At 41.3% G+C, this 288,358-nt stretch overlaps 2 protein-coding genes across 4 annotated transcripts; both read left to right on the top strand.

The window, feature by feature from the left end:
• Positions 1-150,038: 150,038 nt before the first annotated feature.
• Positions 150,039-198,602, top strand: LOC133243845 (eukaryotic translation initiation factor 2 subunit 3, Y-linked-like). Of its 3 annotated transcripts, XM_061410571.1 has the most exons (12): positions 150,039-150,146; positions 150,792-150,855; positions 152,147-152,274; positions 152,366-152,487; positions 160,781-160,875; positions 162,742-162,900; positions 163,784-163,918; positions 165,529-165,623; positions 165,854-165,998; positions 168,097-168,266; positions 185,446-185,618; positions 198,195-198,602. In XM_061410571.1, the coding sequence occupies exons 1-12, from the start codon at positions 150,075-150,077 to the stop codon at positions 198,256-198,258; spliced, it is 1,422 nt and encodes a 473-aa protein (XP_061266555.1). In that variant the 5' UTR covers positions 150,039-150,074; the 3' UTR covers positions 198,259-198,602. The 3 variants fall into 3 exon arrangements, with proteins under 3 accessions (XP_061266555.1, XP_061266556.1, XP_061266557.1); XM_061410572.1 differs by lacking the exon at positions 162,742-162,900; XM_061410573.1 differs by lacking the exon at positions 185,446-185,618.
• A 16,209-nt stretch (positions 198,603-214,811) lies between these two features.
• LOC133243842 (zinc finger Y-chromosomal protein) lies at positions 214,812-288,064 on the top strand. The gene is made up of 8 exons (XM_061410565.1): positions 214,812-215,693; positions 264,931-265,019; positions 270,649-271,218; positions 281,727-281,876; positions 282,285-282,428; positions 282,799-282,954; positions 283,639-283,779; positions 284,562-288,064. Exons 2-8 carry the CDS (start codon positions 264,959-264,961, stop codon positions 285,743-285,745), a joined length of 2,406 nt encoding a protein of 801 aa, XP_061266549.1. The 5' UTR covers positions 214,812-215,693; positions 264,931-264,958; the 3' UTR covers positions 285,746-288,064.
• The last annotated feature ends 294 nt before the right edge of the window (positions 288,065-288,358 follow it).

Here is a 288,358-nt window from a genome sequence, read left to right as displayed (position 1 = left end):
GTGGGTCCTGTTCCTACATTCCTGGCACTTACCAGATGCCAAATGTGTTTTTCCTCCATGACCTGAATTGTTCCCCGTACTAAGTACATTTTTTTTTGTCCAACTGGCCATTCTGCCCTACATGTGAATGGAACTGTAACTTAAATACGCTGTGAAAATCCAGGATCAGCTAGTCCATTCACATCATGGTCCAGTTATTTTGCCCTGTGGTACAGGCAATCAGAATTTCATGTCTATATTACCATAATAACCAGTTGCATCTTCGAATTCCACAGCTATCCTCAAATTTCCCCTTCTCTGTTGATAGTCATCAACCGTTTCTGTGTGTAATGGGAAATTGCAGTTCTCATTTTCACAAGGCATCACATTTTTAAATGAAGATATTTTTCTTTTTTCCCTACTGGGGTTGTTTAGTCACTAACAAGTAGCTTACTTGTAGGTGTATTTTGCCTTTAAACATTCCATATAAAATGTCACACTTTTCCCGTCAGCCATACAGACAGCTGGCTTTGGGGATGGCTTTCAGCTGTGTGTTCCATTAGTTCTGGGTCTGCACTTGGCAGTCTGTGGACCTGGAGAGACATGAAGGAGTCTACAGGGAAGGAGGGCGTTGCAGAACAGAGACTTAGTAAGACAAAGGGGCAGGGGTGGGGCGGGTGAGGACTCAGAAAGGGGCAGGAATGTGGATCATCAGTAGAGCAGGTAAGACTGCAGAGCCTGGGCAAGGTGGTCCAGGCCGAGGGGTGTAGGTCATACCCAGAACAGACTCTGGGTGCCACTGAATGATTTTCAGCAAGGAGGCATGTAGCAGAGTACGTGAAAGGGAAAGCATTAGTTGCTCAGTCGCATCCAACTCATTCAGTTCAGTTCAGTCGCTCAGTCGTGTCCGACTCTTTGTGACCCCACAGACTGCAGCATGCAAGCTTCCCTGTCTATCACCAACTCCTGGAGCTCGCTAAAACTCATGTGCATCAAGTCAGTGATGCCATCCAACCATCCTCTGTTGTCCCCTTTTCCTTTCACCTTCAATCTTTCCCAGCATCAGAATCTTTTCAAATGAGTCAGTTCTTCGCATCAGGTGGCCAAAGGATTGGAGTTTCAGCTTCAGCATCAGTCCTTTCAATGAACATTCAGGACTGATTGCCTTTAGGATTGACTAGTTGGATCTCCTTGCAGTCCAAGGGACTCTCAATAGTCTTCTCCAACACCACAGTTCCAAAGTATCAATTCTTCAGCACTCAGCCTTCTTTATGGTCCAACTTTCACATCCATACGTGACTGGAAAAACCCCAGCTTTGACTGTACGGACCTTTGTCGGCAAAATGATGTCTCTCACTTTTTAACAATAATCCAGATGAGAACTGAAAAGACCCACGAGTAGGGCAGGGATGCTGAAGGTGAGGTTATCAAGGCAACATACTTTCACAGACATCATCAACCTCGGGGTGGGGAGTGGGAGCCAAGGATGGATCTACCCAGTAGGAGAGAGGACACAGTGGGGAGGTGTTACCAGAGAAGGAAGGGCAACTGGACCCAGAGATGGTGGGGATGATATATGTGGATGAAGGTGAGCATCAGCACGGCCAAGTTAAGAAATGAGTGGCTTTCTACCTGCTGACACTGTTTTCCGCTTGAGGGTGAGTTCAGCAGGGGCTGGGGGCCAGCAGTGGGGGCTGGAGGTTGGACTGGAAAGCCACACAGAGGTTCACAGCATTGCCTGCTCACGGGAGGGCCCAGCCTGGGGTGGAAGACCGTGATCCAGAGTAACCTGAATTCACCCGGTTGTGCAGTTCGTCTGACAACAGCCATTGCCAGCTTGGATGAGGACCAAGACCGCAGATGGCTCCCACCAAGAGCAGTTATGGCCTGCTGAAGTGTGTTTCCAACAGGAGCTCTGTTGAACTGATCAACTTCAATAAATTCTCCACTGTAAACATCAGGTACCAAAAACAAAAACAAAAACCACTCCCTAATTGATACACTGCGGCACTGTCGTCTGCAGAACACTCTGATAGCAATTGAGTGAATGAGTTATATACAGCTAGGCAGAGAGGAACATGGGGCAAAGGTTGAATGACACATGCAGAATCTGCAAGGTACAGGCAGTATGATACATGAATACAAAATGCACCCTGTGTAAGAGTTGCAGGTAGAATAAAACTGCAGAGATGATTGTCCGCCCCAGTCAAAGGAGTGGTAACGTCTGGTGGGGAAAGAGGGGTGGTGATGGCAGAATTCTCCTTCATGAATTTTTGTGTTTTATTTTTATTATTTTTGGCAGGGGGAGTGGGTCACATGGCTTGTGGGATCTCAGTTTCCCCGACCAGGGATTGAACCTGTGTCCTCATCAGTGAAAATGCAGAGTCCTAACCACTAGACCACCAGGGAATTCCCTAATTGTACCTATTTTTGTTATTCAGTAAAATAGATGTACCTCAAAGGCATTTTAATGTCCGTAGATAATACATCCTAATGAAAAGAAAAAGAAAAAGGAGGGACTCTCTGTGACTCTGAATAGCATTCAGGATCATTTTAAAGTGAAAAGTGAAAGTTGCACAGTTGTGTCCGACTCTTTGTGACCCCATGGACTATACAGTCCATGGGATTCTCCAGGCCAGAATCCTGGACTGGGTAGGTTTCACTTCTCCGGGGGATCTTCCCAACCCAGAGATCGAACCCAGGTCTCTCATATTGCAGGCAGATTCTCTATCAGCTGAGCCACCAGGGAAGCCCAAGAATACTGGAGTGGGTAGCCTTTCCCTTCTCCAGGGGATCTTCCCAACCCAGGGATTGAACCCAGGTCTCCTGCATTGGAGGCAGATTCTCTACCAGCTGACCCACCAGGAAGCCCAGTATCATTGTGATTCTCTACAAAAAACAGAGAGAGAGAGGTTAGTATTCTAATAAATCAGGATATTCCCACCACTCCCCCCGCCCCCCTCCCTGCCCCCCACCTAACCATGGCAAGTCTTAGCAACACAGATCAAATTGTGCTTAAAAAAAGGAAGTGGAAGTGGATAGTTCATGTGTGGCTTTCAGGCTTGACAAGGTCCAGGTGCTGAAACACTATGTATTTCTGTCTCCACTCCTTGATTCCATGTTTCCTTCAGTGCCTCAGTGCTGTCTTGAGTGAGGCCATTTCCCCCCAACCTTTGGCCTGCTGTTAATTACCTAATGGAACTTTGAGTCACAGTTCGGTGTCAGCCCAGATACGTAATCGCTGGCCACTTGCCAACAGAGGGTGACTGCTCACATGGTGCAGCTGATTAGAAGCGTTCTGCTTGGCAAGACTGCCAAGGCCACTGGATAGTCCCACAGGCTTGTCCAGTGACCAGCAACTTGGGCCCCAGAGCCTCCGGGGACAACACAACCCCCCATGCTGCTGAAAACTGCACAAAGCGGGGGTCACCAATTGTCCAGGACAACATGGATCCACCACCCCCTACCCCCTGAAGCAGAAGACAAGCTGTCTACCAGTGACCAAGCCAGTGGCTGACCATTCCAAGATAAATCACCAGCAAGAATGTCCCCCCAGAAGGATGGATGTGTTTCACTGAGTCCTCTCTGCTTCTGGCTTCTCTACCAAGGCCAAACTGCAAGGCTGATGCGAGTATTTAAAAGCATCTTGAGCTCCAGAAGGGCTTCCCTGGAGGCTCAGTTGGTAGAGAATCTGCCTGCAATTCGGGAGACCCTGGTTCGATGGTGCCTGGGCAGGAAGATTCCCCTGGAGCAGGAAATGGCAACCCACTCCAGTGTTCCTGCCTGGAGAATCCCATGGACAGAGGAGCCTGATGGGGCTACAGTCCATGGGGTCACAAAGAGCTGGACACGACCCAGCAACTAAATGACCACCACCATCACAAGATCACCAATTCCTTCCAGCCACCCCTGTGTTTGCACTGGTATCAACCGTTAATAAGGTCCTCTGAAACAGATGCTTTCAAACTGTGGTGCTAGAGAGGACTCTTAAGAGCCTCTTGTATAGCAAGGAGATCAAACCAGTCAATCCTAAAGGAAATCAACCCTGAATATTCACTGGAAGGACTGATGGCTGAGTCTGAAGCTCCAATAATTTGACCACCTGATGTGAAGAGCTGACTCACTGTTGAAGACCCTGATGCTGGGAAAGATTGAAGGCAGGAGGAGAAGGGGGCAACAGAGGATGAGATGGTTGGATGGCATCACTGACTCAATGGACATGGGTTTGAGTAAGCTCCGGGAGCTGGTGATGGACAGGGAGGCCTGGCGTGCTGCCACCCATGGCGTCACAGAGTCGGACACGACAACCACTGAACAACAGCAGCAGCAACTGAAACAGATGCTCCAACACACTGTAGCCTCAGGACATCTTCCTGAGAACCGCTTGAGGAAACCGGCAACATCACAGCATTCACAGCGGGGATACTTCTTTCCAGCGAAAGCGACCAATAATGAGAAAACGCTGTCTCTTTTCAATAATTACCACTGATCATTGCACAACAACAGGCTCTGCGGTTTCTGTCCTACACAATCAACAATGATTAAAATCGCATCTTGAAAACCCACATGATTATTCCATAGATAAATCTTAGGCTTCATCCAAGGCTGCCCAGAAAGTGAAGTCACTCAGTCGTGTCCAACTCCCTGTGACCCCATGGACTGCAGCACGCTAGGCCTCCCTGTCCATCACCAATTCCCGGAGCTTGCTCAAACTCACGTCCATTGCGTCGATAATGCCATCCAACCGTCTCATCGCCTTCTCCTCCTGTCTTTAATCTTTCCCAGCATCATGGTCACTAGCATCAGAGGTCACTGGGGTGGGCCCTGACCCAACAGCTGAGTGTGTGCTAAGTCGCTTCAGTCGAGTCTGACTCTTGGAGACCCCATGGACTGTAGCCCCACAGGCTCCTCTTGCCTGGCCAGGCAAAAATTCTGGAGTGGGTTGTCATTCCCTTCTCCAGGGCATCTTCCCCATCCTGGGATTGAACCCACATCTCTTGCATCTCCTGTGCTGGCAGGCAGATTCTTTACCACTAGCACCATCTGGGAAGAATCCTAGACTACCACTCTGCTGCCAGGAGGCAGAGACCCTACACAAATTGTCAAGTTCCTAAGGATGGCTTTTTTTTTTTTTTTCCTTCTTCTTCTTGTTCCCAATTTGCAAAGTCCAGGCAGTTACAATGCCAGAGATTTCTCAATCCTTCGACTGAAATAGTATAGCTTACTAAACTCAAACATATGAAAGCCTTATTTCCCTCCCACTCCCTCCCCCTCAAAAAAATTACACAAGGCAGCCAAATCCTGTCTTGTCCCCATTGACTCGGGCGCCTGCATCTCACAAGAAGTCCCTAGACTGTGTTAAGGATTTTAAGACAGTTGCATAACCTGGCTTGGAGAAGCCAGCCGAGCTTTTTTTTTTTTTTTAAACTGAATCTGGCTTCACTGCGATGGTAACAGACTGTGAACTATACATCTACGTGTTGCTCCTGTGCCAAACCTTTTTAAGTTATGTGTGCACAGAATGGCATTTAAAGGCCTTAAATATCTCTCAAGGGAAAGGAGAGTGCAGAAAATAGCTCACAGAAATTCACATAATGTGAGCAACAGCTTTTACAAAGTTGGGGGTAGGTTGGGTTGGGTTTGGGGGTGGGTGGGGGAGCTGCTCTTCTGTTTGGTTGGTTTTGTCATTTTGCTTTGTGGCTGGAGGAAAGGAGTAGGGAAGAGAAGGGAAGGCTGATCCAGGCAGCTATTTAGGAAAGTCCTTTCTGAACCAGAGGGGGAAGGGCTCAAGAGAGCTACCGCTGAGGGTTGAGCAAGCTTGGAGGGTCCCTATGTACTGACCCTGAGGCGGTTCAGCTCAGAGGTCTCCGGGTGCTCAGCTCCACCACAAAGCCACCCCTTCTCAGTGTGTGGACAAGTGGTTGCTTGAAAAAAAAATATTTGTTTTTGTTTTTGTTTTCAAAGCATACTTCCTGTTATGTTCAAGGAAGGCTTGGGCCATTTTATTATTAAGCAATTTTTTTTTTTTAAGTTTCAAAAAAGAAAAAAAAAAGGCCACATTTCTTCCAGACTACAATCTGCCTTCTTCTAACATGCATGTTTTAAAATTCCTTATTTTCTTAAGCCCTTAATTAAGCCTTCCAAGAGCTTGGCTATGTTTTAATTTGCATTTTGAAACAGAAAAGCTAATGTGTTTTAATATTATCTGGAGAAGGCAGTGGCAACCCACTCCAGTACTCTTGCCTGGAAAATTCCATGGCCGGAGGAGCCTGGTAGGCTGCAGTCCATGTGGTCGCTAAGAGTTGGGCAGGACTGAGTGACTTCACTTTCACTTTTCACTTTCACGCATTGGAGGAGGAAATGGCAACCCACTCCAGTGTTCTTGCCTGGAGAATCCCAGGGACGGAAGGCCTGGTGGGCTGCCATCTATGGGGTCACAGAGAGTCTAACATGACTGAAGCGACTTAGCGGCTTCAGCTGAAAGGAAACTATAAATTTATACAGTCTGGGTTTTTTTTGTTTTTGTTTTTGTTTTTTAATTGTCAATTGCATCCTAATGAGTCTTGCAACTGGGTTTCTTATGCCCTGGTCCTTGGCCTTCCATACACCTTCTCTCCTTGACTTCCTTCCCCTCACCCCTCCCCTCCCCCTCCCCCTCCCCCTCCTCCTCCCCCTCCCCTCCTCCTCCCTTGTTCCCTTCTCCCCTCCCACCTCTGATCCCCTCCCCCGCCCTCCTCCCTTCCCACCTCCCATCCCTTCCCTCTCCTCCCTTCCCACCTCCGATCCCCTCCCCCTCCTCCCTCTCCTCGCCCTCCTCTCTCCTCCCTCTCCTCTCTCCTCCCTTTCCACCTCCCATACCTTCCCCTCCTCCTCCCCTCCCCTCCCCTCCCCTCCCCTCCCCCGGTCCTCGGCCCGGCCCCTCCCGGCGGAGTTGGGGCGGGCAGAGTCTGGAGTCTGGATCGGTTACAGTTACCCTGCCTTCTTAGCCTCCTCCTCCAGGGTGCGGGGTAGGGGTGGCGGCAGACCAGTTCTTTGTGGGAAGGTCAGCACCTCCGGCCGCCAGGAAAGAATTACTGCCGACCTTTGAAGAGCCGTGCACTCTCGGCCCCTGCCCCGTCGTGTCCGATCGCTCAGTCGTGTCCTGTCTCATGGACTGCAGCACGACAGGCCTCCCTGTCCATCACCAACTTCCGGAGTTTACTTAAAACTCATGTCTATTGAGTCGATGATGCCATCCAACCATCTCATCTTCGGTTATCCCCTTCTCCTCCTGCCCTCAATCTTTCCCAGCATCAGGATCTTTTCCGATGAAATCAGCTCTTTGCATCAGGTGGCCAAAGTATTGGAGTTTCAGCATCAGTCCTTCCAATTAACACTCAGGACTGATCTCCTTTAGGATGGACTGGTTGCATCTCTAATCTCTAAATCCTAGGCTCCCAACACACTGCTCCAGCTCTCAGTTTCTTTCTCAGGTATCCTAGGACTCTCTTGGGGTGGGGGCAGGGGCTGGGGGCTGCAGACAAACGGGAACGGGACTGCAGGGGGTGAGGGTATTGGCAGGTGGGAGGATAGGGAGATAGATGGATTGGGGGGCCAGAGGTAAAGGGGGACCCCTGGGAGACAGAGATGGGGAATCTAATGAAGGAAAAGTGAGGCCCGCAGTCTAGGGCTGCCCATCCTGTTGGTGGACACAGGAGAGTGTCTGTGAATTTCTGCTGAACGTCAAAGGGGTGGGGGTTCTTGGCCACAGAGTTTAAGAAATGCTCCCTATTACTCCGTCCTGCTATTAAACCCCCGCTGCTGCTGCTGCTGCTAAGTCGCTTCAGTCGTGTCCGACTCTGTGCGACCCCGGAGACGGCAGCTCACCAGGCTCCCCCGTCCCTGGGATTCTCTAGGAGAACAACCCACTGGAGTGGGTTGCCATTGTCTTCGAAAGGAGGTAGGAAAAATATAAAAGACAAAAAAAGAGACAAAAGAGGTAGGGATGGAGCTCCGTCCCAGGAAGGGAGTCTTAAAAAGAGAAAAGTTTCCAAACACCAGGGAACACTCTCACTGCTGAGTCTGTGCCGAGCCTTGGAAGCACAGAGGGCAACATAATTGGGAGGAAAAATAAGTAAATAATTAAGACCCACAGATTACGAGCCCAAGGGTAACTCCCCCGGCGGAGAAGCAGTGCAGATGCCTGCACCCACCACTAGCAAGCAGGGGCTGGTCAGGGAGGTACGGGCTGCATTGCTTAGAGTAAGGATCAGGACTGAGTGCCCTGAGGGTAATCAGAGCAAAGTAATTTGGGCTAGCAAACCAGACTGTTGGATAACTACCATGTGAAAAGCCCTAAGACACTGCCAGGCCTGCGCACAGAACAAAGGGCTGAACAGAAACAGCTGGCTTCAGACCATCCCCTTCCCGTGACAGGCAGCCAGAGCTGGAAGGGGGCAAATTGCAGCCCCAGAAAGACATCATCTACCAAACTGCAAGCAGGCTTCTTTGCTAACTAAGACTTCTTGGGGTTCTGGACAGTCATCATCTGCTTGGAAGGTGTGCTGGTTGTACACCCAGAAAATCGAGCGGCAGGGACGGGAGAGGCGATAAGTCGCAGTGACTGTGCTCACCAAACACCTCATCACTTGAGCTGCTCGGGGCTGGGAAGGGCACAAAATGCAGGCCCAACGGAGTCTGCACCTCTGAGGACTACCTGAGTGCCTGAACCTGAGAGCCTTAGACCTGGGAGGTGCATGCAGCCCAGGGCCGGTCTGGGACAGTTTCTGGCAGAGCAACCTAGAGCCTGAGCTGTGTGGGCAGGGAGGGTGCATGGGCCGTGAGTGGGAGCAGGCCCAGTGTGGCTGAGACATTGCAAGCACAGGCCAGTGTCATTTGTCTGCAGTGTCCCTCCCTCCCCACAGCGCGACTGAACAAGTGAGCCTAAAAAAAAAAAAAAAAAAAAAAAATGTGTCCACCACCGCTCCCCTTGTGTCAGGGCAGAAATCAGACACTGAAGAAACCAGCAAACAGAAGAAGCTAAAACCAAGGGAACTGCCTTGGAAGTGACAGGTGCAATAGATTAAAACCCTGTAGCTAGTACCAACTACATAGGAAGGGGCCTATAGATCTAGAGAAATATAAGCCAGACTAAGGAACTATCCAAAAGTGAGCTGACCCCACACTGCCCACAACAACACCAGAGAAAGTCCTAGATATATTTTTATTATTTTTACGATCATTCTTTTCTTTTTTTTTTTAACTTAAAAAAAATTTAAATCCTCTATTACTCCTTCAATTTTCATTTTTATAACCTACTATTAATTAAAAAAAAAAGACGTTTTAAAGCAAACTTCATATATATTTTTTAAAATAATTTTTGTGACTTTGTTTTTGTTCTCTTCTTCTTTTCTTTAATATTGTATTTTTGAAATACAATATTAAAAATCTAACTTCTACTCTAGAATTTTAATCTTTGCTTTTTGGTATTTGTTATCAATCTTGTACCTTTAAGAACCCAGTCTTCAGTACCCATTTTTACTTGGGAGCAAGATTACTGGCTTGACTGCTCTCTCCCTCTTTGGACTCTCCTTTTTCTCCACCAGGTTGCCTCTGTCTCCTCCCTCCCCTTCTCTTCTCTACCCAACACTATGAATCTGTGTGTTCCAGACAGTGGAGAGCACTTAGGGAACTGATTACTGGATGGATCTGTCTCCTTTTCATTCCCCTCCTTTTATCCTCCTGGCCACCTCTGTCTCCTTCCTCCCTCTTCTCTTCTCTGTATAACTCCATGAACATCTCTGAGTGCTCCAGACTGTGGAGCGCTCATAGGAAGTGGTTACTGGTTAGCTTGCTCTCGCCTCTTTTGATTCCACCTCATCTCATTCAGGTCACCTCTAACTCCCTCCTCCCTCTTCTCTTCTCCATGTAACTCTGAAACTCTCTGGGTGTCCCTCACTGTGGAGAAACTTTTCATCTTTAACCTAGATGTTTTATCAATGGTGCTGTATAGAAGAAGTCTTGAGACTACTGTAAAAATAAGACTGAAAACCATAAGCAGGAGACTTAAGTCCAAATCCTGAGAACATCAGAGAACTCCGGACTCCAGAGAACATTAATCAATAGGAGCTCATCAAACGCCTCCATACCTACACTGAAACCAAGCACCACCCAAGGGCCAACAAGTTCCAGAGCAAGACATACCCCGCAAATTCTCCAGCAACACAGGAACACAGCCCTGAGCTCCAATATACAGGCTGCCCAAAGTTACTCCAAAGCCATTGACATCTCATAACTCGTTACGAGACACTTCATTGCACTCCGGAGAGAAGAAATACAGCTCCACCCACCAGAACATCGACACAAGCTTCCCTAACCAAGAAACCTTGACAAGCCACCAGTACAAACCCACACACAGCGAGGAAACTCCACAATAAAGAGAACTCCACAAACTGCAAGAATACAGAAAGGACACCCCAAACTCAGCAATATAAACAAGATGAAGAGATAGAGGAATACCCAGCAGGTAAACGAACAGGATAAATGCCCACCAATCCAAACAAAAGAGGAAGAGATAGGGAATCTACCTGATAAAGAATTCCAAATAATGATAGTGAAAATGATCCAAAATCTTGAAATCAAAATGTCATCACAGATAAATATCCTGGAGACAAAGATTGAGAAGATGCAAGAAAGGTTTAACAAGGACCTAGAAGAAATAAAAAAGAGTCAATATATAATGAATAAAGCAATAAATGAGATCAAAAACACTCTGGAGGGAACAAATAGTAGAATAACAGAGGCAGAAGACAGGATTAGTGAATTAGAAGATAGAATGGTAGAAATAAATGAATCAGAGAGGAAAAAAGAAAAACGAATTAAAAGAAATGAGGACAATCTCTGAGACCTCCAGGACAATATTAAACGCTCCAACATTCGAATCATAGGAGTCCCAGAAGAAGAAGACAAAAAGAAAGACCATGAGAAATACTTGAGGAGATAATAGTTGAAAACTTCCCTAAAATGGGGAAGGAAATAATTACCCAAGTCCAAGAAACCCAGAGAGTCCCAAACAGGATAAACCCAAGGAAAACGCCCCAAGACACATATTAATCAAATTAACAAAGGTCAAACTCAAAGAACAAATATTAAAAGCAGCAAGGGAAAAACAACAAATAACACACAAGGGGATTCCCATAAGGATAACAGCTGACTTTTCAATAGAAACTCTTCAGGCCAGGAGGGAATGGCAAGACATACTTAAAGTGATGAAAGAAAATAACCTACAGCCCAGATTACTGTACCCAGCAAGGATCTCATTCAAATATGAAGGAGAAATCAAAAGCTTTACAGACAAGCAAAAGCTGAGAGAATTCAGTACCACCAAACCAGCTCCCCAACAAGTGCTAAAGGATATTCTCTAGACAGGAGACACAAAAGTGGTGTATAAACTCGAACCCAAAACAATAAATTAAGTGACAACGGGATCGTGCTTATCAATAATTACCTTAAATGTAAATGAGTTGAATGCTCCAACCAAAAGACAAAGACTGGCTGAATGGATACAAAAACAAGACCCCTATATATGTTGTCTACAAGAGACCCACCTCAAAATAAGGGACACATACAGACTGAAAGTGAAGGGCTGGAAAAAGATATTCCATGCAAATAGAGATCAAAGGAAAACAGGAGTAGCAATACTCACATGAGATAAAATAGACTTTAAAACAAAGGCTGTGAAAAGAGACAAAGAAGGACACTACATAATGATCAAAGGATCAATCCAAGAGGAAGATATAACAATTATAAATATATATGCACCCAACATAGGAGCACCACAATATGTAAGACAAACGCTAACAAGTATGAAATGGGAAATTAACAATAACACAATAATAGTGGGAGACTTTAATACCCCACTCACACCTATGGATAGATCAACTAAACAGAAAATTAACAAGGAAACACAAACTTTAAACAATACAATAGGCCAGTTAGACCTAATTGATATCTATAGGACATTTCACCCCAAAACAATGAATTTCACCTTTTTCTCAAGCACACACAGAACCTTCTCCAGGATAGATCACGTCCTGGGCCATAAATCTAGCCTTGGTAAATTCAAAAAAATGGAAACCATTCCAAGCATCTTTTCTGACCACAAGGCAGTAAGATTAGATCTCAATTACAGGAGAAAAACTATTAAACATTCCAACATATGGGGGCTGAACAACACGCTGCTGAAGAACCAACAAATCACAGAAGAAATAAAAATATGCGTAGAAATGAATGAAAATGAAAACACAACAATCCAAAACCTATGGGACACTGTAAAAGCAGTGCTAAGGGGAAAGTTCATAGCAATACAGGCACACCTCAAGAAACAAGAAAAAAGTCAAATAAATAACCTAACTCTACACCTAAAGCAACTAGAAAAGGAAGAAATGAAGAACCCCAGGGTTAGCAGAAGGAAATAAATCTTAAAAATTAGGGCAGAAATAAACGCAAAAGAAACAAAGGAAACCATAGCCAAAATCAACAAAGCCAAAAGCTGGTTCTTTGAAAGGATAAATAAAGTAGACAAACCATTAGCCAGACTCATCAAGAAACAAAGGGAGAAAAATCAAATCAATAAAATTAGAAAGGAAAATGGGGAGATCACAACAGACAACACACAAATACAAAGGACCATAAGAGACTACTATGAGCAGTTATATGCCCACAAAATGGACAATGTGGAAGAAATGGACAAATTCTTAGAAAAGTACAACTTTCCAAAACTGAACCAGGAAGAAATAGAAAATCTTAACAGACATATCACAAGCACGGAAATTGGAACTGTAATCAGAAATCTTCCAGCAAACAAAAGCCCAGGTCCAGACGGCTTCACAGCTGAATTCTACCAGAAATTCAGAGAAGAGCCAACACCTATCCTACTCAAACTCTTCCAGAAAATTGCAGAGGAAAGTAAACTTCCAAACTCATTCTATGAGGCCACCATCACCCTAATACCAAAACCTGACAAAAATGTCACAAAGAAAGAAAACTACAGGCCGATATCACTGATGACCATAGATGCAAAAATCCTTAACAAAATTCTAGCAATCAGAATCCAACAACACATTAAAAAGATCATACACCATGACCAAGTGGGCTTTATCCCAGGGATGCAAGAATTCTTCAATATCTGCAAATCAATCAATGTAATACACCACATTAACAAATTGAAAAATAAAAGCCATATGATTATCTCAATAGATGAAGAGAAAGCCTTTGACAAAATTCAACATCCATTTATGATAAAACAAACAAACAAACAAACAAAAAACCTCTCCAGAAAGCTGGAATAGAAGGAACATACCTCAAGATAATAAAAGCTATACACGACAAACCCGCAGCAAACATTATGCTCAATGGTGAAAAATTGAAAGCATTTCCCCTAAAGTCAGGAACAAGACAAGGGTGCCCACTTTCACCACTACTATTCAACATAGTTTTGGAAGTTTTGGCCACAGCAGTCAGCAGAAAAAGAAATAAAAAGGAATCCAAATTGGAAAAGAAGAAGTAAAACTCTCACTGTTTGCAGATGACATGATCCTCTACATAGAAAACCCTAAAGACTCCACCGGAAAATTACTAGAGCTAATCAATGAATATAGTAAAGTTGCAGGATATAAAATCAACACAGAAATCCCTTGCATTCCTATACAATAATAATGAGGAAATAGAAAGAGAAATTAAGGAAACAATCCCATTCAGCATTGCAAAGAAAAGAATAAAATACTTAGAAATATATCTACCTAAAGAAACTAAAGACCTATATATAGAAAACTATAAAACACTGGTGAAAGAAATCAAAGAGGACACTAATAGACGGATAAATATACCATGTTCATGGATCGGAAGAATCAATATAGGGAAAATGAGTATACTACCCAAAGCAATCTATAGATTCAATGCAATCCCTATCAAGCTACCAACGGTATTTTTCACAGAGCTAGTTCAAATAATTTCACAATTTGTATGGAAATACAAGAAACCTCGAATAGCCAAAGCGATCTTGAGAAAGAAGAATGGAGCTGGAGGAATCAACCTGCTTGACCTCAGGCTCTACTACAAAGCCACAGTCATCAAGACAGTATGGTACTGGCACAAAGGCAGAAATATAGATCAATGGAACAAAATAGAAAGCCCAGAGGTAAACCCATGCACCTACGGACACCTTATCTTTAACAAAGGAGGCAAGAATATACAATGGATTAAAGACAATCTCTTTAACAATTGGCGCTGGGAAAACTAGTCAACCACTTGTAAAAGAATGAAACTAGAACACTTTCTAACACCATACACAGAAATGAACTCAAGATGGATTAAAGATCTAAACATAAGACCAGAAACTGTAAAACTCTCAGAAGAGAACATAGGCAAAACACTCTCCGACATAAATCACAGCAGGATCCTCTGTGACCCACCTCCCAGAATATTGGAAATAAAAGCAAAAATAAACAAATGGGATATAATTAAAATTAAAAGCTTCTGCACAACAAAAGAAACTATAAGCAAGGTGAAAAGACAGCCTTCAGAATGGGAGAAAATGATAGCAAATGAAGCAACTGACAAGCAACTAATCTCAAAAATATACAAGCAACTCCTGCAGCTTAATTCCAGACAAATAAATGACCCAATCAAAAAATGGGCCAAAGAACTAAATAGACATTTCTCCAAAGAAGACATACAGATGGCTAACAAACACATGAAAAGATGCTCAACATCACTCATTATCAGAGAAATGCAAATCAAAACCACGATGAGGTACCATTTCACACCAGTCTGAATGGCTGCGATCCAAAAGTCTACAAGCAATACATGCTGGAGAGGATGTGGAGAAAAGGGAACCCTCTCACACTGTTGGTGGGAATGCAAACTAGTACAGCCACTATGGAGAACAGTGTGGAGATTCCTTAAAAAACTGGAAAGAGAACTGCCTTATGACCCAGCAATCCCACTGCTGGACATACACACCGAGGAAACCAGAATTGAAAGAGACACGTGTACCCCAATGTTCATCACAGCACTGTTCATAATAGCCAGGACATGGAAGCAACCTAAATGTCCATCAGCAGATGAATGGATAAGAAAGCGGTGTTACATATACACAATGGAGTATTACTCAGCCATTAAAAAGAATGCATTTGAATCCGTTCTAATGAGCTGGATGAAACTGGAGCCTATTATCCAGAGTGAAGTAAGCCAGAAAGAAAAACACCAATGCAGTATACTAACGCATATAGATGGAATTTAGAAAGATGGTAAAGATAACCCTGTGTGCGAGACAGCAAAAGAGACACAGATGTATAAAACAGTCTTTTGGACTCTGTGGGAGAGGGAGGGGAGATGATTTGGGAGAATGACATTGAAACATGTATGCTGCTGCTGCTCCTGCTAAGTCGCTTCAGTCGTGTCCAACTCTGTGCGACCCCATAGACGGCAGCCCACCAGGGTCCCCCGTCCCTGGGATTCTCCAGACAAGAACACTGGAGTGGGCTGCCATTTCCTTCTCCAATGCATGAAAGTGAAAAGTGAGAGTGAAGTCACTTCAGTCGTGTCCGACCCTTAGCGAATCGCCAGTCCAGGTTCAATGCAGGATACAGGATGCTTGGGGCTGGTGCACTGGGATGACTCAGAGGGATGGAGGGGGATTCAGGATGGGGAACACGTGTACACCCATGGCGGATTCATGTTGATGCATGGCAAAACCAATACAATATTGTAAAGTAATTAGCCTCTAATTAAAATAAATAAATTAAAAAATATTTTTTCTAGGTCACTAAATATTTTTCAAAGGCATGCTTTTTAACATTCCACATTCCCTAGTTTCAAATGCCAGAAGTGTACTAACCATTCCACAGGGCAGAAAGTTCTTTTTGTTTAACCCTAAAGAAACAGCTATGGTTTTTTTTCCAGTGGTCATGAATGGATGTGAGAGTTTGACTGTGAAGAAGGCTGAGCACCGAAGAATTTATCCTTTTGAACTGTGGTGTTGGTGAAGACTCTTGAGAGTCCCTTGGACTGCAAGGAGATCCAACCAGTCCATTCTGAAGGAGATCAGCCCTGGGATTTCTTTGGAAGGACTGATGCTGAAGCTGAAACTCCAGTAGTTTGGCCACCTCATGGGAAGAGTTGACTCATTGGAAATGACTCTGATGCTGGGAGGGATTGGGGGCAGGAGGAGAAGGGGATGACAGAGGATGAGATGGCTGGATGGCATCACTGACTCGATGGACGTGAGTCTGAGTGAACTCCGGGAGTTGGTGTTGGACAGGGAGGCCTTTCGTGTTGCGATTCATGGGGTTGCAAAGAGTCAGACAGGACTGAGCGACTGAACTGAACTGAACTGAAAGAAATATAGTATCTTAAATGATCCCCTTGTGTAGTTATACAGTAACTTTTTTATGTGGAGGAAAAAAAAAAAAATGGATACAGTTTCTCCTGCCATGGACAACTGTGTAGATTGCATGCCTTGAGTTGGTGGGGTTCCTGTTTGAAGCTCTCCAGTATAAAGAACGGAGGAGCCTGGAAGGCTGCAGTCCATGGATTCACTGAGGGTTGGACACGACTGAGCGACTTCATTTTCACTTTTCACTTTAATGCATTGGAGAAGGAAATTGCAACCCACTCCAGTGTTCTTGACTGGAGAATCCCAGGGATGGGGAGCCTGGTGGGCTGCTGACTATGGGGTCACACAGAGTCGGACACGACTGAAGTGACTTAGCAGCAGCAGCAGTGTAAAGAATCGACCTGCAGCGCAGGAGGCCTGGGTTCAATCCCTGGATCTGCTGCATAAAGGGGGACCCCTTCCAGGGCCCATGAAAGTGGGCTCTAACCCTTGGAAATGAATTGTCCGAGGAGACACATGAGTTGACAAAGTAAGAGATTTTAAAGGGGTACCCGGGCAGAGAGCAACCAGGGAAGGGAACCCAGGAGGACTGCTTTGCCACGTGGCTCACAGTCTTGGGTTTCATGGTGATAGGATTTGTTTCTGGGTTTTGTGTCTGGGCAATCGCTAACTAACTCAAGGTCCTTCCTGGTAGTGTACGCGTTGCTCAGCCAAGGTGGATGCCAGCAAGAACAATCCGGGAGGGTGGTCTGACACGTGGTGTCTCCTTCTGAGCTTTACTGAACTCTTCTGCTTGGTGGCTTATTAGCTCTCGGTTCCTTACTGGGACCTTCTGTCGTAAAGTGAAAGTGAAAGTCAGTCACAACTGACTCTTTGCAACCCCGTGGACTATTTAGTCCATGGAATGCTCCAAGCCAGAAAACTGGAGTGGGTAGTCGGTCCCTTCTCCAGGGGTTCTTCCCAACCCAAGGACTGAACCTAGGTTTCTTGCGTTGCAGGCAGATTCTTTACCAGCTGAGCTACCAGGGAAGCCCAAGAATACTGCAGTGGGTAGCCTATCCCTTCTCCAGAGGATCTTCCCAACCCAGGGATGGAACCTGGGTCTCCCACATTTCAAGCAGTGTCTTTACCAGCTGAGCCACCAGGGAAGCCCTCTTGTGTTGTAAAAGCTGGCACAAATGGTTACTATGTTGCCTGATGAAGGTGGGCAGTTTCAGTAAGTGTGCTTCCCCTAACAAAGGAGGAAGATCCCCTGATGAAGGACGTGGAAACCCACTCCAGCATTCTTCTCTGGGAAATCCCATGGACAGAGGAGCCTGGTGGGCTACAGTCAGGGGGTCTCAGGAGTCAGACACAACTCAGCAACTTAAGAAGCCAGCCCAGTCAGTGTTAAAGGTAGGAAAAAGTTGGGCCACCGTTCCAAGCCAAGAGGAGCTTCCTGTCCTTGGAGACCTCAGATGAGAGAAGAGATTGGCTTGAAAGGGGGTAGAAAGGACACCCTAGATGAGTGGAGAGAACCAGAGATACCTGAATACCCTAGTCTTGGGAGGATCCAGGATTTGAAAGTCCTAAAGCACCGCAGAAAGTTGGCTTAAAGCTCAACATTTAGAAAACTAAGATTATGGCATCTGGTCCCATCACTTCATGGGAAATAGAGGGGGAAACAGTGGAAACAGTGTCAGACTTTATTTTGGGGGGCTCCAAAATCACTGCAGATGGTGATTGTAGCCATGAAATTAAAAGACACTTACTCCTTGGAAGAAAAGTTATGACCAACCTAGATAGCATATTGAAAAGCAGAGACATTACTTTGCCAGCAAAGGTCAATCTAGTCAAGGCTATGGCTTTTCCAGTAGTCATGTGTGGATGTGAGAGTTGGACTGTGAAGAAAGCTGAGCACTGAAGAATTGATGCTTTTGCACGGTGGTGTTGGAGAAGATTCCTGAGAGTCCCTTGGACTACAAGGAGATCCAACATGTCCATTCTAAAGGAGACCAGTCCTGGGTGTTCTTTAGAAGAACTGATGCTAAAGCCGAAAGTCCAGTACTTTGGCCACCTCATGCAAAGAGTTGACTCATTGGAAAAGACTGATGCTGGGAGGGATTGTGGGCAGGAGGAGAAGGGGATGACAGAGGATGAGATGGCTGGATGGCATCACTGACTCGACGGACGTGAGTCTGAGTGAACTCCGGGAGTTGGTGATGAACAGGGAGGCCTGGCATGCTGCAATTCATGGGGTCGGAAAGAGTCGGACATGACTGAGCGACTGAACTGTACTGAACTGACCTGAAGTGAACTGAAAGCTCCGCCTGCCGTATTTCCTGGGACATCTGTTAAACCTGAAATCTTCATGTGAGGAGTGAAAATTTTCCCTCTGTTGTATTCTGTTAGATACACACTTTTGGTGTTCATAGACAGGTACACATTTTAGGGGCATGGCGCAAATGACTGCTTCTCTGTAAATTGAATGACTTTGAATGCCCCAAATTATGCAGCAAGAGAGGGAGGCACCACAACAAAAAGACATCTGTGTGTGTGTGTGTGTTCCCTGGTTAATGACAAGCGTCACAGGGTGCTGAGTTGCTCAGTCGAGTCCAACTCTTTGTGACCCCGTGGACTGTACCCCACCAGGCCCCTCTATCCATGGGATTCTCCAGGCAAGAAGGCAAAAAGTGGGTTGCCATTTCTTTCTCCACATTACTTAGATTACTAAGCTCACTCACTCAGTCGTGTCCAACTCTTTGCACCCCCATGGACTGTAGCCTGCCAGGCCCCTCTGTCCATGGGAGTTTCCATGGCAAGAATACTGCAGTGAGTCGCCATTTCCTTCTCCAAACATCAGGATGATGAACTGGAATGAGTCCCTCTTTGGAGCCTGTCACACAGACTTGGTGAGCAAAGCGTTTCCCTGAGTTGCATTTTAGCACAGTTTGACGTGGACTGTGAAAAGAAGAGATGAGAGAAAGAAACAGAGGTTTGCATTTCACAAAGCTCCACCCCTCAGCTTCTGGTCTGCAGTGGAGAACTCATGCCAGGGCTGTCCTTGTATCTCCACAGTACCCTCATATAGTTAGTTTTCTGTTCTTTGTGTCAACAGCATCGATATTACAGAGTGACAGAGTCTATCTGAATACCCGGAGAAAAGAAGACACATGTCCACACGAACTCCTCCATGAGTTTCCACAGCAGCATTATTCACAGAAGTCAAAAAGTGGAAACATCCTGGATGTTCATCAACAGATGTTGGATAAACAGGAAGTGATCTGTCCACAGAACAGAATCTGAGTCAGCCGGAAAAAGAGGTATTGGTAGGTCTGCAAAGCGGTAGCAACTCAGATATGTTATCAGTTCAGTTCAGTTCATTCACTCAGTTGTGTCCGACTCTTTGGGACCTCATGGACTACAGCACGTCAGGCCTCCCTGACCATCACCAACTCCCAGAGTTTGCTCAAACTCATGTCCATTGAGTCAGTGATGCCATCCAACCATGTTGTTCTGGGACACCAAAGGCTGACTGTAGTTTGAGGCCGTTTCTGTGAAATGTCCAGGATGGATTAATCTACAGAGACAGGAGGTAGCCAAATGGTGGTTGTCAGCTCTAGGAGGGGACTGTTCTAGGTGGTTGTCAGCTCTGTTGGGGGTGATGAAAGATGTCTGAAACTAGACGTGGAGTTATGGTTGCACAACTCAAAATGCACTGAAATTTGGACTTCCCAGGTGATCCAGTGGCTAAGTTCCTCCGTGCTCTCAATGCAGGGGGCTGGGTTTCATCCCTCATTGGGGAACTGGATCCACAAGCTGAAAATGAGAGATGGTACGCAAAGATTGATCCCATGTGCTGCAGTGAAGAGTCAGCACAGCCAAATAAATACATAAAATAAATATTAAAAAAAAAAAAAAAGAAGAAAGAAAGAAATATACTGAAAGCACTTCCCTGGTTTCCCAGGGGTGAAGAATCCAAGTGCCACAACAGGGGACACAGGTTTGATCCCTGGATTGGGAAGCTCTCATGTGACAAGAGACAGCAAGGCCCATGTACCACAACTACTGAAGCCTGTGCACTTTGGAGCCCGTGCTCTGCTCCAAGAGAAGTCACTGCCAAGAAAATCCTGAGTACTGCAACTAGAGAGTAGCCCAACTGGAGAAATCACCTCAACCAGAGAAATCACCATGACTAGAGAAAGCCTGTACATAGCAACGAAGACCCTAGAACAGACAAAAATAAATAAACAAATAAATACATTTAAAATTAAATTAAAGACACATCAAAGTATACAGAAATAACACTGATTTGTACATTTTACAGTGGGTGAGTTTTATGGTATGTAAAGTAAAGTGAAGCAAAAGACACTCAGCCACGTCTGACTCTTTGCAACCCCATAGACTATACAGTCCATGGAATTCTCCAGGCCAGAATCCTGGAGTGGGTAGCCTTTCCCTTCTCCAGGGGATCTTCCCAACCCAGGGATTGGAACCCCCGTCTCTCGCATTGCAGGTGGATTCTTTACCATCTGAGCCACCAGGGAAGCCCTATGGCATGTAAACTGTATCTCAATAAAACTTTTTTTTTTTTTTTTAACGCACTAGTATAATGCAATTTTCTCAGGCACTGTAGGTGAAAAGGCACCCCTAACACAGACCTGGGTCTTCCCCGGTGACACTACTGGTAAAGAAATTTACCAGCCAGTGCAGGAAACATAAGAGACATGGATTTGATCCCTGGGTGGGGAAGACCCCCTGGAGGAGGAATCGGCAACCCACTCCACAGTATTCTTGCCTGGAGAAATCCCACAGAGGAGCCTGGCAAGGTCTACAGTCCATGGGGGTTCTCAATGAGTCGGACTTGACTTGAGTGACTCACACTTTGGCTTTGGCTCATCCTCACTCGTGTAAAAAGAGCATAGTTCCCTGGTGAACCCCATTCAACCTACCCAGCTGAATCAGCTTCCTCCACAAGTGGCTTGGTCCCCAGGGGAGTGTGGGTCTTTGTTATGTGGGCCTGAGGTCGCTTCCTTTAGCTGCAGGTCGAGGTGTTCTAGAAATGGAGGCCCACTCTGCCCACACCCGGTCTCACCCAGAGGAGGGACCTGGGCCTGACGACCCCATCTCTGTGCACCTTGGCAGTCGTAAGTGAGCATCCCATCCTGGTCCCGCCTCCTACCAGATGGCTTCTCCGCTCACATCCACCTCTGGCCTTCCCACAGGGGGCTCCCCTTCCTGCCCCGGCCTTCTGTGTGCCTGTTAGTCGCTCAGTCGTGTCCGACTCTTTGCAACTCCATGGATTGTAGCCAGGCTCCTCTATCCATGGGATTCTGCAGGCAAGAATACTGCAGTGGGTTGCCAGGCCCTCCTCCAAGGGATCTTCCCTCCCTGGGGATTGAACCCGGGTCTCCCACATTGCACGTAGATTCTTTACTGTCTGAGTCACCAGGTAAGCCCAACATCGTTCAGTCTTTTATCTAGCTAAGGAAAGAAATAAAGAAGACATTTTCCCAATCACAAGATGTTGCAATAACCAGGTACCCAAATAATTCATTCTATCAGAATAAGCATTTCAAATGCTTTGGCTTTTCTCAGTCACCAAATTCCCTTCTCACACTGTTAGTGTCTGTACAGGGAAAACATGCAGTGTACTTTTTTTTTTTTTTTGTAAATCAGCCTCCTTATTTTTCTAGTCTGCCATATAGCTCTTGACTAATTGCAAAACATCCAAAAAAAGAAGTAAGGATCTGTTGTGGGCAGAATATGTACATTTCACGGAACTCAGGTTGTCCCTTGCTCAAAAGGTCTTGAAGTCACTTGTCTGGCGTTGGCCTCTGCAGTGTAGATTAGGTTGGAAAGTGTGGTTGGAAAGCATTGTCACCAGAATCTGTCATTTGTCAGCCAGGGTTCCTTGGCAGAGAGACCTTGTGCGGAAATCTGCCCAGCCCTGAGGACCACAGCTCCCAGGTGGACATCCTGGGCATCTGCCTTTGTGACTGACACCCCAGGTGGCTGACACACTGGCCCAATTGAACATCGTGGCTGTCTCAAGTCCCAGGCAATCGTGAACCACACTCAGTTCAGTTCACGTCAGTCTCTCAGTCGTGTCTGACTCTTTGCAATTTCCATGGACCTCAGCATGCCAGGCCTCCCTGTCCATCACCAACTCCTAGAGTTTACTCAAACTCATATCCATCGAGTGGGCGATGCCATTCAACCATCTCATCTTCTGTCATCCCCTTTTCTTCCCACCTTCAATCTTTCTCAGCATCAGGGTTTTTCAAATGAGTCAGCTCTTTGCATCAGGTAGCCAGGGGATTAGAGTTTCAGCCTCAGCATCAGTCCTTCCAATGAACATCCAGGACTGATCTCCTTTAGGATGGACCGGTTGAATCTCCCTGCAGTCCAGGGGACTCTCATGAGTCTAGCTTCCCCCAGAAGCAGGGTGAGCCCTCTCGTGTTCTTGCTGCCATGCTTGGGTCTTGGACATCCTTGGCGGGAAGGCCAGTCCAACAAAACATGGCATCTAAAGGCATCTCGAAATGCCACAGAAACAATGAGTCAAGCAGCAAAATTCTGAGGATGTGGGTGCCCTAAAGTGTCCTCTCCAGCCACGCTGGATTCAAGGTACACGTTCAGAAGCTCCCGACTCTGCTGTGTATATAGCTTCTCTGTCTCCCAAGCCAGGCGGTGAAACTCACAGACACACTCTCTGTGCTCCCTGGTGACAATCCCACGTCTGATAGGAGGGAAGACTGGAAAGGCAGGCATCTGATGCTCGGAAAACACACCCCTGTCTTCTTAGCATGTAACTTTCTTAACTTGAGCTTCCCTGGTGGCTCAGACAGTAACTGCCTGCAATGGGAGAGACCTGGGTTCGATCCCTGGATCTAAAAGATTCCCCTGGAGGGTATGGCAACCCACTCCAGTATCCTTGCCTGGAGAATCCTCATGGACAGAGGAGCCCGGTGGGCTGCAGTCTGTGGGGTCACAAAGTGTTGGACATGACTGAGTGACTTCACTCTTTTCCTCACTTGAAGAAATCCTCCACCTGTAAGATGTTTTTGTTATACTCTTGAGACAGAAATCCACCAGATTGGGGAATTATTCATATTTCTTATTGACTGCACTGGGTCTTCATTGCTCAGGCCACTCTCTGCTTGCAGCGCATAGGCTCAGTAGTTTGTCCTTGGAATCTACCTGAAGCAGGGATCGAACCGATGTCCCCTGGCATGACCAGGTGTATTCTGAACCACTGGACCACCAGGGAAGCCTGGTGGAGTTTTTCTTAAACACGGTGTGCTCTCTGTACTTGGGGGCATCGGTTCGTTCAATTCAGTTGCTCAGTCATGTCCGACTCTTTGCAACCCAAGAGACTGCAGCACACCAGGCCTCCCCGTCCATCACCAACTCCTGGAGTTTACTCAAACTCATGTCCATTGAGTTGGTGATGACATCAAACCATCTCATCCTCTGTCGTCCCCTTCTCCTCCTGCCTTCAATCTTTCCCAGCGTCAGGATTTTTCCAATGAGTCAGTTCTTCGGACTAGGTGGCCAAAGGATTGGAGTTTCAACTTCAAAATCAGTCCTTCCAATGAACACTCAAGACTGATCTCCATTACGATGCACTGGTTTGGGGGGATAGGGTTGATTAATTTGCACTGGACCAGAGTGGACATCAGCCTCTATCTCTGAGCGTCTAGAACAAGGTCTTCCTGTCATATCTCTTCTCCTAGACGTCCATCCCTTACCTCCACGACACTCAGGAGAAGGAACTGGCCCTCTTTGTAGCAGCCCATTTGTTTCTGGAAAGATCCCATGTGGAAAAACTTTGTCTTCTTTCCCGGGTTTTTTTTTTTTTTTTTTTTTTTGCCGCAGGAGATTAGTTGTTCCATTTAAACTATGGAAAACATTGTAAAAATCACCCAGGAGTCCTAGGTGTGAAAGGAAAAAAAAAAATTAGGGTAAAATAGACAATGAATAAAAAGATTACTCAGATAGCTTCTGAGAAGCCTTCCTAAATCATGCAGCATGGTGATAATGGTCGACAAGCTGGCAAGTGTTTCAGGGAAGCCTGCAGGAAGTGAAACCCACTGCATTCATCACAGGAGCCAGCGTTTCAGCATGTGAAGTCCCTCAAGACTTTGGGGTCCCCACAGACACTTTGTAACCCACACACTTCCTGGAGGGGATCCCCTTACCCCTCTGTCCCACCTGGTAGCTAAAGATCTCCTGGCCTGGAAAGTCTAGTGGGACAAAGCTTTGAACCAAGCAAACAAAGACTTGCAGGAAAAAACTTGACTCTTTCCCAGAGTTGCTGAGTGGCTGTGCTTTCTTCTTCCTTATCCCCACTGGTTTCTTGTTCCCCCAGTGTTACTGCTGCTGCTGCTGCTAAGTCACTTCAGTTGTGTCCGACTCTGTGTGACCCCATGGATGGCAGCCCACCAGGCTCCCCCGTCCCTGGGATTCTCCAGGCAAGAACACTGGAGTGGGTTGCCATTTCCTTCTCCAATGCATGAAAGTGAAAAGTGAAAGTGAAGTCACTCAGTCATGTCTGACTCTTAGCGACCCCATGGACTGCAGCCTACCAGGCTTCTCCGTCCATGGGATTTTCCAGGCAAGAGTACTGGAGTGGGGTGCTATTGCCTTCTCCCCTATTATGAGTCAGCAAAGAGGAAAGGTCACAGGATTCTGCAGGAACACTTCCGAAAGGTTGTTGTTCAGTCACCACATTGTGTCTGACTCTGCGACTCCATGGACCGCAGCAAGCCAGGATTCCCTGCCCTTCACCATCTCCCAGAGTTTGCTCAAACTCATGTCCATTGAGTCGGTGATGCCATCCAACTGTCTCGTCCTCTGTAGTCCCCTTTTCTTCCTGCCCTCAATCTTTCCCAGCATCAGAGTCTTTTCCAGTGAGTCAGCTCTTTGCATCAGGTGGCCAAAGTATTGGAGCTTCAGCATCAATCCTGAATATTCACCGGATAAGCTACAAAGCTTCCCTGGTGGTTCAGTGTAAAGCATTGGCCTGCCATGAAAGAGACCTGGATTCGATCCCTGGGTTGGGCAGATCCCCTGGAGAAGAGAATGGCAACCCACTCCAGTATTCTTGCCTGGAGAGTCCCATTGACAGAGGAGCCTGGTGGGCTACAGTCTGTGGGGTTGCAGAGTCGGACACGAATGAGCAACTAACACCTCACCTCACCTCAGTACATGAGCTAAAACAGCAACATCTCTGCTACTCAGAAATCTTTGTTTGATTTGAGGGTGCGCTGCTGAGAGCAAAGGACTCTCTGGAGATCCCTGGGAGAAGAAAGACACACAGAGTCAACTAATTCAAGGTCAGGCAGATGGGGTTTTTTGTGGCTTGGTTTGGCCCCAAGCTCTCCACTATGTCCAGGCCTGCACCAGCTGGTTGTCTCCGCATGCAGAGTCACTTCTCATAAGGATCTGAAGATGCAGGGGGAGTGTAAACCAAGGAAAGCTGCTAAAAAGAGCTGACTTCCAGGGCTGCGGAGAAATTGCAAGACCGTCATAAAAGGACCCCAGTCACTCCCATTAACCCATGCATGCCAAGGAGGAGGCTAGGTGATGAAACACCCAGCAGGAAGATTTCTAAGGGACTGGTTAATCAACTGGAATGTGAATGGGGCTGCAGTCCAGCTAGCTGCAAGGAAGGCACACCATAGAAACATGCATCGCCAGTAGAGAACCACCGGTGCAAGAAGACCACTAATCCAGCCCAGTGAGCATCACCAGAGAGGCCATTTACTGAGTCTCTGGAGTGAGGGAGGGGAGGTTGTGCCTCACACAGGCACATAAGGACGCTGATGTTTCTTTCTTTCTTTCTTTTTTAAATTATTTTTGGGCGTCCCTGATAGCTCAGTTGGTAAAGGATCTGCCTGCAATGCAGGAGACCCCAGTTCAATTCCTGGGGGGGAGGGTGATCCCCTGGAGAAGGGAAAGGGTATCCACTCATATTCTTGGGCTTCCCTGGTGGCTCAGCTGGTAAAGAATCTCCCTGCAATGCGAGAGTCCTGGGTTTAATCCCTGGGCTGTGAAGATCCCCTTGGATAAAGGAAAGGCTGCCCACTACAGTTTTCTAGTTTGGAGAATGCCATGGACTGTATACTCTCTGGGGTCGTAAAGAGTCAGACAGGACTGAGCGACTTTCACTTTCATTTATTTTGATAGGAGGCTAATTACTTTACAATATTGTGGTGGTCTTTGCCATACAGCGACATGAATCAGCCACAGGTGTATGTGTCTCCCCTCCATCCCAAACCCCCCTCCCACCTTCTTCCCTACCTCATCCCTCTGGGTTATCCCAGAGCATTGGCTTTGAGTGCCCTACTTCATGCATCGAACTTGCTCTATTTCACACATGGTAGTATACATGTTTCAATGCTGTTCTCTCAAATCATCCCACCCTCGCCTTCTCCCAGAGTCCAGAAGTCTGTTCTTTACATCTGTGTCTCTTTTGCTGTCTTGCATACAGGGTCATCATTTCCAGATGCTGACCTCTTGCATCTCAGGGCTGGGCCGTCTGCCAGCATCTGCATTTTACAGCCTAACAGGAGGGGTGAGCAGGCATAGGACTGTCAGATGGGGGTTCCCAGAGCCCAGAGTATAGCATCCATAATATTAATCACTCAGTCGTGTCCGACTCTTTGTAACCCCATGGACCAGAGCCCACCAGGCTCCTCTCTGTCCATGGGATTCCCCAGGCAGGAATGCTGGAGTGGGTTGCTATTTCCTTCTCCAGGGGATCTTCCCGACCCAGGGACACAATCCCAGGTCTCCTGCATGGCAGGCAGATTCTTTCCATCTGAGCCACCAGGGAAGCCCAATAGCTTTGTAGCTCACCCCTTCCCCCATATCCCCCAGGATTGGCAGCTGGCATCATCCAACTGCAAGGGAGACACCGGAATGCCATCTCCCTTCATACCCTGAAGAAAACAGAAACAGTAGTGGGCTTTGATGAGCACATGTATTGTCCTTAGACATTTTAATTTCCCATGCATGTTGATTAAAGCAGAATGCATTTTCCAGTCCTAGCTAGGAAAATCATGAGACCCCTGCACACCCAACTATCTCCCCTGCCCCCCAGAATGGACAGAAATGCTTTCACAGGCGAACGTAAGATTGCCTGGGTTCTCAAAGACCAGACTGCACATTTAGTAGATGTGAACTGGCTTCCTCAAAATCGATTGTATCTGCCTCTTTCGATCAGTCTCCTGTCAACTGATCATGTTCAGCATAACTGGGCACAAAGTGTGTCTTTGTGAAGACATACCATTCAAACAACCCAGAACAATTTTAATATAATTCATGATATAGAAACAATCTAAGATGAGTTTCCTGTATTCCAGCATGAAAGGTTTTGCTCCAATAGCCATTCTGATTAGATTTTTTACACATATTTCACTTAGTGTTTGTAAATATGTAAGGTATAGAAATATCTCTTACTTAGAAATTTCTCTTATTTAGAAAGATATAGAAAGGCTTGATCAATATAGACTGTCAATTTTTATTGAAGGAAAATCCTCCACTAGAGCTTCTGTACACTCTGATTAGCTTTTTTACACATATTTCACTTAATGTTTGTAAATATATAAGGTATAGAAATATCTTACTTAGAAATTTCTCTTATTTAGAAAGATATAGAAAGGCTTGATCAATATAGACTGTCAATTTTTATTGAAGGAAAATCCTCCACTAGAACTTCTGCACACTCTTTCTTCTCTGTTGGCTTACAGAATGCAAATCCTAGGAGACAGTAACATTGTTTGGGGTTGTGATATTTTGTTGCTTTGTCTTATTTTCTAGTAATGGAAGTCCTTGTCAGAGGCCACTTTTCTTTCTCCTCAATATTCCCAATCCAGTTGCTCCCGACTAAGGAGAAATGCATAGACTCGTATTCACAGGGCAAAGGTTAACAATTCTGATTACTCCCCCAAAAAGACTACTGCAATTGCTAAAGGCATTTTTTTTTTAAATGAAGAATTTTTAAAAATCCTCTAAAAACTGCTGCTTCGGAGTAGCTAGAAAATAATTTTCGGGTGACTACTCTTGGCTGCTCACTAGATTAAAACTTTAGACCCTGTTCGGATGTTTGTATCAGTCAGCTTTTTCTGCATAACAAATATTGCCCAAAACTTAATGACTGAAAACAGCCACCATGTACTTTGCTCATGATTCCATGAGCTCAGTGGCCGGACTCAGTCTTATTTGAGCTCAGTCACGAATCTGTAGTTGGCTTCCAGGGGCACTGAAGACTGACTGTTCAGGAGATGACTTGTCTCTGCTATACCTGGTCTGCCACCACCCCCACCCCTAACCCCGCCCCCTCACCCCTTCAGCAGACTACACAGACTTCACAGAGGGAAGAGGAGTATAAGGCTCTTGATGTCTATGCCTGGAACTCACACATTGTCCATGCTATCACATTCTGAGGACCAAAGCAAGTTACAAGGCCAGGCCAGATTCAAAAGGAAGTGAAAATAGATGTGACCTACTGATGGGGGTCATCACAGAGTCATACTGCAAATGGGCATGCATGCAGGTAACCAGTGAGGGATAGTGGCCGGTTCTTACAATCTGCAGTAGTATTTGTTTCTGTTTTCCTAATCATATTCTCTTATGTGGGATTTTTGAAAACTTCAAAAAGAATAGGGCAAAAGAATTGAAAACCAGACATCTCCATTGGAATCTCCTTTGACACAAGTCCCGAATAGAATATCCTGAATGGACATTGTTTTTAAACTTTGAGAAATCTGGCTACATATCTGTCCTGAATATATTACCTTGAACATCATTAGTTTCTTAAATTGCTCCCAAAGCTGCCTGTTTTCTTGCTTGGTGAAATAATTGCCAGTCTCCTGTAGCAGTGGAAAATCACATATGGCATTGTAGAGATAGAGCTCTTCAGTTCAGTTCAGTCTCTCAGTCGTGTCCAACTCTTTACAACCCCATGAACCACAACATGCCAGGCCTCCCTGTCCATTAACTCCTGGAGTTTACTTAAACTCATGTCCATTGATTCAGAGATGTCATCCAACCATCTCATCCTCTGTCATTCCCTTCTCCTCCCCGTCTTCAATCTTTCCCAGGATCAGGGTCATTTCAAATGAGTCGGCTTTTCACATCAGGTGGCCAAAATATTGGAGTTTTAGTTTCAACATCAGTCCTTCCAATGAACACCCAGGACTGATCTCCTTTAGGATGGAGTGGTTGGATCTCCTTGGGGTCCAAGGGACTCTCAAGAGTCTTCTACAGCACCACAGTTCAAAAGCATCAATTCTTGGGTGCTTAGCTTTCTTTATGGTACAACTCTCACATCCACACATGAGTACTGGAAAAACCATAGCCTTGACTAGACAGACTTTTGTTGACAAAGTAATTTCTGCCTAGGTTGGTCATAACTTTTCGTCCAAGGAGTAAGTGTATTTTAATATCATGGCTGCAGTCACCATCTGCAGTGATTTCACTGACAATTAAGCTGACATTGCTGTCTTCTCACAGCTCAAGAGAAGGTGCCAGAATACACATTTCTGAGCCCTGTGAAGACCTGGCTTCCAGTTTTTTCCTGTAAAACAGGAGTGTCCCACAGCCTGACTAACATTCGAATAGAACTCTAAAAAAGCTTTGTCAGCATCTTAATTTTCCTTGAAACACCAGTTCTCCAATGGGGAGTAAATAAGTGCTAACAAAGAAGATCTCACGTGTCTTCATTCCTCCTCTGTTAATCCACCTCCTTTTACTTGGGAAATAAGCTCGGATGGGGCAGGGCTTAAAATCAAAAAGATGAAATTCCCTGTCTCATAAAAGCAAGCCTCTTTCTCTACTTGAAGTGCAAAAGTCAATAATGGAAGATGGCAGCTGTGACTCACCTCCTTGTGAAACTGTGTGCCCTGATTAAATTGCAGGGGGCACCCTGGGCACTTATTTCATTAAAAACAATTAAGCATATACATTTTGTCTGCTCAGCATTAATGATTCTCTGTTGACAAAACTGTGTGTGGGGCACTTCCTGAGTTTCAAAGCAAGACTGTTAAGCAGAAATGAGTGGCAAGTCTTATAATTTGAGTAACTGCTAAAAAGACCAAGGGTAAAAGCATGACTTAAAAGAGACCGATTACCCGCAGCACTTTTTAATCCGAACCCCCCCCCCCACCTTGGAAACATTACCTTTGAGGTCCCAATACTTATCAGCTCACATCATGCAGCTACCAAAGTGGACTGCCCACCATCATACCCAAGTGGTTTCCCACTTGGATGTAAGTCTGGGAAACCACTCCTAAAACAGCTCTAGGGCAACAAAGCCAAGATGAAGAATTAATCAGGGGAAACTCTTCCCTGGTGGCTCAGATGGTAAAGAACCTGCCTGCAATGCAGGAGACCCAGGTTCAATCCCTGGGTCTGGACGATCCCCTGGAGGAGGGCATGGCATCCCACTCCAGGATCCTTGCCTGGAGCATCCCATGGACAGAGGAACCTGGAGGGCTGCAGTCCATGGTGTCACAGAGTCAGACATGACTGAGTTACTGATACCATGAAGCAGAAGAAAAACCATCAAGGACTCTATTGCTGACATTGCTTTCTCTAGAGCTCAAGGGGCTCATGCCACTGGGGCATCTGTCTTTGATTTTCATAATCTCACCACCCTAAAAAGACAGCATCTGACCTAATTTTGAAAAGCACTTACAATACCATATGTTCTCAAGTAGTCAGAACACACCTCAATCAAGATTAAGCGTTCCAAAACCTGATTTCATGAAAGAAGTGAATGACGAGGAGCAGAAAATCTTCAGGACTTCATTGAAAGTGCCACTTCCAAGAAATGTTGCACATTGTTGTCACAATGTTGCAATTATTCACCCTGGAGAAGGGCATGGCAACCTACTCCAGTGTTCTTGCCTGGAGAATCCCAAGGACAGAGGATCCTGGCAGGCTACAGTCCGTGGGGTCACAAAGAGTCAGACACGACTGAGTGACTAACAGATTAAAAATAAAATGTAAAAAAACAAAAAGCAAATGTTGTGATAGTTTGTGGTAGGTAACAAAGGGACTCATCCATACATATACATGTATCTCTTGTGGCTATATAATATTTTGAATTAAAATGTAGGTATATCTTTAATTAATATAAGCATAAGCCAATCCTCTCTTAGTTTATCATCCAGAAAAACCAAAAACACAGCCAGGGGCTCTCTTCCTGTTGTGTGGAATATTAGACCCAAAGCCTGGTTACACAGGCCATTTTCCAGGACTGGTTTTTCCACCACTTTACTTCAGAGGTAGAGAAATATTGCTTAAAGAAGGACATCCCATTCAACATTCTTCTGCTGTTCAACAATACTCTGGGCCACCCTCCATTCATGGATGACTTTCATCCCAATCCCAAAGTACTGTATCTGCCACCAAATACTATGTTGATCATCCAGCCTATGAACCAGGGAGTTATAGCAACTTTCAAGAAATATTATTCACATTACATTTTTTGTCAGGTAATAAAGGTGAGTGACAAATCAGGAACAAACTTGCAACAGTTTTGGAAGGGCTGTAACATATGCCAGTCCATAAAAAACATTGACTTTGCTTAGTGTGACCTTATAGTTGTCACCATGAATGGGATTTGGAGGAACCTTTACCCACAGTTTGTTCATGATTTTCATGGATTTGAGAAGGTGGATGAAGAGTCCAAGACTAACTAGGAGTCAGTCTCTTAGTGACCCTTAGGAAAAAACTGGAGCTAGATCTGCAAGAGGATGACCTCATTGACCTCCTTGCTGTGCAACATGAGGAACTTACTAATGAAGACCTGATGGATTTGGAGGTCCAGAGAAAGGATGAAGAGAGACAGGAGGAAGAAGTAACTGAAGAACCGAAGAGATTCACAATGCAGAAAGTGGCAACGGGGCTTTATTTGAGGAGGCATTGTTAGTTTTTGAGGCATGAAACTTGAATGTAGAATGATACACGAGGGTTGCCACAGATGTTCAGAATGCAGTCTTGCACTACTCTGTCATCTGTGACAGGAAAAGAAAAGTACTACCCAGACACCACTTGGTCATTTTTTTTGAGGGTAAATAGACTTGAAACCAACAAGGAAATAGACTCTGTGTCATCAATGTCAGGCATGAATGAAATTGCAGCTTGCCCTTCACCTTCTATTGCTAATGATCTTTCAACTCTGCCATCTCTGACCTCGTCTCCCTCCTCCAGTCAGTAACTCTTCCTGCCTTCACTCAATGCCAGCCTCTGTATGCCAGCTGTTGTACTGTACTACTATACCTTTCAAGGTACCATATTGTAAGATTAAAAATGTTTTCTTAAAAAAAATATTTTGCTTACAGTTGTTTTTAAAAAAATAATTCCCATTCCACAGTGTGCGTGTGTGCTGTGGATTCAGTAGAGTAAAACTCTTTGCCATCCCCTGGACTATAGCCCGCCATGTTCCTCTGTCCCTGGGATTCTCCATGCAAGAATACTGGAGTGAGTTGCCATGCCCCACTCCAGGGGATCTTCCCGACCCAGGGATAGAACCCAGGTCTCCTGCATTGCTGGCAGATTCTTTACCACTGAGCCACCTGGGAAGCCCTCCAGACTGTATACCCGGGCCATTAGATAGAAATCAGTCCTAAAGGCCTTGTTCTAATTCAAAGGAAGATGAAGTCAGAGCAGCACGCAGCACTGCCTTCAGGATGGACAAGGAATGAAATATTTGTGTGTGTGTTGCTATTCCCGAAAGGTAGGGCTCAGCTGCTTGCCACCCAAAAGCCGACAAACAGGCTGAGTTGGTGGAAATCTTGCTTTATTTGAGATGTTGGCAATGGGCAGGGAGGGCAGACATCACTCCAAAGGTCGACATTCCCCACTGACAATCAGTGGGGAAGAGCTTTTATAAACAGAGGGTAGGGGACAAAACACAGAAACAGCACAGTTAGCTGTGACAGGCTTCTTCAAATTGGTCTGACCAGTGTAATCTTGACTGTTTTAGATACACAAGATGGTTGGATGGTATCACTGACTCGATGGATGTGAGTTGGTGCAAGCTCCAGGAGCTGGTGATGGACAGGAAGGCCTGGCGTGCTGCAGTCCGTGGGGTTACAATGAGTTGGACACGATTGAGAGACTGAACTGAAGTGAATCCTCTACAGTTGTAGGGTCAGTTCGTTTCCATTTCTTTGAGGCTAGTTCTCAGAATCCTGGCAGCTTATGTTGTAGGTGCAGTCTAGTCATCATGTAGTTAACTTCTCCGACTGGGGGTTTACTTCTGCTTTATTGACTACGCCAAAGCCTTTGACTGTGTGGATCACAATAAACTGTGGAAAATTCTGAAAGAGATGGGAATACCAGACTACCAGACCTGCCTCTTGAGAAACCTGTATACAGGTCAGGAAGCAACAGTTAGAACTGGACATGGAAAAACAGACTGGTTCCAAATAGGAAAAGGAGTATGTCAAGGCTGTATATTGTCACCCTGCTTATTGAACTTATATACAGAGTACACCATGAGAAGTGCTGGGCTGGAAGAAGCACAAGCTGGAATCAAGATTTCCAGGAGAAATATCAATAACCTAAGATATGCAGATGACACTAACCTTATGGCAGAAAGTGAAGAGGAACTAAAAAGCCTCTTGATGAAAGTGAAAGAGGAGAGTGAAAAAGTTGGGTTAAAGCTCAACATTCAGAAAGCTAAGATCATGGCATTCTGTTCCATCACTTCATGGGAAATAGATGGGGAAACAGTGGAAACAGTGTCAGACTTTATTTTGGGGGGCTTAAAAATCACAGCAGTTGGTGATTGCAGCCATAAAATTAAAAGACGCTTACTCCTTGGAAGGAAAGAATGCCCAACTTAGACAGCATATTGAAAAGCAGAGACATTACTTTGCCAACAAAGGTCTGTCTAGTCAAGGCTATGGTTTTTCCAGTAGTCATGTATGAATGTGAGAGTTGGACTGTGAAGAAAGCTGAGCCCCGAAGAATTTATTCTTTTGAACTGTGGTGTTGGAGAAGACTCTTGAGAGTCCCTTGGACTGCAAGGAGATCCAACCGGTCCATTCTAAAGGAGATCAGCCTGGGTGTTCTTTGGAAGGACTGATGCTAAAGCTGAAACTCCAATACTTTGGCCACCTCATGGGAATAGTTGACTCATTGGAAAAGACTCTGATGCTGGGAGGGATTGGGGGCAGGAGGAGAAGGGGACGAGGCATCACTGGCTCAATGGACGTAAGTTTGAGTGAACTCTGGGAGTTGGTGATGGACAGGGAGGCCTGGTGTGCTGGGATTCACCGGGTCCCAAAGAGTCGGACACGACTGAGTGACTGAACTGAACTGACTGGGGGTTTCAATATCTGTAAGACAGCTCACAGGGCATGGCTCACAATGTTATCTATAGCCCTTGAGAAAGAACTCAAAGTCCTTGACTATGTTTAATGATCAGGTTAAACCTGATGATTTAGTTTATTTTATCATAATGTACAGTACATTATTATAACTTGCTTTGTTAACTGTTTTCCCTTGTTTTTGCATGTTCTCACTTCTCTGATTGAGCTTATTCCTTGACCAAAGTTTTCCACAGACAAAAAGGCAGTCAGAACATGAGGGAGGTGGGTAAGGACCATAGGGATTTAATTCCATCTGCAAAAGTCCCCTTACAGCTAGGTTTTAGTGTGTGACTTAATCACTCAGAGAAGGTGTGTGTATCCCAGGGATAAAGAACTCCAGGGGTCTTAGAATCCTGCCTACCACAACCACTAATATGAAAATGGTGATTTCCTACACTAGAAAATCACCGCCGCCCCAAGGAATCATTCATTCATTCATTCATTCTGCCTATACCACCACAGAACACACAAGATGCCCTTCACCTGAGAGTGAAGTGAAAGTTGCTCAGTCGTATCTGACTCTTTGCAACCCCATGGACTATACAGTCCATGGAATTCTCCAGGCCAGAACACTGGCATGGGTAGCCTCTCCCTTCTCCAGGCGATCTTCCCAACTCAGGGATCAAACCCAGGTCTCTTGCACTGCAGACGGATTCTTTACTAGCTGAGCCACAAGGGAAGCCCAAGATGCCTTAAGTAATAGTCATTGACCTAATGCTTTTGAGAAGTAAGTAAACCCATTCAACAAACATTTATCGAGCCTCATTCGCTTCAGTCACGTATGACTCTTTGCGACCCCATGGACTGTAGCTCGTCAGGCTCCTCTGTCCATGGGATTCTCCAGGCAAAAATCCTAAACTGGGTTGCCATTTCCTTCTCCTGGGGATCTTCCTGACCCAGGGATCAAACCCACATCTCCTGTGGCTCCTGCATTGCTGGTGGACTCTTAACTGCTGAGCCACCAGGGAAGTCTTTTCTAGGCATACAAGACACAATGGTGAACTGTCAGAGAGGAGTCTTGTTCCAATGGGTGACTGAACAAATGAACAAACTTTTCTGGAGACTACTCACCGGGTCCTCACTGACCTCAGGTCTGGGAAAATTCCTTCGAGACCTGTTGGGGCAAGTCTACAGGAAAAATGCCTGTCTCCCTCCTTGCTTGGTGTCACATGGTTCCCACTTCAGAGAGGATGAGGAAGCAGGTGTTATAAGGGAGAGGCAAGTGTGTCCTTGCTTTCTAAACAGCTTTGCAGCAGAAATGACCACCTTAAAAGAACACATCTGCCCCTGACTTCCCAGTCTGTTTCCCCTATAGCAGCAGTTCTTGACTGGAGTGCTTTTGCTCCCCAGGGAATGCTTGGCAATGTCTGGAGACATTTTTGGCCAGCACACCCGGGAAGGAGGGGTGATCCTGGTGTCAAGTAGGTAGAGACTAGGGGTGCCGCTAACCATCCTTGGGTGTGCAGGGCACCCCAAAACCAAGGGCCAATTGTCTGTGACCCCCCCCCCCGCCATGGACTGTAACCCTCTGGGCTCCTCTGCCCATGGGATTCTCCAAGCAGGAAGATGGAATGGGTTTGTCGTTCCCTTCTCCAGGGGGATCTTTCCAACTCAGGGGTTGAACCCAGGTCTCCCACATTGCAGGTGGATACTTTACCATCTGAGCCACCAGGGAAGCCCAAGAATACTGGGATAGGGAGCTTATCCCTTCCCCAGGGGAACTTCCTGACCCAGGAATCAAACTGAGGTCTCTTGCATTGCAGGCTAGTTCTTAAACCAACTGAGCTACCAGGGAAACCCTACAACCAAGAGCCATCCAATCAGAAATGTCAGTAATGCCAAGGCTGATGGGACTTCCCTGGTGGTCCAGGGGTTGAGAACTGATCTTGCATTGCAGATAATACAGAGTTGATCCCTGGTCTGGGGACTAAGATGTCCGCCAGCCACAACTAGAGAGTTTGTCCGCTATGGCAAAAGATTTGCACGATGAGATGAAGATCCCACATGCCACAACTAGGACCTGAGGCAGCCCAATAAATAAATAAGGTTTTAAAAGAATAATGCCAAGACTGAAAAAACCTGACCTTACAGCCATTGATGGCCAAAGACTGATGATCAAAGATGTCAAAGAAAATGAGGAAAACCAAGCATGTCAGCTCCCGCAGGTAGGTTCCTGCATTTGCTGTATTTGATGTTCATCTGTGGAAAACCTGAAAGGAAAAGAAAAAAAAAAAAAAAACCATTAATTTTCAGGTGAAAAAAATTGCTGAAATCCTAGTTACATGAGGACAGCTAGTAGATGCTCACAGGAAAAAAAAAAAAATTCAACAAGTTTGGAAGCCTCCCACGCAAGCCACCGCAGGATCAGATGATGCTGGATAACTCTTGAGAATCAGGAGGCTGCCTGCCTACATCCACTGGGGGTCCCTGCATGTTGCTGGCCTGACTTTGCTTGCAGGGTAGATACGAGACCTCCGCAAGGTGGGGTAGATGGGCTTAGGCTCTGGAGTCAGATCCCAAGCTAGTCACCATGAGTTCTCCTTCTGGGAGGTTCCCTAGGAAGATCAGGTGTCATCAGTGGGGCCAGGACCCCTGAAGATGGACCTCAGATGAGCTGGCCACCATTCTGAGTTCCAGCCCAGACAGCACGACTCTTCAAGTTGCTTCATAGATGGACAGGAAGACAGCTCAGGGAAAGGTGAGCAGAGTTGTCTCTAGTTTTATGGGTTGTCACATCTCCAGTTTCCATACAACAGGATTGATGGAAGCGTGTTAAGAGGCAGAGAAAGAAGCATCTATTTCGTCTTGTCTTTCTCTTTTGTTGTAACAGAAGCAACCAGCCTTTTGACAGCTTCTCTGGAAATGCAAGTGCCCCAGGACACTTGATTCCTTCCATACTTACATACTCTGGTGCTTGTAGCCACGTCTCCTTCTCTGCCATGCCTTTGCATCTTTTCATCACATTCTGAGTGAAGCAGTGCTTGTTTCAGGTCTAAGAGCAGTCTCTTCCTTCCCTTCACATGAGTTTGGTGGCCCTAATTCCATCCTCATCCTAGAATAGAATGAACTTTATTTTCAGTCATTTCACTACAAGGATTTACTGATGATTTCGAGCTCTTATCCTCCAATCACCACCCCCACTCCCACCTCCTAAATTTTTAAGTTCCATGAAACAGCCTGTATTGACTGTTTGCCTGTTTGAGTGGTGTGGGGAGCACCCAGAGCGGGAACCATGGGTTGAGAATTGATGGGAAAGGGTGGGACAAGGAGGCTGTAAGATAACCAGCCAGCAGCATGAAGTGCAGGAAGGAGGACACACGCAGAAATTGATCAAGGTTGAGTCTGACGTGTTTTCACAACACACGGTTTTTAACAGCCTCCCATCTGCATTTGCCTGAAGGAGCCGAAGATGTGCTGGAAATATTCTCAACCAGGATTTAGGGTGTAAAGATGTCAAAACCCAGCCAACAGCACACCTAACACCTGTGCATTTTGCTGCATACTAATGAAACCTCCATGGGTTGAGATTCTTTTTGTGATGATGTTTCCAGCAGGCCAGCAAAAGTAAAGAGATACTGTTGTTCAGTCACTAAATTGAGTCCAATTCCTTGATGTGATTATGGAGCAAGGGCTTAGTATTCAAATGGTTGCTAAAATAACATGCATGAAGATACCCATAGGGCTGTGTGGTGGTTGGTTTAGTGGCTAAGTTGTGTTCGACTCTTGCGACCCTGTGGACTGTAGCCCGCCAGGCTCCTCTGTCAATAGGATTGTCCAGGCAAGAATACTGGAGTGGATTGCCATTTCCTATTCCAGGGGATCTTCCTGATCCAGGAATCGAACTTGGGTCTCCTGCATTGCAGGCAGATTCTTTACCAACTGAGCTATGAGGCAAGCCGTACAGATGTGTACTTTTTTTTTTCAAATATTTCATGTTTGATGTGAATGATTTTCAGTTTGGTTTTCTCACCTGCAAACCCTGGGGACTCCCTGAATTTAATTTAGGACTCTCTGTCGTGTCTTTTGTTATATCCAAATGTGTCGAACATTTATCACGGTGATGCATATCTGAAACAGAGAGTGTACTAAACAGATGTGTGTAGAGCGTGTGTATGTCATGTGTACTATGGTTGGCTTTTCCTCTCTAGTGGAAAGAACACACAAGCAGGTTCCATGTCCTCACTGATGGTGTGCAAGGCAGAGAATGATGCTGCATGCTCTAGAACACTCTTGCTGTGGTGTTGGAGAAGACTCTTGAGAGTCCCTTGGACAGCAAGGAAATCCAATCAGTTAATCCTAAGGGAAATATGTCCTGAATATTCATTGGAAGGACTTATGCTGAAGCTGAAACTCCAATACTTTGGTTACCTGATGCAAAGAGCCAACTAATTGGAAAAGACCCTGATGCTGGGAAAGATTGAAGGCAGGAGGAGAGAAGGACGACATAAGATGAGATGCTTGGATGGCATCACTGACAAAATGCACTTGAGTTTGTGCAAACTCCAGGAGATGGTGATGGATAGGGAAGCCTGGCATGCTGCAGACCATGGGGTCACTAAGAGTCAGACACGTCTTAGCAACCGCACAACAACACACCCTTTCTGAGTCTTCGAGGCCAAGGAAGTCACAGGCGGGAGGGTATTTTGCTTTAAAATGTTTCTTCCAGGAGCTGTCAAGCCCCTGACTTGTCTCACTGCTGATGTGGTCATGATTGACCTTTCCCCACCCCAATCACTTGAATCAAGGAAATCACCTTTCAGCCATGTCCCTGGACCACTTAGAAATCCCAGGTTCCCAATGATGCTTCCGAGGGGACCTTTCTTGATGAATGTACCTAGCCCTTGTCTCAAATTGTTCCTGACATGAGGTATTGGAATGCTCTCTGGGACTCAGAGGTAAGTGGAGACAGTGATTCGAGTGCTGAGTTCTTTCAACCATTAAATTTAGAATAGTCTGCCTCTCCAGCTGCCAGAATCCTTGCCAAGGCACTCAGATTTCCACATTTCTGGGTTGGCATTGGTTTACTTGGCTTCCCTTGTGTTTCAGCTGGTAAAGGTCCTGCCTGCCAATGCAGGTGGCTGGAGAGACATGGATTTGATTCCTGGGACAGGAAGATCCCCTGGAGGAGGGCATGGCAACCCACTCCAGTACTCTTGCCTGGAGAATCCCATGGACAGAGGAGCCTGGTGCAGGCTGCAATCCGTGGGGTCTCAATGAGTTGCACAGGACTGAGCTCGTGGGCGTGCATTGGTTTACTATCTAAGATATTATAAAAAGCCAGTGGGATTTTTCTATTCATTTTGACTGTTGGGGAGGGAACCTGAGGCAGAGCGAGTGTCTTCTCATTTCCATGTTGTCTTTAGTTTACTGCCATGACAAGAGCTGTCTTTTAAGTTATGGATATGTCCAGAAGCCAATTGGGAACAGATTTACTTCAGTGAAGTGAAGGACAGATTAAAATGGAATAGGGAACCTGAAAAGCTTATTTGCAGGCAACGCAAACGAGTGAATCAGAACTATTTCTGAGTGTGGGAAGTATGTCCTGTAGATGAGGAAACCACATGTAGGAAGGGAGCTGTTGGCCACTCATCTTGTAGATTGGGCGACAATCTGAAGAAGAAGGGATTCTAGGAGGAAGTCATCACGTCTTCCACTGGAGACACTCTCCAAAGTGTTGCAGATCTGTAACTAACTGGGGCTTTGAAACTTTCTATATCTTCAGCCATAGATAACCTTTCAAGGTTCCCTGTCTATTTCACATTAGCCACCAGCCACCTAGCACCCAGCATGTGAGTCCTTTCATCAGCTCCCAAGCCCTCATCTGTGCTCCTGCAGCAGTGTGCTGTCAGACTTGGTCAAGAGATTAGGGTATCCAAGTTCACACTTCAGCAGGAGAACAAACCAGTCCATCCTAGAGGAACTCAAACCTGAATATTCACTGGAAGGGTTGATGCTGAAGCTGAAACTCCAATACTTTGGCTGCCTGTTGGGAAGGGTCAATTCTTTGGAAAAGACCCTGATGCTGGAAAAGATTGAAGGCAGGAGGAAAAGGGGATGACAGAGGATGAGATGGTTGGATGGCATCACTGACTCAATGGATATGAGTTTGAGCAAACTCTGGGAGATAGGGAAGGACAGGGAAGCCTGGTGTGCTGCAGTCCATGGGGTCACAGTCAGACACAACTGAGCAGCTGAACAGAACAACAAACTGAGTGCAGGGTGATGTCTCCCGTCCTTGGGAAAGGCTGTACATTAATTGTGTATTGCTGCATATAAGTCCTTCCCTAATCCAGTGATTAAAACAGTCATAAACATTTATTACATGTCAGAGTTCCTTTGGATCAGGAATCCAGACAGGGCACAGAAGGGACAGCTTGTCCTGAATTCACAGTGTTTGGCCTTCTGCAGGAAGACTTAGAGGCTGGAGACCACAGTATCTAAAGAGTGGAGGCTGGAGGGGCCCCTCCATGCAGTGTCTCAGTTCCTCTCCATGTGATGTCCTCACAGTCCCTCTGCACAGGACACCTTGAGCTTCCTCACATGGCAGCTGTCTCCCCTAGAGTGAGCAACCCAATACTCCAAAGAGGATTCCAAAAGGACAGCTTGAGTTTCCTCACAACATGGCAGCTGTCTCCCCTAGAGTGAGCAACCCAAAACTCCAAAGAGGACCCCGAAAGGACAGCTTGAGCTCACTCAAAATGTGGTGGGTGGCCCCCCTAGAGTGAGTGACCCTAGATTTCAAAGAGGACCCCAGCAAGACAGCTTGAGCTTCCTCACATGGCATATGGCTCCCCCTAGAGTGAACAACCCAAGACTCCAAAGAGTACCCCAACAGGATAGCTTGAGCTTCCTCACAATGTGGTGACTGGCTCCCCCTAGAGTGAGTGACCCAAGATTCCAAAGAGGACCCCGAAAGGACAGCTTGAGGTTCCTCACACTGTGGTCACTGACTTCCCTAGAGTGAGTAACCCAAGAGTCCAAACAGGACCCCAGTATGACAGCTTGAGCTTCCTCACAACAGGGACGGTTGGCTCCCCCATAGTGTGAGCGATCCAAGACTCCAAAGAGGACCCTGGAATGTTTGTTGTGACCCAGCCCTCCAAAGTCACACACCATCATTTTCTCAGTATTCTTTTGGCCATGGAGGACAGCCATATCAACAAAGGAGGACGTGAAGCAAGGGTGTGAACCCCAGGAGGCAAGGATCATCAGTGACTATTTTAAGTCTTGCTACCACACGCAGTACATGACTGCAGCCAAATTAATTAATTAATTAGTTTAAAAAAAAAAACAAACAAGATTAGGTGGAAAAGAGATTGGGTCAGAAGAATAAGGAGACAGAAGAAGCTTGGGAGAGTTAAAAATAAAAGAATCACTCCAGTGGGGAGAAAGGGCAACAAGGAAAGTGGGGCGGTTTAGGGTAGACTGTGTTTGGAATCCAGAGGACAAAAAGCATAAATGTGTAGAGATCAGATGGAATTTTGATTTCTACACACTTTCTCAACTAGTCCTGAAATGGGGAGGAAAGAAAAAAAAAAGATAACGGAGACAGCATTGAACCTAAATGTTCACGTGGAAATTGACATGTTCTCATGGGTCTCAGGCATGGGAACTGGCCTTTGTGAGCTCTTTCTGGAATACCTGCTTGACTTCTGAACCTGAAGAACAAAAGACCTAAGTTAAATTTAGAAGGGGATCGTGGGTGAATCTTAATGAGGCTGATTGTATCAGCCTGGGTTCTTAGTTGTGAACCACAGGCCTTCCCTCTCTCTAGTTTAAACAGAAAATGAATTTATTAGGGAATAGTAAGTAGTTCACAGACTCTCCAAGAGGGTGCCCCAGACGTGGAGCTGACAAGATCAGAAGTAGTGGCAAAACATCACACAACAGCTTCCATCAAGACTAGAGGGGTGTCAGACCTGGAAATAATAGCACCACGGCTGGACCATGAATAAGAAAGGAAGAGTTGGGCTTCGCTGAATGTCCACAGTGTTGAAGAATCTGCCTGCCAGTGCAGCGGACATGGGTTTGATCCCTGGTCCAGGAAGATCCCACACACCGCAGGCCAACTAAGCCTGTGCACCACAGTTACCGAGCCTACGTGCCCTGGAGCCAATGCTCCACAAGAGAAGCCACTTCGATGACAAGCCTGAGCCCCACAACTAGGGAGCAGCCCCCATGCCTGGCATCTTTGTCACATAGCAACAAAGATCCAGCTCGGCCAAAAAATAAATAATTATTTCAAAGGAGAGTTTTCCTGGATACAGGGAAGGAACCCATTTTTCAGCAAGGGATGGTGCCTTTGAGCTGCGTGTCAAAGTCCATCCTCACTTCCTTCTGCAGTGGAGTTCTCAACCTGGGTGATTTTACCATGGGGAACATTGGGCCCTGTCTGGAGACATTTTTACTCGCCATGATGGGGGGAGCGGATGCCACTGGCACCTGGCTCCCAATAGCAGTGCTCAGCACACAGCTCTGGGAGCCAGAGTATAAATAACCCCAGCTCCCTTTTCCTATAAAAGGAGAGCTTCTGAGCTATACCAGCTCCCTCAGGGCCCCAGGGAGGTGGGCCTTCCTCTGCCCATGGCACTCACACTCACAGGCTTGGTAAGACTCCCTTCATTGTCTGCTTTCACTTCGCTTTCTCATTTCCTCAGTCTGCCAAGCTGCCTCCCAGATTTGCTCACACATCAGCCTGTTGCCTGAACTCAGACCCTGTCTCGGGGTCTGCGATGAAAAAACCCAGATCTAGATAGTTTTTGGACTTGGAGCCCAACTATAGGCATGAAGAGGACTTTTCATTATTTTTCAGTTGCTAAGTTTTGTTCCAGTCTTTGATACCTGATGGACTGCAGCATGCCAGGCTTCCCTGTCTTTCACCATTTCCTGAAGCTTCCTCAAACTCATGTCCATTGTTTCAGTGATGACATCCAACCGTCTCATCCTCTGTTATCCCCTTCTCCTGCCTTCAATCTTTTCCAGCATCCTGGTCTTTTACAATGAGTAGGCTCTTTGCATCAGGTGGCCAAAGTATTGGAACTTCAGCTTTAGCGTCTGTCCTTCCAATGAATAGTCATTGTTGACCTCCTTTAGGACTGACTGGTTTGATTTCCTTGCTGTTCAAGAGACTCTCAAGAGTCTTCTCTAGCACCACAGTTTGAAAGCATCAGTTCTTCAGCTCTCAACCTTCTTTATGGTCCAATTCTCACATCTGTATGTAACTACTGGAAAACTATAGACAAAGACTTGGATCAACTAAAATTTTTTAATAACAACAATGTGGCCAGATAGAGCATGGACTTTTTAGCTGGTGGTCATGGGAGTTCACAGACTGTTGTAGACCATGGTCTAAAGAGAGGGTGCAGGTCTGACAAGCACCAAGGACCCTCGATGGTGAAATTCAGGCCCCAAAGTAGATATAATTCAGTTCAGTTAAGTCTCTCAGACATGTCTGACTCTTTGCGACCCCATGGACTGCAGGACACCTGGTTTCCCTGTCCATCACCAACTCCAGGAGCTTGCTCAAACTTATGTCCATCAAGTTGGTGATGCCATCCAACCATCTCATCCTCTGTCATCCCCTGTGAAAAGGCACAAAAAAGATATAACTAAGGTTTTTTTTTTTTCTATTTGATTCATAAATATAACACATGAAAGTAAATCAATTGCTCTACAACTCAGAAATCCAACCCTTTAGAAAATAATATCTTTGTGGAAAAAAAAGAGAGATGAAAATAGGGAACTCAGAGGACCACATCACAGTCTCAATTACCTGACTAACTGGATCAGACTTCTACAGCAGAAAAGATTAAATACTGATTCTCAGTTGGGCCAGGGATGGCCCAATCTTTATTTCTCCTTCTCTGTTCCTGTGTCTGCGCCATTGCCCCTGTGGAGAAGGAATATTCACACCCTGCTACATGAGTGTCTATTATAGCTTTTTTTTTTAGGATAAATGACTCTCAGAAGAACCGTTTTACTCAGATGATTACTTGTTCATCATCAAAAAAAAAAAAAAAAAAGTTGCCCTGCCCCCAAAGATAAAATATCTTTCTGTAACTACACGTGAAATTTGAATATCAGATTGCTGCTTTTCAGTTGCTCAGTCGTGTCCAACTCTTTGCAACCCCATGGAATGCAGGATTCTCTGTCTTTCACTATCTCCCAGAGCTTGCTCAAACCCACGTCCATTGAGTCGGTGATGCCATACAACCATCTCATCCTCTGTTGTCCCCTTCTCCTCCCATCTTCAATCTTTCCCAGCATCAGGGTTTTTCCAAAGAGTCACCTCTTCCCATCAGGTGATCAAAGTATTGGAGTTTCAGCTTCAACATTAGTCCTTCCAGTGAATATTCAGGAATGATTTCCTTTAGGATGGACTGGTTGTATCTCCTTGCAGTCCAAGGGACTCTCAAGAGTCTTCTCCAACACCACAGTTCAAAAGGATCAATTCTTCAGTACTCAGCTTTCTTTATGGTCCAACACTTATATACGTACACAACTACTGGAAAAAACCATAGCTTTGACTAGGATGGACCTTTGTTGGCAAAGTAATGTCTCTGCTTTTTAATATTCTGTCTAGGTTGATCGTAGCTTTTCTTCCAAGGAACAAGATTCTTAGCTTTTTGCATTAAAATTTAATACACATGTGCAAGGTTGAAATGACTCTGTTACTATCTCTCCTAGTCTTGGATAGATTTCTATTTTAACATAATTTGCTTCTACTTAATAGATGGGAAACTCAATATTACATATAATAGGTAAATGATAGGATAATGTCAATATTACATATAATAGGTAAATGATAAAAAGAAACCAACTAGATGTTAAAAAATGCTTACTTCTGCTTCTAATTTTCCTTTTCTTCTAAGAATTCAGGTAGATAATTTCTGTTTTTAACAAGGAAACATCACAGTTTCCTTCTTACTGTGACTTCTTAAAACCTGACATTGGAATGATGCTTCATCTCAACCATTTTAATCTGTCTGTCCTTCTTGGTTCTGTGATGATCAAACCAGAATATACCAAAAAAAAAAGAAAATGCACAGTGGATTGCTCTTATTCTGTTGTAGCATCATCTTAAGTTTTCTGCAGCCCTGTTTAGAAAAGAACCTGACGCTGGGAAAGGTTGAAGGTGGGAGGAGAAGGGGATGACAGAGGATGAGATGGTTGGTTGACATCACCAAATTCAATAAATATGAACTTGGGCAAACTCCGGGTGATGGTGAAGGACAGGGAAGCTTAGCATACTGCAGTCCATGTGGTTGCAAAGACTCAAAGACAACCTGGTGATTAAACAGCATCCCTGTTAGCTTTGGGCTTGCATCTTCTTTGAAAATCTTGCGTATTTTCTAAAATATATCAAGCTTGCCTTTCTGCTACTTTAGTGCTGAGGAGGACAAACCAGCTAACTTTTACTGTCAGAAGGATCTCCAGCCCTACTCCACAGAAGAAGCAAACTGAGAAGGGAGCCCTTTTCAAGATGGAAAGTGTGGGGTTGCAGAAGACAGTAGAATAAACTGCCAATTGGTCCTGCCTGTTTTGGATCCCCACAACCTTAGCCCTTCTTCAGATATTACAACTGCTGATGGCATGCGTGGCTAACTCAGTCTTTACAAGCAGGAAGGTAACTGCTCTGCACAGCTGAGCCCAGCAAGGCCAGAAGAAGCACCTGCCTGAGCCCAGAGCCGATTTCTGGCCCAAGAACCATGAGCAAGATTAATAGTGTCTTTTTTAAGCCATGAAATTTCACAGTCATTGACCAAAACAGCAAAAGCTAACATACAAATTTGCTTTATTGACTATGCCAAAGCCTTTGACTGTGTGATCACTGACCTAGAGCCAGACATACTGGAATGTGAAGTCAAGTGGGCCATAGAAAGCATCACTATAAAGAAAACTAGTGGAGGTGATGGAATTCCAGTTGAGCTCTTTCAAATCCTGAAAGATGATGCTTGATAGTGCTGCACTCAATGTGCCAGCAAATTTGGAAAACTCAGCAGTGGCTACAGGACTGGAAAAGGTCAGATTTCATTCCAGTCCCAAAGAAAGGCAATGCCAAAGAATGCTCAAACTACCGCACAATTGCACTCATCTCACACGCTAGTAAAGTAATGCTCTAATTTCTCCAAGCCAGGCTTCAGCAATATGTGAACCGTGAACTTCCTGATGTTCAAGCTGGTTTTAGAAAAGGCAGAGGAACCAGAGATCAAATTGCCAACATCCGCTGGATCATCAAAAAAGCAAGAGAGTTCCAGAAAAACATCTATTTCTGCTTTATTGACTGTGCCAAAGCCTTTGACTGTGTGGATCACAATAAAGTGTGGAAAATTCTGAAAGAGATGGGAATACCAGACCATCTGACCTGCCTCTTGAGAAATTTGTATGCAGGTCAGGAAACAACAGTGAGAACTGGACATGGAACAACAGACTGGTTCCAAATAGGAAAAGGAGTACGTCATGGCTGTAAATTGTCACCCTGCTTATTTAACTTATATACAGAGTACATCATGAAAAACACTGGACTGGAAGAAACACAAGCTGGAATCAAGATTGCGGGGAGAAATATCAATAACCTCAGATATACAGATGACACCACCCTTATGGCAGAAACTGAAGAGGAACTCAAAAGCCTCTTGATGAAAGTAAAAGTGGAGAGTGAAAAAGTTGGCTTAAAGCTCAACATTCAGAAAACGAAGATCGTGGCATCCGGTCCCATCACTTCATGGGAAATAGATGGGGAAACAGTGGAAACAGTGTCAAACTTTGTTTTTCTGGGCTCCAAAATCACTGCAGATGGTGATTGCAGCCATGCAATTAAAAGACGCTTACTCCTTGGAAGGAAAGTTATGCCCAACCTAGATATCACATTGAAAAGCAGAGACATTACTTTGCCAACAAAGGTTTGTCTAGTCAAGGCTATGGTTTTTCCTGTGGTCACATATGGGTGTGAGAGTTGGCCTGTGAAGAAGGCTGAGCACTGAAGAATTGATGAGCACTGAAGAATTTTGAACTGTGGTGTTGGAGAAGACTCTTGAGAGTCCCTTGTACTGCAAGGATATCCACCAGTCCATTCTGAAGGAGATCAGCCCTGGGATTTCTTTGGAGGGAATGATGCTGAACCTGAAACTCCAGTACTTTGGCCACCTCATTCGAAGAGTTGACTCATTGGAAAAGACTGATGCTAGGAGGGATTGGGGGCAGGAGGAGAAGGGGACGACAGAGGATGAGATGGCTGGATGGTATCACTGACTCAATGGACGTGAGTCTGAGTGAACTCCGGGAGTTGGTGTTGGACAGGGAGGCCTGGTGTGCTGCAAATCATGGGGTTGCAAAGAGTCGGACATGACTGAGCAACTGATCTGATCTGATCTGTGTATTCTTGCCACCTCTTCTTAAAATCTTCTGCTTCTGTTAGGTCCATACCATTTCTGTCCTTTATTGAGCCCATCTTTGCATGAAATGTTCCCTTGGTATCTCTAATTTTCATGAAGAGATCTCTAGTCTTTCCCATTCTGATGTTTTACATAGAATTACTATATGGAATTACATATAGAATTACTATATGAACCAGAAATACCATTTCAGAGCATATATCGGGAGAAAACTCTAATCCAAAAAGATACATTCTCCCCAATGTTCATAACAGCACTATTTACAATAAGCAAGACATGGAAACAATCTAACTGTCCACTGACAGATAAACAGATAAAAAAGATGTGGTACACATACATGGAAAATTTACTCACGCATAAAAAATAAATGAAATAATTTTTGCAACAACACAGATGGACATAGAGATTATCATACTAACTGAAGTAAGTCAGGCAGAGAAAGACAAGTAACATATGATATCACTTTTATGTGGAATGTAATCAATGATACAAAACAGAAATAAACACACAAACATAGAAAACAAACTACGGCAACCAAACAGGGAAGGGGGAGGGGTAAATTGGGAGTTTTCGATTAACAGATACAAACTACTATTTATGAAATAGATAAAATGACAAGGATCTACCGTATAGCACAGAGAGCTACATCCAATATCTTATAATAATCTATAATGGAAAAAATCTGGAAAAAAGTGTGTGTGTGTGTGTGTGTGTCTGTGTGTGTATGTATATAACTGAGTCAATTTGCAGTTTGATATCAACTACACTTCAATTTTAAAAAATAAAAATGCAAACAAAAAAGAAGGCCTGGATTTGAAATGTTTCAACCTGCTTTTGAGTCCTGACTCTGCTGAGTAGCCTTGGAAGATATACATAATCCTGCTGGTTTTCATTTGTAAAATGGGGATGGCCATACCCACCTCTATTGTTTAGAAATGGTGTGATATACATGAAAACTCTTTACATCTGTGAACTGCTCTTCAAATGTTATTATTAGTGCACATATGGCAGCCTCATTTCATCTTGCCTAAATAATGCCAAATATCAAGGGACTGGCTTGTATTAATTTCATTCTGGAGTGCTTTTTTTCTGATTTGGGTTAGAAATTAAACCTTTTTTCATGTAGTATGTAACATAAAAGCATTGAATCAGTATGTTGTATACCTGCAACTAATGTAATATTATAACTCAACTATCCTTCAGTAAAGCAAAAAAGAAAAAATTAAATGACATACAAGGAAGCTTGTAAAATAAAATAAACTTCTAATTCTGACACTAACAGCTTGAAGAATTAAGAGTTTTCACATGATCCCTCGGGTTTCAGTAAACAGACTAGGAAGTCAGGGGAGGAACTCTTTTCTCTTTATTCCCATAACTGTTCAAGAAATCACAAATGTACAAATGTTAAAATTTATATAGGTATTTTATATTTCTCCCAAAGAGTCTAAGTGACATCAATATGCATATTCTTGTTAGAAATACAGAGTCACTTGCTCAAAGTTAATTTTCATAATAGAACCTCTAAGTTGCTAACGGAAAGAACCACCATATCACTCATGAATGTCTTCTACCCACTCAACGACAGGGAAGTGATATAAATGACTGACACCTTGATGTCCTTTCAAGTGGCCCCACTAAACTGAAAGCATGGTCCAAGCCAGAACAAGAATTATTTTAAGAAGTGTTCTAAGCACAGTATTCCTTTCAGAAAATATGCTGTCCCTAGGCCCTTAGCACAGACACCTTCTATAAGGCAGTTTGCCTTAACCCCTAGAATCTCAGTACTGACTGGATCATGACACAATGCATTTGCAAAATCAAAGTAAATTAAACACTCACATAGCCAGCTCTCTTTTCTACACTATTAGACAAAAAGTACAAGTGGAATAAGTGAGGCATTGACCTCTGGCTTGAACACAAATGGAATTATCCTGCCACACATTACTTAAAAATGCAAAGCACAGTCTCAAGTTAATTTGTCACTTGGAGATATCGCTGGGCTTTTATGATGAGAAACCATTTGTGAGAAGCTCTTAGCACCATTTTCCCCTTAACCTTTTCCATTTATCTTACATTTACTACTCTTCCACAGCAAACTTTTATGTGCAGTTTTAAGGCTGTATAATGTAAGTTACAAGGGCACTAGTCTTTGAAACCCAAAGAACAATCTAATGAAAATGAGGTGATGCTAACAAACTGACAATGACTTGCCCTCTCTTGATCCAACATGCTGAAAAATATGATCGGGTAGGATTCTCTGTGATACTCATGGAGGAGAAAAGAAGAGGAGCTGGGATCAGCATTTATTTGACTGTGAGGTGGGGAGATTATATCCATAAAATCTCGTTTCAAAACTGCTAAAATGAGGAACAGCCAAAAACAAAATCCAGTTTTAACATGATCCATTCCCTTTGGAGAGGAATGATAATGTTGGGTGCAAGGTGAACAATCGGCCCTTTATCCATAATGAACTTCTGAGATTTCTGTAGGCATCATCCAAGTGTATTTAGAAGTGGGGGGAGGGGAGTTCAATGCCTTCAGCCGACAATAAAGCTAGTGATGACAGTTTCATGCTTTTTTCTCAGCCTCAGTGCCACTGATGTAAACAGGGATAATACCCCTCTTGCTCTGTGTGCCTCACAGGATTGACTTTTAAACACATGATCCCTGAAACCATTGGACCAAGAGAACCAGTATTATTCCACTTATGTACACAGCACACCTGAGGAGCCTACACAGCAGGCTGAAGTATGACTGCCAACCCCACAGAAGGTCTTTCAACTCAGTTGGCTGCAAATCTTAAAAGGATTTCTTAAAACTTTTATTCAAAAACAGCTAGCACGAGTTGGGTGTTTTTTTGTTTGTTTATTTTTTTATTTTTTGGCAGGCGGGGGTGGGGATGCCTCACAGATCCTTTCCAGTCTGATGGAAACAATGGACCCTACACCCACAAAAAGGTATTTCCCCTGGTAGCTCAGACTGTAAAGAATCTGCCTGCAATGCAGGAGACGAGGTTCCTATTCCTGGGTCAGGAAGTTCCCCAGAGGAAAGCATGACAACCCACTCCAGTATTCCTGCCTGGAGAATCCCCATGGACAGAGGAGCCTGATGAGCTACAGTCCATGGGGTCGCAGAGAGGAAGACACGATTGAGCAACTAACACACACACCTATGCACAAGCCAAGCTTATTTGTCTGATATCAGGATCAGTTCCTGGATCTCAGACAAGGAATTCTTAACTACAGGGTATTGAACTATTGCCTGATTAATCAGAGACCCAAGAGAAAAGGAACAGGCTTATACTGCTAGCTTGGGTGAGGTGATCATGGCTACAGCAGGGCCACACTGGGGAAAGCCTCCATCAGACCCTTACTGGAGACAGGAAGGTGGAAGAGCTGCGGTTTGGAGTTATCTTAGCAGTATTCTCTTGAGAGTCCCTTGACCTGCAAGGAGATCCAACCAGTCCATTCTGAAGGAGATCAGCCCTAGGATTTCTTTGGAAGGAATGATGTTAAAGATGAAACTCCAGTACTTTGGCCACCTCATGCGAAGAGTTGACTCAGGGAAAAGACTCTGATGGTGGGAGGGATTGGGAGCAGGAGAAGGGGATGACAGAGGATGAGATGGCTGGATGGCATCACTGACTCAATGGATGTGAGTCTGAGTGAACTCCAGGAGTTGGTGATGGACAGGGGAGGACTGGCATGCTGCGATTCATGGGGTCGCAAAGAGTCAGACACGACTGAGAGATTGAACTGAACTGAACTGAGGTTCTTTATTACCTTTCATTATCAGTACTTTTTGTGAGATTCCTGAAGTATTTGCAAATAATTTGAATTTTTGCTCAAAAATCATAGTTTAGGATGTGTTACAAAAAAGGGGACCTTAGATACAACATACAAATATATACCATGCACACACACACACACCATTAATGCAACTTATGAGGTAGTATATGTATATATATATATATATATATATATATATATATATATATATATATATATAGTGTATATTCATAATATGAATTGCACTAATAATACATATTTGGAGAAGGAAATGGCAACCCACTCCAATATCCTTGCCTAGGGAATCCTCTGGATGGAGGAGCCTGGTGGGCTGTTGTCCATAGGGTCACACAGAGTCGGACACAACTGAAGCAACTTAGCATGCATGCATGCAATGATATATATTATGCTGTTTTTCAATTGCAGTTGGACAGGGATATGACTGAGAGACTGAACAACAACATAATATGTATCATATAAAGGATTCCTGGGAACATACACACATACCAGTGCATGCATGCATGCAATGATATATATTATGCTGTTTTTCAATTGCAGTTGGACAGGGATATGACTGAGAGACTGAACAACAACATAATATGTATCATATAAAGGATTCCTGGGAACATACACACATACCAGTGCAACTTGTTATGTAGTACATGTGTATAATGGATCTTCATAATATGAACTTCAGTAATGACACATAGTATGTTGTTGTTCAGTCCTTCAGGACTGAGTAACTGAACAACAAATATAATATGTATCATATAATGGATTCTTGGGGACACACACACACACACACCATTAGTGCAACTTGTGATTTGTGTTAGTCACTCAATAGTATCCGACTCTTTGTGACCCCATGAATTGTAGCCCTCCAGGCTCCTCTGTCCATGGGATTCTCCAGGCAAGAACACTGGAGTGGGTTGTCATTTCCTTCTCCAGGGGATCTTCCTGACCCAGGGATCGAACCTGGGTCTCCTGCATTATAGGCAGATTCATTACTGTCTAAGCCACTGGGGTAGTAAATGTATATAAAATATATTCATAATCTGTGTCATATGGAGGATTCCTGGGGACACACACACAGAGTACAACGTGTTACCATGAGTGTGCCCCAGGCTATAAGAGGAAGTGCAGACAGAAAGCGCCATGATGTCCATTCTTGAAGCTCCTGCACTTTACAGCAAGGAGGTTAGTTGTGCAGTGCAGCCCAGCCATACCTTGGCGGTGGAGAGGGCGGTGGATCCCACAATCCTGCACCCTACACTTCTGGGGTGGGGGAGTGGGAGGAGGTGACTCTCATCATTGGGAGCAAACGGCTGAGACCACGTGCGGTTAGAAAGCATAGCAGCTTCCACAGCCCTTCTGCAAAGGTTCCTGCTAAGTACTCCAATATTTTGGCCACCTGATGAGAAGAACTGACTCATTGGAAAAGACCCTGATGCTGGAAAAGATCAAAGGCGGGAGGAGAAGGGGACAACAGATGATGGGATGGTTGGATGGCATTACCGACTCGATGGACATAGGTTTAAGCAAGCTCTGGGAGTAGGTGACGGACTGGGAGGCCTGGCATGCTGCAGTCCATGGGGCTGCAGAGAGTCGGACATGACTGAGCTACTGAACTGAAGTCACTAAAAGCATGGAGGAAATGGGCTTCTCAAGCTCTGTGAGTTTCTTTATCTTCTCTGCAAGCTTCCAAGAAGATTCTGTCTCCTGAAGTTCATAGACTTCCATTAGTAACTCTGGGGGTTTTATGTAGGTCAGTGTCCTTTCAGACTCATGCTGGCTTGTCACCCAAGTGATGCATGTTGGTTTGAATCTGTCAGGCACACACATCCATCCTTGCTGGTTTCCATGGACATCAGCATTTCTAGCTTGTTCCAGAATAGCTTACCTGAGAGAACCAGAGCCTATACTCAGCAGCTTGTGGCAAGTATTCCTTTCTGCCAGGTTGAAGGAAAATCTCAGTTTTGTTGATAAGAGATATAAATTGGAATTGAATTTTATTAACCAAGCACTAGCACCTTGCAGAAATTTCCAAAAGTGGATCTTTTTTGTTGTTGTTCAGTGAAAATTAACCAAGAACATACCAGAAAAAAAGTTTACTTATTTGCTCTGAGTTTCAGAGACACTAGAATCTTTATATAGAAGCAAAAAAAAAAAAAAAAAAAAAAACCTCACCCAGGAAAATGGATTCATCTAGGATTTCAGAATTTAACTCTTTTGGGGTACAGTTCATACATCTTGTAGGGTTTTGGTAAAGAATCTGCCTGCAATGTGGGAGACCTGGGTTTGATCCCTGGGTTGGGAAGATCCCCTAGGGAAGGAAATGGGTACCCACTCCAATGTTCTTTCCTGGAGAATTCCATGGACAGAGGAGCCTGGTAGGCTACAGTCCATGAGGTTGCAGAGTCGGACACTACTGAGAAACTTTCACTTCACACATACTTCTTATAGAAGCAAGTGTGATAATAAAGATCCTACAATAGGCTTTTAAATAATGAGAACAAAACCCAGACTCCAACCAAACAGCAAGGACTTTTCTTTCTGGGCTCCAGTATGATGCTGCGGCTTTCCGTGACTATGTTTGTTGCATATAGGAAGCAAGGGGCTGGACTTTTGAGTTTTCACAGATTACAGCATGGATATATATCAAAACCCACTTTAAAAAATTTTTTTCCTAGTTTACACCATATGAGCAGTACTTGGAATAAAAATAGAAAAGGCTGAATGAGAGACCAAGGCATGATGACTTTGTTCCTTGCAGTAAGAGAATGCACAGGGGCCACCCTGATGGCTAAAGAATCAGCCTGCAAATGTAGGACACAGGTTCCTCATACTGGAAGGGAGTAGAGCCCTGCTCACCACAACTAGAAAATGCCCATACAGCCACGAAGATCTAGCATAGCCAAATATCCAATAAATAAATGCAATTGTTTCTTTTAAAAAGAGAGAGAGGGGATATAGGAATTGTTATAAAGAGGAAACAATACAGAAACTGACAAAGGACAAAATAAAGTCCTACCCAGAATCCCTACCAACTAGAACTATGCATCATCCACCTTCCCCATCACCCACAAGTATACATCAACTAGAAGCAGCCATCACACTGAACATCTTGGAGAGTCCATCTCCAGAAGGAAGGGTGGAAGGTGGACATACAATGACAGCAAAATGCATCTGCATGTTGGTGTGTGGTATTTATCCAATTTTGCACAAGTATTATGATTGACTTCATAGCATTTCACAGGAAGAAATGAAACTGATTTGGAACTGAGAGAAAGGCTAAACTTCAAATAGATTATGTTTCTTTTTTTTTTTCCTTCAAGAGATACTAGCTCCTAAAGGACTGATTCAAGGTCAAGAAAGTAGATTATGAATAACATTAAGAAGTTGAGGGCAGTATGTATCTTTGAATTACAGCTTTCAATTTTAGATGATACTGACTGACTTCCTGCTACGAAGTTTCAGGGCATTAGCATTATAATATTTCTTACCATTTGCACTTCTGTTTTCTTCATTATTGTATATTATTTTCTTGCTGTGAAAATTTGTATAATGGTAACATTGCACTTTGTAATGATACCTCTTGCAATTGGTTAATATTGGTTCTGTTTAAGGGCTTCCCTCATAGCTCAGTTGGTAAAGAATCTGCCTGCAATGCACGAGATCCTGGTTAGATCCCTGGGTCAGGAAGATCCATTGGAGAAGGGATAGGCTACCCACTCTAGTATTCTTGGGCTTCCCTGGTGGCTCAGCTGGTAAAGAATCTACCTGCAATGCAGACCTGGGTTTGATCCTTAGGTTGAGAAGATCCCCTGGAGAAGGGAAAGGCTACCCACTCCAGTATTCTGGCCTGGAGAACTCCATGGACTAGAGTCAGACATGATTGAGTGACTTTCACTTCACTTAGTTCTGTTTAAATTGATTCTATGCCCATTGCCCTTTGTATGACCAAAAAGTTTCCATTTATGAGGCTTCAGTTTTGTCTTCCCTGGGGGCTCAGATGGTAAAGAATTTTCTTGCAGTGCAGGAGACCCAAGTTTGATTCCTGGGTCAGGAAAAATCCCCTGGAGAAAGGAATGGCAACCCACTCCACTATTCTTGCCTGGAGAATCCCCATGAACAGGGGACCCTGCAGGAGTGCTGCAGTCTATGGGGTCACAAAGAATTGGACACAACTGAACAACAAATGCTTTACTTCTCATTTGTTTGGATTTCATATTCAAGCAGCTTTATCAAGAGGGCTTATGGGGTCTGTGTTCTCTGAGCTCTTTCATGCTAGAGAATATATATATGTTGCCTCTTTGCTTGAGCAACATCTTGACAGAGTTCCATGTGGGTCTCAAGTTCTTTCTTCAAAATGCTAGTCATTGCTCCATTACTGACTGCTTTCAATGTTGCTACATTGACATTGACAAGTCACTCAGTCATGTCCGACTCTTTGAGACCCTCTGGACTGTGGCCTACCAGGCTCCCCTGTCCATGGGATTTTCCAGGCGAGAGTACTGGAGTGGGTTGCCATTTCCTTCTCCAGGGCAGTGTTGCTACAGAGAAGTATAATTTTTTCCCCTATTTTATCAGTGGTTTGCCTTTGCCTCCTGAGTGTCTGAAGTATGTTTTCTTTATCCTTGAAGTCTTCATGGTGTCAAGTCTTCAAGCACTCTTAATGAAAAATCCAGTGTTATTGCTACTGATCCCAGGGAGAGAGAAGGAGAGATAGTGATAATCAGTGTATATGAGTTGAGAACTCAGTTTGTTTTTCCTTGTGAAGCTCCCAAAATAACCACAACAGCTCCCATTTATGCCAAACTCAGTATCATTCTAGATATTTTAGGTATATGATCTCAGTTCTCCCATAAACCTTCAGAGCAGGAGCTATCATCCTCATTTTGTTGATGAGAAAACTGAGCTTCTGATAATAAGTAACTTGACAAGCATTACATAGCTACTAAGTAAAGTTCAGGTGAAAAGAGATAATTTCCTTTTTGCTTTATCTGTGTCCTATTTTTGATATTGTATTAGTTGCTCATTTGCATCTGATTCTTTGTGACACTCATGGTCCGTAACTCTCCAGGCTCCTCTGTCCGTGGAATTCTCCAGGCAAGAATACTGGAGTGGGTTGCCATTCCATTCTCCAGGGGGTCTTCCCCACCCAGGGATTGAACCCAGGTTTTCTGCATTGGCAGGCATATTCTTTACTGTCTAAGCCACCAGGAAAGCCCTTTGATATTTTACTACAGTTATATATAAGATGTCTCCATCAGGTAGCTGAAATGTATGCAAGACTCTATGAACTATTTTGCAACTTATAATTAAGTCAAAATAAAAGGTTAAAAGGAAAAAGAGAACAGGACCTGACCTAGCTCATCACTGATGCTGGTCTAGTAGGATAATGAGAGTCACAGCAGAAGTAGAGAGAGAGCAGAGTAGGTGTCTCTTGGGGCTGCTGTCATCTGAAGGCTTGACCAGGGCTGAGAAATCCATTTCCAAGATGGCCAGCTCACAACTTGGAGCTGACGAGTTGGTTCCTTTCTCTGTAGGTTCTCTTATGGTTGTTTGAGTATCCTCATGACATGATGACAGGTTACACCCAGAAAAAAGTGATCTAAGAGGTGAAAATGAAAGCTGACCTAGTCATGGAGCACTTCTGTAGTATGGAACTGAAAATCAGCAAAGGTCTGTCTAGTCAAGGCTATGGTTTTTCCGGTGGTCATGTACCGATGTGAGAGTTGGACTATAAAGAAAGCTGAGTGCTGAAGAATTGATGCTTTTGAACTGTGGTGTTGGAGAAGACTCTTGAGAGTCCCTCGGACTGCAAGGATATCCAACCAGTCCATCCTAAAGGAAATCAATCCTGACTATTCATTAGAAGGACTAATGTTAAAGCTGAAACTCCAATACTTTGGCTGCCTGATGTGAAGAGCTGACTCATTGGAAAAGACCCTGATGCTGGGAAAGATTGAAGGCAGGAGGAGAAGGGGACAATAGAGGATGAGATGGTTGGATGGCATCACTGAATTGATGGACATGAGTTTGAGTAAACTCCAGGAGTTGGCAAAGGATAGGGAGGCCTGGCGTGCTGCAGTCCATGGGGTTGCAGAGTCGGACACTACTGAGCGACTGAACTGAACTGATTTTTTGTTTTTAAAAAAATTGTTTATTTTTGGCTGCACTGGGTGTTTGATGCTGCACACAGGCTTTCTCTAGTTGTGGAGCACAGGCTTTACAGTGCTCAGGCTTCAGTAATTGTGGCCCATGGGCAGGGGTTTACTGGCATGTGGTATCCTTTGGGGACAGAGATCAAACCCATGTCCCCTACCTTGGCAGGAGAATTTCTAACCAGTGGGCCTCCTGGGTGGTCTAGTGTTAGTCACTCAGTTGTGTCTGACTCTTTATGAGTCCATGGACTATAGCCCACCAGGCTCGTCTGTCCATGGATTTCTCCAGGGAAGAATACTGGAGTGGTATGCCATTTCCTCCTCCATGGGAGGTCTAAGTAAGCCCTAATTTAATGTGGGAAATGGTTATACTGTTGTATGAATAAAGAAAAGAAAGTGAAGTCACTCAGTCGTGTCCAACTATTTGTGACCCCGTGGACTGTAACCTACCAGGATCCTCTGTCCAAGGGATTTTCCAGGCAAGAGCACTGGAGTGGATTGCCATTTCCTTCTCCAGGGGATCTTCCTGACTCAGGGATCAAACCAGGGTCTCCCGCATTGCAGGCAGACACTTTACTGTCTGAGCCACGAGGGAAACCAATATGAAATGAATACTGGGAGTCAAGACCATTGGGGGCCATCTTGGAGACTTCCATAATCCTGGAAACCTTTCATGGTAGAAGGTCCACAGGACTCTGACTCTTTGTCAATATGGCAAATGAAGAGGAGTGTTTTTTGTTGTTCAGTCAGGTCTGACTCTTCGCGACTGCATGGACTGCAACACACCAGGCTTACCTGTCCCTCACCATCTCTTGGAGCCTGCTCAAGTTCATTTCAGTTGAATCAGTGATGCCATCCAACCATCTTATCCATAGTCTCCTTGTGGCCTCAAACTTTCCCAGCATCAGGGTCTTTTCCTATGAATTAGCTCTTCATATCAGGTGGCCAAAGTATTAGAGCTTTAGCTTCAGTTCTTCCAAGGAGGAGTGAGTGTACCATGCATAATTGTAGCTTTTGCAGCCTGGTTAGCACAAGGATAGAGGTGCAGCAGACTGGGAGGCAGCTTATTTTGAGAAAGTGATTCTTTTTTTTAAATTATTTTTTAATGGCTGCACTGGGTCTTCCTTGCTTTGCGAGCTTTCTCCAGCTGTGGTGAGCAGAAGCTAATCTGTAGTTGTGTGTGCAGTTTTTTCATTGCAGTGGCTTCTCTTGTTGTGGTGTATGTGCTCAGTAGTTGGGGCACATGGATTTGGTTGCTCCATAGCATGTGGGATCTTTTGGACCAGGGATGGAACCCCTACATTGGCAGGCAAATTATTAACCACTGGATCCCCAGGGAAGTCCAGGGTTTTTGTTTTCAACATATTGACTTTGAAGCAACATGTGGGCCAGTGTCTCTAGACTGACCTCCAACTCATCCAGGGTGGTCAGCCCCATAGCTGCTACCTGATCCCTGGCACCTGTACCTGAGTTTTTCTGGGGTTATGTTATAGGAACAGGCTTGACTGCTTCTGTCCTCTGCTCTTCAAGGTCTAGGGCATTCAGTGAACATACTCTGCCTCGCTAATTGTTCACATGTGCTTTCTAGGTTCAACACCTTTTGTTGGCAACTCATTCTGCTGTCATCTTCTCTATTTAAAAAAAAAAAAAAAAAACTATTTATTTGGCTGCATCAGGTCTTATATTCAGCACTTGGGATCTGTGTTGTGCCATGTAGGATCTTCCCTGGTGGGACAAAGACTCTCATTGTGGCATATGGGCTCCAGATTGCGGGTTCAGTAACTGTGGTATGGTCGCTTAGTTGCTCTGAGGCTTGTGGGATCTTAGTCAACCAGTCAGGGATCTGACCCACATATCCTGAGTTGCAAGGCAGATCCTTAACCGCTGGACCACCAGGGAAATGCCTCCTCTGTATTTTAAATTCTTTTATCTTTTTATTCCTTTGTTCTCATTTTACTAAGCTCTGGGATGGATTAGAGATGAATGCATGGGTTATGGTTGCAAGATTTAACTGAAAGTCAAGTCATTTTAAAAGGTGGACTGAGTTTATATGATGCAAAAATTTGGTTTAATCAGTCAGATAAACAGTTGAAATGTTATCTTCCAGTTGCAAAGTAGGGAAAACAATTTCAAAACTCATTTTTCATTGTGTACCTATTGTCTCCTCAGAGACACATTGAATATTTATTGGTCTTTTCACTCATTTTGTGAAGCTCATAGATCAAACACCACAACTTGTATGAGAAATTGTACAATAAACAGCAGGTGTTTATCATAAGATATTTTTCCTCCTCTACGAATTTCTCTTGGGGGTATAAGATGAAGTAGTAAATCAAACCAAAGAGGTATTGTTTGTCTGATGAAATAAGACACACAATAAGCAAACTAAGCATACCAAGCAGAACTGTTACATAATTGTAGTGTCTTTCAGGAATTTTAGGAGTTTCCTGAATACTTTTAAGAGATTATGATCATTTTTTTGTTCTGCATGTATGGCATTTTCTGAAACTCTTTGATGAAGACTAAAAGTCATTAACAGGGCCAACCAGATAAGCATTTCTGTGAAGAAAATTCACTATTCATTCTGGGCAAGTAGTGACCACACAAAGACCTAGCATCGTGATAATATGTAGTTATCTTTCCAAAGACTTCATTAACCCCCAGTTGGATCGCTCTTTCTAGCCTTTCAAAGTGCGGCTTGGGTATAAGGGTGGGCACTTGTCTGCTGAACCCCTCCGTGGTGATAGCCTCTGGGTTTAGCCTGATTTGTTCGGCTCCAGGGACTTCCCTTTCACTTTTCACTTTCATGCACTGGAGAAGGAAATGGCAACCCACTCCAGTGATCTTGCCTGGAGAATTCCAGGGACGGGGGAGCCTGGTGGGCTGCCGTCTATGGGGTCACACAGAGTTAGACACGACTGAAGTGACTTAGCAGCAGCAGCAGCAGAGATACCTGAGACGTGTCTTCCGAGAACGCACGGCTAACATGGCGGCCACGAAAAAGCTGGAGTGCAAGTATTTCAGAACTCTGGTGTCAGCTCATCTGCTCTCCAGAAAGCAGAGACCCTCCAGGAGTCCTACGGAGGCTCCCTCAGTGGTCTCTCTCACCTCACCCCTGCCCCGCTCCTGCCTCACCCCTGCCCCACCCCACCCCTCCCCCCAAACCTGGAGGTCTTCTGTGGTTCTCCTGGGAATACACTGGGGTTCTTGACCCACTGCAGTGAGGGAAATATATAACTTCTCCTTATTTAAAGAAAAGACAAACATAACGTTCATTTTACTAGAGCTTGACTATTGAGTAATTATTGAGTAATTTATTGAAAGACATGGCCTCCATCATGTACTTCATCTCTTTACCAGTACTTTGTACTTTTTTTTAATTTTTTTTTTTCATTTAAAATTTTTATTTGGATATAGTTGATTTACAGTGTCATGTCAGTTTCAGGTATACAGCAAAGTGAATCAGTAATGCATATACATACATCGACTTTTTAAAATATTTTTTCCCATATAAGCCATTACAGAGAATTAAGTAGAGTACCCTGTGCTGTCCAGTAGGTCCTTATTAGTTATGTATTAAATGTATGGGCTTCCCAGGTGGCACTAGTGGTAAAGAACCCACCTGCCTATTCAAGAGACATAAGCGATGTGGGTTCGATCCCTGGGTCAGGAAGATTCCCCTGGAGGAGGGCATAGCAACCCACTCCAGTATTCTTGCCTGGAGAATTCCATGGACAGAGGCGCCTGCTTTGCTACAGTCCATGGGGTTGCAGAGAGTTGGACACAACTGAAGTGCCTCAGCACGTACATTATATATACACTAGTGTGTACATGTCAATCCCAGTTTCCCAATTTATCCCTCCTCTCTTCTAATCACCCCCCTGATAATCATGTTTATTTCCTACATCTTTACTTTTTAAAAACTGTGATAAAATACACATAGTTTTATAGTTTTGCAGTATGCAAGTTTCTCAAAAAAGTTGAAAATAGAACTACCACATGACAGCAGTTCTACTCCTGGGTTCTTATTGGAAAGAAACAAAAACTAATTTGAAAAGAAACATGCTCCTCAGTATTCATATAGAATTTAAGGAATCTTTCACTCAACTAAAAAAATAACAATTTACATTTTTAGCCTTCTTTCAAGTTTAAAAAAATTTAGTTTTTATTTTTAGCCATTTTTAAGGGCATAGTTCAGTGGCATTAAGTGCAGTCACATTGGCATGAAAATATCCTCTTTCCACGTCCAGAATTTTTTCATCCTTCCAAGCAGAAACTCTACTTTTGGGGAACTCCAGAGTCACTGCAGATGGTGACTGCAGCCATGAAATTAAAAGATGCTTGCTCCTTGGAAGAAAAACTATGACCAGCCTAGATAGCTTATTAAAAAGCAGAGACATGACTTTGCCAACAAAGGTCCATCTAGTTAAAGCTATGGTTTTTCCAGTAGTCATGTGTGGATGTGAGAGCTGGACCATAAAGAAAGCTGAGCACTGAAGAATTGAAGCTTTTGAACTGTGGTGTTGGTGGAGACTATTGAGAGTTCCTTGGACAGCAATGAGATAAAACCAGTCTATCCTAAAGGAAATCAGTCCTGAATATTCATTGGGAAGACTGATGCTGAAGCTGAAGCTCCAATACTTTGGTCACCTGATGCAGAGAGCTGACTCATTGGAAAAGGCCCTGATGCTGGGAAAGATTGATGGCAGGAGGAAAAGGGGATGGCAGAGGATGGGATGGTTGGATAGCATCATCAACTTGCTAGGCATGAGTTTCAGCAAGTTTTAGGAGATGGTGGTGGACAGGAAAGCCTGGTGTGCTGCAGTCCATGGGGTCACAAAAAGTTGGACATGACTGAGTGAGCTGAACTGAAGTGAAGCAGAAACTGTCCCTTTTAAATGAGAATTCCCCATTCCCCCTCCCCCAGTCCCTGGCACCTGCTATTTTAACTTTCTGTCTTTGTGAGTTTGACTATGGAACCATATACTATTTTTGTGTGTGTGTCTGCTTATTTCACTTGATATTCTGTCCTTAAGGTTCATTCAGGTTGTGGTGTCAGAATATCCTTCCTTTTCAAGGCTGAACCATACTCAATTTTACCTGTGTATCACATATTTCTCATCTGTTCATCTATCAAATGACCTGAGTTGCTTCCACCTTTTAGATATTGTGAGTAATGCTGCTGTGAATGTGATTTTACAGATACATAGTTAAGACACTGAGTTCAGTTCCTTTGGGTATATGCTGTTTGCCAAAGCTTTTCACTTTTGTCTCAGATTCAAGGATTTGTTAACAAAATAAGCAGCTCATTATATACAAATAAATAATACAGATATTTATTAGAGAATTATCTAGCTTACTCTCAATATACTAATATTAAAAGAAAAGACTGCCAACAAAGGTCCATCTAGTCATGGCTACGGTTTTTCCAGTAATCATATATGGATGTGAGAGTTGGACCATAAAGAAAGCTGATCACAGAAGAATTGATGCTTTTGAACTGTGGTGTTGGAGAAGACTCTTGAAAGTCCCTTGGACTGCAACAAGATCCAACCAGTCCATCCTAAGGGTAATCAGTCCTGAACATTCATTAGAAGGATTGATGTTGAAGCTGGAACTCCAATACTTTGGCCATTTGATGTGAAGAGCTGACTCATTGGAAAAGACCCTGATGCTGGGAAAGCTTGAAAGCAGGAGGAGAACGGGACGACAGAGGATGAGATGGTTGGATGGCATCACTGATTCGATGAGTTTGAGTAAGCTCCAGGAGTTGGTGAGGGACTGGGAGGCCTGGCATGCTGCAGTCCATGGGGTCACAAAGAATCAGACATGACTGAGTGACTGAACTGAAAAGAAAAGGGAAAAGAAAGAGCAGAGAGTACATCACCAAATTGGATTTAGACCAACATCCAGACTTAATCAGCTTTGAGAAGTCCTGTGTCACATCAGAGAGGCATATCTGGAGTCCCAGGCAGCTGGGAAAGGGTCCCAGGCACCGCATCCACTCTGTGGGTGAAACTTCAAAAATTGCAGTTCGGGTTCCACTTTTAATCCCAGGATGGTCACCAACTGATATCATCATCAATCCATGAGCAAATTGCAGCTCTGATTTCATGTTAATGCTATTTGTTTTGTCTTGTAAAACTTGAAATGTGACTAAACCTGAGGCTTGGTTGGCCAGGCCCTCCTCCAGGGGTTCAACAATCTCAAGATTTCTCCCTCCTCTTATCTCTGGTGCTGCAAGTCTTACCCTCACAGCAGGTAGTCACTCCCAGTCACTCCCAGTCAGGGCAGTATCCAGGCAGGTTAGAAGCAAGGTCAGAAGCCTGCTCTGCTTTGTCTCTGAAGCCTAAACAGCACTATTTATTTAATTTCCCTGATATATGCCTGGAAGTAAAATTGCTGGATCATGTGACAATACAATATTTAATTTTTTTGAGGTGCTACCATACTGTTTTTCATAGTGGCTGCATCGTTACTACACACTGCCATGAGTCTCATTATTGTGTTGATAGCTTTTATTCTTGTCTGTGTGCTGGGGACCCTGATAAGGTCTTCTGTGAATTTTTCTAGTTTTTAAAATTGAGCTACAATTTACATATTAGAAGCTTTGCTTCTTTTAAGTGTATAATTCAATGGCTTTTAATACAGTCACAGGGTTCTGCAAAAATTCTTCTATCAAGTTCCAAAATATTTCCCATGAGATTTTTTTGACTTTTCCATTCCTCTCTTCCCTTAGCTTCTGGTAATCACTAATCTACTTTCTGTCTCTTGGGGAAGGGAATGGCAACCCACTCCAGTATTCTTGCCTGGAAAACTCCATGGACAGAGGAGCCTGGTGGGCTACAGTCCATGGGGTCGCAAAGAGTTGGACACGACTGAGCAAATAAGCACAATTGTTGTCTCTATGGGTTAGATTGTTCTGGACATTCGATGAAAGGGAATCATATAATTTGTGGTCTTCTGTGACTGACTTTCTAGAGTTTGTTTTCAGGGTTCACCTATGTGGTAGTAAGGATTATATTTATATATATATTTATTTATTTAAAGCTGAATTATATTCCATTGTATGAAGGGACCTCATTTTGTTTATCTGCTCATCAGCTAACAGACATTTGGATTGTTTCCTTGTTTTGGCTGTAAGGAATAATGCTTCTATGAATGTCTCTATATAAATTTTTGTGTTGATATGTATTTTCCCTTCTCTTGCATTTATATGGGGGTCATGTGGTAATTCTGTTTAACCTTGAGTAGAACTGCCAAACTGTTTGTACACTGTGTGTTCCCACCCCCTGTATTTTCAGATTCCAGCTTTGAAACATTCTTACCAACACTTGCTATAACCTGTAGTTTAGTTTAGCCATCCTGCTCGAGTTTAGCCATCCCACTAGACATGAAGCGCTATCTCATTGTGGTTTTGATTTCTGTCTTCCTGATAGCTAATGACGAGCGTCTCTTCATGCATTTGTTGAGCATTTGTATGTCTTCTTTGGAGAAATGGCGTGTTTGACTCCTTTGTTCAGTTCCAGTTGAGTTCTCTTCTTCTTACGGCTGAATGGTATCTGCATTACTTAGCCCTCACAAGAGAAAGATGGTGCTACCACTGGCTCCTTCGTGTAGATGAAATGATCTGGGACATGGAAGGTCAACTGGTGGGAGAGCTAGAGTTCCCCTGCAGGCTTGTGAGACCCCGAACCTCAACTCTGAACCCTCAGCTACCATGTTTCTGTCCTAAGCTTCACCCTGTGATGTATTCACATGCCTGGTGTGAGTCACGGGAGTCCTAGCAGCAAGAGTTTCTCTGGTGAACAGAGAGCTTATAAGTCTTGAGGCCACCCTTCTACACAAGTCGTCAGGGGTGTTGCTGAACTTCCCTTTTAAAATCATCAAATTGACCCAAAGCTTCCACTACCCATTGGCTTTGCTGACGCCAAAACAGCAAAACTTAAATACAGCTTCTGTGAGAGCATCTTTTTTTTAAATAATGATTTGAATTTTTTAATTTAATTTATTGGGCTGTGTTGTGTCTGAGTTACCGCACATGGTATCTTTGTTGCATCATGCAGGATCTTTCAATGAGGCACATGGACTCTCTAGTTGAGATGTGATGTCCAGAGTGCTCGGGCTTGAGCTTCAGTAGTTTTTGCAGCACTCAAGGTCAGTAGATTTGGTGCACGGTGTTAGTTGCTGTGTGGCATGTGGGACCTTGGGTCCCTGACCCAGGGGTCGAACCCATGTGCCCTGCATTGCAAGGTGGATTCTTTACCACTGGACCACCAAGGAAGCCCTGACTTGAGAGCTTCTTCATGATGGTATACGAGATACACCATTGATGTGTCTGAGAAGGCTCAGCTGCTGAAAAGGCTAAAGAACAGCCATCTCTGGGGTCTGATCATATTTCTGGAGACACTCTAGTTCAGTAGGGCTAGACTGAAGGCCCAAGAATGTATGTTTCTTGCAAGCTCCCAGGTGGTGATGTAGGTCGGCCTATAGACCCCACTTTGAAGAACACAGAGTTGAGGCTCACTGAATTCATCCAATATCCTGCCTGGCTTCAAGTTTATCCAGTCCTTTTATCCAGCCTCTGTCCTCCTTATTCACAATTTCCTCTTAACTGAGAATAGGCATTGAACTGTTCTCTGAACAGAAATGGACTCATGCATGTCCCTGCTGTTTGCCCTTGTGTTCCCCTCATCTGGGCCTGCCATATGTGGGAAGCAGAATTCTAAGATGTCTCACAGGATTCTGCTCCATGGCAGGCACTCCTGTGTGATTCCCTTCCCCCTTGGGTGTGAGTCGACCCTGTGACTAGAAGGCAGCATCACTGCTATAACTTAGTTGCTGACCCATTGATACCGAGTCAGCCTAGAGGAAGAGCTATGACCAACCTAGACAGCATATTACAAAGCAGAGACGTGACTTTGCCAATAAAGGTCTGTCTAGTCAAAGCTATGGTTTTTCTAGTAGTCATGTATGGATGTGAGAGTTGGACCATAAAGAAGGCTGAGTGCTGAAGAATTGATTGATGCTTTTGAACTATGGTGTTGGAGAAGACACTTAAGAGTCCCTTGGACTGCAAGGAGATCCAACCAGTCCATCCTAAAGGAGATCAGTCCTGAATATTCATTGGAAGGATTGATGTTGAAGCTCCAATACTTTGGCCACCTGATGCGAACAGCTGACTCATTGGAAAAGACTCTGATGCTGGGAAAGACTGAGGGCAGAAAGAAAAGGGGGATGACAGAAGGTGAGATGGCATCACCAACTCAATGGACATGCCTTTGAGTGAATTCTGGGAGACAGTGAAGGACATGGAAGCCTGACATGCTGCAGTCCATGGGGTTGCCAACAGTCGGACACAACTTAGTGACTGAATGACAACAATAATTTTAAAATATTTTTGAAATTCAATGATTTTTGACCCGGAGAAATACCTGCAATGTGATAACCAGTGGCCAAGAGACTTCAAAGGAAGACAAACAATTTGCAAAGGTGATTTTCTCCTTATGTTCAAGTTGACAAGGATTTGCTTATCCTGCACATGGAAGGCTTACACCACTTAAAACAGCAGGGTTGATAACAAAAAAGAAAGTTTTCCATTTAAAACAGGGCTCACTGGGGACTGAAATTTCACCCATTCAGGGCTGAGTAGAGTGGAATGGTTCTTGAAAGCTTTTAAACATGGTGTTGGTCCCACTTAGAGGTCTATTTCATTCAGTTCAGTTCAGTCACTCAGTCATGTCTGACTCTTTGCGACCCCATGAATCACAGCACTCCAGGCCTCCCTGTCCATCATCAACTCCCAGAATTCACTCAAACTCACGTCCATCAAGTTGGTGATGCCATCCAGCCATCTCATCCTCTGTCATCCCCTTCTCCTCCTGTCCCCAATCCCTCCCAGCATCAGTCTTTTCCAGTGAGTCAACTCTTCACGTGAGGTAGCCAAAGTACTGGAGTTTCAGCTTTAGCATCACTCCTTCCAAAGAACACCCAGGACTGATCTCCTTTAGAACGGACTGGTTGGATCTCCTTGCAGTCCAAGGGACTCTCAAGAGCCTTCTCCAATACCACAATTCAAAAGCATAGATTCTTCAGCACTCAGCCTTCTTCACAGTCCAACTCTCACATCTATACATGACTACTGGGAAAACCATAGCTTTGACTAGACGGACCTTTGTTGACAAAGAAATCTCTCTGCTTTTGAATATGCTATCCAGGTTGGTCATAACTTTCCTCCCAAGGAGTAAGCGTCTTTTAATTTCATGGCTGCGATCACCATCTGTAGTGATTTTGGAGTCCAAAAAATAAAGTCTGACACTGTTTCCACTGTTTCACCATCTATTTCCCATAAAGTGATGGGACCAGATGCCATGATCTTAGTTTTCTGAATGTTGAGCTTTAAGCCAACTTTTTCACTCTCCTCTTTCACTTTCATCAAGAGGCTTTTCAGTTTCACTTTCTGCCATAAGGGTTGTGTCATCTGCATATCTGAGGTTATTGATACTTCTCCCAGCAATCTATTTCATTAGCTCTTCTCAAAGCAGAAGAAGAAAATTGTTTACATTATCAGATAATTAGCATCTAACTTTAGAGTGCATCTCTTTTGATTAAAATCTGCACTGTTTTTGTCCAGCCCATTGAAATTATTGGTGATTCTGCAGGAGCAGAAAACCGAAGGCAATTACTGCCCCACCCCTTGATTAGCTGTTTTATTTAAGATAAATTGCAATGGCTTGCAAGCAGCACTGTGTAGAAGTAGAAAAGTTGTATTCCATTTATGCCCTGGTTCCTGGGGGACTTTACAACCTGAGCTGGTCCAATACCTCCCATGGTCTCAGTCTACTTTCTTGGGAAGTTGAGGGGTTCAGTTATTCAAATGTATCCTCTCTTTAACATTCTGGGAAACTCCACATAGACTACATGGAGACCAGTTAGGTCACCCACCCCGATAAAGCATCATCTTGGTTATCATTTCTTTATTGCAGCACTGACCAAAGAATTCTTATAAAGGGCAATACTGAATATTTTCAGCTCTGCTTGGCTATTCAACTCTGCTATGGTAGCACAGAAGCAATAAACGAATGGGCAACTTTCAATACAGCTTTATTACTGCATCCCCCTGCCCTTTTTTTTTTTTTTAAACAAAAGTTGGCAATGGTAGGATTTAGCCCACAGGCTGCAGTGTAATGACCCCTGTTCCATGGGTTTCTTTCTGAGGACCTAAGTTTGGACAAAATTAAAGAACAATGACCTAGAGTGATAGTCTGTGGCTCTTTTAAATCAGATGCTACAAGGTTGAGCTGTATTTCGATGCTAGACCTCCTACTAAAATATGCAACTAGACCTCTCTGCAGGTCCAGTGGTTGACACTCCACAGGACAATGCAGGGAACACAGGTTACATCTCCGGTTGGAGAACTGAAATCCCACATGTCCAGAGCAACTAAGCCCCACCACGTGTTGCAACTGTTGAGCCTGCACAACACAACTGGAGAGTCTGTGTGCTGTGCTAAGTTGCTTCAGTCATGTCTGACTCTTTGCAACCCCATAACTACATCCCACCAGGCTCCTTTGTCCATGGGCTTCTCCAGGCAAGAATACTGCAGTGGATTTGCATGCCCTCCTCCAGGGGATCTTTCCAACCCAGGGACTGAACCCAGGTCTCTTATGTCTCCTGCATTGGTAAGTGCATCCTTTAACCACTAGCATCACCTGAAAGTCTGTGCACTGCAGGGAAAGATTCCACATGACACAGCAAAGATCCCACATGTTGCCACTGGGACCAAAGGCAGCCAAAAGAAATCAATATTTTTTTTAAAAGTGTGAGTTTGGGCCATTCAGTCCTCTCACTTTGAGCATCTTATTCTCCCCCAAACAAGGATAACTAAAGCACATTTTCCTGGGCACTCCACCACTGGAAAGTCCTCAGCCTCTCACTGCTTCATCACTGTCACTGCAGCTCCACAAGGCAGCCGGTCTCTCCAGCTTTGCTGCCAGTCTGCAAGACAGAATTCCCTGGGGGGCTTGTGGCTGTTCCAGTGTCTAGATCCCACCCCTCACCATTACATCAGAATCCCTAACAGAGGATGAGCATCTTGCTGGTACCCCAGCCAAGTACAAATGCTGTGGACAGCCATGTATGAGAACCAGTGTCATCAGGTAACTATTCTTATTACCTCTGTTGTGCAGATATCCCAGAGATAGGATTGCCAAAGGATACACATCAAGAAAAGCTATTACAAATGTAGATGGCATATTAAAAAGCAGAGACATTACTTTGCTGACAAAGGTCCGTCCAGTCAAAAGTATGCTTTTTCCCAGTAGTCATGTATAGATGTGAGAGTTGGACCATAAAAAAAGCTGAGTACCGAAAAATTGATGCTTTTGAACTGTGGTATTGGAGAAGACTCTTGAGAGTCCCTTGGACTGCAAGGAGATCCAACAAGTCCATCCTAAGGAAAATCAGTCCTGAATATACATTAGGACTGATGCTGAAGCTGAAACTCCAATACTTTGGCCACCTGATGTGAAGAGCTGACTCATTGGAAAGGACCCTGATGCTGGGAAAGATTGAAGGCAGGAGGAGAAGGGGACAACAGAGGATGATATGGGTGGATAGCATCACTGACTCGATGGACATGAGTTTAAGTAGACTCCAGGAGTTGGTGATGGACAGGGAGGCCTGGCATGCTGTAGTCCATGGGGTCACTAACAGTTGGACACGACTGAGCTACTGAACTGAACTGAACTGAGCCACAGGGAACATGGGAATCTTAGTTCCTTGACCAGGGATCGAACCCCCACCCTGTCCCCTGCAGTGGAAGTGCAGAGTCCAAACCTCTGAACTGCCAGGAAAGTCCATTCTGCTAGTGTTTTTATGCAGTGATCGTGAATAGCTATTGACTCTCCAGCACCTAAGAGGAGAAAGCCGTGGACGTGTGAGGCCAATGCCTGTGGTCTGAGTCCATGGCCCGAGCCCACATTCCTGTGTCATGGGCTCCTGCAGCAACTTCCATCCCTGGGCTTGAAGAGAAATTTCTTGTGGCCATGTGCACATCACGGATGGAGACTGAGTGAAGGGTCTGGAAAGGGGGTTTCCAAGATTAAGAACCACTGCAAGAACTCCTTTTATTTTAGGCTAGAGGTTGGGTGGAGGAGCCTGGTGGGCTGCAGTCCACAGGGTCGCTAAGAGTCAGACATGACTGAGCGACTTCACTTTCACTTTTCACTTTCATGCATTGGAGAAGGCAATGGCAACCCACTCCAGTGTTCTTGCCTGGAGAATCCCAGGGACAGGGGAGCCTGGTGGGCTGCTGTCTATGGGGTCGCACAGAGTCAGACACACTGAAGCGACTCAGCAGCAGCAGCAGAGGTTGGCAAACGATATCCCTGTGTGGCCCACAGGGGAATTGATTCGGTATTTTTAAATTTTTTTTAATCAAAAGATAGAATTGCCTGAAATGTGAACACTTGATAAAAGTCAGGCTTAAGCACCTCCAAATACAGTTTTATGGAGCCCAGCCACACCCACTTGTTTGTCTATTGTGCACGCCTCACACATTGTGCATGGTGTGTTGGAGTTCCAGAGCCTCACACAGTGACCGTCTGCCCCTCTGCAGAAGCAGCTTGCCAAGCCCTGCCTGAGGTCATGGGGTAAAAGTAAGTGGAACAAAAGCATACACAATTTGTAACATAAGTAAGAACAGTGAATTCTTCCAGTTTGTAAAATCAGTGGAACCAAAACATACCACTGTGAGCCTGGCTTTCGAATGCTGATCAGTAACCTGTTATAAAAGGATTGGCAGGAGACTGGGAAATATGAGTCCATCTAAAATAAGATCCATTTCAACGTTTATGTCTACTGATACCTGTTCAAATATAGAGAATAAAATTAACAAAACCATAATGTTCATCATTCTGACAAGAATTCAGGGTATTTGGGGTGGTCGGTTGTGTTCTCTCATTGCATCCAAGCCGGCTTCTTCTGGAAAGTTTTAATGGTGATGACTAACGAATAGTCTGAACCTTTGAAAGGAATGGGGAGTCTCCCTCTTACCCTGAAAACAAATTGATCTACGTGCTGAGCCATTTGAACATTGTCAAGAACTCTTTCTCTCCCCTTTTCCTCTTATTGTTCTCCTTGTTCAGTCGCTAAGTTGTGTCTGACTCTTGTGACTCCATGGACTAAGTATGCCAGGCTTCCCTGTTCACTTGCTCAAACTCACATCCATCTCACGTCCATCTCAAGTCCATTGAGATGCCATCCAACCATCTCATCCTCTGCTGTCCCCTTCTCCTCTTGCCCTCAGTCTTTCCCAGCATCAGAATCTTTTCCAATAAGTCTGATTTTTGCATCATGTGGCCAAAGTATTGGAATTTCAGTTTCAGCGTCAGTCCTTCCAGTGAATATTTAGGATTGATCTTCTTTAGGATGGACTGGTTGGATCTCCTTGCAGTCCAGGGGACTCTCAAGAGTCTTCTCTAATACCACAGTTCAAAAGCAAAAATTCTTTGGTGCTCAGCCTTCTTTATAGTCCAACACTCACATCTGTCCATGAACCTGCCAAATGAGATTTAGATGGATTTAAGTAAGCAGGTTCAGTAAATAACTCTGGAACTCTGCAAAACTAAGTTTTCTGAGATACTTGTTAATTTGTTTTGTACTGAGTAGAACACGCCATCATCATCTTAAAGTAATAGATCCAATTAAGTAGATCAAATTAACTTTGACTCAAATCAATTTTCTGAGTGCATAAAGCTGAAATTCATTGCTTATAATCATTTTGAATATATGAATATATATATCAATGTGCACAAGCTTCCAAATAAATGAAATGAAATATAAAAATACAAAATATAACCTAAATGGGAAAAGAACTTTAAAAAGAATAAGTGCATATAGATTTATAACTGAATCACTTCACTGGACACCTGACACAGTAACACAACATTGTTAATTAACTATAGTCCAAATAAACAGGAATAAAAATTAAAACATACAAAATATTTTAAAAAACCAACTTACATGTATATTTGAAAAAGTAGTGTAAGTGCTAGTTGCTAAGTCATGTCTGACTCTTTGCTACCTATAGCCCTCCAGGCCCCTCTGTTCATGGGATTCTCCAGGCAAGGATACTGGAGTGGGTTACCATTTCTATGTCCAGGGGAATCTTCACGACTCAGGGATTGAACCCAGGTCTCCTGCATTGCAGGCATATTCTTCACTGTCTGAGCCACCAGGGAAGCCCCATGTGAATATCTGAACATAATCTTATATGTGATTACATGTATATGTCACCCAGTTATGTCCATATAACTGGATAACTTTTTGATAAATTTTTGATATATCTGTAATCAACTTCATACATAGAAATAGTATATACAATGTACATGTGTATCAGAATATATCCTCATTAGGTAAAGGGCAATGGAGGAGATACATAATGAGGATATATTTATCTGAAATATCTCCCTCACTTGTTTTGGAAAGGTTTTGTTTTTAAAAGCTGAGTGGGGAACTGGAGTTTGATTTACTTCTGGAAAACAGATAATGTAATTTGAATAAAAAATAAACAGACTTTTCTATTGGGTTTGCTATGTAATTAATAATGTAGATTTTGGGAAACATGATTATTTGTCTTTTCTGGGACTCTGAACAACATTTAGAGGGGTGCTATGCACTCCTTGGAGAATTAACAGAGATAACATACTCATTTAAGGGGGTTCCCACCTGGGAAGCTGGTAAAGAATCCACCTGCAATGCAGGAGATGCCGGTTCGATTCCTGGGTCGGGAAGATTCCACTGGAGAAGGGATAAGCTATCCACTCCAGTATTCTTGGGCTTTCCGGGTGGCTCAGCTGGTAAAGAATCTGCCTGCAATGTGGGAGACCTGGGTTTTATCCCTGGCTTGGGAAGATCCCCTGGAAAAGAGAACAGCAACCCACTCCAGTATTCTGGCCTGGAGAATGCATGGACTTTGCACTGGGTCACAAAGAGTTGGACACAACTGAGCGACTTTCACTCACTTGCTCACTCATTTGAGGGAAGATCAAGTTCAAGGCAAGTGAGTTCCACAGATAAAACCACCCTCCCCAACACCCCCAAGAGGTGGCATGTGGCAGGGGCCCCTTTGAGCTGAGTGCTCCTTGGTGTCTTTTTACAAATATCAAAGGGAACAAAGCCCTGGTGGACTTGCCCAGAATCAAAACTTAAAAGACAGTTTAAAGCATCCTAAATGGATGAAACCTTTTTCTCCCCCATTAGTTAGTACTGTTTGTGCATTACACTTTGTCCAAAAATTAAAATATTTCAGTGAGAGAAGACATATAGATAATTTTGTTCCCCTGACTTCACTGTAAATGAAAACCATCTGAATATCTCCCAGCTCCTTTCCAGGTATTATCTCTGTGTTTGTTTCATTCTCTCCAAGTTTCTGGGTGCTAACATCCCAGAGGCCTTCGGAGAAGCTGGGTCCCTGTCTCCGGCCAGAGATGATAATGTTACAGATGGGGACGTGATGTAGGCATCAGGCCTTTTTAAAAGCCTTTCCCCCCTCAGCCCCCTTCCACATAATTAGAGAATTATGTAATCACCCAAGTGTTTAAATGTTGGGTAATCACACTGCATTTAAGTTTTGTGATTCTCACCCTTTGAATAAAAGAATTGATGCCCCTCTTTCAAACAACAAAGCTTGAGAGCATTGGACCCTTCTGGTTCCCAACAGGCATTGTTTCTTTTGTATGCAAAATCCTGTCTGTGCTAAAATCCTGGGATGCTTATTGGTAATGCAAAGGATGAGAGAAATAATTGATTTTACCAGCACCAGCCCCGGGCAGTGAGGTGAGAATTGCATTCACTGTTTTCTTCCCTATCAATTGCAGGTTTAGGTTCCTAGGGTGGGATCTAAGGGACCTAAATAGCCAGGCAATCAGGGTGGTCTGAGGTGGGGGTTGGGGGGAGGGGGGTTGGTGCTTTGGTGTGGCCCAGAATATTGCCAGGGGGTTGGGTGGAGTGGTGACCTTCCACCTCAACTTCTCCTCTTCCAAGATCATGTGGATCAGAGAAGAAAATGGGCTCAGGCCCAGCTGGGCCATCTTCACAGGGACCTAAGTTCTCATCCTGTAAGCCATCTGAAGGCTTCTCAGTCTGAACACCAAAGAACTGATGCTTTCGAACTGCGGTGCTGGAAAAGACTCTTGATAGTCCCTTGGACTGCAAGGAGACCCAACCAGTCCATTCTAAAGATCTGAATGCATCAGATCCATCAGTGCTGAATATTCACTAGAAGGACTGATGCTGAAGTTCCAGTACTTTGGAGAAGACTCTTGAGAGTCCATTGGACTGCACAGAGATCCAACCAATCCATCCTAAAGGAAATCAGTCCTGAATATTCATTGGAAGGTCTGATGCTGAAGCTGAAACTCCAATCCTTTGGCCACCTGATGTGAACAGCTGACTCACTGGAAAAGACCCTGATGTGGGAAAGGCTGAAGGCAGGAGGAGAAGGGGATGACAGAGGATGAGATTGTTGGCTGGCATCTTTGCCACAATAGACATGAGTTTGAGCAAACTCCAGGAGTCAGTGAAGGACAAGGAAACATGGCATGCTGCAGTCCATGCAGTCACAAAGAGTCAGACATGACTGAGTGACTAACACTCACTTGCTGTCTTAGAGTGTCACACTTTTCTCATGAAAGCTTTGATTTTAATGACTTTTGCAGACTTTTTTTCTAAAATGACTTTTTTTCTGAATGACTCTTGACTTGGATTTCTTAATGACTGGTGTTTTTGACCAGCTTTTACTTAGGAGTTGGGCTGCACATTCAATCCCTCTGGCAACTCTGCTGCTCAGAAAATAAGAACCTGGGCCTTATTTTCAGGACAGCGGGCCCTGTGGTTGCTGGAAATGAGCATCCTAATTTGATGATTAGCTTCCCTGAGCCTGTACATTTCTTGCCAAGCTTCTAATGCCATCAAGAGAATTCTTCCTGCACTCAATTCTGGTAACTACATTGACCCCTCTGCAAACCTCCCCTTCCACTTGTGTCTCCTTTCTGTTAATCACAGTGAAGCCTTAGTACCTATGATGCTACTCCACACCAGAAATGGTCACCATCCTGTTTACGACAAGTGATCAGATCAGATCAGATCAGATCAGTCACTCAGTCATGTCCGACTCTTTGCGACCCCATGAATCGCAGCCTGCCAGGCCTCCTTGTCCATCACCAACTCCCGGAGTTCACTCAGACTCACGTCCATCGAGTCAGTGATGCCATCCAGCCATCTCATCCTCTGTCATCCCCTTCTCCTCTTGCCCCCAATCTCTCCCAGCATCAGAGTCTTTTCCAATGAGTCAACTCTTTGCATGAGGTGGCCAAAGTACTGGAGTTTCAGCTTTAGCATCATTCCTTCCAAAGAAATCCCAGGGCTGATCTCCTTCAGAATGGACTGGTTGGATCTCCTTGCAGTCCAAGGGACTCTCAAGAGTCTTCTCCAACACCACAGTTCAAAAGCATCAATTCTTTGGCGCTCAGCCTTCATCACAGTCCAACTCTCACATCCATACATGACCACTGGAAAAACCATAGCCTTGAGTAGACAGACCTTTGTTGGCAAAGTAATGTCTCTGCTTTTGAATATGCTATCTAGGTTGATCATAACTTTCCTTCCAAGGAGACAAGTGATCAGGTCCCTATTGTTCTCAGATAGGCTTACCCACTTTCAAAATCCTCTCCTGAGCGTCCACTTTCTGAGGCACTGTTGGTCCCAACTGTCTTGGGAGTCCGAATTTTCTCAAAAGTGTGGCTTGAGCCCAGAGCTTATGTAGAATTGTTTAATTGAGGAGCAAAATCCCAGGGAAGCAGAGACAAGGAAGAGGGGACCATGGCTTGCCCCAGTACATCCTGAAGTAGTGCATGTGTTTGATCTTCTTGCAAGGAGATCAAAGCAGTCCACCCTAAAGGAAATCAATCTTGATTATTTATCGGAAGGACCGATGCTGAAGTTGAAGCTCCGATACTTTGGCCACCTGATGCGAAAGAGCTGACTCATTGGAAAAGACCCTGAGGCTGGAAAAGATTGAAGGCAAAAGGGAGATAGAGGCAGCGGAGGATGAGATGGTTGGATGGCCTCACTGACTCGATGAACATGAGTTGCGGCAAACTCTGGGAGATGGTGAGGGACACAGAAGCCTGGTGTGCTACAGTCATGGGGTCACAAAGAGTTGGATACAGCTTGGCAACTAAACAAGAGTGGTGCATATGTTATCTTACAAGTCAAAGGTGCTTGATGAGGCAGGAGCCAAGGTATTGTCAACGTGTGCCCTGGTGGGTAGGAGTCAGCGTGAGCCCCTCGTGTTGTTCACTGCAGTTGTGGCCAGGTTGATATGTGGCAGACAGTCTCAGGGACAGACCAGGCCAGGAGGACGTGATGACCAAACCATGCCATCTATATCAGGAAGAGTAAAGGGAGGCTGTTCTACTACAGGGGCATATGGGACATTCATTTTGGGTCCCTCCAGGAAACCTCTCACACACCTTTTCTTCTTCTTCAAAAAACGATCACAGTTCTCTTTCAAAACAAGTCACCTTCCAGAACATCTTTTCCTTTCAACCATGCTCACCCAGCTTGCAAATTAGCAGCGACTCTGGTGGGGTAGAGGGCCCAGCTGGGGGTGGGGCTGGCGGTGGGTAGGTTGCAGCCCTTTTGTGTTCCAGCAACCAGCCTGGATGGTATTCGGAGGGTGATGGTATCTGTCCATGGACCCAAAAGCCAATGGTATGGCATGGCTAGGCCTTTGTGCAAAAGTTGGATTGTCCCAGGTGGAGCCCCAAAGCCAGAGTGCATTCATCTCTCTCAGCTCATTAACAAATCTCCGTGGATCTGAGTGTTTTTAAAACCCTCCTGATGGCAGAAGACCAAAAGGCACCTCTTCAGAGGTTGGGTGTTGTTCTTCAGGCTCTGCTCTATCTAAACGTTTAACCTTTCAGGTCAGTGTTCTATTGGAGTTTCCACTCCCACCTTTGAAGATAGCAGATGCCCTCAGGAGTCCACGGATAATCACTGCTCTCCCCACCCCCCAAAATGATTTACTTTGAGATGCAGTTTGCAGAGGTCTAGTTGAACACCATCTGGATCCCTCCCCAAATGAAAACGTGTCACTGTCCACACAGCATCAGCTGTCAATGGTCCGGATGTTGTTTGCCTTTGATGAGCCAAATGCTGCTTGAGGGTGGTGAAGATGCGATTCAGTATAAAAGGCTCAGGAGAGGATCGTCACAGGGATGTCTGTAGGCAGGGTCTCCCAAGTGTTGACGGGGGCCTCCTGGTAAACCTAAACCAGGCTGGAAGTTGCCAGGTTGGAGCCAGGGTGGGGGCTGTAAGGACAAGGACAAGGACTGGATACCAGGTGTGGTGATGACCTGAAGCTGCTGAGGAAGGCAGAACTGCCCGTGTACCGTCGGGAACAGGCCCCCAGGGTGGGGACCATGAGGAGGAGGCAGCCAGTGCCCCTGGAACCATGCCTGCTCTGAGTCACGCCAGCTGCACCCTCTGCCAGCGCTCAATGGGTGCAAATCGCTTCATCTGTGCAAGTGGCTCCTAGACTTCATGTAGTCACAGTCCTCAGTTTACAGATGGGATCTTGGTGCTGAAAGCAGGGAGTAATGCACAGATCCATCCCCAGAATCCTCCACCTTGCTGGGGAGCTTGTTCTGCAGGGACTTACAAAAGCATCAATTCGTAGGTATTCATTTTTCTTTCTTGCCCAACTCTCATATCCATACATGATTACTGGAAAAACCATAGCCTTGACTAGACAGACCTTTGTTGGCAAAGTAACATCTCTGCTTTTTAATATGCTCTCTAGGTTGGTCATAACCTTTCTCCGAGAAGTAAGCATCTTTTAATTTCATGGCTGCAGTCACCATCTGCTGTGATTTTGGAGCCCCCCAAAAAAGTAAGGCTGCCACTGTTTCCACTGTTTCCCCATCCATTTGCCATGAAGTGATGGGACCAGATGCCATGATCTCAGTTTTCTGAATGTTGAGCTTTAAGCCAACATTTTCGCTTTCCTCTTTCATTTTCCGTGTCTACCCTACAGAAATAAGAGTGCTCGTGGCCTCTCGAACCTTCCCCTCGGGCAACGAGCTAGAGCAGAAGAACCCGTCCACTCGCACTGAATACCTCTGTCCGGCCAACCTCTGGATCACCAGGTAGGCATCCACCGAGTAGCAGAACAACCACCAGAAGCAGGCGCTGTACAGCAGCTGGACACAGAGCTATAATTAGAAGAATGGCATCCCAGCCCCTGGGGGCGGGTTCCGGGTGGCCCCGCCCCCTCCCCTGACGTCATCGGGTGTCCCTGAAAGCCCTCTGCAGACACATGGCCACCCTTGGAAGCCCAGGCTGGGAGGTGGCCTGGGGGCAGGCGGATACCTTGGTTTCCCCATCTGCTCAGCCGGACTGGTCCAGCGAGCCCCGCCTGGTCCTCACACGTGTAGGCAGAGAGATGAAGGGCTCAGAGATGAAAGGCCTGGCCTGGCACTTTGAACCAGATGCCCTTCTGCTGAGGACGAATGAGGATGTGCAGGAAGGACCTTCCCAGGAGAAGCAAGGCAGGGACGTGCTGCAATGCTAAGTCCCTTCAATGGTGTTCGACTCTTTGCGACCCTGTGGACTGTAATGCACCAAGGTCCTCTGTCCATGGAATCCTCCAGGCAAAAAATACTGGAGTGGGTCGCCATGCCTTCCTCCAAGGGATCTTCCCAGACCCAGGAATTGAACCACATCTCTTATGTCTCCTGCATTGGCAGGTGGGTTCTTTTACCACTGGCATCTCTGGGAAGCCCATGAACAGATGTACTTAAATTCAATTTTGGTAAGTACTTACATCCAATGAATCAATAACTTTCTTTTTTCTTTTCCTTTTTTTTTTTTTTTAATTAGTCAGCTTGTTTTGACGTTGGCTAAATCTCAGGTAAGGATTGAACGTGTAATTCAAGGATGCGGGATGGAAAATACTAGCACAGTGGTTCTCAAACTGGAGTGCATCTCAGAGGCCACTGGTTATTGTGTAGTTTTTCAGTCGTGTCTGACTCTTTTTGACCCCATGGACTGTCTCACCAGTCTCCTCTGTCCATAGGATTCTCCAGGCAACAATACTGGAGTGGGTTGCCATTTCCTCCTCCAGGGGATCTTCCCAACACAGATATGAAACCTTCATCTCTTGCATTAGCAGGTGGCTTCTTCACCCATGAGCCACCTGGGAGGCTCCAGAGACCCCTGGAGGGTTTGTTAAATCACAAACAGTCCCTCCCCCCATAGGGTCCCTGGTCAATGTGGTAAGAGTCAGCGGTGGGGGGGGGCGGTCTCTGAGCTTTTCTAAAAACTGCACTGGGTTGATAGGAGGGTCAGGACCATACCTTGAGGACACAGCATAACAGAGGAGAGTGAAAGGGTGAGAAGGGGGACCAGGGGAGCCACACTTACTGCACTCCCCACGCAGAAGACAGCTGGCCACACATCTGTCCTGTTCACAGTGGAGATGTAGTCCACAAAACTCAGAAACCCTAACCACACCGCAGACCAGACTGCGATGCCTAAGGGACAACCAGGTGCTAACCCGACTCAGACCTAAAGGGGACCTGGTGACAGTAAAAATGATGGATGGACAAATGGACACATGGACAGATGAAAGGATGGATGGATAGAAGATAGGAAGGGAGAGAGAAAGACGTGAGGGAGACATAGGCAAAAGATATACATGTTGGTGGGTGCAGTAGAGACCAAGGGGGCAGGGGGGTGGGACACAAGACTCAGAAGATAAGGCTTATGGTTGTGGAGCAATCCCAGGCACTTTAATTTCCACTTCCATTGACATCAGCTACAGTCATGTTCCTTATTTTGCTTGTTCATTTATTTGCCTCTAAGAAACAATGGTGTGAAGAACAGTGTGTATTTCTTGGCTGTATTTTTAGTGTCCAGCTTAACTAGTCCACAAGTTAAAAAAAAAGGAAAAAAGCACATTCTTTCTTTTTTAATTTTTTTAAAAAAGGATGTATTGATTTATTTTATTGATTGGTCTTTGTTGCTGCTAACAGGACTTTCTCTAGGTGCAGCAAGCAAGGGCCATTACTCTTGGGCTTCTCATCTCTATGGCTTCCCTTGTTGTGGAGAACCAGCTCCAGGGCACCTGGGCTCCAGTAGTTTCATTACCTGGGCTCAGTAGTCATGGCTCATGGGCTCAGTAGTTGTGGTGCATGGGCTTAGTTTCTCCATGCCATGTGGGATCTTCCCCGACCAGGGATGGAACTCATGTGCTCTGCATTGCAAGATATATTCTCAACCACTGGACTGCCAGGGAAGTCCTGAAAAAGCTTATTCTGAAGTTATGAAAGAGAATTCTTCCATCTTTCTAAAAAAAATAAAAATTGAAGATTTTCACAAGTTAGCTTTTGGTAATCTATTTCTGACATTTATTATTTGTGAGTTTTCCTTGCTCTTAGATCCAGATATCTAATTCACCTTTAGTCAGTATCCATACTTGAGGTATACATTAGGGTTGTGAGGTTTGTGATAGCATCTGTTTGACTGTACAGTGTATAACACAAAATGCTCAAGGGGAAATGAACACTACAGACTTGTATACTAGCATAATGTGTATAGTTGGCATACAAAACATATACTTCAAAACAGGCAACCAAATATACACTGTGTCCTACACCACCAAAGGGAATTATGGAAACTAAAATCCTAAAGATCTCGCTTCTCGTTCTTAAGCACAAATAACAGAAATAATGTTTCCTTCAAAATAGTGCTTTGTTGTTTTCACTATAGAGATATGCTTTGATCTCGGTAAACACCAAAAATATGTATATATTTTGCATGTATATGAGGTAATGGGTGTTTAGGAAACATTTTGTGGTAAATGTGAGTCATTGTGCTGGATATCTAAACAGTTTCCCAGTGCTGTATGTTAGTGAAGTCTAAGTAAAACTGGGGCGGGACTTCCCTGGTGGTCTAGTGGCTAGGATTCTGTGGTTTCACTCCCATGGCCCAGGTTCAATCCCTGGTCAGGGAATCGGGATCCCATAAACTGTGCAATTTGTCCAGGAAAAAAAAAAAAAAGATTTTAAAAAATTCTAAGGCGGGGCGGAGGCGAGGAAGCGAACACATTCCATGCAATGCTGCTGCTGCTAAGTCCCTTCAGTCGTATCCGACTTTGTGCGGTCCCATAGACGGCAGCCCACCAGGCTCCCCTATCCCTGGGACTCTCCAGGCAAGAACACTGGAGTGGGTTGCCATTTCCTTCTCCAATGCATGAAAGTGAGAAGTGAAAGTGAAGTTGCAGAGTCGTGTCTGACCCTTAGCGACCCCATGGACTGTAGCCCACCAGGCTCCTCCATCCATGGGATTTTCCAGGCAAGAGTACTGGAGTGGGGTGCCATTTCAATAGGCATCTGTATTTGTTTCTGTCTTTATTTTGGCTGCACTTGGTCTTCGCAGGCTTTCTCTAGTTTCAGAGAGTGGGGGCTACTCTAAATTGTGGTAAGTGGACTTCTCATCGTCGTAGCATCTCTTGTCGTGGAGTGCAGGCTCTAGATGGGTGGTGGGCTTCAGAAGTTGTGGACCCCAGTCTCTACAGCATAGGCTAAGCAATTGTGGCTCACAGACTCTGGAGTATTCGAGAACCTCCCAGACCGGGGATCGAACCGCGTCCCCTGCATTGGCAGGCGAGTCCTTTACCACTGGACCACCAGGGACGCCTTAGCATCTGTGCTTGTTATTTTTCAGCGAGGAGGTCCGGACACCCCCTGCCTTGCCCTGACTCCTGCTTCCGCTCATTTGCCCACAGTGCCATGTACCTTCCTTCGAAAGGCGAAAGGATGTACCAACCTTATTTCCTGACCCCTCAAAAGATGTTTGGCTGCAACTCTATCTCCAGATATTCAAACTTCTGAAAGTACTAAGATGCTTCCCCCAAATGCTTCAGCAGAATCAGGGGAAAAACCAATTTTTAAAAATTTAATTATCCTGCACCACACTCGCTTTGTCACTAACAGAAAGGGACGTATTCCTTCCTGTCTTACTCCAGTCTGAAAAAGTGACTACAAGTTGCATAGCATGTGTCTGGAGTCAAGATTCTTGAGCATCTCCAAGCACAAAACAGCAAGAGGAACAGGGGTCAAGGTGGGCTAGAAGCTGCTGCGACACCCTCAGGACACGAGGTGGAAGCCATTCAAATACCATCAGAGCCTCTCCTTCAAGAGCAGATGATTCCAACATGTTCAGCACCCATCAGCACTCACAGAACATGGACACTCTTTGGATCTTGATTTGAATGAACTAACCAAAAACTGGCGTGTATGACATGCCTGAACATGTAGCGGTGACATGAAGGAATCGGTTTTCCTTATTTTTTAGGTGGTAATGATATCAGAGTGATACATACATATACATATATATATAATTACATATTATAATATGATACTATACTAAATATATACTTAATACACTATATTGGGCTTCTCTGATGGCTCAGAGGGTAAAGCATCTGCCTGTGATGTGGAACACCCGGGTTCGATCCCTGGGTCAGGAAGATCCCCTGGAGAAGGAAATGGAAACCCACTCCAGTACGCTTGCCTGGGAAATTCCGTGGACGGAGGAGCCTGGTAGGCTATAGTCCGTGGGATCACAAAGAGTTGGACATGACTGAGTGATTTCACTTCAGTAATATAACATATTAAATATATTGGGTCTATGCACCTGGGGTCACTTCAGTAGTGTTTGACTCTAAAATCCTGTGAACTGCGGCCTGTCAGGCTTCTCTGTCAGGGGTGTTCTCCAGGCAAGAATACTAGAGTGGGTTGCCCTACCCTTCTAGAGGACTATATTTCCTGCTCCTCTATCTGCCAACTCCCTTGAGCACCTGGTGTTGCCAGAGCCCCTGCAACCCAAGCAGCTGCCCCACCTCCACACCTGGCCCTCACTTGGGCAGACCCAAGTCCTTCAGGGCAGTCTCAGGAGAAAACCCCAGTGGATGACCCACCTGTAGAGGTTCAAATAAAACCACAACTGAATCCCAGGGCCTTGTGGCTAAGGAAGAAGACCCAAACCCTTCCCACCAGCTCTACAAGCTGCAGATTAAATCAACATGATCAGCTAGGCAGACTCTGTGTCTATGGAATATAGAGTATAGAGTCTCTGTGTATGGAATATAAAAGGACTTTGAGAGCTCCCACAAATGAAAATGCACCAGTTCTGATATATTTGGATACTGGAGGCAAGAACACACAGGCGAGGAGCCAGATTCGAGTCTGAGGTTCCCCTGCAGCAGGTCCAGAGACCAGGGCAGTGTTGGAGGGCATCTTAGGTGGACTGTGGCTCCCAGAGAGGGAAAGGATGCTGACAACAGAGACTCACGAAATACACTTATTATTTTTATATTTTTACTTGTTCTGTATTATAATCTTTTTTCTTTTGTATTTTTCTTTTTTCCCCCATCTCTGTTGTAGCTGTCGATTTTATTAGCACTATGAAATCTAATTAAGCCTTTGAATTTTATTTTTCTCCCACTTTTTGTTGCTGTTATAAATCTCTGCCTCTACATTGGCTTTTGAGTTCTGTGGCTTTTTCCTTCTTTTTTCAAATTGCAATTAAAAAAAATTTAACCTATTATATTTTTTTCAAACATTAATTCCTTGGTTTGCTTTTCCCATGTTCCTTCCCCCTTGCAGTTAATCTTTAATATATATCTCTCTTTGCATTTCTACTCTTTCTTAGTTTCCCTTTTTCCCCTCACCATATTTGTTAGTTTTGTTTTCATTGCTTTATTTTTGACTTAGTTTTGATTGCTTTAGTTTTGATTTCTAGTTTGTGCTTTTGTTAGTTTTGTTCTTTTAAAAACATTTTAAAATATAAATTTATTTATTTTAATTGGCAGCTAATTACTTTACAATATTGTAGTGGTTTTGCCATACAGTGACATAAATCTGCCATGGATGTTCCCCATCCTGAACACCCCTCTCACCTCCCTTCCCATCCCATTCCTCTGGATCACCCAGTGTTTTTCTTTCTGGCTTACTTCACTCTGTATAATAGGCTCCTGTTTCATCCACCTCATTAAAATGGATTCAAATTTATTCTTAATAGATGAGTAATATTCCATTGTATATATGGACCACAGCTTTCTTATCCATTTGTCTGCTGATGGACATCTAGGTTGTTTCCATGTCCTGGCTAATATAAACAGTGCTGTGATGAACACTGGGGTACACGTGTCTCTTTCGATTCTGGTTTCCTCGGCAGAGGAAACCACTGGGATTGCTGGGTCATGTGGCCATTCTATTTCCAGTTTTTTAAGGAATCTCCACACTGTTCTCTGTAGTGGCTGTACTAGTTTGCATTCCCACAAACAGTGTAAGAGAGTTCCCTTTTCTCCACACCCTCTCCAGCATTTATTGCTTGTAGACCTTTGAATAGCAGCCATTCTATCATGAAATGATACCTCATTATGGTTTTGATTTGCATTTCTCTGATAATGAGTGATGTTGAGCATTTCTTCATGTGTTTGTTGGCCACCTGTATGTCTTCTTTGGAGAAATGTCTGTTTAGTCCTTTGTCCCATTTTTTGATTGGGCCCATTTATTCTTCTGGATTAGAACTGCAGGAGTTGCTTGTATATTTTTGAAATTAATTTTTTGTCAGTTGCTTCATTGGCTATTATTTTCTCCCATTCTGAAGGCTGCCTTTTCACCTTGCTTGTAGTTTCCATTGTTGTGCAAAAGCTTTTAAGTTTAGTTAGGTCCCATTTCTTTATTTTTGCTTTTATTTCCAATACTGTGGGAGGTGGGTCATAGAGGATCCTGCTGTGATTTGTGTCAGAGAGGGTTTTGCCTATGTTTTCCTCTAAGAGTTTTATAGTTTCTGGTCTTACATTTAGATCTTTAATCCATTTTGAGTTTATTTTTGTGTATGGTGTTAAAATGTGTTCTAGTCATATTCCTTTACAAGTGCTTGACCAGTTTTCTCAGCACCAGTTGTTAAAGAAATTGTTTTTTCTTTTTTGTGTATTCTTGCCTCCTTTGTCAAACATAAGGTGTCCATAGGTGCGTGGATTTATCTCTGGGATTTCTATTTTCCTCCATTGATCTATATGTCTGTCTTTGTGCCAGTACCATACTACCTTGACGACTGTGGCTTTGTAGTAGAGCCTGAAGCCAGGCAGGTTGATTCCTCCAGTTCCATTCTTCTTTCTCAAGATTGCTTTGGCTATTTGAGGTTTTTTGTATTTCCATACAAATTATGAAATTATTTGTTCTAGTTCTGTGAAAAATATATGGATAAACAGTGGAAACAATGTCAGACTTTATTTTTCTGGGCTCCAAAATCACTGCAGATGGTTATTGCAGCCATGAAATTAAAAGACGCTTACTCCTTGGAAGGAAAGTTATGACCAACCTAGAAACTGTATTCAAAAGCAGAGACATTACTTTGCCCACAAAGGTCCGTCTAGTCAAGGCTATGGTTTTTCTAGTAGTCATGTATGGATGTGAGAGTTGGACTGTGAAGAAAGCTGAATGCTGAAGAATTGATGCTTTTGAACTGTGGTGTTGGAGAAGACTCTTGAAAGTCCCTTGGACTGCAAGGAGATCCAACAAGTCCATCCTAAAGGAGAAAAGTTCTGGGTGTTCTTTGGAAGGAATGATGCTAAAGCTCAAATCCCGGTACTTTGACCACCTCATGCAAAGAATTGACTCATTGGAAAAGACTCTGATGCTGGGAGGGATTAGGGGCAGGAGGAGAAGGGGACCACAGAGGATGAGATGGCTGGAGGGCGTAACTCAATGGACATGAGTTTGAGTGAACTCCGGGAGTTGGTGATGGACAGGGAGGCCTAGCATGCTGCGATTCATGGGGTCACAAAGAGTCAGACGCTACTGAGCGACTGAACTGAACTGAATTTGATAGGTAATAGCACCCCACTCCAGTACTCTTGCCTGGAAAATCCCATGGGCAGCGGAGCCTGGTAGGCTGCAGTCCATGGGGTCGGGAAGAATCGGACACTACTGAGTGACTTCCCTTTTACTTTTCACCTTCATACGTTGGAGAAGGAAACGGCAACAAACAACAATGTTCTTGCCTGGAGAATCCCAGGGACGGGGGAGCCTAGTGGGCTGCTGTCTATGGGGTCGCACAGAGTTGGACACACTGAAGCGACTTAGCAGCAGCAGCATTAAATCTATAGATTCAATGGGTAGTATATTCAATGGTTTATGTTTTGGGTAGTATACTCATTTTCACTATTTCAATTCTTCCAATCCATAAACATGGTATATTTCTCCATCTATTTGTGTCCTCTTTGATTTCTTTCATCAGTGTTTTATACTTTTCTATATATAGGGCTTTTGTTTTTTTAGGTAGATTTAGTCCTAAGTGTTTTATTCCTTTCGTTGCATTGATGAATGGAATTGTTTCCTTAATTTCTCTGTTTTCTCATTGTTAGTGTATAGGAATGCAAGGAACTTCTGTCTGTTAATTTTATATCCTGCAACTTTACTATATTCATTGCTGCTGCTGCTGCTAAGTCGATTCAGTCGTGTCCGACTCTGTGCGACTCCATAGTCGGCAGCTCACCAGGCTCCCCCGTCCCTGGGATTCTCCAGGCATGAACACTGGAGTGGGTTGCCATTTCCTTCTCCAATGCATGAAAGTGAAAAGTGAAAGTGAAGTCACTCGGTTGTGTCGACTCTTAGCGACCCCATGGACTGCAGCCCACCAGGCTCCTCCGTCCATGGGGATTTTCCAGGCAAGAGTACTGGAATGGGATGCCATTGCCTTCTCCAACTATATTCATTGCTTAGCTCTAATAATTTTCTGATGGAATCTTTAGGGTTTTCTATGTAGAGGATTATGTCATCTGCAAACAGTGAGAGTTTTACTTCTTCTTTTCCAATCTGGATTCCTCTTATTTCTTTTTCTGCTCTGATACTATGGCCAAAACTATTCTGAATAGTAGTGGTGAGAGGGGGAACCCTTGTCTTTTTCCTGACTTTAGGGGAAATGCTTTCAATTTTTCACCATTGAGCATAATGTTTGCTCTGGGTTTGTCATATATAGCTTTTTTTATGTTGAGGTATATTCCTTCTATGCCTGCTTTCTGTAGCGTGTTTTGTTTTTTTTTTTTTTCATAAATGGATGTTGAATTATGTCAAAGGCTTTCTCTGCATCTACTGAGATAATCATATGATTTTTATCTTTCCACTTTTTAATGTGGTGTATTACATTGATTGATTTGCAGATACTGAAGAATCCTTGCATTCTTGGGTTAAAACCCACTTGGTCATGATGTATGACATTTTTAATATGTTGTTGGATTCTGTTTGCTAGAATTTTGTTAAGGATTTTTGCATCTATGTTCATCAGTGATATTGGCCTGTAGTTTTCTTTTTTGTGACATATTTGTCAGGTTTTGGTATTAGGGTGATGGTGGCCTCATAGAATGAGTTTGGACATTTACCTTCCTCTGTAATTTTCTGGAAGAGTTTGAGTAGGATAAAAATTCTCTAAATTTTTGGAAGAATTCAGCTATGAAGCCATCTGGTCCTGGACTTTTGTTTGCTGGAAGATTTCTGATTACAGTTTCATTTTCTGTACTTGTGATGGGTCTCTTAAGATTTTCTATTTCTTCCTGGTTCAGTTTAGAAAAGTTGTATTTTTCTAAGAATTTGTCTATTTCTTCCAAGTTGTCCATTTTATTGGCATATAGTTGCTGATAGTAGTCTCTTATGATCCTTTGTATTTCTGAGTTGTCTGTTGTGATTTCTCCATTTTCTTTTCTAATTTTGTTGATTTTATTCTTCTCCCTTTGTTTCTTGATCAGTCTGGCTAATGATTTGTCAATTTTATTTATCCTCTCAAAGAACCAGCTTTTGGCTTTGTTGATTTTGGCTATGGTATCTTTTGTTTCTTTTGCATTTATTTCTGCCCTAATTTTTAAGATTTCTTTCCTTCTACTAACCCTGGGGTTCTTCATTTCTTCCTTTTCTATTTGCTTTACGTGTAGAGTTAGGTTGTTTATTTGACTTTTTTCTTGTTTCTTGAGGTAAGCCTGTATTTCCATGAACCTTCCCCTAGCACTGATGTACAGTGTCCCATAGATTTTGGGTTGTTGTGTTTTCATTTTAATTAGTTTCGATGCATATTTTGATTTCTTTTGTGATTTGTTGGTTATTCAGCAGCGTGTTATTCAGCCTCCATATGTTGGAATTTTTAATAGTTTTTCTCCTGTAATTGAGATCTAATCTTACTGCATTGTGGTCAGAAAAGATGCTTGGAATGATATCAATTAATGGCATCACTGACTCGATGGACGTGAGTCTCAGTGAACTCCAGGAGTTGGTGATGGACAGGGAGGCCTGGCGTGCTGCGATTCATGGGGTCGCAAAGAGTCAGACACGACTGAGCGACTGATCTGATCTGATCTGAGTGGGACTGTTGAGTCATATGGTAGTTCTGTTTATTTAATTTATCTGCAGAGTACATCATGCAAAATGTGGGGCTAGATGAAACACAAACTGGAGTCAAGATTGCTAGGAGAAATATCAACAACCTCAGATATGCAGATGATATTATATTAATGGCAGAAAGCAAAGAGAAACTAAAGAGCCCCCTGATGAAGGTGGAAAAGGAGAGTGAAAAAACTGCCTAAAACTTAGCATTTAAAAAACTAAGATAGTAGCATCTAGTCCCATCACTTCATGACAAATGGATGAGGAAGCAAAAGAAAAAGTGACAGATTTCATTTTCCTGGGTTTCAAAGTCACGACAGACAGTTACTGCAGCCATGGAATTAAAAGATGCTTTCTCCTAGAAAGAAAAGCTATACAAACCTATACAGCATATTAAAAAAACAGAGACATCACTTTGCTGACAGAAGTCCATATGGTTAAAGCTATGGCTTTTCCAGTAGTCATGTATGGTGACTCTTTGCACCATAAAGAAGGCTGAGTGCTGAAGAATTGATAATTTCAAATTGTGGTGCTGGAGAATACTCTTGAGAGTCCTTTAGACAGCAAGGAGATCAAACCAGTCAGTCCTAAAAGAAATTAGTCCTGAATAGTCATTGGAAGGACTGCTGCTGAAGCTAAAACTCCAATACTTCGCCATTTGATGGGAAGAAGTGACTCATTGGAAAAGACCCTGATGCTGGGAAAGATTGAGGAGAAGAGGGCAAAGAGGATGAAATGGTTGGATGGCATCACTGACTCAATGGGCATGAGTTTGAGCAAACTCAGGGGGATAGTGAAGGTGAGGGAAGCCTGGCATGCTGCAGTTCATAGGGTCACAAAGAGTCAGACATGACTTAGTGACTGAACAACAAAGGCTAGTTTATGGCCCAGGATGTGATCTATCCTGGAGAAGGTTCCTTGATAACTTGAGAAAAAAGTGAAATTCATTGTTTTGGGTGAAATGTCCTATAGACATCAATTAGGTCTAACTCGTCTATTGTGTCATTTAAAGTTTGTGTTTCCTTGTTAATGTTCTGTTTAGTTGATTTATCCATAAGTGTGAGTGGGGTATTAAAGTCTCCCACTATTATTGTGTTATTGTTAATTTCCCATATCATACTTGTTAGCATTTGTCTGACATATTGTGGTGCTCCTATGTTGGGTGCATCTATATTTATAATTGTTATATCTTCTGTTTGGATTGAACCTTTGATCATTATGTAGTGTCCTTCTTTGTCTCTTTTCACAGCCTTTGTTTTAAAGTGTATTTTGCGGGGGATGAGCTAAGATGGAGGAGAAATAGGACGGGGAGACCACTATTTCCCCAAAAAATTCATCAAAAGAACATTTAAACGCCAAGTAAATTCCACAAAACAACTTCTGAAAGCCGGCAGAGGATATCAGGCACCCAGAAAAGCAGCCCATTTTCTTCGAAAGGAGGTAGGAAAAAATATAAAAGACAAAAAATGAGACAAAAGAGGGAGGGACGGAGCTCCGTCCCAGGAAGGGAGTCTTAAAAAGAGAGAAGTTTCCAAACACCAGGAAATACTCTCACTGCGGAGTCTGTGCTGAGCCTTGGAAGCACAGAGGGCAACATAACAGGGAGGAAAAATAAATAAACAATTAAAACCCACAGATTAGGAGCCCAACGGTAACTCCCCCAGTGGAGACGCAGCGCAGATGCCTGCACTCGCCACTAGCAAGCGGGGGCTGGGCAGGGAGGCGCAGGCTGCATTGCTTAGAGTAAGAATCTGGCCTGAATGCCCCAAGCGCTATCTGAGCGAACTAACTTGGGCTAGCAAACCAGACTGTGGGATAACTACCACGTGAAAAGCCAACCCTAACCTAAGACACCGCCTGGCCCATGCTCAGAACAAAGGACTGAACAGAGATAGCGGCTGCAGACCATCCCCCTCCGGTGACAGGCAGCCAGAGCCGGAAGCGGGCAATCGCAGCCCCAGAGAGACATTATCTACAAAACTGTAAGCAGGCTTCTTTGCTAACTAAGACTTCTTGGGGTTCTGGATGGTCAACATCTGCCTGAGAAGGTGCGCCGGTTGTACACACAGAAAACCGAGCGGTGAGGAGGCGATAGGTCGCAGCGACTGCGCTCTCCAAACGCCTCATCACCTGAGCTGCTCGGACCTGGGAAGGGCACAAAACGCAGGCCCAACCGTGTCTGCACCTCTGAGGACTACCTGAGTGCCTGAATCTGAGAGGCTTAGACCTGGGACGTGCATGCAGCCCAGGGCCACCCTCGGATGGTTCCCAGCATAGCAACCTAGAGCCTGAGTAGTGTGGGGAGGGAGGGTACACTCGCCGTGAGTGGTGGCAGGCCCAGTCTGACTGAGGCACTTCAAGCACACACCAGTGTTGTTTGTTTGCAGCGTCCCTGCCTCCCCACAGCGCGACTGAACAAGTGAGCCTAAAAAAAAAAAAAAAAAGTGTCCACCACCGCTCCCTTTGTGTCAGGGTGGAAATCAGACACTGAAGAAACCAGCAAACAAAAGAAGCTAAAACAGAGGGAACCGCCTTGGAAGTAAGTGACAGGTGCAACAGATTAAAACCCTGTCGTTAGTGCAGACTACATAGGAAGGGGCCTATAGGTCTTGAGAAATATAAGCTGGACCAAGGAACTAGCTGAAAAGGAACTGACCCCACAATACCCACAACAACACCAGAAAACGTCTTAGATATATTTTTACTATTTTTATGATCATTCTTCCTTTCTTTCTTTCTTTAATTTTTTTAAAAATTTTAAGTCCTCTATTACTCCTTTAATTTTCACTTATATAACCTACTATTACTTTGAGGGGGGGAAAAAGACACTATTTTTTTAAAAGCAAACTTCATGTATATATATTTTATAATTTTTGTGACTTTTTTTTCTCTTTCTTTTTTTCTTCTCCTTTTCTTTAACATTGTATTTCTGAAATTCCAAACTCTACTCTAGATTTTTAATTTTTGCTTTTTGGTATTTGCTATCAATTTTGTACCTTTATTTTTTTATATAATTGTTGTGACTTTGTTTTTGTTTTTGTTTTTTCCTCTCTTTCTCTTTCTCTTTCTTTTTCTTCTTCTTTACTTTAACATTGTATTTTTGGAATTCAAATTCTACTCTAGATTTTTAATTTTTGCTTTTTGATATTTGTTATCAATTTTGTACCTATATTTTCTTTATAATTTTTATGACTTTCTTCTTCTTCTTCTTCTTTTCTTTAACATCTTACTTTTGAAATTCCAAACTCTACCCTAGATTTTTAATTTTTGCTTTTTGGTATTTGTTATCAATTTTGTACCTTTAAGAACCCAATATTCAGCACCCATTTTTACTTGGGAGCAAGATTACTGGCTTGACTGCTCTATCCCCCTTTGGACTCTCCTTTTTCTCCACCAGGTCGCCTCCCTAACCCCTCTCTGCTCTACCCAACTCTGTGAATTTCTGTGCGTTCCAGATGGTGGAGAACACTTAGGGAACTGATTACTGGCTGGATCTGTCTCTGTCCTTTTCATTCCTCCCTTTTATCCTCCTGGCCACCTCTGTCTCCTTCCTCCCTCTTCTCTTCTCTGTATAACTCCATGAACATCTCTGAGCGGTCCAGTTGTGGAGTGTACATAAGGAAGTGATTACTGGCTAGCCTGTTCTCACCTCTATTGATTCCACCTCATCTCATTCGGGTCACCTCTAACTCCCTCCTCCCTCTGCTCTTCTCCATGTAACTCTGTGAATCTCTCTGGGTGGCCCTCACTGTGGAGAAACTTTTCATCTTTAACCTAGATGTTTTATCAATGGTGCTGTATAGGAGAAGTTTTGAGACTACTGTAAAAATAAGACTGATAACCGGAAGCAGGAGACTTAAGTCCAAACCCTGAGTCCAGGGAACTCCTGACTCCAGGGAACATTAATTGACAGGAGCTCATCAAACACCTCCATACCTACACTGAAACCAAGCACCACACAAGGGCCAACAAGTTCCAGAGCAAGACATACCATGCAAATTCTCCAGCAACACAGGAACACAGCCCTGAGCTCCAATATACAGGCTGCCCAAAGTTATTACAAAACCACAGACATCTCATAACTCATTACTGGACACTTCATTGCACTCCGGAGAGAAGAAATACAGCTCCACCCACCAGAACACCGACACAAGCTTCCCTAATCAAGAAACCTTGACAAGCCACCAGTACAAACCCACACACAGCGAGGAAACTCCACAATAAAGAGAACTCCACAAACTGCCAGAATACAAAAAGGACACCCCAAACTCAGCAATATAAACAAGATGAAGAGACAGAGGAATACCCAGGAGGTAAAGGAACAGGATAAATGCCCACCAAACCAAACAAAAGAGGAAGAGATAGGGAATCTACCTGATAAAGAATCCCAAATAATGATATTGAAAATGATCCAAAATCTTGAAATCAAAATGTCATCACAGAAAAATAGCCTGGAGACAAGGATTGAGAAGATGCAAGAAAAGTTTAAAAAGGACCTAGAAGAAATTTTAAAAAGAGTCAATATATAATGAATAATGCAATAAATGAGATCAAAAACACTCTGGAGCAATAAATAATAGAATAACAGAGGCAGAAGATAGGATTAGTCAAATAGAAGATAGAATGGTAGAAATAAATGAATCAGAGAGGAAAAAGAAAAACGAATTAAAAGAAATGAGAACAATCTCAGAAACCTCCAGGACAATATTAAATGCTACAACATTCAAATCATAGGAGTCCCAGAAGAAGACAAAAAGAAAGAACATGAGAAAATACTTGAGGAGATAATAGTTGAAAACTTCCCTAAACTGGGGAAGGAAATAATCACCCAAGTCCAAGAAACCCAGAGAATCCCAAACAGGATAAATCCAAGGTGAAACACCTCAAGACACATATTAATCAAATTAACAAAGATCAAACACAAAGAACAAATATTAAAAGCAGCAAGGGAAAAACAATAAATATCACACAAGGGAATTCCCATAAGGATAACAGCGGATCTTTCTAAAGAAACTCTTCAAGCCAGGAGGGAATGGCAAGACATACTTAAAGTGATGAAAGAAAATAACCTAGAGCCCAGATTACTGTACCTAGCAAGGATCTCATTCAAATATGAAGGAGAAATCAAAAGCTTTACAGACAAGCAAAAGCTGAGAGAATTCAGCATCACCAAACCAGCTCTCCAACAAATACTAGAGGATATTCTCTAGACAGGAGACACAAAAACGGTGTATAAACTCGAACCCAAAACAATAAAGTAAATGGCAACGGGATCATACTTATCCATATTACCTTAAACGTAAATGGGTTGACTGCCCCAACCAAAAGACAAAGACTGGCTGAATGGATACAAAAACAAGACCCCTATATATGTAGTCTACAAGAGACTCACCTCAAAACAGGGTACACATACAGACTGAAAGTGAAGGGCTGGAAAAAGATATTCCATGCAAACAGAGACCAAAAGAAAGCAGGAGTAGCAATACTCATATCAGATAAAATAGACTTTAAAACAAAGGATGTGAAAAGAGACAAAGAAAGTCACTACATAATAATCAAAGGATCAATCCAAGAACAAGATATAACAATTATAAATATATATGCACCCAACATAGGAGCACTGCAATATGTAAGACAAATGCTAACAAGTATGAAAGGGGAAATTAACAATAACACAATAATAGTGGGAGGCTTTAATACCCAACTCACACCTATGGATAGATCAACTAAACAGAAAATTAACAAGGAAACACAAACTAAACAATACAATATACCAGTTAGACCTAATTGATATCTATAGGACATTTCACCCCAAAACAATGAATTTCACCTTTTTCTCAAGCACACACGGAACCTTCTCCAGGATAGATTATATCCTGGGTCATAAATCTAGCCTTGGTAAATTCAAAAAAATGGAAATCATTCCAAGCATCTTTTCTGACCACAATGCAGTAAGATTAGACCTCAATTACAGGAGAAAAATTATTAAAAATTCCAAAATACAGAGGCTGAACAACATGCTGCTGAATAACCAACAAATCACAGAAGAAATAAAAAAAGAAATCAAAATTTGCATAGAAACAAATGAAAATGAAAACACAACAACCCAAAACCTGTGGGACACTGTAAAAGCAATGCTAAGGGAAAGTTCATAGCAATACAGGCATACCTCAAGAAACAAGAAAAAAGTCAAATAAATAACCTCACTCTACACCTAAAGCAACTAGGAAAGGAAGAAATGAAGAACCCCAGGGTTAGTAGAAGGAAAGAAATCTTTTAAATTAGAGCAGAAATAAATGCAAAAGAAACAAAAGAGACCATAGCCAAAATCAACAAAATCAAAAGCTGGTTCTTTGAAAGGATAAATAAAATTGACAAACCATTAGCCAGACTCATCAAGAAACAAAGGGAGAAAAATCAAATCAATAAAATTAGAAAGGAAAATGGAGAGATCACAACAGACAACATAGAAATACAAAGTATTATAAGAGACTACCATCAGCAATTATATGCCCATAAAATGGACAACGTGGAAGAAATGGACAAACTCTTAGAAAAGTACAACCTTCCAAAACTGGACCAGGAAGAAATAGAAAATCTTAACAGACCCATCACAAGCACAGAAATTGAAACTGTAATCAGAAATCTCCCAGCAAACAAAAGCCCAGGTCCAGACGCTTCACAGCTGAATTCTACCAAAAATTTAGAGGAGAGCTAACACCTATCCTACTCAAACTCTTCCAGAAAATTGCAGAGGAAGGTAAACTTCCAAACTCATCCTATGAGGCCACCATCACCCTAATACCAAAACCTGACAAAGATCCCACAAAAAAAGAAAACCACGGGCCAATATCACTGATGAACATAGATGCAAAAATCCTTAACAAAATTCTAGCAATCAGTATCCAACAACACGTTAAAAAGATCATACACCATGACCAAGTGGGCTTTATCCCAGGGATGCAAGGATTCTTCAATATCCACAAATCAACCAATGTAATACACCACATTAACAAATTGAAAAATAAAAACCATATGATTATCTCAATAGATACAGAGAAAGCCTTTGACAAAACTCAACATCCATTTATGATACAAACTCTCCAGAAAGCAGGAATAGAAGGAACATACCTCAACATAATAAAAGCTATATATGACAAACCCACAGCAAACATTATGCTCAATGGTGAAAAATTGAAAGCATTTCCCCTAAAGTCAGGAACAAGACAAGGGTGCCCACTTTCACCAATACTATTTAACATAGTTTTGGAAGTTTGGGCCACAGCAATCAGAGCAGAAAAAGAAATAAAAGGAATCCAAATTGGGAAAGAAGAAGTAAAACTCTCACTGTTTGCAGATGACAAGATCCTCTACATCAGATCAGATCAGATCAGTCACTCAGTCGTGTCCGACTCTTTGCGACCCCATGAATCGCAGCACGCCAGGCCTCCCTGTCCATCATCAACTCCTGGAGTTCACTGAGACTCACGTCCATTGAGTCAGTGATGCCATCCAGCCATCTCATCCTCTGTCGTCCCCTTCTCCTCCTGCCCCCAATCCCTCCCAGCATGAGTCTTTTCCAATGAGTCAACTCTTCGCATGAGGTGGCCAAAATTCTGGAGTCTCAGCTTTAGCATCATTCCTTCCAAAGGAATCCCAGGGCTGATCTCCTTCAGAATGGACTGGTTGGATCTCCTTGCAGTCCAAAGGACTCTGAAGAGTCTTCTCCAACACCACAGTTCAAAAGCATCAATTCTTCGGCACTCAGCCTTCTTCAATCCTCTACATAGAAAACCCTAAAGACTCCACCAGAAAACTACTAGAACTGATCAATGAATATAGTAAAGTTGCAGGATATAAAGTCAACACACAGAAATCCCTTGCATTCCTACACACTAATAATGAGAAAATAGAAAGAGAAATTAAGGAAACAATTCCATTCACCATTGCAACGAAAAGAATAAAATACTTAGGAATATATCTACCTAAAGAAACTAAAGACCAATATATAGAAAACTAAAAATACTGGTGAAGGAAATCAAAGAGGACATTAATAGATGGAGAAATATACCATGTTCATGGATCGGAAGAATCAATATAGTGAAAATGAGTATACTACCCAAAGCAATTTATAGATTCAATGCAATCCCTATCAAGATACCAAAGGTATTCTTCACAGAGCTAGAACAAATAATTTCACAATTTGTATGGAAATACAAAAAAACTCAAATAGCCAAAGCAATCTTGAGAAAGAAGAATGGAACTGGAGGAATCAACCTGCCTGACTTCAGGCTCTACTACAAAGAAACAGTCATCAAGACAGTATGGTACTGGCACAAAGACAGAAATATAGACCAATGGAACAAAATAGAAAGCCCAGAGATAAATCCACGCACCTATGGACACCTTATCTTTAACAAAGAAGGCAAGAATATACAGTAGAGAAAAGACAATCTCTTTAACAAGTGGTGCTGGGAAAACTGGTCAACCACTTGTAGAAGAATGAAACTAGAACACTTTCTAACACCATACACAAAAATAAACTCAAAATGGATTAAAGATCTAAACGTAAGACCAGAAACTATAAAACTCTTAGAGGAGAACATAGGCAAAACACTCTCCGACATACATCACAGCAGGATCCTCTATGACTCACCTCCCAGAATATTGGAAATAAAAGCAAAAATAAACAAATGGGACCTAATTAAACTTAAAAGCTTCTGCACAATAAAGGAAATCATAAGCAAGGTGAAAAGACAGCCTTCAGAATGGGAGAAAATAATAGCAAATGAAGCAACTGACAAACAACTAATCTCAAAAATATACAAGCAACTCCTATAGTTCAATTCCAGAAAAATAAATGACCCAATCGAAAAAATGGGCCAAAGAACTAAATAGACATTTCTCCAAAGAAGACATACAGATGGCTAACAAACACATGAAAAGATGCTCAACATCACTCATTACCAGAGAAATGCAAATCAAAACCACAATGAGATACCATTTCACGCCAGTCAGAATGACTGCAGTCCAAAAGTCTACAAGCAATAAATGCTGGAGAGGGTGTGAAGAAAAGGGAACCCTCTTACACTGTTAGTGGGAATGCAAACTAGTACAACCACTGTGGACAACAGTGTGGAGATTCCTTTAAAAACTGGAAAGAGAACTGCCTTATGACCCAGCAATCCCACTGCTGGGCATACACACTGAGGAAACCAGAATTGAAAGAGACACATGTACCCCAATGTTCATCGCAGCACCGTTTATAATAGCCAGGACATGGAAGCAACCTAGGTGTACATCAGCAGATGAATGGATAAGCTGTGGCATATATACACAATGGAGTATTACTCAGCCATTAAAAAGAATACATTTGAATCCGTTCTAATGAGGTGGATGAAACAGGAGCCTATTATCCAGAGTGAAGTAAGCCAGAAAGAAAAACACCAATACAGTATACTAATGCATATATATGGAATTTAGAAAGATGGTAACGAAGACCCTGTATGCGAGACAGCAAAAGAGACACAGATGTCTAGAACAGTCTTTTGGACTCTGTGGGAGAGGGAGAGGGGTGGGATGATTTGGGAGAATGGCACTGAAACATGTATAATATCATATATGAAACGAGTCGCCAGTCCAGGTTTGAATCACGATACTGGATGCTTAGGGCTGGTGCACTGGGACGACCCAGAGGGATGGTATGGGGAGGGAGGAGGGAGGAGGGTTCAGGATGGGGAACACGTGTATACTTGGCGGATTCATGATGATATATGGTAAAACCAATACAATATTGTAAAGTTAAAAAATTAAATAAATAAATAAACTGTATTTTATCTGAATGAGTATTGCTACTCCTGCTTTCTTTTGGTCTTTATTTGCATGGAATAACTTTCCCAGCCCTTCACTTTCAGTCTGTATGTGTCCCTTGTTTTGAGGTGGGTCTCCTGTAGACAACATATGTAGTGGTCTTGTTTTTGTATCCATTCAGCCAGTCTTTGTCTTTTGGTTGAGGAGTTCAACCCATTTACACTTAAAGTAATTATTCATAATTATGACCCCATTACCACTTACTTTGTTGTTTCGGGTTCGAGTTTATACAACATTTCTGTGTATAGTCCTAGCTAGAGCAACCAGAGAAGAAAAAGAAATTAAACCAACACAGATGGGAAAAGAAGTAGAGCTCTCTCTATTTGCAGATGACATGATACTATAGAAAACCCTAAGAATACTATCAGAAAATTACTAGAGCTAATCAATGAATTTAGCCGTCTCAGGATACAAAATGAATACACAAAAATCACTTGTATTCCTATATACTAACAATGAAAAATTAGAAAAAGAAATGGAATCAATCCCGTTCACCACGCAAACAAAAAATAAACTATCTGCCTCTTGAGAAAGCTGAATGCAGGTCAGGGAGTAACAGTTAGAACTGAACGTGGAACTACAGACTGGTTCCTAATAGGAAAAGGAGTACACCAAGCCTGTATATTGCCACCTGCTTATTTAACTTATATGCAGAGTACATTGTAAGAAACGCTGGGCTGGAGGAAGAACAAACTGGAATCAAGATTGCAGGGAGAAATATCAATAACCTCAGATATGCAGATGACAACACTCTTATGGCAGAAAGTGAAGAAGAACTAATGAGCCTCTTGATGAAAGTGCAACAGGAGAGTGAAAAAGTTGGCTTAAAGCTCAACATTCAGAAAACTAAGGTCATGGCATCCGGTCCTATCACTTTATGGCAGATAGATGGGGAAACAGTGGAAACAGTGGCAGACTTATTTTTATGGACTCCAAAATCACTGCAGATGGTGATTGCATCCATGAAATTAAAAGATGCTTATTTCTTGGAAGGAAAGTTATGACCAACCTAGAAACTGTATTCAAAAGCAGACATTACTTTGTCAACAAAGGTTTGTCTACTCAAGGCTATGGTTTTCCAGTAGTCATGTATGGATGTGAGAGTTGGACTTAGAAGAAAGTTGAGCACCGAAGAATTGATGCTTTTGAACTGTGATGTTGGAGAAGACTCTTGAGAGTCCCTTGGATCAAGGAGATCCAACCGGTCCATCCTAAAGGAGATCAGTCCTGGGTGTTCTTGGAGGGACTAATGTTGAAGCTGAACCTCCAATACTTTGGCTACCTGATGTGAAGTGTTGACTTATTTCAAAAGACCCTGATTTGGGGAAAGATTGAGGGCAGGAGGAGAAGGGGACGACAGAGGATGAGATGGTTGGATGACATCATCAACTCGATGGACATGGGTTTGGGTGGACTCCAGGAGTTGGTGATGGACAGGGAGGCCTTGTGTGCTGTGGTTCATGGGGTCACAAAGAGTCAGACACGACTGAGTGACTGAACTGAACTGAACAATGAAAAATTAAAAAAAAAGAAATGGAATCATTCCCATTCACCATTGAAACAAAAAATAAAATATTTAAGAATAAGCCTACCTATGGAAAAGAAATGCAAAAAAGCAAAATGGCTGTTTGCAAAGGCCTTACAAATAGTTCTGAAAAGAAGAGAAGTGAAAAAAAAAAAAGGGAAAAGGAAAGATATAAGCATTTGAATGCAGAGTTCCAAAGAATAGCAAGGAGAGATAAGAAAGCCTCCCTGAGCAATCAGTGCAAAAAAATAGAGGAAAACAACAGAATGGGAAAGACTAGAGATCTCTTCAAGAAAATTAGAGATAACAAGGGAACATTTCATGCAAAGATGGGCTCAGTAAAGGACAGAAATGGTATGGACCTAAGAGAAGCAGATAATATTAAGAAGAGGTGGCAAGAATACACAGAAGAACTGTACAAAAAAGATCTTCATGACGAAGATAATCATAATGGTGTGATCACTCATCTAGAGCCAGACTTCCTGGAAAGTGAAGCCAAGTGGGCCTTAGAAAGCATCACTACGAACAAAGCTAGTGGAGGTGATAGAATTCCAGCTGAGCTATTCCAAATCCTGAAAGATGATGCTGTGAAAGTGTTGCACTCAATATGCCAGCAAATTTGGAAAACTCAGCAGTGGCCACAGGACTGGAAAAGGTCAGTTTTCATTCCAGTCCCAAAGAAAGGCAATGCCAAAGAATGCTCAAACTACCACATAACTGCACTCATCTCACATACTAGTACAGTAATGCTCAAAATTCTCCAAGCCAGGCTTCAGCAATACGTGAACCGTGAACTTCCTGATATCCAAGTGGGTTTTAGAAAAGGCCAAGGAACCAGAGATCAAATTGCCAACATCCGCTCGATCATGAAAAAAGCAAGAGAGTTCCAAAAAAAAACACATCTATTTCTGCTTTATTAACTATGCCAAAGCCTTTGACTGTGTGGATCACAATAAACTGTGGAAAATTCTGGAAGAGATGGGAATACTCAACCACCTGACCGGCCTATTGAGAAATCTGTATGCAGGTCAGGAAGCAACAGTGAGAACTGGACATGGAACAACAGACTGGTTCCAAATAGGAAAAGGAGTACATCAAGGCTGTATATTGTCACCCTGCTTATTTAACTTGCATGCAGAGTACATCGTCAGAAATGCTGGGCTGGAGGAAGATGAAACTGGAATCCAGATTGCAGGGAGAAATATCAATAACCTCAGATATGCAGATGACACCACCCTTATGGCAGAAAGTGAAGAGGAACTCAAAAGCCTCTTGATGAAAGTGAAAGAGGAGAGTGAAAAAGTTGGCTTAAAGCTCAACATTCAGAAAATGAAGGTCATAGCATCCGGTCCCATCACTTCATGGGAAATAGATGGTGAAACAGTGGAAACACTGTCAGACTTTATTTTGGGGGCTCCGAAATCACTGCAGATGGTGACTGCAGCCATGAAACTAAAAGACGCTTACTCCTTGGAAGGAAATTTATGACCAACCTAGATAGCATATTCAAAAGCAGAGACATTACTTTGCCAACAAAGGTCCGTCTACTCAAGGCTATGGTTTTTCCAGTAGTCACGTATGGATGTGAGAGTTGGACTGTGAAGAAAGCTGAGCACCGAAGAATTGATGCTTTTGAACTGTGGTGTTAGAGAAGACTCTTGAGAGTCCCTTGGCCTGCAAGGAGATCCAACCAGTCCATTCTGAAGGAGATCAGCCCTGGAATTTCTTTGAAGGAATGATGCTAAAGCTAAAACTCCAGTACTTTGGCCACCTCATGCGAAGAGTTGACTCCTTGGAAAAGACTCTGATGCTGGGAGGGATAGGGGGCAGGAGGAGAAGGGGACGACAGAGGATGAGATGGCTGGATGGCATCACTGACTTGATGGACGTGAGTCTGAGTGAACTCCCGGAGTTGGTGATAGACAGGGAAACCTGGCACACTGCAATTCATGGGGTCGCAAAGAGTCAGACACGACTGAGCGACTTAACTGTACTGAAGGCGACAAAAGAACTGCATACAGAAAATTGTAACACACTGATAAAAGAAATCAAAGACAATGTAAACAAATGGAGAGGTATTTCATATTTCTGTGCAGGAAGAACCATGTCGTGAAAATAACTATACTACCAAATGCTATCTACAGATTCAAAGCAATCCTCATCAAATTACCAATTGTATTTCTAATATAACTAGAAGAAAAAATTTCCCAATTCATATGGAAACACAGAAGATCCCAAATAGCCAAAGTAGTCTTGAGAATGAGCAGTGGAAATGGAGCAATCAAGCTTCCAGACTTCAGATTATATTGCAAACCTACACTCATTAAGACAGTATGGTACTGGCACAAAAACAGAAATATAGACCAATCGAACAAGATAAAAAGCCCAGAAATAAACCCATGCACCTATGGGTACCTTATTTTTGACAAAGAAGGCAAGAATATGGGGCACATACAACCTCTTCAATAAGTGGTGCTGGTAAAATTGGACAGCTGCATGTGAAAGGAAAAGACCAGAAACTATAAAACTCTTAGAGGATAACAGGCAGAACACTCGATGACATAAATCAAAGCAAGATCCTCTATGACCTACCTCCTAGAGTAATGGAAATAAAAGCAGAAGTAACAAAGTGGGACCTAATCAAACTTAAAAGATTTTCATAGCAACGGAAACTATAAGCATGGTGAAAAGACAACCCTGAGAATGGGAGAAAATAATAGCAAATGAAACAAATGACAAAAGATTAATTTCCAAAATATACAAGCAGCTCATACAACTGAATCCCAGAAAAAACAAACAACCCAATCAAAAAGTGAGAAAAAGACCTAAACAGACATTTCTCCAAAGAAGACCTAGAGACCACTATCAAGCACATGAGAAGATGCTCAGCATCACTCATGATTAGAGAAATGCACATCAAAACCATAATGAGATACTACCTCACAGCAATCAGAAAGGCCATCATCAAAAAGTCTGCAAAAAATAAATGTTGGAATGGACGTGGAGAAAAGGAAACCCTCTTGCACTGTTAGTGGGAATGAAAATTGATACAGCCACTTTGGAAGACAGTATGGAGATCCCTTAAAAAACTAGGAGTAAAACCACCATAATGACCAGCGATCCTACTTCTAGGCATATACCCTGAGGAAACAAAAATTGAAAAAGACACATGTACCCTAATGTTCATTGCAGCACTGTTTACAATAGCTAGAACATGGAAGCAACCTAGATGTGCATCATACATGAATGGATAAAGAAGTGTGGTACATACACACAATGGAATATTACTCAGCACAAAGAGAAATGCATTTCAATCACTTCTAATGAAGTGGATGAACCTAGACCTCATTATATAGAGTGAAGTAAGTCAGAGAGATAAAGATAAATATCATTTACTAACACGTATATATGGAATTTAGAAAGATGTAACCAGAGTATTTATTTTCAGGGCAACAATGGAAAACAGACATAGAGAACAGACTTATGGCCATGGCGAGAGGGGAGGAGAGGGTGAGGTTTATGGGGAGAGTAATATGAAAGCAGTATTTGGATGCAATCTCAAAAACAATAGAATGATCTCAGTTCAGTTCTAAGGCAAACCATTCAATATCACGGTAATCCAAGCCTATGCCCCGACAGTAATGCTGAAGAAGCTAAAGTTGACCAGTTCTATGAAGACCTGCAAGACTTTTTAAAACTAACACCCAAAGAAGATGTCCTTTTCATTATAGGGGACTGGAATGCAAAAGTAGGAAGTCAAGAAAACTTCCTACTTGGAGTAACAGGCAAATTTGGCCTTGGGGTACAAAATGAAGCAGGGTAAAGACTAATAGAATTTGCCAAAAGAATGCACTGGTCATACCAAACACCCTCTTCCAACAACACTAGAGAAGACTCTACACATGGACATCACCAGATGGTCAATACCAAAATGAGACTGATTATATTCTTTATAGCCGAATATGGAGACGCTCTATGCAATCAGCAAAATAAGACCAGGAGCTGACTGTGGCTCAGATCATGAATTCCTTATTGCCAAATTCAGACTTAAATTGAAGCAAGTGGGAGAAATCAATAGACCATTCAGCTTTTACCTAAATCAAATCCCTTATAATTATATAGTGGAAGTGAAAAATATTATTTAAGGGACTAGATCTGATAGAGTGCCTGACGAACTATGGAAGAGGTTCATGACCTTGTACAGGAGACAGGGATCAAGACCATTCCCAAGAAAAAGAAATGCAAGAAAAGCAAAATGGCTGTCTGAGGAGCCCTTACAAATAGCTACAAAAAGAAGAGAAGTGAAAAGCAAAGAAGAAAAAGAAAGATATAAGCATTTGAAGGCAGAGTTCCAAAGAATAACAAGGAGAGATAAGAAAGACTTCTTCCGTGATGAGTGCAAAGAAATGGGGGAAGGGGGGGGGGGGTGGGTGGGAAATAGAATAGGAAAGACTATGTACCTCTTCAAGAAAATTAGAGATACCAAGGGAATATTTCATGCAAAGATGGGCTCAATAAAGGACAGGAATGGTAGGGACCTAACAGAAGCAGAAGATATTAAGAAGAGGTGGCAAGAATACACAGAAGAACTGTACAAAAAGATCTTCATGACCCAGATAATCACAATGGTGTGATCACTCATCTAGACCCAGACATCCTGGAATGTGAAGTCAAGTGGGCCTTAGAAAGTACTACTAGGAACAAAGCTAGTGGAGGTGGTAGAATTTCAGTTGAACTGTTTCAGATCATGGAAGATGAGGCTGTGAAAGTGCTGCACTCAATTGCCAACAGATTTGGAAAACTCAGCAGTGGCCACAGGACTGGAAAAGGTCAGTTTTCATTCCAATCCCAAAGAAAGGCAATGCCAAAGAATGCTCAAACTATAGCACAATTGCGCTCATCTCACATGCTAGCAAAGTAATGCTCAAAAATTCTCGAAGCCAGGCTTTAGCAATACGTGAACCATGAACTTTCAGATGTTCAAGCTGGTTTTAGAAAAGGCAGAGGAACCAGAGATCAAACTGCCAACATCCGCTGGCTCATTGAAAAAGCAAGAGAGTTCCAGGAAAACATCTATTTCTGCTTTATTGACAATGCCAAAGCCTTTAAATATGTGGATCATAATAAACTGTGGAAAATTCTGAAAGAGATGGGACTACCAAACCATATGCTCTGCCTCTTGAGATATCTGTACGCAGGTCATGAAGCAACAGAACTGGACATGGAACAACAGACTGGTTCCAAAGAGGAAAAAGGGTACGTCAAGGTTGCATATTGTCACCCTGCTTATTTAACTTATATGCAGAGTACATCATGAGAAATGATGGGCTGGGTGAAGCATAAGCTGGAATCAAGATTGGCAGGAGAAATATCAATATCCTCAGATACGCAGATGACTCCACCCTTGTGGCAGAAAGTGAAGAAGAACTCAAGAGCCTCTTGATGAAAGTGAAAGAGAGGAGTGAAAAAGTTGGCTTAGAGCTCAACATTCAGAAAATTAAGATCATGATATTTGGCCCCACCACTTCATGGTTGTACATTAGAGTGGAATGAGGCAGAGAAGCCAGCAAACCTGGTGTCTCCTCACTCTCCTTAGCACAGCCCTGCTTAGCTCCCCTTAGTGGAGCTGTCCTAGTGCAGTTCTCCTTAAGTCTTTGTGTATTAGCTAGAAAACCTGTTCAACCTCCTTGAATGTTTGGAAAGTTTTATCACAAAGTATTGGGGAAAGTACAGAGCAAACAAAAATGAAAAAAAAAAGGCACATGATTCATAATTTCAAATTTTAAAAATATGAGCTGAAAAAGATGTGGAGGAGATAGGCTAAAATATTGTGTGTTCAGTCCCTTGGTCGTGTTTGACTCTTTTGCAACCCAATAGACTGTAGCCCACGAGGCTCCTCTGTCCATGGAATACTCCAGGCAAGAGTACTGGAGTTGGGCTACCAATCCCTTCTCCAGGGGGTGTTCCCAACCCAGGGATCTAACTCCTGACTCCTGCATTGGCAGGCATGTTCTTTATCACTGAGCTACCAGGGAAGCCCCAAAATAATAACTGTTGTGAAACTAAACATGGCTTTTATTTACTTTTTCATACTCTGTGCACTGACCAAGTTCTTTTGCTAATATTCACAGACTACATTTTCCATCAAAAAAGTTTGCCTCTGGCCCAATCTAGGTGGGAAGTCTTGGTGTATTAGCTACAAAAAATGTTCAACTCTTTTGAATGTTTAGAAATTTTTATAATGAAATGTTCAAGAAATACAGAACAAAGTACAACAAAATCCAAAATGCACATGAAGTGTAATCCCAATGCTAAAAATATAAGCTGAAAAATGATGGGAAGGAAATGGATTAAAATATGAACTGTGGTGAAAGTAATCATGGTTTTTACTTACTTTATCACACTCCGTGCACTGGCAAGTTCTTTTTCCCAACATTATCAGTCTACATTTTCCATAATAAAAGTATCATCACCTTCGGTGTGGCCTAAGAGAGACAGGCCTACTGGGCAGCAGCATCTTTTTACTTGTGTTCCCCTCTTCATCCTTGGCTTTGAGCACCTGCTGGGACTCCCAGAGTCCTCCAATCTCAGATCTAGAGATGTGTCCCCATTGGCTTCTCAGGGCTGAGCAAGTCTATTGCCCACTCATCTGTTTGGAGTCCCAGGTGCAGCCCCACCCATCTTGGCCCATCATGGTGCTACCTCCCTCCACTTCATTTTTTCTCTTTACACACACACACACACACACACACACAAGGCTAATGTAAAAAGCTTTTTGAAAAGTACATGTGGAAAGACAGCCAGGTGAATTCAGAGTTGCCCCCCTCCTGATTCTTCTAACCACATACTCTAGCATCCTAGAGTTTTTTGTCTGTTATTTAAATTTTACTTTACGTGATCTTTGAAGCTAAAAAGGGAAATTTTACATAACTTTCTTTTTAGTAAAATTCCTGCATGGGTCAATAAACAATGAATTATAAAATGACGATTGAGAAAAATTTGGAAGAGAGCTGGCAAAAGGTTCATTTACCTAATTTACGCAGAGTCCAAAGTTAAAATAAGATGAAAAATCTAATATTAGAAAAACATGAAGTAAACAAAAGGTACAACAAAATACAAATTACCCAGAAAAAAAGAAAGAAAAATTACCAAAAATCAGGAAGATATTTTGAAGTTAATTGGTAATAATTAAGAATAATTAAGACTATTATCTGGTAATAGTAACAGAAATGCAAACCAAAACAATAATGGAATATGATTTCTCACCAAGCAAATTGCAAAAAGTTCAATAAGAAAGTTGAAAGATATCAAAATTTTCCTCTGAGGATGAGAATTTAGAAAATGAGGGCTCATGCATTTCTGTGAAAGCATAAAGCGATGAAACTTTGAAGAACAATGTGACAATGTCTAATAAATTTATAAATGTATGGCCTCTTAGCCAGACCATGTTTGGAATTTACATTGCAGAAATATTTATGCAATAACACCAAGATTTTATATGTATATATATATCAGATCAGATCAGATTAGTCGCCCAGTCGTGTTCAGCTCTTTGCGACCCCATGAATCACAGCATGCCAGGCCTCACTGTCCATTACCAACACCTGGAGTTCACTCAGACTCACGTCCATCGAGTCAGTGATGCCATCCAGCCATCTCATCCTCTGTCGTCCCCTTCTCCTCTTGCCCCCAATCCCTCCCAGCATCAGAGTCTTTTCCAAGGAGTCAACTCTTCGCATGAGGCAGCCAAAGTACTGGAGCTTCAGCTTTAGCATCATTCCTTCCAAAGAAATTCCAGGGCTGATCTCCTTCAGAATGGACTGGTTGGATCTCCTTGCAGGCCAAGGGACTCTCAAGAGTCTTCTCCAACACCACAGTTCAAAAGCATCAATTCTTCAGCGCTCGGCTTTCTTCACAGTCCAACTCTCACATCCATACATGACCACAGGGAAAACCATAGCATTGACTAGATGAACCTTTGCTGGCAAAGTAATGTCTCTGCTTTTGAATATGCTATCCAGGTTGGTCATAACTTTCCTTCCAAGGAGTAAGCGTCTTTTAGTTTCATGGCTGCAGTCACCATCTGCAGTGATTTTGGAGTCCAGAAAAATAAAGTCTGACAGTGTTTCCGCTGTTTCCCCATCTATTTTCCATGAAGTGGTGGGATCGGATGCCATGATCTTCCTTTTCTGAATGTTGAGCTTTAAGCCAACTTTTTCACTCTCCACTTTCACTTTCCTCAAGAGGCTTTTGAGTTCCTCTTCACTTTCTGCCATAAGGGTGGTGTCATCTGCATATCTGAGGTTATTGATATTTCTCCCGGCAATCTTGATTCCAGCTTGTGTTTCTTCCAGTCCAGCGTTTCTCATGATGTACTCTGCATATAACTTAAATAAACAGGGTGACAATATACAGCCTTGATGAACTCCTTTTCCTATTTGGAACCAGTCTGTTGTTCCATGTCCAGTTCTAACTGTTGCTTCCTGACCTGCATACAAATTTATCAAGAGGCAGATCAGGTGTTCTGGTATTCCCATTTCTTTCAGAATTTTCCACAGTTTATTGTGATCCACACAGACAAAGGCTTTGGCATAGTCAATAAAGCAGAAATAGATGCTTTTCTGGAACTCTCTTGTTTTTTCCATGATCGAGCGGATGTTGGCAGTTTGATCTCTAGTTCGTCTGCCTTTTCTAAAACCAGCTTGAAGATCAGGAAGTTCACGGTTCACGTATTGCTGAAGACTGGCTTGGAGACTTTTGAGCATTACTTTACTAGCGTGTGAGATGAGCACAATTGTGCTATAGTTTGAGCATTCTTTGGAATTGCCTTTCTTTGGGATTGGAATGAAAACTGACCATTTCCAGTCCTGTGGCCACTGCTGAGTTTTCCAAATTTGCTGGCGTGTGCAGCACTTATATGATGTTCACTGCAATATCTTTCCCCCCATCATCCTAGAAAATCTCTTTGAGCTCCTTCCACCCACTGCCCTTATCCCATGCAAATCCTGTGCTCAGTTCTATAAATATAGATTAGTTTTGCCTCAACTAGGCCTTCCTATAAATGGAGCCTACAGTAGGTACACGTGTAGTAGCTTTACAATGTGTTACTTTCTGCTGCACAGAAAAGTAAATCAATTGTGTGTATATGTGTGTGTGTATATATGTATATCTCCCATTTTTAAAATTTCCTTTCCAGGTAGTTCACCAAAGAGCATTGAGGACAGTTTCCTGTGCTACTCAGATGGTTCTCATTAGTTCAGTTCAGGTCAATCACTCAGATGTGTCCGACTCTTTGCAATCCCATGTACTGCAGCACACTAGGTTTCCTGTCCATCAACAACTCCCAGGATTTTTCTCAAACTCATGTCCATCGTGACAGTGATGTCATCCAACCGTCTCATCCTCTGTTGTCTCCTTTTCCTTCCACCTTCAACCTTTCCAGCATCAGGGTCTTTTCCAGTGAGTCACTTCTTCTCATCAGGTGGCCAAATTATTGGACTTTTAACTTCAGCAACAGTCCTTTCAATGAACATTCAGGACTGATTTCCTTTAGGATGGACTGGTTGGATCTCCTTGCAGTCCAAGGGACTCTCAAGAGTCTTCTCCAACACCACAGTTCAAAAACATCAATTTTTTGGCCCTCAGTTTTCCTTATGGTCCAACTCTCACATCCATACATGACTACTGGAAAAACCATAGCTTTGACGAGATGGACCTTTGTCAGCAAAGTAATGTCTCTGCTTTTCAATATGCTGTACAGGTTGCTCATAGCTTGTCTTCCAAGGAGCATGTAACTTTTAATTTCATGGCTGCAGTCACCATCTGTTGTGATTTGGGAGCTCCAAAAATAAAGTCTGTCACTGTTTCCGTTGTTTCACCATCTATTTGCCATGAAGTGATGGGACCGGATGCCACAATTTCAGTTTTCTGAATGTTGAGTTTTAAGCCAACTTTTTCACTCTGCTCTTTCACTTTCATTGAGGGGCTCTTTAGTTCTTCTTCACTTTCTGCCATAGGGTGGTGTCATCTGCATATCTGAGGTTATTTATTTTTCTCCCAGCAAACTTGTTTCCAGCTTGTGCTTCGTCCAGTGTAGTATTTCACATGATGTACTCTGCATATAAGTTAAATAAGCAGGTTGACAATATATAGACTCAGTGTACACCTTTCCTGATTTGAAACCAGTCTGTTGTTCGATATTCAGTTCTAACTGTTGGTTTTTCACCTGTGTACAGATTTCTCAGGAGGCATGCCAGATGATCTGGTATTCCCATCTCTTTAAGAATTTTCCACAGTTTATTGTGATCCACACAGTCAAAGGATTTGGTGCAGTCAATAAAGCAAAAGTAGATGTTTTCCTGGAACTCTCTTTCTTTTTTGATGATCCAGAAGATGTTGGTAATTTGATCACTGATTCCTCTGCCTTTCTAACTCCAGCTTGAACATCTGGAAGTTCACGGTTCACGTACTGGTGAAGCCTGGCTTGGAGAATTTTGAGCATTACTTTCCTAGCATGTGAGATGATTGCAAACGTGTGTTAAAAGGCAGTGACATTACTTTGTCAACAAAGGTCCATCTAGTCAAGGCTATGGTTTTTCCAGTGGTCATGTATGGATGTGAGAATTGGACTATAAAGAAAGCTGAGCATCAGGAATTGATGCTTTTGAACTGTGGTGTTGGAGAAGACTCTTGAGAGTTCCTTGGACTGCAAGGAGATCCAACCAGTACATCCTAAAGGAGATCAGTCCTGGGTGTTCATCTGTAGGACTGATGTTGAAGCTGAAACTCCAATACTTTGGCCACCTGATGTGAAGAGCTGACTCATTTGAAAAGACCCTGATGCTGGGAAATATTGAGGGCAGGAGGAGAAGGGGACAAAAGAGGATGAGATGGTTAGATGACATCACTGACTTAAGGGACATTCATTTGGGTGGACTCTGGCAGTTGGTGATGGACAGGGAAGCCTGGTTCGCTGCAGTTCATAGGGTCACAAAGAGTCAGAAACACCTCAGCGACTGAACTGAAGTGAACTGATAGCCTGAGCATTCTTTGGCATTACCTTTCTTTGCAACTGGAATGAAAACTGACCTTTTCCAGTCCTGTGGCCACTGCTGAGACTTCCAGATTTGCTGGCATATTGAGTGCAGCACTTTCACAGCATCATCTTTTAGGATTTGAAATAGCTCAACTGGAATTCCATCATCCTCACTAGCTTTGTACATCATGATGCTTCCCAATGCCCACTTGACGTCACATTCCAGGTTGTCTGGCTCTAGGTGAGTGATCACACTATCGTGTTTATCTGGGTCATGAAGATCTTTCTTGTATATTCTTCTGTGTATTCTTGCTTCTTCTTCTTATCTTCTGCTTCTGTTAGGTCCATACATTTTCTGTCCTACATTGTGCTCATTTTTGATGAAATGTTCTCTTGGTATCGCTAATTTTCTTGAAGTGATCTCGTCTTCCCCATTCTAGTGTTTTCATCTGTTTCTGTGCGTTGATCACTGACAAAGGATTTCTTATCTTTTCCTGCTAGTCTTTGGAACTCTGTATTCAGATGGGTATTATCTTTCATTTTCTCCTTTGCTTTATTTTCTCATTTCTCTTCTTTTCTCAGCTATTTGTAAGGCCTCCTCAGAGAATCATTTTGCCTTTTTTTTTTTTTTTGGGGGGGGCATTTCTTTTTCTGGGCAATGTTCTTCATCACTGCCTCCTGTATAAAGTTACAAATCTCATTAGTTATCAAGACATTAGTCTGCAAAATATAAAAACAGCTCTTGTAGGCCAGTATCAATAAAAGAGAGAGAGAGAAAAAGAAAACTCAATCAAAAAAAAAAGGGGGAGCTCTAAATAGACATTTTTCTAAAGAAGACATACAGATGGTGACCATACACATGAAAAGATGGTCAACATGACTATTAGAGAAATGCACATCAGAACCACAATGAGGTATTACTTCACACCAGTCAGGATAGCCATCATCAAAAATTCTACAAAAAATAATTTCTGGAGAGTGTGTGGTGAACAGGGAACCCTCTTGCACTATCAATGGGCATGTAAACTGGTAGAGCCACAATGGTGAACAGTAGGGGAGCTCCTTAAGAAAACTAAAAAGGAATTACCTTATGACCCAGCCACACCACTCCTGGGCATATTCCTGGAGAAAACCTTAATTCCAAAAGATACATGGACTCCAATCTTCATTGCAACACTATATACTGTAGCCAAGACTTGCAACATTTTAAAAATCATAATGAAAATGGAAAAAGAAAAAGAAAAACAAAACATTGAAGCAATCAGTCTCTGAACAGGGGATCTAATTACTAGGTATTTGTAAAACTAAAGGCTTAAAGATAAGCGAACCAAGCAAGAATCAAGCATCAAAACCAAGTTGAATGTTAGCATTCAAATAGCACAAAAGATGATTTTATATTAAAAGAAGTAGCACAACCTCATCTCCCCATTATAGGAAGTCAGAATTCTGAGCCAATGGTAAAGTGAGACCATAGGTGATTTTTTGTATTTTTCTGGCAACTTTACATTTCCTGGTATAAACATGTATCAATTTTTAATAAAGCTAGCCAGTATCTTTTCCCCATGTGAAGAATATATCTGAATTTTATAAATTACATACATAAGCATTCTTCTATATCTCCATGAGAGGGCAGGAAAAGCACAGTATTTATTCATACACATATATACATATGAGAGAATACCTCTGGATTTTATAAATTTCATTCGTGAGCATTCTTCTTTTTCTCCACAAGAGGGCAGCTAAGCACAATAAATATTTATTCTTACCCATATACACTCTGCAGTCACTTGGACCGCAAAGAACTCAAACCAGTCAATCCTAAATGAAATCAGTCCTGACTATTCACTGGAAGGACTGATGCTGAAGCTCAAACTCCAATATTTTAGTCACCTGATCCAAAGAAAGGACTCATTGGAAAAGACCCTGATGCTAGGAAAGATTGAAGGCTAGAGGGGAAGGGGATGACAGAGGATGATATTAGATGGCATCACCCACTTGATGGACACGAGGCTGAGCAAGTTCCGGGAGTTGGTGATGGATAGGGAAGTCTGGCGTCCTACATTCCATGGGGTAACAGGAGTCAGACATGACTGAGCGACTGAACAGAACTGACTGACATACACATATAAAATCCTAATATAGCCTCAAAATCAACGTACTATCCCGAGTGGTATACTAAACACATTTTAATAACATATTCATAAAAATAACCACATATGAATATCCCTATGTATGGTTAAAAGGATCCAAGAATCTGTGCAGCAAAACAATAAGGCCTTTTGAGGCAACATGCATGGGCTGAGAGATGATCTTACTAAGTGAAGGGAGTTACACAGAGAAAGACAAACACCAAATATCATTAAAAGTGGAACTGAAGATATGACACAAATGAACACATGTATGAAACAGAAACACCCTCATGGACTTAGAGAACAGATTGTGGCTTCCAAGCCAGAGAGAATAGTGGGAGTAGAAGACTGAGGTTAAGATATATAAACTAGAGTGTATGGAATGGATGGACTAGTTACTTCTGTAGAGTACAGAGAATTGTATTCAGTATCCTATGATAAATCATAGTAAAAAAGAATATATGCACAACTTCCCTGTCAGTCCAGTGGTTAAGACTCCACACTTCCACTTGAGGGGATGCAGGTTCAATTCCTAGTCAGGCAACTAATGCTGCATACCACACAGAGTAGACAGAAAAAAAAAAAAGAAAGAAAGAAAAACCTAAATAAAAGAATGTGCGCACACACACAATGTATACATACACATGCATGTGTATAACTGAATCACTTTGCTGTAAAGCACAAAGTAACACAACATTGTAAATCAACTATACCTCAATTAAAAAGTAACATGACTGGGGGAAAAAAAGATTGGTGTGTTTCATTGTATATAAGCTTATATCCAAAGAAAATTGCTGTAAACAAGCATGGCTCACTACTTAATGGCAGACTTGCTGAAATACTTATGGAGAGACATACTGATGTCTGCAGTTTACCAGTAAATGCACCAAGGAACTAGATCGATTGATGATTAGATAGAGGGGTGGACAAATGGATAGAATGTTGACAAAGGAAATATTGTAAAACAGGTACAAACACAAGACCCTTATATATTCTGTCTACAAGAGACCCACCTCAGTCCAAGGGACACATACAGAGTGAAAGTGAAGGGCTGGAATAGGATATTTCATACAAATGGAGACCAAAATATAGCAGGAGTAGCAGTACTCATCAGATTAAATACACTTTCAAATAAAGGCCTTGAGAAGATACAAAGAAGGACACTACATATTGATCAAAGGATCAATCCAAGAAGAAAATATAGCAATTATAAACATATATCTTGCTTCTCCCTAATGTTTGACTTGCTAATAAAATATTAATCAATAGATCTCACCTACAGTTCTCATTACTGAGGAGTACTAACAGCGATTTTTTGGATCACCTGCCTTCTCTAAATTTTATTTGAAATTCTTATAAAATAACGATGCCCATTTTATTCAATTTTCTGTTTTTTCAATCATGTATGTTTTACTTCTGGTTTCAAAGATGTGTGGGTGTTTATTTTATTCTTTGACTTATAATAAACAAAGGTGCGTCTAGTCAAGGCTATGGTTTTTCCAGTGGTCATGTATGGATGTGAAAGTTGGACTGTGAAGAAAGCTGAATGCTGAAGAATTGATGCTTTTGAACTGTGGTGTTGGAGAAGACTCTTGAGGGTCCCTTGGCCTGCAAGGAGATCCAACCAGTCCATCCTAAAGAAGATCAGCCCTGGGTCATGGGGTCGAAAAGAGTTGGACACGACTGGGCGACTGAACTGAACTGAACTAATCTGAACTGAAGCACCCAACATAGGAGCACCTCAATACATAGTGCAAATGTTAACAGGTATGAAAGGGTAAATTAGCAGTAACACAGTAAGAGTGGGAGACTGTAATAGCCTACTCACACCTATAGATAGATTAACCAAACAGAAAATTAACAAGGAAACACAAACTTTAAATGATACAATCAACCGGTTCAGTTCAGTCATTCAGGTGTGTTCAACTGTTCGCGACCCATGGACTGCAGCATGCCAGGCCTCGCTGTTCATTACCAATTCTCAGGAGCTTATTCAAACTCATGTCCATCTAGTCAGTGATGCTATCCAATCACCTCACTCTCTATCGTCCCCATCTCGTCCCACCTTCAATATTTCCAGCATAAGGGCCTTTTCAAATGAGTTATTTCTTTGCATCACGTGGCCAAATTATTGGAGTTTCAGTTTCAACCTCAGTCCTTCTGATGAACACTCAGGACTAATCTCCTTTAGGATGGACTGGTTGGATCTTCTTGCAGGCCAAGGGACTTTCAAGAGTCTTCTCCAACACCACAGTTCAAGAATATCAATTCTTCAGCGCTCAGTTCAGTTCAGTTCAGTCGCTCAGTTGTGTCCAACTCTTTTCAACCCCATGAATTGCAGCACACCAGGCCTCCCTGTCCATCACCAATTCTTGGAGTTCACCCAAACTCGTCCATCGAGTCGGTGATGCCATCCAGCTATCTCATCCTCTGTTGTCCCCTTCTCCTCCTGCCTGCAATCCCTCCCAGCATCAAGGTCTTTTCCAATGAGTCGGTTCTTCACATGAGATGGCCAAAGCGTTGGAGTTTCAGCTTTAGCATCAGTCCTTCCAATGAACACCCAGGACTGATCTCCTTTAGAATGGACTGGTTGGATCTCCTTGCAGTCCAAGGGACTCTCAAGAGTCTTCTCCAACACTACAGTTCAAAAGCATCAATTCTTCAACACTCAGGTTTCTTCACAGTCCAACTCTCACATCCATACATGACCACTGGAAAAACCATAGCCTTGACGAGATGGCCCTTTGTTGGCAAAGTAACGTCTCTGCTTTTTAGTATGCTCTCTAGGTTGGTCACAACTTTCCTTCCAAGGAGTAAGCGTCTTTTAGTTTCATGGCTGCAGTCCCCATCTGCAGTGACTTTGGAGTCCCCCAAAATAAAGGCTGTCACTCTTTCCACTGTTTCCCCATCTATTTGCCATGAAATAATGGGACCGGATGCCTTGATCTTAGTTTTCTTAGACTCCTAGCTTAGCTATCCTTAATTAGTTCTCGTTAGCATAGCTCAACTCTACTTAGTATTGCTCTCCTTAGCCAAGCTCTCCTTAATTAGCTCTCCTTAATACTCTTGCCTGGAAAATCCCATGGACAGAGGAGCCTGGTAGGCTGCAGTCCATGGGTTCGCGAAGAGTCGGACACGACTGAGCGATTTCACTTTTACTTTTCACTTTCGTGCATTGGAGAAGGAAATGGCAATCCACTCCATTGTTCTTGCCTGGAGAATTCCAGGGATGGCGGAGCCTGGTGGGCTGCCGTCTCTGGAGTCGCACAGAGTTGAACACGACTGAAGCGACTTAGCAGCAGCAGACCTCCTTTGCTTTGCCCTCCTTAGCTCAGCTCCCCTCAACTAAGCTTTCCATAAGCTCCTCTTAGCTCAGCACTCCTCAGCTTAGCTCTCTTTAGTTTTCATTAGTTCACCTCTCCTCACTTCAGTGCTCCTTAGCTCTCCTTGGCCCAGCTCTCCATAGCCCAGCTCTCCTTAGGTCTGCTTGACTCTGTTTAACTCAGCCCTCCTTATCCCTCCTTAGCAGTGAAAAATGAAAATGGAGTGGCTCTGTTGTGACCGACTCTTTGAGACCCCGTGGACTGTAGCCCACCAGGCTACCTATGTCCATGGAATTTTCCAGCCCAGAATACTGGAATGGGTTGTCATTTCCTTCGCCAGGGGGTCTTCCCAATCCAGGGATCGAACCCAGGTCTCCCATATTGCAAGCAGATGCTTTACCTTCTGAGCCACCAGCGAAGCCCAAGCCCTCCTTAGCTCTCCTTAGCTTTTCTCTCTTTAGCTCAGCTCTCCTCAGTTCGCTCTCCATAGCTCTCCTCAATTAGCTTTCCTTAGCAGAGCTCTCTTTAGCTTAGCCCACCATAGCTCAACCCTCCTTAGCTTAGCTCTCCTTAGGGTAGCTCAGCTGTCCTTAGCTTAGCCCCCGTTTCTAAGCTGTCCTTAGTAAACCTCAGTACCTCTTAGCTCCTCTTAGTGTAGCTCTCCTTAGCTTACCTCTCCTTAGCTTAGTTCTCTTTATCTTAGCTCTACTTAGCTATCCTTAAGTAGATCTCCTGGAGAGCTATGGAGACATGTACCCCAATATTCGTTGAAGCACACCATTCACCAAGACATAGAAGCAGTGTAAATGTCCATCAGACAATAGATGAATGGATAAAGATGTGGTATACATGTACTCTGAGACACTCATTGTTGTTCAGTCACTAAGTCATGTCCCACTCTTTGTGACCCTATGGCGTCTACCCCTACAGACTCCTCTGCCCAAGGAATTTTCCAGGCAAGTCTACTCCAGTCAGTTGCCACTTCCTTTTCCAAGGGAGCCACCAAGGAAGACCTATGGAATGCTACTCAGCCATAAAAGGAATGAAATGCCATTTGCAGCAACATGGAAGGTATAATACTCAGTAAATTAAGAAAGAAGAATACTGCATGATATAATTTATAGAATCTTAAAATATCACAGAGTAGAGACTATAAAAAAATATAGTCTTACAGATATGGAGAACAAGCTACTGGGTAGTGGGGAGTGGAAGGTGCAATACAGAGGTTGGGGAATGGGGCGCATAAATTGTTAAGTGTAAGATGAGCTCAAGGTTGTATTGTGCAACATGGGAGACAGAGTCAGTATTATGTAATAACAATAAATGGAAAGTTAAACTTTAACAATTGTATAATAATAAAGAAAAGGAAAGAAAGAGGAGGAGGTAGAAGGGAAGAAAGGGAGGAAAATAGTGGTGCTTTTTGGAGGTCACACAGCCAATATTGACTAGGTCCTTTTTGGCTAAGGAATTTAGAATGATGCAGTGGTCTCCTACAGGTAGGGTAGGGGGCATGGCACACATCCAGTGCAGCCAATCCTGGGGGGCGTTGGCCACGAAAATTTTATTACAGGAACAAAATCAAGTAAAATTTTATTACAGGAACAAAATCAAGTAAAAGCTGGTTCTGTTTTTATTACCATCTACATCTCCAGTATTCTAAAATAATGTCAGTAATTAAATATTTTTCCCTGCAAATCAAATTTTTTTTTGGTGTAAGTTTTAAAAGCTTAATGTCATTTCAGTCAGGTTTTAATATTTTATTATTCACAAGGTAAAATATTTTATTATATACATACATATATATACATATATATGTATATATCATGTATATATTTTATGTATATATGTATATATGATACATATATACATAAGAGACTCCTGGAGTAACAGGCAAATTTGACCTTGGAATAAAGAATGAAGCAGGGCAAAGGCTAATAGAGTTCAGCAAAGAGAACACACTGGTCATAGCAAACAACCTCTTCCAGAAACACAAGAGAAGACTCTACACACGGACATCACCAGATGGTCAACACTGAAATCAGATTGGTTACATTCTTTGCAGCCAATGATAGAGAAACTCTATACAGTCAGCAAAAACAAGACCGTGAGCTGACTGTGGCTCAGATCAAGAAGTCCTTATTGCCAAATTCAGACTTAAATTGAAGAAAGTAGGGAAAACCACTAGAGCATTCAGGTATGACCTAAATTAAATCCCTTTCCATTATATGGTGCAAGTGAGAAACATTTAAGGGTCTAGATCTCATAGACAGAGTGCCTGATGAATTATGGATGGACGCTGTACAGGAGACAGAGATCAAGACCATCCCCAAGAAAAAGAAATGTTAAAAAACAAAACAAAACAAAACAAAAAACAAATGCCTCTGAGGAGCCCTTACAAATGCTGTGCAAAGAAGAGAAGTGAAAAGCAAATGGGAAAAGAAAGATATACCCATTTGAATGCAGAGCTCCCAAGAATAGCAAGGAGAGATAGAAAGCCTTCCTCAATGATCAATACAAAGAAATAGAGGGAAATAATAGAATTGGAAAGACTAGAGAAAATTAGAGACACCAAGGGAATATTTCATACAAAGATGGGCGCCATAAAGGACAGAAATGGTATGGAGCTAACAGAAGCAGAAGATATTAAGAAGAGGTTCCAGGAATACACAGAAGAACTGTACAAAAAAAGATCTTCACGACCCAGATAATCAGAATAGTGTGATCACTCGCTTAGCACCAAACATTCGGGAATGTGAAATCAAGTGGGCCTTAAGAATCATCACTATGAACAAAGCCAGTGGAGGTGATGGAATTCCAACTGAGCTGTTTCGAATCCTAAGATGCTGAAAGTGCTGCACTTACTATGCCAGCAAATTTGGAAAACTCAGCAGTGGCCACAGAACTGGAAAAGGTCACTATTCATTCCAATCCCAAAGAAAGGCAATACCAAAGAATGCTCAAACTACTGCATAACTGCACTCATCTTGCATGCTAGTAAATTAATGCCCCAAATTCTCCAAGTGAGTCTTCAGCAATACGTGAACTGTGAAATTCCAGATGTTCAAGTTGGTTTTAGAAAAGGCAGCGGAACCAGAGATCAAATTGCCAACATCCACTGGATCATCGAAAAAGCAAGAGAGTTCCAAAAAAATGTCTATTTCTGCTTTATTGACTATGCCAAAGCCTTTGACTGTGTGGATCACAATAAAGTGTGGAAAATTCTGGAAGAGATGGGAATACCAGACCACCTGACCTACCTCTTGAGAAACCTGTATGGAGGTCAGGAAGCAACAGTGAGAACTGGACATGGAACAACAGGCTGGTTCCAAATAGGAAAAGGAGTACGTCAAGGCTGTATATTGTCACCCTGCTTATTTAACTTATATGCAGAGTACATCATGAGAAATGCTGGGCTGGAGGAAGCACAAGCTGGAATCAAGATTGCAGGGAGAAATATCAATAACTGCAGATATGCAGATGACACCACTCTTACGGTAGAAAGTGAAGAAGAGCTAAAGAGCCTCTTGATGAAAGTGAAAGAGGAGAGCAAAAAAGGTGGCTTAAAGCTCAATATTCAGAAAACTAAGATTATGGCATCTGTGTCCATCACTTCATGGCAAATAGATGGGGAAACAATGGAAATGGTGGCTGACTTTATTTTCTGGGGCTCCAAAATCAATGCTGATGGTGATTGCAGCCATGAAATTAAAAGACACTTACTCCTTGGAAAGTTATGACCATCCTAGAGAGCATATTAAAAAGCAGAGACATTACTTTGTCAACAAAAGTCTGTCTAGTCAAGGCTATGGTTTTTCCAGTAGTCATGTATGGATGTGAGAGTTGGACTATAAAGAAAGCTGAGTGCAGAAGAATTGATGCTTTTGAACTGTGGTGTTGGAGAAGACTCTTGAGAGTCCCTTGGCCTGCAAGGAGATCCAACCAGTCCATCCTAAACAAGATCAGTCCTGGGTGTTCATTGGAAGGGCTGGTGTTGAAGCTGAAACTCCAATGCTTTGGCCAGCTGATGCAAAGAGTTGACTCATTGGAAAAGACCCTGATGTTGGGAAGGATTGAAGGCAGGAGGAAAAGGGGACGACAAAGGATGAGATGGTTATATGGCATCACCTACTCAATGGACATGAGTTTGGGTAAATTCTGGGAGTTGGTGATGGACAGGGAGGCTTTGTGTGCTGTGGTTCATGGGGTCGAAAAGAGTTGGACACAACTGAGTGACTGAACTGAACCAAAAGAGAAAAAATGAAGTGGAGACGGGAGCACTCTGGGAAGCCAGGATGGGTGGGGCTGCACCTGGGACTCCAAACAGATGAGTCAGCCATAGGGTTGGTCAGCCCTGTGCAGCCAATGGTAACATGTCTCTAGAGCTATAATTGGAGGACTCTGGAAGCCTCCGCAGGTGCTCAATGCCAAGATCACTAGGAGGGGAAGACAAGCAGGACAATGCTGCTGTCCTGTAGGCCTGTCTCTTAGGCCAGATGCAAGTTGATTCTACTTCTACTATGGAAAATGTAATCTGTGGGTATTGGGAAAGGAACTTGGCCAGTACACGGAGTGTGAAAAAATAAATAAAAACCATGTTTAATTTCACTACACTTCATATTTTGTGGCTTCCTTGGTAGCTCAGTTATAAAGAACCTGCCTGCAAATGTAGAAGTCAGGAATAGAAAAGATCCCTGGAAGGTCCCATGGAGAAGGGATTGGTACCCCCTCCAGAATTCTTGCCTGGAGAATCCCATGGAGACAGTAGACTGGTGGGCTAAAGTTGATTGGGTTGCAAAAGAATCAGACACGACTGAGGGACCGAGCATACAATATTTCAGCCTATGTCCTCTGCATCTTTTTTCAGCTCATATTTTTAAATTTGAAATTATACTTCATGTGCATTATGACTTTCATTGTTTTTCGCTCTGCTCTTTCCTGAATACTTTATTATAAAATTTTCCAAACATTCGACGAGGTGAACATGTTTTCTAGCTAAAACAGGGAGTTCCCACCTAGATTCTACTGTAAGTATTTTACAATACTTCCTTTTTCATGTGTCTATCCATTGTCCATCCCCCTATCCATCAACCCATCTTATCCCTTGGTGTATTTTGTGATCAATTGCAGACACAAGTATGCATCTCTGTTAGTATTTCAGCAAGCCTTCCATGAAGTAGTGAGCTGTATTAGTTATAACACTTTTCTTTGGATATAAAGATTACGTACAATGAAATACACCAATCTTTGTTTTTCCCATTCATGTTATTTTTTTTATTGAAGTATACAATGTGTTAATTTCTGCTTTACAGCAAGGTGATTCAGTTATACACATATATGTGTGTATATACATTGTGTGTGCGTATATATATATATACATATATATATATATATGCATTAAAAATTTTTTTTACAATGCTGCAGGATACGTGGGGTTAGTTCCATGACCAGGGATTGAACCTGCATCCATTGCAGTGTAAGTGTGGAGTCTTACCACCAGATAGAAGGGAATTCCCATGTATACTAATTTTTATATTCTTTTCCAATATGGTTTATCATAGGATGGTGATTATACTTCTCTGTGCTCTGCAGAAGGACCTTGTCGTTTGTACATTCCATATGTAGTAGTTTACATCTGTTAAACCCAACCTCCAATTTCTCACACCCCCATCATCCTCCTTCTTGGAAACCATAGGTCTGTTCTCTCTTTCCACGAGTCTGTTTCTCTTTTATAGATATGTTAATTTGTGTCATACTTAGATTCCACATACAAGTGGTGCCATTTGGTATTTACTTTTCTCTTTCTGACTTATTTTTCTTTCTATGATAATCTTTCAGTCCATCCATGTTGTTTAAAATGGCATCATTTCCATTTTTACGGCTGAGTACTATTCTGTTTTATATATGCACCGCTTCTTTATCCATTCATCTGTCAATGGACATTTAGGATCTGTTTAGGTTTTGGCTTTTGTGACTAGTGTTGCTGTGAACATCAGAGTGCATGTATCTTTTGGGATTTTAGTTTTGTCTGGGTTTATGCCTAAGAATGGAATTTCTGGATCTTATGATAATTCAATTTTTACTTTTCTGAGGAACTTTCATAATTTTCCATAGGGGCTGCGCTAACATACACTCCCACCAACAGTGTAGGACGGTTCCATTTTTATCCACATCCTCTCCAGCATTTGTTATTTGTAGACATTATGATGGTGACCATTATGACTGGTGTGACATGATACCTCAGTGTAGTTCTGATTTACATTCCTCTAATAATTAGGGATATCAAGCATCTCTTCGTTTCCCTCTTGGACATCTTTATGTCTTCTTTGGAGAAATGTCTTTGTAGGTTTTCTGCCCATTTGTTTAACTTTTATTTATTTATTTTTGACTGCACTCTATCTTCCTTGCTGTGTGTGGGCTTTTCTCTAGCTTTGGTGAGTGGGGGGCTACTCTCTAGTTGCAGTATTCAGTTCAGTTCAGTTCAGTTCAGTTCAGTTGCTCAGTCGTGTACAACTCTTTGAGACTCCATGAACCCCAAGATGCCAGGCCTCCCTGTCCACCACCAACTCCCGGAGTCCACCCAAACCCATGTCCACTGAGTCGGTGATGCCATCTAACCATCTCATCCTCTGTCTTCCCCTTCTCCTCCTGCTCTCAATCTTTCCCAGCATCAGGGTCTTTTCCAGTGAGTCAGCTCTTCACATCAGGTGGCCAAAGTTTTGGAGTTTCAGCTTCAACATCAGTCCTTCCAGTGAGCACCCAGGACTGATCTCCTTTAGGATGGACTGGTTGGATCTCCTTGCAATCCAAGGAACTCTCAAGAGTCTTCTCCAACATCACAGTTCAAAGCATCAATTCTTCTGTGCTCAGCTTTCTTTACATTCCAACTCTCACATCCATACATGACTATTGGAAAAACCATAGCCTTGACTAGACAGACTTTTGTTGACAAACTAATGTCTCTGCTTTTTAATATGCTGTCTCTGTTGGTCATAACTTTCCTTCCAAGTAGTAAGTGTCTTTTAATTTCATGACTGCAATCACCATCTGCAATGATTTTGGAGCCCAGAAAAATAAAGTCAGCCACTACTGCAATATTAGGAGTTCTCATTGTTGTGTCTCCTCTTGTTGCAGAGCAAGGGCTCTAGGGCACGCAGGTTTCAGCTGTTGCAGTGTGTGGGCTCAGTAGTTGTGGTTCATGGGCTTAGTTGTCCCTTGGCATGTGTAATCTTCCCAAAGTAGTGATCAAACCCACGTCTATCCCACTGGAGTGGGATTCTTAACTACTGGACCACTGAGGGTGCCCTTGCCCATTTTTTTTGATCAGTTGTTTGGTTATTCTGGTATTGAGCTACATGAAATGTTTGCGTACCTTGAAGATGAATCCTTTGTCACTTTGTTTGCAAATAATTTCTCTCATTCTGAGGGTTGTGTTTTAATTTTGATTACAGTTTCCTTTTTTTGTGCAAAAGCATTTAAGTTAAATTATATCAAATTTGTTTGTTTTTATTTTCATTACTCTACAAGGTGACTCAAGAAAGATATGTAATTTATGTCAAAGAGTGTTTTTCCTGTTTTTTCCAGCTATAAGAATTTTATGCGGTCTGGACTTACATTAGATCTTTGATCCATTTTGAGTTTATTTTTGTGTATTTTGGCAGGTAGTGTTCTAATTTCATTCTTTGGCATGTAGCTGTCCAGTTTTCCTGGCACCACTTATGGAAGAGACTGTCTTTTCTGGATTGTACATTCTAGACTCCTTTGTTTCAGATTAGGTGACCAAAGGTGTATAGACTTATCTCTGGGCTTTCCTTCTTGTACCATTGATCTATATTTGCATTTTTGTGCCAGTATCATAATATATTGATTACTGTAGCTTTGGAGTCTAGTCTGTCGATAGGGAGCCTGATTTCTCCAGCTCTGGTTTTATTTTTCAAGATTGCTTTGACTAATTTGGACCTTTTGTGTTTCCATACAAATTGTAAAAAGAAAAAAAATGTGCTAATTCTGTGAAAAATGCTGTTGGTATTTTGATAAGGATTGTACTGAATCTGTGGATGCCTTTGGATAGTATAATTATGTTCACAATATTGATTCTTCCCATTCAAGAACATGGTATATCTCTTGTTGGCTGAGTGGGGACTACTCTCGACTTCTCATTATATGACTTTTCTTGTTGCATAATGTGTGTTCTAGGCACACAGGCTTCAGCAGTTGCAGCTCTCAGGCTCTATAGCAAGAGCTCAGCAGGTGTGGTGTATGGACTTATTTGTACCACAACTAAAGAACTATTATATTATTTTTAAAATTCTGTTTCATTATAGTTTATTGTAAGATATTGACTATAATCCCTGTGATAAACAGAAAGTCCTTGCTGTCTATTTTATATATCATAGGGGGTATCCATTAATGCCATACTCTCATTTTATGTCTCTCCCTCCTTCCGGTTGGTATGAATCTTTGTTTTCTACATCACTATTTCTGTTTTATAAATAAGTTCATTTCTACTATAGGCTTATTGTCTGTATAAATGATATTATATGATGCTTATCTTCTCTGTTTGACTTACTTAGTATGATCATCTTTAGGTCCATCCATGTTGAAAAAATAGCATTATTTCATTCTTTCTTATGGCAAATATTCCATTGTATGCATAATATATCTGTCTTTATCCATTCACCTATCTATGGGCATTTAAGGTTGTCTCCATGTCTTTGCTACTGTACACTGTGCTACTATAAACACTGTTGTGCATGTCTCTTTTCTGACAGGAGTTTTCATCCTAACTGGATATGTGACCACTAATGGGATTGCTGGGTCATATGGTAACTTTGCTTTTTTTTTTTAAACTTCATACCAGGGAGGGAGGTAGGAGGGAGGTTCAAAGGGAGGTGATATATGTATACCTATGGCTGATTTTTGCTGAGGTTTGCCAGAAAACAACAAAATTCTGTAAAACAAGTATCCTTCAATAAAAATTAATTAATTAAAAAGAGCTGCATACTGTTTTCCATAGTGGCTGCATCAGTTTCTTGACTTTCATGTCTAGGATGTTGTTAATCTTCCTCTAGTTGATGGTTGCCTTACATGTGTTTTTCAGAATTTTGGGCTTTTTTGTTTTTGTTTTTTTCTGAAATACTCTTAGAAGTGGAACTGCCAGATCATATGGTCAGTTTCTTGTTATCATTAGAAGGCACTTTCGTAGTGATGTTTATAATGTCTCCTACCAAATATATGCCACTAGTACTGTTAAGAGTCCCTTTTAAAAATGTTATTCTACCATGTCTTCTTTGTACAATATTCGATACTTTTTCACTACTCATATGTGATACCACATTAGTATAGTTTTTGTATCTCTAATAATACATTGGGCTTTCCAAGTGGCACAGTGGTAAAGAATCTGCCTTCAAAGGCAGGAGTCAAAGGAGATGCGAGTTGGGAAGATCACCTGGAGGAGGAAATGGGAACTCACTCCAGAATACTTGCCTGGAAAATTCCATGGAAAGAGGAACCTTGTGGGATACGATTGCTGGGAGCACAAAGAGTTGAACACAAAAGAGTTCACAGTAATTCACGATAATGAGTGAACTTCATGTGCTTTTAAAGAAATACTAAATATATTTTTTAAAAAATAATACTGCTGTTAACTTATTCCAGATACAGTGTGCTATTTGACATTTTTAATTCATAGGAGACTGCTAGCAAGTTTTGAAGCCTAGGTATCTTTTAAAGCCCACCAGCCTTGGGAATATGCATTGCTTTTGGTTTTTTAAAAAGCACTTTGAGCTGTATTTAACTGTTGATGTGTTCTTCCTGAGAATGTCCTGGTTTTTCTTTTGCACTTTAAAAAAAATTTTTTTTGGTGAGTGACCCCTGACATGTACAAGGATAGGTGTCATGTCGAGTCCAGCGGCCTTGTGAATGTCAGATGTCTATCCGCAATAGTTTTAAGGCTGCGGTTACAGAGAAAAGCCTTCATGCTGCAAGGATTCTTTATTCTCTCCTCTTGTAGGGTGGCCTCTGATGCCTGAAATTTTTTTCAGGCATAGTTGTACATTAGAGTAAAACGAGCCAAAGGATACCACCAAACGTGTGTCTCCTCACTCTTAGATTTTATCTTAGGTAAAAGTTCCTGCTCTATTTAAGTTGATTGATGAAGATGCATTTGTTTTATATGCACAGATTCTGGTTCTGTGGCACTGAGAAGACTGGATGGATTCAGCTGTGCTTGTTTTCAGCTACATGTTTTTGAACGTATTTCGTCTACCACTCTTTTCGAAGTAGGTTTACATGGATTCTGTTTTTTATGTGATGCTTTTGAACGGTGGTTCACATCCTGGTTGTGATAGGGTGCTCTATCATTCCGCTCAATGTTCCCGTTAGGAGAGGTGAGGCACGGTGCAGGGCATTCTTTTATTCATTTCTTATGTTAGAGTGCCATCATGTGGAATGTTCATGTAATTGCAGTTCAGTTCAGTTCAGCCGCTCAGTCGTGTCCGACTCTTTGCTACCCCATGAATTGCAGCACCTGCCAGGCCTCCTGTCTATTAAGAACTCCCGGAGCTTGCACAAATTTATGTCCATGGAGTGGGTGATGCCAACCAACCATCTCATCGTCTGTCGTCCCCTTCTCCTCCTGCCCTCAATCTTTCCCAGAAACTAGTTTCGCAGGCTCGGGACCCCTCCGTGCCCAGTTGAGGGCGTGTTTCCCGCGAGTGGGGATCACTCCGTGCGCGGATGAGAACACACGGCCCGCGGGTGGGAACCTTTCCATGTCCAGTGGAGGCCGCGGGGCCCGCGAGTGGGGACCCCCTTCTTGGGAGTTGAGGGAACACGACCCTCGACTGGGGAGCCCTTCGTGTGCGGGTTAGGAAACCCGTCCCCGTGGACCCGCGAGCGAAAGAAGTGGGGGATCGCGCCACGCGCCCAGGAAGCAGGGGCTAGCGCCGCGCCGCGTGGTTAGGAAGGGGGCGCTCGCGCCGCGCGTGCTGAGAGGAGGGATGATCCGCTTGGGAAGGAAAGTTTTCAGGGGCGCTTGCGCCGCGCGCGCAGGAACTCGGGTGTTCGCGCTGCGTCGCGCGAGCAGGAATGGGTGGAGGGTGCTCGCGCCGCGCGGTCCGGAGAACTGCTGGCCCGCACGCAAGCAGGAACGCGCGTGCGCTCAGCCCCGCCGTGCTCGCAGCTAGTGGGGTTTAAGAGAGGCTCGTGTCACCTGTAGCGTGGGGCCCGGCGCGCGCAAGAAGAGAGAGCTCGCGCCCTACAGCGTGGGCAGAAAAGGGGGGCCTCGCGCCGCGCGTGCCGGGGTAGGGCTGGCTGGCATGCACTGGCATGAGGTTCTGGGGCCCCGCCGCGCGCTCAGGACCGGGGGTGCTTGCGCCGCCTGTGCAGGAAAGGGGGGTTTCGAGTCGCGCGTGCCGAGGGGGGAGGGCTGACTCCCGGCGAGCAGGAATCTGGATCTGGCGCCACGCCGCGTTCGCAGGATGTGGGGGCAGGCGCCGCATGTGACTGGGGGCCATCGCGTGCGCAAGAAGACAGAGCTCGCGCCCTGCAGCGTTGCCAGGAAGGTGTCTCGAGCCGCGCGTGCCGGTGGACCCTGTGCCCACAGAAAGTGGGGCTCGCTTCGCTCGCAGAGGAAAGGGGACATGCGCCGCTCGCGCCAGGAGAAGCACGGGTCTCGCGCGCGCGCGGCTTGGGGTCGCTTCCACCTCCGGGTCAGGGAACTGGACGTGCTACGGCTGCTGCGAACTGTCCGGATGGTGGGAGGGACGAGCTTGGGACCTCCCGCCGCCTTTGGGGAGGAGGGAGCTGCGGGCTACGGCTGCAGCTCGCGGCTCGCGATGACCTGGAGGGGCGCGGGGCTGAGTGGCGCTTCCCGTGGGCCCAGCGGTCCTCCTGGGGCGGCAGCTCGAGGCCCAGCCGTTCCCCGCACCCCCGGGCGACAGGCTCGGCAGGTGAGGCGGCGGGAGCCCCCGTGTTGGCAGCCGTGGCCGCCCGGCGTCGCGGACGTTATTCGCGCTGAACGCTGGAGTCAGGCGATCGCGCAGGTGAGGCCGGAAGCGTCCAGGAGTCCCCGCAGTGGTCACAAGCCCGCCCGCCAGTTCCCTGTGCTCCCAGCAGCGGGCCAGGGATGCTGGTTTCCGGAGCCCTCTGCGCGCACCCCCCGCGGCGTGGCCAAAGCGCTGGCCGTCAGGAGGTGCTCGGAAGTCTGGCGGTAGGAGAAGGGTCTTGGTCTCCCACAGGGGCTGCCTGTACACCCTCAGATTGCCCAGTGCGCCGCTCAGTCCAAATGCGGAATGGCCTCTGTTGGCGCTACCTGTAGTTACCGCTCAGCGAGTCTTTGCGCTCAAACCCCGCTGTCGCTTTGGCACAAATGTGCGACGAGGACGTCAGCGGGTATATGACTGTTCTGTGGCTGGGCGCTGGTGAATACCTGATCCTGCCAAGAAGCTTCAGCCAAGTGTTCAGGAAAGAAAGAAGGTGGCAAGGTCAACCCGGGAGAGGACAGACAGAACAGTGAGTCAGAGGTCCTGGCAGGTCCCAGAGGAGGACGTGCCAGGACCTGCATCTCAGCAGGAGTGCCAGTGTCTTTAGGGGTCTCTGTGGCATCTTACGCAGACACCTGGGGAAAGAGGGCCTGGCCAGGTGGACAGGGGTGACCGCCCCATAAAGGACTCCAAGCTTCAGTGTCCGCAAGGCCCCCAGGTAGAAGTATGAAAGGACTTCTCCTTTGTAAAAGGAGTCTCCAGGAGGGCGCCTGTAGGAAGCAGGCTCTGGTGGACGTCGGCTGTGGTGGGTCCATTCAAGTGCACAGAACTAAATACAGGCACGTGGTAGTGGGGATAGTGTCCTCTATCATTCCGCTCAAGGTTCCCAATGGGAGAGGTGAGGCACCGTGCAGGGCATACTTTTTTTCGTTTTTTATGTTAAATTGCCATCATGTGGAATGTTTATGTAATTGCAGTTCAGTTCAGTTCAGTCGCTCAGTCGTGTCCGACTCTTTGCTACCGCATGAATCGCAGAACCTGCCAGGCCTCCTGTCCATCACGAACTCCCGGAGTTTGCTCAAACTCATGTCCATGGAGTGGGTGATGCCAACCAACCATCTCATCGTCTTGTCGTCCCCTTCTCATCCTGCCCTCAATCTTTCCCAGAATGGAGTACCGTGGGCTCGGGACCCCTCCGTGCCCAGTTGAGGGCGTGCTTCCCGCGAGTGGGGACCTCTCCGTGCGCTGTTGAGAGCACACGGCCCGCGCAGGGGAGCCCGTCCATGCCCAGTGGAGGCCGCGGGGCCCGCAAGTGGGGACCCCCTTCTTAGTAGCTGAGGGAACACGGCTCTCGACTGGGGAACTCTTCGTGAGCGGGGAAGGGCACTAGTCCCCGGGGACCCCGGGAGCGCAAGAAAGAGGAGCTCGCGCCACGCGCCCAGCAAGCAAGGGCTCGCGCCGCACCGCGTGGTCAGGAAGGGGGCGCTCACGTCGCGCGTGCTGGGGGGGAGGGATGGTCCGCTCGGGCAGGAAAGTTTCCTGGGGATGCTCGCGCCGCGCCGGGCCAGCAGGAATGGAGGTGTGGGGTGCTCGGGCCGAGCGTTCCCGGGGAAGGGGTGGCCCCGCACGTGTGCGAAGCTAGTGGGGTTTTGCACCGCCCGGCCAGGAGGCCCGGCGCACTCAAGAAGTGAGGGCTTGCGTCGCGCCACACCCGCACAGGAGAGGGCTGATACCGTGCGCCCAGGAAGAGAGGCTCGTGTCGCCTGCGGCGTGGGGCCCCGCGCGCGCAAGAAGAGAGAGCTCGCGCCCTGCAGCATGGGCAGAAAAGGGGGTGCCTAGCGCCGCGCGTCCGGGGTAGGCCTGGCCCGCATGCGCTGGCACGAGGATCTGGGCCCTGCAGCGCGCGCAGGAAAGGGGGTGCTTGCGCCGCCTGTGCAGGAAGCAGGGTTTCGCGCCACGCGTGCCGGGGTCGGGGGAAGGCTGACCCCCGGCGCGCAGGAACCCGGGTCTCGCGCCACGCCGCGCGCGCAGGATGTGGGAGCACGCGCCGCAGGCGGGCGGCCATCGCGTGCGCAAGAAGACAGAGCTCGCGCCCTGCAGCGCATGCAGGAAGGCGTCTCGAGCCGCGCGTGGCGGTGGACCCTGCGCCCACAGAAAGTGGGGCTCGCTCCACACTCAGAGAAAAGGGAACACGCGCCGCTTCCGCCAGGAGAAGCGCCGGCCCCGCGCGGGCGCGGCTTGGAGTCGCTTCCAGCCCCGGGTCAGGGGGCGGGACGCGCTATGGCTGGGGCGAGCTGTCCGAAGGGTGGGAGGGGCGGGGAGAGGCGAGCTTGGGACCTCCCGCAGCCCTTGGGGAGTAGGGAGCTTCGGGCTACGGCTGCAGCTCGCGGCTCCCGGTGACCTGGAGGGCCGCGGGGCTGAGTAGCTCATCTTTTCAGTCAACACAAGTTGCAGATTATATACATGGTTAACTGCGTAGACTACATCTACAGAATATGTAAAAGGACAATGAGTGTTCACACAAAAGCAAAAGCCTTAGCTCTGGCAACTGTGGACACTGGAGACAAGAACCTGAAACAGTAGGTGCATATTAGAGTCTGAGCTGCTGAGCTATTCCCACAGTAGGTCCAGAGAACAACTAGTAATATAGAGTCTCCTAGGAAGATGAAGGCGGAACTAGCACTCTATGTACATTTTTCTCCCTTTTTTTCTCATTTTTCTTACTGTTCACATGTTCTTTATTAGTCCTTTAATTTTTTCCATTTTAGAAACATTTTAAAAGTTTTATTTACTATTTTTAGAGTAATAAGTAGCTGCTGCTGCTAAGTCGCTTCAGTCGTGTCCGACTCTGTGCAACCCTATAGACGGCAGCCCACCAGGCTCCCCTGTCCCTGGGATTCTCCAGGCAAGAACCCTTGAGTGGGTTGCCATTTCCTTCTCCCTTGTTCTGATTAGCTGTAATTTAACGTTGCACAGACTTAACAAAATTTATCCAACCATACACATATATACACATATGCATTTCACTATCTATAAAACACAACATATGGTAATAAATACCATCTAAGTGAGAATTCAGGCTATTTTTTCATAGGTAACTATGGTAATGATTTAAAGCCAACCTTACCACTGTTGGGCAGAGATTTAGGCAGAGGGGTGGGAAGTTTTATAGCAACAAAAAGAGAAGGCAGGGCATCCTAGTTGAAGGGTTAGGTGAATGTATTTGGCTTTCCTGGTTGGTCCTAAATTGGTGGCAAGAGAAAAACTGAGGAAGCTGTCAGTTATTAGTCAAGTACTGACCTTTACGGCTAATTATCACAGATTTTATTTTGCAAGTGTTATTGTTTGGCACTGCGGGATGATTTTTAGGATTGGGCACTATCGATTATATAATTTTTAACTATAATAGGAAAAAATAAATTAGATACATATCCCATTTAGAGCTGGAAGGAAGAGATAATTATTACTTCAAATAAACCAAAGATTAAGTAGGTTAAAAATAACAGAACAGCATAAGACACCAGAACCTGTGACCACGAGCAGCAATCAGTGAGGGAGCTGCAAATCCTGAGAAATCGCTTCAGAACTAACCACTAAAGAATTGGGACTAGATCCCAACTGAAGCCTGGACAGCAAAGCCCTACTGTCCCAAGTAAAAAAGCCCCACCCTTTTTGCTGTGCAAGCAAGTTGGTCTGTGTCCCTGCCCAAAGTGCCCGTTCAAAATGCCACAGATAACTTTTGTGGAATAGGGATAGGCAACACTCCACAAAAGGAAATCTGTGGCAATTGGTTCCCTGGTTATAGGGAGTGTAGAAGCTGTGCAGTCACCTGGCTGCTGCCATGATTCTGGTGTCACTACTGGTGGCATTGGTGGGCAGCTGGATTTCAGTCTGTTTAACTGATTTTGCCCTGAAGATAGGAGGATATACCTGAGGCCCATGAATGCTCTGCAAAGGTCCGGGATTACAGGGCCCTGAGTCCTGCAAGGCCTTCTTTATCCTGCTAGCGTGGAGGTAGGGTTGTGGCACAGTGCTGGGTTGTGCTGCTGCTGCTGCTGCTGCTAAATTGTTTCAGTCGTGTCCGACTCTGTGTGACCCCATAGATGGCAGCCCACCAGGCTCCCCCATCCCCGGGATTATCCAGACAAGAACACTGGAGTGGATTGCCATTTCCTTCTCCAATGCATGAAAGTGAAAAGTGAAAGTGAAGTCCCTCAGTTTGTGTCCAACTCTTCCCAAACCCGTGGACTACAGCCTACCAGGCTCCTCCATCCATGGAATTTTCCAGGCAAGAGTACTGGAATGGGTTGCCATTGCCTTCTGTGCTGCGTTGTGCATGCACTGCAATTTGGAGTACTTATTAGGTTCAGTCGACCTTAGCTGGCTGTTCAGCAGTAAAGAATCCACTTGCCAATGCAGGAGATGCAGATTCTATCAGTGAGTGGGAAAGACTCTGGAGGAGGGCATGGCTACCCTACTCCACTATTTCTTACCTGGGATTTCTTACCTTGGAAATCCCATGGACAGTGGAGCCTGGAGGGGTACTTCACTGGGTCCCAAAGAGTCCAACAGGAGTGAGCACACAGAGAGTGGTAGAAAGTTAAACATTGTTAGGAATGACTTTTTAAGGTTGAATCCTATATAGACACTGGTATTGGAATGAATAAAATAAAGTTGAATTTAGAGCAGTGGTCTGAAACTTTAACATGCATAAATAAGAGGTTCCAAGGTTCTCTTCTCACGAGTTTTTTTCATCCTTCATTCCTGGGCAAATTCTGCTCCTATCCTTCTGGTGTACATTTTCCAAGGGTTTATGTAAATGAAATCCTGTTGTATACTCTGAGGGGGTGGGTGGGGACCTCTGAAATCTTGTATGTAGCTTAATTATTTAGATTCAGCAGCTAGTTTAATGTATTGTTCAGTAACATTCCATTGAATAGTGAGAGTAAAAGTCACTCAATTGTGTCCAACTCTTTGGAACCCAATTAACTGTACAGTCCACAGAATTCTCCAGGCCAGAATCCTGGACTGGGTAGCCCTTTTCTTCTTCAGAGGATTTTCCCAGGACAGGGACTGAACCCAGGTCTCCTGCTGGCAGGTGGATTCTTTACCAGCTGAGCCACCAGGAAAACAATCTATTGCATATGTGTACCAATTTATTTAAACTTTCATATGTTGAGAATTTGCAACATAACTAACGAGCACTCCCCACACATGCCAGTGATATTTGTTTGCAGTGTTCCTCCCTCCCCACAACACAACTGAACAAGTGAGCCTAAGTAAGTGAGCACCTTCACCACCTTGTGTCAGGGTGGAAATTAGACACTGAAGATGAAAAGTTACACAGCTCAAAATAGCCTGGAGTTAAACCTCTCCTCCAGGTTATCCCCACCATTCTATGCAAAACTAAGAATGCTTTCACCCAAAGAAAAAAAAAGGACATTAACGTTGATTACGCCCAGCTCCCAACTGGTCCCATCCTCTGCCGATCTATAGAATTCCTTGCTCCAGCCGTTTAAGAGATAACTGAACAAACTTGGAGAAGAACAGGCTCCCTTAAGACAATAGCTTTCCACACACATGCCTATATATACTTACTCTTTTCTTGGGTTAGTGCAGCAGCTCACTAATCTAACTGCTGCCCCTTCTCACCTTATTAGAGGTGATCTGTTCCTATAAAGGGCCAGTCTCGATCTTTTTCCAAACCTCACTTTCTCTAACTCCCTTACTCTACAGAAGAGAACTGCAAACAGAAGTCAAAATAAACAAAGAAGAAGGAACTATTCTGGCAGTGACAGGTGTAACAGATTAAAACCCTGTAGTTAACACTGACTAAGCATTGGAAGGGGCCTGTAGACCTTGAGAAGAAGCACAAGCTGGAAAAAGGAACTATCTGAAACTGAGCAGACCTCACAGTGCCCACAAGAGCTCCAGAGAAATTCCTAGATATATTTTTACTATTATCATTAAAATTTTTTTATTGTTATTATTCATTTTTTCATTTTTATAACTTACTATTACCTTGCAAAAGAGACTCTGTTTTTAAAGCAAATTTCATATATATATATATTATAATTTTTTTATTTTGTTTTGTATTTTTAATATTGGATTATTGAGTCTTACCTCTACCCTAAATTCTAATCTTTGCTTTTTGGTATTTGTTATCAATTTTGTACCTTTAAGAATCTAATCTTCAGTATCCATCTTCACGTAGGGGTGTGATTACTGCCTTGATTGCTCTCTCCCCTTTTGACTCTCCTTTTTCTCCCCCAGGTCACCTCTATCTCCTCCCTGACCCTTCTCTACTTAACTCTGTGAAACTCTCAGGTATTCTGGGCTGTGGCTAACACTAACGGAACTGATTACTGTCTAGATTGGTCTCTTCTCCTTCTGGTCACCTCTGTGAACCTCTCTCGGTATTTCAGACTGTGGAAAATACATACAGAATTGATTACTGGCTAGATTACTCTCTCCCCCTTTGACTCCCACTCTTCTCTTAGGCACCCTTATCTCCTTCCTCCCTCTTCTCTTCTCCATGTAACTCTGTGAACCTCTCTGGGTGTTCCTTGATGTAGAGAATTGTTTCAACATAAACCTAGATGTTTTATCATCTGTGCTATATGGATGTAGAAGTCCTGAGGCCACGGTAAGAATAATACTGAAAGCCAGAGACAGGAGGCTTATATCCAAAACTTGAGAACACCTGAGAACTCCTGATTCCATGGAAGATAAATTCACAAGAGTTCATCCAAAAGCCTCCATACCTACACTGAAACCAAGCACCACCCAAGAGCCAACAAGATGCAGAGCAAGACAAACCATGCTAATTCTCCAGCAACACAGAAACACATCCCTAAGTAGTAAACTACAGGTTGCCCAAACCCATGCCAAACCCATAGACACCCCAAAACTCAATACTGGACACTTCATTGCACTCCAGAGAGAAGAGATCCAGTTTCAACCACAAGCTCCCCTAATCAGGAAACTTTGACAAGCCACTAGTCCAACCCAGCGCACAGCAAACAATCTCCACAATAAAGAGGAACCACAAACTTCTCGGCTACGGAAAAGCCACCCCAAACACAGCAATTTAAACAAAATGAAAAGGCAGAGAAATATTCAGCAGGTAAAGCAACATGATAAATGGCCACCAAACCAAACAAAACAGGAGAAAATAGGGAGTCTACCTGTAAAACAATTCCGAATAATGAGAGTAAAGATGATCCAAAATCTTGAAAACAAAAGGGAGTTACAGAAAAATAGACTGGAGACAAGGATTGAGAAGATGCAAAAAATGTTTAACAAGGACTAGAAGAAATAAAAAAAAGAGTCAAACAATAATGAATAATGCAATAAACTGAGATCAAAAGCACTCTGGAGGGAACCAAAGGTAGAATAACTGAGGCATAAGATAGATAAAGTGAGGTGGAAGATAGAATGGTAGAAATAAATGAGGCAGAGAAGAAAAAATAAAAAAGAATTAAAAGAAATGAGGACAACCTCAAGAGACCTCTGGGACAATGTTACATTGGAATTACAAGTGTCCCAGAAAAACAAGACAAAATGAAAGACCATGAGAAAATACTTGAGGAGACAATAGTTGGAAACTTCCCCTAAAATGGGGAAGGAAATATCCACCCAAGTCCAAAAAACCCAGAGAGTCCCAAACAGGATTAACCCAAGGTGAAACACCCGAGACACATATTAGTCAAACTAAAGAAGATCAAACAGAAAGAACAAATATTAAAAGCAGCAAGAGAAAAGAAACAAGGAACTCACAAGATCCCATAAATGTAACAGTTGATCTTTCAATAGAAATTCTGCAGGCCAGAAGGGAATGGCAGGATACACTTAAAGTGATGGAAGAGAAGTACCTACAGCCAGATGATTAACCCAGTAGGATCTCATTCAAGTATGAATGAGAAATCAAAACATTCACAGACAAGCAAAAGCTAAGAAAATTCAGCTCCACCAAACCAGCTCTTCAACAAATGCTAAAGGATCTTCTCTAGACAGGAAACACAGAAAAGGTTTATAACCTGAACCCAAAACAACAATGTAAAAGGCAACAGGATAATACTTATCAATAATTACCTTAAATGTAAATAGGTTAATGTCCCAAACAAAACACAAAGACTGCCTGAATGTATACAAAAATAAGACTCTTATATAAGCAGTCTACAAGAGACCCACCTCAAACAAAGGAAAACATACAGACTGAAACTGAAGGACTGGAAAAAGATATTTCATCCAAATGGAGGCCAAAAGAAAGCAGGAGTAGCAATACTCATATCAGATAAAATAAATTTAGAAATAAAGGCTGTGAAAAGAGACAGTGATAGACTTTATTTTGGGGGGCTCCAGAATCACTGCAGACTGCAGCTACGAAATTAAAAGATGCTTGCTCCTTGAAAGGAAAGTTATGACCAACCTAGATAGCATATTAAAAAGCAGAGACATTACTTTGCCAACAAAGATCTGTCTAGTAAAACCTATGTTTTTTCCAGTGGTCATGTATGAATGTGAGGGCTGGACTATAAAGAAAGCTGAGTGCTGAGGAATTGATGCTTTTGAACTTGGTATTGGACAAGACTCTTGAGAGTCCCTTAGACTGCAAGGAGATCCGACCAGTCCATCCTAAAGGAAATTCAGTCCTGAATTTTCACTGGAAGGACTGATACTGAAGCTGAAACTCCAATATTTTGGCTGCCTAATGCAAAGAAAGACCCTGCTGCTGGAAAAGATTGAAGGCAGGAGGAGAAGGGGACGACAGAGGATGAAATGGTTGGATGGCATCACTGACTCAATGGACATGAATTTGAGTAAATTCCGAGAGTGGGCGATGGACAGAGAGGCCTGGCATGCTGCAGTCCATGGGGGTCACAGAGTCGAACACGACTGAGCGACTGAACTGAACTGAAAAGAGACAAAGAAGGATACTACATAATGATTAAAGGATCAATCCAAGAAGAAGATAAACCAATTATAAATATATATGTACCCAATAAAAGGGGACTGCAATATGTAAAGGAATTTTAAAAAGTATGAAACGGGGCATTAACCCTGGCACAATAATAGTGGGAGACTTTAATACCCCACTAAAACCTATGGATAGATCAACCAGAGAATTAGCAAGGAAACACAAACTTTAAATGATACAATGGACCAGTTAGACAAAATTGATATCTATAGGACATTTCACCCCAAAACAATGAATTTCACCTTTTTCTCAAATGTACACAAAACATTCTCCAGGATAATCAGATCCTGGGCCATAAATCTAGCATTGGTAAATTAAAAAAAAAAACTGAAATTGTTTCAAGTATCTTTTCTGATCACAATGTGGTAACTATGTGGTATCAACTACAGGAAAGAAAACTATTAAAAATAAAAATATATGGAGGCTAAACAACACGCTTCTGAATAACCAAAAAATCAAAGAAGTAAAAAAAAATCAAAATATGCATAGAAACAAATGAAAATGAAAACACAACAACCCAAAATCTATGGAATTCAGTAAAAGCAGTGCTAAGGGGGAAGGTTCATAATAATACAAGCTTACCTCAAGAAATGAGAGTAAAATCAAATAAATTAACTAATTTACACCTAAAATAACTAGAATGAGAAGAAATGAAGAACTCCAGGGATAGTAGAAGGAAAGAAATCATAAAAATTATGGTGGAAATAAATGAAAAAGAAACAAAAGAGACTATAGCAAAAATCAACAACTCTAAAAGCTGATTCTTTGAGAAGATAAATAAAATAGCCAAACCATTAGCCAGACTCATCAAGAAAAAAGGGAGAAGTCTCAAATCAAAAAATTAGATATGAAAATGGACAAATCACTACAGACAACAGAGAAATATAAAGGATCATAAGAGACTACTATCAGCATATTTATATGACAATGGACATCTTGGAAGAAATGGAGGAATTCTTAGAAGAGTATAACTTCCAAAATTGAACCAGGAAAAAATAGAAAATAATCTTAACACACCCATCACAAGCATGGAAAATAAAACCATTATCAAAAATCTTCCAACAAACAAAAGTCCAGGATCAGACAGCTTCACAGCTGAATTCTACCAAAAATTTAGAGAAGAACTAACACCTGTCCTACTCAAAGTCTTCCAAAAAATTGTAGCGGAAGGTAAACTGCCAAACTCAATTTATGAGGCCACAATCACCCTAATACCAAAACCAGACAAAGATGCCACATAAAAAGAAAACTACAGACCAATATCACTAACGAACATAAATGAAAAAATCCTCAACAAAATTCTAGCAAACAGAATCCAACTACATATTGAAAAGATCATACATCATGACCAAATGGGCTTTATTCCAGGGATACAGGGATTCTTCAATATTCACAAATCAATCAATGTGATAAACCATATTAACAAATGGAAAGATTAAAACCATATGATTATCTCAATAGATGCAGAGAAAGCCTTTGACAAAATGCAACACCCATATATGATAAAAAAAACACCATCTAGAATGCAGGCATAGAAGGAACATACCTCAAGATAATAAAAGCTATATATGATAAACCCACAGCAAACATTATCCTCAATGCTGAAAAATTGAAAGAATTTCCCCCAAAGTCAAGAACAAGACAAGGATGCCCACACTCACCACTACTATTCAACATAGTTTTGGAAGTTTTAGCCACAGCCATCAGAGAAGAAAAAGAAATAAAAGGAATCCAAATTGAAAAAGAAGAAGTAAAACTCTGTTTGCAAATGTTGCGATCCTCTACATAGAAAACCATAAAGACACCACCAGAAAATTACTACAGCTAATTAATTAATATAGTAAAGTTGCAGGATATAGAATTAACACACAGAAATCCCTTGCATTCCTACACACTAACAATGAGGAAAAAGAAAGAGAAATTAAGGTAACAATTCCATTCACCATTGTGGAAAAAGAATGATTTACTTAGGAATAAATCTACCTAAAGAAACAAAAGACCAATATGTAGAAAATTATAAAATACTCATGAAACAAATCAGAGATTACACAAATAGGTGGTGAAATATATCATGTTCATGAGAATCAATATAGTGAAAATGAGTATATTACCCAAAGCAATCTATACATTCAATGTAATCCCTATCAAGCTACAAACAGTATTTTTCACAGATCTAGAACAAATAATTTCACAGTTTGTATGAAAATACAAAAAGCCTCCAATAGCCAAAGCAATCTTGAGGAAGAACAATGGAACTGGAGGAATCAACCTCTCTGACTACAGACTATACCACACAGCAACCTTCATTAAGACACTACAGTACTGGCATAAAGACAGAAATATTAATCAATGGAACAAACTTGGAAGTCCAGAGATAAATCCAGGCATTTGTGGACACTTTATCTGTGACAAGGAGGCAAGAATATACAATGGAGAAAAGACAATCTCTTTAAAAAGAGGTGCTGGGAAAACCAGTCAACCACCTGTCAAAGAATGAAACTAGAACACTTTCTAACACCATACACAAAAAATAAACTCAAAATGGACTAAAGATCTAAATGTAAGACCAGAAACTATAAAACTCCTAGAGGAAAAGATAGGCAAAACACTCTCTGACATAAATCACAGCAGGATCCTCTATGACTCACCTCCCAGAGTAATGGAAATAAAAGCAAAACTAAACAAATGAGACCTAATTAAACCAAAAAGTTTTTGACCAATGAAGGAAACTATAAGCAAGGTGAAAAGGCAGCCTTCAGAATGGGAGGAAATAATAGCAAATGAAGCAACTGACAAAGAATTAACCTCAAAAATATACAAGCAGCTCATGCAGCTCAACACCAGGAAAACAAACAACCCAATGAAAAAGTGAGCCAAAGAACTGAGCAGATATTTCTCCAAAGAAGACATACAGATGGCTAACAAACACATGAAAAGATGCTTGACATCACTTGTTATCAGAGAAATGCAAATCAAAATCACAATGCGGTACCATCTCATGCCTGTCAGAGTGGCTGCTATCCAAAAGTCAAACAATACGGAGAAGGAAATGGCAGCCCACTCCAGTATTCTTGCCTGGAAAATCCCATGGATGGAGGAACCTAGTGGGCTACAGTCCATGGGGTCGCAGAGAGTCAGATATGACTGAGCAGCTTCACTTTATCGACCTTCCAGCTCTTTGGTCTGCTGCTGCTCTGATGGTGGTTCAACCCCCTTTGTGGGCTCCTTGGGAGGGAAGCACATCGCCTGATGACCCCCCAAGGCCCTAGGCGGGTCCCTGTTCCGGACCCAGGACAGAGCCAGTGCTCCCTGGACTGACTGCTTCACAGGCGGGACCCTGGAGAATCCCCAAGAGCAGGCGCTGGAAGGCAGCCTGCTGGTCGCCAGGCAGAGCTGCACGGACACTGGTAGGATGCTGGCAGGGGGTCAGGTGGCGGGTGCAGAGACTGTGGGAGAGCTGCTACGACGCCAGGACTCAGCGCTTCTGCCCAGCCGCCTACCACCCTCCCGACCCTGTCCTGGCGGGTTTCTCCCCGTGGGAGTCAGCTGTCAAGGAGCCCAGAGCTCTGGTCCTCCAGGCCTGCCGCTGAGTTTCCCCCCCACCCCGCCCCCTCCATCCCACGGCAGCCATCTGCTGCAAAAAGTCACAGGAGGGGCAGAGGATTCTGTGTCCCCCCCTCCCCCTGCCCCACTCCCGCCCTATTCCCACCTGCAGCCACAGCGGCTGGGCTGGGTACACGTCGTGCAGACTGTTTACTTAAAACTCTCCTCTGCGTGGATCCAAGCAGGCGTCCTTACCGAGTCTGCTGGCTGCGGGGCTCCACGCACCCTGCGTGTCCTCTAAGGATGGAACCTCAGCACAGCTCTTCAGACTGTCATCTTTATTTTGAAAGTTGGTGGAGTTTTCCCCCATTTTGAGCCAAGAGTGTGTGATAGGAGGCTGGACGAGGGCTTCCCGCCCCTCTCCCCCCAGCACCCCGTCTCTCGGCACCTCTGGGTCAGGGTCTCCGTCTCCCCACTTACGCTCCTTTTGCAGCACCACTCGCTCAGGGTGCTGGTGAGCTCCGCACTGAAGGGTAGGCTTCCTGGATGAGTTATCTTAACCCTCAATTACGGGAGGACAAGTTCGTCTGGATCGCCTTTGATGCACACGCTGGCACTCTTGTCTGCTCACAATGTGTAAAGTTAAGGTGGTTTAGTAAACGGCTAAAGAGTCGGCTTAAGTCATTCTTCACCGAGAGCAAGAGGTGAGTGACACATCAGACCCGGTGGTAAATTCCAGAGCAGGATGCTGTGGTTTATAAACAGCAGACCCCGCCAACGGTGGACCACACGGCGGAAGGATGCTCTGGGCGCTCGGTCTGTGAAGGGCAGTTTCTTCTTCTCCGACTCTGGGTCACGGGACTATGGCTGGAGTAACCAGCACCAGCAATTCTAGGCTTTATAGTGAGGACCAAAGAGCTTTTACAAGAAAGGAGCTAATAGACCACATACATGTCTGCAGTGAGTGTAGGGGTATGCAAAACATTTTCTGATAGTTCGCCCCTCTGATCTGAAGTGACGCTTGTGTGGCGGAGGGCTTCCTCCTCCTGGGGGGACACCGGGTGTCTTGCTTGTCTGCCAAGCCAGGATTGTTTGGGTTATTTCAGGCCCGCCCGCTTCCGCACAAGGCGCACAGCACCTCCACGTAAACGTGGGGGTGAGTCAGTGCTCCCCAGACTCCTACTTTTTAATCTGAGTATTCTGTACCATTTTTCAGTATAAAAAACCACTCCCACCCCCACCCCCGCCCGCTCCTCCCCTCCCGTGCTGTGGTGGAAGGTGAACACGTGTCAGAAAGCAGGGCTCCTCGGGAGTTGAGGGCGGGGCAGGGGCTCAGCCGGGGTCGGGTCAACCTGGGTCCTGTGACCAAAGCGCCTGTGACCCTTGCTGGGCGATGGCCATGCCCACCTGTGACTGGTCCTGGGCTTAAAGGACTCGGCGCTTGTGAAGGACGATGAAGTGGGTGTGAGACACCAGAAACACTGGATTTCCCTGGTTATTAACCCAGATTCTTGGTGCAGGTAACACTAAGGCTTTTTAGGAAGTATTATCATTTTCTAACATTCCCCAGAAGTTTATGTGAATGAATATTTAACATGTCTGAATCTTACTAATTAATTTGCAGAGAAAACAAATTATTTGTTATAACACAATTGTATTGAAAAGAATGATTAAATTTGCATAACCTCACATAACACTAGTGATAGCAATTAATTTGACTTGAAAAGGCAAGTTAAGCTGGAACCACTTTCAACTGAAACCCACTAACTTGTCTTAATCTGACCAAAAAGTTTATTTTATTTAGAAACATTAATTAAAATTTTAAATTAAAAAACAAAAGTCAAACAATAGAGGAGGAACAAAAAATGGAGAGGGTGCGAAGAAAAGGGAACTCTCTTACCCTTTTGGTAGGGATGCAATCTAGTATAGCCACGATGGTGAACAATGTGGGGATTCCTTAAAAAACTGGAAATAGAACTGCCATATGACCCAGAAATCCCAATGCTGGGCCTACACGCTGAGGAAACAAGAACTGAAACAGACATGTGTACCCCAATGTTCATAGCAGCACTGTTTAGAATAGCCAGGACATGGAAGCAACCTACATGTCCATTGGCAGATAAATGGATAAGAAAGCTGTGGTACATAAACCAATGAAGTATTACTCAGTTATTAAAAAGAATGCATTTGAGTCAGTTCTAATGATGTGGATGAAACTGGAGCCTATTAAAGTGAAGTAAGTTTGAAAGAAAAACACCAGTACAGTATATTAATGCATATACGTGGAATTTAGAAAGATGGTAACAATGACCCTATATGCAAGACAGCAAGAGAGACAAAGATACAAAGGACAGACTTTTGGACTCTGTGAGAGAAGATGAGGGTGGGATGATTTAAAAGAATGGCACTGAAACATGCATATTACCATATGTGAAATAGATTACCAGTCCAAGTTTCATGCATGATACAGGGCACTCAAAGCCAGTGCATTGAGACAACCTTGAAGGATGGGAAAAAGAGTGAGGAGGGAGGGGGTTTCAGGATCAGACACACGTACACCCATGGCTAATTAATGTCCACACCAAAGCCTTTGACTGTGTGGATCACCACAAACTGTGGAAAATTCTGAAAGAGATAAGAATCCCAGAACACCTGACCTGCCTCTTGAAAAACCTATATGCAGGTCAGGAAGCAACAGTTAGAACTGGACATGGAACAATAGACTGGTTCCAAATAGGAAAAGGAATACATCAAGGCTGCATATTGTCACCCTGCTTATTTAACTTATATGTAGAGTACATCATGAGAAACACAGGGCTGGAAGAAGCATAGGCTGGAATCAAGATTGCCAGGAGAAATATCAATAACCTCAGATATGCAGATGATACCACCCTTATGGCAGAAAGTGAAGAGGAACTCAAAAGCCTCTTGATGAAACTGAAAGAGGAGAGTAAAAAGTTGGCTTAAAGCTCAACATTCAGAAAACGAAGATCATGGCATCTAGTCCCATCACTTCACGGGAAATAGATGGGGAAACAGTGGAAACTGTCAGGCTTCATTTTTGGGGGCTCCAAAATCACTGCAGATGGTGATTGCAGTCATGAAATTAAAAGACGCTTATTCCTTGGAAGGAAAGTTATGACCAACCTAGATAGCATATTGAAAAGCAGAGACATTACTTTGCCACCAAAGGTCCATCTAGTCAAGGCTATGGTTTTTCCAGTGGTCATGTATGGATGTGAGAGTTGAACTGTGAAGAAAGCTGAGCGCCAAAGAATTGATGCCTTTGAACTGTGGTGCTGGAGCAGAGTCTTGTGAGTCCCTTGGACTGCAAGGAGATCCAACCAGTCCATCCTAAAGGAGATCAGCCCTGGGTGTTCATTGGAAGGACTGATGCTGAGGCTGAAACCCCAGTACTTTGGTCATCTCATGCGAAGAGCCAACTCACTGGAAAAGACTCTGATGCTGGGAGGCATTGGGGGCAGGAGTAGTAGGGGACAACAGACAATGACATGGCTGGATGGCATCACCAACTGCACATGAATTTGGGAGAACTCCGGAGTTGGTGACAGACAGGGAGGCCTGGTGGGCTGCGATTCATGGGATTGCAAAGAGTAGGACACGACTGAGTGACTGAACTGAACTGAATATTCCATTGTGTATATGTACCATAGCTTTCTTAGCCATTTCTTAGTCTACCAGTGGACATCTAGATTGCTCCCATGTCCTAGCTATTGTAAACAGTGCTGTGATGGACACTGGTGTACACGTGTCTCTTTCAATTCTGGTTTCCTCGGTGTGTATGTCCAGCAGTGGGATTTCTGGGTCATATGGCAGTTCTATTTCCTGTTTCTTAAGGAATTTCCACTCTTCTCCATAGTGACTGTACTAGTTTGCATTCCCACCAACAGTGTAAGAGGGTTCCCTTTTCTCTATGCAGGCTCTTCAGCATTTATTGTTTGACTTTTTGACAGCCACCTGAGTGGCCAATTCTTATGTGACCCCTTGATAAGCATTTTAATTAATGAGTGGGTTTTCCTATGGGACCACTGGACAGTATGAGTACTTGGGCGCCACCACTTTTATAAATTTCTCAGTAACTTGACATGTCTTGTCCCTTTTCTTCAGAGAATAGCTCTCATGTGGTGTCTTCACTTTTATCACAACAAATTCTATTAAGGTGGCTGAATTGAGGAAGAACATGAAATCTTTCAACAGAGCCCCAGACATTCCTTGGTGTTTTTCAACTGAGCCCTCTTCCCTATCTTTCCACTGTTTGGCTTTGCCCCAGTATCTCTCACTTGGGCCCCCTCAAACTCCAGTAACTTCAGGATTTTAGAGGGGGAAAGTACCTGCTCAACTACCAGTAAAACTTAAGATCATCCACAGATACAAGAGATCTGAGAACAAAGAGACTTTCCCAGTTCATTCGGACTCTTAAGGAGGGTGTTGCTGCTGCTGCTGCTAAGTTGCTTCACTCATGTCCAACTATGTGTGACCCCATAGACAGCAGCCGCATCCCTGGAATTCTCCAAGAACACTGAGGCAGATGAGCACAAAGGGCCTCTGGTGACTTGGCCTCTGCCAAGTCTCCTGGTACTTGTAGAGTTCAGGTGAAAGAGAAAAGATTACTCTGTGTCCCTTTGTGATTGCCATAAAGTTGTCAACTTAAAAAAAAAAAAAGCACAACCTGAGAACTGCAAGTCACATTTTATTTGGGGCCAAATGAGGACTGCAGCCCCAGATAAAAATTGCAGGTAGCTTTGAAACTGTTCCATGGTAGATGGGGGAAGGTCCATATATATGCGATTTTGCTGAGAGGGGAGTTCAGGTAATCAAGCATGTATTTTTTGCAAGAAGTTTCTGCTAGTTTCAAAGAACAGTCATACCCATGGAGGATTTGTGCTATTCTATATTTGAGGACATACAAAAACTGCACTCCTAAGACTGGCTCCTTAAAGTATCTTTGTGAAGACCTGTCTTGCCAGCTTTTCCCAGAGCACAGCTGCCTCATTTGTGCCCCCAACTTGAACTACTTTCAGTGGGGTGTTGAGGTCAGCAGCTGCAGCAACATCTGATTTAATTCTTATAGAGGTAGACAGCAAGTGCCAATGGCTTACCAAAAACTAGTTGGGGTCTTAGTTTGAGGATGGCATTTTGTCACTGCTTTTCTTTCATTGGAAAGGTTAGTTCCCCAATAGCTTTGTCAAGATAAAAACACACTAGTAGCAATCATGCAGTGGGTTACAGCATGATTTGTGGCATTAACTCTTAAACTTTAGATTTTACCACAGAGTCCCTCAACTCTTACTTGTTTGAGCTTTTCACTCAGGTAATATAAAACCACTGTGAGTGCTCAGATCACAGAGAGGACAGATCTTATATGTGTCCCCAGCAGAGCAACTTTTTAATTAAAACAAATGACCTTCTCTTTTAGGTATAATAGCTAATTAAGGGTACTTGTATCCACCATTCCTGAATCTGAGAAAACCAGGAGTATCCCTTCTTTAGAGGTGAAAACTCTGAGATATCTTCACTTTTTCAATAAATTGTTTTAAAGTAGACAATTCAAGGAAAAATCACAGGCTATTTTCCCACCAAAATACCCACTCCAACCCCTACTCATTCAGCTGAGTCCAGTCTTCTGAGTCTTTTAACTGCATCAAAATACCCATATTTAAACTGAGCAAAAATCTTCCCAGTGTCTTTCAAATGATACTAGTCAAGGTATCAAGTTTAAAAAAGTTTCAAGGGTAACCAACACATCCAAGTAGTTCTACATCACTGGATTTTCCAAAAATGGCATATCTGAGTACCAGAAGAGAAGGACCCTAATTCGTTTGGACTCTCCAAGGGGGTGGACAGGCACAAGTGGCCTCTGCTGGTGCTAAGGATCCAAATCCTCAGAGTTAAGCGAAGGAAAAAAGTCTGTTCTGTGTGCCCCTGTCAGTGGCTGGTACTGTCACACTGAGCAAAAAGGAAAAAAAAGGCACATCCTAAAAGTTGAGAATGTTTTATTTGGCTAACTTACTGAGGACTACGAGGAGGGCATGGTAACCCACTCCAGTATTTTTGCCTGGAGCCTTCCTATGGACAGAAGAGCCTGGTGAGGTACAGGCCATAGGGATCACAGTCAATCAGACATGACTAAAGCAACTAAACACAGCAGCACTGATGATTATAACCCAGGAAGGATTATTAGCTCTGAGAAACTTACAGAGAGGGAAAGGAAGAGCAAGGTATACAGAACGCTTTGCAAAAAAAAAAAAAAAAGAAAGCCAATCAAACAAAACAGAGATAGTCACAACATCAATTTCTAACCAAAGAAATACACCCTTCTGAATTAAGGAATATAGGGCTTTTCTTTGAATGGGAAAATGAAGTTTGGGCTCATTAAAATCATTCCCAAATTGTGCATCTTAACCATTTTGGGCCGACTTCCTATTTCTTTCCACCCTAAACCCCATCAGGGCACATATCTGCAGGTGAATGCAGATGCTGATGACTTGATTCCCTTACCAGTCTTTGTTTACTGAAATATCTGGTAAAATCATTTGCCCAGATTTTCTCCAAAGTATATTTCCCTTTATCTGTTTTCTAAAAACTTTGAGAACCCTAAGGTAAGTCACTTCAGTCGTGTCCGACTCTGTGCGACCCCATAGATGGCAGCCCACCAGGCTCCCCCGTCCCTGGGATTCTCCAGGCAAGAACACTGGAGTGGGCTGCCATTTCCTTCTCCAATGCATGAAAGTGAAAAGTGAAAGTGAAGTCGCTCAGTCGTGTCCGACTCTTCGCGACCCCATGGACTGCAGCCCACCAGGCTCCTCCGTCCATGGGATTTTCCAGGCAAGAGTACTGGAGTGGGGTGCCATTGAGAACCCTAAAAGTACTGCAAAAACGTCCCTTCCTATGCAGTTGCTATTGCCACATCCGGACAACTGACCCCTCCATCAAACTTTCCCCAGAAGGCCCTTTTCCTTTCTTCCCTAAAAGTGATAGTCCCTCAGTCCCGTCAGATTCTGTGCGACCCTATGGACCTTCAGTCTATGTACGTCTCTAGGCCAGAATACTGGAATGGGTAGCCTTTTAACTTCTCCAGATTTTCCCAACCCAGGGCTCAAACCCAGGTCTCCCGCATTGCGGGCTAATTTTTTACTAGCTGAGCGACAAGGGAAGCCCAAGAATATCGGAGTGGGTAGACTATCTTCTCCAGCGAATCTTCGCGACTCAGGAATCGAACCCGGGTCTCCTGCACTGCACGCGTATTCTTTAACGAGCCATTAAGGAAGCCTTCGGAGAAGGCAATGGCACCCCACTCCAGTACTCTTGCCTGGAAAATCCCATGGACGGAGGAGCCTGTTAGGCTGCAATCCATGGGGTCGCGAAGAGTCGGACACGACTGAGCGACTTCACTTTCACTTTTCACTTTCATGCATTGGAGAAGGAAATGGCAGCCCACTCTAGTATTCTTGCCTGGAGAATCCCAGGGACGGGGGATCCTGGTGGGCTGCTGCCGTCTATGGGGTCGCACAGAGTCGGACACGACTGAAGTGACTTAGCAAGGAAGCCTTCACTCTCCCACGCCGCAATCCCCTAAAAGGAACTTATTGAACCTGAGTGTGGCTTACTACAAGCCCTCCTTTCGGAGAAGACTGGCCCAGACCACAGGCGACCTCACCATAAGAAATTGTGGAAACTGGAACCAAAAAATACGGGAAGCAGGTCCCTGGAAAGCCTTCCAGGCGATCAGCTAGGGAAACGGAAAGAGCTACTGCCGACACATCCCGACGCGCGGTTATGTCATCCTTCTACCAAGCGTCCTTTTTTGGGGCTGCCCTTACCGTTGCCTGCACAAATGTCCCTTAGGTCGCCAATGAATAGGCCCCTAAATCTTTGGCTTGCTTTTTATGGTCAGTCTTTCTGCAGGTAATATGTAAAGCCAAGTGAAATAAGGTCATTTAGTGATCTCTCTGGTACACCAACCATTCTCCTCTCCCAGGCGCGAGACGTAGTCGCTCTCTCGCCTGCGCAGCCCCACCGGCACAAGGGGGCCTGCAAACGGTCAGGAAGCTACGCGGACGGTTTTGTTGCTCGTTCGGCAAGATGGCGCGGCGTGAGGAGTCATTTGTGACCCTGGGTCAGCCACATCTTTGTCGCCAGGATCTCTCCACACTGGTAAGGTTTTCTTTTAGGCGGATTGGAATGAGCTTAGGAGTGGGTATGACCTGACCTTTGGGAAAAGTTCAATCATGGCAGTACCGGGCTGCCGACAGCCTGAGTTATGCCAGAAACCTGGACCCGGGCATTCTTTGAAGCGTTCATCCAGGTGTGCGAGTTGAGCCTGGCGATGTGAAATCATGGAGCTTCGAAACGCGAAGATTTGGGCAGGAAAGTCAAGATATTAAGTACCATTAAGGTCTTTTCCTCTGAAGATCCGGGATAAGACTGTTAATACCTTCAGTTCTGGAAGGAGTTTTTACACTGTCGTTAGTGTTAATTTTCTTGAAATTTGAGGCCCTGGTCTTCCAAATCTTCCAGAGTTAGTGTAAATATAGTCTCTTTTTGTAAATGTAAAGGGCTTTTAGGACTTGGCTTTTATTGTTGAGTCGCTGAATCGTGTCTCACTCTGTGCGATCCCATGGACTGCAGCACTCCAGGCATCCCTGTTCTGACTGGGAATCAAGACTGCCTTTGCAAGAAAGGTACTTTTGGTAAACAGTGGAGCGCTGAATAGATAATGGCAAACTGTAGATACAAAACGAGATATAAATAACGGTTTGTCTTTTGTGAGGTAGTTTAAACTAAAATGTTTAATTGCAGGATGTTACCAGGTTGACACCACTCTCTCATGAAGTTATCAGCAGACAAGCCACAATTAATATAGGTAAGAATACATTGTTGTGTACAGTGCTGTCCTTGTTGAGGGTTGATTGCTCTCTGATGACATTTAAACTCTTGTTCAATTAACTGACCTGTAGGAAGACTCAGATATATAATGTATAGATTTTAGCCATTATGAGCAAAGTACCTGCTCGATTTCTTGGGAAACAGTACTCTTCACTTGAATCCAGGGAAAGACATAGGTGTATGAAGAGACAGTACGGTGTATGCATGTATAGCAGAATGTTAAAGAACAGGTGAAAATTCCTTTTGTAGAGAGTATTTTCAGAACAGATTTCTTAACAGGATTTGAAAATTCTTATTTAGTATCTAATCTTTTAGAATAGTGTTTTACTTCTTTTCTTAATTGACACATAATTTGGGAGAAGTTGAGTGTAGATGTTTTCACGTCTGTTAGTGGTAAAACCTAATAAGACTTACACCTTAGAGTGGTGAAAAATTGTAAGACATTATACTGCTCTTGCTGCTACTAATTTAGTTGCTAAGTGTGTGGACTCTTGTGACCCCATGGACTTGTTGCTTGCTAATCTCTGCTTTGGGATTCTGTAGGCAAGGATGCTGAAGGGGTTTCCATTCCCTTCTCCAGGCAGTCTTCCTACATCAGGGATTGGACCCCCCCATCTCTTGGATTGCAGGCATATTCTTTATGCCACTTGGGATGCTCAGTCTTAACATTTACTTGTTTACTGTAATCAAATTGGAGTTGTTTCCTAGTTTTTATGGATTCGTGCATGTTTAGGCTTCACTGTGGCTCAGCTGGGAAAGAATCCACCTGCAATGCGGAAGACGTGGGTTTGATCTCTGGGTTGGGAAGATCTACAGAACGGAAAGGTTACCCACTACAGTATTCTGGCCTGGAGAATTGCATAGACTATAGCCTATGGGGTTGCAAAGAGTTGGATGCCACTGAGCAACTTTCACTTGACTTTGTGCATGTTTACCTCAATTAGAATACTGGAAACTTTATTAATACACAAAATTTTGTGTTTTTAGATGAATGTTTATATCAAGTGAACTCCTTTTGCAGATTGATAACAAGTTGAATAATCACAAATTATGATTTTTAAATAAAATTTTCAGGTACATGGAGAGTTACATTTGGTCATGTTTCAGAAAAAATTTTGTGTTGAAAAGAATATATGGAGGGCGTAAATGAAATCTCTGTTGATTGTAGTTTGAAACATTTATAGTGAATTATGCCTTTTTTTCTAACTTTACTGAAATATTTGGTATAATGGTATGCATATAAATTAAGTGTTTTTTGGCCTTTGTAGGTACAATTGGTCACGTTGCTCATGGAAAATCTACTGTGGTAAAAGCTATTTCTGGAGTTCACACTGTCAGATTCAAAAATGAGCTAGAAAGAAATATTACAATCAAGCTTGGGTATGCTAATGCCAAGGTACATAGTATGCTGTGGAAGGAGAAACAATTTTACTTGGATTTCAAATATGCAAATGAGAATTTAAATTTATTTTCATTAAAATTTTTAGATTTACAAACTTGATGATGAAAGTTGTCCTCGGCCAGAATGTTACAGATCTTGTGGGAGTAGTACACCTGATGAGTTTCCTACAGACATTCCAGGGACCAAAGGGAACTTCAGACTAGTCAGGTGATTACTTTATGTTAAATACACATTTTTTCCTTTGTGCTTATTGAATTATTTAATTGTGAAGTTAATGATTCAAATCTAAGCCTGATGCAGATACCTTTTGCCAAAACATTTTCAATAAAATTTAGAGCTTACACTTGTTGCTGATAACTTTTTAAGAATTCTGTTTAAATATAAGGTAAAATGTGTATTTTGGGGTTCTCTAAAGAAATACAAGTATGGACTCGTTATATTCTGTGGGGTCCTTCTGTCTAGTCTTCCAATATTGTTACATATTTGTCTTAGTTTTGCCTGTAGGTGTCCATTTTTGGAATGTTGCATATCTTGATTCCTCAGAACACTGACATGTCATCTAACATATGTAGGTATTCAATTCAGTTCAATTGCTCAGTCATGTCCTACTCTTTGCGACCCCATGAATCGCAGCACGCCAGGCCTCCCTGTCCATCACCAGCTCCCGGAGTTCACTCAAACTCACGTCCATCAAGTTGGTGATGCCATCCAGCCATCTCATCCTGTGTTGTCCCCTTCTCCTCCTGCCCCCAATCCCTCCCAGCATCAGGGTCTTTTCCAATGAGTCAACTCTTCGCATGAGGTGGCCAAAGTACTGGAGTTTCAGCTTAAGCATCGTTCCTTCCAAAGAACACCCAGGACTGATCTCCTTTAGAACGGACTAGTTGGATCTCCTTGCAGTCCAAGGGACTCTCAAGAGTCTTCTCCAACACTACAGTTCAAAAGCATCAGTTCTTCGGTGCTCAGCTTTCTTCACAGTCCAACTCCACATCCATACATTACCACTGGAAAAACCATAGCCTTGACTAGGTGGACCTTTACTGGCAAAGTAATGTCTCTGCTTTTGAGTATGCCATCTAGGTTGGTTATAACTTTCCTTCCAAGGAGTAAGTGTCTTTTAATTTCATGGCTTCAGGCACCATCTGCAGTGATTTTGGAGCCCCCTAAAATAAAGTCTGACATTGTTTCCCCATCTATTTCCCATGAAGTGATGGGACCAGTTGCCATGATCTTCATTTTCTGAATGTTGAGCTTTAAGCCAACTTTTTTACTCTCCACTTTGACTTTCATCAAGTATGTAGGTATTAGGAGTACCCAAAGAAATTTTACATCATAAGGATATTAATATTCAATTTTTGAGAATGGTAATAATTCTAAAAGCATAGTAATTTTTGTTCTTAAGTGCTGAGTTCTTTGCATTAGGCTGGCAGGTTCACTCAGTCTTCCAAGACAGTGGAGATCCTTCTGTAAATTCCTTTTTTGAGTGAAAATTTCCATTCTTAAAATGCAGTTGTGGTTTGTTTAATGTATATCATTGCTTGTTTAAATAGTTTATTTCACATTGTGTGGTTACAGTTATGCTCTGAAAATATCAAATCTCTTAAGCTTCTATAATAAAAGTTTTAAAAGCTAAAATTATTTTAAAAATCTACATTTTTAATACATGGTTTAAAGTTTTTTATTGTAAGCATTTTATACCTAAAATTATTAATAATTGCAAATGTAATATTTGATTTCCCAACTGCTCTGCTCCATGTTTTCATTTTTAACTTTGAAATAATTGTAGAATAACTGAAAGTTGGCAAGATAACATAGAAGACCTGTACAGTTTTAATTGGTTTTGCCCCAATAGTCATAAAGTGTTAGTCACTCAGTTGTGTCCAACTCTTTGAGACCCCAGGGACTCTAGCTGTCCCAGCCCCCTGTCCGTGGGATTCTCCAGGCAAGAGTAATGGAGTGGGTCGTCATTTACTTCTCCATTAGTCATACTACTACTTCAAACTTCAGTGTAATACCAAAACAAAGCACTCTCTGTTGGTATACATATATATGTCTACTTTATGATATATCTGTTCCTGTAATGTCACTACTTTCTGGATAACAGAAATGTTATTTTACCACAAAGATTAGTCCATTATCCCCTACTGTTCTTAATCCCTGGCAAATACTAAATACTAGTCTATTATCTTGGAGAAGGCAATGGCACCCCACTCCAGTACTCTTGCCTGGAGAATCCCATGGATGGAGGAGCTTGGTAGGCTGCAGACCATGGGGTCGAGAAGAGTCGGACACGACTGAGCGACTTCATTTTCACTTTTCCCTTTCATGCATTGGAGAAGGAAATGGCAACCCACTCTGGTGTTCTTGCCTGGAGAATCCCAGGGACGGGGGAGCCTGGTGGGCTGCCATCTATGGGGTCGCACAGAGTTGGACACGACTGAAGTGACTTAGCAGCAGTAGCATCAGTCTATTATCTAACTGAGTTTTTAAATTTCAGAAATATTGTGTATGTTGAACACAGAAGCTGCTGCAGCTGCCGCCACCAAGTTGCTTCAGTCATGTCTGACTCTGTACGACCCCATAGACAGCAGCCCACCAGACTTCTCTGTCCCTGGGATTCTCCAGGCAAGAACACCAGAATGGGTTGCCATTTCCTTCTCCAGTGCATGCTTGCATGCTAAGTCGCTTCAGTCGTGTTGGACTGTATTCGACCCTTTGGACAGCAGCCCACTAGAACACAGTATATTGCCTTTGAAATTGACTTTTCCACTCATTACATACAGTATTTTTGAGATCCGTCAAGGCTTTTGAGCTTACTAGTAATTCATTCTTTTTTTTTGGTAGACTTTTTTTTAGAGAAGCTTTATATCTAAAGCTTCAAATGAGTACTGAGTAGAAGGTACAGATTTCTCTTATAGCCTGCAAACAGAGCCCCCCTCATTTTCAGATGAATGTGTTTTGACACAGCATTATCCAGTATCCATGATTTACATTAGTGTTCACTCTTGTTTTACATTTTACAAATTTGCAGAAATTTTTAATGATGTGTTTGTCCTTTTACTCTGTGTTCATCCTTATACTGTGTTACAGAGTGGTTTTGTTGCTGTAAAATCCTCTGTATCCTGCATATTCGTCTTTCACTCCTCTGTAACCCGTGGCAACTACTGATATTTGTTTCTCTGTGATGTGAAATTCACTCAGTCCAGTCTGACTCTTCACAACCCCATGGACTATACAGTCTGTGGAATTCTTCAGGCCAGAATACTGGAGTGGGTAGCCTTTCCCTTCTCCAGATTTGTTTATCTGGTTTTGCCTTTTCTAGAATAGTAAATAGTTGCTATTCTACCCTTTTTCTATTGAGCTCTTTTACTTAATGATATACAAGAAGCCTCTTGATGAAAGTGAAAGAGGAGAGTGAAAAAGTTGGCTTAAAGCTCAACATTCAGAAAACTAAGATCATGGCATCTAGTCCCATCAATTCATGGGAAATAGATGGGGAAACAGTGGAAATAGTATCAGACTTTATTTTTTGGGCTTCAAAATCACTGCAGATGGTGACTGCAGCCATGAAATTAAAAGACGCTCACTCCTTGGAAGGAAAGTTATGACCAACCTAGATAGCGTGTTCAAAAGCAGAGACATTACTTTGCCAACAAAGGTCCCTCTGGTCAAGGCTATGGTTTTTCCAGTGGTCATGTATGGATGTGAGAGTTGGACTGTGAAGAAGGCTGAGCGCTGAAGAATTGATGCTTTGAGCTGTGGTGTTGGAGAAGACTCTTGAGAGTCCCTTGGACTGCAAGGAAATCCAACCAGTCCATTCTGAAGGAGATCAGCCCTGGGATTTCTTTGGAAGGAATGATGGTAAAGCTGAAACTCCAGTACTTTGGCCATCTCATGTGAAGAGTTGACTCATTGGAAAAGACCCTGATGCTGGGAGGGATTGGCGACAGAAAGAAAAGGGGACGACAGTGGATGAGATGACTGGATGGCATCACCGACTTGATGGACGTGGGTTTGAGTGAACTCTGGGAATTGGTAATGGACAGGGAGGCCTGGTGTGCTGCAATTCATGTGATCTCAAAGAGTTGGACATGACTGAGCCACTGAACTCAACTGAATGTTTTGTATCACTTTGTAATTGGTAACTTGCTTAATGGCATTAAATAATTTGTTTTCTGGGTGTATCTCAGCATATGTATATATCTATTTACTTACAAAAGGATATATTGATTGCTTTTTAAAATTTGGCAGTTATGAATAAAGCTGTTATAAATATGCAAATTTTTTGTGTATATAGACGTAAATTTTCAATTGATTTGAGTAAATAAATAAGTGTATTTGCTGGACCAAATGGCAAAAGGATGTTTGCTTTTGTGAGAGAACACCAGTCTTTTTAAAAATGGCTCTACCATTTTGCATTCCCACTAGTAATGAATGAGAGCTCATGTTTTTTCACATCCTTGTAGTATCTGCTGATGTTGGTGTTTAGAATTTTAGCCATTCTAGTAAAGTTTTTTTTTGTTTTAATTAGCATTTTCCTGTTAGGTCATGTGGGATCAAATAATCATGTGATTATTTTCCATCAGTAAATCTTTGGTGGGGTGTCTTGGACCTGTTTTTTTAACCCAGTTCTATATTTTGATTTTTAAGAGTTATCTGTACACTTTAGGTGGTAGTTCATTTTCAGATACGTCTTTTGAAAATATCTTCTGCTACTTAGCTTGTCTTTTTATTCTCTTGACAGTATCTTTACAGAGCAAAAATTCTTAAGTTACAAAAATATTTTTTCATTTTTTTTTGCTGGGGTTGGGGGTGGTCCTTGCCTTGCACCTTGTAGGATTTTAGTTCCCCAATCAAGGATTGAACCTGTGCACTCTGCTGAGTCTTGCTGATCACTGGACCACCAGGAAATTCCCAGCAATTTCTAATTTTGAGGAAGGCCAGTGTATCTCTGGTTTTGGTGTTGTGCCTGAAAAGTGATTGCGTTCAAGGCCATCCATGTTTTCTCCAGTGTTTTCTTCTAGGAGTTTTACAGTTTTATGATTGTTTTTTGAGCTAATTTTTATACCAAGTACAAGATCTCTGCCTGGATGTATTATTTTTTTTAACATGTGGATGTCAGTTCTTAAAGCACAGTTTGTTAAAAAGACTGTCTTTGCCCTTACATCTCTTTGAGAGATCAGTTAACTCAGTACAAGTTTATTTCTTGGGTTTTTGTTCTGTTCTGTTAGTATTTGTCTGTTTTTCACATACTACAATGTTTTGGTTACTATACCTTTATACTAAGTCTTGAAGTGGGCTTGTGTCCTCTGATATTGTTATTGTCATTGAGTACTTTTGGCTTTTCTGAGACTCACCTCTGCATATAAACTTTATTTATTTTTTTATTTTTTAAAATTTATTTTTTAAATTTTGGTTTGTGTTGGGTCTTTGTTGCTGCATGGGCTTTTCTCTACTTGTGGTGAGCAGGGGCCGCTGTTTGTTTTGGTGCTTAGGCTTCTTATTGTGGTGACTTTTGTGGAGCACAGATTTCAGTTGTTGTGGTTTATGTAGTTGTGGTTCCCAGACTCTGGAGCATAGTAGTTGTAGTGCCCATGCTTAGTTGCTCTGTGGCATGTACTATCTTCCTGGGCCAGGGATCAAACTTGATCCTGAATTTGCAGGATAATTCTTTACTACTGAGTCACCAGGGAAATTGTGCACATAAGCTTTAGAATCAGTTTGTTGATATGCATAAAATGACTTGCTGGGATTTCCATTCAGATTGCATCGTATCTTTAGATCAGTTTGAAAAGAACTAACAACTTGATGGTATTGTTGTCCTACTCATTGCATGTGATCTCTGTTTAATTTTTTGGTTTCATTCATCAGAATTTTGTAGTCTTCCTCATACAGATCTTACACATATTTTTTAGATTTACACCTAAGCATTTTTATTTTTAGGGTTGAAAATATAAATGGTTTGTGTTTTTAATTTCACATTCTACTTGTTCATTGCAGCCATTTAGGAAAGTGATTGAGTTGTATAAGTTAACTTTGAATCTACAGTCTTATATTAATCACTCATTACTTTTTGTTTTTTTTGTTGTTGCCTTTAACAGTTTTTCTGCATAGGCAGTCATGTTATCTACAAAGACAATTTTATATCTGCATTTCTAATCTGTATACCTTTATTTCAGTTTCATATTTTTAGTATATAAGCTGGGACTCCATTATTATGTTCAAAAGCATGGAGAAAAAGAGACATTTTTGCTTTTTCCTTGTCTTAGTAAAGAGCATTGCATTTCTTAACCATCAAATATGACATTAACTGTAGATACCTTTTATTACTTTGAGATTGCCATCTGTTCCTAGTTTGGTAAGGGTTTACAAATGGGTTTATGCTTTTTGTGCATTTCTTGATAGTATTATGTGGTTTTCCTTTAATCTGTTGATATGGTGGAAGGCATTAATGGATTATCAGGTATTGAATCAGCCTAGAATACCTTAGTTAAATCCCACATGGTGATATTGTTGGATTAGGTTTGTTAATATTTTGTTGAAGATTTTTGTATGTATGTTCATGAGGAATTTTACTGTAGTTTTCCTTCCTTGCAGTGCTTTTGTTCGGTTTAGGCATAAAGTAATGTGTACCTTATAAAATGAGGAAGTATTTCATTTGCTGCTGTCTCCTTAAAGATCCAGCAGGGAATCAGTATAATATCTTTCTTAAATGTTTGGTAGAATTCACCAGTGAACATATTTAGGCCTGGTGCTTCCTCTGGTTATTTGTTGATTGAATTTCTGTAATTAATATAAACCTAATCAGATTGTTCAAATTGCTGTACGGGCTTAATGCTAACCATATCAAAATACCAGCAAAGTTTTTTTGGTTGGAAAATATATACTATTTTAAGAAAAGATAATATCAGGCATACAGATCAGAAAGAAATGTTGCTTCGTAAGTATGGTTGCAGGATACAACAATAGCTCACTGTATTTCAGTGTACTAGCAATGAACACTTACATACCCACCCAAATTTAAACTACTGAAGTCTCCAAAAGATGAAATACTTTAGATACAAAACACCATTGCTTTAGAAGATAGAAGAAATACTTCATCATTCTATGAGGAAAACTTTACCTTTTATCAGAACCACAAAGACATTACACAAAAGGAAAAGTAAGGGGAAATAATTCTTATGAGCATATAAGCTAAAATATGTGAAAATTACACACCTCTGAAAGAAGTCAAGGAAAATCTAAATATAATCTGTGCATGGATTGAAAGCTCAACCGATATACACAGGTTTAATGCAGCTTTTATCAAAATCCCAGCAAAGTTAGGAAACAGAGAATTAGACCCCCTCCAAAATGTCCCAGCTGAGTTTTGGCAAACGTATGGAAGGAGTTCTATAAGAGAGAATAGAATATTCAGAAGAGAATACGGTATTCAACAAACAGATAATGTCTGTTTAAAGGCAAAAAAAAATAAGCCTAGTTTTAAATGAAATACTTTGCATTCAAAATGTATATTTTCTTTGAACATTTGTGTGAGCTCATCTATTTTGAGTACATACTTGACATACAGCCACGTTTGTGTATTAAATGGATCACAAAAAACTGTAAGAAACCTTTAAGAGAAAATGTAGGCAAAAAAAGTTTAGAGCTTGGGATTGTCTCTGATCTTTCAAGATATTACGGCATATTGCATTCCATGGGGAAAAAAAAATTGGTAAGTTGCAGTACCTCAGAATTAAAAGTAATTGCTCTGCAAAAGATCTGTTGCAAGGGTCAGAAGACTTTTACTGACCCAGAGATATTTGCAGACAACATGTCCAGAAGTGACTAGAACAAATAAATCTCAACTCAGCAGTTGAAAACAGTTGATCAAAGTGGAATGTGTTAGTTGCTCAAAGTGGAATGTGTTAGTTGCTCAGTCATGTCCCACTCTATGACCCCATGGTCTGTCCATGGAATTCTCCAGGCAAGATAATGAAGTGGATTGTCATTGCCTTCTTCAGGGGATCTTTCCAACCCAGGGATCAAACCCAGGTCTTCTGCATCGTAGTCAGGTTCTTTACCGTTAGAGCTACCGGAAGACAGTAGTCTAAAGGTACGGAGATCATATTTGCAGACAAATAAGCACATTTCCTATAATTCATGGTTTGACTTTAAATCCAGAATATTCCTAGTTTTTATTGTTGTTAGTTTACTATTCCCATTTATGCATTCTATAAAATCAGTGTCTTTTTCACCTTGGGACATATCTCAAGCTGATGAGAGCCTAATCTTTGGTTAAGTTATATCTGCATATAGCTAATTTTATCTGTTTTGTAATAGGTCTTCAGTCATTTAAATTTCTAAGATGATAGTGTCATTTCAAACTTTTGGAAGCATCATGATATATAGCCACTCTGTAGCAGGATTAATTTCTTTCAAAATAATTTAGCTTTTAGAAGTCTATGGATGTTTAAGTACTATTTGATATTAAAGCTGGTTATTATTTCTTGATTATTAGACATGTTTCCTTTGTTGACTGTCCTGGCCATGATATTTTGATGGCTACTATGCTGAATGGTGCAGCAGTGATGGATGCAGCTCTTCTGTTAATCGGTAAGTAACATTTGAATTGATTTCACAAGTATGGAGTCCATTCAGCATGGCATATTTAAAGGGGAGTCTGAGTCTCTCATGCCCATAATTGAGAATAGGTAGATTATCCAAATTAGTATAGATGACTGCTTGCTAGCTATCATGAAATAGTAAGGTAAGTTGTACTGGGGCTGTTATCTTGTGAGAATTCTAAGAGAAGTGTGGGGAAAAATTTTTTTTAAGACAATGCATTTTTCTTACTGTCTTTTTAGACTTTTAAAATAATAGTATGTTGGGGGCAGGGAGAAGATATTTTATAAATGGCTGTGAGCTATTCAGTGCAGTATTGATGTAATGGGCTTTTTAAACATGCACAGTCATGTGAAATACTGAAGTCAAGGGCTGTGTGAATGTTTTCAAAACTGGAGTTGTGCTTTCTTTTGTGAGATCTTAAGGTGAATTTTAAGGGTCAAATGTAAAGTTCAAGGGAATTGTGTCCACAGAAGACCACTTTTGTTTCTGATACCCAGAGTACAAATTCAGGGAGTACTCTAAATCATCCTTAAGTTTGATAACTTACTAGAGTTTTAAAAAAACTCAGTGAAAGGTGAGTTTTTGAATTAAAATTACAGTTTCTTATAGGGAAAGGTACAAAATTCAGTTCCGTGAAAGGAAGGGTACAAAGGGGCAGAGGCCAGCATTTAGCTTCTGCCCGAAAAAGGTTTAGTCCTTGCATTTGGGCTTCTTAACCATAAGCCATGTCATTTCTGACAGAATTGTCCTTATTCAGGGCAGGAGTTGACTACACCTAATGTTAAGAGTATGATTGCTACACTAGATACCATTAAAGAGGGTGGCCATGCCAAAAAGAGCAACCATGTGATTTATGGTGGGAGACTGTGGAAATGAGAACTCCACTTCCGTATGACTGTGCTTTTCAACAAGCCTGCAGAATAAGTATGGGGCAAGGCAACTGAATATCACAATTAAAGGGAAATGATCATTGGGATACTAGACAAAATATACTTTTTAATAATATATTGTCAGACCTTCATTTCTCCTCATGTGATCCTGTATAACCTTCCCATCTGTCCTTGTGACTGGATAGCTGTGTTGAGAGGAAACAGACAGCCTCCAGGTTGGAAATCACTGTCTTTGTAAGCTGAGAAGTGTTGTTCCATTCCTTTTGTAGTATTCTCTTCATTAGATCTGTCCCACATTTAAAGGGAAGGATTTCACAAGGGTGTGAATGCCAGATATGGGCATCATTGAATATCTTTGTGGTTGTCTACATTTATGGTTGGTTGATTACAGTTCATAGACTGCACTATGCAACTTTTCTACTCTTAACTGTTCTGGAGCTACACTAGGCCAGAATATGCTGCAGACTACATGGAACTGCTGCTGCTACTGCTAAGTCGCTTCAGTTGTGTCCGACTCTGTGCGACCCCATAGACAGCAGCCTGCCAGGCTCCCGCATCCCTGGGATTCTCCAGGCAAGAACACTGGAGTGGGCTGCTATTTCCTTCTCCAATGCATGAAAGTGAAAAGTGAAAGTGAAGTCGCTCAGTTGTGTCCGACTCTTAGCGACCCCATGGACTGCAGCCTACCAGGCTCCTCTGTCCATGGGATTTTCCAGGCAAGAACACTGGAGTGGGTTGCCATTGCCTTCTCCAATGGAACTAGAGGAACTTGAGGGGTATATATAACACCTAAGTATAGCCTGAAGGAAATCAAATTAGTTGATTCCAAGTATTGTGTGTAGGGTCAGGAATAGGAGTTAAAAGATGAGGGGATCCAGGGCACTCAGATGTTGGGTTTAAACTTGAGAACTAACTCTGATCACACACATCTTTTTTGTGTTTTAATTCTTCATAATCTCCTTAGCTGGCAATGAATCCTGTCCTCAGCCTCAGACTTCTGAACACCTGGCTGCCATAGAAATTATGAAACTGAAGCATATTTTGATTTTGCAAAATAAAATTGATTTGGTAAAAGAAAGTCAGGCTAAAGAACAGTATGAACAGATCCTTGCGTTTGTACAAGGTAAGGTGCTGTAATAGTTAATAAGTGTATGAATCAAGTTTTAAGGTAAACATTTAATCATCAAAAATGAATCTATAGTTTCGAATCCCTGTTTCTCTGTATTACTAAGTGCCTTTTAGCCAGTTTATAGAAGCAGTGAAATTTGAGTTGGTTGTTAGAGTTTGACTTTCATGTTAGATAGGAAAAAGGTAATAGTCTGTGGATATTACCAGTTGGGTTTCTTTCAGATGGCAGCATGTTACTCTTGTTTTATTTAAAAACGACTGTTGTTCAACTTCATCATCATGATAGTGAAAATATGTAAGAGGTGATATTTGTGTGTCATCCTTGCATTGAAGTCATGCTAGTATTGTCTATATAATTCTAATGTTATTATATGTGTTTTCAGAGTGAGGGCCAATGCATTGTTTTTTAAATTCTTTCCCAGTAATAGTAAAATGATATATATATATATATGTTAGTCTGTTTTCTGATTATTTACAGTCTCTTCTTAAGAAGCTCTTTGTAGTACTGCAAGTGACAATCATTTCTTTAATCTGTAATGTTCTTTTCTCTAAAACATATGGTTTCTATTTGGGGCAAGACATAATACATATTATTTTTTACATTTGACTTTTTTACCTGTTAGATGGTCTACCTTTATTAGCCAGATTATGTGATAAAAGTTACACCTGTAAATTCTCTATTTGGTCCATTCTGTTGACTACTTGTTTGGCATTGGAAAAACAAAATATTGTGCTTTTCTAACAGGGTGGTAGCTTTCCATATTTTGCTGACCTCTGTTTATGACGTCTGGGTATCTGTTTTTAGTTATCTTTAGTAATTTGTGGAGCAAATTTTGAAAAACAGATGAATTTTGATCTTTCTGAATTTTGTCATATAGGTACAGTAGCAGAAGGAGCTCCTATTATTCCAATTTCTGCTCAACTAAAATATAATATTGAAGTTGTCTGTGAGTATATTGTTAAGAAAATTCCAGTACCTCTAAGAGACTTTACTTCAGAACCCCGACTTATTGGTAAGGACTTAAGCTGTTATCCTTTAACTGTTGACTGATTTTTTCTGCATTGTTGATTTTCTTTTAAGGGCACAGAGGTAATGATATATTAGAATGTTTGTGTGCTTTTTTGAATTTTAACATAGGGAATGAGTTTATGTATAACACAGGCAACATATATGTATGTATACATATATATATAAGTCATATATATGTACTTATATATATACATATATACATATGTAAGTCAACAGAGTGAATTTTAAAGTTTTATGAATTAGATCGATTCTAAGATGCTAGATTGAAGAGCAGAATCATGAATGAAATAGAAACATTAATTTTTATTAGGTAATCAGGATTAGAGTAATATAGTGTTAGAGTAATAATAGTGTTCTTTTATATAATGTTTTAAACAGGAACAGGAAAATAGCACCTCTGTACAAATTGTTTTAGCATACTGTTAATGAAGATTTTCATGTTCTTTTTGCCTTAATTTTGTAGTACCTGTACTGATGATTACATTAAGGGTGTTTTTTTGGTAAACAAATTTGCAGAAAACCTGAACCTTTCTGTATACACCTCTGGGCATCCTGTATGTTTTATGGAGAGTGTTCTTTTGAGTGATTATGAAGCACACTGTTTGATAAGTGCCACTTTTAAAAAGTTAATATAGTCCTAGAATTATTTGGTAGTTTTAAAAATAAGTTTTTGTCACATAAATTCTAATATAAAGGTATATGAGAGAAGAATTCAGTCCCATAGCTCTGATAACATGTGTATTTCCAAATGTCTTTTTGTTCATATGATTATATAAACCTAGGTGCATATATAGTCATTTAATGAATGTAGGATTGTACTCTGGAAATGAATTTCATAGCTACTTCTTTTTTTAATTGTATGTGAGGATCCCTGTAATAGTTTGTTACAGTTGCCATAATAAAACATTACATAATGGATTTACTTCTCACATATACATGGGCCAGAAATGTGACATTAAGGTCCTTCCAGATTTTCTTCCTCCAGAGGCCTGTCCTCTTTGACTTGGAGATGGCCAGATGGTGCCTTTTGTCACACAATTTTTCCTCTGTATGTGTGCATCCTTGCTATCTCTTTGTCCAGATCTCCTGTTTTTGTAAGGACATGAGTGAGAATGGGTTAGGGCCCACTGATTTTACCTGAATTCTTTGAAGGCCTTGTCTTCAAATACAATCAGATTCTGAGGTACTGGTTCGAAAGCTTAGGCCTTTAGCATGAATTGCAGGGAAGGAGACCACACTTTATTTAGCCTAGAATAATCAACCCTTCACTTAATTTTATCTGTATAAAGTATTTATTTGTCTTTTCTTTTGTAATAGTTGTTTAATTCCATAGTATAAATAGAGCTTCAACATGTCACTTAACTGATTGACTTATTTTCACTTTTCCAATAGTTAAGACCATGATAAGATTTGGGATAAAAAAAAAAATAATAATGATGATGATGTTGTTTTCCACAAACTCAACTCTAAGGTGTAGATCTTAGCTACTTCTGAACACACACACACTCACAAACTTAACATGAATAAGCATCTGATTTAACTAACAGGGTGAACTTTATGGTTTATTTCCTTTTTTCCTTTTCCCCTTCCCAGTTATTAGGTCCTTTGATGTCAACAAACCTGGCTGTGAAGTTAATGATCTTAAAGGTGGTGTGGCTGGTGGTAGTATTTTAAAAGGAGTGTTAAAGGTGAACTTGATTTTGAACTTTTCTTAACTAGAACACATTTTAAAGATGGTAAAAACAAAATTTCAAAACTAACTTTAAAACACATTGTTTTAATATGTCTTTAAATCATGCATGTGTTATAAGCTAGGTAACAGAATAGTGGTTGTGTTTAGAGATGTACTATAGTTAGGACTCTTAACATGTAAAGGTAATTATCTTGTCCCACATATGTTTATAACTCAATGTTTCAGGTGAGCCAGGAAATAGAAGTCAGACCTGGTATTGTTTCCAAAGATAGTGAAGGAAAACTCATGTGTAAACCAATCTTTTCCAAAATTGTATCACTTTTTGCGGAACACAATGATCTTCAGTATGCTGCTCCAGGTGGTCTTATTGGTAAGGATATCACTTAATATCTGTAGGCTTCTGATAGCAACTGTTCAGGTCACTTTTTTGTGAAATACACTGAGTCCATATCTCTAATTAGGTATTTTAAGTGAATATGAAGGAGTGGGATACACAGGTATACACATAATTTAATTGTTCACTGTAGTATAAAACAATTTCATGTTTGTTTAAAAAAAACTTGTAGGGAATTTTTGGTGCTCCAGTGATTAGGACTCAGCCTGCTCCAGTGATTAGGACTCAGCCTGGAGAATCCCAGGGATGGGGGAGCCTGGTAGGCTGTTGTCTGTGGGGTTGCACAGAGTCAGACACGTCCGAAGTGACTTAGCAGCAGCAGCAGCAGGCCTTGATTAATCCCTCATTAAGAAACTAAAATCCCATAAGCCGTGCTCTCTTTGTGGTGGCAGGGGTTTTATATGTAAAGAATACATTTTAATTGCTATTAGGAAACCACTCTAGAACACAGGGTGTTCAGCTTGGTGCTCTGTGATTACCAAAAAGGGTGGAGTGGTGGTGGGAGGGAGACTCAAGAGGGAGAGCTTTATGTATACATAAAGCTGATTCACATTGTACAACAGAAATCAACATAGCACTAAAGCAGTTACACTGTAAAAACACAAAACACTAATTTATTGAATGTGCTATGCTTAGTTGCTCAGTTGTGTCCAAATGTTTGTGACTCCATGGACTTTAGCCCCCCAGGCTCCTTCATCCTTGGGGATTCTCCAGGCAGGAATACTGGAGTGGGTTGTAATGCCCTCCTCAAGGGAATCTTCCCAACCCAGGAGTTGAATCCAGATCTCCTGCATTGCAGGAGGATTATTTATCAGCTGAGCTACCAGGGAAGCCCAATTTATTCAGTTAATTGAATATGATAAGTTAAATAACAAAGTTTAATGATTTAATATTAAATGTAATACACCCTTACTTAAACTGGTCAGATTCACACTGTTCACGTCATCCAGCCTAATTACTTCATGGCAAATAGGTGGGGAAGCAATGGAAACAGTGGCTGACTATTCTTCTGGGCCCCAAAATCACTGTGGATGGTGATTACAGCCATGAAGTTAAAAGATGCTTGCTCCTTGGAAGGAAAGTTTTGACCAACCTACAGAGCATATTCAAAAGCAGAGACATTACTTTGCAACAAAGGTCAATCTAGTCAAGTCTATGGTTTTTCCAGTAGTCATGTATGGATGTGAGAGTTGGACTGTGAAGAAAGCTGAGCGCTGAAGAATTGATGCTTTTGAACTGTGGTGTTGGAAAGGACTGTTTAGAGTCCCTTGGACTGCAAGGAGATCCAACCAGTCCATCCTAAAGGAGATCAGTCCTGGGTGTTCATTGGAAGGACTAATGTTGAAGCTGAAACTCCAGTACTTTGGCCGCCTGATGCGAAGAGCTGACTCATTAGAAAAGACCCTGGGGCTGGGAAGGATTGAAGGAAGAAAAGGGGACAACAGCGGATGAGATTTTCTTGTTAATTTGTTGTATTGGTGTACAAACAGAATAGTATAATGAGAACCCTTTATACCTGCCAACCAGCATTAACAATGATGTATTATATTTCTGCAAAGTAATATCCCTCATGGCTCAGTGATAAAGAATCTGCCTGACAATGCAGGAGAGATGGGTTCGATCCCTGGGTGAGGAGGATACCTTTGTAAAGGAAATGACAACCCACTCCAGTATTCTTACCTGGGAAATCCCATGAACAGAGGATACTAGTGGCTGTATACAGTCCATGGAGTCAGAATCAGACACAAGTGAGTGACTAAACAACAATAATCATTATAAACTCGGTAATTCTCAGGCTTGATTAAGACAATATCTTACTACATGAAATTTATTTACCTTTATAGTTTAAGTCAAACTTTAAAAAATTCTTTAATTTCTGTCAACCCTTTTTTTTTCATTGTTCTTATATTTATGGATAAAGCAGGGATTTCAATTAGAAATGTATGGCATTTTGATTATGTAGTTGTTAGATGTTATGAGTTAATTGGGTTGAAGTTGTACTGGTATGACTAATTTCACCTTTGCGAGTGTTTTAAGAAATAGCAAATTGGAATATGTATTTTTTATATCTTAGGAGTTGGAACAAAAATTGACCCCACTTTGTGCCGGGCTGACAGAATGGTGGGGCAGGTGCTTGGTGCAGTTGGAGCTTTACCAGAGATTTTCACAGAATTGGAAATTTCCTATTTTCTACTTAGACGACTTCTTGGTGTACGCACAGAAGGAGACAAGAAAGCAGCAAAGGTAAGTGCTTTTTGTAATTCAGAAGCACAAAGCATGATGTTTCAACCAGTTTTGTTCATTTGTTACAGTGACAGTATAATTACAAAAAAAGTATTGGGAAGTGAATAATTTGGAAGTTTCTGTGTACCAACCAGCCATAAACCAAGCCAGAATTTTGTTTTGTTATTTAATGGAAAAAAGTATTTGTGCCTATATTTCTAGTGTGCGTGCTCAGCCATGTCTGACTCTTTGTGACCCAGTGGACTGCATCCCGCAAGGCTCCTCTGTCCATGAAATTTTCCAGGCAGAAAACATGTGACTTTTTATAAAAGAAGAGTCAGACTTTGTTGGCAGAGATACAGAGAAATAAGTACTTAAACTTTCTTTTTTTTTTTTTTAAACCCATTCCGGGGGCCCGGGGCCTCCGGGCCCTCCCGCAGCACCGGCGTCATCCGCCATTTGGTGTTTTCAGGAAGAAGAAGAGAGAGACCTCGCCCGACGGTGTCTTTATAAGGCGCCAAGGGTCGCGAGATCTCGGTTGCCCTTAAACTTTCTGAGAGTATAAATTTGTAACATATGTAAGTGTTCCCACCAGTTTCATTTCAGAGTTGTCATTTTAAACAACAACAGGAAAATGACATTTTAAAAGGAATGATGTGTAATACATATTTTGACATTAAAAGATGTGGAGAGACAATAAACTCAGAGAAACAAGCGGCAGAAGTGTGATATAGAGTACTCTGTTAGCTTTTAAACACTGGGTTTTTTATAGTAGTTAAGTCTTTGTATCCTGTTATCACTATTAGATTCTATTTTCTAGCTTTTCTTTAGGTTTTAGTATTTGTTGTTTGAGTGCTTAAAATAATAGCTAGTGGGAAGCTGCTGTATAGCACAAGGAGCTGTTCCTATACCTTGCTTTGAAGTATGCAACCTTAGATTGAGAATATTCTTCCTGTACAGTATTTAAAATTCTGTATGTGATCATAAAGTCCTTCTTAGAGTTCGTTTTAGTATTTATATTTCTTACAGTCTGATTAAATGAAACATGAAGGCCTTAAGGACAACAGTGTAGGGGTTTCCCTGATGGCTCAGTGGTAAAGAATCTGCCTGCCAGTGCAAGAGACAACAGGTTCGATCCCTGATCTGGGAAGATACCATATGCTGTGGAAGCAGGTAATCCTCTGCACCTCAACGGCTCTGCCCACATACTGCAGCTGCTGAAGACTGCCCACCTAGACTCTGCTCCACAGGAAGAGAAGCTACAACAATAAGCCCACACACCACAACTAGAGAATAATCCCTACTGACCCAAACTAGAGAAAGCCTGCGCAGCGACAAAGACCCAGCACTGCCACAAATAAAATTATATATTAAAAAAGCTGGTGTGAATTTTGACATTATACTGTAGAGGCATCTGTAGGCAGTATGTTGTTCAGTTGGTAAGCCATGTCCAACTCTTTGTGACCCCAAGGACTGCAGCAAACCAGGGTTCCCTGTCCTTCACACTCCTGGAGTTTGCTTTAACTCAGGTTGATTCAGTTGGTCATGCCATGCAACCTTCTACTCTGTAGCCCCCTTCTCCTGCCTTAAATCTTCCCTAGTGTCTGGTCTTTTCCAGTGAATTGGCTCTTTTTATCAAGTATCCAAAGTATTGGAGTTTCAGCTTTAGCATCTGTTCTTCCAGTGAATATTTAGGTTGGTTTCCTTTAGGATCGACTGGTTTGATCTTGCAGTTTAAGGAACTCTCAAGGGTTTTCTGCAACACCATAGTTTGAAAGCATCAATTTTTCTTTTATTTATTAAAAATTTTATTATTATTTTTTTTTACTTTACAATATTGTATTGGTTTTGCCATACATCAACATGCATCTGCCACGGGTGTACATGTGTTCCCTGTCCTGAACCCTCCTCCCTCCTCCCTCCCCATACCATCCCTCTGGGTCATCCCAGTGCACCAGCCCCAGACTTCCTGTATCCTGCATCGAACCTGGACTGGTGATTCATTTCTTTTATGATATTATACATGTTTTAATGCCATGCTCCCAAATCATCCCCCACCTCCCTCTCCCACAGAGTCCAAAAGACTGTTCTATACATCTGTGTCTCTTTTGCTGTCTTGTACACAGGGTTGTTGTTACCATCTTTCTAAATTCCATATATGTGCGTTAGTATACTGTATTGGTGTTTTTCTTTCTGGCTTACTTCACTGTGTATAATAGGCTCCAGTTTCATCCACCTCATTAGAACTGATTCAAATGTATTCTTTTTAATGGCTGAGTAACACTCCATTGTGTATATGTACCACAGCTTTCTTATCCATTCATCTGCTGATGGACATCTAGGTTGCTTCCATGTCCTTTCTATTATAAACAGTGCTGTGATGAACATTGGGGTACACGTGTCTCTTTGAATTCTGGTTTCCTCAGTGTGTATGCCCAGCAGTGGCATTGCTGGGTCGTATGGCAATTCTATTTCCAGGTTTTTAAGGAATCTCCACACTGTTCTCCATAGTGGCTGTACTAGTTTGCATTCCCACCAACAGTGTAAGAGGGTTCTCTTTTCTCCACATCCTCTCCAGCATGTATTGCTTGTAGACTTTTGGATCGCAGCCATTCTGACTGGTGTGAAATGGTACCTCATTGTGATTTTGGTTTGCATTTCTCGGATAATGAGTGATGTTGAGCATCTTTTCATGTGTTTGTTAGCCATATATATGTCTTCTTTGGAGAAATGTCTATTTAGTTCTTTGGCCCATTTTTTGATTGGGTTGTTTATTTTTCTGGAATTGAGCTGCAAGAGTTGCTTGTATATTTTTGAGATTAGTTGTTTGTCAGTTGCTTCATTTGCTATTATTTTCTCCCGTTCAGAAGGCTGTCTTTTCACCTTGCTTGTAGCTTCTTTTGTTGTGCAGAAGCTTTTAATTTTGATTAAGTCCCATTTGTTTATTTTTGCTTTTATTTCTAATATTCTGGGAGGTGGGTCATAGAGGATCCTGCTGTGATCTATGTCGGAGAGTGTTTTGCCTATGTTCTCTAAGAGTTTTATAGTTTCTGGTCTTACGTTTAGATCTTTAATCCATTTTGAGTTTATTTTTGTGTATGGTGTTAGAAAGTGTTCTAGTTTCATTCTTTTACAAGTGGTTGACCAGTTTTCCCAGCACCACTTGTTAAAGAGATTGTCATTTCTCCATTGTATATTCTTGCCTCCTTTGTCAAAGATAAGGTGTCCATAGGTGCGTGGGTTTACCTCTGGGCTTTCTATTTTGTTCCATTGATCTATATTTCTGTCTTTGTGCCAGTACCATACTGTCTTGATGACTATGTCTTTGTAGTAGAGCCTGAAGTCAGGCAGGTTGATGCCTCCAGTTCCATTCTTCTTTCTCAAGATTGGAAAGCATCAATTTTTCAACACTCAGTCTTCTTTATGGTTCAACTCTCACATCCATACACGGCTTCTAGAAAAACTGTAGCTTTGACTATACAGGCATTTATTAACGAACTGATGTCTCTGCTTTTTAATAATGTAGTCTAGGCTTTTTGTAGCTTTTCTTCCAGGAGTGACTATCTTTTAATTCTGTGGCTTCAGTTACCATCTACAGTGATTTTGGAACCCAAGAAATGAAAATCTGTCATTGTTTCCATTTTTTCACTTTATATTTGGTGTGAAGTAGGCAATGGCACCCCACTCCAGTACTCTTGCTTGGAAAATCCCATGGACGGAGAAGCTTCGTAGGCTCCAGTCCATGTGGTCGCTGAGGGTCAGACATGACTGAGCGACTTCACTTTCACTTTTCACTTTGATGCATTGGAGAAGGAAATGGCAACCCACTCCAGTGTTCTTGCCTGGAGAATGCCAGGGACAGGGGAGCCTGGTGGGCTGCCGTCTGTGGGGTCGCACAGAGTTGGACACGACTGAAGTGACTTAGCAGCAGTAGCAGTAGCAGCAGAGACATTACTTTGCCAACAAAGGTCCATCTAGTCAAGGCTATGGTTTTTCCAGTGATCATGTATGGATGTAAGAGTTGGACTGTGAAGAAAGCTGAGCGCCAAAGAATTGATGCTTTTGAATTGGTGTTGGAGAAGACTCTTGAAAGTCCCTTGGGTTGCAAGGAGATCCAGCCAGTCCATTCTAAAGGAGATCGGTCCTGGATGTACTTTCGAAGGAATGAAGCTAAAGCTGAAACTCCAGTACTTTGGCCACATCATGCAAAGAGTTGACTCATTGGAAAAGTCTCTTTGATGCTGGGAGGAATTGGGGGCAGGAGAAGGGGACCACAGAGGATGAGATGGCTGGATGGCATCACTGACTCGATGGACATGAGTTTGAGTGAACTCCAGGAGTTGGTGATGGACAAGGAGGCCTGGGGAGCTGCAATTCATCGGGTCGCAAAAAGTTGGACACGACTGAGCGAATGAACTGAACTGAACTCAATGGGACTGGATGTCAGGATCTTAGTGTTTTGAACGTTGTGTTTCAAGCTAGCTTTTTCACTCTTCTGTTTCATCCTCATCAAGAGACTCTCTAGTTTGCTTCACATTCTGCCATTTGAGTGGTTATCATCTGTATATCTGAGGTTGTTCTTATTTCTCCCAGCAGTCTTGATTCCAGGTTGTGATTCATCCAGCCCTGCATTTTGTAAATAAGCAAGGTGTCAGTATACAGCTGAGACGTACTCCTTTCCCCAGTTTGGAATCAGTTGTTGTTCCACGATTAGTTCTGTTGCTTCTTGACCTGCATACAGGTCTTGGAGGAGGCAGGTATTGCCCTCTTAAAAGTTTTCCATTTTGCTGTGATCCACATAGGTAAGTCAGTAAGCAGATGATTGTCTGAAATTCCTTTGCCTTTTCTATGACCCAGTGGGTGTTGGCAATTTGATCTCTGGTTCTCCTCCCTTTTCTAAATCCAGATTGTACATTTGGAAGTTCTCAGTTCAAGTACTGCTGAAACCTAGCTTGAAGGATTTTATGTGTTACCTTGCTAGTTTGTGAAATGAGCTCAGTTGTACTATAATGGGAATATACTTTGGAAATGCCTGACTCTGGGATGAGAATAAACACTATGTTTTCCAGTCTTAGGCTACTGCTGAATTTTCCAAATTTGCTGGTGTATTGAGTGGAGTACTAACAACATCATCATTTAGGATTTGCATTAGCTCAGTTGGAATTTTATCACCTCCATGAACTTTGTTCATAGTAATTTTTCCTAAGGCCCACTATCTGCACAGTCAAGGATATCTGGCTCTAGGTGAGTGACCATACTGTTGAAGTTATCTGGGTCATTAACTTTTATTGTATACTTTGTCCCTGTGTTCTTTTGTGTGTGTGTGTGTGTGTGATGGTTTTTGCCCTACATCAGTGTCAATCAGTCAGAGGTATATATATTCTTGCCATCCTGAACTGCTCTCCCTCCTCCCTCCCCAGCGTGTCCTTCAGGGTTGTCCCAGAGCATCAGCTTTGTGTGCACTGCTTCATGCCTCGAATTTGCACTGGTCAGCTGTTTTACATATAATAATACACACGCTTCAGTGCTATTCTCAAATCCCATTCTCGCCTTTTGCCATCAAGTCCCAAAGTGTGGTTTACACCTGTGTTCCTTTGGCACCCTGCATATAACATGGTCAGTACTATCTCTGTAAATTCCATGTATTTGTGTTAATATACAGTATATGACTTTTTCTTTCTGACTTAACTTCACTCTGAATAATAGCCTCCAGGTTCATCCATCTCATTAAAACGGACTTAAATGTGTACCTTTATATAACTGGGTAATATTCCTTTGTGTATATGTACAACCTCCTTATCCATTCATCTGCTTACGGACAGCTTGGTTGATTCCATGTCCTAGCTATTGTAAACAGTGCTGCAGTGAATGTTGGGGTACATGTGTCTCTTTCAGTTCTGCTTTTCTTGGAATGTAACCAGGAGTGGAATTGCTGGATCATATGGCAGTTCTGTTCCCAGATTTTCAAGAATCTCCACACTGCTATCCAAAGTGGCTATACCAGTTTGCGTTTGCATCAACAGCATAAGAGGGTTCCCTTTTCTCCACACCCTCTCTAGCATTTACTATTTGTAGACTTTTTGATGACAGCTATTCTGACTAGTGTGACATAATACCTCATTGTAGTTTTGATTTGCAATTCTCTAATAATAAGTGAAGTTGACTATCTTTTAAAGAGTTTTATTAGTCATCTGTGTATCTTCTTTGGAGAAGTGTCTATATAGGTCTTTTGCCCATTTTTTAATTGGGTTGTTCATATTTCTGGTATTGAGCTGCATAAGCTGCTGGTATATTTTGAATAATAATTCTTTCTCAGCTTGTTATTTTCTCCCATTCAGAAGGCTGTCTTTACACCTTGCTTATAGTTTCTTTCATTGTGCAAAACTTTTAATTAGGTGCCATTTGTGTATTTTTGTTTTTCTGTCCATTACTCTGGGAGTTGGGTCATAGAAAGCATGTGGTGATTTATGTTGAAGAGTGTTCTGTCTTGATTTTTCCCCTCGAAGTTTTAAAGTGTCTGATCTGTATGGCAAAACCAATACCATATTGTAAAGTAAAAAAAAATAAATAAAGTTTCTCATCTTGTATTTAGGTATTTAATCCACTTTGAGTTTATTTTTGTGTATGGTGTTAGAAAATGTTCTAATTTCATTCTTTTACATGTAGTTGACAGTTTGCCCAGCACCACTTGTTGAAGAGACTGTCTTTTCTGCAATGTATATTTTTGCCTCATTTGTCAAAGATACAGTGTCCATAGGTACATAGACTTATTTCTGGATATTCTGTTTTATTCTGTTGATCTATAATTTTGTCTTTGTGTCAGACTGTGGTGATGATTGGAGCTTTGTAGTGTAGTCTGTAGTTAGGAAGGTTGATTCCTCCAGTTTCATCTTTCTCAATTGCTTTGGCTATTTGGAGTCTTTTCATGTTTCCATAAATTGTGAAATTATTTGGTCTAGTTCTCTGAAAAATACCATTGGTAGTTTGATAGAGATTGCAGTGAATATGCTAGCAATGAAAAATCAGAAAGAGAAATTAAGGAAACAACCCAATTCAACATTGTAACAAAAGAAGTAAAATGCTTGAGTAGTATACTCATTTTCACTGTATTGATTCTTGCAATCCAACATGTTGTATTTCTCCATCTATTTGTGTTATCTTTGATTTCTTTCATCTGTGTTTTATAGTCTCCTCTATATAGGTCTTAAGGTTCTTTAGGTAAATTTATTCCTAAGCATTTTATTCCTTTTGTTGCAGTGTTGAATGGCATTGTTTGCTTAATTTCTCTTTCTGATTTTTCACTGTTAGCATATAAGAATGGAAGGTAATTTCTGTATGTCAATTTTATATCCTGCTACTTTACTCAGAGAAGACAATGGCAACCAACTCTTGTACTCTTGCCTGGAAAATCACATGGATGGAGGAGCCTGGTAGGCTGCAGTCCATGGGGTCGCAGACTGAGCGACTTCACTTTCACTTTTCACTTTCATGCATTGGAGAAGGAAATGGCAATCCACTCCAGTGTTCTTGCCTGGAGAATTCCAGGGACAGGGGAGCCTGGTGAGCTGCCAACCATGGGGTTCCACAGAGTTGGACATGACTGAAGCGACTTAGCAGCTACTTTACTATATTCATTGATAAGCTCTAGTAGTTTTCTGGTGACATCTTTAGGGTTTTCTATGTAGAGGATCATATCATCTGCAAATAATGAGAGTTCAGCTTCTTTTCCAATCTGGATTCCTGTGATTTCTATTATTTCTTTTTCTTCTCTGATTGCTGTGACTAGAATTTCCAAAACTGTTGAATAGAATTGATGAGAGTGGGCACCCTTGTCTAGTTCCTGATTTTAGAGTAAATGCTTTCAGTGTTGCACCATTGACGTTAGTGTTTGCTGTGGGTTTGTCATATATAGCTTTTATTATGTTGAGATATGTTCCTTCTATGCCTACTTTCTGGAGAGTTTTCATCATAAAAAGGTGTGGAATTTTGTCACAGGGTACCTTTGCATCTATTAAAATAATCATATAGTTGTATCTTTCATTTTGTTAATATGTTATTGCATTGATTGATTTGCAAATATTGAAGAATCCTTGGCATCACTGGAAGCACACCCAGTTGACATGATGTCTGATCTTTCTAATATGTTTGTGGATTTTGTTTGATAGAATTTTAATGAGGATTTTTGCATCTATGTTTATCAGTTACATTGTCCTGTAGTCATCTTTTTTTGTGGCGTCTTTGTCTGGTATTGGTGTCAGGGTAAGGGTGGCCTCATTGAATGAGTTTGTGTGTTTTTCTTCCTTTGAAGTTTTCAGGAAGAGTTTCAGTAGGATAGGTGTTAACTCTCTTAATTTGTGATAGCCATTGTGATGTCTTCATCTTGTCCTGGGCTTTTGAATATTGGAAGATTTTGATTACAGTTTTAATTTCCATGCTTGTGATTATTGTGTTGATATATTCTATTTCTTTTTCAGTTTTGAAAGGTTAAACTTTCTAAGTATTTGTCCATTTCCTCCAAGTTGTACATTTTGTTGGCATATAGTTGCTCATAGTAGTCTCTGATGATAGTTTGTTTTTCTCTGTTGTTCATTTTAATTTCTGGATTTTTTTTCTTTTTAATTTTATGGATTTGAATCTGCTCTTTTTTCCTGATAAATCTGATGAACGGTTTGTCTATTTTATGTTCTCAAAGAACCAGCTTTTAGTTTACTGATCTTTGCTGTAGTCTCTTTCATTTCTTTTATCATTTATTTCTTCTCCGGTATTTATGTTTTTCTTTCCTTCTACTAACTTTGGTGTTGTTTTTTTTTTTTTCCTTCCAGTTTTTCTAGTTGCTTTACATGTAAAGTTACGTTGTTTCTTTGATGTTTCTTTTGTTTCTTGAAGTAGGCTTGTGCTGCTCTGAATTTCCCTCTTCAGAGGTTTTCCTGAATCCCATATTTTTTTATTTTTGTGTTTTCATCATTTGTTTCTGTGCATATTTTGATTTTATTTCTGATTTCTTCCGTGATCTGTTGGTAATTTAGAAGTGTGTTGTTTTGTCTCTATTTGTTTGTGTTTTACAGATTTTTTCCTCCCTGTGATTGATATCTAATCTTAAGCATTGTGATCTGAAAAGATGATTGAAATGATTGCAGTTTTTAAAGATTTACCAAGCCTTGTTTTGTGGCCCAGAATGTGATCTCCTGGAGAATGATCCGTGGGCACTGGAGAAGAATGTGAAATACATTGTTTTTGGATGAAATCCTTGGTAGATATTATGTCTAATGGGTCCAATGTATTATTTAAAATTTGTTTCTTGTTGATTTTTATGTCAGATATTCTGTCCCTTGGTGTGAGTATGGTATTATAGTCCCCCACTATTATTGTGTTACTGTCAGTTTCCCCTTTAATAGTTGATAGTATTTGCCTTCTGTATTGAGGTACTCTTTATGTTGGATATATATATAATTATTTTGATCTTTTTCTGATTGATCTCTTGATCATTATGTAGTATTCTCCTTTGTGTCTTATAAAGGCCTTTATTTGAAGCTCTGAGTGTTGCCTTTCTTGCTTTTTTTTTTTTTCACTCCATTTCATGAACTGTCTCTTTCCACCCTCTCACTTTTGGCTGTATGTATACCTGGGTTTGAGATTGGTCTCTTGGAGACAGCATATATAGGGGTTTTGTTTTTCTATCCGTTTGGCCAGTCTTTGTCTTTTGATTGGAGCATTTTATCCATTTACATTCAAAGTAATTATTGATAAGTATGTTCCCATTAGCATTTACTTTATTATTTGGGGTTCTTTTTTAGAAACATTTAACAATCTTGTCTAGACAAGATCCTTTAGCATTTGTTGAAGAATTAGTTTGGTGGTGCTGAATTCTCTCAGCTTTTGCTTATCTGTAAAGTTTCTGATTTCCCCTTTGAATCTGAAAGAGATCCTTGCTGGGTAGAGTAATTTTGGTTCTGGTTTTTCCCTTTCATCTCTTTAAGTATGTAGTGTCATTCCCTCTAACTTGCAGAGTTTCTGTTGAAAGATCAGATGTTATTTGCTCTTTATGTTTAATTGTTGTTAGTTTGATTAATATGAGTCTTGGTATGTTTTGCCTGGGGTTTATCTTGTATGGGACTCTCTGGGCTCTTTGTACTTGGTTTTTGTTTCCTTCCCAATTTTAGGGAAGTTTTCTGACTATAATCTTTTCAAATACTTACTCATGCCCTTTCCTTTTGTCTTCTCCTAGGACCCTGTGATTCGAATGTTGGGGCGTTTAATATTGTCTCAGAGGTCTTTGAGGTTGTCCTCATTTCTTTTTATTCTTTTTTCTGCTCTGCTTCATTTATTTCCACCATTGTATCTTCTAGTTCACTTATCTATCCTTTCTTTTGCTTCAGAGTTCTTTTGGTTTCTTTTGAGTCCCTCCAGAGTGTTTTAATCAGTTTTACATTGTTCATTACTGATTGACTCTTCTTTATTTCTTCTAGGTCCTTGTTAAACATTTCTTTTTTTTAAATTTTATTTTATTTTTAAACTTTACAAATTGTATTAGTTTTGCCAAATATCAAAATGAATCCACCACAGGTATACATGTGTTCCCCATCCTGAACCCTCCTCCCTCCTCCGTCCCCATACCATCCCTCTGGGTCGTCCCAGTGCACTAGCCCCAAGCATCCAGTATCGTGCAAGGAACCTGGACTGGCAACTCATTTCATACATGATATTATACATGTTTCAATGTCATTCTCCCAAATCTTCCCACCCTCTCCCTCTGCAACAGAGTCCATAAGACTGTTCTATACATCAGTGTCTCTTTTGCTGTCTCGTACACAGGGTTATTGTTACCATCTTTCTAAATTCCATATATATGTGTTAGTATACTATATTCATGTTTTTCTTTTATCTTCTTAATATGAGTCTATAGTTTGTCTGTAACTCAATTTTGTTTTCAAGATTTTGGAGTACCTTTACTATTATTACTCTGAATTCTTTTTCAGGTAAACTCCTTTTCTCCTCTTTTGTTTGGTTTGGTTAATTTTTATCATGTTCCTTCACCTAATGGATATTTCTCTGCCTTCTCATTTTGTTTAGTTTGCTGTGTTTGGGGTCTCATTTCTGTAGGCTGCAGGGTTGTAATTCCTCTTATTGTGGGTGTGGTTGGATCCTGTGTGTGGGGTTGGACCTTTACTTGTGAAGGTTTCCTGCTTGGGGGAACTTGTTTTGTGTTCTGTTGAATGGAGCTGGACAATGTCTCTCTGTAGGGCAAGGAAGTGTCCAGTAGTGAGTTTTGGTGTATCTGTGGATTTGATGTGATGTGTGAGATATCTTGTATTGGAACTTGCTATATTGGAACTTGCATTGGAACTTGATGGCTCTTTGGTGAAGCTTGTTTTTAGTGTAGGCGTAGAGAGTTTTGGGTAAGCTCTTGTCTATTAATGTTCCTTGGGGTCAGAAGTTCTATAATGGTCTAAAGTTCTGGTGTTGAGCCTCCATCTTTGTGTTTGAGTCCCCCTCCTACAGTAGCATTAAAGCTTCTCTGTCCTCACAGCACTAAAGACAAAACCCCAAGGTTAATATTGAAACAACTCTTCACAGCCAGGAATATGCAGAGAAGTTCACAGAATTACATAGAGAAGAGGAAACAGGGAGATAGAAATGACCAGGTCTAGAAAAGGGAGAGTTAGAGGGGGTGGCTCAGATCATGAACTCCTTATTGCCAAATTCAGACTTAAATTGAAGAAAGTAGGTAAAACCACTAGACCATTCAGGTATAACCTAAATCAAATCCCTTATGATTATACAGTGGAAGTGAGAAATAGATTTAAGGGCCTAGATCTGATAGATAGAATGCCTGATGAACTATGGACTGAGGTTCGTGACATTGTATAGGAGACAGGGATCAAGACCATCCCCATGGAAAAGAAATGCAAAAAAGCAAAATGTCTGTCTGGGGAGGCCTTACAAATACCTGTGAAAAGAAGAGAAGCAAAAAGGAAAGGAAAAAAGGAAAGATATAAACATCTGAATGCAGAGTTCCAAAGAATAGCAAGAAGAGATAAGAAAGCCGTCTTCAGCAATCAATGCAAAGAAATAGAGGAAAACAACGATGAGAAAGACTAGAGATCTCTTCAAGAAAATTAGAGATACCAAGGAAGCATTTCATGCAAAGATGGGCTCGATAAAGGACAGAAATGGTATGGACCTAACAGAAGCAGAAGATATTAAGAAGACATGGTAAGAATACACAGAAGAACTGTATAAAAAAGATCTTCACGGCCCAGATAATCACGATGGTATGATCACTGACCTAGAGCCAGGCATCCTGAAATGCAAAGTCAAGTGGGCCTTAGAAAGCATCACTATGAACAAAGCTAGTGGAGGTGATGGAATTCCAGTTGAGCTCTTTGAAATCCTGAAAGATGATGCTGTGAACGTGCTACACTCAATATGCCAGCAAATTTGGAAAACTCAGCAGTGGCCACAGGACTGGAAAAGGTTAGTTTTCATTCCAGTCCCAAAGAAAGGCATTGCCAAAGAATGCTCAAACTACCGTACAATTGCTCTCATCTCACACGCTAGTAAAGTAATGCTCCAAATTCTCCAAGCCAGGCTTCAGCAGTATGTGAACTGTGAACTTCCTGATGTTCAAGCTGGTTTTAGAAAAGGCAGAGGAACCAGAGATCAAATTGCCAACACTGCTGGATTATGGAAAAAGCAAGAGAGTTCCAGAAAAACATCTATGTCTGCTTTATTGACTATGCCAAAGCCTTTGACTGTGGATCACAATAAACTGTGGAAAATTCTGAAAGAGATGGGAATACCAGACCACCTGATCTGCCTGTTGAGAAATCTGTATGCAGGTCAGGAAGCAACAGTTAGAACTGGATGTGGAACAACAGACTGGTTCCAAATAGGAAAAGGAGTTCGTCAAGGCTGTATATTGTCACCCTGCTTATTTAACTTATATGCAGAGTACATCATGAGAAACGCTGGACTGGAAGAAACACAAGCTGGAATCAAGATTGCTGGGAGAAATATCAATAACGTCAGATATGCAGATGACACCACCCTTATGGCAGAAAGTGAAGAGGAACTCAAAAGCCTCTTGATGAAAGTGAAAGTGGAGAGTGAAAAAGTTGGCTTAAAGCTCAACATTCAGAAAACGAAGGTCATGGCATCTGGTCCCATCACTTCATGGGAAATAGATGGAGAAACAGTGGAAACAGTGTCAGACTTTATTTTTGGGGGCTCCAAAATCACTGCAGATGGTGATTGCATCCATGAAATTAAAAGACACTTATTCCTTGGAAGGAAAGTTATGCCCAACCTAGATAGCATATTGAAAAGCAGAGACATTACTTTGTCAACAAAGGTTCGTCTAGTCAAGGCTATGGCTTTTCCAGTGGTCATGTATGGATGTGAGAGTTGGACTGTGAAGAAAGCTGAGCGCCGATGAATTGATGCTTTTGAACTGTGGTGTTGGAGAAGACTCTTGAGAGTCCCTTGGATAGTAAGGAGATCCAACCAGTCCATTCTGAAGGAGATCAGCCTTGGGATTTCTTTGGAAGGAATGATGGTAAAGCTGAAACTCCAGTACTTTGGCCACCTCATGCGAAGAGTTGACTTATTGGAAAAGACTCTGATGCTGGGAGGGATTGGGGGCAGGAGGAGAAGGGGATGACAGAGGATGAGATGGCTGTATGGCATCGCTGACTCGATGGACCTGGGTCTCAGTGAACTCCCGGAGTTGGTGATGGACAGGGAGGCCTGACGTGCTGCTATTCATGGGGTCACAAAGAGTTGGACTGAACTGAACTGAGAGCAATCAAGACAGCAGTTGAATGCCTAAATGAAAATGGGTACTACAAAATAGACTCTTAAAGGCTCAAAATTAATAACAAATATCAAAAAGCAAAGATTAAAAAACTAGGATAGAAATTAGACTCTCAGTATAGTACAATAAAGTACAATATAAAAAATATATAACATTCTGTCATAAAAATAAAAATATTTGTATGGAGTTTGTTTAAAAAGGGGCTTTTTTTAAAGAAAGGTAATAGACTACAAATATGAAAGTTAAGGAGATAATAAAGAACATTTTCTTTTTTAAAATTAAAAATGATAGTGAAATGTATACAGGAATTTCTCTGGAGCTTTTGTGGGCTACGTGGGGTCAGTTAAGTGTCAAATAATCTGTTATTCTGGCTTGTACTTGTTCTCAAAGTCTGTTCTTGACCCTTAGATGCACAGTCTCAGATTATCCGCTGGATTTTAATCTATTGTGTCTGCCGCTTCCAGGTGGTTCCCCCGTCTTTGCTTATTTTGGCCTCCTGTGTTTGTAAGTTTCTTCAGTGTCTAATCTCTGCCCTGACTTGAAGGGGCAAAGGTGACCATTTATTCAAGCTCACTTGCTCAATTGTGTTGTGGAAAGCAACACACACACTGCAGGCAAACACTGATGGAATGTGTGGGGAGTGCTCACAGTGAATGGACCACATAGAGGTTGCTGCAGCCCAAACTGGTGTGTACTTTCCAGGTCCATATTAGTCTCCCGGGTCCTCTGCAAGGACCCTGTCCCGGGAAGGCCCTTGGTTTCGTGCACTTCCCAGGTCCAAGCCTCTCAGGCACGTACTCCTGGATGTTCCATGAGCACACAGACCCAGGTGGGCAGTGTGTCTCATGCATCTCCCTGGTCCCAGCATCTTGGTTTTCTGGGTGTGCTGCAAGGGCTTAGTCTCAGGTGTGCGTTGTATCTCTTTAGAGTAACTGGTCTTAGGTTGTAATACTCATGGCAGATATGAAGCATCCAGGGTCCCAGGAAGATATGGTTAGTGACTGGCAGCCTGGTCATAGCTTGGTGGGAGAAGTATCTGGGGTTGAGATTGCAGAGGCCCCTTGCCTCCTGCCTCTGGCTGTGGTGTACGTGCCTGTCAGCCTCCAGAGAGGGAGGGCCATTGGCAGGAGGCTTACTCTTCTTGGTATTCCCTAGGGTGCAATCCTTTGTTCTGTGATTGTGCCAGGGGTCACGGTGAGATGTAGAGTCCCCTCTGGAAAGGTCTTTTTTTTCTTTGTTTCTCTGGAGTTCCCGGGGAGAACTGTGTCACGTTAGCCCCCTCAAATTGTCCTCTGAGCACTTGAGCCTGGTACTTATCCTAAAGACCAGTGATGCAGCCCATGCCTTGCCCAGCCCCTCCTGTATTTTGGCAGAAGTGAGTGTTTGAGCTTTTTGCTTTTCTGCTTGTAATGCAGCTTGGTGCGAAAAGTCTGTGCTTTTTTTTTTTTTTCCTGTTATATTGCCCTTGGAGATTCCAGAGCTCTTCACTGACCCCCTCTGTGATAGGGTTTCCTATTGTGTGGAAACTCCTATATGACTCCCTCCCCAGGTGAGGTCTCTGTCCCTTAATCCCTTGTCTCTCTTTTCATCTGTTATCTTTTGTCCTACCTTCTTTTGAAAAGATTACCTTTCATTTCTGGTATCTGGTGTTCTCCACTAGCACTCAGAAGTTGGTTTGTGGAAGTTGCTCTACGTTCATTTGATCTTTTGATGGATCTCTGGGGGAGAAAGTGGTCTCCCTATCCTATTCCTCCCACCATCATGGGACCTCTCTGCCTCTTCTGTGTATTCTTGTCATATATTCTTATTCTCTTCTGCTACTGTTAGGTTCTTGCCATTTCTGTCCATTATTGTACCCATCCTTGCATGAATTTTTCCTTGCTCTCAATTTTCTTGAAGAGGTCTCTAGTCTTTCCTGTCTTTTGGTTTCCTCTAGTTTTTGCATTGTTCATTTAAGGTTTTCTTATCTCTCCTTGCTGTTCTCTGAAGCTGTGTGTTCAGATGGATATGTCTATTCAGTTTCTCATTTGACTTTCACTTCTTTTCTCAGCTATTTGTAAGGCTTCAGACAACCACTTTACCTTCTTGCATTTCTTTTTCTTGGGAATAATTTTAGTCACCACCTCCTATACAGTGTTACAAACCTTTGTCTATAGTTCTTCAGGCAATTTGTCCAATCTAATCCCTTGAATCTGTTTGTCACTTCCACTATATAATCTTAAGGAAATTGGTGTAGGTCATACGTGAACGGCCTAGTGGTTTTCCCTACTTTCTTCAATTTAAATCTCATTTTGTCAAAAAGTATTCATGATCTGAGCCACAATCAGCTGCAGGTCTTCTTTTTGTTGATTTTATAGAACTTTTCTGTCTTTGACTGCAAAGAATGTGATCAGTCTGGTTTTGGTATTGACCACCTGGTAACGTTCACATCTAGAGTCTTCTCTTGTATTGTTGGAAGAGATTGTTTAGCAGGGTGAAAGTGTTAGTCACTCAGTCGTGTCTGACTGTTTGCAACCCTATGGACCATAGCCCTACAGGCTTGTCTGGTCTTGGAATTTTCTAGACAAGAATGCTGGAGTGGGTTGCCATACCCTTCTTCAGGGTATCTTCCTGATCCAGGGATCAAACCCAGGTTTCCCACATTGCAGGCAGATTCTTTACTGTTTAAGTTACCCGGAAAGCCTGTTTAGCAGTATGCTGCTGCTGCTGCTGCTAAGTCGATTCAGTCGTGTCCGACTCTGTGTGACCCCATAGACGGCAGCCCACCAGGCTCCCCCGTCCCTGGGATTCTCCAGGCAAGAACACTGCAGTGGGCTGCCATTTCCTTCTCCAATGCATGAAAGTGAAAAGTGAAAGTGAAGTTGCTCAGTCGTACCTGACTCTTAGCTACCCCATGGACTGCAGCCTACCAGGCTCCTCCATCCATGGGATTTTCCAGGCAAGAGTACTGGAGTGGGGTGCCATCACCTTCTCCGGTGTAGCAGTATAATTGCTAATAATTATGGTAGTAGGTATTACTCAGTTTTACAGAGACCAGGAAGTTTAAGTGCCTAGTTATATATGAATGGAATTAGGCCTTCAGAACCTGCTAAACTATGTGTTATGTTATTCTTACCTTGGTATGTTTTTTAAGAATGTGGTAGATACCTTTTGTCTTAAATCTCTTCAGGATTTGTTTCATTGATGTATGCTTTACTGAGTAACTTAGACCCTGTTTGTATTCAGTAAGTGCTAAATAATAAACTTTTTTTTGACACTTGTAGGATGTATATATAGTGCAGAATTTTTTTCCTTCATAGCTTATATCCAGCAGTTATTTAGTAAATTCTTACTTTATTTTGTAAAGTACTTCCTTTATTTAAAGCTTTTTTTCCCCCCTCCACCAAGGTACAAAAGTTGTCCAAGAATGAAGTGCTCATGGTGAACATAGGATCCCTTTCAACAGGAGGAAGAGTTAGTGCCGTCAAAGCTGATTTGGGTAAAATAGTTCTCACTAATCCTGTGTGCACAGAAGTGGGAGAAAAAATAGCCCTTAGCCGAAGAGTTGAGAAACATTGGCGGTACGTTTGTCAACTTTCACTTTTCATTTCAAAACAATACACATTTTGTTGTGGTATATTTGTTCTTAATGGTGTATGCATGTACAGGTACAAACTCTTTTCCTTGAATTCAGTGCTTCTCAAGGCTTAACTCAGCAGTGTATATGAATCACTAAAATCTATCCTTTCTACCTGCTGTGTAAAGCTACATTTCAGTTTTTACCCCATTTACTGAAACTGGCTTTCGTTTAGTCTCAAACATAGTTTGTATAAAATCAAACAATTCAGAATTAATTGTTCTGTTTTCTTTGACTTTTTAAATAGATACATCATTCATTTTCTTATTATTCATATTGTATATCATATTACTCATTCATATTACTACATGTGCATGTGTCTATACATATATACATATGTATATGTGTGTGTATATATGTATATACATATTTATATATACCTTATTTTTTTCAAAATAACTTAGTAGGTAGTATAGTCTGGAATTCTTAGTAAGAATAAGCATATTCTCTTATTCAACTAGTTCAACGATTTTAACATTGGCAGAATATAAAACCTACAGTTTTATTTTCAATTTTGTTATCTGTCTTAACATTGTCCTTTACTGACTTTTCCTTTCTTCAGCCCAGTATCATGTATTTCCTTTCCATTTTCATTTCCATAAGTGTGCACATTTGGGTTCCTTCTTTCCTTCATTTTTTTCTTCTCACCTAGTGTACTTCATGGCATGTGGAACCTCCCCAACTAGGGATCAATTAAACCTGGACCTTCTCCTGAAGTGGAAGCACAGAGTGTTAATCAATGGACTGCCAGTGAATCCCCTCCTGTACTCTCTTTAATATGGAACTTTTTCTTGTCTTAACATGAATTAAAATTTCAATAGTACATACAAATCAGTTAGTTTATATAATCTTTCTCAATTTCAGTTTGATACTTTATCATATTACATTTACATTATATCATAGTCCATATTGGTTTATAGTTTGTGTTATGTCCTTATCATAAAGGCCCCACAGAATATGTGGCTATATTTGGTTAGAGAGGTTAATTTTGTTCCTATAAGCCATCTGATTTTTCTGTTGTAAGGTTTTTTTTTTTGATTGTCTATTGGGAGAACCCTTGATGGGATTGCAGTTAGCCTGCTTCTCATTAAATTGCCTACCCCTTTCCCACCTGATTATTTTTGCTTGATTTTCTCTCTGGGATTGATCTTCACTGTGTGTTGCTTTTGCACATTTATCATTTGCCAGTTCTCTTTTTTTATTTATTTAGATACTATAATGTAGATTCAAAGGTGTGTAGGTTACTCAGTTGGTTACGATCCATTACTGTTTTTTGGTTTTGAATATACATTTAAAAAGTTTATTTATTTTTTGTTGTACTGGGTTTTTGTTGTGCAGGAGGTTCCTTTAGTTGTGGTGAGCAGGGGCTACTTTTCATTGTGGTGCTTGGGCTTAGTAGTTCCAACATCTGGGCTAAGTAGTTATATCTCGAAGGCTCTAGACCACTAGCTTAAGTGGTTATAGTGCACAGGCTTAGTTCCTCTGCAGCATGTACGAATTCTTGGATAGGGATGAATGTGTCTTTCCTGCACTGCCAGGTAAACTCTCAACTACTGGACCACTTGGGAACTCCTAATGTTTTTCATTTTGATGATCATGACTCACTTTGATTGCTTCAATTCTCTTTATCTTTGTTACCATGTTTTTTTGTTTTTTGTTTTTTTGGTAAATTAATCATTTTAATTGGAGGCTAATTACTTTACAATATTGTGGTGGTTTTTGTCATACACTGACATGAATCAGCCATGTGTATTCATGTGTTCCCCATCCTGACCCTCCCTCCCACCTGCCTCCCCATCCCATCCCTCTGGGTCATCCCAGTGCACCAGCCCTGAGTATCCTGTCTCATGCATTGAACCTGGACTGGCGATCTATTTCACATACGGTAATATACATGTTTCAATGCTATTCTCTCAAATCATCCCACCCTCACTTTCTCAGAGTTCTAAAGTCTGTTCTTTACATCTGTGTCTCTTTTGCTATCTCACATATAGGGTCATGGTTACCATCTTTCTAAATTCCATATATATGTGTTAGTATACTGTATCGGTGTTTTTCTTTCTGACTTACTTCACTCGTCTAATAGGGTCCAGTTTCATCCACATCATTAGGACTGATTCAAATGCATTCTTTTTAATAGCTGAGTAATATTCCATTGTTATAGGTACCACAGCTTTCTTATCCATTCATCTGTTGATGGACATCTAGGTTGCTTCCATGTCCTGGCTATTGTAAACAGTGCTGCAATGAACATTGGGGTGCACGTGTCTCTTTCAATTCTGGTGTCCTCAATGTGTATGCCCAGCAGTGGGCTTGCTGGGTTGTATGCCACTTCTAAAAGAATCTCCACACTGTTCTCCATAGTCGCTGTACTAGTTTGCATTCCCACCAACAGTTTAAGAGGATTCCCTTTTCTCTGACCCTCTTCAGCATTTATCATTTGTAGACTTCTGGATAGCAGCCATTCTGACTGGCATGAAATGGTACCACATTGTGGTTTTGATTTTCATTTCTCTGATAATGAGTGATGTTGAGTATCTTTTCATGCATTTGTTAGCCATCTATATGTCTTCTTTGGAGAAATGTCTGTTTAGTTCTTTGGCCCTTTTTTTATTGGGTCGTTTATTTTTCTGTTATTGAGCTGCATGAGCTGCTTGTATATTTTTGAGGTTAATTCTTTGTCAGTTGCTTCATTTGCTATTATTTTTTCCCATTCTGAAGACTGTCTTTTCATCTTGCTTATAGTTTCTTTTGTTGTGCAAAAGCTTTTAATTTTAATTAGGTCCCATTTGTTTATTTTTGCTTTTAGTCAGGGAGGTGAGTCATAGAGCATCCTGCCGTGATTTATGTCAGAGAGTGTTTTGCCTATGTTTTCCTCTAGGAGTTTTATAGTTTCTGGTCTTACATTTAGATCTTTAGTCCATTTTGAGTTTATTTTTTGTGTATGGTGTTAGAAAGTGTTCTAGTTTCATTCTTTTACAAGTGGTTGAGTAGTTTTCCCAGAACCACTTGTTAAAGTGATTGTCTTTTCTCCATTGTATAGTTTTGTCTCCTTTTGTCAAAGTTAAGGTGTCCTTAGGTGTGTGGATTTATCTCTAGGCTTTCTATTTTGTTCCATTGATCTATATTTCTGACTTTGTGCTAGTACCATACTGGCTTGATGACTGTAGCTGTTGTAGTATAACCTGAAGTCAGGCAAGTTGATTCCTCCAGTTCCATGCTTATTCTTCAAGATTGCTTTGGCTTTTCAAGGTTTCTTGTATTTCCATACAAATTGTGAAATTATTTGTTCTAGCTCTGTGAAAAATACCATTGGTAGCTTGATAGGGATTGCATTGAATGTATAGATTGCATTTGCGTAGTATATTCATTTTCACTGTATTTGTTCTTCTATCCATGAACATGGTATATTTCTCCATCTATTTGTGTCCTCTTTGATATCTTTCATCAATGTTTTATATTTATATATAGGTCTTTTGTTTCTTTAGGTAGATTTAGTCCAAAGTATTTTATTATTTTTGTCACAATGGTGAATGGAATTGTTTCCTTAATTCCTTTTTCTGTTTTCTCATTGTTAGTGTGTAGGAATGCAAGGGATTTCTCTGTTAATTTTATATCCTGCAACTTTACTGTATTCATTGATTAGCTCTAGTAATTTTCTGGTGGTGTCTTTAGGGTTTTCTATATAGAGGATCATGTCATCTGCAAATAGAGTTTGACTTCTTCTTTTCCAATCTGAATTCCTTTTATTTCTTTTTCTTTTCTGATGGCTGTGGCTAAAACTTCTAAAACTATGTTGAATAATAGTGGTGAGATTGGGTACCCTTGTCTTGTTCCTTAACTTTAGGGGAAATGCTTTCAGTTTTTCACCATTGAGAAGAATGTTTGCTTTGGGTTTTTCATATATGGCTTTTATTATGTTGAGGTATGTTCTTTCTGTGCCTGCTTTCTGGAGGGTTTTTATCATAAATGGGTGTTGAATTTTATTACAGGATTTCTCTGTATCTATTGAGATAATCATACGTTTTTTATCTTTCTATTTGTTAATGTGGTATATCACATTGATTTGCAAATATTGAAGAATCCTTGCATCCCTTGAATAAAACCCACTTGGTCATGATGTATGATCTTTTTAATATGTTGTTGGATTCTGTTCACTAGAATTTTGTTGAGGATTTTTCATCTGTGTTCATCAGTGATACTGGCCTGTAGTTTTCTTTTTTTGTGGCATGTTTGTCTGGTTTTGGTATTAGGGTGATGGTGGCTTCATAGAATGAGTTTGGTAGTTTACCTTCCTCTGCAATTTTCTGGAAGAGATTGAGTAAGATAGGTGTTAGCTCTTCTCTAAATTTTTGATAGAATTTACCTGTGAAGGCATTTGGTCCTGGGCTTTTGTTTGTTGAAAGATTTTTTATTACAGTTTCAATTTCTGTGCTTGTGATGGGTCTGTTAAGATTTTCTGTTTCTGCCTAGCTCAGTTTTGGAAGGTTATACTTTTCCAAGAATTCTTCCATTTCTTCCAAGTTTTATTGGAAGTTTTATTTATTCTTCCATCTTATTGTCATATAATTGCTGATAGTAGTCTCATGATTCTTTGTATTTCTGTGTTATCTGTTGTGATTTCTCCATTTTCATTTCTGATTTTGTTGATTTGATTTTCTCCCTTTTTTTCTTGATTAGTCTGGCTAATGGTTTGTCTGTTTATCTTCTCAAGGAACTAGCTTTTAGCTTTGTTGATTTTTGTTATAGTCTCCTTTGTTTCTTTTTTTGCATTTATTTCTGCTATAATTTTTAGTGAAGGAAACATCACTAAATTTTAGAAGGAAACTTCTGCTAACCCTAGGGTTCTTCATTTCTTCTTTTTCTTTAGGTGTAAAGTTAGGTTATTTATTTTTCTCTTGTTTCTAGAGGTAAGCTTGTATTGCTATGAACCTTTCTCTTAGCACTGCTTTTACTGAATCCATTAGGTTTTGGGTTACTGTGTTCATTTTCATCTGATCTATGTATATTTTGATTTCTTTTGTGATTTGTTGTTTTTTTCACAAGCTTGATGTTTAGGCTCCATATGTATGTATTTTTAATAGTTTTTTTCCTACAGTTGACATTTAATCTTACCACATCGTGATAAGAAACTATACTTGAAATGATTTCATTATCAGTGCTTGATTTATGGCTCAGGATGTGATCTATCCTGGAGAATGTTCCGTGTGCACCGGAGAAAAAGGTGAAGTTCATTGTTTTTGGGTGAAATGTCATTTAAATTTTGTGTTTCTTTGCTAGTTTTCCTCTTGGTTTTCTATCCACAGGTGTGATTGGGTATTAAAGTCTCTCACTATTATTGTGTTACTCATAACTTCCCTTTTCATACTTGTTAACATTTGCCTTACGTATTTCTGTGCTCCTTTGTTGGGTGCATATATATTTATGGTTGTTATATATTCTTGGATTGATCCTCTGATCATTATTTAGTGTCCTTGTTTGTCTCTTTTCTTGGCCTGATTTCAAAGTCTATTGTAACTGATAAAAATATTGCTACTGCTTCCTTCTTTTGGTGTCTATCTGCATGTAATACCTTTTGCCAGCCCTTCACCTTCAGTCTGTAATAGTCCGTGGTTTTGAGGTGGGTCTCTTGTAGATAGCGTATGTAGGGGTCTTGCTTTTATATCTTTTCAGCCAGTCTTTGTCTTTTGGTTGCGGCGTTTGTGTTTATAAACCTCTTCTGTGTTTCCTGTCTAGAGAATGTCCTTTATCATTTTTTGAATAGTTGGTTTGGTGTGCTGAATTCTCTTAGGTTTTGCTTGTCTATAAAGCTTTTGATTTCTCTTTCATATTTGAATGAGATCTTTGCTGGGTATAGTAATCTGGGTTGTACATTTTTCTCTTTCATGACTTTAAGTATGTCTTGCCATTCCTCTCTGGCCTGAAGTGTTTCTATTGAAAGATCAGCTTTATCCTTATGGGACTCTCCTTGTGTGATATTTGTTGTTTTTCCCTTGCTGCTTTTAATATTTGTTCTTTGTGTTTGATCTTTGTTAATTTGATTAATATGTGTCTTGGGGTGTTTCGCCTTGGGTTTATCCTGTTGGTGACTCTCTGGGTTTCTTGGACTTGGGTGGCTATTTCCTTCTCCATTTTAGGGACGCTTTCAACTGTTATCTCCTCTAGTATTTTATTATGGCCTTATTTTTGTCTTCTTCTTTTGGGACTCCTATGATTCGAATGTTGGGGCATTTAGCATCCTCCCAGAGGTCTCTGAGGTTGTCATCATATCTTTTAATTCTTTTTTCCTCTCTGCTTCATTTATATTTCTACCATTCTATGTTCTACATCAGTTATCCTATCTTCTGCCCCAGTTATTCTACTGTTGCTTCCCTCCAGAGAGCTTTTGATCTCAGTTACTGCATTATTCAATGTTGATTGACTCTTTTTTATTTCTTCTAGGTCCTTGTTAAACATTTCTTCCATTTCCTCAATCCTTTTCTCCTGTCTGTTTATCTGTAACTCAACTTTGTTTTCAAGATTTTGGATCATCTTTACTCTCATTATTCTGAATTCTTTTTCAGGTAGACTGCCTATCTCCTCCTCTTTGGTTTGGTTTGGTCAGCATTTATCATGTTCCTTTACCTGCTGAGTAGTTCTCTGCCTTTTCATTTTGTTTAGATTGCTGGGTTTGGGGTGGCCTTTTTGTATGCTGGAAGTTTGTGGTTCCTCTTTATTGTGGAGGTTGCTCCCTGTGGTTGGAGTTGGACTAGTGGCTTATCATGTTTTCCTGGTTAGGAAAGCTTGTGTCTTTGTTCTGGTGGGTGGAGTTGTATTTGTTCTGTCTGGAGAACAGATAATGTCCAGTAGTGAGTATTGAGGTGTCTGTAGGTTTGGAATGACTTTGGGTAGCTTGTATTTTAATGCTCAGGTCTATGTTCCTGGGTTACTAGAGAATTAGCATGGTATGTCTTGCTCTGAAACTTGTTAGCTCTTGGGTGGAGCTTGATTTCTGTGTAGGTATGGAGGCTTTTGGTTGAGCTCTTTTCAATTAATGTTCTCGGAATCAGAGTTTTCTGGTGTTTTCAAGTTTTGGATTTAAGCTTCCTGCCTCTGACTTTTCAGTCTTACTCTTGCAGTAGTGTCAAGACTTCTCCATGCGTACAACACAGATGATAGAATGTCTAGGTTAATGGTGAAAAGATTCTCCACAGTGAAGGACACCCAGATCACAGAGTGACATGGAGAAGAATAGAGGGAGGAGGGAGATGAGCTAACTAGTAGGAGAAGAGGGGTGGATTCAAAAGGGGAGAGGCCAATCTAGCCAGTAATCAGTTCCCTAAGTGTTGTCTACAGCCTGGAATACCCAGAGAGATTCACAGAGTTAAGTAGAGAAGAGAAGGGGGAGAGAGGAGATAGAGGTGACCTGGGGGAGAAAAGGGAGAGTCAAAAGGTGAGAGAGGAATCAAGCCAGCACTCATACCCCTAGGCAAAAATGGATACTGAAGATTAGATTTTTAAGGGTACAAAATTGATAGCAAATACCAAAAAGCAAAGATTAAAAATCTAGAGGTTAGACTCTGAAAAATACAATATTAAAAATACAAACAAGATCAATCACAAAAACTATTAAAAAATATATATGAAATTTGCTTTAAAAATAGGGTCTTTTCTTGGCAAGGTTCATTTCAGTTCAGTCACTCAGTAACGTCTGACTCTTTGTGACCCCATGAATCTCAGCACATCAGGCCTCCCTGTCCATCACCATCTCCCGGAGTTAACTCATACTCATGTCCATCGAGTCAGTAATGCCATCCAGCCATCTCGTCCTCTGTCATCCCCTCTTCCTCCTGCCCCCAATCCCTCCCATCATCAGAGTCTTTTCCAATGAGTCAACTCTTCGCATGAGGTGGCCAAAGTACTGGAGTTTCAGCTTTACCATCATTCCTTCCAAAGAAATTCCAGGGCTGATCTCTTTCAGACTGGACTGGTTGGATCTCTTTGCAGTCCAAGGGACTCTCAAGAGTCTTTTCCAACACCACAGTTCAAAAGCATCAATTCTTTGGTGCTCAGCTTTCTTCACAGTCCAACTCTCACATCCATACAAGACCACTGGAAAAACCATAATAGGTTATAAAAATGAAAATTAAATAATAAGTTAAAAAATTTTTTAAATTTAAAAATGATAATAAAAATATATCTAGGAATTTCTCTGGAGCAGTTCAGAGCAGTGTGGGGTCTGTTCAGTTTCAGGTTGTTCCTTGTTCCAGCTTCTGTTTCTTCTTCTCAAGGTCTGTAGGCGTCTTCCAATGCTTAATCAATGCTAACTACAGGGTTTTAATCTCTTGCATCTGTCAGTTCCCGAGTGGTTCCCTCTTTTTTTTTTTTTTGACTTCCTCTGTTTGCCAGTCTCTTCAGTGTCTAATTTCCTCCATGACACAGCGGGGAGAAGGTGGTCACTTATTTAGGCTCATTTGATCAGTTGTGCTGTGGGGAGGGAGGAACAGTGCAAACAAGTATCACTGGTATGTGTGGTGAGTAATCGCAGTGTATGGACCACACTGGGTTTTGAGCCTCTCACGGTGTGTGTACTTTCTCTGTCTACAGTGCTTAGGCTGCAGGTTGCTCTGCAGGGGAACTGTCCAAAGTAGGCCCTGGGTTGTGTGCCTTTCTCAGATCTAACCTACTTATGTTCAGATTCTCCGGTACTCCACAAAGGCACAGACTTGGTTGGGCATGCGTTTTGTGCCCTTCCAGGTCTGAGAAGCTCGGGTGACCTGGTGTTTGGTGAGTGCACTGTTCCAGGTGGGTGGTGCATCTTGTTCCATGCAGTGGTGCATGGTCCCAGCCACTTGGTTTCTTGGGTGCACAACAAGACTGCCTTCTCAGGTGTTCCACATGTCTTCTCTGGGGAGCTGATCTCTGGCTGCAGCCCTCCTGGCATATGTCAGCTGTCCAGGATCCCAGAGTTGGTTAGCAAATGGGAGCCTGCTCATGGTTTCGTGGAGCATGCCATCTATGGGGCCAAGATTGCCCCTTGCCTTCTGGCTTTGGTTGTTGCCAGCCTGTGTCTCTGCCTCGAGCAGGGATGGGGGGTGGGGGTGGGGGTGGGGATGGGCGTGTCCACAGCTGGCTAGCTCTCCTTTGGTATTCTCTCAATCCTTTGTTCTGTGAACAGGCCAGGCTGTACCTCAGGTTAGAGCTTTTCAGGGGAAAGTTTTTCTTTCTCTCTTTTTCTCTTTTTTTTTTTCCCTTTCTCTGGGTGTACCTCAGTTTGGGTTGCTATCTCACGTTAGTTCTCTTGGATTGTCCCCAGGGCATTCATGCCCAGTCCTTACCCTAAGCATGCATCCTAAGGCTCCCCCATTCGCTGTTGGCAGATGCAAGTGTCTGGGCTACTTCTCCACTGGGAGTTATGATGAGGTGCATATTCTGTGGTTTGTTTTTTTTCTGGAACTCTCTTGCTTTTTCGATGATCCAGCGGATGTTGGCAATTTGATCTCTGGTTCCTCTGCTTTTTCTAAAACCACTTAGGTTGCTTCTATATTGCAACTGGTGTAAACATCAAAAGCACACATTTTTCTTCCTTTTAATTCATTTATTTTTATTTGGAAGATAATTTCTTTACAGTGTTGTGCTGGTTTCTGCCATACATGAATGTGAATCAGCCATAGATATAAATATGTCCCCTTCCTCAATCAACTTCCTCCCACATTCCCTCCCAACCCACCCTTCTCGATTGTCACAGAGTACCAGATTGGAGCTCCCCTAGTCATAGAGCATGGAGAAGGCAATGGCACCCCACTCCAGTACTCTTGCCTGGAAAATCCCATGGATGGAGAAGCCTGGTAGGCTGCGGTCCATGGGGTCGCTAGGAGTTGGACACGACTGAGCGACTTCACTTTCACTTTTCACTTTCATGCATTGAAGAAGGAAATGGCAACCCACTCCAGTGTTCTTGCCTGGAGAATCACAGGGACTGGGGAGCCTGGTGGGCTGCCATCTATGGGGTCACACAGAGTCAGACACGACTGAAGTGACTTAGCAGCAGCAGCAGTCATAGAGCAAGGTCCCACTGGCTATTTTATGTATGGTAGTGTATCTTTCTGTGCTAGAGTCCCAATTCATGCCATCCTCTCTTTTAAAGATCTATTTGTACAGTTAATGGCTGTTGATATGATAGATAAATTATATCTTTGTATATGGTATTTATTATTAATTTTTACATATTTGATATATAGATTCTGTGCTTCAGAATTAAGTATTGCCATTTTGTTTGTCTATATTGTTTGCTTTACCAAGAGAGTGGTACATTTTCAGGTATCTTTTGGCTATGTACTATCTTTTCAGTTCAACTTGAAGGATTTCCTTTAGCATTTATTTAAAAACCAGGTATACTGATAATGAATTCAGGAAGCTTTTATCTGTGAAAAACCTTCATTTCTTAATATTGAAAGTATTTTTAAAGTTAGCATACTTGCTTGGTAGTTTTTTTGCTTTAATACTTTCAGTGTATCATCCTGTTATCCTTTGGCCTGCAAGATATCTGCTAAGAAATTCAGAGATAATCTTATAGAATATTTGTTATTATGTACTGACTCTATTTTCTCTTGCTGTTTTAACATGTTTGTCTTTGACTTGGATGGTTAGATCATAGTTTGTCTTGTTATCTCTTTGGGTTTTCCTAATTGGAAATTTTTGAGCTTCTTGTATATATTCATGAATTGTTCCAGTCATTAGTTCTTCAGATAAACTCTGTGCATCTCTTCCTTTCTGGGACTCTCATAATGTTGATTCTAGTGATGTATTTTAGGTTATTTAGTTCATGTTACTTTTTTTTTGTTTATTCTTTTGCTTCTCAAAGTCAGTAATTTAGATTACCTGTTTTCAAGATTTGTTCATCTTTGCTGATACTTTTCAAATCTGCTGATTTGTTAATCTAGTGAGTTTCCCAGTTGTCCTTGCATTTTCTAGCTTTAGAACTTGTATATAGTTGTTTTCTGTTTATTTTCTATTTTAGAAATACTTTTTAATATTTGTTTTGTTTTGTTTTAGAAATTCTCTGTGTGTAAAATCTAATTTTATTTATGTATGATTTTCCTTCCTAATGTTTTTTAGTTCTCTGTTTCTCCTTTAGCTCTTCGAAACTATTTAAGACATTTGCTTCAGTCTTCTCAAGTAAGTCCAGGGCCTCTGCGTTTAGTATCTTAGCTTTTATTTTGTTCTATTACATGGACTGTGATCTGGCTTCCCCGTATATTTATATGTCTTGTTTTATTTAAGATTTGGCATTTGAAGAAAAGAAAAAAACATAAAAACAGTTATCTCTTCTAGTCTTGAAAAAGTTCAGAAAGGAAACATCAACCTAGTATCTAAGCTTCATCTTCCCTGGAGCTGTATTCTTTTATCTGATTTGTCTATGTACACAACTGTTTTATGTCTAAATAACCCTGAGTCTCACTCTTGCTGCTTCTGTGACCCCGTTTTATTATATTCCTCTGCTCATAATCCTTTATCCCTCAGGAACCTTTAGTCTACAGTCTTTCTGAAGCTTTTATTTACCTGGTCTCACACAACTGCTTTCAGGTATCTTCAACATTATAGTACAACTATGCCACAGTTCTGCAGGTACTCTGAGTCCAACAAGGCATAAACTAGTCTCTTGAGCAGCCCTGAGACAAGACAGACCTTTGAAAACAAGTGCTATTTGTTTCCTTGTGTCCATGAGAGGAACTGTGGATTGATTGGCTTCTACTTGGCTATAACTTACTGGGTGAGCAAAAAGGCCACAAGTTTTTTCTCTTTTGACTGTAGCTTTGTTTTGTTAGTATTATCCTTAGCTGCTGCTTTGGTCAGAATGTTACTTACTTGGTTCTATAGAGAATAGATATCTGGAACCTATATCACACATTTTTACTGACTTTCTTTTTCTTTTATATTCTTTAGAATTGTATTTTTTATTCATATTTAGGTGGTTTTGTTTTGAAAGGAAAACTTTAGTTATCAGTCCAGTGTGGTGTTTGACTGTGCTGTTGAGAGTAATCTGTTTATAGACTGTCTATTCTAGTTCTTCACTTTTTTCTCTTCATTTATTTCCCTTTAAAGCTATTATATTCCATTGAGGTGCTATAAAAGACACATTTTTCAAGGGAAAAATTGGTAATGACTTTTTTTGTTTTTAAATAAGTTGATACGTGTTTTTTTTTTTTTTGTCTTGGGACATTATACCTAGGGGGATCGGAAGTGCTCCTATTTCCTTATTCTGAATGGGTAGTTTTTTTGTTTTTAGAGAGACATTAATATATGTGTTACAGCAACTTCTTGTTTGCTTTTCTTGTTATTCGTGGTGGCCAAAATCCATGTATGAGGCTCTGGGATTCTAAGAAGGTAATATACGGACTTTTGTTTATAGAATAGCCTGTTATAGGAACAATTTTGAATTTAGAGGAAAATGTAATAAGAACAGTTTTGTCAAAATTTTACACTTATGCTAATGAAATGGATTTAAAATTCATAATTTCTTTTATTTTTCATTTTGCAGTTTAATTGGTTGGGGTCAGATAAGAAGAGGAGTAACCATCAAGCCAACAGTAGATGATGAATGAAGATTATCAGTTAAATAATATATTTGGATGAAGTCAGAATTTCTCTTAAAAAGCTAGTGGTATAATTTCAAAGCAGTACCAGCAAATACATTTCATTTCCTTAGTAGAGCTGTTAAGGTTGTTTTCATTTTTTTTCTGATGAGAATTAGTTTTTATTCTAAAACAAATAATAGGGTTTATGATAAATGTCAGAATTAGCATGTTGATGGGTTCAACCCACATTTTAGCAATGTCACTTTTGTGCATCAGTTCAGGTTTCAAATGAAGCTGCTGTTACAACCAGCCTTTGCTAGTGTACACATACCACTGAACCTGTTTGAAATAAAGTTTTTCTCTTAGTTTTTCATGATTTGCCTTTGAGTATTTCTGGGGGCTGTCACACCATTCAAAACCTGCAGACATAGTCTCCTTCAAAACCAGGTTTTCTTTTTTAATCTCATATTTTATGTTGCCGTCTTTTTAAAATGTAGAATGAGAATTAATAGGTTCAAACTGAATTGTCCCTTAAACTAGGGGATTCCCTGGTGACTTAGACCGTAAAAAATCTGCCTGCAGTACAAGAAACTCAGGTTTGATCCCTGGGTGGGGAAAGGTCCCCTAGAGAAGGGAATAGCAATCCACTCTAGTGCTTTTGCATGGAGAATCCTATTGACAGAAGAGCTGGTAGGCTATACAGTCCTATGGGGTCGCAGAGTCAGATGTTATTGAGTGAGTAACACTTAGAGCATAAGGGATTAATTACATGGACAGACCTTTCTCACCCTTTACTATTTTCCTAGACTGAAACACAGGAAGCTTAAGCCAGTTTTATGTTTTATCCCAGTTGTTTAGCTGATATAGTTATAATATGGATTCTAATTACTAGCCTTTTTTTCCTGATCAGGTAGCATGTTTCTCTTTTTTTTTCTCCCCCCCTTTTTCCTTCTTTAAAATACTCACTACAGGAGCTTCCATGGTGGTCTAGTGGTTAAGACTCAGCATTCCCACAGCAAGGGGCATGAGTTCAGTCTAGTCAAGAAGTAAGATCTCATATACCTCATGGTGTGAAAAAATTCATTATAAGTAATGATTGCTAAAGTTAGCATACTCGTGATTTTAATTCACATTTGAAAAAAATTAGAACTTGCAGAAGACACAGTGCAGATAATGTAAGCAGTTTGCAAATAATGATATTTCCTTAGCCCAGATACATTTTAAATTGACTTAAGCCAATCGGTGACTGCAGCCATGAAATTAAAAGATGCTTGCTCCTTGGAAGGAAAGTTATGACCAACCTAGATAGCATATTCAAAAGCAGAGACATTACTTTGCTAACAAAGGTTCGTCTAGTCAAGGCTATGGTTTTTCCTGTGGTCATGTATGGATGTGAGAGTTGGACTGTGAAGAAGGCTGAGCACCAAAGAATTGATGCCTTTGAACTGTGGTGTTGGAGAAGACTCTTGAGAGTCCCTTGGACTCCAAGGAGATCCAACCAGTCCATTCTGAAGGAGATCAGCCCTGGGATTTCTTTGGAAGGAATGATGGTAAAGCTGAAACTCCAGTACTTTGGCCACCTCATGCGAAGAGTTGACTCCTTGGAAAATACTCTGATGCTGGGAGGGATTGGGGGCAAGAGGAGAAGGGGATGACAGAGGATGAGATGGCTGGATGGCATCACCGACTTGATGGACATGAGTCTCAGTGAACTCTGGGAGTTGGTGACGGACAGGGAGGCCTGGCGTGCTGCAGTTCATGGGGTCGCAAAACGTTGGACACGACTGAGCAACTGATCTGATCTGAATCATGTTTAAAAATTGATAATCTGAGATACAGTAGGCTGGGAGACTTAAAATGTATTGCAATATTGAATATGTTGTTTTTAAAGAATTATAAAGGCAATATTAACATTTAAGCTGATGAGGCATATGGGTCATAAATTTAAGATCAAGAACAGGTTTATCTCCAGGTCTAAAGTTCTGCACGTGATTTCAGTAGCATCATGGAGCTGGTAAAGTCCAAAAGGGATTTAATTTATTTTAGCAATTCCTATAACCTAACCTTTGCCTATAAAGAAAAACTTACACATTTATTGTGTACTTTGCTTGTGCTTTGGAGTGTTCTATTCTTTATATATAGCAGTTTCTTACAAAATTCCATTGAGCCTGGGCACTGTTATCCCCATTTTACTGTTGAAGAAACTGAGGCATAAGGAAGCTAAGAGATGTTTCCAAGCCTTGCAGCTAATAAGTAGCAGAATTAGAATTCAAATCTAAATTATCTGGATTCAGAGTTTATACCCTTATCTGTGAAATTACACATCTCTTTTGGAAACTACATTTTCCAGTTGTGGGTGCCATGCTATCAAGATAGAACTTCCGAAATGTTTTTCAAGAGGTATTTGTTTCTTCAGACTCTTTTTCCTCTGCTCATTTTATTACTGTTTTCATACTATTTTACTTGCTTTTTATATTAATGCTAGTTGTAAGGTTTCCTTCTGTGAGGGAGGAGTCTCAGTTTCCTTGTTTTGGTCATCTGTCTTTGCTTTACATATATTGAGAGTAAGTTTAGGTAAAGTAGACTGTGTGTATCATTTAAGGAAATAAATGTCTGTAATACTATTTTTGGCTAGTAAGACTTATTTGCTGTTAGTGTGGTTACATCAGCATAGTTTTGATTCGTATCTACCTAGCATAACTTTGGCCTTTGCTTTCAACTGTAATTGTAGTCAGAAGTAAAACATTTAGGAGATTTTACAACTTTTATTTCCATAAAAGATCAGAGAATATTTACATTTGTGTGAGCATAGACTATAATGAACAAACACTTTTAAATTTGGTTTCTACATCATAACAAGGACGTAGCTTATGATGTTTTTTTTTTACCAACAAGTTGCAGACATGCTATATAGATTATGTGCTCAGTATTTAAAGTAATACTTGGCTACAGTAAGATCATCGGGAGAATATGGAAACCTTTTAAAAATAATCTTTGAATAACTCTTCTGAATTTAATTCTGTGTGTATTACTTTTGTCTGAGAAACTCATGCAGTTGAAACAGGAATCAAAAGGTCTGCTGCTCATTCTATAATTAAGCAAAATCATGCAGTCCAGTGTTTAGAAATGAAGTGGGTTGGAAGAAGCAATTTCAAAGGATAATCATGGAGGGTGGAAATAGCTTTTCGTAATGTTTCTACTTTAATGCTTTCTCTGGAAAGTCATGAATGATGAAAATTGTACTTGGGATGTTGATTTTTAATGTATTGTGTCATTTGCCTGTTTCTAACATAAGTAGCACTAACTTTTAGGGCGCATACAGGTAACATGCAGAGGGCCCAAACACAAAGAATCAAGTAAAAGAAAGTAATAGATAAAGGATATTTCTGCTGGTAATGGTACCATGAAGTTGAAAGTGTTAGTCATGTCCACCTGTTTGCAGCCCCATTGACTATAGCCCGCCAGGCTCCTCTGTCCATGAAATTTCCCAGGTAAGAATACTGGAGAGGATTGCCACTTCTTTTTTCAAATGGTAGCAGTGGTGATAATAATTTAGATTCTGAGCCATCCAGGATAATAAAATTTTACCAAGAAGGGCTTCTTTATTACTTTACTTTTAAATGATATGAGTCTAAAACTAGATTTTAGTATTGGGAGAGGAAAAAGTGGAAGCAAGAAGTTCTTCCTGGAAAAATGTGCATTTGTGACTGGAAAAACTAAATGTAGTTCAGTAGAATTGTGAAGTACCAAGAGTTCAGAAGTATTGTTTGTAAATTATTTAGGCTAAATTTAGACCACCTTTATTTGGGTGGAGTTTATTGAGAGGTTTTATTTATTATGATGATTTTGTTCAGTTAATTTAAAATTAGATATGCTGACTTAGAATAAACTGAAGACGTATTCCCTTAGCAGTGTTTTAAAAGTGTTGAATTTGTACAGAATTGATAGTAATTTTTGCTGAAGTGAGTGGAAGAATTTAGTCAAAGCCATAAAAACTCTTTATTTTTTGCATTTATGGAAATATTTAACCTTCAACTTAAGTTGCTTTCTTAAGTATAAGCTCTTCATGAGGAAGTTATGGTATTTTGTGTCCAGAAATTTATTCATTTCATGTAATTTGTGGATTTGTTGGCAAAAACTATTTGTGAGAGCCATTATCTTCATACTACATTTGAGTCTTTAGTGTTACAATATGTTTAATTTTAAATTTCCACCCTTTTCCGCCCCTACTCAGCTAGACTAGGGGTTTATGAATTCATTTGTCTTATCAAATAACCAGTGTTTTTTCTCTGTTTTCCTTTTTGAATATTGATCTCTGCACTAAAAATTTTTTTTGTGCATTTCCTTTCTCTGAATCTAAGTGACTGTTCTCTTCAGGTGGAAGCTTAATTTTTTTTTCTAACACAACTGTTTAGTACTATAAAATTTCCTCTATGTTCTACTTTACTTGGATCCCATAGATGCAAAACATAATATTTTCATATTTAATTTTTATAGAATTTTTCCTTTGAAACTTTGATCAATGAGTGTTCAGCAGTATTAAATTAGATCCCACATAGTTGAGTTTTTTCCAGATACCTTTCTTTTACTGGTTTCTCAGTTCATTTCTTTGTAGGCCAAGAAAGTACATTTTCTGAGTTTTAATTGCGAATTTCATTTGTCTTGGCCTACAATTTTATATATTTTGTATGTTTTTATATGCACTTAAAAACTGTATGTTTACTGCTATTAGGCAGGAATGCATTTATTTGATGGAGAATGGGGGGAACAAAAATGCCTACTGAACTGAGAAGCATGAAAAATCGTCAGTGGGTAAATTTATATGGGGTAACTTAGAAGGTGGTGCCTGGATCAGATGAGTAATGATCTGAAATAGTTGTAGCTGCAGGCTGCACCCCTGAGGAGATACTGGGACAGTTTTACGGTAAATCTAGGCGGTAGGACTGTGAACTTGGAAACAGGATGTTCATTCCCAGATTCCAATATTTATAAATGGGTGGCTAACCTGGTGTGTCAACAAAAGAGTCTGAAATGCAGTACTTGGATGCAGTTGCAAAAATGACAAAATGATCTCTGTTTGTTTCCAAGGCAAATCATTCAGTATCATGGTAATCCAAATCTATGCCCTGGCCAATAATGATGAAGAAGCTGAAGTTAAACAGTTCTGTGAAGACCTACAAGACATTTTAGAACTAATACCCAAAATAGATGTTCTTTTCATTATAGGGGACTGGAATGCAAAAGTAGGAAGTCAAGAAACACCTGGAGTAACAGGCAAATTTGGCCTTGGATTACAGAATGAAACAGGACAAAGGCTAATAGAATTTTGCCAAGAGAACACACTGGTCATAGCAAACACTCTCTTCCAACAACATAAGAGAAGACTCTTAAACGTGAACATCACCAGATGGTCAGTATTGAAATCAGATTGATTACATGCTTTGCAGACAAAGATGGAGAAGCTCTATATAGTCAGTAGAAACAGGACTGGGAGGTGACTGTGGCTCCTCCCAGAGGAGGAGATCATGAATTCCTTATTGCCAAATTCAGATTTAAGTTGAGAAAAGTAGGGGAAACCACTGGACCATTCAGTTATGACCTAAATCAGATCCCTTGCGATTATACAGCTGGTTTTAGAAAAGGCAGAGGAACCAGAGATCAAATTGACAACATCTGCTAGATCATTGAAAAGACAAGAGAGTTCCAGAAAAACATTTATTTCTGTTTTATCGACTATGCCAAAGCCTTTGTGTGGATCACAGTAAACTGTGGGAAATTCTGAAAGAGATGGGAATACCAGACCACCTGACCTGCCTCTTGGGAAATCTTTTTGCAGGTCAGGAAGCAACAGTTAGAAATGGATGTAGAATAACAGGCTGGTTCCACATAGGGAAAAGATTATATCAAGGCTGTATATTGTCACCCTGCTTATTTAACCTGTATGCAGAGTACATCATGAGAAACGCTGGGCTGGATGAAGCACAGCTGGAATCAAGATTACCAGGAAAAATATCAATAACCTTAGATATGCAGATGACACCACCCTTATGACAGAATGCGAAGAAGAACTAAAGAGCCTCTTGATGAAAGAGAAGAGTAAAAAAGTTGGCTTAAAGCTCAACATTAAGAAAGCTAAGATCATGGCATCTGGTCCCATCAAATAGGTGGGGAAACGGTGGAAACAGTGGCAGACTATATTTTGGGGCTCCAAAATCACTGCAGATGGAGACTGCAGCCATAAAACTAAGAGATGCTTACTTCTTGGAAGGAAACTTATGACCAACCTAGATAGCATATTAAAAAGCAGAGGCATTATTTGCCAACAAGGTCTGTCTAGTCAAGGCTGTGGTTTTTCCAGTAGTCATATATGGATATGATAGTTGGACCATAAAGAGAGCTGAGCACCAAAGAATTGATGCTTTTGAACTGTGGTGGTAGAGAAGACTCTTGAGAGTCCCTTGGACTGCAAGGAGATCCAACCAGTCCATCCTAAAGGAGCTCAGTCCTGGCTATTCACTGAAGGACTGATGTTGAAGCTGAAACTCCAGTACTTTGGCCACCTGATGTGAAGAGCTGACTCATTGGAAAAGATCCTGATGCTGGGAAAGATTGAAGGTTGGAGAAGAAGGGGATGGCAGAGGATGAGATGGTTGGATGGCATCATCAACTCAATTGACATATAAGTTTGTGTAAACTCCAGGAAATGGTGATGGACAAGGAGGCCCTGGCGTGCTGCAGTCCATGGGGTCGCAAAGAGTCGGACATGACTGTACTACTGAACTTAACTGAACCTGGTTTGTGCTGGGGATACATCAGCAAAGGTCTTCATTTGTAAGAGCCATTGTAAACTATGTATTAAGCTTCTGACAACAGAGAAGTGATTTACTGAATGGTATAGTCCTGGGCAGGTTGAGCAGAAAGACAGGAGTGACCTACAGCCCTCAGGTGGTATCACTTATGAACAGCCTAAGTAAATAATTCTTTACCTGTCAAGTCAAAGTTGACTGAAAACTCTACTCTGATCTATATTGTTACAGATGTTTTACCTAGTTGTTTATCACTTTTTGTGAGATATATCACTTTTTGTGAGGTATAGTCTCTTTTCTAATTGCATATTTCTCCCTCTCTTAAGATACAGAAAACTTTTTAAAAATAGCTTTATTGAAATTAACATACCATATGATTCACCCATTTAAATTACACAAAAAAGTGGTGTTTCAGTATATTCACCTCTATGAACAGTCACTACAACCATACTTTGGTCTTTTATTCTTAGTATGAAAACTTGTTTTATAAAAATGAAAGGAAGAAATATACATGTGTCATTGTCTTTTTCAAAAGTGTCATACTTTTTAAAGAGCTCTTAATGGCAGAGACTGTTAACTTTCATCATGCAGGATAAGTTAGTATTAAATGATGCTGCTGAAACTATTTAATGGGATGATAGGCAACAGTCTTCTGGTCCACTAGTGACAAGCTTATGCAATAATTGAGACTATGAGTTTAGAAAATAATAGCCATTGGCAGTATATTTTTATGTCTGCTGATTCTAATTCACTTCACTTCTATTATTTTTACAATATTTTTGCACAGGAAGGCCTGGCGTGCTGCGGTTCATGGGGTTGCAAAGATTTGGACGTAACTGAGCAACTGAATTGAACAACAATTGTAAAGCAATATCCTTTAATTAAAAAATAGATCAACTAAATTGAAAGTGATTCTTAGCAGTGTGTTTGAGTAACAGTGATAAAGATAACAGTCTCTGGCTTCAAATGGTATCATTTGATATGAATAATACACTGAAAACATAGCAGTGTCCTGACTCCAATATCAAAATTTAAGAATACACCAAAATAATACTTAGAGAAGGAACAAAATAATGAAAATAATCAACTACTTAGAACCAACAACAAAAAGGAACAAAAAGTGGGATTTATCAAAGTTTCTGTATTTTAAAAGCAGGATCCTTTTGTTAGAATTTTCTTTTCTGATGACAGATGGCTTAGGGATTGGGAAATATGATTTAGTTGCAGAGACATGTATCCAACTATAGTTCTGTTAATATTATAGATAACATTCTGGAGACAAAACTTGTTGGACAATTAGCAGTTATATATAAACAAGTCAAATGGGCCTTAGAAAACATTCAGTTCAGGTCAGTTCAGTTGCTCAGGTATGTCCTACTCTTTGCGACCCCATAAACCGCAGTACTCCAGGCCTCCCTGTCCATCACCAACTCCCAGAGTCCACCTAAACCCATGTCCATTGTGTCGGTAATGCCATCCAACCTTGTCATCCACTGTCGTCTCCTTCTCCTCTGGCCCTCAATCTTTCCCAGCATCAGGGTCTTTTCAAATAAATCAGCTCTCAGTATCAGGTGGCCAAAGTATTGGAGTTTCAGCTTCAACATCAGTCTTTCCAGTGAACACCCAGGACTGATCTCCTTTAGAATGGACTCCTTGCAGTCCAAGGGACTCTCAAGTCTTCTCCAACACACAGTTCAAAAGTATCAGTTCTTCGGTGCTCAGCCTTCTTTATGTTCCAACTCTCACATCCATACATGACTACTGGAAAAACCATAGCTTTGACTAGATGGACCTTTGTTGGCAAAGTAATATCTCTGCTTTTCAATATGCTGTCTAGGTTGGTCATAACTTTACTTCAAGGAGTGTCTTTAAATTTCATGTCTGCAATCACGATCTGTAGTGATGTTGGAGCCCAGAAAAATAAACTCAGTCACTCTTTTCACTGTTTCCTCATCTATTTGCTATGAAGTGATAGGACCGGATGCTGTGATGACAAAATGGATGTTATGGTATTCCCACTGGGCTGTGTAAAAATCCTAAATGGTGATGCTTTTCAAGTGCTAGACTCAATAGGTTAGCAAATTGGGATAACTCAGCAGTGGCCACAGGGCTAGAAAAGATCAGTTTTTACTCTAGTCCCCAAAGAAGGGCAGTGCCAGAGAATGTTCAGACTACTGCACAGTTGCATTCATTTCACATGCTAACAAGGTTATGCTCAAAATCCTCCAAGCTAGGTTTCAGTAGTACATGAACTGAGAAATGCCAGATATACAGCTGGATTTAGGAAAGGCAGAGGAACCAGAGGTCAAGTTGCCAACCGTCTTGAATCATTGAGAAAGCAAGACAATTCCAGCAAAACTCTTTCATTGACTAGTATACTGAACTTTGTTTGGATCACAACACACAAGTTTTTAAAAAGATGGAAATACAAGACCATCTTAACCTATCTTCTGAGAAATCCGTATACAGGCAAAGAGGCAACAGTTAAATCCAGATGTGGAACAATGGACTGGCTTAGAATTGAGAAAGGAATATGTCAAGGCTGTATATTGTCTCTCTGCCTATTTGTATACAAAGTACATCATACAAAATGCCAGGCTGGATGAATCACAAGTTTTAATCAAGATTGCCAAGAGAAATAACCTCAGATATGCAGATCATACCACTCTAATGGCAGAAAGTGGAGAGGAACTAAAATGTCTTGATGAAGGTGAAAGGAGAGTGAAAAAGCTGGCCTAAAACTCAGCATTCAAAATATGAAGATCATGGTATACTGTCCCATCACTTCATGGCAAATAGATCGGGATAAATTGAGAACAGTAACAGATTTTCTGTTCTTGGGCTCCAGAATCCCTGAAGATGGTGATTGCAGTTATGAAAAACTTGATCCTTAGGAGGAAATCTGTGACAAACCAGGACAACATATTAAAAAGCAAAGAAAAAATAAATAAAAAGCAAAGACATCCCTTTGCAGACAAAGGTCCATATAAGTCAAATCTATTGGTTTTATAGTAGTCATATATGGATGTTAGAGCTGGACTATAAACAAGGCTGAGTGTCAAAGAATTGGTACTTTCAAATTGTGGTGGTGGAGAAGACTCTTGAGAGTCCCTTGAACAGCAAGGAGATCAAACCAGTTAATCCTAAAGGAAATCAACTCTGAGTAAAGCATCATTGGGAGGACTGATGCTAAAGCTCTGATACTTCAGCCACCTGATGTGAAGAGCCAACTTGGAAAAGAACCAGATGGCTGGGAAAGATTGAAAACAAAAAGGAGGAGGCAGCAGAAGATGAGATGGTTAGATAGCATCGCTGAATTAACGGACTTGAATTTGAACAAACAGGGAGATGGAGGGCAGAGGAGCCTGGTAGGCTAAGTCACGAAGAGTCCAAGTGACTAAACAACAAAAGATAAACACAAAAGAGAATGAAAAGAAGATATAAAATATTCCTAAAACAGGCTAACAGGGAAAACAAGGAAACTAAAAATTTTTAAATAATGTAGAAAATTAACTGTCTTCATCCCTGGCTGGTAAATGTGTAATTCATAAAGAATGATAGTCATTAAAAAATGGTATATTTGATAAAGATTTAAAAGAATGTTGATTTTATAGCTAATTTTTAGTGAACTGTAATCATTTTTGCAATAGTGATATCAAAGATTAATGCTACAAATCACCATAATAGATGTAATAATTTAAAAATTTGAAATATTCAGGAATTACCAAGATGTGATACAGAGACATGAAGTGAGCAAACACTATTTCAAAAATGATGCTGATAGTCTTGCTCAATGCAAAGGTGCCACAAACCTTGAATTTGCAGAAACCTCAGTATGTGCAAAGAGCAATATAACCTATTGCTTTTACATATTGTGTAATCTGTTAAGATACCTTCAAAAGTATGATGTCAAATAAAAACTTTGCAAAATAGTTTACTACTTGAAATACAGTTTAATATGGTCCTTTACAACTAATTCAACACCCTATATTTGTGATTCATCATCAGAAACGCTGGGCTGGAAGAAGCACAAGCTGGAATCAAAATTGCCGGGAGAAATATCAATATCCTCAGATATGCAGATGACACCACCCTTATGGCAGAAAGTGAAGAGGAACTAAAAAGCCTCTTGATGAAAGTGAAAGAGGAGAGTAAAAAAGTTGGCTTAAAGCTCAACATTCAGAAAACTAAGATCATGGCATCTGGTCTCATCACTTAATAGATGGGGAAACAGTAGAAACAGTGTCAGACTTTATTTTTGGGGGCTCGAAAATCATGGCAGATGGTGATTGAAGCCATGAAATTAAAAGACGCTTATTCCTTGAAAGGAGGGTCATAGCCAACCTAGATAGCATATTGAAAAGCAGATACTGGATGCTTGGGGCTGGTGCACTGGGACGACCCAGAGGGAGGGTATGGGGAGGGAGGAGGGAGGAGGGTTCAGGATGGGGAACACAGGTATACCTGTGGTGGACTCATTTCGATATTTGGCAAAACTAATACAATATTGTGAAGTTTAAAAATAAAAAAAAAAGGCAGAGACATTACCTTGCCAACAAAGGTCCATCTAGTTAAGGTTATGGTTTTTCCAGTAGTCGTGTATGGATGTGAGAGTTGGACTGTGAAGAAAGCTGAGTGCTGAACAATTGATGCTTTTGAACTGTGGTGCTGGAGAAGACTCTTGAGAGTCCCTTGGACTGCAAGGAGGTCCAACCAGTCCATTCTAAGGGATATCAGTCTTGGGTGTTCTTTCGAAGGACTGATGCTAAAGCTGAAACTCCAGTACTTTGACCACCTCATGCGAAGAGTTGACTCATTGGAAAAAGACTCTGATGCTGGGAGGGATTGGGGGCAGGAGGAGAAGGGGACGACAGAGGATGAGATGGCTGGATGGCATCACCAACTCGATGGACATGAGTTTGAGTGAACTCTGGGAGTTGGTGATGGACAGGGAGGCCTGGCATGCTGCGGTTCATGGGGTCGCAAAGAGTCGGGCACGACTGAGCGACTGAACTGACTGACTGACTGTTATTCATTAATATAATCTGATAGAACTTTTAAGAAGTAAACCAAGGCTCAGATTCCACCCAGTTAAAATTAGATACTCTGGAAATTCAATGTGGACATTGATTGTGGAATGAAGTGATTCTGATTTCAATTTGAAAAGCTATGTTAGATCAAATAGAAGACCAGTGACTATGGGATGTCATGGTTTACTTTGGGGTTAAGGAAATTTCTAGGGCACACTAAGTTTCAAAATTGGGAAAGAAAATGGGTGAGTTTGATTTCCATAAAACGAAGAAGATGGATATGACATACATAGCAACAGGGTGTAATGTTTATAATATGTAAAATTACTGAAAATAACACAAGTGATATAATGGACACAATTTCTGTTAATTTCTGGAAGAGTAAAGCTGTATAGCTAATGAAAATTAAATCACCAAATTAAAATAATGTTATTATCTCATTAAAATTTTAGCTTGACATTAAAATTATTTTAAAACATGGAGCACATTAAGAGTTGGCCAATGTGGTTAAGATTTTATGCATTCACTGCCATGTGTTGGGTTTGGTCCCTGACCAGGGAAGTGACATCCTGGAATCCACGTATCATGGCCAAAAACAAGTTTGGCCAAGGGAGCAAGGGAAGAATAAATTAGGAATTTGAAATTAACAAATACACTCTACTAAATATAAAATAAACAAGCATCTAGAGCACACAGAACTCTAGTCTGTAAATGGAAAAGAATCAGAAAAAGAATATTTAAGTGTATGTGTATATTTAAAACTGATTGCTTTTGCTAGATACTTGAAATATTGAAAATCAACTATAATTCCATTCACAAATTCAAATTAAGAAAAAAAGGATCAGGAAGTTCAGTGGCAGTTCAGTGGTTAGGACTCCACATTTCACTTGCAGGGGACACAGTTTCCAGCCTTGGTCAAGGAACTAGGATCCCATATTCTGTGTGGCATAGCCACGAAAAAAAAATATTAATAATTTTTTGGATGGGGATGAATAAAATGTCCTTTCCGATTGCCTGCCATCTGGTTTTTGTGAATTAGTCCTTATGAATCATCATACTTTGGGTTTCTTTAAACCCTGTATTTACTGGTAAGTTTAAATTGGTAGTTTAATCTACAGAGTTGATCATATTCAACTGATTTGTGGTGAGGTCATGAAGAACACACTACTTCATAGGTGGTTTTGTATATAGTCTTCAGGAGGCAAATATGTAACTCCCTCATATTTTAGCATTAATCATTCTTTAAAGGTTGTATGTGTTTCCCCCCCGCCCCCCGCCCCCGTGGTAGCATTTTATTTATTTGTTTTTTAAATTTTATTTTATTTTTAAACTTTACAAAATTGTATTAGTTTTGCCAAATATCGAACTGAATCCGCCACAGGTACACATGTGTTCCCCATCCTGAACCCTCCTCCCTCCTGCCTCCCCATACCATCCCTCTGGGTCGTCCCAGTGCACCAGCCCCAAGCATCCAATATCGTGCATCGAACCTGGACTGGCAACTCGTTTCATACATTATATTATACATGTTTCAATGCCATTCTCCCAAATTTTCCCACCCTCTCCCTCTCCAACAGAGTCCATAAGACTGTTCTATACATCAGTGTCGCTTTTGCTGTCTCATACACAGGGTTATTGTTACCATCTTTCTAAATTCCATATATATGCGTTAGTATACTGTATTGGTGTTTTTCTTTCTGGCTTACTTCACTGTGTATAATAGGCTCCAGTTTCATCCACCTCATTAGAACTGATTCAAATGTATTCTTTTTAATGGCTGAGAAATACTCCATATGTCTGTGTTTTTAAAAAATTATTTTTGATTGTGTTGAGTCTTCGTTGCTGTGCGTAGATTTTTCTCTAGTTACAGCGCCGCGGGGCTATGCCCTAGTTGCAGTATGCAGTCTTCTCACTGCAATGGTTTCTGCTGTGGAGCACAGGCTCTAGGCACACGAGGTTCAGTAGTATAACACATGGTCTCAGTAATTGTAGCTTCCCAGCTCTAGAACGCAGGCTCAGTAGTTGTGGCACATGGGCTTAGTTGCCCCGAGGCATGTGGGACCTTCCCAGACTTGGAATTGAACCCATGTCCCCTGCATTGTAGGCGGATTCTTTACCATTGAGCCACCAAGGAAGCCCTCTACTTCTGTTAATAATGTATTAATTAGAATCCCTTTATAAAGAGAAATTTCATTTTTCACGTTACAGAAACAGCGTGTAATTAGGCACTTTGCAAATAACATGTTCTCTAGTACTTTACAAATTTGATTTTTTTTTGAAATGTCACCATATATCATAAATCTGGACATCTATGATGTATTTGACTCTTGTAATTAATGTTACTTTGATACAAATTTCCTAGCTTTAGGAAATGGAAGCCTATTTCTAAGGGGTTGTGACATATTAAATATTACAAACTTTTAACACTTTATTCTCTTTATGGTGAAAGATGTCCTAATCAGGAAATTGTCATTTCTCTAAGGAAATGTTTGCATTTTTTGGAAATACATAAAATCTTAGACAGAGTACCAGCAGTGTTTAATTGCTACTGATTATTTTTTTCTAGGCTTCCTGTATTTATTTTTACCTGTATTTACCTGTATTTATTACACTAGTAATGCTAGTGTGGCTTGCAACCATAAAGTATAATTCAGTTGGTGGTGATTTTCAGGAATTATTTAAATAATGCCTTATTTGACAGGTGAAAAAAAACTATGAAAATCACATCATTAGTCATCATTTTAAATTTTATTTGCAGATTAAAATTTATATTTGATACTATTTTATGGATTACAACATGCAACTTGCTAATTGTTCAAGATAAATGATAAATTTTCAAGGCATGCTAAGTGTGATGGTTAAATGTCAGCTTGGCTGATATTAGATGATTGGTTCATCATTATTTGTTTCTGTGAAAGTGTTTTTTGCTTTTTGAAGTTTACATTTAGGAAACCCATAATGTAGACAGGCCTCTTATCAGTCAGAGGCCTGATGATAAAAAGGCTGCTTCCAATTCAAACCACAGCATCAGCTTTCTCTTTGGTCTTGAACCTGGTGGCCTATTAATCAGACTTTGGATTTCTACAGCTCCATAATCTCCTGAGGGAATTCCTTAAAATAAATCTTTCTCTGTCTCAATATAGCTAAATTGCATTTTATTGTTTTGTGGAGATGGAAATTGTGAGTGGTAAATTTGAACATTTTGGTTAAGAGATTTCTCAATAATGACGTATAGCTATGGTTCTTTACATAGTATAGCTGATCCTTTAAAAGCTCATGGTGATCTTCAGTTTACTAAAGGTCTTTTGTATGAAGTTTCACAGCCATGCTATTTATACTTCATTTTATCATAAATATACTGTGTTTTCATTGTGTATTTAATGTGTGTATATGTGTATTTCTGGTAAAATGATTTTTCATATGCTGATACTTCCATCCATAAGTGTATTTGAAATACAAATTACTTTGCATTTTCAAAAAGCCTATGTAATATAGTTGACTTCCTAGGTATAGTCATCTATAGATTAATCTTTCTTAAAATCTAATAAAGGTTCATGTAACAAATATAGCTAGATCATTTACTAATATCCTATCAGAAATTAACTCTTTTAGTGCATGAAATGTAATATCAAAGGCTAGTTTTAAAATGTCACTTTCCAAACTACCTCCTACCTTTGCAATTAGAAAACATCTTTTTCCTATATGGCCACTCTTTTCTTAAGTGCTTTATACTAATGGTCATACTAGTTTTTTTTTTGTAATCATGGGGTTTCCCTTTTGGCTCAGTGGTAAGGAATCTGCCTGCTCTGGGCAATGGGGGAGACCTGGGTTCGATCCCTGGGTAGGGAGGATCACCTGGAGAAGGGGATACTCCAGTGTTCTTGCCTGCAAAATCCGTTGGACAGAGGAGGCTGGGAGACTGCCGTCCACGGGGTCACAGAGACACAGCTGAGTGACTAACAGTAATCATGAGAAATCTAACAAGAATGCTGACATTATGTTTTTGTGATCTGACTATGGTGCTACAGTTTAAAGCATGATGTCAGGTCCCATTGTTACTGTAATACTAAAGGAATTCTTTGGAAATATATGTTAGTTACCAATGTTAATTATGTTAATTGTTTTTGAAGTTATGATAGTTTTTTTCACTTGAAAAGTAGTTTTTCTTTCTGCGAAAATATATCAGTGTTTTGTGGTTTTCTAGAATCAAAAATATGTTGTATTTTGTAATTTCTGGAACAAAATTTACTCACTTGGAAAATACAAAAATAGAATAAGTTGTGGCTTTGAAAATTATCATCCAGAAATTTTTCCAGAGATGATTTTTGATGTACTTTTTATAAAACATTTCATGATTTCAAGGTATATGAGGGCAGGACAAGTCGCATTCTGGGAGTTTTGATAATACGTTTTATAGGCTTCTACATTTTAAAGAGATTTCGCCACTATTTTGTTGGTTTTCAACTTTTGAATTATACTGAGAAACTAGTTAACATTGGTTCCACAATGTGCTGTAAAGATCTCGCTGTTTGCCTTTTTACTAATGTTCAAACAAAGCTTGGAGTGTGGAAAATAACATAGAAATTTAAAGTAATGAAAACACAAAATACACTTTTGGAGCTGATAAATTTACTGTGGCTTCTCTTAACGTTTATGCTGTTCAACATTTACCTGTTTATGCCGTTTTCTTAAAAAAAAAACAGCGAATTACGATATGGGTCTATTTAAGAATATTTAAATTTTATCAAAGGACTTAAGTAGGCTTACAAATCTTCAAACACAAGGTACATACGTAGAAAATGACACATTAAAAATTAACTGAAACATGCAAAATCATTGAAAGTTTAAGCCTTTTCCACATGACATTCAAGTCATTTAGGTTCTGTGAGTTTTATAAAGACCAAATGGCTTGATAGTTGTTCTAGAATAAGCCGCCTTCTCTTGCCCATACCCAGAATGGCATGCTTATTTTCATTTTATTACAAATGTTTTTTTTTCCCCCCCAAGCAAAGATAGGGTATAGTATGGGTTACTAAATTTTCTTCCCTAGCTACAAGAAAACAGCATTTACTTCAGGCAAGTGTTTGACAACTCCAAACATCTAAGCAGGCAGCTGGGCCAGGACCCGCGCGGGGACGCGGTACGTCTCTGGGTAGAACCAGATCCGGCCAGGTGTGAAGCGCCTATGTTTCCGCGGGGCTTTACGATCTGAGCGGCGGCAGTGGCAACGGCGGGCGGGAGCGCGGAAGAGGAGAAAATAAGATCGTTGTTATACGGTCGGCCGCAGACCCTACCGCAGACCCTGCCGTAGATCCTGCCGCGAGGTCACGGGCCTCTTGGGTTGCGGGGACCGAATGGCTTCGACACGAGACGCTGAAGAACCAATTTGGTAGAGACAGGGGGGCCTATCTACCCTTCCGCATTTTCCTGGATCTCTCCCGGGCGGTGACGTGACGTGCTGACGGCGGGCCTGTGCCGGTGAGCTGGGCCGCTTTTTGTCAGCTCCGAACTCGGCCCCTCCTCCCTTCCTCCGCCCGCCCTACCAGTAGGAGCCCGGCCCAGTGCTCCAGAGAAAGGCAGGCCTGCATCACCCGCCACCGTCACCGACCGCCCGCACCCGGGTTTGGTGAGTCTGGGGCGCGGCCGAAGCCGCGGGGCCTAGTTCGAGTGGGAAGCCTGGTCCCGGCCTAGGCGGCGGCGCGTCTGACGCCCTTCAGTGCTAGGCCGAGCGGTGTCGTTTTCGGCTCCGTGTAGGCCCCAAGGAGGCCGCAGTTACGGCAGGGGAGGAGCGCGGCGTGGACGCGCGCTCCGCAAACGGGCGGGACTTGGGGAAGAGTTGCTTTGTGGCCAGGGATACAGCCGAGGGACTGTAGGTCGGCACCGAGTTCTCCCAGGGCACTGCGCGGGGGCTAGGCCTAGTGAGGAGATGGTTGTCTGCGTGAGGTACCGCAGGCCACTATGTAAATATCAACAAGGGGGGGACAGAGGGGGACAAGATGGTGGCGAATCTATGCCTGTTGCAGGCGCGGTTGAGGGGGTTGCTGGGAGAGGGAGCCGCCATTTTGAATGCGACCTCAGAAGAGAAAATTCCGTTACAGCCCATGAGGGGGGGTTGGAGAGCCGGCGGCGGCTCCGGTGTCGGGCGCCAGAGGCTTGGCACGGAGGCGTTTGCGCGCGGAGGGGGCGTGCTCGCTCCCGGAAGCGGCCATTCCTCTTGTTGCCATGATGGACGGTTGGGCTCATGGCGTTCCGCTGCAGCGCCACCTTCCTGCGTTGTTTGCTGTAGTTCGTTGATTGGCTGGCTGCTTCCGCTGTGTTTTGACTGAACCGCCCATAGCCCGAGCGTGCGACTTATCGCCCTGGTTTGTAGTTCCCCGAGGGTAATTAAACCCAGTGGCCTTCACAAGGCAAATGACAATCTCAGAAATGTTCTTTTTACTTAAGTACAGTAGTTTATGACTCCTGTGAGTGCCTTCCATACGGTTTTCCAAAATTTGCCTCCCTTTTTCAATAATAAAAATGAAATTTGATGGGGGAAATAAGGGCTCACTACGCTTTCTGGGTCACAAGATGCAAGTTGCTGGAAAGCAACGTTTAAAGCCTTTTTTTCCTTAACTGGGAAACTTACTGCAAAACTGCGTTTAAGTTTGATTTTGTGCTATATGTTAAGCTTTGGAAATAGGATTTTCTTATTGAAGTACAATAAATGTGATGCAGTGTTAACGGGTTCTTGTAGTCTCCTGTCTAGAGTTCGGTTTATTTGAAAAGTTTTACGGTAATAGCTGCTTTGTTTTGTACTTTTTTTTTTTTAATTATTTTTATTTTTGTGTTTTGTTTTGTACTTTAGACTTCATGGTAGGGCGGTTTATTGGTAAAATGAAGCGCATGTGAATTTGCTGTGTACTAACTAAAGACGGACAAAGTTTCTAAAATGAGATGATGCTTGCAAGAGTTCACTGCTAGAGTTTCATAGGGATACGAAGTCCTCATTTGCAACTTTAGAAAGGGGTTCCTGAAGTAAGAGGCTCTCTATTTTCAAAGCTACTTGCTGAAAATGTGTGCAACTTTTAGGTGAGTTAACGAGTGGGAAAAGGGCAAATGTTAAGTATGAACCATGTTCAGAAGACACCACAAATTACAGTTTGATTTGAGTGGATGTGTAAGTAGGGGAGTACTGGAAATTGAGATTATTAAAAGTAGATTCATTCTAAAGTTGCAGACTGATGGAAAGCTATGCTCTGCTTCATGTTCATTTAGCAGTTCTGACTCCAATCATTGCAGAACTTTTAAAGTTGAGAAGTAATGGAAACTGGTAGTAGGTTGATTAGTGTTTTCGTTAGTAGAAAAACTACTGAGTACTGCTGCTGTTTATTTCATCTCTCCTTAGCATCTTCTTTTTTTTTTTTTTTTTTTTCTGTCCTAAGTTCTAGCACCAATTAAAGTTTGGCTCAGAAATAGGCTTCTGTAGGGAACAAACTTTTACTTAACAGTGGTTGAAAATTACAGGAGTAGTTTGGTCAGTTTAAAAACGAGTAATTCCTGAGAACACAATGAGCGTCATATAGCCTTGTGCAGACTTTCTTCCCACTGGTGAAAGGAACTCCGTTTATGAAAATATCATTACTCTTCTCTAAATTAAGCTTGAAGGCTCGTGTATTAATTTATGAATGTTACAGACGCAGGTTTCAGAAAACATGTTTTCTAGACTTGCAACAATGGTGTTCCTTCTATAAGAAGGAGTATCACATTTATCATGAACCGTTGGTTTAGAAAATTTTAGAAACTTAATTGAGACAGATGGGAAGCGGGTTGCTAATATAGCCTGGTTTGTGAGGTGTGAAGGACAAACATAAATTGTAGAAGTAGTTGCTTTATATCTTGACAGCTGAGAAACAACTCTTAAGAAGATAGAACTGTATGCTGCACAGTACAGCAGCAGCAGATGTTCCAGTACAGCAACAACGGATGTTCAAGATTAAGAGTATGTTAGACTCATATGTTTAATTGAGAAGACAGGTACGTGTATTACTTTAAAGTATTTCCATTAGAAACGATTAAATATAAAATGTTTTTTGCTTAAAGGGGTAGATTTTGATTATAGGCAGAACACTTTATTAGCCAACTATTTGGATTTATGTATGTTTTTCAAATAGAAAAACATTTCCTTAAAAAAAAAATCAACTGCTTTTTGTGAATGCTTTCTCTAACCATGTTTTAATTTATATGCTCACAAATTAATCTTCTTTGCGTTATTTATGCTCATTGGCAGTAACCTTTAAAAAATTTTTTTCAACTCAGTGTTTGAAATTTTGTTGAAGTAGGTGAGAAACGTAGATGGACATTTGATGTAAAAGTTTGTTCTCTTCAACCTCATACTTTTCTTCTATTTCTATGTAGATTTTCATACATTTTCTTTTGCTGCCAAATATCTAGCCTAACATTCTGCTGATTCATTTCTCCTTAAAATTTTCTTGGGTTCTCTAATCTTATAAAAATCATTTATTTCTTTTTTATCCCACATATTTCTGAATTCATTGTTTCCCAAATACAAAACTGTTCCACAGTATATTAATTGGTGTGTCACATAAGTATTTTTGTGCTTCAGGAACTCCGTTGTTCCTCCTTTGTCAGCTATGGTTCTTTTCCAAACCTAAATATGAACTCTCCTTTGAGATCAGTCCTCTCTTGTTTCCTCCAGTCTTCTTCCCTGGCTTACTGTCCTTTATTATGTTTACATTCTTGCCTAAGTTTCTCACCTAGCTTTTCTAGTTGCCTCTTGAGTATCTCATTTGCCTTCTTGACAGGTGTACTTAACATGGCTACAGTAAAATGTAATTTGACATCTGTTTGGTGCTCAGTGTTATAAAAGTTGGAAACCTGTTTCTCCATGGAATCCCTAAAACAATTCCTGCTTCTTGATTTCTGTTTGTGACCTTTAGTTTTCCAGCCTTTCTTCTTTTTCACATAGAATGACATAGACATCTTTAATTTCCTATTAAATTTATTCTAACCCCGGTTCATATTTTGTTTCCTTTGAAATAGTCCTACTTGTAACAGATAGTCATCCTTGTCTCCCTAGCAAAAGGATCTGGCATATTGACGTTATTTTCATTAAATGTTATTTGAATGATTAAATGCAGAGATTTACATAAAGTTGAATAGTTCTGCAATTAAAATAAACTAGATTAACAGGTATGTTATGTTTTTGACAGGGTATAAATAATAGGAAATACTGTGTCCACTTCATGAAAGCACTTAGTTCAAATGGGAGCCAGGAGTAGACTTTCCTCCCTGCTCCACTCCCCTCCTACACATCACCTGATAGAAATATAGTGAAAGTGAAAGTATTATTGGCTAAGTTGTGTGTGACTCTTTGCAACCCCTTGTACTGTAGACCACCAGGCTGCGCTGTCCATGGGATTTCACAGGTATTTGTACTACAGTGAGTTACCACGTCTTTCTGGGGCTTTTCCTAATCCTCGGATTGAACCCCCATCTCTCACGTTGCAGGAGGATATTTACTGTCTTAGCCACCAGGAAAGCTGATAAGAAAAAAGGTAGTCCATTAGTATTAGTATTTTTCAGTGGTGGTGATGATTCAGTTGCTGAGTCACGTCTTACTCTTGACAATGCCATGGACTGTAGCCTGCCAGGCTTCTCTGTCCATGGAATTCTCCAGGCAAGACTACTGGAGGGGGTTGCCATTTCCTTCACCAGGAGGGTCTTCCTGACCCAGGGATCAAACCCTGGTCTCAGGCATTCCAGGTAGATTCTTTACCAACTGAGCTTTGAAGGAAGCCTTATTTCAGTACATTTTATAAAATATGTATATATTTGTAAAATAAGTCCTTTTAAAGGATTCAGTTAAACTGTTTTCCTCAATCTCAGTTCTTTTTTTTCCCCTAGAAGCAGTTGATGTCCTTGGCATTGTATACCCAAAACAATGTCTGTGCTTTACACTTACTGAAAATGCGTCCCATTAAATGTTTCATTTAGTATTTTTTATTTAAGTTACACAGTCACTTTTTGCAAGACACTTAATGTTACACAGGGGTCTAGATTAGTGGTTTCTGGAATGTGGTCCAGGAACCCCTGGGGATATCTTAATTTTTTTTAGGGTGTTGTGAAAGAATAACTTACGTTTTTTCATAAAAATACTAAGAACTTACTTCTTTACTCTCCTTCCTCTATAACTGTAGTGTAGTAGTGTGTAGTAGCGTTTTTCAGAGGCCAATATGACCAGTTGTGTTGCAGAACAAAGAGGAAGTGTATAGAGAAATACAGCAGCCTCTCTCAAGCTGCACATTAGATTTACAGAGAATTCAGTTTTTCTGAAAATATTTTGGTACAAATGTTACATTAGCATTAGTAAGTTATAGATTAGTTTGAAATGTTGCTTAAACTTTCCATTCAACAGAATATTGGTCATGTGGAGCTGCTGTATATTTATTTATATACATATATATATATATGTTTGTTTTTTTTTTTAAACTGGGTATTTTACCTGTTGATTGAATTGATCATTTAAATTCATGACCCATTGTTTGTCTTCCTCCAGTTTTATTATGCACTGTGTAAGTTTAAGGCAACAGAGTTTCATGTACTGTGAGAAGGTTATCACTGCTGCTGCTGCTGCTAAGTGGCTTCAGTCGTGTCCAACCCCACAGATGGCAGCCCAGCAGGCTCCCCCATCCCTGGGATTGTCCAGGCAAGAACGCTGGAGTGGGTTGCCATTTCCTTCTCCAATGCGTGAAAGTGAAAAGTGTTCAGTCGTGTCTGACTCCTAGCGACCCCATGGACTGCAGCCTACCAGGCTTCTCTGTCCATGGGATTTTCCAGGCAAGAGTACTGGAGTGGGGTGCTATTGCCTTCTCTGAGGTTATCACAGTAAGTTCATTGAATACCAGTCATCTCACAGATACATAGTTAAGTAAGTGGAAAAAATATATTTTTATCTCTGATAATAACTATTAGGATTTAGTCCCTTGTCAGCTTTCATATGTAACGTACAGCAGAGTTCAATTATGTTTGTCATGCTGTACGTTACATCCTTAGTACTTATTTGTAAGTGGAAGTTTGTACTTTTTGACTGCCTTTGTCCACTTCCCACTCCCCCAACTACTGCCTCTAGTAACTACAACTCTGATCTTTTTCTGTGAGTTTGTTATAATTGACCTGCAACACTATGTTGGATCCTTGATACACAATCTATAATGTTTCTGCTTAATCACTACATTTCAGTGTGATCATCACAGTAAGTCTTGTTACAGTCTGTTGCCACACAAAGATACTGCAGTTACTGACTCTGTTTCACACACTGTATTCATACTTATAATTCATTTATTTTGCAGCTGAAAGTATTACCTGTTAATCTCCCCCACCTGTTTGCTTCTATTTTCCATCTTTCACCCATAAAACTACCTCTTCTCTGTCACGGTTTTTCTTTTTGTTTGTTTGTTTGTTCATTTGTTTCTTTAGATCCCACATAAGAGTGAAATCACACAGTATTTGTGATGTTTTACTAATTATGATATTCTCTATGTTTATACATGTCACAAATGGAAGTACTTAATTCTGTTCTTGTATATGGCTGATGTGCTACATCTTAATCCAGTCATCATCTTAATCCATTCATCTAATGGATTAACTTAGATGCTTTTTATACTTGGCTGATTTAAATACTTCCACAGTGAGCATAGGGGTATATGGATCTCCTCTAATTATGTGTTTTATTTCAATAAATATTTAGGAGTGGAATTGCTGGGTCTTATGCAGATCTGTTTTTCATTTTTTGAGGAATCTTCATTATTCTCTTCATGGTGGCTGTACTAGTTTATATTCCCACCAACAGTGCGAAAGTGTTCACTTTTCTTCACATCCTTGCCAATACCTACTTGTTGTCTTTTGGGTACTAGCCATTCTGATGGATGTGCCATCTCATTGTAGTTTTGATTTCCTTTTCTCTAATAATTAGTGATGTTGAGCATCTTTTTGTGTGTATGTTGACTGTATTTTGGGAAAATGTCTATTCAGATTTTCTGCCCATTTTTTGATTGAGTAGTTTATGGGTTTGGTTTTTTCCTCCCTTTTTTTGGTATGTGACTTTTTTTTTTTTTTTGCATTTTAGACATTAACTCCATATCAGGTATATCGTTTGCACATGTCTTCTTCCATTCAGCTAGGGACGTTTTCATTTTGTTGATAATTTTCCTTTGTTGTGAGAAAGCTTAAGAGTGTAATGTCATTCCAGATTTGTTTCTTTTTACTTTCCATATGATAGAAAATATGTGTATAAAATACTAATAGTGGTGTCAAAGTGCTTACTCCCTGTGTTTTTTTCTAGAATCTTTATGGTTTCAGGTCTTACCTTTAGATCTTTAAAAGTACTGAGGGTTTTTTTAATGTGTGCATAATGTGAGAGAATAGTCCAGTTTGATTGTTTTGGATGTAGTTGTGCAGTTTTCTCAGTGGTTTTTATGAAAGAGGTTCTCTTTTCCCAATTGTATTATTCTTACCATTATAGATTAGTCATATAAACATGGGCAATTCCCTTGTATGTAACTGTTTTATTTAGTTTGCTTGTTTATATTTACTTATTTGGCTGTACCAGTAGTTGGTTGCACCAACTGGTATCTTTTGTTGTGGAATGTGAACTCTTGGTTGCAGCATGTGGGATCTAGTTCCTTGACTGGGGATTGAATATGGGTTCACTGCACTGGGAGCGTGGAGTCTCAACCACTGGACAATGAGGGAAGCCCCATGATTTGTTTTTGATACTATGTTTTTGTCTTTAACTTTCACCATTTTAACTTGTGGTGTTTTCTTCTTTAGGTTTATTCTTTATGGGACTCTATTTGTGTCTTTTACTTGTGTGACTGTTTCTTTCCCACGTTAGGAAAGTTCAGCTATTAGCTCTTCACGTATGTTCTGTGCTCTCTTTCTCAGTCTCTTCTGAGACTCTCTGTAATGTGAGTATCAGTACACTTGAAGTTATCCAACATGACTCTTAAGTTATCCTTATTTGTTTTCATTGCTTTTTCTTTTTTCAGTTGAGCATGAGTGATTTGCACTACTTTCTTCCAGCTCATCAGTTTCTCTGTATCATCTAATCTGCTGTTGACTCTTTCTACCATTGTTGTATTATTGTTTGGTCATTGTTTGTATTTCCTGGCTGTTAAAAATTTGTGACTTCTCACTTGTGCATCTGTTTTTCTCCCAAGTTTGATCATCTTTGTGATCATTTCCTTGGGTCTTTATTGAGTAGATTGCCTGTCTCCAATTTGTTTAGTTCCCCTTGAGGTTTTACTTCATTGCATGTGGCAGTTTGGTTATGTTTCCTGACTTTGGATAAGTGGACTTTTTTAGGAGATATTCTATGCATCCCCGCAGAGCTGACTCCTGTCTGGTTAACCAGGACTATACGCTGTATGCATGCTCCCATTGTGGTCTATGTGAGTCCTTTTGTTAAGCCAGGGTGACTGCTATGGGTCATCTGGTAGGGATGCTTGCCTCAGGTCTGGTTGCTTGCCAGGCTCTGTCTTACACAGAAACAGCTGGGTACTCAATAGATGTGTCTGGTTTTATAGGGGCATATAGCTATGGAGTATTGCAGGTCTTGGGGTTGGTGCTGGTTCATAGTGGGCAGAACTGAGTCCCTGGTCTCTGGTAGTAGAACTTTAGGTATCCTAGAGTTGGTGTAGGCAGGCCCTCGTCTGGATGGCTGGCTGTGAAGTCCCTTGGGGTTCCCAGTCTGGGGTTTCATGCTAAGTGCTGATGCACTTATTTGGAGTCAGTTCCCAGGACGGCTATAGGCCCAACAACTTTACGGTAGCTGGTTGCCTGGTTGTGGGGCTCTGTCCCCTCCTGGCTAGTTCCTTAGCATGAAACTTCCAAGTACTGGTGCTGCCAGACTGGTGGACAGGCCAGGTCATGGTGCTAATAAGCTAGAAGGAAGATTTCAGAATGATGCTTCTTGCCAGCACCACTACTGCATGGTAGAACAAAGCTCCCTAAAATGGGTGCCTCCATTGATTATGTCTCCAGATTGAGCTCCCATTTGCCTTCTGCCTCTCTGGGGTTGTCTCCCAAGATTAGGTATCAGCAGGCTGTTCGGACCTAGGTGTCTTTCAAACTCTTTCAAACTACTGCTTCTGTTGTGCCTTTTAAGAAGGGAGTCTATTTCCTATAGCTCTATGGGTGTCCTTAAAGTAAGGTCCACTGGCTTTCAAAGCGAAGTATCCTGGATACTTGTACTCCCAGTGCAAGAGTTACTGGCTGTGAAGCCTAATGTGGTGCTTCAGTTCTTTCTTCCTTAGTTTTGCAGTTGTGATTATCCTGCCACTTCTGGATATGTGTATGTCTTGACGGTTCTGTATATCCACCCCTTCTCTCTTGTCTTCTCATAGTTTTTACCTTATATTATTTTAGTTGTGGAAGCTAATCTTTTAGTTTTTTCTTATCAATACTTACCCTGTAAATAGATAAAATTTTGGAGTGTCTGTGAGAGGAGCTGAGCTGAGGGTCTTCCTACTCCTCCATCTTGGCTACCTTCCACTGACACATTTTTCTTAATGATTTCAAAGTTTTAATTTTATGTTTGTGTAAAAGTGATTTGCTCATTACTTATACTGCAGATAACCTTCTTTCAGTTTGTGAGTTTCTTTTAGCTTTGTTTCAAACATTTTGTTGAGTGGAACTTAATAGATAATTTTGAAGAAATCTTGGGTAACTTTTGTTTTTTCCATCTTCAATAAATTTCCTGCCTGCCACAGCTCTTTAAAGTTTTCTTTTAAAAAAGTATGTATAGATTATTAGCATATCTAGAAAATTTTTTTGATATTTTTGATGTTAGATTCTTTTTTTTTTTTTAATGCAGTAACCTTTCTGCCACTGATTTGTAATTCAAGTATAAAATTCCTCTAGTTTGGTGCCATTGATCTGTTCATATCTGTACACAATGTTTTTAAAACTAATTTTGTAATAAAATCTTACTATATATTTTTTTCAGAATTGTTTTAGTTGTCTTTCTCCTTTAGCTTTTTCAGTTGAAAAAATTACTAGTTTTTTGTATTTGCAACAAATTTATAGTGTATATGAGCACATGTATGCCTTTAATGAAAGTGACTTGTCGGTTTCCATCAGTTCAGTTCAGTCGCTCAGTCATGTCCGACTCTTTGTGACCCAGTCGACTGCAGCACTCTAGGCTTCCCTGTCCATCACCAACATTCGGAGCTTGCTTAAGCTCATGTTCATCTAGTTGGTAATGTCATCCAACGATCTCATCCTCTGTCATCCCCTTTTCCTGCCTTCAGTCTTTCCCAGCATCAGGGTCTTTTCTAGTGAGTCAGTTCTTTCCTCAGGTGGCCAAAGTATTGGAGTTTTCAGCTTCAGCGTCAGTCCTTCCAATGAATATTCAGGACAAGTTCCCTGATGCTGGGAAAGACTGAAGGCAAGAGAAGGGGATGAGAGAGGATGAGATGGTTGGATGGCATCACCAACTAGCTGAATGAACATGACTTTAAGCAGGCTCCAGGAGTTCGTGATGGACAGGGAAGCCTGGCATGTAGCAGTCCTTTGGGTCGCAAAGTTGGATAATGTAATTATATATATATTATATATTATCCCCCCATCCCTGTAGTTCAAACAGGGTAAAGAATCTGCCTGCAACACAGGAGACCAGGGTTTGACTCCTGGGTCTGGAAGCTTCTCTGGAGAAGGGAATGGCAAGCCAATGCAGTATTTTAAAAACAAAGAAGAACTGCATTAGAACCATATGAAAAAAGAGAAAAATGTGTAGACAATGTTAGTAAGAAGAATGTCCTCATAATTCTTCTTTGACCTGTCCACACAGTGTGCTCCTGCCAATTTGCCTACTCAGAAAGTCCTCCAGTGTATCTAGGAAGGTGTCTGTACCTGTTGTGTGCAGTGTAGCATCAATTCAAACTCAGATCTTGCCTTACTCAAGCTTATACTTGCTCCCAAATCCACAGTTGCCCGTAAAGTCCACAGTCTAAGGCTAATTGTGGTGATTTAACCCCCACGTCTGCTGCAGGAGTGAATTCCCTTCCTCCTCTGCTCACATAGCCAGCCCCTGGTTTTCTGCTTGGTTTGTGGCATGCCTCTGCTTGGACTGTCCTCCAATATCTGTTCCTCACTCAGACTTAGGAGGGTGAAAGCAGCAACATATTAGGGCTCAGGTGCTCAACTGGACTGGGGAGAGCGCGGGTGACAGCAGACACAGTGGTGTGCGTAGTGTCTGGTGTGGCCAGGAACTGCCGGAAGTCACCGTGGTTTGAGGCAGGTGGCTGGCTTCCCAGGGGAGTTGCCTGCAGGTTGTGGGTCCGTCAGCAGAGTTGAGCCCCTCAGGCTCTGAGGAAGGTATGGGCTCACGGCTTGGTGACAATTATGGCCCCTGGAGTCAAGATTGCACACCTCTTGTTCTCTACCTCAGGCCCACACACTGGCCCTGGCGGTTGTCAGGTGGCCATGGAGGTGATCTCTCCTCTAGGATCATAATCTGTAGTCCATATAGTCTTGCCTCTGTCACTCATGCTGGATTTAGCGTAATCTACCTATAGGGTCATAGTCCACTGAGGCCCTACGGCCTACAGTACTCTTGAAGGTTGAGTCCTGCATTCTACAAGCATATGGAATTAGAACATTTGCATGGCAATGATCTTTTGTCTCTCTGGAATGCTTAAGATTTTCCCTGGATTCCAACAGCTGTGTCGTACTAGCTCCTCAGAATATCCTCACAACAGCCAACCCTAGTCCTCTGCCTGGGGTTTGAAGCCTGAGCTTGAGTACCCAGCCCGGGAGTGCAAGCCAGTTCTCTGCTGAGAAGTATTGCTCAGCAGTGATCTCTGTGGTTAGTTTTCTCCATTTTTGCCTTCCAGGCACCTACACTGCCTTCTGAGGTTCTGAAGCTCCCCCTATCCCCCAACTTGAGTGTGCAGAAACTTTTCATCCTTCAGGACTCCCTACCCCAGGTGCAGGTCCTGTCCTGAAATTATTTGTGTCTTCTTTTATCTTTATTTTTCACCTTACCTCATTCTGAGGAGATTGGCTTGCCTTTCTGGAAGGCTGGGGTCGTCTTCAGTGTTAAGAGGTGTTCTGAAGGAGTTGTTCCACATGCAGATGAATTTTTGATGTTTTTATTGGGAGATTTCTCTCTGCCATCTTGAAAGTTCCTCCATAGTCTTTTTAATATCCTTTGATGACATTTTGTTCATGATTATTATAATCTTTTCTCTTGCCATTAAACACATACTGTGTCAGCACTGTTCTTTGGTTGTGGTTTAAGTCACTTAGTCATGTTCTACTCTTTGATTTTTATGGACTGTAGTCCCCCAGGCTCCTGGGTCCGTGGAATTCCCCAGGCAAGAATACTGGAGTGAGTTGCCGTGCCCTCCTCCAGGGTATCTTTCCTACCCAAGGATCAGATCTGTGTCTCTGGCAAATTCTTTACTTTTTGAGCCACCAAGGATGCCTCCCATTACTAGTACAGTTTTTCAAATTCGTATATTAACTCCCTATGATAATGTCTGTGGCCTGCATTGTTTCTGGCCAAGCTGCACCTTGAAGGGTCCTTGTTCTCAGACCAAGGGTTTGAGCTTGGACCCTTGGCACTGAAAACATAAAGCTGGGTGTTCTCAGTACATAATATTTTGTCCTAAATTTGATGAAAAAGTTTGAAACTCAGGGCATTGAAATGCTTAATCTTAGTGGAGGTAGAGTTCAATTTTATCATCTGGCTCCAGAATCTAAATTTATGCTGCTTAAAGGTATACCATGCTATATGTTGGTTTTCATAGGTATCTTGCAAACCTTTGTTAACTATATTTTTTATAACAGTGTATTCTTAGGGAATAGTTATATAGCCTATAACTGTCACAGAGTTAGGGAATAGCAGTTTTTTAAATGTATTAATTTCTGGTTATAATTTATAACCGTTTTGATGAGCAAAAATTAATTATGCAACCTTGTAGTATTACATGCATGAATGCATTGCAGATTCTGAGGTGTCTTTCCCCCTTAAAGGTCAACATCTCTGAAATTGAAATGTGTTTTACAGTTGATATGGTCTTACAATCATTGCGGTTCAAAAATCGTACATGATGTACTTTATCACAACCCTCAGTATTCAGAAACTGTTCATTTTGTATCTCTTCATTGGAAAATAGCTATGCTGCTGCTACCTGTCAGATAGTTATCACTGAAAGTAGAATAAATTGCTGTTCGAAGAGTTTAAAGAAGTTAAAAAGCAGTAAGCGTGGTTTCATTGTTTCATACTTCAGTCAGTGTATCATATGATACAATGATAATATATTGTCTTTTTATTGCAAAATTTCCAGTTTGAATGGTAACTGCTTAACTTCAGCAAAAATGATGATTTTAGTCAAAAAATATAGTGCTATCATTAAAGTTTATGACTTTGACATGAAAGGAAGTTCAACAAATGATAATTAAGGAGTATTTATGAACATTGTTGTCAGGAGAACGTTATTTTTAAACATGAATATTGAATAGCTTTGAGCAGAAAGGGTAGCCAGAGTAGGACCCTGAATGAGATGTGAAAAAGTTTTAATATTCTAAATGAATTTATTTACGTTGTTAATTTTTCACACACTGAACTCCCAATATGTATTATAAAATTTTAAACTATGATAAATTTATATCAGTTTACTTAGCAGTAGTTTTTCTTAGTGGTGTGTAAAGTCATAGTTCATCTAATATTTGAGAGTATCTGTAGAGTCTGTGACATCCAATGTAATACTAGTTAATGCTTTTGTTGTAGGAAGGGGGGCCCCCTTCAGGGCCCCAAGAATGGGCTTTTGTCTAACAGTAGGAAAAAAATGTCTCAGGAGACATGTGCTGACAAAGCAAAAGACTCTTGGAAAAGGGCACCTAGGTAGAGAGCAGCAGGGTAAGGGAGCCCAGTAGAACTGCTTTGCACATGGTTCAGTCTCAGGTGTTTGGTGATGGGGTATGTTTCTGGATTCTGGGCAATCATTTTGACTCAGAAGCCTTCCTGCTGCTGCTTCTGCTAAGTCACTTCAGTCATGTCCGACTCTGCGACCCCATAGACGGCAGCCCACCAGGCTCCCCCGTCCCTGGGATTCTCCAGCCAAGAACACTGGAGTGGGTTGCCATTTCCTTCAGTGCATGAAAGTGAAAAGTGAAAGTAAAGTCGCTCAGTCGTATCCGACTCTTAGCAATGCCCATGGACTGCAGCCTACCAGGCTCCTCCATCAATGAGATTTTCCAGGCAAGAGTACTGGAGTGGGGTGCCATTGCCTTCTCCTAGAAGCCTTCTTGGTGGCACACATTGCTCAGCCAGGATGGATGTTGCAGGAGGGATCTTGGAATGTGGTCAGACACATGATGTTTCCTTTTGACCTTTTGTGAACTCTTCTGGTTGGTGATGAGTTACTAGTTCTGCATTCCTTACCAGGACTTCGTATCATAAAATAACTCATGCAGATGGTTACTAGGGTGCCTGACCAGAGTGGGTGGTTTCACTCCCCTAACAACTCCCCCATGAGGCTTCATACTCAAGATACTTCTTGAGAATTGGGGCAGAGGTCTCTATTTCATAACTTCTTCCTGCTCTGCATGGACATCGTCCTCCCTAATAGAGCAGAATCTCTTCCTGATCTTAGTTGAGGTGTTCCATATCTGAAACCAGCTTCCAGCCTTGTAGTAACATCATTTTGGCTTGGAACTGTTGGAGTCTACTGGAGATAAACTCTGTAGGGAGCTGGAGTATACAGGGGCCAAATAGGAGGCCTAATAAGATAGTAATCACGACCTAGAGATGACAGGAGCCAAGAAGGGAAAAAAGGAGAACTCCACACACCTGTTGAACTGAGATCCTGTATCTTTGTGGCCTGTTGCAAAAACCCCTTGATATCCTGCTTGGCCCTGCTGAGACTGGTTATAACAGACAGCATTCTTCCTTGAGATAGTGGCAAGTGCCCCCCTGCCCTGCAGTCAGTAAATCTAGGGCCTAACTATTTTGTAGTAGCATTGTGGCTTGGGAGTCTTAACTGGGATTGTAGATGTTGGAGGGTCCTCACAGTTTTTTCTGTAAATACAGCAGTGTCAGTAAAAAGTTGGTGAAATTTATGTAAATAAGTTCTCTTAGTGGCTGCTGCTGCTGCTGCTAAGTTGCTTCAGTCATGTCTGACTCTGTGCGACCCCATAGACGGCAGCCCACCAGGCTCTGCCATCCCCGGGATTCTGCAGGCAAGAACACTGAAGTGGGTTGCCATGTCCTTCTCCATTGCATGAAAGTGAAAAGTGAAAGTGAAGTCGCTCAGTTGTGTCCAACTCTTCGCGACCCCATGGACTGCAGCCTATCCGGCTCCTCCGTCCATGAGATTTTCCAGGCAAGAGTACTGGAGTGGGTTGACCAGCAGTCAGTCCTAATGCCAGGAAAAGGAGGGGTAAGTACTACTGCACCATGTATCCTTTGGTGGATATGTACTGATAAAGGCAAGGAGGTATTACTACTTCAGACCAGATCTTCATGAATGACATACCCTAGGGAGCAACTTCCTGACCAGAAAGGTGGCAGGGATAAATAAACTTTATCCCTACATGTGAAGTAGACATCATGATTGGGTTCAAGTTGGCAACAAAATGGGTTGGCCAAAGCGGAACAGGATTTCCATCTGCCTTAAAACTGAAACCAAGGTGCATTGGGTGACAGCATAATGGAAAAGGGGCAGTCCTTTAGCTGCTGGGAGGAAACTGTCGCTCCACTTGCTGCAAAAATGGCAGCAGTGAGGCATATAGGAAGGATTCAAGTGTTGTGAGGGATTCTGGGATTTGTCCCTAAGGTAGAGAGTATTTCCTTTAGGTTCCCACCATAAGGTTAGGTTTCCAGGGGTGGGGACCACCACAAGGGAGTAACAGGGGTTGGAGTTGCCTGTCTGATTTAGAAACCAGGATGGATGGGTGTGGTTTTTTGGTTGTCCAGAACATGATTTTTGAGGCTGGCTAATAGTATTCAAGGAGAGCCTCATGTTCCAGGATAGGTATAGCATCTCAGTTCTGCTTGAACTTCCTAGTTCCCAGACTTTGGGCTGAATCGTAATACCTGGAGAAATTTCTAGATCCTGGTTTTCTCCGTCAGTTCTGACAGTGAAGGTTACCTGACACTGAGTTGTCCAGATTTCCCACTGACATTGCTATTAGGGAATCACTTTTTAGACAGACAGGGAAGGTCACTTGGGAATGTCAAAAAGAGAGAAAACAAGGGCTCGGATGGGATTGCAGTTATCGTGGGAGCATATATAGATAGCTATTGCTGATACCAAGGCAGAAGGTTTTTTTCTTCCCTTTTACCCAAAAGGCCATGCCACAACCAGTCAGGGTGCGCTGGGTGACATCATGTAGGTGGACTGGAAGGGTGGGCTGTTGATACCCTGGGATAGGTTGGATATATCCCCAACTTCTGCAGCTAATGCTGATCCAGCAAGGTTGGTTAGGTTGAGTTGAGAAACAGAGTGGTTTGCAAGCATATGTGTATTATTTAGGGAGGGATTAATAGCTGTACAGGCAGACATGATTGGGAAGAAAAGGAACATCATAGAATGCGTTTTACTTGAGAGAGATTTGATGCAGTTCCACCTGAACAAGAGTCTGAGGTCTTCAATAGGTTCACAGGAATAGTTGTCTCCTGGTTTTGGAATCTCAGTCCCTGTCTCTCTCTCCTTTAGGCCGTAGAGTTTTATTCTAGAATTGTGGACCCCAGGCAGGTAGACCCTTCTCTTTTACAGCAGTTGAGTTTGCTAGGACCACTTTATATGGCCCTGTGCCATTTCTTGGATAGCTGGCTTAGACTCCTTTTCTCTTGCCAGGACTAATACTTAGTCCTCCAGCCCTACATAGGGATTTTTCAAGTTCTGTGTTCTCCATATTGTCAAAGTTCTTATTGAACTGTTCCTAGGTCAGTTACATGTTTTAGTGCATTCGTGTCCTCATCAAAAAATAAATTAGAAGTTAAGGGTGGGCATCCATACATCATTTCATAGGGACTTAATAATAGTGGCTGTTTAGGGGCTGCCTGTACCTTCATGAAATTAAAAGACGCTTACTCCTTGGAAGGAAAATTATGACCAACCTAGATAACGTATTCAAAAGCAGAGACATTACTTTGCCAACAAAGGTCCGTCAAGGCTATGGTTTTTCCAGTGGTCATGAATGGATGTGAGAGTTGGACTGTGAAGAAGGCTGAGCACAGAATTGATGCTTTTGAACTGTGGTGTTGGAGAAGACTCATGAGAGTCCCTTGGACTGCAAGGAGATCCAACCAGTCCATTCTGAAGGAGATCAGCCCTGGGATTTCTTTGGAAGAACTGATGCTAAAGCTGAAACTCCAATACTTTGGCCACCTCACGCGAAGAGTTGACTCATTGGAAAAGACTGATGCTGGGAGGGACTGGGGGCAGGAGAAGGGGATGAGGAAGAGATGGCTGGATGGCATCACTAACTCAATGGACATGAGTCTGAGTGAACTCTGGGAGTTGGTGATGGACAGGGAGGCCTTGAGTGCTGCACATCATGGGGTCGCAAAGAGTCGGACACGACTGAGCAACTGAACTGAACTGTACCCTCATGAGGGCTATGAATAGCATATAGATCTGTTTATTATGTGTTTCTTGACATAGTTTGGCCAGAGCCCTTTTAAGGGTCTGTTTGGCTCTCTCCACCTTCCCTGAGACTTGAGGGTGCCAGAATGAATGGAGACCATGTTTGATTTCTAAGCATGCAGCCAAGTTCTGGGATATTGTGGCTGTAAATGAGGGCCCGTTGTCACTCTGAAGTAATTGGGGCGGCCCAAACCTAGGCACTGTCTCCTTCAGCAGAACTTTACAGATTTCTGTAGCTCTCTCTGTCCTTGGAAGGAATGCTTCAGTCCATCCTGTAAATGTGTCAACAAGGACTAGCAAATAAGAGAACCCTGGGGTCTTTGGCATGACTGTAAAATCCACCTGCCGGTCCTCTTGTGGGTGTGATCCCTGATGTTGGATAGGTTTAATTAGAGGAGGTGGCAAGGGTCTGATTTTTGAATTATTTGTTAGATAGGTATCAGAACTGGGGGTGGTAGAGAATGCACTAGAGTAAGGTTTCCAGATTATCTCTTTCAAAATGGGTACTTTAAGAGTTAGTAGTTTTCCAAACCTGAGAGTCAGGGAGTATTATTTGGTCCTGATCAATCTGGAAACACCCATGTCTCCCAGCCCTGGTTGGCATATCAGTAATGTTCTGGGATATAATTTGGAGTCAGGGTTTCCTTGGGGGGGGGGGAAGGGGCAGATAGCAGTGATGGGGTAGCTTCCCTAGAGGCTTGTTTGGCCTCTTGATCAGCTTTCTTATTTACTGGGCCTCCTTTTCTTGTCCCTTTTGGTGATCTTTGCAGTGGATGACAGCTAATTTAGCAGGAAGTTTGCCTCCAGGAGCCTGAGAATGAGCTCTTTGAGTTTAATAGGAGAGCTTTGAGCACTGGGCATCCCTCTTTCCTTCCAAATTGCTGCTTGAGTATGCAGAATGAGGAAAGCATATTTAGTCTGTATGTACATTAATCCTCTTTCCTTCCCTTAATTCCAAGGCTCTTGGTAAGGGCAAAAAGTTCATCTTTCTGGGCTGAGTGCCTGGGAGAAGAGACCCACTTTCCCTAGTTTCTTCTAGGCTCACTACAGCATATCCTACTTTCCTCTCTCCTTTTTTGCAAAACTACTGACATCTGTGTACCTGTCTTCTTTTGGGACAGATTTGGGTGTTTCCTGATAGGTCAGGGCAAGAAGAGTTTAACTCACCTATGATTTGAATGTGTTGGTGGTCAAAGGGGAAGTACGGGGATCTGGCTTTAAGGTGGTAGTATTTTAAGTCTGACACTCCCTTAATTTCATGTCTGGTATGTCAAGGAGGAGGGCTTGTTATTGGGTGATCCCTCCCCCTGTCATCGATCTATCCCTTTTAAGTTTCCAAGACTGTTGCACCTGGTAAGGCATGTATACACCAGGGTCAGCTTAGATGCCTCTTTAACCATAAAAGTGGTGGCTACTACTGCCCAGAGGCAAGTGGGCCACCCTTAGGCCACCTTATCTAGTTGTTCTGAGAGGTAAGCTGTGGGTTGTAATTCAGGCCTCATCATTTGGCCTAACATCCCAAGAGCAGTTCCTACTCATTTAGAGACATACAGTAGGCTTTTCCGGGTTTGGGAGGCCTAAAGCTAGGACTGTAATGATAGACGCTTTCAGGGCATTAAAGGCAACCTTTCGGGTCTCATCCCAGTCAAGTGGCTCCTCCTCTTTCCCTCTTAACTTCTCATATAAGGGTCAGGCCAGATTTAGGGATCCAGACCTGGCAAAACCCAGTCATTCCTAAAAATCCCCTAAGCTGTTTTCTTCTTTGGAGATATGGGGTATTTAAGGTGAGGGACTTCCTCTGGGGGTCGAACGTTCTTTTCCCTTTTATAATTATAAATCCAAGGTATCTTAATGTGGGTTAAATTTATCTGAGTTTATTTGGGGGATACAGGATCACCCTTTTTCATAGAGAAAATTTAAAGTTTTGATAGTATCCATTTGAGAGCTGGAAGATCTGGGCTAGGTATAAGCAAGTCATCCACAAAGTATATTAGATTACTGTTCATAAGGTTAATTCCCTTAGTCTGTCCCCAAGGAAGTCCTGAAAACATGAGGGCGTCCCTAAACCCTTGTGGTAGTTGAGTCCAGCAAAGTTGTATGGCTTCCTTTATTCTCACGTCCTGCCACTCAAAGGCAAAGAGCTTTTGGCATTTTGGAGGAGGATGGAGAGGAATGCAAAAGAAGGCATCCTTAAGGCCCAAGACTGAGAAGTACTTAGCATTTCCTGGGACTTGGGATAGGAGGGTACACAGATTTGGGACTATGGGGTGGATGGGAACCACAGCTTTGTTAACAGCTCTTAGATCCTGGACAAATTGAAAACATCCATCTGGTTTCTTAACAAGATTGGGGTATTGCAGGGAGACTCACAGGTGATTAGACTTCAAGTAGCCTGGTATTTGTTAACTAATGGCCTAAGACCCTTGAACTTCTAGTTTTAAGGGATAATTGTTTTTTCCAGGGTTAGGGAGCATTTGGCCTCAGAAGAATCTTCACTGGTGAGGCATTTATGGCTAGCTATGGCTGGAAACATCCCACGTCTGAGGATTAACATCATCTAAGAAAGGGATAGACTCCTCCTTTTCTACATCTGACTGCAGATATTCAGACACCAGGCAAAGGAAATTACCAGTTTCTAGCTATCCCCAAGTCACTCTGGTCTGGATGTGGCAAAGAAATTCTCTCCCCAGTAGGGGAGCAGGCAACCAGGCATGTGTAAGAGGAGATGGGTCCCTTACCAGTTGCCCAGCTTACAACGGAGGAGCTCAGTAAAATTTTAGCTTTGGGCTTTTCCATCTATCCCCATCAACCATTTTAGTCAGGGAGTCTAAAGGTCCTAATCAGAAAGGAAGAACAGAGAAGGCAGCCCCTCTGTCCAAAAGAAAGTTCACATCCCACCTTCTGTTTCTAGAGTTACCCAAGGGTCAAGAGGAATGATCTGGATCTCACCATCCACGGGGGTTTCTCGAGCCCCTGGCCATCCTCATTCTTGGTCACCCAGGACTGAGAACAGAGGGAGCAAGTGGAGGTGTCTCCTTACGCCTTCCCTTAGGGCGATATGGACATTGCCCTTTCCAATGCCCATGCTCTCTGCTGTAGGCACAGTGGATGCATCTCAGTCATGGTGGGTGTCTTAAGATCCTTTTTTCTTCCTTGCTCTCCTTTGACTGTCATAGTGGCAGGATGAATCAAGTCCAGAATTTTAGCCTGTTGTCAGGTCATTCTTGCGTCTGCCTCTCTATTCTGTCTTTTGGGGCTTCTTTTGCTCCCTTTTGGCTTTCTATCCCAGCCCCTATTAAAAAACACCCTATTGCCTCCATCACCACGTCAGAGACTGGGGTCTCTGGTTCTTTTCGTAGTTTTTACAATTTTCCCTTTATGTCTGGGGCTGCCTTGGTTATGAAGAAATGGGCCAACAGGACTCTTCCTCCCATACTTTGTAGATCTGCCTGGGTAAAGTTTTTAAAGGCCTTTTTGAGTCTTCCTAAAAAGCTGGATTTTCATTCTTTCCCTATGTAACCTCTTTTACCGTATTATAATTAATTATTTTTTGGACACCTGGGACCATTGTAGACAAGTCTTGAGGTGTCGTAGGGATTCCTTTCCTGCCCTTGTATTAGGATCCCACTCTGACTCAGGGAATTGCCTCTTCCTCAGGGGTCAGACTGACATCCACCTGCTGTCTTTCATCAGCCACTTTTCTAGCCTGATATAGCATTCTAGCTTTTTTTCTTGTCATTACAACACTGGGTGAGGATGACCATGGTATCGCTCCCAGTGGGCCAAATGTGACCCAGTGGGATATATAAAGGGAAGCTAGGCTTATTTCCCATTTCAACAATGGTATAGTTTATAATTCATTCCCAGGGGAGCAGTCTAAGTTCTCTCCTGGTCCCACATTGCCTAATTGTATATGCACCCAAGGAAATGTTCATTGGTAAGCACAATCAGCGAGGCTGTAGGACAGGTCCCAAAAGGTGAATTAACCCCACGACATATGTCTACGGTGTTAATTTTCATCCAACACCAGTTGTGACTGTACTGAACCCTGTCAATCACTTACATGTGGAAATGTTCAGCCAAATGTGCAAAGGTTGAATTTAAAGAAACAGGGCACCTGATGGAGGGCTTCTAATGCCTCATTTTCTCCCCAAGAACAGAATGCACAATTAATGGGTAGGAGAGAGTGTAGCCTCTCAGACAATCTCTTACAAAGACCCAGAACTTCAGGCCTGAGTATTAACAGAGTAAATGGAAATATCTTTGGTCTTCAAAGAGAGGAAAAGAGGCCAGGTTGAAAGAGAAGGAGTGGGGAGAGAAAAGAAGTCTAAGAGTGGGACAGAGAAAGGGAAAAAAAGGGATGACCTTACAGAAGTTACCAGCCACCTGCAGATACTCAGGCGTTATGGGACTTTTCCTGGGCCTCCGGAGAAAGGAGGACTGGAACTCAGCCCCACCAGAATCAGAATTTGAGTTCTCTACCAGGAGGAGGTGATCAGCCACCAGTCCTCAGCTTAGGCTGAGGCCCTTTGACCACATTCCTTCATCCAGGATTAGGGCACAGGAAAAAATAGGATAGGATAGGAGGGGTTGAAAAGAGGGGTGAGATAGAAGAGGTCAAAAAATTTCTTGTTCCTTACCTGGTTGGGGCACTCTGACAAGTTGTCTGTGTCAGGAAGACCAGGGACAGAAGTGTCCCAGGTGCAGCCGCTGGATTGAGTCTGTCAGCAGGTGAGCTGGTCCTGGAGTACCCTGAGAGGTTGGGATGTCAGCTGCAGTAAAAACAAAATGGTCCCTTCGTGGTTGCCAGTTGTTGTAGGAAAGGGGGTCCTCCTCCAGGGCCCCAAGAGTGGGCTGTTGTCTAACACTTGGAAAAGAATTGTCTGAGGAGATGTGTGCTGGCAAAGCAAGAGACTTTATTGGAAAAGGGCACCTGGGCAGAGAGCAAGCAGCAGGGTAAGGAAACTTGGGAGAATAGCTCTGCCATGTGGCTTGCAGTCTTGGGTTTTATGGTGATGGGATAAGTTTCCTCGTTGTCTCTGGCTAGTCGTTCTGACTCGGAGTCCTTCCTGGTGGAGCGTGCATTGCTTAGCCAAGATGTATGCTAGTAAGAGGGATTCTGGAATGTGGTTGGACATGTGGTGTCTCCTTTTAATCTTTCTGGAACTCTTTAGGTTGGTGGTGGCTTATTAGTTCTGTGTTCCTTACCAGGAACTACTATGGTAATGTAGCCACGCATTCTGGGAATCAAACTCATTCAGAAGGACAATGCAGATAGTGGTTCAGTTCAGTTAAGTCACTCAGTTGTGTCCGACTCTTTGAGACCCCATGAACCACAGCATGCCAGGCCTCCCTGTCCATCACCAACTCCCGGAGTCCACCTAAACCTGTGTCCATTAAGTTGGTGATGCCATCCAACCATCTCATCCTCTGTCGTCCCCTTCTCCTCCTGCCCCCAATCCCTCCCAGCATCAGGGTCTTTTCCAGTGAGTCAACTCTTCACATGAGGTGGCCAAAGCATTGGAGTTTCAGCTTTAGCATCAGTCCTTTCAAAGAAATCCCAGAGCTGATCTCCTTCAGAATGAACTGGTTGGATCTCCTTGCAGTCCAAGGGACTCTCAAGTGTCTGCTCCAACACCACAGTTCAAAAGCATCAATTCTTCTGCGTTCAGCTTTCTTTATAGTCCAACTCTTATATCCATACATGACCACTGGAAAAACCATAGCCTTGACTAAATGGACCTTTGTTGACAAAGTAACGTCTCTGCTTTTTAAATATGCTATCTAGTTTGGTCATAACTTTCCTTCCAAGGAGTAAGCATCTTTTAATTTCATGGCTACAATCACCATCTGCAATGATTTTGGAGCCCAGGAAAATAAAGTCAGCCACTGTTTCCACATCTGTTTGCCATGAAGTGATGGGACCATGATGCCATGATCTTAGTTTTCTGAATGTTGAGCTTTAAGCCAACTTTTTCACTCTGTTCTTTCACTTTCATCTAGAGGCTCTTGAGTTCTTCTTCACTTTCTGCCATAAGGGTAGTGTCAGCTGCATATCTGAGCAGTTAATTACACCTGTAGGCCCAAGGCAGAGTCTCCTCTTACCCAAGGACGCCAACTAGTTTTTGTGCAAACCTTATATATCCTAAGTGTACGTGCCCAAACCCAACTCTCCAAATTCTGTGAAACTAGTCTGAACAAATGAAAGATACGATCAAAGTTAACCCATGATTCATATGCCTTAGGCCTAGGTAGTTAATAGTGGTCAATTATCAATAAGCCTGTGGTCATACCCCAATAAGCATAATAGAATTTATGATTCTATTTGGCTACACAGAAAATTAGGGTGTACTTTTAGGCGACGGAGAGTTTAGGTATGCGCCCTGGAGCTTTTCCATCCATGGGATCTGGTTTTCCAGTAGGAATGTCATTTCCACACATACTGGGCATATAGTTCAAAGTTCAGAGTCTGCCCCAAGATGGAATCCTGTTTTCAAGACGGAGCCTGTTCTGTTTCCTCCTTCATTTCCCCCTCTTGATGCTCTTAACTCATTGAATGAGCATCATTCATAGGGATATATTGCACCGTGGCTCTCTGACTGCCAGTTTGGGAGAATGACACCAACCTTTGGGTTACAGGGTTCATAACACATTGTAAAATGAAGGGTCCACAGAGCAGAACTATCAAGGCAACTGTAACAATGGTAAATATAGTTTTCCACCAATTACTTTTCACCCAAGATCGGACTGAAGTTCAGAAAGGAATGTTTTCATTTGACATTGCCTTTACGTGGTTTTTCATGTCATCTAAAGAAGCTGATACGTTGTCAGATAAATCAGGAATATATACACAACATTCAACCTTAATTCTAACACAGGTCTGTCCTTGAGCAGCTGTGAGCATGTCCAAAGCCATTCTATTTTGAATTACTGCTTTCTCATTTGGATTTGTTCTTCATTTAAGGCTTAGATGGCTTTAGCACTATCTAGGGGGGCCTGTTTTGTGAAATTAGGTAATATCTGTTGTCCCTATAGAAGGTATGAATAAAACAGTAATGTACTCATACCATTGAAACACAGACCTGGTCCACCTAGCCTGTAAATAAGATAGATTTACTGGGGCTTGTAGGTTAGGTTTTATGCTGGCATGGGCGAAAATGAATCCCAGTGTGCAGCCAGTACCCTACCCAGCCAAGTGGTAACCAAGGCCAAAGATTAGGCCCACAAAGCTATTGGGTTCTGTTGGGTGCCACTCGGGATTCTTGGGTTATATTTCCAATCAGAGCCTGGCCAGTGGATGGACTGATTGGTGTGGTTCAGTTCAGTTCAGTTCAGTTGCTCAGTTGCGTCCCGACTCTTCGCGACCCCATGAATCGCAGCACGCCAGGCCTCCCTGTCCATCACCAACTCCCAGAGTTCACTCAGACTCACATCCATCGACTCAGTGATGCCATCCAGCCATCTCATCCTCTGTCGTCCCCTTCTCCTCCTGCCCCCAATCCCTCCCCAGCATCAGAGTCTTCCAGTGAGTCAACTCTTCGCGTGAGGTGGCCAAAGTACTGGAGTTTCAGCTTCAGCATCATTCCCTCCAAAGAAATCCCAGGGCTGATCTCCTTCAGAATGGACTGGTTGGATGTCCTGGCACTCCAAGGGACTGTCAAGAGTGTTCTCCAACACTAGAGTTCAAAAGCATCAATTCTTCGGCGCTCAGCCCTCTTCACAGTCCAACTCTCACATCCGTATATGACCACAGGAACAACCATAGCCTTGACTAGACGGACCTTTGTTGGCAAAGCTCTGCTTTTGAATATGCTATCTAGGTTGGTCATAACTTTCCTTCCAAGGAGTAAGTGTCTTTTAATTTCATGGATGCAGTCACCATCTGCAGTAATTTGGGAGCCCCCAGAAATAAAGTCTGTCACTGTTTCCACTGTTTGCCCATCTGTTTCCCATGAAGTGATGGGACCAGATGCCATGATCTTTGTTTTCTGAATGTTGAGCTTTAAGCCAACTTTTTCACTCTTCACTTTCACTTTCATCAAGAGGCTTTTGAGTTCCTCTTTCTGCCATAAGGGTGGTGTCATCTGCATATCTGAGGTTATTGATATTTCTCCCGGCAATCTTGATTCCAGCTTGTGTTTCTTCTAGTCCAGCATTTCTCATAATGTACTCTGCATATAAGTTAAATAAGCAGGATGACAATATACACCCTTGACGTTCTCCTTTTCCTATTTGGAACCAGTCTGTTGTTCCATGTCCAGTTCTAACTGTTGCTTTTTGACCTGCACACAGATTTCTCAAGAGGCAGGTTGGTGTGGTATGTGACCTCAAATATTCGTTTACAAAAAAAAAAAAATATTCGTTTACTTTGTTCATGGGATAGGTGCCCCATATATTTTAGTTTTTTGGGGCCTATTGGACGGTCACCAAACCTTACTCTTTGTTCTTTTTGTTCCCAGCATATAACGGTGGGAGTAATTAATTGACCTTTTAATGATGTCGTCCAGAAATATTCATCCCAAACTTGATAGAATTGTTTAACATACCAAGAGGCCTGTCCTCTCCTGCTGGTCCTGGAGCTTTTTTCCTTTTGGCTGTTAAAATATGAGGTATAGGCTTTTGTTATTTCTGTGAAACTGGTGTTTACATCAGATGTAACCCCATGACCCGACTCTATTGACTATAGGTCTGAGTTACACCAGGAGAGCAGGGAGAGATTATGATTGACAAGAGAAAGGGAAGTCTCTTTTTTTCATCCCAGAAAGGACAGAGTGGTTTAAAATCTCCTTGGCAGAGCAGTGACACCCACCAGGGAAGTCCATCCATCACAGACAGAGGCATAGCTCCACATACCCAGCAGTTGGAGGTGTTGTGGAAGTCCGCGTAGTATTGTGCCCATGAGATGAAAACATTGTCCAGAGTTGAAATGGAAGTTAAATTCAAAATCACATTGATGAGGCCAAGCAGCAGGAGTTCATTATGCAGCTTCGTCCTGAAGGGTCTCATCCTGGATTTTCATTTCCTTTTTCTTAAGGATGATCTTAATCTCTAAAGGGTTAGTGGGGTCCCTCTGTGCACTCCACTCAGCGTTTTATGGGTCTGCGTGGGTTTCTCTTCACCCTGATATGATGGATCCAAGGGGCAGTACCTGCAACTTTAACTGCTGTAGGGGTAGTTGGAATAACAGTATAAGGGCCCTTCCACCGAGAGTGAATCATGTTCCAATCTTTGACCCATACTTGCTTACCAGGTATAAACTCTTGAATCTGTTCCCCCAAGGGGAATGGCTTGCTTTCTTCTACAAACTTAGTTTCATGACTAATTATCTAACTGCTGCATCTGCCCCAAAATCTAATCCCCACTTAGCTGAGGCAAATTGGTTGAAACCTGTTTGATTATGGGAGGGGGTCTCCCATATACAGTTTAATACGGAGAGTAGCCATGAGACTGGGGGGTCATCTTGAGTCTGAGCAGAGCCATGGGAAGCAAGTCCACTCAGGAGTAGTCAGTCTGTCTGATCCATTTGGAGAATGTGTCTTTAAGTGTGCAGTGGTTTTGTTCCACCATCCCAGAACTTTGGGGCCTATATGCAGTGTGTAGTTTCCATTTAATGTTTAAAGTTTTGCTTACTTGTACTAACTTAGGTATGAAAGTCAGGCCATTGTCCGATCCAATGCTGGTAGGAAATCCAAATCTGAAAACTATCTCCCTAAGCAGGCACCAGGCTACTTCTGATGCTCTTTCAGTCCAGGTAGGAAAAGCTTCTACCCATCCTGAGAACATTCATACCATGACCAGCAGGTAATGGTAGTGTCAGTGAGGTTTCATTCTAGTGAAGTCCACTTCAGGTGTTCAAAGGGCAGCTTGCCTTTTAGCTGAATCCCTGGAAGTTTTTGTCTGTGCCAAGAGGCAGCATTGACCTATGAGCAGGCAGTGCAGTTCTGGGATTCTCTCCTGCATAGGGAAGAGCGGTGGGGAACCAGGAAATATTTTCAAGTTAGCTCTTCCAGTTTATCATGGCCTAGATGGGTCCCTTGGTGTGTTTGGCTTACCAGAGTGGGTGCTGGCTCCTTCAGTACCAGTAATTTGCCACTTGGCAATTCCCAACATCTCTTTTAAGTCTTCATGGCCCCTTCTGCTGTGGCTCGTTGGTTTTTGGCTTCAGTGTATTTTGAAGAGTTCAGTGTTAGCTCAAGGAGCTCCACCAATACGAAAGCTTTAATAGGGGCTTTACTTGTCACCCCTAAGCCCTCAGCTGCTTGTTTAGTGGTCTTATCTGCCTGTCTGTTTCCCCGAGCCCAGGGGGATATCCTCATTTTAATGTCCTCTGAAGTGTATGACTGCAACCCTTTTTGGTTCCCAGACAGCGTCTAATAGGGTCAGAATTTCTTCCTTGTTTTTAATATCATTTCCACTTGCTGTCAAAAGGCCTCTCTCCTTATGCAGAGCCCTGTGTACATGTAGTGTGGCAAAACCATACTTGGAGTCAGTGTAGATGTTTACCTTCTTGCCTTTTGACAGCTGGAGTGGTTGAATCAAAGCCCAAAACTCAGCTTGTTGAGCAAACCAGTGTTGTGGCAAGGAGCCAGCTTCCTGTGACAGTCTTTTCTGTGATTATGGGTTAACCTGACAACCGTTGTCCTTGTTTTTTCAGGCCAGTGCTATCAGTATATAGGACCCAATTAGGATCTGGAATTGGTCTCGGAGGTCGGGTCTGCTAGTGTAGATTTCCTCCAAGACTTGCCACAGTCATGAGAAGGTCCACTTTCTCCCACCGGAAGGAGTGTGCTGCTGCTGCTTAGTCGCTTCAGTTGTGTCCAACTCTGTGTGACCCCAGAGACGGCAGCTCACTAAGGCTCCTTTGTCCCTGGGATTCTCCAGGCAAGAACACTGAGTGGGTTGCCATTTCCTTCTCCAATGCATGCGTGCACTTAGTTGTGTCCAACTTTTTGTGACCCTGTGGATAGCAGCCCACCAGGCTCCTCTGTCCATGGGATTCTCTAGGCAAGAATACTGGAGTGAGTTGCCATTTCTTTCTCCTGGAAGGAGTGTGGCTGGCTGGGTTTAAAGTCTGGGAAAGTGCTCAATATGGAGGTTAGGATTTTCACATAACAGCCCTTGATAGTGAATAATCCCTGAGTTTGATAGGCATTTGTGAGGTCTCCTTGTAAGGGTGTGTTGACCTCATGTGGGACTCTTACAACCAGATCTTGGCCTAGAGTTAGTTCAGTAGCTTTTTGTACTAGTAGGGCAACTGCTGGAATTGCTCACAAGCATCCAGGCCACCCAGTGGCGACGTGGTCAGGCCACCTTCGGAGATAGGCTGCAGGTCTCTCCCATGTTCCCACAGTCTGAGTTAACATTCCCATTGCTGCTTTGTCTTTTTCAGTTACATACAGAGTAAATGGCTTGGTAAGGTCCGGCAGCCTTAAAGCAGGGGCTGATGTAATTGCCAGCCTTAGTTCATCAAAGGCTTTTTGTTGTTTTTTTGGTCCAATTTAGCGGATTCTTCTCAGGCCCTGTCAGGGGTTCATATAATGGCTGGGCCATGTGGAAATATCCTGGAATCCAGATTCTGCAAAATCCAGTAGTTCCGCAAAACTCTCAGACGTGCCGACAAGTCTTAGGTGTTGGCATTCTCAGGGTCACATCTTTTCTGGACTGGTCTGATAACCTTGTGCCCTTCTTTAAAACAAATCCTAGATACCTTACCTCCTCCTTGCAGATTTGTGCTACCTTCTTCAAAACCTGGTAACCTGCTTCCGTCAGCAGTTGGAACAGGGCTTTTTTCCCTTCCCAGCATTTTTCCTTGGTGTCAGCAGCCAGTAGCAGGTCATCTGCATATTGTAGGAGCCAACACCTGTACTTTTCCAGCTGGAATGAGTCCAGGTCAGAAGCCAAGGCTTCCCCAAAGATGGTCCGTGAATTCTTAAACCCTTGTGGGAGATGAGTCCAGGTGAGCTGTTGTTTGGTGTCCCCTACTGGATCTTCCCGTTCAAAGGTAAAGATGGGCTCTGACGCTGGGATGAGGCATATACAGAAGAAGGCATCCTTGAAATGTAGGCAAGTATAAACTTTAGTCCTCAGTGGGAGGATGCTAGATAAGGTATAGGGGTTTGGAACAGTGGGGTGTAAAGTCACAGTAGCCTGGTTGACTAGCCTGAGATCTTGTACAGGCCTCTATAGTTCTGTCCTTCCTTTTTGACTGGCAGGATGGGTGTATTCCAAGCCAACTGGTGCTCTACCAGAATGCCCGCTTGTTTCAATCTACTGATGTGAGGTAGTATGCCGGCCCAGGCCTCTGTCAGTAGCGGGTACTGGTGCCTTCTAACCAGGATGGCACCTGGCTTGAGTTCTGTTATCACTGGGCTTGATGTTTAGCCGGCGGGGGAGGGGCAGTTGTCTTCTGCCCAGATCTCTGGGAACAATTGAGTTAGCTCTCTCTTAAGCACTTCCCTGGCGGCTCAGATGGTAAAGCGTCTGCCTGCAATGCGGGAAACCTGGCTTCAATCCCTGGGTGGGGAAGATCCTCTGGAGAAGGAAATGGCTACCCACTCCAGTACTCTTGCCTGGAAAATCCCATGGGAGGAGTCTGGTAGGCTACAGTCCATGGGGTCTCAGAGTCAGACATGACTGAATGGCTTGACTTCATTTCTTCACTTCAGGCTCTTTCAGCCCACCCTGAAAGAGGTGGCTCTTTCTTCGGAGGCTCATGGAACTTGCGCTCATCTAGGGGGTGTATTGAGAGAGAGAGAGAGCAAATAAGACATGGTGTCTACTCGGAAGGTGGGCCTCTTCTCCGGGGAGAAAGTCACTTGTGCTTCCAGTTTGGAGAGCAGTTCTCTTCTCAACATGGGTTCTGGGCACTCAGGAATTTAGAGGAATTTGTGAATCACTTGGTGTCTCTCCCATCTGGCATTTTCTGGGCTGGCAAAATGTTTTAATCATCTCTTCCGATACCCCAGTTACAGAGGTAGTCTTTTGGACAATGGTGCCACAGGTTTTGTTACTACTGACAGTTCTGCTCCTGTATCCACCATAAACTCAGTGTTTCCGTCCCCCACTTTTAAGGTTACCATGGGCTCTCAGGGACCTGATATCTCTGAACCCTGGCAGCCCTATTTAATTCCAAGTCAGCAAGCACAACTGCCAGAGCTTTCTCTGCCCTCTTTGCCTTAGGACATTCATTCTTCAAATGGCCAAAACCTCGGCACTGAGCACACTAGTTTGGCTGTAACAGGGCTCGGGTCTTCTGTTGGGACCAGTTGAAGGACTGTCCTGTCCCTGGGGCAGGAGGAGGTTTTTCCGGAGGGCCTGAGATAGACTTTTCAGAGCCGAAGCTAGCATTGCAAATCTCTGGTCTGTTCTTTTTTGTTCCTCTTTATGTCTCTCTTGATATTTCTTTTCTATTTTTGTGTCCTTATTCAAGACCACTGTCTGCTATTTCAGTTAACTGGGAGCTGAACATAGATAGCGAAGCTTTCGCTTAATATCGGGGTATGCCTGTGAGATAAATGTCAAGTTTACAACAGTCTGAGAGTCTACAGCTTCTGGGTCTATAGGTTTATAAAGTCTATATGCTTCGCTGAGCCTCTCATAAAATTCAGAAAGTGATTCATTCCCCCTCTGAATTACCCCAGCAGGTTTTGACACGTCCACTGGCTTATTGGCTCCCCTCTTCAGTCCTTGTATAATGGCTGTCTGATATCTGTTTAGTTGAATCCTCCCTTCTTCTGTGTTAGGCTTATCAGTGGGAAAGGCTTGCTCTATCCACGTTTCTGGATTTGCAACACCTTCTGGAACCATCTCTCATAACCATTTTTTTGCTTCCATATTAATCCTATAACTCTCCTCAGTATTGAAGAGAGATGTCAGTAATTGCATGACATCATCCCATGTTGGTCATTGGGTGCAAAAGATGGTTTCTATCGATCTAGTCATACCTGTGGGTCTTCTGAGTAAGGGGTGGGTGTGCTTTTGCCGGTTTAGTATGTCATTTGATGAGAAGGCTGGTAGTAATAAGCTACAGGAGCTTGATGGTGATTACTGTCCTCCCCTTGTAGCAGAGGTTGTTGGACTTCTCTAAGAGGCATCTGTTGTGGTGCCTTTTTCCTTGGCTCTCTGCTGGAGCCGTCTCTGCTTAATCCCAATGTTTCCCTCCCCTCATACAGTAGTACTTACCGAGAGCAGAGGATTGAGCTTGGGGCACATGACGTCAGCAGTGGTTGAGTCCGGTGGGTTGTAGCTTGTTGCCCCTTCAACTAAGGTCGGAGTGTGCTGGAATGGCGGCTCTACGACCTGTGCGGCTGTTGGGAGGACTGGTGAAGGTGGAGGTGCTGGGATGCTTACCGGCTTCTGGTCAGTTCTCTGTGGGGAGGCTCTTGGCACTGCAGGAACATTGGTTGGTGGGATCACCATCCAGTAGGGTGGCATGGGAAGTTCTTCCCCTCTCTGGATCCTATAAGATGTCCTTTTGATCTTTGTGTACCTTTTAGGCCATTAATATCTTCCCTTCTCCATTTTGCATATAAAACTGAGCCCATTTCAGGGGGCTGGGGTGGGGCGGTCCTGGGCTATCCCTAGCCAAGAGTCTTATGTATGGGAACTGATTGGGCTGTTCAGGTTTTCCCGTAACTATGGCATGAAGAAGTATGAAGTGAAGTCTTCTCAGTCGTGTCTGACTCTTTGTGACCCCTTGGACTGTAGCCCGCCAGGCTCCTCTATCCGTGGGGTTCTTCAGGCAAGAATACTGGAGTGGGTTACCATTTCCATCTCCAAGGGATCTTCTCGACCCAGGGATCGAACCCTGGTCTCCCTCATTGGAGGCAGACTTTTTAATCTCTGAGCCATTGGGGAAGCCCATCTGTGGCATAGACTGTCTTTATTAAATTTAAGTCCATGATGCCCTCTGGTGGCCAGCTGACTCCCATTGCAGGCCATTCAACCTAGCAGAGAATGCAGAGCTAGTTGGGCTTCATCTTTGTCCCATAGTCGCCACTAAATCCCTTTTTGAAGTTTTTAATCATGTTTTCTAGTACAGTTGCCTTAGATCAGCTTCCTTCCATTTATCCTACTTTCTTGTTGATGTTTCTTTCTTGGTTCGAGAAGCACTCGGTATTCCAGGTATTTTTGGTATTTCTATTCGATGAAACACTACTTAACCTGCCAGTCTGCCTCTTGTCTAATAGGGTCAAGAAGGGCCTTATCAGCTAAGTCCCAGCGGTTGAGGGGAATCAGGCATTGTCTTTTTTGCTGCCTTATTCGTTTGTTTCTGGCTTGTATAGTCTTATTAGGAAGTGGATGTTTCTAGGACTTTATCCATGTTTTGTAGGTTATCCAGTATGTTGACATGTACCTGTTCTTAGTGATTGTGTTTCTCTAATGTCTGTGGTAATGTCTTTTTATTTCTGATTTTATTTAGCCTTTTTTTTAGTCTAGATAAATGTTTGGCAGTTTAATCTTACTTAGAAACAGTTCCTTGGTTTGCTTATCTTTTTTATGTTTTCTGGTTTCTATTTCGTTTCTTTCTGCTATGTTCTTTTTTTTCTTTCTGCGAACTTTGAGCTTAGTTTTTGTTCTTTTTCTAGTTCCTTGAGGGGGTAATATAAGGTTGTTTATTTGAGATGTGTATTTTTCATGTGAATTTATCACTTGTTTTTGCTGCATCTAATAAGTTTTAGTATGTTTTGTTTCCATTTTTGCCTTAGAATATTTTGAATTTTAATATGATTTCTTCTTTGACAAGTTGATTATTTCAGAGGTGTTTTGCTAAGTTTCCCACTTTCTTGTTACTAATTTCTCATTTCTTTTTTTTTTCTTTTTAAAAAGTAAGTTTTAATTTGAGGATAATTTCTTTACAATATCGTGATGGTTTTTCCCATACATTAACATGAATTAGCCACATGTACATGTATGTAGAGGATTGTGTCATCTGCCAACAGTGAAAGTTTTCTTCTTTTCCAGTCTTGAGTATTTCTTTTTCTTCTCTAATTGCTTTGACTAGGACTTCCAAAACTATGTTGAGTAGTACTGGTGAGAGTGAGCACTCTTGTCTTGTTCCTATTTTAGAGGAAATACTTTCAATTTTTCTCCATCAAGGAAAATGTTTGCTGTGGGACTGTTGTTATGGTTTCATCATGTTGAGGTATGTTCCTTTTCTGTCTGTTTTCTGGAGAATTTTTATCATAAATGTGTGTTGAATTTTGTCCAAGGCTTTCTCTGCATCTACTAAGAAAATCACATGATTTTTGTCTTTTAGTTTGTATTATGGTGTATCACATTGATTGATTTGCAATTATTGAAGAATCTTTGCATCCCTGGAATGAAGCCCACTTGGTCATGATGTGTGGTCTTTTTGATATGTTGTTGGATTCTGTTGGCTAGAATTTTGTTTAGGATTTTTGCATCTATGTTAGTCAGTGATACTGGCCTGTGGGTTTTTTTTTTAATTGGAGGCTAATTATTTTACAATATTGTAGTGGTTTTGCCATATACTGACATGAATCAGCCACGGGTGTACATGTGTTCCCCATCCTGAACTCCCCTCCCACCTCCCTTCCCATTCCATCCCTCTGGGTCATCCCAGTGCACCAGCCCTGAGCATCCTGTCTCAAGCATTGAACCTGGACTGGCGATCAGTTTCATATACATGTTTAAGTGTAATTCTCTCAAGTCATCTCACCCTTTTTCTGCTGCAGAGTCCGAAAGACTGTTCTATACATCTGTGCCTCTTTTGCTGTCTCGCAAATAGGGTTATCGTTACCATCTTTCTAAATTCCATATATATGTGTGTTAGTACTGTATTGATATTTTTCTTTGTGGCTTACTTCACTCTGTGTAATAGACTCCAGTTTCTTCCACCTCATTAGAACTGATTCAGATGTATTCTTTTTCATTTCAGTTCAGTCGCTCAGTCTTGTCCATTGCTTTGCAATCCCATGGACTGCAGCACTCAATCCACCCAAACCCATGTCCATTGAGTCGGTGGTGCCGTCCAACCATCTTATCCTTTGTTGTCCCCTTCTCCTCCTGCCCTCAATCTTTCCCAGCTTCAGGGACTTTTCCAGTGAGTCATCTCTTTGCATCAGGTGGCCAAAGTATTGGAGTTTCAGCTTCAACATCAGTCCTACCAATGAGCACCCAGGACTGATCTCCTTTAGGATGGACTGGCTGGATCTCCTTGCAGTCCAAGGGACTCTCAAGTGTCTGCTCCAACACCACAGTTCAAAAGCATCAATTCTTCTGTGCTCAGCTTTCTTTATAGTCCAACTCTCACATCCATACATGACCACTGGAAAAACCATAGCCTTGACTAGACAGAACTTTGTTGGCAAAGTAATGTCTCTGCTTTTCAATATGCTGTCTAGGTTGGTCATAACTTTCCCTCCAAGGAGTAAGTGTCTTTTAATTTCATTGCTGCAGTCACCATCTGCAGTGATTTTGGAGCCCAGAAAAATAAACTCAGCCACTATTTCCACTGTTTTCCGTACATTTCCCATGAAGTGATGGGACCAGATGCCATGATCTTAGTTTTCTGAATGTTGAGCTTCAAGCCAACTTTTTCACTCTCTTTCATTTTCATCAAGAGGCTCTTTAGTTCTTCAGTTTCTGCCATAAGGGTGTGTCATCTGCATATCTGAGGTTATTGATATTTCTCCCGGCAATCTTGATACCAGCCAGTGCTTCCTTCAGCTACCGTTTTTCATGATGTACTCTGCATATAAGTTATATAAGTATAACTGGCAATATACAGCCTTGATGTACTCCTTTTCTTGTTTGGAATTGGTCTGTTGTGCCATGTCCATTTCTAACTGTTGCTTCCTGCATCCAGATTTCTCAGGAGGCAGGTCAGGTGGTCTGGGATTCCCATCAGGTTAGGGCTTTTCGCTGGATAGTTCTCTGTCTCTTTTTTTTTCTCTCTCTGGCTGTCCCACAGTTTGGGTTGCTGTTTCACCGTAGGTCCCTCAGATAGCCCTTGGGCATTCAGGCCAGGTCCTCACCTTAAGCAGTGCAGCTGGTGCCTCCCTGTTCAGCCCCTGCTTGCTGGTGGCATATCTGAGCACTGGGAGTTGACCATTAAACACATAATCTGTGGGTTTTATTTATTTTATTTATTTCTTCATTGTCCTCCCGGTTATATTTCCCTCTGAGATTCCAATACTCGCCACAGACCCCCCGTGACAGGGTTTCCTGGTGTTTGGAAAGTTCTTCTAAGACTCCCTTCCTGGGAGGGTTTCTGTTCCTACCTCTTTTGTCTCTCATTTTGTCTTCTATATTTTGTCCTACCTCCTTTCGAAGACAATGGGCTGCCTTTCTGGGTGCCTAATGTCCTTCTGCCAGCATTCAGAAGTTGTTTTGTGGAATTTGCTCAGTGTTAAAATGTTCTTTTAATTGTGGGGAAGAAAGTGATCTCCCTGTCCTATTCCTTTGCTGTCTTAATACCGTCCCTTGGCCTGTAGTTTTCTTTTTTTGTGGCATCTTTGTTTGGTTTTGCAATCTGGGTAATGGTGGCTTAAAAGCATGCGTTTGGGAGTTTCCTCACCTCTCAAATTTTCTGGACGAGTTTGAGTAGGATAACTCAGTCCTCCTCTAAATTTTTTGTAGGATTCAAAATTCTACCAAATTTTGTTTCATTTTGTAGAAAACTTTTTTGGTTTGTTGAAGGATTTTTGATGATTTCTCATTTCATACCAGTGTTGTAAGGAAAGATACTTGCTATAAATTAATTTTTCCTAAGTTTGTTAAGACTTGGGACATACGTTATGGTCTATGTGAAAAATAGTCCAAGTGTGCTTGAGAAGAATGAGGATCCTGTTGCTTTTGAATGGAATATCCTGTTACTTTTGGATAGTATGTGAGTTAGATCCATTTGATCTGATGTGTAGTTCAAATAGTGTTTTCCTTGTAGCTTTTGTATTTGGGTGATCTATCTGTTAAAAGTTGTAATATTGAAGCCTCTGGGGACTTATTAGTTATTTTAATATATTTCTCTCTTCAAAACAAATACTAATGAATTTGAAGCAAGAAATAAATATATATATATATATATATATATATATATATTTGAAGCAAGATATATATATATATAGTAAGACTCCACCATTTAATATTTGCTTAGTATATTTAAGTATACAATGCAAGATACAGTGTTGGTTTTATACATATTTTTGATGTGTGTCTGGATCTGTTGACCATTTATCATTAAATCCCATGGACGGAGGAGGCTGGTGGGCTGCAGTCCATGGGGTATTTAAGAGTTGGACACGACTGAGCAACTTCACTTTCACTTTTCACTTTTCATGCATTGGAGAAGGAATTAGCAACCCACTCCAGTGTTCTTGCCTGGAGAATCCCAGGGATGGAGGAACCTGGTGGGCTGCCACCTGTGGGGTCACACACAGTCGGACATGACTGAAGTGACTTAGCAGCAGCAGCAGCAAAAACCTTCTGTTCCACTTTTGAGCTACTGTTATTTTGTCTAATGTATAGCTATCTCTATCTTTTTTTTGATTTCCACTTGAAAGAAATATCTTTATCCACCTCTTCATGTTTAACCTGTGTTTGTCCTTAACTCGTGCAATGAGTGTCCTGTAGGCAGCATATTGTTGGTAGTTGAGTCTTTTGTTTTTCCCTTTTCTTTTCTAATCAATCTAGCCACTCTGTCCTTTGGAATATTTAGTCCATTTAACATCAGGGTGGTTAATGATACTTGAAGACTTACTATCTTTACTCTTTCCTGAATTTCTTTGTTTTTTTCCTTTTTTTTTTCCTGTTTTCTTTGGGGAAGTGATTACTTTTCATAGTGGTAACTTTTTTCTGTTTTACCTTTTATATATATACTGTAGGTTTTTGGTTAACAATATGAGGCTTAACAATAATGTCATGCATGTAATGATCTGTTTTAAGTTGATGACAACTTAAAATTTTTATTGCATAGAAAAGCTCTATTACTCCTCACATTGACATTTCTGTTATTGCGGTTTATCTTTCTTATATTGTATATTCATCTAGAAATTGTAGCTAATGTTTTTAATAGTTTTGTCTCATTTATAGAATAATTTATTATTGTCCTACATGTTCTTCAGAAATGAAGGAAAGATAGAATTTACCAAACAGATGCAAAACAGTTCATCACCAGTACACCTGCGTTATAATAAATGCTGAAAGGAGTTCTTCAGGCTAATGTGAAAAATAGCGTGGGGAGGGGAGAAATGGGATACATTGGAAGATTGGGATACACACGTAGACACTATTGATAGTATGAGTACAGTGTATAAAAACATAACTAATGAGAACTTACTGTAAGGCACAGGGAACTCTACTTAACAGTATTTGTGACCTAAATGGAAGGAATTCCAAAAGGAGGAGGAGGTAAATGTACACATATGGTTGATTCACTTTGTTGTACAGTAGAAACTAACACAACACTGTAAAGCAACTATACTCCAATTTAAAAAAATTCTTTTAATGTTAGCTTCTAGCTTACATTGTTTCTTCTGAGAAATACAGCTATAAACTTGATGGGGATTACATATTAGAGAAAGTTTTCTCTTTGCTGCTTTTAACATTCTGTTTCCCTTTTAGAAAATTGAATTATGTGTCTTGAGATCATTTTAGGATGATATCAGTTTCATCACTTAGGATGAAATTCTGGGGATATAGGACATTTGGATATCCAGATGTTTACAGGTTACGGAAACCATTAGTTCTTTGAAGCCATTGTTCCTCTCTTTCTCTCCTCATTTCCTGGGATGCCAGTATTTAAGTTGCATTCTATAATGATATCCCATAGTTTTTGTTTTATCTCAGACTAATTTATATGATGATCATGTCATAAAATTTTTTTCTTCTCCTTGATCCATTTTGCTGTTGATGCTCTCTATTGCATTCTCCCCCTCCCCCTTTCATCTCCCTGTATTCTTTCAGAAACTTGTTTGGTTCTCTTTTATGATCACTGTCTTGAACTTAAACTTCCTTTGTTTACATGTGGCTTTCAGTGTTTTGTTTAGTTTTTCTGTGTTTTCTTTTAGTTCACTGAAATTAAAATAATTTCTTAATTCTTTATGGCATATTGCAGATCTCCATGTCTTTTGGGTTGATTACTGGAAAGTTACTGTGTTCTATTGGTTGTCATGTGTCCTTGATTTGTTTTTAATATATTGTAAAAATTTATTTAGTTTTAGTTGAAAGATAATTGCTTTACAATATTAAGTTCGATTTCTGCCATACATCAACATGAATCAACCATAGATGTTCATATGTCCTATGAATCAACCATAGATACACATGTTTCATCTCTCTCGAACCTCCCTGCCTTTTCCCTCCCCATCCCACTCTGGGTTGTCACAGAGCAGTGGCAGTGGTTTTTGGGTGAGAATTGTAGAAAACTTACTCTACCATGGTGTATCCAAATTAAACTTTTATTAGAGCTAATAAAATGAGTTTTAAAGGAAAATTTGAAGATGCCTTAAATAATACATTATTTTACTTATGCTCATAAGACATTTTCTCAATTACCTTTTTATGATTGCATTTTTGAGAGGAAAAAGAAGACAAGCTAGAAAGTTTTGGGGAGAGGAAGAGTGACAATATATTTAGAAGTATCTACCATACTTTTGGAGAAGGTGATGGCACCCCACTCCAGTACTTCTGCCTGGAAAATCCCATGGTGGGCTGCAGTCCATGGGGTCACTAAGAGTTGGACACGACTAAGCAACTTCACTTTCATTTTTCACTTTCATGCACTGGAGAAGGAAATGGCAACCCACTCCAGTATTCTTGCCTGGAGAATCCCAGGGACGGAGGAGCCTGGTAGGCTGCAGTCCATGGGGTCGCTAAGAATTGGACACGACTGAGCGACTTCACTTTCACTTTCACCATATTTTTATGATTGAAAAATACTTATTACTATACTTACTATGACCTTTTCTTTTAAAAATAAATTTATTTTAATTGGAGGCTAATTACTTTACAATATTATGTTGGTTTTGTCATACATCAACATGAATCTGCCACGGGTATATACGTGTTCCCCCTCCTGAACCCCCCTCCTGCCTCCCTCCCCGTACCATCCTTCTGGGTCATCCCAGTGCACCAGCTCCAAGCATCCTGTATCATGCATCGAATCTGGAATGGCGATTCATTTCACATACGATAATATACATGTTTCAATGCCATTCTCCCAAATCATCCCACCCTCTCCCTCTCCCACAGAGTCCAAAAGACTGTTCTATACATCTGTGTCTCATTTGCTGTCTCGCATATAGGGTTATCGTTACCATCTTCCTAAATTCCATATACATGAGATAGTATACTGTATTGGTGTTTTTCTTTCTGGCTTACTTCACTCTATATAATAGGCTCCAGTTTCATCCACCTCATTAGAACGGATTCAAATGTATCATTTTTAATGGCTGAGTAATACTCCATTGTATATATGGACCACAACTTTCTTATTCATTTGTCTGCCGATGGACATCTAGGTTGCTTCCATGTCCTGGCTGTTATAAACAGTGCTGCAGTGAACATTGGGGTACACATGTCTCTTTCAATTCTGGTTTCCTCGGTGTGTATGCCCAGCAGTGGGATTGCTGGGTCATAAGGCAGTTCTGTTTCCAGTTTTTTAAGGAATCTCCACACTGGTCTCCATAGTGGCTGTACTAGTTTGCATTCCCACCAACAGTGTAAGAAGGTTCCCTTTTCTCCATACCCTCTCCAGCATTTATTCCTTGTATACTTTTGGATCGCAGCCATTCTGACTGGAGTGAAATGGTACCTCATTGTGGTTTTGATTTGCATTTCTCTGATAATGAGTGATGTTAAGCATCTTTTCATGTATTTGGTAGCCATCTGTATGTCTTCTTTGGAGAAATGTCTGTTTAGTTCTTTGGCCCATTTTTTGATTTGGTCGTTTATTTTTCTGGAGTTGAGCTGCAGGAGTTGCTTGTATATTTTTGAGATTAGTTGTTTGTCAGTTCCTTCATTTGCTGTGATTTTCTCCCATTCAGAAGGCTGTCTTTTCACCTTGCTTATAGTTTCCTTTGTTGTGCAGAATCTTTTAATTTTAATTAAAATTAAAATTTGTTCCATTTGTTTATTTTTGCTTTTATTTCCAATATTCTGGGAGGTGGGTCATAGAGGATCCTGCTGTGATTTGTGTTGGAGAGTGTTTTGCCTATGTTCTCCTCTAGGAGTTTTATAGTTTCTGGTCTTATGTTTAGATCTTTAATCCATTTTGAGTTTATTTTTGTGTATGGTGTTAGGAAGTGTTCTAGTTTCATTCTTTTACAAGTGGTTGACCAGTTTTCCTAGCACCGCTTGTTAAGGAGATTGTCTTTCTTCCATTGTATATTCTTGCCTCCTTTGTCAAAGATAAGGTGTCCATGGTGTGTGGATTTATCTCTGGGCTTTCTGTTCTGTTCCATTGATCTATATTTCTGTAGTACTGAATCTATATTCCAGTACCATACTGTCTTGATGACTGTGGCTTTGTAGTAGAGCCTGAAGTCAGGCAGGTTGATTCCTCCAGTTGCATTCTTTCTCAAGATTGCTTTGGCTGTTGTAGGTTTTTTGTATTTCCATACAAATTGTGAGATTATTTCTTCTAGCTCTGAAAAATACCATTGGTAGCTTGATAGGGATTCCATTGAATCTGTAGCTTGCTTTGGGTAGTATATTAATTTTCATTATATTGATTCTTGTGATCCATGAACATGGTATATTTCTCCCATTAATGTCCTCTTTGATTTCTTTCACCTATGTTTTATAGTTTTCTGTGTATAGGTCTTTGGAGAAGGCAGTGGCACCCCACTCCAGTACTCTTGCCTTTCACTTTCACTTTTCACTTTTGAAAGCTACTTAGCACACTTAGCAGCATCCTATATAGGTCTTTAGTTTCTTTAGGTAGATTTATTCCTAAGTATTTTATTCTTTTCATTGCAATGGTGAATGGAATTGTTTCCCTAATTTCTCTTTCTGTTTTCTCATTATTAGTGTATAAGAATGCAAGAGATTTCTGTGTCTTGATTTTATATCCTGCAGCTTTACTATATTATATTCATTGATTAGTTCCAGTAATTTTCTGGTGGAGTCTTTAGGGTTTTCTGTGTAAAGGATCACGTCATCTGCAAACAGTGAGTTTTACTTCTTGTCCAGTTTGGATTCCTTTTATTTCTTTTTCTGCTCTGATTGCTGTGGCCAAAACTTCCAAACTATGTTGAATAGTAGTGGTGAAAGTGGGCACTCTTGTCTTGTTCCTGACTTCAGGGGGAATACAATTTTTCACCATTGAGGATAATGTTTGCTGTGGGTTTGTCATATATAGCTTTTATTATATTGAGGTATGTTCCTTCTATTCCTGCTTTCTGGAGAGTTTTTATCATAAATGGATGTTGAATTTTGTCAAAGGCTTTCTCTGCATCTATTGAGATAATCATATGGCTTTTATTTTTCAGTTTGTTAATGTGATGTATTACCTTGATTGATTTGCGGATATTGAAGAATTCTTGCATCCCTGGGATAAAGCCCACTTAGTCATGGTGTATGATCTTTTTAATGTGTTGTTGGATTCTGATTGCTAGAATTTTGTTAAGGATTTTTGCATCTATGTTCATCAGTGATATTGGCCTGTAGTTTTCTTTTTTTGTATGGCATCTTTGTCAGGTTTTGGTATTAGGGTGATGGTGGCCTCATAGAATGAGTTTGGAAGTTTACCTTCCTCTGCAATTTTCTGGAAGAGTTTGAGTAGGATAGGTGTTAGCTCTTGTCTAAATTTTTGGTAGAATTCAGCTGTGAAGCTGTCTGGACCTGGGCTTTTGTTTGCTGGGAGATTTCTGATTACAGTTTCTGTTTTTGTGCTTGTGATGCGTCTGTTAAGATTTTCTATTTCTTCCTGGTCCAGTTTTGGAAGGTTGTACTTTTCTAAGAGTTTGTCCATTTCTTCCACATTGTCCATTTTATTGGCATATAATTGCTATAGTAGTCTGCTTTGTATTTCTGTTTTGTCTGTTGTGATCTCTCCATTTTCCTTTCTAATTTTATTGATTTGATTTTTCTCCCTTTGTTTCTTGATGAGTCTGGCTAATGGTTTGTCAATTTTATTTATCCTTTCAAAGAACCAGCTTTTGGCTTTGTTGATTTTGGCTATGGTCTCTTTTGTGTCTTGCATTTATTTCTACCCTAATTTTAAGATTTCTTTCCTTCTGCTAACCCTGGGGTCCTTCATTTCTTCCTTTTCTAGTTGCTTTAGGTGTAGAGTGAGGTTATTTATTTGACTTTTTTGTTGTGATATGCCTGTATTGCTATGAACCTTCCCCTTAGGAATGCTTTTACAGTGTCCCACAGATTTTGGGTTGTTGTGTTTTCATTATCATTCATTTCTATGCAAATTTTGATTTATTTTTTTATTTCTTCTGTGATTTGTTGGTTCGTCAGCAGTGTGTTGTTCAGCCTCCATATGTTGGAATTTTTAATAATTTTTCTCCTGTAATTGAGATCTAATCTTACTGCATTGTGGTCAGAAAAGATGCTTGGAATGATTTCAGTTTTTTTGAATTTACCAAGGCTGGATTTATGGCCCAGGATGTGATCTATCCTGGAGAAGGTTCTGTGTGCGCTTGAGAAAAAGGTGAAATTCATTATTTCGGGGTGAAATGTTCTATAGCTATCAATTAGGTCTAACTGGTCTGTTGTATCATTTAAAGTTTGTGTTTCCTTGTTAATTTTCTGTTGATCTATCCATATGTGTGAATGGGGTATTAAAGTCTCCCACTATTACTGTGTTATTGTTAATTTCTCTTTTCATACTTGTTAGCATTTGTCTGACATATTTTGGTGCTCCTGTCTTGGGTGCATACATATTTATAAATGTTAATATCTTCTTCTTGGATTGATCCTTTGATCATTATGTAGTGTCCTTTTTTGTCTCTTTTCATGGCCTTTATTTTAATGTCTATTTTATCTGATATGAGTATTGCTACTCCTGCTTTCTATTGGTCTCTATTTGCGTGGCATATCTTTTTCTAGTCCTTCACTTTCAGTCTGTATGTGTCCCCTGTTTTGAGGTGGGTCTCTTGTAGACAACGTATATAGGGATCTTGTTTTTGTATCCATTCAGCCAATCTGTCTTTTGGTTGGGGCATTCAACCCACTTACATTTAAGATAATTATTGATAAGTATGATCCTGTTGCCATTTACTTTATTGTTTTGGATTCCGGTTTATATACCCTTTTTGTGTTTCCTGTCTAGAGAAGATCCTGTAGCATTAGTTGGAGAGCTGGTGTGGTGGTGCTAAATTCTCTGAGCTTTTGCTTGTCAGGAAAGCTTTTGATTTCTCCTTCATATTTGAATGATTTCCTTGCTGAGTACAGTAATCTGGGCTATAGGTTATTTTGTTTCATCACTTTAAGTATGTCCTGCCATTCCCTCGTGGCATGAAGAGTTTCTATGGAAAGATCAGCTGTTATCCTTATGGGAATCCCCTTGTGTGTTGTTGGTTTTCCCTTGCTGCTTTTAATATTTGTTCTTTGTGTTTGATCTTTGTTAATTTGATTAATATGTGTCTTGGGGTGTTTCACCTTGGAATTATCCTGTTTGGGACAATATGGGTTTCTTGGACTTGGGTGATTATTTCCTTCCCCATTTTAGGCAAGTTTTCAACTATTATCTCCTCAAGTATTTTCTCATGGTCTTTCTTTTTGTCTTCTTCTTCTGGGACTCCTATGATTTGAATGTTGGGGCGTTTAACACTGTCCTGGAGGTCTCTGAGATTGTCCTCATTTCTTTTAATTCGTTTTTCCCTCTCTGATTCATTTATTTCTACTATTCTATCTTATTTTTCACTAATCCTATCTTATGCCTTCATTATTCTTCTGTTCCCTCCAGAGTGTTTTTGATCTCAATGATTGCATTATTCATTGTATACTGACTCTTTTTTATTTCTTACAGGTCCTTGTTAAACCTTTCTTGGATCTTCTCAATCCTTGTCTCCAGGCTGTTTATCTGTGATTCCATTTTGGTTTCAAGATTTTGGATCATTTTCACTATCATTATTCAGAATTCTTTTTCAGGTAGATTCCCTATCTCTTCCTGTTTCGTTGGGCTTGGTGGGCATTTACCCTGTTCCTTTACCTCCTGGGTATTCCTCTGTCTCATCATCATCTTGTTTATATTGGTGTGTTGGGGTAGCCTTTCTGTATTCTTGCAGTTTGTGGAGTTCTCTTTATTTTGGAGTTTCCTCGCTGTGGGTGGGTTTGTACAGGTGGCTTGTCAAGGTGTCCTGGTTAGGGTAGCTTGTGTCGGTGTTCTGGTGGCTGGAGCTGGATATTTTCTCTCTGGAGTGTCATGAAGTGTCCAGTAATGAGTATGAGATGTCAGTGGGTTTGGAGTGATTTTGGGCAGCCTGTATATTGGAGCTCAGGGGTGTGTTCCTGTGTTGCTGGAGAATTTGCGTGGTATGTCTTGCTCTGGAACTTGTTGGCCCTTGTGTGGTGCTTGGCTTCAGTGTAGGTATGGAGGCATTTGATGAGCTCCTGTCAATTAATTTTCCCTGGAGTCAGGAGTTCTCTGGTGTTCTCAGGATTTGGACTTAAGCCTCCTGCTTCTGGTTTTCAGTGTTATTTTTACAGTAGCCTCAAGACTTCTGCATCTATATAGCACCATTGATAAAACATCTAGGTTAAAGATGAAAAGTTTCTCCACAGTGAGGGACATCCAGAGAGGTTCCCAGAGTTACATGGAGAAGAGAAGAGGGAGGAGGGAGTTAGAGGTGACCTGAATGAGATGAGGTGGAATCCAAAGAGGAGAGAGCAAGCTAGCCAGTAATCACTTCCTTATGTGTGCTCCACAGTCTGGACCACTAAGAGATGCTCACGGAGTTATACAGAGAAGAAAAGAGGGAGGAAGGATACAAAGGTGGCCAGGAGGATAAAGGGGGGGAATCAAAAGGAGAGAGACAGATCCAGCCAGTAATCTGTTCCCTAAGTGTTCTCCACCATCTGGAACACACACAGAGATTCAGAGAGTTGGGTAGAGAAAGGAAGGGGGAGGGAGGAGATAAGAGGTGACCTGGTGGAGAAAAAGGAGAGTCCAAAGCAGGAGAGAGCAGTCAACCCAGTAATCTCGCTCCCAAGTAAAAATGGGTCCTGAAGATCGGGTTCTTAAAGGTACAAAATTGATAACAAATACCAAAAAGCAAAGATTAAAAGTCTAGAGTAGAGGTTGGATTTTCAAAAATACAATATTAAAGAAGAAAAAAAAAGTCACAAAAATTATATGTATATAAAAATATATATATATGTATATAAAGTTTGCTCTTAAAAAATAGGGTCTCTTTTTTTTTGAAAAGTAGGTTATAAACATGAAAATTAAAGGAGTAATAGAGAATTTAAAAATCTAAAAAAATGATAGTAAAAATATATCTAAGACTTTCTCTGGTGGTGGTGTGGGCAGTGTGGGGTCAGTTCGTTTTTGGATAGTTCCTTGGTCCAGCTTATATTTCTCAAGATCTATAGGCTCCTGTGTATGTAGTTGGTACTAACTACAAGGTTTTAATTTTCAATCTGTTGCACCTGTTACTTCAAGACGGTTCCCTCTGTTTTAGCGTCTTCTGTGTGCTGGTATCTTCAGTGTCTGATTTCCGCCCTGACAGAAGAGGGCGGTGGTGGACAGTTTTTTAGGCTGACTTGTTCAGTTGCCCTGTGGGGAGGGAGGGACGCTGCAAATAACACTGGTGAATGCTCGCAGTGTCTCAGCCACACTGGGCCTGCCCCCCGTCACGGAGCGCGTGTGCCCTCCCTGCTCACACTGCTCAGGCTCTAGGTTGCTCCGCTAGAAACCGTCCGAGGCCGGCCCTGGGCTGCATGCCCTCCTAGGTCTAAGCCACTCAGGTTCAGACACTCGGGTAGTCCTCAGAGGTGCAGACTCGGTTGGGCCTGCGTTTTGTGCCCTTCCCATGTCAGAGTAGGTCAGGTGATGAGGTGTTGCGCGAGTGGTTGCTGCCACTTAGCGCCTCCCCCTTCCCTGCCACTCTGTTTTCTTGGTGTACAACAGGCGCTCCTTCTCAGGCGGATGTTAACTGTCCAGAACCCCAAGAAGTCTTAGCAAAGAAGCATGCTTGCAGTTTGGTAGATATTGTCTCTCTGGGGCTGTGATTGCCCCCTTCTGGCTCTGGCTGCCTGTCACCAGAGGGGTTGGTCTGCAGCCAGCTAGCTCTGTTCAGTGCTTTGTTCTGTGAGCAGGCCTGGTGGTGTCTTAGGTTAGGGCTTTTTGCATGGTAGGTATCCCACAGTCTGGTTTGCTAGCCAAGTTAGTTCTCTCAGATTGCCCTCGGGGCATTCAGGCCCGGTCCTTACTCTAAGCAGTGCAGCCCATGCCTCCCTGCCCAGCCCCCACTTGCTAGTGCTGGGTGCAGGTATCTGTGCTGCTTCTCCACTAGGGGAGTTAGCGTTGGGCACGGTAATCTGTGGGTTTTAATTATTTATTTATTTTCCCTCCTAGTTATGTTGCCCTGTGTGGTTCCAAGGCTTACCACAGACTTGGCAGTGAGAGTGTTTCCTGGTGTTTGGAAACTTCTCTCTTTTTAAGACTCCCTTCCTGGGACAGAGCTCCATTCCTACCTCTTTTGTCTCTCTTTTTGTTTTTTCTATTTTTTTCTACCTCCTTTTTAAGACAATGGGGTGCTTTTCTGGGTGCCTGATGTCCTTTGCCGGCATTCAAAAGTTGTTTTGTGGAATTTACTCAGCGTTTAAATGTTCTTTTGATGAGTTTGTTGGGGAGAAAGTGGTCTCCCCATCCTATTGCTCCGCTATCTTAGGACCGCCCTCGCCATGACCTTTATATTTGAAGCATTTGGAATAAAAGTCATGAGATAGGTTATCTTTTGAAAATGGATTGGAAATGTCTTAGGGATGACATTTTGGAAATTAATTCTTTAATATAAATTACAATTGCGTTTTTTACTTTTGTGTTCGTTAAGGACTATGTGGTTAAAGAATTAATGGAGGGATTGTCAGAACCAGATCTTGGAGGCTTGTAGTCCACAGGGTTTGAATTTTGTTTAGAGTCAGCAGGGAACCATTATGTTTTGCATTAAGGTCTGACATCATTTAAATTATGCTTTAGAAAAGGAAATTTACAGTCACAGATACATGAAGAGAAGGAGAGGGGCATGACATTCCTTGAAGGACCACATAGTGGAAAGAAGCAGAGGAAATATGATGTAGAGCGTTTTCTAGGATTCTGTAGAGAAGGAATGAACAAGGAAGAGAAGGTATACTAAATTTATGGTTGGATACTTTGAATAATTTCAGTGGTCTCTGGGCTATAGGAACCCAGTTGTTGTTCCTAGTTGTTTGGTTTGTGGCTTTGGATTATTTTTTGGTAAATGTATTCTAGGCATAGTGTATCAGTTTGATGGTTAAGGTTGCAGGCTTTGATTGGTTGATTTGCATATCAAAGGTGGACTCAAAAAGGAGACTATTGCTTTCAGTAGGATTTACCTACATGTGGGAGGGGCAGTTCCCCCAGGATCAAGGACCCAAAAGAGAAAAATATACTCCACTACACCACATTATTTGGAATTTTAACAAGCAGACATTCTGTATATTGTCAACAAAAATAATGCTATATGTAATCGCAGGATTGAAGGTGAATTAGAGAGTGGAGATAGGAAAAGCCAGCCTTAAGTTTGTGTGGTACTTGGTGCTAAGAAACTCCAATACTTTGGCCACCTGATGCAAAGAGCTGACTCATTTGAAAAGACCCTGATGCTGAGAAAGATTGAGGGCAGGAGGTGAAGGGGACAACAGAGAATGAGATGGTTGGATGGCATCACTGACTCAATGGACATGGGTTTGAGTGGACTTCAGGAGTTGGTGATGGACAGGGAGGCCTGCAGTTCATGTCAAAGAGTTGGACATGACTGAGTGACTGAAATGAACTGGTGCTAAGTAAATTATGACCCTCTAATAAACCTCATCTTTTTGTTCCCTCTATCTACGCACTCGTTTTTTAGGCATGTGCTAGGTACTTTGCATTCTTGTATTTTAACTTCTTTTTTAACTGGCTATTTCTTCTACCATAGATTAAATTTTGTAGATGACCATCATCTTTATGTTCAAATGTTGTTATTTCAGTCACTAGGAGAAAGAGAAACTCTTGCTTATGGTTTCAGACATCCTACAAGTAGAACTTTGATTTTATTATGTTCAAAGATGATTTTTTTTTTTCCCTAGCTGCTACCAAATCATTTGTTGCCTGGAGAATATAGATATACTTTGAGAATTATTTCTGCAGTCAGGTCAGTGAAGGGAAGTGATTGTAAGCTAAGCAGAAATCTCAAGCATGTTTATCATTGTAATAAATTTTTATATTTTACCCTTCTGTAATTGATTGGTAGAAAGATGATAGTCTGTATTAAATTCAAAGATATAATAAGAATTTTGCTGGAATTCCCTAAATACAAGTTGGTTAAACTTGAATCTTAAGAGTCATTTACTGTTAATGGAGAGGAAGCTAGAGGGTGCTTTCTGGGGTACAAAAAATATTCTGTATCTTACTCTGAGTTATGCTAATACAAAAATACACATATATAAATTAAACTAAACACTTAATATTTATGCACTTTAATAAAAGAAATTATTGAAATGCAGCAGAAAAGAAACAGATTCATGGGTTGCCAGTGCAAAGGGGAGAAGAAAGATAAGGTAGGAAATAAAGAGGTACAGTCTATTACATGTGAAACAAAGAAGCTCAAAGAAATGTTGTGTCACACAGGGAACACAGTCAATAGTTTTAAGTTAAAAGTAGAATGTAACTTTCAAATATTGTGAATCACTGTGTTGTATACTTGAAATTTACATAATAATTGCACTGAGCTGTATACCTCAATTAAAAAAAAAATGTTTATATAGATTATACAGTGATTAAAACAAAGAAAATCCCAAACACTGTCAACCTGATAGATTTACTGCCCTTTCTTATGATATAATTGTCCAAATACTTTGGGAAATCATGATGTTTCCTTTATTTTACATTGATAGGTTTCTGATTAATCAATAAATGTTACCATTTCAGAAGTATAAACATCATGGTGACATATGTAATATTTAATGTAATTTTAATATGTAATGTTTAATCAGTATTTAATATGTATATACTATTTAACATTAAATAGTTTAATATTTGGTGTACTTTATTCCCTGGTTTAGGAGCTGTGACTGATGAGAATCAGAGGCCATGGATGAAGATGAATTTGAATTACAGCCACAGGAGCCAAACTCATGTTTTGATGGAATAGGTATATCTGTTTCTTGGTTGTTCCACTTTCCATTTGCCAGATTTGGAATTGTTTATCTATAGGATGGATTTTTAGATCTGTAACTTATTCATACTTAGGTATCTTCTTATTCTATCAAAATCTCATTTGACAGCTCAGTCTTGTCAATAATGCCATCAGTATCAAATTCTTAGCTGTTGACTTTATTCTCATTTTTCCCAGTAAAGTCCTGTTAGTTATTTCTGCTGGTACTGGTTTTGTCTTTTTGCTGTAATGCATTTCTACAATTTTGGTGACCTGTAAAATGCATCTGTTTGTTACCTCACATTTTTGTAGGTTGGAAATTCATATACAGTGTTACTTAACTGTCATTTATTTAGAATTTCACAAAGCCAAACTCAAGAGTGTTGGCAGGGCTTCATTCCTTTGCTGATTGCCTTTTTTATTTTGCTTCTGGAGACTGCCTATATTCCTTTTCATGTTTTACATGTGTGTCTATTTAGCAGTAGCGAATTGAGTCCCTATCATGTTTTAAATCTAACATTCCTTCCTGTCACATTTTATTGGCTCCAGCCAGCAACCCACCCAAGATAATCTGCCTGTATCTTACACTGACACCCTTAATTCCATCTGCAAGATTTCTTTTACCATGTCACACACATATTTTATAGATCCAAGAATTAGAGTTTGGGTGTCTTAGAGGGACTATTTTGCCTATCACTCTAGTTCCCAAACATTTAAGCCTCTCATAAGTATAAAATCCGTTCATTCTCTCCTGAGGTTCTCAGACTTGGCATCCAAAATGCTCATCTGAGTTAAGAAAAATCTAAAGAAAGAAAGTGAAGTCGCTCAGTCGTGTCCACCTCTTTGTGACCCCATGGACTGTAGCCTACCAGGATTCTCCATGGGATTTTCCAAACGAGTACTGGAGAGGTTTGCCATTTTCTTCTCCAGGGATATTCCCAACCCAGGGATCGAACTCAGGTCTCCCACATTTAGAAAAATCTAAAATAGCATCTAAATCAAATGTTCATGATACTCTGGTTATGGTTCATTAGGTATAGCTCAAAGTTTGCAGTTCTTCTTCATCTGCAGTCCTGTACAGAAACAAGTTATCTACTCCCAATGTAAATGGAAGGGCAGCCTTGAATATCCTGGTTCATTCAAACAGGGTGAAAGGAGGGCGAAATGGTATTAATAAATGTTCAAAGATAACTAGGTAGGTTAATGCAGTACTTCCCATTAGGTTTCAAATCCTGGGCCTTTAATGGCTGCCTTGAGTTACCCTTCCCTTTTTCATCAAAGATAGTATTTTTCAACTGAGTAGTTTTGTCTGTGTGCTTCTTATTCCTAGAATCTGGAGTGCCAGCTTTCCTTATGTTGTATTTTTTCTGTCTTCTTTACTCCAAGCTAATAATCCAAACTAGTATTGATTCTGAAAGTATAAATTTTTAAAGAAGTTTGTGAATCTCTTCTCTGTGTCATGGGCATTTTCTTTACTAGATAAGAGATTTATCTACATGGCTTTTAGAAATAATACCACTTCTTTTTGACTTTTGTCAAGATAATTGAGGGACAGTACCCTAAACTCCTTAGAAACATTTTAGTTTGTATACCATTTACAGCCTCAGAAAGACCTTGTTCTCAGACAGTTTGGTGTGTCTGAAATTTCAGGGAGGTATTGAGTCACAGACTACTTTTTCTGTAGAAAAGTTTTGTCCTGACATCACATCGCCCCAGGTTTAACTCTTTTTTCATCTGTTGAGACAGAATATCAAATTAAGTCCTTCTAGCTTTTTATTTATTCTTCTATAATTTCCTTTTCTTTCCTTGAATTTATCATTCCAGCAGAAAGAAACCAGGTTACAGCAGCAACATTGCTAAAAGCTCCTAAGCTTAAATATCTGAGTTAAATTTTATAAGTGACGCTTTCTGTGGAATTGCAGGATAGAGTTTTGCTAATAAGCTACCCATTACAACATAACAATATGTTCCGTTCTTTAGTTTTTGAATAACATGTTCTTCACTATGTTTAAAGCAGTTTTTTGTTTTTTTTTTTTAACTTGGAGGCTAATTACAATATTGTAGTGTGTTTTGCCACACATTCACATGAATTGGTAATGGGTGTACACGTGTCCCCCATTCTGAACCCCTCTCCCACCTCCCTTCCCAGTCCATCCCTCAGGGTTGTCCCAGTGCACTGGCCCTGAGTGCCCTGTCTCATGCATCGAACCTGGATTGACGATCTAGGTCACATATGATAATATACAAGTTTCAGTGCTGTTCTCTCAAATCGTCCCACCCTTGCCTTCTCCCACATAGTTCAAAAGTCTGTTCTTTACATCTGTGTCTCTTTCGCTGTCTCACATATAGGGTCATCATTACCATCTTTCTAAATTCCATATATATGAGTTAATATACTGTATTGGTGTTTTTCTTTCTGACTTACTTCATTTTCTATAATAGGCTCCGGTTTCATCCACCTTATTAGAACTGATTCAAATGCATTCTTTTTAATAGCTGAGTAATACTCCATTATGCATTTGTACCACAACCTTCTTAGCCATTCGTCTACCGATGGATATCTAGGTTGATTCCATGTCCTGGCTGTTGTAAACAGTATCAGCAGTATTTTAAAGTCTAGATTTGTATTAACTATCTGTACATGCTGACTTAAGTGTTCTCTAAGTCAATATAAGAATTTTCTGCCTTGATTGTTTCTTTCTTCTGAGTTCTCACTAACATGAATTGTTAACATCCGTATTTCTATTTGTGGTCTATTAAAGGGGAAATCAAAGCTATTTGACATTTGTAGGAATCTGTTATAGTGGCCCTCCACAATCTGATATCCAAAATCTATATTCATTTCTATGCCAAACTCTATAAACAAATATAACAGTTTAACACAGTGAAATTCTACATTTCACAGTTGCCATAGACAGAAATCTGTTGTGGCATAGCCATGCTATTTGGTTTGGATTTCATGTGGCTGAAATCATGGTTGTCAGCAGGGTGTTACTAGGGCTTTGGGGATGAAACTGATGCCAAGCTAATTCATGTGGTTGGCCGAATTCACTTCCTTACTGTTGTGGGGCCAAAGTCCCTATTGCCTTGCTGGCAGCTCTTTGCTCCTTGCTAATTGTGTACCTTCTCCTGCTTTTCATGTGCCAATACCTCCCTCCCATACCCACCCTCAGGGAACAGAGAATTGCATGTCTCTCAGACCTAATGTTCTGCTTCAACTCTAATGCTAGTCTAGGGAATTTCTTTGCTTTAAGGGTTTGTGTAATCAAATTGGACATACCTAAATTTTGTAGTGAATCACACTGTTTTAAGATTCCTTTAATTATATGCCCAAAGTACTCATGGCCTACATACATCATAATTTGATACATAGACACTTCCAGCCATTGGGACATTGACATTTTGCAAGGAGGGTAGGTCAGCGCAGTCTGTGTACCTCACTGCTCTTCATACCAGTCCTACCACTTAACCCAGGCACTTTTATCTCATTCTTAACCTATAATATTAAATTATTTTCCTCAAAGTTACTTTCATTAACTTTGCCAGTAGAGTACTTATCTAAAATAACATATGGATGGTGTCATATCTGTGTTCATCGTGGGCCCAGAGATAAAGTATAAACCTGAAATCTTTTGTTTTGATAGTGTCCTACTTAAACAGCCCTGTTTTTCAAGTTTTCCTGAAAGGAGCCTTGTGCATCAAGCAGATGGACTCTTGCTTCTTTCCTCCGACTGCACAAGAATGATGATATGCATGAAGTTATAGTAGTGGGAAAAAATGTATTGACATTTACAAATTACCCATGGTTCTAGGTATAGAATATTGTTAAAATGATTAACACAAGTCCTCTTACACATTCAGATTTTAAGGATTTCATTCATTGTATTTTATATGATCATATTGCTATATATTAATGAAACACTAACTTTACCAGGAAATATGGGGATTTTTAACATAAGGTTTCTAAGTCCTATGTGTGTGTATGTTTCTTAAAAAATTTGGGATAGTCTTTTTGGTAATTTCTGCTTGATAATGGTGACTACCTCTTTGGTCACTTGAACATAGTGAAGTGTAGTTGAAATACAGTTATAAAAATACAAAATGTAAATTAAAATATAATTAAATTTATAAATACTGTGTGTGTTTCTCCACAAGTTTCTCCAAAGAAGTCACAGCCTTTGGAGAAACACACATAGTATTTCCTAACTTAAGGGCACAAGAAAGCCTGGGTGAGCATTAGCCAAGGTAGATGGAGGAGCTTTTGTATTTTAACCCTGTTTATTAACACTCTGTTGTTTATCTTTGAGCCAGTCACTTAATCTTATCAGGTCCTCCAATTTCACATGTCCTAATTATGAAACCTCTCATTACAGTTTTTTCAGAATACTTTGCTTACACTTGCATTTGGTCATCACAACAGTCCCATGAGGTATGCATGGCAAATACTACTGTCCTCATTTCACTGATGAGGAAACAAAAAGAGGGTAAATGACTTGTCCAGGGTCACAGATTGAATGTCCTAACTATTCTCTGATTTAGACCTTTTAAAATCAGTTCTCTTTTAATGCTTTCACAGTCATGTTTTTAAGATGGAGTTTAAAGTTATCTATTGCATAATGTGAATTATTACAAACATTGAAAACAAATTATCATTGAGTATTTTGTCAGAAGTTCTATAGAAAGAAAATGTCCTTTTGTTATTATTTCTATATGTAGTTAGATGGGTATTTACTTGTTTAAAGAGTTATTGCATATTATTCTTCAGTCATTCTTGATCTTTTTTGTTCGTTAAAGAATCTGCTCTCAAAGTGTGCCATTGACACAGGGTCATTGGGCTAGGTATCTGTGTAAATTCAGGTTCTCTAAGTCACAGCCAGGGACACTAAGGCAACCAGAGTAGCTAGTTAGCTAAGACTTCCATATTTCTTTGTTACTGGTCCGAGAGCCAAGATACCAGAATTGTTCTCATTTATCTATGTCATATTTGGTTAGGGATATTTTCTTCTTTTCTCACTTATGGCATTCTTGTGTTGTGCGAACAACTGTGAACTTGGTGAAGTCATTTAATCTCGATGAACTCCAGTTGATTTCACCTCTCAACCTTCACTCCTTAACTACAGAATGGAGTACACTAGAGTTTCTTATATTCTGAGGAACTACCCTGGAGATGGAAGGTTAAGGGCTCAGGAAGAGGCTCAGTGGAGGCAAAATACGGTGAACTTGGTCAGGACCCACAGAGACCAACCTCAACCTCCACTGCCCCATACAGCTGCACATTTTTTCATCTTATGGGTCCTCAGAGATTCTTAGTCCGTTGTCTTTCTTATTTTCTCTGTAATTGTGGTGTTCTGTCTCTTTTCATTGATATACCCGTCCTATTAGTTGCTGGTAACTTTTTCTTTTATGACTGCCTTTCTTGTTTTTATATTTCTTTACATGTTAATTGTTTGGGGTTGAGTAAAAATAGTATTTGTGTTAATACCTTATTTCTTAAAGCTGTTTTAATGTTTGACAAAGCCAAGTATATGGGCTGTTTTCCTGGTGGAAATGAAATAACATTAACATCATTTGAGATTGTCATTCATGCCTACCTGAAATTTGTCATTTTAATTTTTGTATTTTTAAGGAACTGATGCTACACACATGGATGGTGATCAAATTGTTGTGGAAGTACAAGAAACTGTTTTTGTTTCAGATGTTGTGGATTCAGATATAACTGTGCATAATTTTGTTCCTGATGATCCAGACTCAGTTGTAATCCAAGATGTTATTGAGAATGTTGTTATTGAGGATGTTCAGTGCTCAGATATCTTAGAAGAAGCAGATGTGTCTGAAAATGTCATCATTCCTGAGCAAATGCTTTCCTCAGATGTAACAGAAGAAGTGTCTTTAGCACATTGCACAGTACCAGATGACGTCTTAGCTTCTGATATTACTTCAGCTTCAATGTCTATGCCAGAACATGTCTTGACCAGTGAGTCTGTACATGTGTCTGATGTTGGACATGTTGAACACATTGTTCATGGTAGTGTAGTAGAGGCAGAAATTGTCACTGATCCTCTGACAGCCGACGTAGTGTCAGAAGAAGTATTGGTAGCAGATTGTGCCTCAGAAGCAGTCATAGATGCCAACGGAATCCCTGTGGACCAGCAGGATGATGACAAAGGCAACTGTGAGGACTACCTTATGATTTCCTGTAAGTCCTGGGGTACAGTGATTGTCAAAGGTGTTTTTGAAGGCTGTCTTTCGTAACTTATATCCGGGGAATATTTTCTTGTCTTAAACTTATATAAAATTAAGATAAATCTCTTAGGCCTGTTTACATTATTTTATAGTATGGTTCCTGTAAGGTAAGCCATAATTAAGGAAAGTCAGATGGTACAAAAATAAATAGTTTTTTCTATATAAGGATTTAGTAGAAGGATAAAAGCTGAAATCATGGAAGATGTGATGAGGCTGTTACCTGCTGTATTATAATTACCACTGAAATTTGGAAGAGTTTCAACTTGAAAAAGAAACTTTTTGTCTTTATAAATGCAGTCACTTTTGCACTTTACTGTCTTTATCCACACTAGTGTCCCTCTTCTCCGTGAAGTAATTATATTTTAAAAAATAAATTCTCTTTTGGCTTGGAATTATATTAGTTTAGTGCTGTGGAATAAAGTAGTAATGTACAAGAGTGTAAACAATTGGATTTTAGATTGATTAGAAATTTAATACCATTGATTTTGCATTCTGCTCATAGCTCTTAATGAAATACTGGGTTTCTTCATTGTATTTACCTTAAAAAATATTTTTTTTTGTTTAAAGTCACCTGGGAAATAGATATAGTTTAGCTTATACTTTGTCATTTTTGTAATAGTAGAACCACTGTTTATAGGGGTTTGCTCTTTTCTAACTTCAGTTTTTCTATATATTCCTTATATTAATGAAGTTCACCTTGTTGACTAGTTCTGTCATCTAGTTGCTGAGTTAAATTACTTGTTTATCGTAAATTGCTAGCTCATGGGACAGTTGTTTTCTTTGGAAACAAGTTCTACTGTGTAGATGGAGTTAAGAGATTCCCATTAATTCTGAATATAAATCTTTATCCCTTCTGTCTTGAGCATAGCACCATTAAAAGTTACTGCACAATTTTGGGGGGCAGCGATGTAAGCATTTATACATCTCTTTTGTGATCAGGCATATCATATGGCCCAACTTTATAATTATAATTTTCTACTTTCAACTGAACTTGCTTACTAGCTGTCACAGATCTAATTGTGCTAGTTTAAATAAATATTCATTGAACTCCTTCTGTGTATAAAACCTTATTCTAGATTAAGTATTGAGGTTCTTAATAATTTACAGTTTCTGACCTTGACTGTATATTCTGAGGAAAATAGGATATGTTTTATATTTATCACAACTAATTTAGGTTTTAATTTTAATGAAAATTTAATTAGAATATACATTTTTTAAAGATGATTTTATCTAGAGATTTCTATTTAATTGGTATGTACTTGTTTTTGCCTTCTATGAAATATACTTCTTTTTATTCTCTTTTATTTAAAACTGTGGGGAAGAGGAATGCTTGGAACCTGTTTTGTTATGAATGCAGTGAAGTTATGGTCTAATCTGATTTTATACATGATAGAGAAACCTGAGACATTGTTACTGACTTTTAATAATAATAGGAAGTATCTCAGTTCTTTGAATGTATTTGTTCAACAAATATAGGTCAAAGAATGTAAACAGATATCTATTCTCCTTCTAGAAATGTCAATAAGTTACTAAATCTAAATGCCTAAGTTTTTATACAACGTTTAGTGTTGATCTTGTCAATTTTCTTCCTTCTGAAGATCTCCCATAATGACTAAGAAGAATTCTCATTTTTTATTATATAGTAATGTATCTAGACACAAATGATTACTTTTACAGCACAATGGCAATATATAGACTTGCAGTCTAGATGCTATTGTTGTTTTTAAATTGACCATGTCTTTCTTGAGGATAGAATTTGATGCATCTTACTTGTTTTAGGTAGCTCTCCCATCAAACTCTATGCAAATTAGGTATGAAATATTTATTGAATATTGAATACATTAATTTTATGGCTGAAATTCTGTCATTATCATGCCCCCTACAGGGTCATCTAGTTTAGATATTTTAACCAGTTGACCTGGTATTATGGTATTAGTTTCCAATTAATTATGACTGGTTATATTGAACATTTACTCTAAAGAGGTTCTGTGATGAGTAAGTAAATTAAGCCCAAACCTTATCTAATGCATAAACTTAGATGATGCATACAATTTATGGTTTATTGCTTTTAATAGTTATATTCTTAAATTCTCTGTGTTTATTCCTTTGTTCAATAGCTAATTGGACATGTTATATACCTTACCATTGTAAGCTCACTACCAGGTGCTTTCTGTTTGTTTTTAGAATTGTTTTTAGAATTTATTTTAAAATGGTAAAAGCGAATAACAGTTTAACATACATAGAAATTGTTTCTGAAAAATGAATAAGGATATTTTAGGGATTATGTCCTACTCAGATACTTTCTTTACTTTTGGTTTCATTCTGTTACTGCACATGGGCTTTCTCTGGTTGTTATGAGGGAAAACTACTCTGTAGTTGTGGTATGCAGCCTTTTCATTGTGGTGGCTTCTCTTGTTGCTGAGCATGGGCCCTGGGGCTTGGAGGCTTCGACAGCTGTGGTACACAGGCTTTGTAGCACCACAGCATGTAGGATCTTCCTAGACTAGAGACAGAACCCATGTCTCCTGCATTGGAAGGCAGATTTCTATCCACTATACCACCAAGGAAGTCTTAATCAGTTTTTAAAAGTTTATTCTGATAAGATACAGAAACAAAGTTTTCTTCGTTAGGCTGAAACTGATGTTTTTTGGTATAAGGACTCTAAAATGTATTTAGGAAATGTATACCAGGTGTACACTATGTCAAAGGAACTGTTAACTCAGCAATAAAAGAAAGTAAATACTAAACTGTTAAATTCAGGAAATCATCATCAAAGTAAAGGCCACTGTGTTGTCACTCTAATCCACTGTATTGTCTGTGTACAAAAGTTTATTTTTTGTTTTTTTTGGCTGTACTGGATGACATGCGAGATCTTAATTCATAAGTAGGGATTAAACCTGCACTCCCTACAGTGGAAGCATAACTCTTACTACTGGGACTGTCAGGAAAGTCACCTACATATAACAAAATTTTAAATGCATATCAGTTCAGTTCAGTCACTCAGTCGTATCTGACTCTTTGCAACCCCATGAATTGCAGCATGCCAGGCCTCCCTGTCCATCACCAACTCCCAGAGTTCACTCACACCCATGTCCATCAAGTCAGTGATGCCATCCAGCCTTCTTATCCTCTGTCATCCCCTTTTCCTCCTGCCCCCAATCCCTCCCAGCATCAGAGTCTTTTCAAATGAGTCAACTCCACATGAGGTGGCCAAAGGTACTGGAGTTTCAGCTTTAGCATTATTCCTTCCAGAGAACACCCAGGGCTGATCTCCTTTAGAATGGACTGGTTGGATTGCCTTGGAGTCCAAGGGACTCTCAAGAGTCTTCTCCAACACCACAGTTCAAAAGCATCAGTTCTTTGGCACTCAGCTTTCTTCACAGTCCCAACTCTCACATCCATACATGACCCCTGGAAAAACCATAGCCTTGACTAGACGGACCTTTGTTAGCAAAGTAATGTCTCTGCTTTTGAATATGCTATCTAGGTTGGTCATAACTCTCCTTCCAAGGAGTAAGCGTCTTTTAATTTCATGGCTGCAGTCACCATCTGCAATGATTTTACCCGTGACAAAAATTACACTTTTAGGAATTCATATAGGTACGCTTGCATATGCATGAGATTCTGAATGTTTACCCAGAAGCTCTCAGGAATTGTTCTGCAGAGAAAGAAAGAGAAGTCACTCAGTCCTGTCCGACTCTTTGCGACCCCCTGGACTGTAGTCTACCAGGCTTCTACATCCATGGGATTTTCCAGGCAAGAGTACTGGAGTGGGTTGCTATTTCCACTGAAGTTGTGACTTGCAGGGAGACATTTTTTATTGTATACCCTTTGTACTGTTTGAACTTTATACCATATGTAAACTAATTGGCAAAACAGTTAGAAGCAGCAATAAGAACTAAAATACATAATTATCAATCTTGTCATAATTTAGAAAATTACAAAAATGAAGTGGTTAAAAAATTGAATTAAACATTATGAGAAAATTGATAGAAACTAAGAAGGTGACTTTTAAATTGTTAAAAGACAGTAAATCTTGAAAGCCAGGCAGAATTGATTCTTCTAATACAAATGATCTTTGCTCAAAAAGAGTAATGGCAGTTTTCTTATTAGGAAAAATGGAGGCTAGAAGGCAATGGATAATGTATTCAACATGTTAAAAGGTGAACAAAGATTGTCAACTAAGAATTCTCTAACTAAAGTTTTAAAAATAAAGGGGAAATCAAAACCTTCCCATGTTAAAAGAAAAGCTGCAGTAATCAAGACTTGTCTAGTGTTGGATAAGGATAGGCATGTAAGTGAATGGAGTAGAGTCCACACATATAAATTGTACATCTGTGGTCAGTTGATTTTTCACAAAGTTGTCAAGATAGTTCAGTAAGGTAAAAAATAGTCTCTTCAGCTGATAATAATAAATACTGGGATAACTGTAAACTGTACTGGGATAATTTTTACATCCACATATAATTGAATGAAGTTGGGCCACTATCTGGAACGTATGCAAAAATAACTCAGGACTTCAATGTAGGATTCACTGGTGGCACAGTGGAAAAGAGTCCACCTGCCAATGTAGGAGACATGGATTTGACCCCTGGTACGGGAGGATTCTAAGTGATACGGAACAACTGAGTCTGTGCATGGTAACTATGGAGCCCACATGCTGCAACTGCTTATTCTCATGCCTAGAGCCTGTCCTCTGCAACAAAAGAAGCCACTGCAATGACAGCCTTGGGCACCGAAATGAAGAGTAGCTCTCTTCTCACAACTAGAGAAAGCCTGCGCAAAGCAAGGAAGACCCAGTGCACCAAAAATAAAAAAAAGTTCAGTATTTAAAAAACTAACCTTTAAAAAGAAAAAAAAGACTTAAATGTAGGAGTTAAAATTCTAAAATATTGAGAAGAAAATTAGGTGCAAGTATTAAATTGAATTATTAATGGCAATAGTTTCTCAGGTTTGGCACCAAAAACCACAAACAGCAAAGGAAAAATGAATAGAACTAAGTCAAATTTGAAAATGTTTTTGTTTCTCAGACACTGTCAACAAAGTGAAAAAATAACTTAGTGTTGGAGAAAATATTTCTGTGTATTTCTGAAGCCTATATTTAAGGGTCTAGTAACCAGAATATTAAAGTTTTGCAATTCAGTAAGGAAAAGACAACCTAATTTTGAAAATGGCAAAGAACTTGAGTGGATATTTCAGCAAAGGAAAAAGTAAGCATCTAGGAGATCAACGTCGTTAGTCGTTGTTGTTAGTAGTAGTCATTAAGTAGTCACTAAGTTGTGTCTGACTTGTGTGTGACCTCAGCCACAGAAGAAGTCAGTCAGGCTCCTCTGTCCATGGAATTTTCTGAGGCAAGAATAATGGAGTGGATTACCATTTCCTTTTCCACAGGATCTTCCCAACCTTGTGATCAAACCTGGGTCTCTTGCATCGGCAGATGAATTCTTTACCATCTGAGCCACTTGGGAAGCCCATTTACGAGTCATTGCTGTGTGTGTGCTCAGTTGTGTCTGGCTCTTTGTGACTCCATGGACTGTAGCCCACCAGGCTTGTTTATATGTGAGTTTTCCCAGACAAGAATACTGGAGTGGGTTGCCATTTCCTTCTTTAGGGGATCCTCACTACCCAGGGATCAAACCTGGATCTTCTATAGGCTTATTCCTTAACTCCTGAGCTGATGGAGAAGCCTTATTTCTATTTTACTTGGTAGAAAAGGAGAACAGGGATGTTTTTAGGAAGGTAAATTGATAGCAGTGTCGGGGCAATAGGTGGGAAGCCTTGGAGAGGGAAGATCCAGTAGATAATCATTAGGTTCCTGGGATCTGAGCAGTGATTGATCAATTTTAATGATGACCTTATCTTGAAAGATTAGGCAGTTTAAATAAATGGAGAGATAAGCCATATATTTGCATTTTATATTTTAACATATCATAACAGATGGTAAAAGATACCTCAGTTTATGAGGTTAGTTTAGAAAAAGTGCAGTACCAGTGCAAATTTGATACCATTTTTTTCCATGTAAAATCATAAATAATTTTTTCCAGAAGTTTAGAGAAGTAAGATAACATAACCTGGTGAAAAATGAAATGAAACAGTTCTTGAAGACATCTTTCTCATTCCTTCTCCATCACCTTTTACTTAGTAAGCTCACCTACTTTTGGCAATTAACATGCCACCCCAAAACTTTCATTTCTTGATCTGTGAGAAGGGAGACAAAATGTTTATAACTGCCGAAGATATTATAAAATGCTATGTGTAGAAGGTAGCTCTGATTAGAAGCAGTCCTAATTTCCAGAAATTTCACTTGTTGTTTGGAGCAGCCTTATTTGAAAGCTCTTTTTCTTTCTTGTTAGATGATTCAATTTTATGCAGGCTTTAGTAACAGGACACCTATATTTTTAAATTTTTATTTTTTTAATTTGGTGCAGAGGAAAAGCTCTGCTGTGGTTTTTTCATTTGTTTGTTTGTTTTTATGGCCACACCACAAGACTTGGAGGATCTCAGTTCCCTGGCCAGAGATTGAGCCAAGGCCCAAGCAGTGAAGGCCTGGAATTTTTAACTGCTTGACCACTAGGAAACTCCCTTTATTGCATATTTTTAAAACCATAGACACAACTAGAAGAATCTTCTACAAGCTACAGGTAAATATGTGATATTTTGCAATTTGAAAATTATTGAATTTCCCAGCCCTCAAGAGTTTTATGATTCCCTACAAACTACCACTTGTAAAATAATCTAGTATTTTCTTACAGACACCGAACATTAGATTTTTCAGTACCTGGCCTCACTGTTATCTCAGCTGGTAAAGAATCTGCCTGCAGTGCAGGAGAGTCCAGTTAGATTCCTGAGTTGAAAAGATCCATGGAGAAGGGATAGGCTACCTACTCCAGTATTATTGGGCTTCCCTGGTGGCTCAGACAATAGAGTCCACCTGCAGTGTGGGAGATCTGGGTTTGATCCCTGGGTTAGGAAGAGCCCCTGGAGAAGAGAACAGGTGCACATTTCAATATTCTGGCCTTAATAATTCCATGGACTCTATTCCATGGGGTTGCAAAGAGTTGGACACAGTTGAGCAGCCTTCACTCACACTTAGAATCATTTTTTTTCAGATTTGCCCAAAGACGCCAGCTTCATCTATAATTAAGGTTCTTATTGTTTGGTTCTCCAAAGGATTACAGATTTATTCTGGATTCTCCTGCCTCCTTTGCTGAGATCTTCACCCTCTAATGCTGTCTTAGTTTGATACACCCAAGTCACTTTAAGGGAAATAATCAGGTCTGATATATCATAGTAGTTTGATACGTAGTCATGCAAAAATATTCAGGTTTGAAAAAAAAAAGGCTATGTACATATCAGACCCAGAGTTAAGGACACCATGCCTTTTTGTCCTCACAAGCTGTATTTATTTAAACATTGTCAAGACGTTTTAGATAAACTCACAGTTCAGGGAAGGAGGAGTGGGTGTGTATGTGTATTTATTAATAATTGGCAAGAGTTCAACAAGCTGGGCTTTTTGAATTTTGGTATCATTAAACTCTTCGTCTACCAACGTATTCTCCCTCAGTCATCAAGTTCTTAATCCCAGTCTACCAGTCTCTTACTTTTAAACTTGAGTCCTTGCCTCCTCTTGTGTATATGTGCTTGAAACCACAAGTCAGGACTTCTTTTTTTTCTTGCTTTCTACATTTCTCACTACTGTCCAGCCCTCTGCCCCCAAATAATGTACCTACCTTTCTTTGCTGTTTACTTCCAGGACTCAAATAATGTACATCCTCCAGTATACAGAAATTTTCTTGATCTTTGTTTCTGGTCTCTCTTTCCTTCCAAGATCTGATTTAGCAGTTTACAGTCTTCTAATTCCAGAATCTCATTTTCTTTATTATCCACAGACTTTGAACATGCTGAAATACTTTTTTATCAGTTAGATAGTAATCACTTTGATTTTGCAGTCCTTTTGGATTACTGCTCCTTTGTCTTCCTTTTTTAAACTCAACCTTAAATTTACATCTTACATCAGATTCTCAACCTGCTACAGTCTGACCCTCACAGCATTCACTAAAACTCTTTTCATCAAGAACATCAGTGACCTCTGAGTTACTGTAGGCCAATGTAGTTGTTATTCTTGACTTTGTTTGGGTGTTGTGTTATCGTATGGGTTATAGAAGGATTTACACTTCCGTAAGATTTCAGAATGCTGTTTGAAAGCAGTTTTATGAAGTAATTTCTTAGGGGAGGTGATAGTGTTTACTTGTAGTAAGAAAGAAACTAAAGTGTCCATTTTTCATGAGTGTAATACCAAATTTATCTGAATATTCTACAGAAGAATATTCTGCACTTCTATGTAAGAATTTGTTTAAACAGAGGTAATTTTTTGATCTTTTAAGGGAGATGATGGGGGATTTGGAGAAGTATTTTAAAGATAGCAAACTCTAAATTCTTTGTAAACCATTGTTAAGAATTTAAGGCATAAAAAATTACATAGTCAAAACCATCACCACAGCCTTAGGTGAGTTGTACTTGAGTCATAAACATATTCAACTGATCAGTTTTCAGAGAAGCCATCTTTGGTTAAATATATTGATTACTGGCTTTTCCAGAAAGTCACCTTAAATATCAGAGAAAATATTCTTAAAATACTGAAAGTTGAAGAATGTTAGTTGGAGAAGGCACTGGCAACCCACTCCAGTACTCTTGCCTGGAAAATCCCAGGCAGAAGGAGTCTGGTAGGCTGCAGTCCATGTGGTTGCTAAGAGTTGCACATGACTGAGCGACTTCATTTTCCCTTTTCCCTTTGATGCATTAGAGAAGGAAATGGCATGGCAACCCACTCCAGTGTTCTTGCCTGGAGAATCCCAGGGACGGGGAGCCTGGTGGCCTGCCTTCTATGGGGTCGCACAGAGTCGGACACGACTGAAGCAACTTAGCAGCAGCAGCAGTTGGGAGTCACATGGGTCAAGTTTTGTATTCTGGCTTAGGGCTTCCCAGGTGGTGCTAGTAGTAAAGAATGATCCTGCCAGTGCAGGAGACACAAGGATTGGGTTCAGTCCCTGGGTCAGGAAGATCCCCTGAAGGAGGACATGGTGAGCCACTCCAGTATTCTTGCCTGGAGAATCCCATAGACAGAGAAACCTGATGGGATGCTTACAGCCCAGGGGGTTGCAAGGAGTTGGACATGACTGAACACACATGCTTTGTTTAGATCATTAGCTATGTGACCTCAAATAAGTCATTCAACTTGCATAAACATCTTTCCTCTCCTTTAAAATGTTGACAGTACTTTAAAATCTCCTTGCTAAGTATCCAGTGATTGGGGATAGGTAATCACTTAATAAATGGTAGGTATGTTATTAGCATTATCACATTCTTTTTCTGGGCTTTGGTTCTGCTTCTCTGTGCAGCTCTGCAAGATAGATGAGTTAGTGGCCAAAGCAGAGAGGAGACTCCTTTAGTCTTTGCTTAATGCACATGTTGATGATGAATTGAATTATACTGGCTTGGTTTTTATCAGTCTTCGACAAAGTTTCCTTTGTGCCACAGGTAGCACAGTATGAAAGGTTACATGATTTGGGAATTATATTTTTCATATTATTTTTATCCAAAATATGTTTCTTTTAGAGATTTTTAAGTTCCCAAACCTTAAGCATAATGCTGCCACTTATTTTTTTTCTTCTGGTACAAAGTTCAAAATAGGAAGTATTTGTTCTTTATTTTCAAGTCTCTATTATTAGAAATCATGTGAGTGTCAATTGATAGGAAAGAGTTGTTTGTCTTTTTTGCAAAAAACCTAACCTTCTTTAGGGTTTATAAAAGTATGTTGAAGTATGGATTTACTGCATTCTCAAGCAGTGACCCAGACTTACTACTTTTTACAAAACTGAAGTATGTGTGTTTGTATGTATTATATGCATGTACATACCATGTCTGTGAGTATATAGTTTTACATGAAACAGTTTGATGTTTATACTGACCAGTGCAATACGCTTTTTTGAAAATGATACTCTGATTTTTAAAAAATACATATAATTCTAATACAAACTAATATAACCAAACAGTATTCAGGAGTAGTAAACATGAGGTAACACCAATAAAAAACCTTTATATTAAGGCTATTACTTGCTAATTTTTCTAGTAGGACATTTTCCACAGGATCTTTGAGATTATAAAATGCTTTTAACCTTACTGATATGTGTATCCAAAGGTAAAATACATTATTTCATTACTTTTGTTAGTTTCCTAAATTATCGGCATTTTACTTTTAAGTATTTTACCTAAATAGCTTGCAGAATTTTCAAAATTTTAGAAAACTTTCAAGATTTATTCATTGAATCATCTACTTTCTTGGTAGAATCATTGAGTTTTACATGAATCAATGTAGAGATTATATTTGGAAAAAAAGAAATTTTGAAAATGGTAATATTTAAGTTTCTGCTGTTAGTAATTATGTCTTCCCTGCCTTTTTAGTGGATGATGATGGCAAAATGGAACAGGACTGTTCCGCTGGTATGACCATAGACAGAGAGTCGGAAATTGATCCTTGTAAGGTGGATGGCACTTGCCCTGAAGTCATCAAGGTGTATATTTTTAAAGCTGACCCTGGAGAGGATGACTTAGGTAAGGAGAAACCTTGAGCACATTATGTGTGCTTTGTGCTCACTTGTGTCCAACTCTCTGTCTGTCCAGGGGATTTTCTAGGCAAGAATACTGGAGTGGGTTGCCATTTCCTTCCCCAGGGTATCTTCCCAACCCAGGGATCAAACCTGCATCTCCTGCCTCTCCTGCAGTGGCAGAGAGATTCTTTTCCCCTGCTAAACATGGGAATATCCCCATCAAACACTTTAACCTAATTACTTTAGGGTGTTTTAGACTGAAAATACTTGTAATCGTTTCTGAAGATAACTTTTAAAACAGGTTTTTATTGTATTAATACAAAATATTGAAAAAGCTAATTGCTTATTAAGATGAAACAGGAGGAAATGAAGTTTTCACATAAATACTTGGAATTGTCATCTTCCCTCATAGGTGGGACTGTCGACATTGTGGAGAGTGAGCCTGAGAATGATCATGGAGTTGAACTCCTTGATCAGAATAACAGTATTCGTATGCCAAGGGAAAAGATGGTTTATATGACTGTCAATGACTCTCAACAAGAAGATGAAGATTTAAGTAAGTAGGTGGCCTTTTTGTGGGAGAGCGTTTTATGTTTCTTTATGCTTTAAATTTTTAAAACTGTACCACTATTTGAAGGAAAAAAAAGTCGTACTATGGCAGACATTATTGTACTGCCATAGTGCAAAGAAAAATATCAGTGATTCTTGGTGTTTACTCAAGATACCATTTTATAAACAAATTATGGTGAAAACCAAGAAAATAATTCATTGAATAAATGTTTATAGTGTATTTACTATATGAAAGTAGTATTCTAGGTATGTAACACTTGAACTTTCTGTTTGTTAACAGAATTCAAATAAAAATATTTTTCCTATCTGGTCTGTAAACTTGGTCACAGAAGTGGTTCTGTTAATTTTGTACTCAGATGTTGCTGAAATTGCAGATGAAGTTTATATGGAAGTGATTGTAGGAGAGGAAGATGCTGCTGTTGCTGCAGCAGCTGCTACCACTGTTCATGAACAGGAAATGGATGACAGTGAAATCAAAACCTTCATGCCAATAGCATGGGCAGCAGCTTACGGTAAGTCACATTGCAGCTTTAGGATTGTATGGTTCTTGAACATGATTTGAAAATTTAAAAATAGGTTTTGTTGTCTTAGGTTTCAGAAATATGAATACTAATGAACTGATTTAAGTAAAAACCGAGAAAAATGATAATAGTCTATCATTTGTCTTTAACTTTAATAGGAACTTTCTTTATGCTTATGTTTTTTAAGAAGTATGAAGACTTCCAGAGGGCATCTCAGGTGGCTCAGTGGTAAAGAATCCATCTGCCAAGTGAAGGAGACTTGGGTTTGATCCTTTGGTTGGAAAGATACCCTGGAGGAGGGCATGGCTACCCACTCCAGTTTTCTTGTCTGGGAAATCCCATGGACAGAGGAGCCTGGCGGGCTACAGTCTATGGGGTCACAGAGTCAGACATGGCTGAGCATACATGCATGTAGATTTCAGGCTCAAACTTTTTCATCTTTAATGTGTAGCTTGTTTGAGTGAGAATGAGAGTTAGTGGGGGAAAATGATGCTGTATTTGGAAGCTAGGCATTCCCTTTCATCTTATATAAATGTGCCCAATGTTTATACCTAGATAGGCAATTTCTCTCATTCATGAGTATCATGGCTTTACATTGTTGTCATTAATAAAGAGTCCCTAATTCTTTATAATTTATAATACTGTATAATTTTGTTTTTTACTGCACATTGTTAGGTAATAATTCTGATGGAATTGAAAATCGGAGTGGCACTGCAAGTGCTCTCTTGCACATAGATGAGTCTGCTGGACTTGGCAGACTGACTAAACATAAACCAAAGAAAAGGAGAAGACCTGATTCCAGGCAGTACCAAACAGGTGAGGGCACATGAGTTCCACAACACAGCATGCTTTGCGAGATCTCAGAGGAAATTCCAGTATATATTCCGTAAAGGTGTTGTGATGGCATTTTAGTTGCTAGAATACTTGCACTGAATTTGAAAATACAGTTTTTAAGAATTAAGTGATATTCATGAATGATTTCCTTTCATAAAAAGAAACAGTTTCGAATCAGGATATAATTCAGGAAAAACATTGAAAACTATCAGGTTACATTATTGGAAATGCAAGTAAATCACTAAAATGTTAGGTTGGTTAACTTTAAATGAAAAAATTTAAAGTCTTTTTGTGTCAGCATGAAGCAGGCACTTTGACAGAGGAGCAGGACAAATACTACAGCTGTTAATTGAATATATTTCTTTTCTGTATAGCTTGTCTAGTGATTTGCACATTAGAATTTTTTATGGCTGTGATTGTAGTTTACTCAATTAATATAAATTTGACAATTGACATAAAACCAAAATGGTTGAGCTTTATGAATGTTTTCCCCAGATATCTAAGCAAATACGGCTTTCAGTTTTTGCTGCTTCATATATTTTAATTGGGTTTTTATTATCTTTTAATTATATTTTAATTGGTACAGTCATTATGAGTTTTCTGGACCAAATTCACTTTATTACTATGGTAACTGTTTTTTGTTGAAAAGTGTAATATATAAGAAAGAGTACTTGTAAATGTGTTCAGAACTCACTTTATATGCTTGAAGAGACGACAACTGAACTTCATTGGATCACTTATGCTCCTTTCTTTTCCTTTCTTAGCAATAATTATTGGTCCTGATGGACATCCCTTGACTGTCTATCCTTGTATGATTTGTGGGAAAAAATTTAAGTCGAGAGGTTTTTTGAAAAGGCACATGAAAAACCATCCTGAACACCTTACCAAAAAGAAGTACCGCTGTACTGATTGTGATTACACTACCAATAAGAAGATAAGTTTACACAATCACCTGGAGAGCCACAAGCTTACCAGCAAGTCAGAGAAGGCCATCGAATGTGATGACTGTGGGAAGCATTTCTCCCATGCTGGGGCTTTGTTCACTCACAAAATGGTGCATAAGGAAAAAGGAGCCAGCAAAATGCATAAATGTAAATTCTGTGAGTATGAGACAGCTGAACAAGGGTTATTAAATCGCCACCTTTTGGCAGTCCACAGCAAGAACTTTCCCCATATATGTGTAGAGTGTGGTAAAGGTTTTCGTCACCCATCAGAGCTCAAAAAGCACATGCGAATCCATACTGGAGAGAAACCGTACCAATGCCAGTACTGCGAATATAGGTCTGCAGACTCTTCTAATTTGAAGACGCATGTGAAAACTAAGCATAGTAAAGAAATGTCTTTCAAGTGTGACATTTGTCTTCTGACTTTCTCAGATACCAAAGAGGTTCAGCAACATGCTCTTATCCACCAAGAAAGCAAAACACACCAGTGCTTGCATTGTGACCACAAGAGTTCAAACTCTAGTGATTTGAAACGTCACATAATTTCAGTTCACACAAAGGACTACCCCCATAAGTGTGACATGTGTGATAAAGGCTTTCACAGGCCATCAGAACTCAAGAAGCATGTGGCTGCCCACAAGGGTAAAAAAATGCACCAGTGTAGACATTGTGACTTTAAGATTGCAGATCCATTTGTTCTAAGTCGCCATATTCTCTCAGTTCACACGAAAGATCTTCCGTTTAGGTGTAAGAGATGTAAAAAGGGATTTAGGCAACAGAATGAGCTTAAAAAGCATATGAAGACACACAGTGGCAGGAAAGTGTATCAGTGTGAGTACTGTGAATATAGCACTACAGATGCCTCAGGCTTTAAACGGCATGTTATTTCCATTCATACAAAAGACTATCCTCACCGTTGTGAGTACTGCAAGAAAGGGTTCCGAAGACCTTCAGAAAAGAACCAGCATATAACACGACATCATAAAGAAGTTGGCCTGCCCTAACAACAATACTTCTACAGTCTTTGAGAAGATATTGGGCTTGAAAGGAGAAATTTCATTTTAAAGCTAGTCAATCTTATTCACATACAGTACTGTATATTGATTTATACTGTGTACAGGTAGGATTATTTCTTCACTTTTCATTTTACTCAGTAGAGTGTTCTGCATCCTCTTCAGTTTAAATGAGGAAAAGTAGCAACCAAAATTTTGTTTTTAATAATCTCTGAGTCTATATTGAATTTTTCAGTCTTAAAAGTTTTACTATTTAAGTTTTTATTCACCTGTATGGTACTCTTCTAAGACCATGTAAAGATTTAAAAAAACATAGTATTGGTAACTCTAAAAGTAATTATTTTCTCATTTTCCCACACAAATTTTAGCATTAAACAGAAACATCTGCTAATGTCAATGAGAGATTTTACTGTCAGGTCTAAATTACAACATGAAAGTCATTTCCTTGTCTGGCTTAACATTTTCAGGTCACATAACCATGAAACTTCCCACTTGAAACTCTACATTTGCTGAATATAGAATATTGGCTAGGTTTGTGTTTAATTTTCATTCTGTTTAACAGAAAAAGTGTGCTTCGTTTTACCCTCTTTGTAGTGTTGTGGGTTTTTTTGCCAGGATAGCATGCTTTTAGAAAGTCATATTGAAAGGTTTTGTTTTTCCTGTTTTTTATTCTTTTGTCTGTACTCCTTTGTTTTGGAATAATTGTGTTTGCAGATGAGAAGTGAACTAAGTTGAAATTTTTTCAGATGTATGTGGCTCATAGATTGCACAATTGGTTGTGTAAGGTACCCCCAAATTTTGTGTGTACCTTTTTGTTGCTTGCTTTATGTACGTACACACCCAATCCCAAATTTTAAGTCTATAATGGGAAGAATTAAAGGTACTATAACCTGGAAGATCCAGGGTATATGAAGGAGCATTTTCCCCAGCTTGTAATTCAAAGGTTGCAATTTAGCTGAAGAACTAGGGGAAAAAATGACATTAGTATATTTATAAAAAGTTACGATAACCATCTTTGGTAATTGGAAAAGAAAAGTAATTTCTAGATACAATGCTTACATAACAGCTTTATCTTTTATACCTTAGAAAATTTCTGAAAAGCTAATGGAGTATCAAGACATTTGTCTCTCAGTTCTGACTGAGAAGCTTTTAAAGAAACTGTCGTCTCAGCGAATAAGATGGTAGTGTAACAAAAGAGTAGCTCTGTATACTGAAGACTACTGCAAATTAAACTTGACAAGTGTTGACATTTTAACATATAAAATGAATCCAAAGTTAATTACAATTTGGTTAATACAAATTTTATACCACAGTTAAATGCTTTTTAGTGTTTTAGTGCTTAAATTAGCTACTGGCACATATATACTGGCACAGTAGGGGAGATTAGAAATTTTTATTAGGCTAAGTACCTTAAAACTTCATCATATGGTGCTTTCTTCTACTCCTATAAAAGTTTCACCTTCTGCCTTTCTCTGTGCCATTAATATTCATGTTCAAAAGTTACATTAATAGGGTTAGAAATCAAATTGTTTGGGTTTATTGACAGCCACTCAAGGCTAGGTTAATTTATTCTCATTCTAAATCAAGTGTTTTAGGTACATAGGAATTTAAACTTAATGCCAGCCACAGTCACAGGATGGATTTTGGAACCTCTTCCTTCTTGGCCTCCATGTATGTCCTCACCTATTTTAGTATCCATCTATTGTTCTGTTCTGGGAAACTGTTCATGTGTGTAAGAATCTTTTAAATCTCCCTTGAATTTGTTAATTCCTAAAGTAACAGAAAATGTTTAATGAAAGTTTACATTTATGAATTTTAGAACATTCTGTAAAATTAATACAGATAAATAGCTATTTATATTTTAAAGAATACACTGAAGGATAAAGAACACAGAACTTTACATATTTCTCACATATTCTGGAGTCACAGTTGTTTTTAAGCACAATATTGAAACCTTCAAAAGGTATTTAAGGATTTGGTCAAGTAAATACGGTTAAATATTTGTCTTCATAAAGAAAAAACTAAATTATACTGTTATGTGCTGATATTTTTGAAGTTGTTTTAATCATTAAAACAACTTGATTAGCAAAGCTAAAAAAAAAAAGGATGTTTCAATTTAATGTTTTAAAGAGGTACCAGTTTTTAGAAAACATAAGTTATTTGTTGAAATAACCTGTTAAATATTGTATGTTCCTTCCTCTGTACATTGTAAAATACTTAAGAAATTCATACAGAGAAATGTGACACTATTATAAATGTGTACTTGAGAGTAACATGCAAAAATAAAAATCAGACTTATTTTCCTGATAATCAGTGTTTAGTCTGTTACCAGTACAAAGTAATACTTCTTTAAGGGGGGAAAAATACAGTTTTGTTAAATCTAACATAAAACAGTGGACTGTTTTTTGTGGATTTTTAAATTCTCTGTGTGGCAGTGGAATGTGTTCAAAATACTTAGTTGCCCTTCCTTTTTTGACTTGGTTAGAAATGTTTCCTGTGAATTTGCAGGTAATACTTTAGTTGATTGTTGAATCCTATTAATTATCATGTGTTTGAAAAAAAATTTTTTTTGAAAAGATTTGTTTTTTCAGCATTTCCAAATTC

Source organism: Bos javanicus, chromosome Y, assembly GCF_032452875.1.
Source record: "Bos javanicus breed banteng chromosome Y, ARS-OSU_banteng_1.0, whole genome shotgun sequence".
Classification (NCBI taxonomy): Eukaryota; Metazoa; Chordata; class Mammalia; order Artiodactyla; family Bovidae; genus Bos; species Bos javanicus.
The sequence above is the reverse complement of the archived record's forward strand: the minus strand, read 5'-3'. Positions and strand labels throughout refer to the sequence as shown.

Excerpts from the sequence above, each read along its gene's own strand:
- LOC133243842 (XM_061410565.1), top strand. The coding sequence starts at position 264,959 with ATGGATGAAGATGAATTTGAATTACAGCCACAGGAGCCAAACTCATGT. Across the intron at positions 282,955-283,638 it reads AGCATGGGCAGCAGCTTACG|GTAATAATTCTGATGGAATT; the intron begins GTAAGTCACATT and ends GCACATTGTTAG. Across the intron at positions 283,780-284,561 it reads TTCCAGGCAGTACCAAACAG|CAATAATTATTGGTCCTGAT; the intron begins GTGAGGGCACAT and ends TTCCTTTCTTAG.
- LOC133243845 (XM_061410571.1), top strand. The coding sequence starts at position 150,075 with ATGGCGCGGCGTGAGGAGTCATTTGTGACCCTGGGTCAGCCACATCTT. Across the intron at positions 152,488-160,780 it reads GGGAACTTCAGACTAGTCAG|ACATGTTTCCTTTGTTGACT; the intron begins GTGATTACTTTA and ends CTTGATTATTAG. Across the intron at positions 165,624-165,853 it reads TTTTAAAAGGAGTGTTAAAG|GTGAGCCAGGAAATAGAAGT; the intron begins GTGAACTTGATT and ends TCAATGTTTCAG.